Source organism: Botryllus schlosseri, chromosome 16, assembly GCF_051294905.1.
Source record: "Botryllus schlosseri isolate E-star chromosome 16, Bs_hap1, whole genome shotgun sequence".
Taxonomy (NCBI): domain Eukaryota; kingdom Metazoa; phylum Chordata; class Ascidiacea; order Stolidobranchia; family Styelidae; genus Botryllus; species Botryllus schlosseri.
In genome coordinates this window covers 4959059-5187012 of record NC_137251.1, presented here as the reverse complement: position 1 = coordinate 5187012, position 227954 = coordinate 4959059, and the positions used below count along the sequence as shown (strand labels likewise).

At 41.1% G+C, this 227954-nt stretch overlaps 15 protein-coding genes and 1 long non-coding RNA gene across 26 annotated transcripts; 7 read left to right on the top strand and 9 right to left on the bottom strand.

Moving 5' to 3' along the window:
• Window positions 1–3214: 3214 nt before the first annotated feature.
• LOC145458341 (rho GTPase-activating protein 24-like) lies at window positions 3215–31388 on the bottom strand. Of its 2 annotated transcripts, none has more exons than XM_080336677.1 (13): window positions 30015–31388; window positions 22729–22972; window positions 21354–21444; window positions 21162–21272; window positions 18517–18751; window positions 16778–17005; window positions 15521–15703; window positions 11260–11602; window positions 10239–10408; window positions 6758–7082; window positions 6132–6255; window positions 5096–5192; window positions 3215–4559 (listed from the first exon to the last, which is right to left on the bottom strand). In XM_080336677.1, exons 1-13 carry the CDS (start codon window positions 30881–30883, stop codon window positions 4421–4423), a joined length of 3159 nt encoding a protein of 1052 aa, XP_080192803.1. In that variant the 5' UTR covers window positions 30884–31388; the 3' UTR covers window positions 3215–4420. The 2 variants fall into 2 exon arrangements, with proteins under 2 accessions (XP_080192803.1, XP_080192804.1); XM_080336678.1 differs by lacking the exon at window positions 30015–31388 and adding an exon at window positions 24501–24946.
• Window positions 19779–38384, top strand: LOC145458342 (protein LSM12-like). The gene is made up of 2 exons (XM_080336679.1): window positions 19779–19790; window positions 37534–38384. Exon 2 carries the CDS (start codon window positions 37628–37630, stop codon window positions 38198–38200), a length of 573 nt encoding a protein of 190 aa, XP_080192805.1. The 5' UTR covers window positions 19779–19790; window positions 37534–37627; the 3' UTR covers window positions 38201–38384.
• A 7261-nt stretch (window positions 38385–45645) lies between these two features.
• On the top strand, window positions 45646–52057 carry LOC145458847 (cilia- and flagella-associated protein 77-like). Its single transcript, XM_080337348.1, has 5 exons — window positions 45646–45805; window positions 47849–48064; window positions 50625–50846; window positions 51636–51743; window positions 51802–52057. The coding sequence occupies exons 1-5, from the start codon at window positions 45743–45745 to the stop codon at window positions 51928–51930; spliced, it is 738 nt and encodes a 245-aa protein (XP_080193474.1). The 5' UTR covers window positions 45646–45742; the 3' UTR covers window positions 51931–52057.
• Window positions 52058–53905: 1848 nt separating this feature from the next.
• LOC145458932 (phosphatidylcholine:ceramide cholinephosphotransferase 1-like) lies at window positions 53906–59826 on the bottom strand. Its single transcript, XM_080337445.1, has 8 exons — window positions 59688–59826; window positions 59322–59458; window positions 57291–57392; window positions 57031–57223; window positions 56855–56972; window positions 55259–55412; window positions 55027–55193; window positions 53906–54961 (listed from the first exon to the last, which is right to left on the bottom strand). Exons 2-8 carry the CDS (start codon window positions 59389–59391, stop codon window positions 54779–54781), a joined length of 987 nt encoding a protein of 328 aa, XP_080193571.1. The 5' UTR covers window positions 59392–59458; window positions 59688–59826; the 3' UTR covers window positions 53906–54778.
• A 5307-nt stretch (window positions 59827–65133) lies between these two features.
• LOC145458327 (SAYSvFN domain-containing protein 1-like) lies at window positions 65134–66942 on the top strand. The gene is made up of 2 exons (XM_080336661.1): window positions 65134–65170; window positions 66317–66942. Exon 2 carries the CDS (start codon window positions 66361–66363, stop codon window positions 66820–66822), a length of 462 nt encoding a protein of 153 aa, XP_080192787.1. The 5' UTR covers window positions 65134–65170; window positions 66317–66360; the 3' UTR covers window positions 66823–66942.
• A 234-nt stretch (window positions 66943–67176) lies between these two features.
• LOC145458324 (uncharacterized) lies at window positions 67177–70095 on the bottom strand. The gene has a single exon (XM_080336659.1). The coding sequence runs from the start codon at window positions 70086–70088 to the stop codon at window positions 67341–67343; it is 2748 nt and encodes a 915-aa protein (XP_080192785.1). The 5' UTR covers window positions 70089–70095; the 3' UTR covers window positions 67177–67340.
• A 50-nt stretch (window positions 70096–70145) lies between these two features.
• LOC145458326 (mediator of RNA polymerase II transcription subunit 27-like) lies at window positions 70146–72476 on the bottom strand. The gene has a single exon (XM_080336660.1). The coding sequence runs from the start codon at window positions 72474–72476 to the stop codon at window positions 71532–71534; it is 945 nt and encodes a 314-aa protein (XP_080192786.1). The 3' UTR covers window positions 70146–71531.
• Window positions 72477–72511: 35 nt separating this feature from the next.
• LOC145458323 (structural maintenance of chromosomes protein 3-like) lies at window positions 72512–77934 on the bottom strand. Its single transcript, XM_080336658.1, has one exon. The coding sequence runs from the start codon at window positions 76913–76915 to the stop codon at window positions 73292–73294; it is 3624 nt and encodes a 1207-aa protein (XP_080192784.1). The 5' UTR covers window positions 76916–77934; the 3' UTR covers window positions 72512–73291.
• Window positions 77935–79844: 1910 nt separating this feature from the next.
• LOC145458384 (centrosomal protein of 192 kDa-like) lies at window positions 79845–108857 on the top strand. 2 transcript variants are annotated; one of them, XM_080336742.1, is made up of 39 exons: window positions 79845–80071; window positions 80135–80257; window positions 80653–80759; window positions 81622–81747; window positions 84906–85028; window positions 85393–85478; window positions 85561–85711; window positions 86074–86214; window positions 86705–86884; window positions 87084–87215; window positions 87276–87429; window positions 87494–87564; window positions 88074–88445; window positions 88549–88732; window positions 90164–90228; window positions 90290–90377; window positions 90988–91778; window positions 91837–91940; window positions 93365–93687; window positions 94725–94828; window positions 95226–95339; window positions 95601–95771; window positions 96379–96584; window positions 97981–98256; window positions 98858–99008; window positions 99790–100012; window positions 101448–101618; window positions 101677–101810; window positions 101876–101970; window positions 102353–102472; window positions 104215–104405; window positions 105067–105428; window positions 105488–105583; window positions 106650–106789; window positions 106852–106917; window positions 107778–107833; window positions 107903–108011; window positions 108077–108135; window positions 108496–108857. In XM_080336742.1, the coding sequence occupies exons 1-39, from the start codon at window positions 79917–79919 to the stop codon at window positions 108623–108625; spliced, it is 6450 nt and encodes a 2149-aa protein (XP_080192868.1). In that variant the 5' UTR covers window positions 79845–79916; the 3' UTR covers window positions 108626–108857. The 2 variants fall into 2 exon arrangements, with proteins under 2 accessions (XP_080192868.1, XP_080192867.1); XM_080336741.1 differs by having other exon boundaries at window positions 80650–80759.
• Window positions 108858–111606: 2749 nt separating this feature from the next.
• On the bottom strand, window positions 111607–114094 carry LOC145458385 (ciliary microtubule inner protein 1-like). Its single transcript, XM_080336743.1, has 3 exons — window positions 113936–114094; window positions 113797–113878; window positions 111607–112328 (listed from the first exon to the last, which is right to left on the bottom strand). Exons 1-3 carry the CDS (start codon window positions 114004–114006, stop codon window positions 112074–112076), a joined length of 408 nt encoding a protein of 135 aa, XP_080192869.1. The 5' UTR covers window positions 114007–114094; the 3' UTR covers window positions 111607–112073.
• Window positions 114095–115999: 1905 nt separating this feature from the next.
• On the top strand, window positions 116000–162646 carry LOC145458382 (ATP-dependent chromatin remodeler CHD7-like). 3 transcript variants are annotated; one of them, XM_080336739.1, is made up of 51 exons: window positions 116005–117787; window positions 117858–120301; window positions 120776–120962; window positions 121435–121563; window positions 121969–122035; window positions 122097–122199; window positions 122938–123066; window positions 123190–123283; window positions 124342–124522; window positions 125139–125250; window positions 125648–125731; window positions 126874–127011; window positions 127074–127289; window positions 128192–128344; window positions 128438–128614; window positions 130212–130355; window positions 130412–130545; window positions 132847–132968; window positions 133777–133904; window positions 133958–134099; window positions 134948–135066; window positions 135131–135298; window positions 137956–138141; window positions 138319–138429; window positions 139629–139976; window positions 140973–141039; window positions 141348–141510; window positions 141575–141658; window positions 141722–141822; window positions 143766–143877; window positions 143939–144002; window positions 144803–145100; window positions 146134–146326; window positions 147168–147379; window positions 147534–147741; window positions 148448–148555; window positions 148616–148668; window positions 148992–149070; window positions 149130–149377; window positions 150247–150322; window positions 150393–150456; window positions 151216–151339; window positions 151403–151596; window positions 155797–155950; window positions 157110–157445; window positions 158119–158240; window positions 160543–160801; window positions 160867–160997; window positions 161795–161926; window positions 161989–162121; window positions 162397–162646. In XM_080336739.1, the coding sequence occupies exons 1-51, from the start codon at window positions 117358–117360 to the stop codon at window positions 162471–162473; spliced, it is 10038 nt and encodes a 3345-aa protein (XP_080192865.1). In that variant the 5' UTR covers window positions 116005–117357; the 3' UTR covers window positions 162474–162646. The 3 variants fall into 3 exon arrangements, with proteins under 3 accessions (XP_080192866.1, XP_080192865.1, XP_080192864.1); XM_080336738.1 differs by having other exon boundaries at window positions 116006–117787; window positions 148613–148668; XM_080336740.1 differs by lacking the exon at window positions 161795–161926 and having other exon boundaries at window positions 116000–117787; window positions 148613–148668.
• Window positions 162647–164905: 2259 nt separating this feature from the next.
• LOC145458380 (uncharacterized) lies at window positions 164906–167792 on the bottom strand. Its single transcript, XR_013921126.1, has 2 exons — window positions 167651–167792; window positions 164906–165025 (listed from the first exon to the last, which is right to left on the bottom strand). It is a non-coding gene; the product is annotated as an uncharacterized LOC145458380 (long non-coding RNA).
• Window positions 167793–170081: 2289 nt separating this feature from the next.
• Window positions 170082–211684, top strand: LOC145458358 (uncharacterized). 7 transcript variants are annotated; one of them, XM_080336707.1, is made up of 48 exons: window positions 170082–170231; window positions 170824–170922; window positions 171297–171395; window positions 171798–171896; window positions 173830–173928; window positions 174753–174938; window positions 175551–175574; window positions 176662–176760; window positions 176823–177023; window positions 177083–177181; window positions 177237–177335; window positions 178335–178433; window positions 178707–178805; window positions 179333–179431; window positions 179689–179712; window positions 179823–179891; window positions 180662–180790; window positions 181626–181724; window positions 181789–181887; window positions 182360–182557; window positions 183678–183780; window positions 183837–183931; window positions 184706–184804; window positions 184862–184954; window positions 185023–185098; window positions 186483–186588; window positions 186919–187023; window positions 187393–187638; window positions 187703–187792; window positions 188814–188962; window positions 189633–189844; window positions 190620–190749; window positions 190817–190888; window positions 191287–191383; window positions 191444–191608; window positions 191667–191850; window positions 191989–192114; window positions 193151–193244; window positions 193361–206203; window positions 207133–207324; window positions 207789–207896; window positions 207964–208052; window positions 208445–208544; window positions 208601–208655; window positions 209552–209631; window positions 210149–210183; window positions 210332–210424; window positions 211242–211684. In XM_080336707.1, the coding sequence occupies exons 1-48, from the start codon at window positions 170196–170198 to the stop codon at window positions 211335–211337; spliced, it is 17988 nt and encodes a 5995-aa protein (XP_080192833.1). In that variant the 5' UTR covers window positions 170082–170195; the 3' UTR covers window positions 211338–211684. The 7 variants fall into 7 exon arrangements, with proteins under 7 accessions (XP_080192833.1, XP_080192834.1, XP_080192835.1 ...); XM_080336708.1 differs by lacking the exon at window positions 179689–179712; XM_080336709.1 differs by lacking the exon at window positions 187703–187792.
• A 2372-nt stretch (window positions 211685–214056) lies between these two features.
• Window positions 214057–216419, top strand: LOC145458373 (mitochondrial import inner membrane translocase subunit Tim23-like). Its single transcript, XM_080336735.1, has 4 exons — window positions 214057–214436; window positions 215619–215808; window positions 215875–215932; window positions 215997–216419. Exons 1-4 carry the CDS (start codon window positions 214188–214190, stop codon window positions 216115–216117), a joined length of 618 nt encoding a protein of 205 aa, XP_080192861.1. The 5' UTR covers window positions 214057–214187; the 3' UTR covers window positions 216118–216419.
• A 575-nt stretch (window positions 216420–216994) lies between these two features.
• On the bottom strand, window positions 216995–217980 carry LOC145458370 (uncharacterized). The gene has a single exon (XM_080336729.1). The coding sequence runs from the start codon at window positions 217875–217877 to the stop codon at window positions 217011–217013; it is 867 nt and encodes a 288-aa protein (XP_080192855.1). The 5' UTR covers window positions 217878–217980; the 3' UTR covers window positions 216995–217010.
• A 507-nt stretch (window positions 217981–218487) lies between these two features.
• On the bottom strand, window positions 218488–227682 carry LOC145458376 (calcium uniporter protein, mitochondrial-like). The gene is made up of 7 exons (XM_080336737.1): window positions 226801–227682; window positions 226676–226730; window positions 225931–226104; window positions 224580–224690; window positions 224358–224518; window positions 222683–222886; window positions 218488–219515 (listed from the first exon to the last, which is right to left on the bottom strand). Exons 1-7 carry the CDS (start codon window positions 226936–226938, stop codon window positions 219324–219326), a joined length of 1035 nt encoding a protein of 344 aa, XP_080192863.1. The 5' UTR covers window positions 226939–227682; the 3' UTR covers window positions 218488–219323.
• Between the last annotated feature and the right edge of the window lie 272 nt (window positions 227683–227954).

Genomic DNA, 227954 nt, shown 5'->3' with positions numbered 1-227954 from the left:
TCGACTACTTCTGTTGATTGAACTGAACTTCTGACTGGTTGCAGATTTTTTGCTTGTTATCATTTTGTATTACACGTCGGGCCAATTGTTTCTCACGATGCAAGATCATACCCTGCCAAATAGGTCTTACTTTTGAATCTGCTTGAATCACTTTAATATGCTGATGAATTTTGATAAGAGGCACCCGAAAAGTGTTGGATGCGAAATATATGTATTCTGCAGTGGATATTGTTGTGAAAGCAATCTTCAAGCTCTGTAGCATGAACCAGCAGCTATTTATGGGGCTTGCGCTTTACATTAATCGGATAGTGCAGAATGACTTTGCCTAGCCTACAGTGATGGCGACCCGATGAACCCAGGAAAGTTTTTAGATCCCAATCAGCAATTACATTATCCTCCAATCTCCATGCGTCATTAGGCTGTTAATTGCATCCCGTATTCAAGTTTTATGTGTATTAGCCTACACAAATCGAGTCGTAGGCGGGTTGATCACTAGGTCACCAATGACTAGTACCGAAATCGCTACTGATCGAATTAATATGTCTCACGTGGTGATTGCTTGATTCGACTCTTGTAATTCTCTCAGTATTACCCTCTACTCTACGGAAAATACTGGAAAAGTGCTACACCATCACTGGGGAGAACTCGTGTCAGGGCGCTCTAGTAGTACGATGCACATTGCGCAAACGTTTGTGTACGCCCAATACCCGGCGTATAGTTGGTAGTTCTGGGCATTCAAGTTTAAGTTTATTCATAAAATTTCATCACTTCAAAACATCTCAAGACTGCAGTACAATGAATGATAGGAAGATGCCGGATCGACTAGGAGTAGTGTTAAGATCAGACACCCACCTGGGCCTAGGCGATGTAAAGAGGAGGCATGCACTGCACATTGAATGAAAGTAAAAGCAGATAGGCCTGAGAAAAAGGGCAGGCGATGAAATCAGCAGAGGTGGTCAAAGTAGACAACATAGCTACTCAAGTAGAAGTAGAAGTAGCGATGAAAAAATCTACTCAAGTACAAGTAGAGGTACTTCTTCAATAAGCCACCTAAAACTACTTGAAGTAGAAGTAGAATTGACTGACTTTAAATCTATTCAAGTAAATAAGTAGTTTTGAAAACAGTCTTAATTCGTTCGCATGGACTGTCAAAAGCTGTGGATTGAGCTATGCGACAGGTGCAGAGAGCTTGATTCGTATTGATGCATTCCAGTAGGTATCAATTTTCGGCGGAATAAGCATTGTTATGGGATGCAAATTATAGTATTGATACGAAAGTGCGATACTAACCCTTTGTTTATTAGAAGACCCCGTTTTTAGAGAATATAATGGCATGGTGCCCTACCCCATATTATAAAGCCCCAAGTTTAGGCGAAGAGCAATACGTAGATTCGTAGAAGTTGTATCGGATACGGTTTCATCACTTTGCGCGATTAGTATACGTTAATAACAAATATTGTGGATCGTAAAAGTTATATTTAGAGTAGCTTTATTTTCGGAAAATAGAGGCTACACTTGCTTTTATGCTTCAACATGTAGGCTATGTTCTGCAGACACAAGAGCTGAAAGTAATTAGAACTCAAAGTATGACACTCGCAATTGAAAGTGAAATACAAGTACCACTTCTAAAAGGCGGAAAATATATTTCATGTCTTTTGTCCATAAAGCTTCAGAGGTGATCTGCTAAAATAGGAGTAATGTTGAAAAAAGCAGGATTTTCCAGATTAGCAAGACACGTAATGGGCTGCTAAATTACGATATGATATAGGTAATTGCTAGATAGCGAAACGGTAGTTTCAAACGTTATGGTGGGCCATATTTACAGTGATGAAATATTTGATATGGGCGACAATGCTGTGCAAGAGGAACAAGCAATCTTGTACCTAAATTATATTCATTGATACTTTCATGAAAACATATTTGTCACTTCATCACTACTATGCGCAAAGGGCAACAAAATTTCTGGGCTTTACTTGACTTTTATGAATATTAAATGTTGGTTCTCCGCGAAAACAGTCCCGAAATTCCTCATACTATCTTTCTTACTGGGGGATTAAACTACTTCTACTTGACAAACTGAAAATTGCGAAAAGTAAGTAAGTAGATCACAAAATATTACGAAGTAGAAGTAGAGAAAATCAGATCTACTTGAGTAAGTACCAGAAGTAGGGGAAAACTACTTGAGTACTTCGAAAAAGTAGAAGTACTTCGTTACTGACCACCTCTGGAAATCAGGTGGCGAGTGACGGAAGGCGAGATCGATATGTCAGGTCGTGGTCCGGTAAATGGATGAGGGCATTGGGCACAGCGATCCAAGTAGCCTACTGAAATCAAATCCATAGTGAGATTCAATTTGATCTTTCGAGTCGAGCAGAGTCAATCTTTTCGAAATCCAAGATTATACGCCCTTGCCATTAAAAGAGATATTTTTTGGCGATAAAGAATATAATTATCGTTTCAATATTTTCTTCTCAATCTGCGCTCCTTTGGAGCCTCGATCATCATACCATATCGTTCAGAACACAGTGCTGATGGAAACGACGTTTCTGCGAAGAGGGACAACTCGTACCCTATGTCATAGCCAGCGTTAAGAAAATTTATGTATTTTCTGACGAATGATAATTATTTAATTTGTGACCTCGCGAAAGGTAGCCTACATCGTAACTATCGCTTATCGTTGTGTATTATCTTCTTGTACTTTCATTCAGTGTGCATGAGTGGGTGCCTGATCTCAAAGACTATAGCTACTCCAAGTCGTTTCGTCACCGTCACCTTCCTATCTTTCATTGTGTCGCAGTCTTGTGATCTTTGAAATGATGAAATTTTATGAATATAAACTTGAACTGATTTGTATTGCGGTTCAGTGTACCTGTTTGATGCGGGTATGATCAGACCAGTTATAGTTAACCTTCAAGGTCGCATCGATCATTCCTATCTGATACAAAGTACTGTGTAAGTGCACGCATGCATATTTTCTGTACCACCACCATTGCAGTCTGTTTGGTATATGTACTTCGGTTGGATGAAACAAATTTTCATCAATTCAAAACACCACAAGACTGAAGAATGTCGCAGGGGAAGAGGAGCCCAGTATAACCTCCGTCGCGGAATCGAACCGGGCGGCAGACGCTTATCGTCACCACTACGCTATCTTGATGAAAAGTATGAACACTGTTTCAAGCTACCCCGTTATTGCAAACAACGATTACAACGGTATAGGTTCGTTCGTATTGTATTCCAACAAGAATACATTCTGTAAATGCATAACGAAAAATGGGAACATGGACTTTCAAAACATATTCAGACGGCGACATCCACGTTACTGATAAAAAATATTCTACAAATGAAGCATAAGGGTGGAAGCAGTGGAAAGGTCTTCGGCCCAGCCGATCTCGCGACGCGACACACAGCAATATACATAGACGAAAAAAAATTTACAGAAAATTCGGTAACACACAAAGATTGCAATAATTAAATAACATCTTGATCCAAAGCAAGTGTATTGGATTGGTGCCTTGTCCGGTTTGCGTTACAGAATTTTGATCGATAAACTGGATATAAATAAACCTACGAATCATTTCTAGGTATAGGTAATGGCTATAATATGATATGCATTAACTAACATCCTCGTAGGCGAGCCAAGTATATCCGCGCTATTCCTTCACGGCTACTGAATGTACAATAAACTCATATAGTGACGTCACTATCGTGAAATTTGATAGTGTGCGACATAGTCACGATTCATTCAACCAAGATTCGTCACGAAAGGAAAACGTAGTAACTACAGCAGCAATTTAGAATAGCATAATATCCACTAACGATTTCATTCAACACGTGACAGATACGAGTGTTACGACAGGAATATTGCTCTTTTATTGTAATCAATACTGGTGCGCTATCGCAGCGCCAAAATCAATTCAACAATACACCAAAACGCAACGGCGACATCGACGATCAACGAACATAGATTTTTGTAACACTACGTGTGGCGAAGAGTTGGCATAAAAAGCTGCAATATTAAATTTAACACCAGACGACAAGTTACTTGGTCCCCACAACTCATGCCGCGGGGAGACAACAACAGACCAATGTCTTTTCGCTAATGCGACACAGTAGTTGGCGGTCCAACACATTCAAAACGCAGGTAGATTTGGTTTCTACGAGATACAACTATAGAGACTGCAGGAACGTCTACAGCCTGTATAATAAAACTATGCAAGGAGGGCGTTGCCAAAAAGTAGATTGCTTTCGAAAGACCACTGTCGATCCGATGGATATGCGACTCGAATTGTAAAATTCTGTCAGGCAACGGCGGCTTCGTCTCCGTCGGCTACGCCCGTATGATTACTAAGGCGATAACCGCTTCACTCGCGAACCAGTAATTTGGACTCAGCGCATTTGACACGTTACTTCAACTGCCTCACGTCGAATCCCGGCCGCGCACCCGTTCTAAGTCTCGGAGTATCTGAGCGTTCCTTTGCTCGGCCACCTCGCGGCCCCACTTTTCGTTCCTGAGTTGCACCTCGGCAATGAAACGAAGGCGGCGTTCCTCTTTCACGCTGTCATGGGAAATAGAAATCAGACTTCTTAGTTTTGAAAATTAGTGCTTTTACTATCGAGCATTGGTTATACATCGTTGAAGTGATGTAACGGAGTAACACGGTTTTACAGAAGTTACCGCGAACTTGACTTTGATTGTTCGGTTTCTTATGGAAGAACTACAACTTCACTGTTTGCCTCTATTATGCCACAAAATGACGGTAAATCGTACCGTCGAAGTCAATTAGCTTTCGCAAACATAACTGGTCTTAAACTAGGTCATGCTAGTTTTAAAGTTTTTGAAACAACATTTACAGCATTGTGGCGTGGGCCGAAGCCAAAGTTCAAAGTACACCGCGAAATCTATATTACGAAGCGACAGCGAAAAGTACGTAGCAAATTTCTAAATCAATTTTATGTTTCATTGCTATAATTGACGAACAAGCGCCCGAATTCTTGCATTTTACAATTGAGATAGATAAGTCTGGTATATTTGGCGGACCGACAGTTAAGTTGACACCGACTGCCAATTGACTACCCCTGATATATAACCTACCTTTCGCGCAAGGCTTCCAATTCCTCCTTGTCGGTGGCAAATTCTCCCGACCGCCGGGTTAACTTGTTCGCTGCGTGACTTTTAAGATCGCTCGATTCTGAATGATTGGATTGGATTGAAGGTCTTCCGCTATTTATAGTGCGCTGTTCAGTGCTCAGACAGTTTTCGACCGCAGATGGTCTCAATCCTAATGTATAGTCGGTTTTGCAAACACAAATGGCAAAAAGCATTCTATTAACAAAGCTTCGGTTGTCTTGCGTGGAATTGGTACTCACATTGGGTATAATAAATCTTATACAGAGACAAAGTCACGAGCAGATGTGGTCAGTGTTTCTTGCTGTACATTTATTTGGCCTACTTCTATTGCTATTAGACTACTTCAATTTTTACTCAACAGTTTTTAGTTTTTAAGCAAAACTAAATCTAAAATATACTTTAATTTGCTTAATTGGAAATCGATAATTCTACTTATGACTAGAAACTTACAATGTCACTTCTACTTTTTATCGAGTATTAATTGTTTTGACCACGTCTGGTCACAAATCGCTTCAAATTCTTGAACCTGCGGCGTTGTGAGGGATTTGTTTTTGCCATCTCAAATTTTAATCCGCGTAAATCATCGCAGATCCGTTTTAAAAATGCACTTCTTTGTATCGAGACGGTGACAGAATCTCGGCCATTATGGTGGTTACGGCCCATAGTGCTATCGCATCGAGTCAATTGTGGGTCTAGCTTACCGGGCTTGTTTCCTACTATGGCTGATATTTCGGTATTTATAGAGATATTGTAAGGTATACAGGCTCCTGTACAAAGCCATGACATCATAAGAATTGACTGATAATATCCGAGAAGATGTAGAAATGAAACACAAATATGGCATACCAGGTATCAGCATACAAAAGATATCAGCGATTTAATCGGCTTAGTATATTATGTATATTATATATACGATGACGAAATCATATAGTTGATACTGCAAATATTCATATCGCCCCAAGACCGCCAGCCACACCACTATGGCGTACGTGCTTCGTACCTTGGTGCAAATCTTCCAACCCGATCAATGGATGGGATTTCAACTCCCTCATGCGACCGATAAAATCGTCTTCGAAATATTGCAATCGCTCGTGGAACTCATTCCGCTGCCTGAACAATTTGTCCTGTCGGAAAGAATTTCAAAGCGATTAATTCGACACCGCAATTCCATATTATATTTCAGACGCATCATTACATTCAACACGCCAAAACACAAAATTTCGTGCTAATCAGCGAGGTGTAAGCGGGCGAATCAAAGACTGCGCCCGTTAAACTGTAAACAAGAGCGAAGTCACGTGACTAATCTGTCAGCAGTTTTATCGCGACCAACAATGCTATCGGCGGTTTTGCGCTGCCGAAAGTTTACATGTCAACAATTGCTCGCGTGTTGAGGAATGACAACGAAAAAGGCGATACAGAACACCAAGCAATCCAAACATATTACAGCGATAGGTTTCTACCTTTGTACCGCGGCAAACACGAAAAATGATTGAATAAATTCTATTTTCGCAACCGACTGTGTTATAGTGATTAAGATTATAACAACAGCCAGTTTGGGTTCAAGATACATTGAAAATTTTAGGGTGGCTAATGTGTTTCTAATCCACTTTCTAGGTTACGCCTTACCTTCAATAACTTAACAGTATCTTTCAACTCGTCGTAAGTCGGTTCGTGGCCGGACGGTCTCTTCTGCACTAGCGGTGGTGGCGGGGGCCGAACTTTCGGTTTCCTCGGCCCGGTCGCGGCGCTTCTGGACCTTTCCCGTTGCGCGGACGAATCGGTGCCGCTCGAAACGGAAGCGGTGCGGCTACCCGGGAACGACCGCATTGTTTGCGTCACAGTGCTATCGTGTTCGAACACTTCCGCGCTCGAGAGCAGGCCGCCGGCGCTCGCCGGTCGCAGGGGGCTGTCTTTCGCGGATTTGCGCCTTCTCGCAGGCGGTCGTGGAACCCTGTCAAAGTAATCAGCGTTATTGGTACTCAAGTATAACAGCAACACCGCAATTTTCTACTTTAATGCAGTGGAGTCAAGATATCCAAGTAATTAAAAAAGTATTCTAAGACTTTGCCTAAAAAATGGAAACTGTTTAAGTAGAAGTGCTGGAAGTAGACTTAACCCATAACCATTGCAGTAAGTACCGCAAGTAGGCAACGCCAACCAAGATATTTCAAAACTATACTCGGGATTGAATTAGAAAATGAAGGTAAGATAAGAATCCTACTCAAGCCGGGAAGTTGTCCTTACTTGCACTGCTTATTCTAGTGGTTATGTTGTTACACTAGTTCCGCTTTAATGCAACAGCTTTTCGGCAAAACTACTAGCTTTTTCCGCTTTGGATTTTGCTATGTGTAAAGTGTGTTGGTTTGGGATGTGTGCATCATTTTCATGGGAAATTTCCAGGGTTGTAATGATTCGACTCGAGTCACGATTTATCGTTGACTCGACCTGACTCGAGTCATTTTTTCAAGTGCGTAAAATGACTCGACTGACTCGAGTCAATTTGTGTATTGACTCCACTTGTAACAGAGTCATTAATGACTCGATTACAAGTCATATGACTCGAGGCTAGGGCTGGGCACAATGATTCGAGTAGTCGAATCAGAATCGAGCAATTATTTTAATGATTCGAGTCGAGTAGCAAAAGACGATTTTTTTTCGAGTGCTAAAATTACACGATCCTCGCTACTGATCAACGAGAATTATGGTTTCAATACTATTTTCCACTGTGGAAGCCCTGAAACCTTGATTGACCGTATCGCAGCAGACGAAACATATGATACAAAGCTATGACCGTGGCTGGAAAATCCATTTCCGAAGTCCATGATCCTCCCACAACATTGTCACAAAGTGCAATGAAATCGGTAGGGTCGAAAAAATACCAAAGTATCTTTAATGTGATGGATAACAGGCATTCTTTGTAGTGGCAAAAAAGGTACATATTTGAACTTTGACATATTGCATTTTTGTGGCGTCATTATGAGTGATACTCGAATACTCGACTCGGAGCATATTACGTGATTCAGAATCGAATCACTCAGGTACTCGATTTTTCCCAGCCCTACTCGAGGCTAGGACAGCCGAGACAGAAATTTCATTGTGACTTCGAAGAATAGTGAAATCGTCACATAGGTATTTCGTCCATCAGTCGTGATACTTGGAAAATAGGGACAGAAACTGTTAGGACTGAGGACACTACGATATTATGAATGCGAGCCATTCTATATCACTCGTGATGAGCTGAAAAAAGTGGGTTGAACCGGATTGAACTCAAAACCGAACAGTGAACATAATGACTTGGTCTTGGACGAGTCAAAACTATAAAAGTGAGATTGACTTGGGACTAGGAACCTTGTGACTTGGTTACAAACCTGGAAATTTCTACTCGATTACTAGTAAAAGTAGGTATTTCCAAGACATGGTCAAAACTATTTCAAGTGAAACTATCAAGAAGTAGATTTGGTCGAGAGGCCGCGTACTTGTAACAGTTAATCTGGGGTGACTTATTTCAAAATTGCAAAGTACAGTTTCGTGACTGACTCAAAATGGCTATAGTGACACTTCAAATAGGTGCAATATTAGAAAATATGTGACAAGTGGGCGATTTCGCCATGTAGCTGACAATTTCAATGACAATTTCACTTATAAAAGTTACGTAAACATAATAGCGAACCTATTTTCTAGTTGTTGTACCAAAAATAGTGAGTAGAAGTGAAAGTGGTCTAGATGTGCAGCAGTGTAGGCCGACTAGATATGGCCACTGGTCAGACATTTTGGCACTATCCATTCGGCTTGCTGGATATAATAGGCTCTGACCGTCGATATGTGATCAATGATTACCTTAACGAGCTCGCATAACATTATAATTCGAAATATATTTACTATACTTCCTGCCAACGCCAACATAAAATTCGTTGTCAGAGATGTAATGCGTACGCCGTAAACATCATTTACATGCAGCGACGACAAAATATTGATCACGTGGCGTGTCTCGCAATCTATAATCAACGTCTTCTAGAAGAATACGAGTGATATACATACGCAAGCGCACGTAGCCCCGCGAAAGACATGCGTTTCCTATTATGACAAAGATATTCGCAGCGATTTCGGAATGAATACGACTTTTCAACACTCTTTCAAAAACTTCCAAGGACTTTCCACACGGTATTGAGTTTGATTATATTAAAATTCACGGCGCACAGCAAATTACTCACCGCACCGGGATGACATATTTTCACTGGTGCATCAAGCACCACAAAATTGGTTATCATAACATGCCTGGCTCGGCAATTAACTTCGCTCATACACATTACGGCACACCTCAAAATATCCAATCATCGCCATCGCCATCCATAAACGAGTACGATAATCTATTTCGTCACAATGCTTCAGTCGTTCGTGTATTCCATGATTAGCCCTGGTGCATCCCAGAGATATACACGACCAAACTAAATCGGTGCATCCCTGGGATATCCAGCACTTCGAAACCACTGTCGTCACGGTGAACGTATTGAAGGCGTACTCAGTAAAAGTATAGATAACTAACCTACGGATGGATACGTAACACCCGTCGTCACGCTTGCTTGCCCGGAGGAAATTACTGCTCAGTGCTCAGCAATCTGAACGCAGCATAATTGCTAATCCTGTAGCTGATGACCTGAGTGCTCAAATTAAATAAAGTTGATCTTATTTGAAAGCTACTGTCGCACTGATTTCGAAAATATACATTAAAATCTGATCAGGGCAGCGGAACCCACTCAAAATACACCTCAAAGTCTGAAAATCTGCATTGTTGTAAACAATCGCAACCATGCAAGGGCCATTGTTATGGTCATTGTGCTGCGTCGCTGCCATTGTTAGCAACAATGCCGATTTTCAAACTTTGAAGGCTATTTCGAGCTGGTTTCATTCCCTTAATGAACTTTTAATGTATGTTTTCAGAATCAACGCGACAGTAGCTTTCAAATAAGATCAACTCTGTTTAATTTGAGCGCTCAGGTCGTCAGTTATGGGATTAACAATTACGCTGCGTTCAGATTGCTGAGCAGTAATTTCCTCCGGGCAAGAGAGCGTGACGACCGGTGTTACGTAAGAGCAGCCGTACACTCACTTATCTTGAACGTATTCGGACCCGGAGTTTCTCGGCGAGCTGGTATTCGACGACAGGTTTTCGTTTGATATCATATCTTCTACGCTGCTGTGCTTGGAAATATCAGCGGAATGCTTGCTGGAAAGCATCCCCTGCCCGTCGTAGGACGAACAGCTCGATACGGGCCGCGTCTAGAATTCATTAAAACTGCATTACACCCTCGTAACTCCACTGATTCAAAGTCCTCAGGGATATTAAACACACGTCTTCGTACAATGAACATCGACAAATGGAACTTTCGGTGCTATAGTTCGTAGCCTCATAAAACAGACGTATCGATCCACTATTACGCAGCGTCCGTTATGTATAGGCTGCAGTACGCGGAATATACGTGACAGAGCCGTTTTACAAATCAAGAAGACAGCCGGTGACAGGTGACTGCACCGTGCCGTAGTATCGATATTCGATCGAGAAATCCCAAGGCAGTGGGTCATAAATCGGAATGCGACGTGGATACCGAGCGATAGAACCGTCCACACCTAACGCTATACATGTAAAGCGGCCTCATTTCTCGGCAATAAAGGATGTTTTTGATTGTGTCTGTGCTAAAGAATTCGGCGATCGTAAGTTTTAAAACTAAGGTTTATGACCAAACATATTTCCAATGCTGATGATGATCTTCGATACATGTCCGCGAAGCTTTGTGAGCTTCGCATTCACGAAAAACCTAAAATCTTCCTAACTTTGCAGAATTGACTAACACTAGTCGATATGTGTCACCAGCGGTACGTGCCAAAACATTTTTTTCGCAAGCCACATAACAATCATCACATATTCCACACGTTATAATGAGCTTAAATTGCCGTCAAATGCTCAACTGCACAAGTACACATCATATATATTGATGTGATCACACACCCAGTTCTACTTCAGTACGAACGCTTATACTACTTTGAACGTCTCTATGCATGATACCTACTGCCATCGGAAGTCCAATACCGATTTTTCAATTTACGGACTACAGATTCAAGTATTTACTCACATTTACACCGTTTGGAATGTAAGATCCGTTCGAATTCCCCGAAAAACTTCTATTAACGCCTTCAAACCGATCGAAACTATCTTGCTTCACCGAAGGTTTCGGTGGCAGAACCGGCCTGTTCGCGTGGTCGCCTAGCCTCAACGGCTTATTAGGCGATGATCTCTTCGGAGTGTTACCCACCGGAGTCCCGTTCCCCGGATGACTCGACCCGATAATAGGCAGCCCGGATTTCATGACATTGATCAAATTGTTTTCGTTCACCCGATTATTTACATCTTGCCGGTCCGCGTCTGCGGCCACGTCGGGAATGGAAGTTGATGTCTTTATTTCGGCGAAATATAAACTGAAAAAAGATATATGTCGCGTAATGAAAGCGAGCCGGTTTCTGTACTAAATATAACGACCCGGCCAGGCGATGGTTACGTTTCACGCAAATGCGTGCGGTGGCCGTGTTCCAAGCATTAAAGTTCACGAAATCGCATATAGAAATCCCATTTACGTTATGCGACCGAATTGATTTGTCGCGGATTGATCGTATGTTACAGCGCAACTTGGTGTGCAAGTTTGGCTACAATCTTAGCGGAAAAAGTGTGTATTCACAGCCAAAAGATGGTGCAAAAATGACCAATTTCAGAATTCAGAAACACAGTTCGCGAGGTGTCGATATAATATTCATTATTTGTGTGATACAATTTAGAGTCAATTTTAGCCAATCATCCATTTTTAATCGGCGTTTTTTTTAGGCGAAATGACTGACGTTTTACACTGCAGATTTTGTAAAGTATAAAGTAAGTATTTTGGGACTTTGCATCTAGGGTTGCATTTAAAACAAAAACCCGATTCAACACACACAAGTTTAAAACAAGGCCATTGTTTAAAACACGTTTTTATCGTTTTTTAAGCCATAACGTCACCAAGATTCAATTGTGACGTCACAGCGGAGTGACGTTCACAATTGTTATATGGTATAGCTCCTTTGACGAAATATATACGAAATATAGATGGTGAACCGACTATTTTAAGATTTCCAACCATCCCATATCGTATAGGTCGGCTTTATAGGGTGGTAGATGTTCGTAGGCTCATACAACATGTTTTTGGAAAGTATTTACATAATTAAGGCTTTTGTTTAAAACACTGTTTAAAACATGATTGGAACATGATTTAAACAGAGTGTTTTAAATAACCATTTGTTTCATATGCAACCCTATTTGCATCACTTAGAGTGAAATTGTCATAAGCGTTGGCCGTCGGGTATAATAGCTCACGGTAACTCCATATATATTCGAAAATTGCACCCTTTTCATAGCGTCATTCTATATTTTGTCGCGAAGATGTAACGTCAGACAGTTCCGATCAACTCTTAAATGTATGAGTCTAGCCATTGAAAGGGCATTTCTACGGCATTGTGGGATAGCAACGGTGCAGTGTGCAATGACGCGAATGCATACCATTATACAGAAGTTGCTCGAAAGCACGGTCGTAAGTAGATTGATGGAGTAAGGTCTTAAATCCATTATGCCGAAATAGAGCTTGCTAAAACACCGTGGAGCCACAATATCACTTTATGACGGATAATGCATCACTCGCGACAGCCATTTCGTTGACATTGCCCCCTTTCTAATAGTTCGGATAACCTAGCAAATAGTCTTGATCGACAATAGGCCTATATATAGCACTACAGATGCATTTACATATACACAATCGAAATTGTAAGTATAATCGTAACCTGGCCCCACGCATACGATCTGGACAAGTGATGCAGGTCAAAAGGACGTGCCGTCCCTATGCCAGAAAAGTGAACAGAGCACACTGCATTTAGCCACTATCGCTGCACAAACAGAAATAGACACAATTTCCTTACAATAGGATAATACCTCGAGTTGCCTTCCCTAAAGCTACCATAAGAAGTGTGCCTCACTACACTAGCACCTATATGCCCTATAGTTTGAGCTGACAACGATTGCAATAATCAAATAAGACCATCAACGGCGTTGCTCAAATTCTCAATGTACTGTCACCTCATCAACGGAGTAGTTATCGGTCTCTTTACGCGCAGCGTTCATGGACATTATTGGTTCATGTTTCTCGGGTGGTCAATAATTGCAAACGCACGGATAATCCGTTTAGCTCCTTTTCATAGGAGCGTGGCTCGGGAAAAATTTGGGAATCGATATCCATTCGCGATCAAACTCTATTTTTCGGAGTACCGGTATGTGATACGCATAACACGGAAAAATACCGCTATCTGATATTTGTCAATTTGTGAATATGGAACAAATCTTCAAACGAGAGAATGGCATATTGTCATCGATTCAATGCAATATAACTGTGCATTACAAAGCAAGGAGAAACATCATGTTTTTAGTAGTTCATTGTGTGTAACTACTACGCGGTATACATATCTGTTTGTTAATCTTATGTCCACGATTTGAGATTTGACAACCATACGCATTGGGAGGAGATATATTTATCTGATATTTTCATAAATAAATATTACAGGTTTCCTAATTATGCTGCATTAATCAACGCGAATAGTCATTACGTGTACCAGAACGCAATTTGCAGAAATATACGTGAAACAGCGGGTCTAAAAATCAACGATCTTCACAACAACACATATTATTTAAGCGAGTTAATGCCCACTCACAAAAAGGAAATGATGATAGTCTAGTCAAAGGTTCGTTCGGATGGTGTTAAATGATCAAAGTGTATTGTCGAAACAGGTAGCTATAAAGGTTTCAACAAGAACAAAAGATCAACTATAGATCGCATATAATTGAGTCAGTCTCGCGTCAGTTACAAAACATTGCAAGGTGTGTAGGTAGATTGATAACTGAGTTATGTTTTTATTACCATCACATCTAGGGTTGTGAATATGACATCATATAGGAAACTCAACCTTCCACATTATCCGTCAGACTCAGTACTACACAAAAGCATGGGAGGAAATTTAGATTTGTTAGAAACGATACTGTGGTGTCACCATTGAATTGTGACGTCACATACCGGATTGAGGATGTCCTAAATAATCCAAACGCTAGACCAGTGGTTCTTAACCTTTTTCATATCTTTACCCCCAAGAAGAAAATGAGGAGATGCAATTACCCCTTTTCAAAAAATAACAAATTCGGCTGCACCTTGCACCTAATTAATTGTAACACAACACAAAGTGACGTCATAATGTACACTGAAATGCCTGTTGGAATATCCAGTCAAAGGCTGATGCTGTTTTTGTGTAACCGGTATCAAGTGGTCACATCTAGGAAAATGGGAGGATAACAGACTGATGTAATTGTCAATCGCGGACTTATTTCGATATTTCCTTTTGATAGATACCGTTGCAGAAAATCCTATTTCACATCAAGTTGAAGGAAATTCAATCATAAAGTTCAATGCCATTGTGACGAAGATTGGTTACTCATTTTGAAGGCGAACCCAAAAAGTTCCAATATCTTCCCCTCGTTTCTTCGAAGGCATTTTAATGTCGAACTTAATTTTTCTGGCTAGACTACTACACTTTTCAATACTAGCAACTATATTTCTACGATATTGTTGCTGCATTATAGGGTGTAAAGCTGAACCTATAGACGCCCCTGGTTGTCTTTCAATTTGCCAGCATGCTTAACATTATATGATCCGCACTACTGCAAAATAAATTGGACTTACCTAGCACTATACTAAACTAGATTAGACCCTGTTATTCATAATCACTAGCGTTTACTATGATATCACAGCAGGCATGGTGTGTTAAGTGAAACAAAATACATACAAGCTCGCAAAATTATATGTTAGCCTACATTCGTATTTACGTTTGAAAATATTTCAGTGCAAGTTTATAAAAATGTAAATTTGAATTACCCCCCTAAAATTGGTAAATTACCCCTTTGGGGGTAATTACCCCCAGGTTAAGAACCACTGCGCTTGACGGAAAAGGGCATCTACTCTATCTAACTTTAGCTATCCTATGGAAACGGTATAGCACGCATAAACTATTACAGATTAAGCAGATGTGGTCAGTAACGAAGTAAGCCTACTCCTACTCCTACTGCTCAGCCCGAGTAGTAGCAAAAAATGCGCATCAGGGTCACGCTCATATCAAAACGCAAGTATACACTTACCGATTTTACGCCGCAAAGGTGGCATGCTATGTTGCATGAAACTTCAAAGCGACAACCAACGGATATACAAATAACACGCGGTAAAGATAACGACCGCAACATATTTTCAACAACGGTACACCCAAAACGTGAATACTTACTCGTGATTTGTGATGAATTGTGACATGACGTATTGCACGTAAGTGGAATGGGAGATCATACTGACTGGGTCCAAGTCGTCCGACCTCAGGATGTTAGGTCCGAACATCAAAGCCAGATTGCCGATGTCCATTTTATTCTTCGACGAATGGTGTTGGACTTCGTCCAAGAATCGACTCAGGTACCTGGAAATAGAATTTATCGAAAAATCGTCACAAGAATCAATGGTGATTATGAATGAAGACATAGTCAACACGTGCGCAAATATCAGATCGAAGTGGTTATGATATGAAACAGCCGATATCGAAATCCCCTATAGGCCTATACATTTCACGTATTGATACGCATGTCTAACATATATCCTGTAGTTTTACATGCAATAAAGCTCATACCGTATTATGAGGGCGAATGCATGGTCGGCCAACTTGAAGGAGCTGGCAACTACAAAGGCACAGTCAATACAGGCAAAAGGTGACTTTGCCTTTGATTACTTAGATATAACATAAATAATACAGAGGCATCAACTCTGCGGAAAGCAAAAGCTATTTCGGCGTTATAAAAGCAACTGAATGATGACACTTATTAAATCAAGGAACATTTATTTGATGACGATCCCTGTGCGCAAAGCACTACAGCGTACTTTAGTATGGGCTCAGTGTATATATGTGAATAATATGACTTAGCTTTGCAAAGCCATGACTAATCGGGCTTATAATCTATTGTCAGCAAACCATTAGCTATACAATCGGTTGCATTATTCTCGAAGTGTGCACTTAACATAATGCAAACAGTCATAGGGTGCATCGACAATAAGTATAGTGTGGTCAATGGTTGATATACAAGTTGCAAAATCGTGTCCATCATACATGAATGCTGGATCAGTCTGCCATCCGCGATTTGAAAGCCCACATAAACTCAGAGGGAAGATTACAGATTACGTAAAAATTGCGCGCAATGAAATATTCAAGCTGCACAAAACATATTTTGTTTACATGAGGGATTGTTGACATGCGATTTGCGCATAGTCTTCAAATTAGCTGACGCGACAGCTACGCAGTATGCTTCTGGCTTGCTGTAAATCATTACATTGCAGACAACTACATATAAGGAGAAATAGGATAATACGGGCATATTTCATCCCAAGGCATTGTGGTCTGAGGTTACAAGATACGATCTGTGGCTAATACGGATTCCTATCGAGATGATTCTCATCGCTACTATCAATTTTTTACATCTGCAGATAACAGACTCTCTCTCACCCGAGTAGGTGCAGATTTTCCTCGGGAAGCTGCTCGAGATGCGGCTTTATGACGTCGACAATTTCATTTCCGACGCCATTCGTTGAGGCCTTCGCGAGCTGTTCCGCCGCCATCATTTTCTGCGCGGATTCGATCAGTGTGAAATACATGCGGAACGGTACAACCGGCTCCGGTAACTCCCGGAGAAAACTTTTCAAAAGCGACGCAATCGTGTGTACGTCCGTTTGACTGAAAAAATAGATTACTTTGTCGAGTCGATAGCAGACGAGATAGATAAAGGACGTTGGTAGCTTTCACACCATGTTTCACGTCCACTTGCAAATGAATATATTTTAATCTGTTACACGAGCTTTCAGAGCGCCGCTCCTTCATCAGGCGGTAAAGCATACACCAAATCAAGTGAGACGCAAAAAGTACCCATGTAAGATCAGGATACCGATAATAATAATTTGATCCGTCCTTTAATGATCGATATCTGTTATGGACACCCAAACCGTCGTATTTTCTAACACAAAAGTACTAAAGATCGCTATCGTGTAAGTATAGGAAATTCAAACCAGAAATAGAGTAGTGTAATAGCTACTCTCGTGGGAAACCATCTTCGAATAACATGTATCTTGATCCGTTATTTTCGCGCGTGTAATGCGCAAGGGATACATAACCTAGCAGCAAACACTGGTTAGTCCAACTGTAATACGTTAAGCCGAAACTAATACGGTTACAAGTTACAACACAAGGAGAATAATGGTCTGTAAATTACACTGGCGCGTGTTGGCGGCAATTCGGTAACAGGTTTACCAGCGCTGCTCAAGTCGCGAAACCTTGTCTTGATTGCATGAATTAGGCGCGAAATCATATTATGTACAATGTACAATGTTCAGTACAGTTCATACAGTTCAGTGCATGTACGTAATTACAGCATCGGCTATACACAATACCAATTATAATATGAATTGATTATGGCCTAACTTTGACCGAGACGACTGCGCATGCGCATAGGAAACTCAAACCAAGTTTACAGTCCTAATCGGATGTTTATCAAGATATTGTCCATTTTCCTTCTCAAATAATACCCAGTTACGTTGATAAAAGTATTATCAATCGTACACGTTGGAGATATAACATGCGTGGGTTTCAAGAGTGCACTGCAAAAGCGAAGATAATGCTTTCCAGCAGACTTTCACATACTACCACCTAGTTAGTTTGCGGTCAATTCAATTAACGATATACTGTTATTTCATTTGTTCTAGTTCTGGTTGCGGATTTTGAAAAGTGAGTACCATATAGTTATAGTTGCGCATTAATTTAGTTGACGAACTACTAGAAAGCACGCGTCGTCGTTCGACGTGAATCGCGATGTTCTGTTGTGCGATGTTCTTGCATCCATTACGATAGCTCATACTTATCGCTATACTAACAGTGGCTTAGCCTGGGGATTGGTTTTGGAGTTGGAAACCCCTACCATTTCAAACTCGGAATGCAGTCCTTTTGAAATGCTGATTCATCTCCAATATTTCTTAGCACATTTGCAATTCAATATTGTAGCAGCAAATTAATGAGCTGCTTCGGGATTGAATCTAGTTACGGTAGTTGTGTTTTAGTTAAGTAAAGGTGAATATTTGAAGGGTGTTAGCTCTAGTTAAAGTAAGTTCTAGTTTTAGTTCTAGTGGAGCATTTTGAAAATCCAATAGTTTGCACAAGTCTGGTTCCTGTGCCTATTTCCTTAACAGCAGCCTCACCTGTCAAAAGTCGGTATTTGACCTTTATCGAAAGCGTCCCGGAACTCCTGCACATCGTCCGCGTGACCCGGAAGTCGAAACAGGCCTTCTTCCGCAAAGCCTTTATTCTCGCGAATAAACTCGCAACATTTTATGACAACAAACGGGACCCGGCCGGATTCGCGCTTGCCTTGCACGCCGTCGGCTATCCTCTCCTCGCGTTGAACGGTATAGCTGAGGCTTTGTCCGAATATGCCTGTTCGCCGAATAAAGTTCGGATATCAATGATTCTACAGTCCGACCATATCTGATTTTTGAGCCGATACCAATAAAACCGAAAACTAGCACCTTCGCTCATAACCCTGATACATTCAAAAGATATGGCATTGAGCTTAAGGCGCATTTCCAAAAGTTCAGAGCACTTATTTGAGCGGCTTTACAGCTATTGCTATGTTTGGGCATGAAATACAATAGAAAGGCTGCATTTGGACATGGACAGCGGACACCTGTAACTGAAACACAACAATATCCCAGTCTAGCAGTCACAAACAATTTCCAAGTTGTGTCGTCACGAAAATCGTCGACACCACGGACCGGGCCAGTCAGCTAGAAACTTCAAACATTCAGTAGCCATCATATTGCTGTTGCAATTTTACTTCACAATCCGTCCGATGAATAGCATATTTTTCGACGGAGAAAACTTCGGAAATGACGGCTCAAAGTTTTGTGACGAGGGAGCAAGTAGGAATGACATGACGCAACGATTGCATTGTGATATTCATAAACCTAATGCCGCCATGATGGAAAACCTAGAAATGCTCATGTGGCACCTTTACGGCCATGTTCTATATTGAAGCATGTACTTGGAACTTTGAGCTAGTGTAACACGACAGTGCAAATATCATAGCTCTATATGTCCCTAAAGTACGACTTCAAGTTACGGTTTTACCAATATACTTGAAATACATCCGAAAGTTTTCCATCTAAAATTTTCGGACCGAATATTAGCTTGGCCTCGTCGCGATTTTGTGCCCTTAAAGTAAGTATGAGGTAACAATGCATTCAGCATCCGGTGATGCGTCGCTATGAATAGGTCGTTCGGTCTCATCCATGCACGACAAGTGCCCGCATAGGATAAACAACAATTAAGTCATCATATGCGATGAGATTTCGGTCGTGTGGGTGTAACAATAAATGGGCAGCTGTGCGAAAACGCTGCAATATACATTCCTTAAGTCAGAATCGGAACACTTTATTACAGACAAGTAGACTTACTCAGTAGCGGTTGTTATAATGTGATTAGTCACAAGGAGGTTGATACATGTCAGCTATTAGTTATTGCGCCTTTGTACTTCATCGAGAATACATATTTATACATATGTTCTGAAGCTTCGGGTGGAACATTTCTATCGATTGCTGATATAGAACTCGCACGACGGACCGATGATAACTTTACGCCAAAAGTCGCACGATTCACGTTGAGAAATGCTTTAGTCATTTCCGTATTATTTGCGACTCATGACACTGCCTATCCACTATCTATGCTTGTATTACAACAGCGTTATTCGCCCATATTATCATGCTTCGACTTCAAATGTCGCACTCTTCTGCCCTGTTAGTCATTGTGATATGCATTCGTCTGATACAATAGCTGATTATAATTCCACAAACCACATAGTATCGAATATTTATAGATGAAAAAGTGGTCAGATAATATCATAATAGAATCATTGATTTCCAAGCCCAAGTTCTCGCAAACAATATAATCCACTGTGTTGGCACTTGTTGCATGACGTGAGGCGATACCTAAGTACATATTCGAGCGATACATCAATACTGCAAAGTAATAATGTTTCTCCAAATGAGCGTGAATTGGGATATATGGCACTTGGTGAATACGGCATGTTGAATTCGGCACAGTATTCGGGTTAGATGGGTTAGGTTAGGTTTAGGGCTAGGGGTTTGGTTAAGGTAGGTGTAAGTTAGGATTCGCTTTTCGGGTCTGCGGAGTGCCGAATTTACTGGTAATCTTCACGAAGAACTGCACCTAAAGGGAAGCCTGTGCAGTGTGCACTATGCAGTGTGAGCGAACACTGCTCTATTTGAAATGCATCCATCGTCTTCTCAAGGTAAGAAGTGATTCGATGCCAGATGTTTTGCATAGTTCACATAATACGTTTGATACATACGACGGAAAATAAATCGCAGCATGTAGCAATTTATAATCGCAGTTTATCGATGAGTCAACGACTAATCGTCCATTATATGTTCCGTCATAATATTATGTCATAAAATCACACAACCGCAAGTAAAAACAGCGAAATACTGGGAAACCGCAGGATTGGCTATTAACTGCCATAGAACCAAAGAAATGGCACTCAACAACCATGGTCCATGATCAACCATGATCAACCTAATTCAACCTCGATCAGTTGATCCCGGACAAGGAATTTCAATCTGAGACGTAGGTAGTTTTTTGCATGGTAATGACTGATGTAATGATGTCAGAGATTATGACATCAACACACTGTGAGTTGCATGTAGTGTCAAATGCACGTTTAGGATAAGTTTAATTTCCCGTTTCTTTCCGGGTTATTCATATATTTGAGTGCATATCTCATGAACAAGATTAAACTTAATCCAACCAAATACTCCAATCTGCTAACCTGCTGCGGCAGGACCGCTTTTAACTTTATTCACAGCTTTTATCCAACTGTCCTTGTCGTTCTTTGTCGCCGCGGCAAACGTCTGCGAATTCTGATTCCTTTTGCCAAATTCTGTATGAAAAAGATCAGTTTTAACGAATGCGAATAAAATGGCCTAATTGCTGTATCGTCGTCACATCCGGTAATACGTACCCGGTATTATTTCGAACGCATACCGGCTTGCGCTACCTTCGCTGATATGGGGGTTCTCATCCACCTCGCAGCCGGTGATGGGAATAGAGCCCTGAATAATTGATATCATAAACTTGTGTGGCGGACATCAAATTTTGATACAAATCGATTCTCTTTCTGTGATAAGGTAACATCATATAAACAGACAACAATAGATTCTATTCAGGCCAACAAGACGCATACCGCAGTACTATAAGATATACAATATCAAGATTCGCACAATGCACATACTCATCAATCTGCTCATATTGACACAGATGTGCTGGTCAAAGTACGCAACATTGCAATACAAGTAGAAGTGGAAGTTTCGTGGTAAATGTCTTCTCAATTACAGCTAAAAGTAGCGATTTCCAATTCGTATCAAAACAAAATTACTTCGTAAAAAAGTAAAAAATTAACGGTCTGAAAAGCACTAAGTCGGCGGTGGCTATAATACCTTCGAAATTGCAAGATACATCTTCGCGACCAAAACAAAATGAGTAATTGCACTACAAACAAGTACAATCTTCGGAAATATATTCAGCAGTTACTGTGATGGCTATTACACGCGCTTATTGTTAAGAGTTCTGACAAAAAAGTGACGCTAACTTATCCCAAACCTACTTTCAACCTCCCAAAACCCAAAGTGTAAAAAGCAAGTAGTTTCACCTAAAAATCTGTTCCAGCGGAAGTGGTAGTACTATAAAAACATAACCATTGAGTAATTTGCGCCAGTGTAGGCAAGACCTACTCGAGTATGTCGAAAAAGTGGAAGTATGCTTCATTACTTCGTTACTGGTCGCCTCTGGATATAAATCAGGTCGGTGTATATGATAATAGCCATCATATAGTTTAAAATTTAGGCGTAAAGACGGCTGACATTACTGAAACTGCAAGTCCGCAGGAATACGAGTGATGCGAAAAGCAGGAACGGCTAAATGTGTCACGCGTTAGCCTCTATATTTCTGGACGACATAACATGTATTATAGTCAAGTTCAACACGAATTCATCGGGTGGTTGCGATCCGAACCGTAGCCTTGGTCGATATGTATATTGGCCGATATAATTGCTCCAATACGATAAATCAAAATCAACGCTACGCACAGAAAATCGTTAAGGGGTCAATACATATACTAATACATATAATACGGTCCTTTCCAATTCTCTACTGGACGATTAGCCCTGATGAGTGTCAGCCGAAACTTCGAAAAAGTAGAAGTTATTCGCTACAGAATTCAAGTAACCTAATTATTTTTGTTTACCATAAAAATACAGCTTAGGAAACTGCGAAATGTACTCGACCATGAAAGAAACCAATTGAAACTTGTCGAAAACGTCCTAATATTATAAACTCACACAAAGCTTTGCTTCGTCTCTATCCTTGTAAAAGTACAGACATTTCTTGGTGAGCACGAACCATCGATCGCTCCAGGTCTTTCTCATTCCGCCTTGCTTTTTCAACCATCCGCTCTTGAGCGGTTTGTCCGCGTCTGTCCTGGCCCAGCCGTTTTCGGCCGTCGTAAACGGCGTCAGGTCGGATTTGGAATGAGATTTGCGTCGCGTTTCGTCATCGAAGTCTCGAACTGTTTTTACTTGGCCTCTGCGATGAATAAGAGATGTATCAAGTCTGAGACTTGTGCGTGGATGAAGCGATATTCAAGGCTATAGCATGGATATTACACAATGATTGCTGTGTAGAAATGATTAAGATCCCACCCTTTGGGCTACAACGGGATTTAAATATCACATACAATGTTTATATATATCGCGATTACCACGCTTTGCACTGGCTTTGAGCGTGCGCTCATCGGCTTGAAAATCGATGCACCAGTCTGTCTCGTGGAAATTTTTGGTCAATTGTCATGACTCAAGGCCTCAAGGGGACTACGGAACTATCCTTAGCACCTCTGGGTGTATTTCAATTGCATATCTGTGGTCATATTTCGGAGGTTAAGAGTCATTTGCGAGTCGGCCTACTACACCGACAATAACATTTAATAGATTGACCATTGTTCACAAATTTGTATGAATTTCAAAGGCATCGCCCTGTTAAAAATTTTTAACTTGAATTTATACAGATATGCAATATACAGGATACTCTCCTCGGAATTGCAGACTCAAGAGCAACCCGGTACCAACTTTGACCAACATCGTAAGCTCAAGTTAGGATTTCAAGACGTTAGTCGTCTGTGCATCTACCTTACCTCCAGACATCGCCAAGATGTATCAGTTAACAACTAAACTAACATGACATTATTATTATCAGCAATCAAACACAAAAATCACCGAAGACGTACGAATCCTAACGAATTACTTACATAATATTTCGAATCTAGCACCCACTGGACAAGGAGATGCAAAGACGTCGGTGGCACGTGCCAATACAATCGCGTCATTACGACGCAATAAAATGCAATTGATTTTTCGGTGACAAAACCATCTAATTTGATCACGACTTGTGGCGGTACAGCGCATATAACCACGTCTCTCAGAAATGATATAAGCACGGTAAGCTATTGATCGCAACATCCAATTGTAAGATTGAATTTCAATGGACTGTGTACAGTGTGCCTGTGCGGGCACTTCGAAGTCTTCGATGACATCAGTAACCACGCTATCAACGCAAAGGAAACGCAAAATATCCCCACACCGAGCCACATATAGAGAGCATTGTCATTGTCATAATTGCGCATTATTAGCACTCTATTTTCTACCAGCAATATGGGTCAGGCTATTTGGTGGTTAATATAATGTCAGAAGAATGTCGCAGTACTACACGCGATTCGCGTCCCGAACATATTATCTGGATGACAATTATGCTCATCCTACATGTGATTTCACTATTTGAAATCATCCCCTGATGGACCCTACATATTCCAAGAATTTACTTTAAAATCGATAGCCCTCATGAATAATTCAACTCGAATTCGTTACTGCTGCGATTTCCAAAGTTCATCCGGACCATTATTGATCATCTTCAAGCAAATAGCAACACATTCTCGCTATTTATCACCATATGGTCCGTACGCAGTTTTCAGACATCGCTGTCTTATCACACACCAAGTTACGAAATAATAATAATAATAATAATAACACGATAAAAACTATTTTGCAGTACAACGAACAACCTGCCGAATCTTCGCAAGCTACGCCACTTGTAATCGAGTTTCATCTTGTGGCAATTCGGCGATGCTACGCGATGCACCGTCGGTCATAATAAGCGCATTCGCAGCGAAGTGATGGAATTATGTATCGCCTATGGATTAGCACAAGACCCAGCTGAACCGCCTTCATCAGCATTGGCGGAATACTTCCGTAATCTGTAATTATGCTGCGACTTCAGAACAACCACGGTCGGTCGCGGTTTTCAGCCATAAAAGGCAACCACGGTCTGCCGATTCTACTTTTCGAGGAACGGTCGAATACCAGTCACGTCATTTTCATGGTAGCTGGGTCTGTCCACCGTTAACTTGCGAAAGAAGATCATGTATATCAATATCGACATCCTCGAACAAAATGTGAACCAATACGAGCTACGATTGCCTGAATGGAACATCTGGTTTGCATTGACAAATTTGGTACTATGTCGTTGCAAATTGTTATGACGTATTCTGTTGCAGCGACTTGTTTGCTACAATGTAACGCTTGCATTCAATTTGATTTTAGGCAATTGAATGGTATACAGTTGGCTTCAGTCATTATATCTTTGTCCATATTGCCATTTTCTACCCTCGCAGTATAGCAATGATGAAATCGTTACAACGAAGTGACCTTTAAGATACATAGAGTAGGTCTGGGTAGGTCTGGGTATAGCACTAGTTCATATAACGGACAGATTGGCAATCTGCGCCAGCAAGGGAGTTGCTGTATTTTGGACTTTAACAGAACATGGAAGCATGGTTGCCTCCCAGAACATGGAAGCATGTGTGGCTCCGGACAGACATATTCGAAAGTACCCGATTCGGATCGAAACATAATTCTGAGTTTGTAATTTATCATTTCGTCTTTTAGTTTGACTGCTATGAAATGGTCACAAAGTTTTGCACCATTGTCACGTGGAGCATGTAAAATTTCAATGTACCGACCAGTTACTGAATTACTTATTGATAGGGCGATTTTTCTGACGTGTCAAAAAAGTCAAAATTTTGTCAAAATTGTAGCGTTTGGTCAAAAAAATGCCAAAATTTTGTCAAAATTGTAGCATTTAGTCAAAAAATGTCAAAATTTTGTCAAAATTGTAGCGATTAGTCAAAAAATGTCAAAATTGTTTCGCAACCTACATTTCGTTTATATCTACCATAATACGTGATGTAACTATTAAAATTCGTCATAGGGCCAGATTTCGTTGGAATAAAGTTTTTTCATGTAAAAATATGTCAGTTCTTGTTCTTTTTTCAGGTCAAACTACTTCGTAAGGACAGACAATTCCAACCAGAAATGAAGATAAGTAGTACAATTCTAACATTAAGTGAGAAAATTTGCATACGTTAGGTAAAAAATTGGTCAAAATTGGGTTTTTTAAGGTAAAAGAATGTCAAAATTTTGATTTTTTAGGTCAAAATTTTTAGGTAGAAAAAATCGCCCTACTTATTAACGATACGCTCCGCTGATGGTTAACAGGAATTTCGAGGATTCAGATATTGAATCGAGAGAACTAAATAAGACGGCGGACGACAGGATGTGACAAGGATTGCATTTGGAAAGCCCGGAAAACTGTTAATGGCGCATCTCGAACACTCTCAACACTGTAATTTGTTAACTTGGGTGCAATTGATCTCCAAAAATGAAATGAGGATATGCACCGTGTGTAATCTGTGTATTGGTTCCTCGATCACAAGTCGTAGGCTATCTTACAATAAACGCCGACAAATCATCATGGAAAATAACAGTGGGTATTGAACTCGCTGTACGTGTTATATTTGTGGTGATTGTAGATTGGGAATCGAAAATTGTCCAAATCTGTACCTTGGCACTAATTATGTCCCAATCACCTAACCGGTTGTTGATGAAACAACAGGCGCTAAGAGCGTCATGTCGCATCCCAAGTCGCATGATAAATAATTCGCGTCACCGTTATGTGAAAGAGCCCGAAATATATGCAATGCCCGATCCAAATATACAGACAAAACATACGTAATGACAACGAAACTACATGGTTTGCCCTCCGCGAATTTCGATGGAGACCTATACGCAGTACGCAAACTACGCATGACACATGTTATCGTTTCGACTTTGTTGTTTTCATATATACGGTACTTTATAAAACGAAACGCGGTAGTATATCGATCATCGGATCGCGGTCATTATTAAATCACCTTAATATTGTACATCGACATATTGAACATGGCGGGCTGTTGAGATAGAGCAAGCATATGTCCCAAACAGTCTCTCTTCGGTGAATATCTACATAGTTCTGCATTACGCCTCATTCATTCTTTGGCATGAATAAAGGATATATGCCAATCGATTTCAAACTGAAAGACTGCCAACTGCTCTGGATTACCCCATAGGTCCAAATTTTCAAACTCGACATGAAAGTTGCGTAATGCACAATACACAAATTCAGAGAGACTTCGTTCTGCGAAACGAAAGATCTTCTAAAAGCGAATTTCTATGTTGTGACGTCATTATAGAAACCTGAATGTTTTCAGACTGCTACAAAGTAGATTCTCGTTATCGAACATAGATATATATATATATTGTCACGTAAAACGGAGACTTTCGCTACAGATTTGTTGTTGTTTCCCGTAAGCAAAACGTATCGAAGCATTTCGATTTGGAGAAGCACAATGGATGGCTGAACCACACGCCTGCGTGACCCTTGTTTGATATGATCTCTAGCCTTCTTGTGCAGTTGTGAACTAGTGACAGAGATATTCACAACAATCTGACAAGACTATCGGGTCGTATTGTTATGATGTCTAATGCGTGTGAAATATCTGTGTAATTGAAGAATCTTGAACTAAACTCCATTCGCTAACAGTATCGCGAACAATAGTCGAAGTAACTATGGAATAATAAAAACCAAAACATTCCAGATACGTCGATATTATCCTTGATATCAGTTGCTGTATAGTGATGGTGCTCTAGTTTGTAGGAAGACAGAGCTAGACCTATATATATAGTATATAGTATATACTGTGTACAATATCAAAATATATCGTGTAAACCAGGGGTCGATAACTCAAAACGGGTCGCAGGCCACTTTTCAAATTTCGTAGCGGTCGCGGGCCGCATGAATTCGATATCGGTATAAACTAGGCAACTATCGTTTTAAAACTCTACGTCAGTACAGCGCCGTGCTACTTTATTTAGGCAACGGGCGTAGTGACCACAAAAGAAGTAATATTTTATCAAAGGATTACAAATACAACAAAAAATCATTATCATCAATTTCATTTTATTTTGAACTAGAAACGCTTTTCAGCGAATAAGGAATCGATATTGAGGATAGCGAGATACGTTACTAGCTGAAAGAACATCCCCACGTAAAGCTTGATCTTGTGGGGAAGCCGTAAGCCAGTGGTTTTCAAACATTTTTTGACACGCCCCCCCTTTATGATACTGAAAACTTTCGCTCCCCCGTTATCGTCATATCACAAAATGCAACCAGAATGCTAGCAATCCCAACGGATAGTTTGATGGCATGGAAGGTTATGACTGTTGATGAGAGAATTCTATAATATGAATTCCGGACCATACACAAAGCGTAAATTTTATGTAAATTGTAGGGTTGTAACTAAGTCACAAGGCTCCGAGTCACAAGTCAATCTCACTTTTATATTTTTGACTCGAATCCAGTCGAGTCATTTTCAATTCTCACCGAGTCAAGTCCGAGTCCAAGTCAGCGAACAGAGGATCGAGTCCGAGTCCAAGTCATTGTGTTGACTGCTCAGTTTCCAGTTAAAGTCTTCCCAAACCCACTTTTTAAACTCTGTTTGGTGATATTGAATGGTTCGCATTTATAATATATCAATTTTCCTCACTTTTAGCAGTTTCTGGTCGCATTTTCAAGCACCAGTACGAATAGACGAAATCCAAATAGTGTGTTGGCTTCGAAATTACAAGGAAATGTCGATCTTCGCCGTCTGAATCTCGAGTCAATGACTTGCTTCGAGTCATGCGCAATGACTCGAGTCCAAGTCGAGTCAATACACAGATCGACTCGAGTCGAGTCGAGTCATTTCCGTATTTTGAGAAAATGACTCGAGTCGAGTCGAGTCATCCGAAAATCGTGACTCGAGTCTGACTCGAGTCGAGTCATGACTCGAGTCATTACAACCCTGGACTAAATTGCGCGGAGCGCGAAAATTTTTTCAGTTGACCGCAGCTCCGCGCCCTCTTTCAGATGCGTCCACGCCCGCCCCTACAAGAGGGGCGCGCCCACCAGTGAACCACTGCCCTATGCCGTTTTCTAAGCGCCTCGATCTTGGCAGTGTTTTGGACATTGCACGTCAAGGCAATATGCCCAGCCCATTCATTTCAGTGGATTATTCTCCCTCGATGGAATGCTGTTGCCATCTCCAAAGCCGTTTTAGCTAGTGACAAATAGTGATGTTGGGCAAAGGCGAATAGCTTATTTTTAAACAACAACAAAAACAATACTTGAAACTGCATTTCAAAATGGTTTTCTTAGCTTTCAACCGAAATCTCAAATCACGTCGCGGGCCGCAAAATATGACCTCGCGGGCCGCGTGTTGGTGACCCCTGGTGTAAACCATCAAACTTCAGCAAATCTCATACATTTTGGCAATGTTTGTTGAAAATAATGTGGAGTGAACTGGTATTTGGTGGTGTCGTGACTATCACAATCGATACTTCTGCTTTCGTAATGTCACGTAAATTGATGATTCATCAATATCGGTCGTTGGTGGTTTGCATGCCAGAACCTATACGAAGTGAATTTCGAACACATAAAAATGAGACCAACATAAGTGTACGGATTACTATTATTAAGGTATAGGTATATTCGTAATTGAAGTATTGATGCAAATCACTACACGTTCAATGCGGAAGATCAATCTGCCCCAAATATATCCCAAGCACGATTTCCCGTTCATCACCTATTCTCATTTCATTCATACACACACACACACACACACACACACAGACACAGTGATAAATTGACCTTGATTGACCGATAGAGGGAGTAGACAATCCAGACATTCTTCCGTGCTATTCTTAGCCACAAACAATTATCAGCTTACAATTATCGGGTCTAATTTTGAAATTTACAGTAATTTCAGTCGAAACAATAATAGTGATGGATTTATGAACTCAACTTTTGAAAACTTTCACGGCTAGCCTGAAATCTTATTGTCAACGAGGCGGATATGCATTATTATTTACGATTATGCCGTCCACAACGCGATACCACATCGATCGATTCGACTTCGACTTCGGAAAGATTTCGCCACTAACGCGATTCCGTTACACATACCATGTTGTTAATGCTGGGAAGTCGTTCGACAAAGACAATTGTATATTTGTGACTATACGGAATATGGAGCTTGATTAAAAAATGATTTTGTGGCATCGGAAAACTTCCAGCAACTGTCCATGATATATATTCATTTCCCAAAGCGCTCGAGTTAACGGAGAAACTTATTAAGGAAGGCGTTCCACAAAAAAGCGTCACTTACTTCCCAGGTTTGCTACCCAATATATCCTTCTTGGCCTTGTTCTTGAGTTGACGCAGTTTGGCGTACGCACTGCTAGCGTTTGACGCCGCGGCGTCGAGTATGTGCCCAAAATCTTTATCCGAGGGATTACCCCTATCACGACTGCGACGACTGCCAAATCGCCCCAGCCTTTTGGCCGGGCTTGATGATTCTGTACCTATCAGGTCTAAATTACTCTGTACCGACGCCGACGCTTTCATGCGTCCAGAACCCAATTTCGGAGCAACACAATCGTTCTCCCCTATGCAGGATATGTCCTCCATCGAATTGATTCTGTCAAGTGCGCATGACGAGTTGGAACGCTGTTGATTGGATCTCGATGGTAACGTTGGCGGGATGAGATCTACCGTGAATGTGTGGTCGGGGTCACTGTAAATATGCTGGTCGCTGGTTATTTCGTTGGAAGACGAATTAAACGTTGCTTTATTTTCTTTGTCAATGCTCAGCTCTCTCGATACTGACTGATGCGAGTTGATGGAGGTGTTTTCGGAGGAGTCGGCGTCGTTGTATTCATGGGTAACCGAGCCTCCCTCATGCAGCGCGGTTTCATTCTTGGCTCTCACGGTGTCCATGATTTCTTGAATATTAACCGGATCGCCAAGGTCCAAGTCTCCCAGAAAGCTGGCGGTTGATTGGCTAGATGAAGCCTTTCGCCTCGGTTTCGTGGGTGCTTTCCGTTTGTTCGAAGCGATAGGTCCGATCACGTCATGGCTTGTTAGTTCCGGTTCGCTGTACAAATCACTGGCATCGACATCCGAAACGACTGCATGCTGATAACGCTGGTTGTACTCCGTTAGAACGCTCTCTAAAAAGTCCTGATCGCCCTCCATGTGCGAACAATTAAATGTGTACGATTACTAACCACGAAAAAGTCACACGAATGGATTACTTGGCCATCTGATAAAGGTGACTGTATGCAAAAGAATAGATGATCACGAGTCACCACTATAAATTGTTAGTGACGAAATATCCTGCCTTGGGTGGCTTGTAACAGTCTCATATCATATCACACCAAGTCCAGTTGAATTGACATTGTAGCTAAACGACCAGACGGCGCTTCAGGCGTAATTACACTCGATACTACTTCCGAACGTTTTCAAATTCATACAGCACGCACGGCGACACGACGTATGATTCCCTTGTGACAGAATGCTCCAACGTTTTTAACGAGATTATAGTCTAACGAAAGCCCGCGCTACATATGCCTTCCCTTTGATCGAATACGGCCTATAGTAGAAATCAGTTACCTCGAGGCTTCTTCCTGTAAATTACGTCAATCGATTGAATCCGCCGATAGCACGACATGCGCTGGACTAGACATCGCCTATGCTGCTTGCATTATTTACGACGCTGCAGAACTAATCAGTCGTTTAGGCATGCATGCCAGCAACATGCATTTCTATTCAACTTGCGTGTCACACGCATCCATGCAAATTCACTGGATATTCACGGTCTTTTGTTATCTCAGCAACAGTTATCATTTATGAGAGATCTATATAAGAAAAACACATATCGTCTGCATTGCGTGTACCCTGTACAATCTCTTACGGAAAAAAATGAGAATGACATTTTGGATACGTACACATGACAACTAAGATATTGTATTTTCTGTGAAATATCGCAGACAGTCAATCCCGACCTTTCAAGTTAAGCAGACTTGAATTTAGTGACCATTATTTGACCAACCATACAGACGGATATCCCGGTGACCAACCAAATGGCTGGGTCAATAGATGTATAGAATACATCTACAAGAAGGCTATGTTATCACTCCAATTCTACCTACATCACATAACGGTCATGTAAATATTGTCGAAAACTGATGAGCATTGGTAGTAAAACCCTATGTTCCATTTAAAAAATTAAAGAGCGTCCTGTCCATGTCATGGTGTTCACTGTAGGCTACACTGTACAGTTGTACAATGTACGTACACTTGTACATAATGCTAGAAGTTTGCGTTCCTTTTAATATATAATACCCAACACCGTCACATCATCATAAAAATTGTAAAGTAGCAATGATGAAATATGACATTCGCAGGATTTCGTAGAATTGTTTCAAAACTAAGCTAAAATTTTTAATTATTATTTGAAGGCTCTTTCCGATACCTAAAGCGATAAAGCACTTGTCAGTATTGGGTGTAACGACTTCTGCTAGTAAGCGAGGGAGGCTTTATGGCATTGTTGTAGCAGGCCACCCGCCAATATCGTGTTTATTATTTTTTTATTTCATTCAACTGCATTCTCAGTGTGTTAGGTATTACTTTGCAAGGTTTTCAAATAAAGATTCTCGATGTATTTTATGTTATGTATTCATATCGCCATCTGGCGACAGGTGATATATTTAGTTTCTTGAAAGTCATGTTATTATTAAACATAATAATCAGCGGTTCTATTATTTTCATCCGCCCAAGACGCAGAATGTATACTGCCATACTAAAGACACAATTACTGCGTTTCTATGCACGACAGAAATGAAATGCGTTGTTCATGTCGGCCGTGTTTCCATGACCAGACGCAATCCGACCGTGACTTGCCCGAACTTACTTCAGTAATTCAGTAGTTCAGTAATTCGATCAGTAAATTTTCACCACATCGCAAGATTGCGATAAATGACTCGATAGGAAGGAACCAAGACGACTTGTAGCGGCCATTCAATCAAACAACCCGTTTTAACTTTGTAGTCCCAAATTCAACATGCAAAAATGGTCATGAACCATTACTAACAGAAGTTAAAATAGGACGGAAAAAATAAGAAAATAAAGAGGCATATGTTATAGTAGTCGAGCGATACAGATATGATATCGTGGTCCGATAATTTCGAGCGCAGACTAGTAACTTGTTGTCGAGTCTACCGTTATTATACTGATTCTTCATCATGATTCAGAGATGGGCTCCGAGTGTCTTGTAGTCTAAGTTCATAAAGCTTGTGGTCAAACACCGTTGTTGTACCCATGCAACAGAAAGCAATCAATCAATCGTCAGATTATTATTTCATCTGCCCACGACACACAATGCACAATGCGATGTAATGAACAGATAGGGGGATGCCGAACGACCAACCATCATATGGGGTCTCTTGAACTGGCATCCGCCTCGACATAGTGCCCGATGGCACAGTCTTTTTCGATGTTATTCTTTCTTCGTCAGTCTTTTTTTCGAGGCTATTTCTTGCTCTTATTCTTTCTTTATCGGGTATTTTTTTTCTGAGCTTTTTGTCGCCATCGCTGTCGACGCGGGGGACGAGGAGCCAAGAATAACCACCGACGGCGGGAATCGAACCCGGGCCACCTGCTAGGAGGGCGCCGACGCTCACAAACGCTCGTATCACGAAGGAGATTTTGGAAGCCTTGCGGTAATTAGGAACACCACCGAAGTAATCAACTGGCCGAATAAAATACCGCGCCAGCATGGTCCAACAGCTAAGCCGAAATATTCACTCAATGGCCGACAAGTCCACGGCGTCCAAACAGGTCCATGCCCCCCGCCCCAAGACATGGGGAAGCGAGTGACACGCACTTGGTTACGACACCGATGGAAGTGAGTTCGAATCCCGGTTCTGTCTACTTTCTATGCAACGGAGGTTTATCTGGGCGTCTTATCGCTGACTTCACCGCCGTAGCAGTATTTGAACGGCAATAGTGAAGGTGAGTCGAGTGAAATGTCAGCAGCAAGTGAAGATCAAGTTACGGGCGCATGAAAAACGAGAGAGACCTATGGCAAAAGAGCGCTAGCATGGGATCGAGTTGTCCGACATATTATGAAGACCTGAGACACTATAACTTACTGTCGTGGCGCAAATGACCATATATAGGCCTACATCAGGGTTGCCAGATTGACCCTTTTGGGGCCAAATTCCACAAATTTTGCCCTTTTTAGAAGCAGTTGGCCCCAAAAAAATCAATTTGGCCCCTTAGCCCTTTCTTTTCAATATTTGGCCCTTTTTGGAAGCAGTTGAGACATAGGCTACCTTCAAACTAGCTATTCAAATAAATGTATCTCGCAAATTTAGCTGACCATGTTTGCCAATGTCAAGGATTCCGTGGAAACACTGTAGAAGATGAAGATTTGGATTCCATATGTAGAATGTAGACTGTGTTGGAATTGTAAATACAGATTTGAACAGGTGGACGAAAAAGCATTGAACATGGCTGGAAGCGAACTAGCAGAAAAAGTTTGAAAAAGAGTAGCCTACACCCTTACAGTACTTGATGATTGATAGAAATTTCAAAGAATAAAACTTCAACATATAACCTGAAGGTTTTGGTGAAAAACCTAAAACTTGAGTAAAGTTTCAAATATAAAGAAACTTCTCTCTCAATTTTTAATTAAAATTCATAAAATTTAATCACTCTCATATTATTGCACAAAAAGTTTTATTTTACGATTTTATATTCAGTTGGAAAATACGCTTGAAATAATAGCAGTCTTGTAGTTGGATCCAGTGTAGTTTTAAGTAGTTGCTTTGGTGTCCTAAAACAGTATAAACAATATAAGACTGGAATTCCAGATGATAAGGTCTGTGGGTAATGTTGCTACGTTATTAACGTTATTGAACAATTTGGCCCTTTTTGGCCCCTTTTCCGGCACTGTTTGGCCCCTTTTCTCAAAAGATGTCTGGCAACCCTGATATATATCTGCGAAAAAAATCAAACGCGAAAACAAACACATTTTCGGCTAATATGCGGCCCGTGAAGTGTGCTCCCAGAATGATTGACGACGAAAAAACCCATGCATGCTTGCCGAAGTCGTTTTTTGATGTTGGGTGCCTAAAATGGCTTGCACCGAATCTTCATCGCCTTGCAATCAGGCCCCCGCGGTAGATATGCGATTCACACAGGACATTATCGCCCCTTGAAAAATTGCGAATATGAACTCGCATGGTTTGGTAGCCTGCGTGTGAGCGATTCCAATACCTTTAAAGTAGCGACTTACCAGCGAGGTCACGTGTGGCATATTGCTCAAGTTTTATGATGGGGTGCTCTCAGTGTTCGAAGCCACTTGATCATCTATATGAATTGTATTTGCCCGTGTACTGAACGTACACTGTACAGTGTACAGCTGTACACACATATTATTGATGAAATTCGATCATTTACTTTAAAAAAATTCGCGCGACTGGAGTTGAAATTCACTCGATCGCCGGACTTGATTCGCCAGAGAAAGGGTGTCGGCCGTAATCGCGGACAAAAAGGTGTAACGAAGTGAGGGGGGATATAGAGGGAGGGCCACAGCCCACAATCAAACCATAACTAAATTAATTATTGACTGTGACTGCTATCATCAAACTACTGCTTATTCCACTTGAACTGCGGCATATTTACAGTCCCCACCCCGTGTTGATATGCCGCTCACAAAATGCTAATTACGATTTCCGGATTTGTATGCCACTATAGATTACTAACCTACGTAGGTTAGTAATCTATAATGCCACGAAGTCCTCGAAGAGAAGAAATATGAGATCACAAAGCATGGCTTCCGTCTTTGGCGAAAACAAATAGACGATGAGTGAACTGTCTACAAACCGATATCGGAATTGCGCTCTCTAGTGAATACTTGATGTACTACACAGCTCACTGGTCATGGCTTTATGTTTTCAGATTTCACGTTCAATCCATATCAATAACGTGTACGGTAATTCAAGAACGGCGCACGAATTTCCGTTTCCTCGTACTCGTGAGGAATGGTGACTTGAGCGAATTGTGGGTTACCTGAAAATGCAAATGCTATTTCCCAGTTCAAGATGAGTACTTGTTTATATTTTCATATGTATATCTTTGCTTCCTTTTTGAAGCTTTACAATCGTAGTCATTTGAAATTTCATCTGGTCTGTCGGTACACTAACAAGGACGAATCTTTACTCTACTATTATTATAGTATCCAAATACCATCCCTTGATTTGGATTGTGCCGGTTTCCACGTTCTGAATGACAGGCTGATAGAGTAGGCCAGGGAAATCGCTAAATCGGACGGTCCGTCAATCCTCCCATTAATACCCCATTAAAATTCCATAAAGTTGTCTGTTTGTGACAGTGTATTGCATTTCAACCCTGAGGTCAGTTGTCAAATCAACGTTGAATGACGTTTAGTTGACTGTATAGGCCTATACTGCCCACGCCAAGGGAAGTGTCTCACACAGTCACACCTTATTGACTTGTCGAATATTTTGTCCGGCCATGTGCAAATACTGCAATGATATAGGCTATGAATATTATGCTAATTGTGATCAACTGGATTATGAATTGATTAGTAAATTATCATGTATGTTCATTTGGCCAATTATCAGGATATAAGCCACTGAGGTTAGGGTTGAGCTGCCTGCTATGAATTTTGAATTAATGTAGAATGATAAAACCTGAAACTGAAATTGCTCAATAAATTCTGCCTCACTCCCTGATGCGCATGTGTCGTGAGTGTGATATTTTGTTTTTCGTTCATTTTGAATTACTTGTAATAGCGGTAAGGCTAGCGTTTATGACTGTGATGGCCTAATGGTGTCCTTAATAACTTGACTTTGGCAACGATAAATTTTTTCTTTTGAGCACTTGATCACGGCTTATCTTGCCCGTATAACTTTGGAATTTTCGCTAAGCGCATACCATAGGTTTCATTTCACGTAATACTTATGTGACTAGAAGAGTGTTTCGGATTCAGCAGCAATTCTGTCTGATGCACGAACGTCTGGCAACCAAACTGATTACAATTGCCAAAAAGCAATTCATTATTTTTGCCTACGCCTGAAACGTTCTTGTTGATCTCATCTCCGTAAGTTAATTGCTTTAATCTGAAGTGGTTGATGACTTTTAAATATGATGTAGAATCCAGTTGAATAATCATTAATTATTCTTTCCGCGGAAGGCATCTGCTTGATCGAAACGGCATTTATTTACTTGTGAGAAATGTTTCTGCCAGCGTTACCTTGATCCACCCATTTCAACAAGTAGATAATTTGAGTTTGGTCGTTAAAATGCATCGCTGTCATCATAACCGAAACATAGTTCATTTCATTTTCTACGGTTTAGTTGATGAAAGCACGGCTGCTCAATTGCAAGGAATGTTCTCGCCTGTGACCTGTGTTTCGCATGGCTAGTATAGACATTCCATGTAATAGCGGTGAATCTACCATATTGGTGATGCCATGGTTGGTATGCACTATGCATCGTGGAATGTACTCTATTCTCTATATTTCGACATTGCCTGGTTGAAGCTTTTTGTGCAGGAATTTTACAACTTTGATGCTTCAGGCTCAACTTTTGCACGCGTTGGTAATATGATGCACTCTATTTAAGACTGTGCAAGATTGAGTGCCTGAATCTATGGTATTTAGCTTCGAGTCGAGTATTCGAGCATCACTTATTGCGATTTCATCCGTGTTCAAGATGTGGAAAGGTCAAATATGTACCAATTATTGATACAGATGTGAATTGTATCGGTATATATATATATGCTTCAATAACTCTGCTATTTTATTTTTATCTAGCTATTAAAATTTTGTAAAGTTATTGGTTGATTGTGGTATGATGAACTGAAGAGTGGTTTTGAGAAACTGCTTAAACTGTGACAAATATCTTGTCATGGTAGGGATGGCTTCTAACAGCGTGTCTTCTGATGAGTACTTCAGCATTGGAACAAAAGTTAGTTGCAAGACCATTCACGACGTAGACCACGTCGGCGATGTCATCGCATTCGATCACGCCAGCAAGACGATGGTGCTGCGTCAACCGCCCACCAGCGGAAATGCAAAGCAGAATAACATCATATTATTGAATCTGCATTACGTCAGCGAGGTGAAAGTTTTAAGCGAATGCACGGACGAGGCGCCCGAGTTGCCGTCCCTCAATCTGCTGCAGCTTAAGAAGAGACTCGCTCAAGAGATGCAAGCGAAGGTCAACATGGCTCAAGCCACCAGCATGGGCGTCACTCCGGAAGGTCAAAAGGTTTTCTCCTACATTTTTAAGACAATCCAGCAATGTACATGGAACGACAAGAGTATAGTTGTGATGGAAGAGGTTTTGGTGAACCCGCCATACCGATCCCAAGACTGCGTGGCCAAGGATGGGAAGGATGCTAGAGCTCTGGGTCACGTCAAGAAAATCGTCGAGAAATACCACAAGGAGCAGGGTGCCTCCCCACCAAAGGATCTCTAGTTTAAATTTATGCCTTTTATGAATAGTCTTTTGACTAACGCATTTTTTTCAATGGTGATGGAGTCGACCATGAAACTTTTGATCAAGTTTGATGCTTGTATGAGATGTAAAACATTGGTTAATGTCTACCAGTTTGTATAATGTTTTCATCCGCATTGCAATAAAATTTGGTCATCTTTCAAAACCTGATATTGATGGTGTATCTCCTGGTTCAGATTAGGACTGGTTGATTCGATGCCGAGTTGAGTCCAGTATTCAGGTATTTGTGATGTCATATGAGTAGAACATAGTTTTAGGCAACAACGAAGTAAACACCAGTTAGTGCTGAATTATTTTCAATTTGTTATTACTAGCTTGGACAGAACATTCTGGAAAATACCAAGTTCCATGTCACTAATTTACAGAAATTCCTCTGAACCATGAATACGCGTACCCTTGTGCCACACGTTTTGAATGATAAATACGGCTAACCGGGGTTTTGTGGTTCCCACATACGGCAGAAAGTAGTGAAATGATAATTGTCGGTGATAAAATGCTTTCATGGGTGTATAATTTCACTGGAATCGCTGTGCCCAAGCCCTGGGTTAGATGATACATTATGCCTGCAATGGACAGATCAGATTGTATCGATTGCAACATGACTCATTCCAATGTTCTAGGTTTGGTGATCTCACTTCAAATGGGTCGCAAACTTCATTCAGAGCCTGCAGCATGTAGTGTAGGCTAATAGACGAATTCCAGGATATAAGGCGGCATATTCAATCTTAGTTATATTATCAACGGGGGTAATTCCGATATGGTGCTGCAGCAATTCGTTACGTGGTATCTTGGTGCGAGCTTTTCTTTGTGACAGACTGCACTACCCGTCGTCGTCCCGCAGGCGAAGTGTCCAATGTGTCCACTGTCCATGCATGTTGATATAACGTTGTTGTAAAATACACGCCCAAGCACTCGTATGGAGATTGAAACGTCCCATAATTTCGGCGGTGAAATATGACTCAAAATTATGCCCATATATATACCATCGATTTGAAACTCCACTTCTACTATCTCACTGTTTCGCCACGATATCAGGTTCAATAAAGAGCTGAACAATGTGAACATCATCATTGGTTTATTAGCAATTTTATCAGTTCAATACACCACAAAATGCGATATAATGATAGGAAGGTGTCGAAGCGACTTGGAGTAGTCTATGGAATCAGACACCCGCCTTGGCCTAGGGCCTAGGCGATGTAAAGAGGAGGTATGCACGGTGGAAGTGAAAATGACTTTTTTTTTCAAATCGAAAAAGGGGCTTCCTCAATCCTGACAAATGACCTAAAACTTCAATAAAAAGTGACTTCAGGGTATTGCCCCCATTTTCAGCCGGCAACCCCCCAATTTCTGCGCGTGGGGGGGTAAAATGGCCCATCTCGGCAACCGCTGGTCGTAGAGTCATGATATATAGCTCAAAATCTGCGGAAGCATCATGTTTCTATCTGTCTTAAGGAAAAAGTTTTCTCTGTTGTGAACACAAAATGAGTTATAGCCAAAGAACAATACATACGCACATTTTTGTTGAAATTCAGCATTTATTCTGACGAATTGTGATCTGTCATCAGTTTTTTTTAATCTAAAAGTAACACACTGACAATATCGAATATTGGGCCCATAATACAAATATATTCACAACACAGTCCTTTTAAAATCGGTTCAAAACATCATAATGAAACACTCACATTTAACGACTTATTGAAAATGCATTCTTGTGTCAAGTTTTTTCATCAGTTTACGAGACTTAATTTTTTGGCGAATGAGGCCATCTCGTCTTTGAAATCCCGAAACTTGTGCTGATGCTTCTGTTACGAGCTTTACATGCCGTTCCACTGTTTGATTGTGGCGTGGATGAAACAAAATCAGAGGCTTCTCGCGGCATTCTTCCAACTCTGCATCAGTCAAGTGCTCAATCGCTGGAGGAAGTTGTTGATAAGGTTCAATATCAGCCAACTCGTGGTATGCCTTTGCTTCCAAGTTCAACTTTGGGACACAGAATAAACGAATAGGACCGCAGTTCAATTGGTTGGAACTGCTATGACTCTCAATGTCCATAAGTGAATTTTGTTGAGCGGCATGTTTTCGAACCGCCAGCACCTTGGTCACACCCAATTGAAAAAAAAAAACTACGTGGAAGTGTATCTTGTTGGCCAGTTACTCAATTCAAAAAGCTCTCGCCACCACCTATGGCCTTTCCAAAGCTCCCATCGGAAATTGTGAATGACTTAAGTAAGGACCAGTTATATATGCTTATAAATGTGCTGGGCAATTATTCAGGGAAATGCTGATGATGATCTGGCTTATTTGGAGGTTGGACCAGGTATGCATTCAAGATGGCTAACTTTAGGATGCAGTGCAGAGTTTTACGGTATTATGTGACAGTTGATGAACCGCCTTTGAACCTGGAGATTCTGGTTCGTTTTTGCCATGAAGTATATTTTCCGACTTGGTTTGAGATCAAGCGAAACAGACATATAACACATGGATCCAGAAACTTCTTCAACTTGATTCAACAGGTTTTGAATTTTTCTGACAAAAACGTTCGGAAAATTGCTTTGAATTTGGTGATAAGAAACGGTTATTTCGCACACCCCGAAAATATTATGATTGCAATGCTGGTAGATGATAATGGAGTCATACGAAATAAGGTTGTGACCAAGGTGCTTGCATTTCGAAAACATGCCGCTTAATAAAATTTACTTGTGGACATTGAAAGTCATAGCAGTTCCAACCAATTGAACTGGGGTCCTATTCGTTTATTCTGTGTCACAGAGTTGAACTTGGAAGCAAAGGCATACCACGAGTTGGTTGATATTGAACCTTATCAACAACTTCCTCCAGCGATTGAGCACTTAACTGATGCAGAGTTGGAAGAATGCCGCGAGAAGCCTCTGATTTTGTTTCATCCATGCCACAATCAAACAGTGGAACGACATGTAAAGCTCGTAACAGAAGCATCAGCACAAGTTTCTGGATTTAAAAGACGAGATGGCCTCTCGATTGCCAAAAAATTAAGTCTCGTAAACTGATGAAAAAATTTGACGCAAAAATGCATTTTGAATAAGTCGTTAAATGTGAGTGTTTCATTATGATGCTTTGAGCCGATTTTATAAGGACAGTGTTGTGAATATATCTGTATTATGGGCCCAATATTCGGTATTGTCAGTGTGTTACTTTTAGATTAAAAAAAACTGATGACAGATCACAATTCGTCAGAATAAATGCTGAATTTCAACAAAAATGTGCGTATATATTGTTTTTTGGCTATTACTCATTTTGTGTTCACAATAGAGAAAACTTTCTTCTTAAGACAAATAGAAACATGATGCTTCCGCAGATTTTGAGCTATATATCATGACTCTACGACCAGCGGTTGCCGAGATGGGCCATTTTACCCCCCCACGCGCAGAAATTGGGGGGTTGCCGGCTGGAAAATGGGGGTAATACCCTGAAGTCACTTTTTATTGAAGTTTTAGGTCATTTGTCAGGATTGAGGAAGCCCTTTTTTTGATTTGAAAAATAAAGTCATTTTCACTCCACCATTGCACACTGAATGAAAAGTAAAGAAGATAGTATAGAAAAAAGCAAGCGACAAAAATGGGGTGGCATGTCATGGAAGGCGAGATCTATAGGTCAGTCGTGGTCCGGTAATCTTGAGGATGGACTAGTATTCACTTAGTAGTACGGTAATTGCTTGTATTTAACTTGAATGTGGACAATGTCCACTGGACATTAGGGCTCTTCAAAAATGACTTTTTTTCTCAAATCGTACTGGCTACTTGATAAAATTGTTAGGTTACCTAATTTAAGCCTACACACAAAATTTGGTTCAATTCCAGCCAGTAACCGCTTTGCTACAGGAGAAGAAAGTTTCTATTTATTATCTAAAAATAAATAACAAAAAATTTGAAAATTTTCTGTTCACCCCATGAAAGTGTTAGGCTGTCTATAGAAACGATGCTCACCAAATTTGGTTCAATTCCGACCAGTGGAAGCGGAGTTATTGCCGTCGAAAAATTTGAATTTGAATAAAATAGTATTTACGGTGACCGATTCTTTATTTATTTATTATAGTTGTGCTCACCGTAAATACTATGTTATTCAAATCCAAATTTCAGAAGAACCCATGCTGGCATGAAGCGCCTAAGGCTGTAGAACAGGCCGCACTTCGGTGATAATTTAGCTTCTAGGGACTGAACATGACTCTTCCAGGACATGCTCGAGTCCACTAAAACCCCGAGATATTTGGCATTATCTGTATTGGTAACGGGCTGACCAGCGATATTAACGGTTAGGTTATTTTTTGAATTTACTGTCAGCAATTGCGATTTCGAGGCGTTTATGCAAAGGTTGTTGTGGGCCGTCCACTCATGGACTTTGGGCATTTGGTCACAAGTCAGGGCATCCAGCTCTGCCGTCGAAGATGCGGAAGAGAGGAGGTGAGTATCATCAGCGAACAGTGTGGTGTTCAATGAGGAGGTTTCAAAAATGTCGTTGACATATAAGGCGAAAAGGACCGGTCCAAGTACTGAGCCCTGGGGCACACCACAGGTCACCAGGTGAGGAGAGGATAAGGTGTCTGAGATCGCAACCATTTGTTAGCGTCCAGTGAGGTAACTTTTCATGAGCTCAAGTTGTGGGCCGTGGGCCCCGAAGTCCGTAACGCGCCAATTTCGAGATGAGAATTTTATGATCTACGCAGTCAAACGCTTTTTTTAGATCGAGAAAATGCTACATCCCACATTTCGTTTCTCTGAGATATCATAATACTGTTCGGCCACTGTTAGGAGGGCATGAGCGGTTTGGTGTTTGTTTCGGAAGCCAAATTGTTGAGGGGAAATGACAGACATTTTGGCGAGGAATGAGAACAGGCGGGAGAGGAGCAACTTTTCGAATACACCCCCGATGCATGGGAGAACGGATATCGGACGGTAGTTGGTGACATTAGTTCTATCCCCAGCTTTGTGTACAGGGACTACTCTGGCTTTTTATAGATATCTTGGGTAGACTCCATTTTCTATCATGAAGTTGAAAAAATGGGCCATATATTGACCGATATGCAGGCTTATCATTTTTAAAAACCATGATGGGATTTGGTCATAGCCGTCGGCCTTGTGCGATTTCAGTTTGTGGATGGCTACTTCTACTTCGTATTTGGTCGTAGGTTCAAGCACAATTGACTGGGATATCGATCTCACCTCTGACCTGGCCGACACAGGTTTTGTAATAGAAGAAGCAATATTTGGGCCTACGTTACAAAAATATTCATTGAAGTGATTCGCGATGGCCGTCGGGTCTGAAAGTTTGTTTCCGGTATCCGAATTCACAATTTCCGAAACAGACTTATATGGCCTTTTTTTCGATGTAGGAGAGAGTTAAGTCCTGACCATGTTTTTCGAGTGTCCTTTATGTGTCTGTTGAAAAATCTCTCATTGCTTGTAGGCCTATCTCTCCTGTAGCAAAGCGGTTACTGGCTGGAATTGAACCAAATTTTGTGTGTAGGCTTAAATTAGGTAACCTAACAATTTTATCAAGTAGCCAGTACGATTTGAGAAAAAAATCATTTTTGAAGAGCCCTACTGGACATGCTCGTCGACTGTCGGATGGCCGGCGGGATACTGTTCCACTCATCAGGGAACGAGGGATGAGCAGGGTTGTAACCAAGTCACAACGTTCCGCGTCACAACTCACAAGTCAATCTCACTTCATGGCAGTGTTGACTCGAGTCAGTCGAGTTCTTTCCGATTTATCAAAAAGGCTGATTAATAACATCCTAGATTTTTCACTTTTCTTCATGACCCCTGAAAAAAAACCGTGGCGCACTAGAGGGTCAGGTTGGGAACCCCTGGTGTAAGCCCAGGTGGGTGTCTGATTTAAAAAAACTAGTCCCAGTCTTTAATCGACAACTTACAATATTTTCATTGCATTGCAGTCTTGTGGTGTTTTGAAATGATAAAATTATCAATTAACTGACACTGATACTGAAAAGCGTGCTACAGGCTATAGGCGGGAACTGCAGTCTCAAATGCTAATGGCGGCGGGTTAGCCTACTGCGACAAGTCTCCCACTTTGTAAAGTCAATTACTCCACCCCCTAATGGTTGACAGCACCGATCTATATAAATTGTACAGTTTACACTTTACAGATACTAGTGTAAACTAGAATATGTTGAAAGGAGGCATACAACACTGAATGAATCACACACAAAATAATTCAGATATGAGCGATCAATCGAAGTGACGTACGGATGTCAGAAATGGTAAAATCGAATGTCGAAAAACGTGAACCAATAACCCCAAAACGCTGGTTATGTGATATTCATTCAGCAGAATCTGATTGAATCTGATCTGTTTCTTCATCTAAGATGTGATCATGAAGGTGGGCGCGTTCTGGACGTGACATAATCGAGGACTGTTGGATTATAGAATGTGAGTAGTGACTGTGATTGGATTGTTCGCAATATATAATTAGATTCGCAATAACACAAAAACCCTACTAGCCAGCCTTCAGAATTACCGGACCACAACCTAACATCGACCTCGCGCCCTCCGCCACATGCCACCTCATTTTGTCGCTTGCGTCTTATATTCTCTGAATTACTTTTCATTGAGTGCCACTGTGATTGTGGCTACGTGGGAAGAACGTCAAGACGTCTGCAGGACCGCATAAACCAACATGTCCCCAGATTTATCAGAACACGTGCGTCACGCGATGTGAAAAGCTCACCCTTAACTCATCCACTTAAGATTGATGCTGATCGATCAAAGGCCATTAATTCTGCCATCGGCAAACATCTGTTGGATAATCCGATTTGTGCGAATAATTATCGAGACGACCGATTTCGAATCGTAGGTCGAGGCCGTTCACAATTCCATTTGTGTGCCTTGGAATCAACTTTTATCAAAATACACCAACCAAAACTCTGTCAACAAAAGGAGTTCGTGTATCACCTAAAAATAGTACATTGAACGCTCTCTCATTCGAAATTTCATGCTGGTGACGTCATATTTTGTGATACGATTGTTGATATACAATGTTCTTTCCAATTCTCTACTAGTTGCTGACGATTACCCCTGACGAGTGTCAGCCGAAAATATTCGGGTTCATTTCAATATGAATATACTGTTTAATTTTCATTGAGTGTGCACTGTGCAGTGTGTACTGTGCATGGCTCTTCTTTACTTCGCCTAGGCTAAGGTGGGTGTCTGATCTTGAAGGCTACTCCAAGTTGTTTCGACACCTTCCTATCTTTTCATTGTATCGCAGTCTTGTGATGTTTTGAAATGAAGAAAATATTAATAAAAGTGATCGACGAACCCGCATGTGTGATTTGTCGATTTGATTCTTCGCTCCAGTAACTACAACATAAGCAAATCATGCTCCAATGATTTTGGTTGCTATGACAGCTATAATTCCGCCAAACATAATGATGCAGAACAGCGGACTGTCTCGTGCCTGATTGTGGTTACCTCGTTTACTTATATAGTTTCCCCGTTAAGAGACACCATGGAGGAGCCAAGGTTAGGAATATACAGAGATTCCATGAATGAAAATCCTTTATTGATCAAGGTATGTATATTCACTGGGTCACAATTTTATGGTGTTATGATAGCGTAACCGATTCCATTTCATATGTTATTGTGCTATCAGAATAATCAATCGCCACAATGAATATATAATTGCATATCTCGAACTCTCCAGAATTCATGAAATACAAGATCAATAATTTAATCCCAATCTCATAGTCCTGTGACAAATGTGTGTCGTTGCTTAGAAATCAGAGTAGCTTTTTTTAACATCTTGGGAAAATAAAGTTTTAGTAAGATTTTCATTTTCTTTCGCCCATATCTTGGTCATGGTTATGTCAGTCACATTGTATCAAATATAACCAAACACAAATATTCTTTTTTTATATTCAAAACAACATAGAATGGAAGCTATATAGATTCCCAAGTGATGTACACAACACAATTAGAGACAAATGAGCAAAATATTCCATAAATTGTAACAAGAACAAATTCATGTTTAATGTTTATTGCGTTAATTGTAATTGATTATTATGCAGCAGCCTGCTGAACCATTATAGCTCTGAGCCACAGCCCTGTCTTTGAGGGTTTTGATATGTATGTAGATCTTTGTGGTGGGATTTCGTGTCAAGAGGAAAAATTGTGGTTGAAAATTAAAAAGTCTCGGTAATTTTTTTGGATGGAGATTGCAGTTGATATTTTAGTTGTTATTAGTACGAATGTATCGGTAGACAATACTGCGAAACGTGGGCAGTTGACATGGAAAGCAGAGGAGTTAGTGGAGTAATCCGACACCATCAGCAACTGCGGTTCGAGTCTCCGCTGTAGCTCGTGTCAAAGTGGTGGAGGTATAAATGATCTGCTCCCCCGTGTCATTGCTCTTAAGCCGCCTTTACAAAAAAGCTCAGAGATTACCCAATACCAACGTGAGAATTGAACTGTTACATCGGGCAATAAAACTAGTAGGCTTGGCTGGATGTTAGATTGATAGGCCGTACTTGGTCCTTCAACATCCTCATTCCTCACATCTGTTCACTACAATGCATTCTATACATTGTTTGAATTGATTGGTTGCACGTAATAGAACCGCTAATAATTCCGATTATGACATTTAGAGTCTCATACAGCAATTCGAATTTTCATCATGTGCTCTCTCATATCAGCAACTAATAACCTTAGTAGGGAAGTAAACATCCTGGAAGTAGAACTAACCCCTTAGTAGTCAAAATGCCATTGTCTTTCATGTTTATCATTGCTTGAGGAACTATATTTTCTGCCAATTTATTTTGAATAGATGGTTGTAGTAGGTAGGCTTACTAACTTGAATATAGCTTTCAAAACAGCATTCACGGTACCATAGGCTACCTTGTTGAACTCAAAAAGTTTGTCACCTCTGTTTATATGCTTGTTATCATGGCCTCAAGCGAGCGAGATAGTATGGCGCTCAGCATCCACAGATAGTATGGAGGAGAAAATACGGTGGTGCAGACTAGATGACCTTGCTTGAAGGTCGTATCGCATTTCCTTCGTCAAAGCATCTCGATGGTCCAGGCGAAAATAAATCTGATATCTCTCTCTCTCAAGAGACACAAAAAGTTTGGGTTTATTCAAAAGATTTTCTGTTGTGCTTGTTTTTGATCTGGTCATCGTAATACTGTCTTACTCAGAGCTGTGAAGTCGCACAAATTTTCACGCATCTACACTCCCGACTCTTGTCAGTTTTATCACTACTATTGCAACTCTGTATAAATAAATATATATATAAGATATTTCCATCCGATTGGCAGTCATTAACATTTTTCTACAACATAGACTTCATAAATTGAAGCAACATCTCTAATCCACAACGCGTCACGATAGAAAATTGTGAAACCAACTTTGCACCTGACTTGTTTGAATGGAGTCCCGTGACTGTGACTCAAAATTGTCCCCAGCCCATGTCGCATAAAATTTGTCTGTAAATCAAAAATATCCTTTTCCCCTACCGCATATTACAATGTATTAGATTTGCTGTACCGGAATAAGTAACACATGTGCTCTGTGATCAAGTGTTGTCGTAATTTCAAGTGTTTTATGTCCATTTCAGGCAGAACTCGGAAAGCCGATGAAGAGATGCTTCACGCTGCCAAATGACCAGTTTATTTACGGCCGACCCAATCTGCCATCAGACGGTGGTGCCGCCGAGGCCATGACGATAAGGGAACCGATAAGTCATATACGCAAGCAAGAAAAGAAAGCAAGGGAACGTGATTTTATTGCATTAAACAAGGGCGCAGTTGCTACCGGATTAGTAACAGCAAAGGTTCGGTTTTTTCAACTACGATTTTTCTCGATTTCAAGAAGGCTTTTCGCTTATCACCAGAGGTAGTCAGTAATGAAGTACTTCTACTGTTGCGAATTGTCTGTGGACACAGGAGCATGTGACACTGCAGAATGCGACAATTGGACATACGTCATTTGAGCATGTGGGTGAAATTTTAGGTTAAGACCTGGCAAGGTTTATGAGGATTGGGGTGGGTTTAGGTTTGGGGGTTAGGATAGGGTTGCCATACGTCCGGAATTTCTTGAACATATCCGGAATTTCACTGTTTAAACTGTGTCCGGAAGGAAATTCTGAAATATTCCTAAATGTACGGAATTTTGAAGGCTTGAAGGGAGCTGAAATTTTTTCTTCGTAAATCAACATAAACAATATCATATTTTTGGGAAGATTTATGCAACTTGATATTTTTCTTGGCGCTGCGCGCGATTTAGTGTCACATATGTTGATTTTACTATGGGTACCCCTGTCCTCGCAAAAAATACAATAAAAATAAATTAAAATAACCATTGTTTACTGTAATAGCAATTGTAAGAGAACTGTATATTTCCACTGGAGGTGTTGAACTTAATCAGCTTCCAACATAGGACGCGAGTAAGTCTGAACAAAGGTGCTGATCTTGTTGTTAGTAATCACATTACCATATTTTGAGGTGGGCCATGGAACATTTTCAAATTGGAAATGACGGAGTTGGTTTAAAAGTGTTGTTTCGGTCCTGGCTACAACACAAAACCTCATATCTGCACGGTCTGCACCGACGTAACAGTATAGCAGGGCTGTCAGACACAACGGCCGGCGGTCAGACAATTTCATTCGGCCCGTGAAATAGTCTGTTGTACACCAAATGAGAATTCCGACCTTAGCCAACACCAGGGCTCAAATTATGGAGATATCGCAATAGCCTGGTTACGGTAATTCACAACCTATGTTAAAAAATCTACTCCTGTATACAATCGATAGACAAAGCGTTGCTAGTGTGACGTCATACGTGTTCAATGTTTAGTTCATACTAGAGGTCGACCGATATTGATGTTTGCAGGCCGATGCTGATTATCGACACACTCACAAGGCCGATAACCGATATCATAGGTCGATTTTAATATGGAAGGAGCAGTGAACCATTTCGTCAAAAATATCATGTATTAAACAAGATGACACTTGAACATGTCACAGAAAGCTGAACAACAAACGAGAAAACTGAAATTAAGAAGAATTACTGATTAATTGTGCACATTCATTGAGAGAGAGAGAGAGAGAGAGAGAGTGAAATTTGTGATAACCCAATAAGCAAAACGTGATACAGAATTGCAGATCAGTCCAGTAGAGGTTGATTGTAATGCAGGAAGCATAGTTTCTCTGTATGCTCATGCTCATGCTCGCCCAGTTAAACTCGTCCTGCAAGGGTAAATCTGTCACGTATCGCCCTTTGATTCGCCGATTTCTTGAGATTGAGAACACGGAGCATTGAATTTCCAATATTTTTGAGTTTTTTTTATATACTAAATATCGATAATCGGGAAAGTTCCAAATATCGGTCAGGTCGATAATCGGTCGACCTCTAGTTCATACCTCATTAGAAACCATCTAGCAGGCGCTAGAGAGTGTCTGGAATTTAGCGACGAAAGTATGGTAACCCTAGGTTTGGATATATATACATATAAGGGTTAATTTCAGGGCTAGGGTAAGTTTTGGGGTTGTGAAGCCACACGCCAAAGTGTCGCATGCTCATTGCTCATGTCGGGCAACCGTTGAAAAGTACTTGAATTCATTTTATGGTTAGGCTACTTGCGCCACTTGCCAAAGTAGTTTCGATTTGAGAATACTACATAAACTAAGTTCGCCCTGGCACTTACTTTTTTAATCACTTGCTTGCTACTTTGAGTATAAATTTACGATATTATTTGTACTAGAGCACCTGAGTTTTGTGATATTGTGACTTTTGGTGAAGCGCAACTGTTTTTCTCCGATTTCATATGTCCCGTCATCGACACAAAAATGGACAGTGACATCCAGAGGTGGTCAGTATTGATTTTAAATACTTCCACGTTTTTGGAATACCCGAATAGGTTTGGCTACTTGCGTTACTTAATCAAGTGGTTATGATACTAAACTACTTCTACTTTTGCTTAACGGTTTAGTAGGCAAAAGTAGGTCTAGAATACTTACTTTTTTACTTTGTCTACTTCAGCTTGAGTAACAGCGGTGACTATTTCGCAAGGTTGTAACCAAGTCACGAGGTGCCGAGTCACAGGTCAATCTCACTTTTATAGTTTTGACTCGAATCAAGTTGAGTCCAAGTCAGAGAGCAAAGGGCCGAGTCCGAGTCATAGTACTGTGACTCGAGTCCGAGTCCAAGTCATTATTTTCACTGTTCAGTTTCGAATTTAAGTCATGTTCAACCCACTGTTTTAACTCATTTATAACTCTTCTTGGATTATATCGATTGCCTCGCTTTGATAATGTATTAATTTTCTCACTCCTAACAGTTTGTGGCCCTATTTTTACAAATACCAGTACTGACGACCACCTCTCCTTATCGCAGGAACAATTTCAATACCGCGCAACCCACGACGTAAGAAGACGCGTCACGGACGATGAGAAAATCAACGCGATGACAAGAAGGATCCCGCCGGACGTTACTTTCGGCATAAGCACCAGACCTTCTACACCGGTATTCGATCTGCTTGAGCATAAATACCAAGAGAAGTGGCTGGCTCGAAGGCGTGAAGCCGAAATGGCGAGAAGAGCCCGATCTTTCCAGCAGGTGGCGCATGTCTTTATCAATTTGGAGAGGCGGACAAATTCGTGTGTACTAAGCCAAGTCGAGAAATGCTCGAAGTTATTTGGTTGTGTCACGAATATCTTAGATTCCAAAAAATAGTTTTCCTCTCACCGGATTTCGTGTTCGGATTTCAGACGACACATCTTCGCGAGTAAGCGTATCGCAATTTTGTTGTGTGACGAATGTAAAGTGGCAATAATTTACAGTTTGAATGTAGCATTTGTTTTGCAGTCAGATGTGATTTTTTTTATTATCTCCAACGAGAAATGGTCAGTAATGAAGTACTTCTACTTTTTTGGGGTACTCGACTATGCTTTGCCAACTTATTCGAGTGGTTATGGAGTACAGAACCTCATAATACATATGAATATATCATTCAAATGTATCATGTTCTGTACTGCAAAGCGTCTCTTTTTGTACTTCCGGAAAAGGTACAGCGCTCAGCAATTGAACATCAAGTGGTTGTTTTGAACTAAGGTACTTTCACTTCTTGACACTTTTTATGGCAAAATTACATTTTAGACTTTTAATTTTATAAAGTAGAAGGTAGTTTCGGGGTGTTTGGATCACCTCCTTGTGTGAAATTGTCATATCTACTGGGCTTAAATACACATGTATCATGATAGCTGAATTTGTTTTCGAAATTGCTTCATTTGTAAGTGTCTTCAATCATTCTGCGTTAGTTGATAAGATGCACTTTGCAATTTCAGAACAAGAATATTGTGTAGGGGTCTTTATGTACCAACACTTGACGCGTGGCCACATTTTCAGAAAAAGCTCGACGGAAAGATACACGAGACCAGAGCATCGTTGCTAAGGAAATTCCAGCCACCTGTTGAATCACCACCACTTTGGCATATGCCCAAATTTCAAACTGGGGTAAGCCAACATTTTGCGTCAGCCAGAATTATATGCCATCAATGTTGTTCGTTGCTAGATATCGGCCCATCTGGAAACCTTCAGATCTCCAGCAGAGCGTGACGTTGCGTTTAAGCACCACCAAACTGACGCCACCTCACGCACCGGAGTATTCGGACACGGAATTTATGAAGCTGCAAAAAGTTAATTTACAAATTTAGAGCTACAATTTTAAACTATCTGATCTTTAATAAATGTGCCTGAAGTCTACCGGTAATGACTGTCTTCTGTCTTCACGTCTCTTATGATTTTTTGAATAAATATATTCAGAAGCAGTTTGGTAGAACAAACAGATTGCATGAGTTGGTTGGTGTCAAAATTGATAGGATACTTCATCATTAACACAACTAGCATGCATCAAGAGACCAATTGGCATATTTTTTGTTAGGCCGAGAAGGCGAGAACCTCTTTGTCAATTCAAAGAAAGAGTTGCATAGGTATCTGGTCGTGATGCACCCCTACTTGAATACCGGTTAATCAATACATTGTAACTGAGTTTTTTGCTTATTCAAGTCAAATTGCTTAACACTTATCCAATATTCCATAAATGCTGAGATGATAAATATTTACTTCGTTGTAATGAGTGAAATAATCACAATCACCTTACACAACCCATTTTCCTGTAAAAATCCCTCAAATCATATACACCTTCGACACATACTTTGACTGACGAATCGTTTGGCCCAAATGAATTTTGCTATGCAGATCTAGCTTATTCAATAATATATTCATATTTGAAAAAACACCCGAATATATCGTGTATCCAAGTTCTTTACCCAAAGGAGTCTTCAGGAAAAGGAACCATCTCAATGAAAAAACGATTTTGAAGTGTTTCAGCAACATAAAATGGTGCCGTGGTTACCATTAAAATATCGTTGAAACTGTTGGTCTCCAACAATCTAGTATATATATGATGAAGCATGCTATTTGTAGAATAAAGGCGTTAATTATGTTATTCATACGTAGTGATGTGATGGAACATCGCTATCTGTAGTTCAAACGTGTTAATTGTGTTATTCATATGCAGTGATGTGATGAAACATCGCAATCTGAAGTTCAACTGTTAATTGTGTTGTTCATACACCTATCCTTAAAAGACAAAGGGGAAAGATCTGACTAGCACTAGTCATGTTGCACAGATCCCACACCACTAACCTTGTATGGCATACCATGAATCAGGCGTTTTTGTTTGCACAGCAGTAAGGTATCACCAAAACACTGAACAAAGACTGCTGAAGACATTAGTTTTATTCAAAGAACAATGAAGCATCGGATATCGGTAAGTATGGGCAAAATTGCACTAGACCACAGACAACACAGGACACTGCCGCAGTCTATGATATGATACACTAAGCACTTGATGAGAAAGTCAAATAGAAAGCATTCTTAGAACCAAATTTTGCTCACGGAGAAATGGCAAGGTAGCACACATGTATAATGGGAGCCACTTGAAATGTTGATGGCCTTCACATGCAATACTGAAAATTAATTAATCAGGGTGTAAACAGCCCGCTCGGATGATATGTTACACAGATACACACACGTCACAACTTGTAAAAATATCAATATCATGCAATATTCGAGCAAATGTGGTAACACTGCAACACAAACTCAGATACAAAATAGTATATTACTGATTGACTCGTATCTGGATTTCAGGATGGACGTTGTTTTAAGGTCACACGTAAATGACTGATGATAGCACTGATCACCTTCCATTGTAAAGCAAATATTTACCGATCAAAATAATGTCGAGGACATGAACTGACAACAATAAATATCCACCACGAGAACGGGGGAAATGCTTAGAGACATTAATAGAGCCAAACGCATCCTTGATGGGACTAGTTGCCTATACAATAAGTCAATAACATTCATTCTAAACTCAAATGATAGACAGGTAACCCAGGTTGATCTAAAAAAATGAACGACTACATAATATCTTTTCAAAGCCAACGTATTCTATAATATCCGAGTTCATGGCTTAATGACCGAGCACAATAGTATCATATGGAGTCATGCTAATGATACGGGTGGGTGGCAAAAGAGGCGTCTACAGAGGTTAAAAATCAACCGTCAGGTTGATTGCAACATTGATGCAAAATTACCAGGTAACTACACAGGATCACTACGGCCGAGTTACTATAAAAAGTAACAGATTAATATCGATTTCATATCGACAATTCGTAAAAGTATAATATCAAGTTAGCTTTCAAAACGAATCTTGTCATGGATTTCAAATTCAAAGTGCAATTAATTGAACAAAAGTTGGCCGGGTATGCATAAAATAAATAAAGGTTACGCAATGTTTTCAATCATCAACACGACAACGTCGGTTGGGTCACAGGACAGCGCTACCGGTTCTACAGCAGCAAACGCGTAATGAATTTCATCAGAAGCATCTCTAATGGGGACATTTGGCAAAATAGTCGTAGCTTACGGCAAGGGAATAAGAAATCACATTATAAACGGTTGTTAGTAAATACAGGACAGCAATGATTTACTCATTGACGAGTATAACGTTTCTGGTGCCAGGCCAGAGGAAACTAATTACATAAGACAATGACTCATCGCCAAAACAGACATAGAAACAACGTGAACCTACAGGCAATGTGTTTCCTCGTTGAGGAATAATTGCACATGCGAAATTTGTTAAAAAACCGACCCATACAATAACAAATTAGTCAAGTATGCCTTCTTCTCTAGGGGACATTGTATCCTCAGGTCTAGGAGTATCGACTACATGTTGACATGCGATCTCTACAGAACGTAATTCAACAACTTCTCGCAAGTACAAGAATTGAGATTTGTAACCAAATTCTGCAATAAAACATAGGTCATATCCGACACATGATCTGTGGAGTGCAGGCCACACTCGCAGTACTCCGTAACAATTTCCAGGCTTGAAATAATCCCATGACAATTCTCAGGCCGATAGCATTAATTGGTCCCAATCACAGTTGCTATACAATTAGAAAGACGCAACACCTTGAGCCTTAAACTCCCTTGACAGGCGACCGCCGTATTACCGAGTGTTTCATAATCCTAGGCCACGGCAACGGCCAATCATATTCGGCCGGAAGAGTGCCGTTGTAACGAATGTTCTCCTCAAAATATCTGAAAATCTTGAACCACCATGTCCTCGACCAGTGGTTGGACTTTGACTGCTGTTTAAGCATCTGCAAAGAGTCACCATGCTAAATTTAGATTGTATGTACGCATACCTCATGTTATTATTACTGACCGTTGAGCTTGCCATTGTGTGATAAGTCCAAAAAAGTCTCGTAGCGACGAGATACGCTACGACAATGTCAACCGTGTAATGATCGTGCGCCAGTAAAATGCTTACGATTCCGGTGGCCGACAGTACCCAACACAACCACCGCAGTTGCCACAAAACCAACGGAGTGTCTGATAAAACAAATAACCGTTTATAAAACCGTGAAATACTTAGATCCACAATGTAGGCGGCTCACATTCTTTTATTGCCAAGTAAGTAACCACTAATATGACGGTGTGCCCGCTGAATAAATAATCACCACACAGGTTGTGGGCGCCTGTTACTGATAATCCGCCTCCCGCTAGCAGCATTACAGCTCGATACACCATCATTCCGATTCTCCCGTGAACCTGACAAAGAAAACACCGGCTCGCGAGAAGTGCTTCAAGTACTCGACGACTGTTGTCAGGCTAGAGTTGGCAACAGCTTTATTTATATTACATTGATCTCGGCTGTGTAATTTCAGACAGACGTTTATTATGGTTTGTCATTATTCATATAATGTGCGATATACACTTCAACTGCGTTGGTTCTTGATAGCTCATTGCAGATTTTCATTTTAAGGACGGTAATGCTGCAGCTGTACAAGCGTACGTACATTAAACGGATATGATTAGAGCATACATTCTAATCCAGGCAGAATATGCGAAATATGGCAGTCTACTCATGGTCCGGGATGCAATGTTCTCAATTCCAACAGAATTTTGGTTAGGCCTACTAAATTAACCAAGCATTTACAAAAGTGTCAAGAATCAGCTTACTAAAATGTTTAGCATCAAATTGTCAGCCTGACTAACGAAATACATTTTCTTTTTCAATCAGACGGTGGCATTATACATCTCTCTGAAGTTCCAGTGACAAGTGTCGATAGTACTTCACAAAATGGTCCCAACCGCGGCAATGGAAAGTGGTGGAATATATCTCACAATTCATAACGAGGATTGACTCTATTCGTGATGTCAAAGCATTTCATTGGGATTCACTCTGCGTACCAAATAATGCCATGAGAAACAGTGGTCTACAAAGTGAAGTAAAAGCTATGCTTTATCGTTAAGAAAATATAGTGAACAAATAATATTTTGATTGCAGGTTTGACGGTAAGGAGATACACAACGTAGTAGACTACGGTTGTCTCGTTCAGAGAGCATATTAACAGCCCATTTTTGTGGTGCCGTTTACAATAAAAGTTGAAAAAATCACTTTCATAACCTAAATGAAGCATCCTTAGACATTCAATAATTTTGGTAGATTTCGCAATAAACAAAGAAGTAAACTTTTTGAACAGTGATTGAAGGCAACGAGCTTCCCCTAGCCTATAAAGTCAATTTTAAACTACTGTAACACATAGTTTACTCGAAGATTGCCATTACACAACGGAGTTGTGGGTGTCTGATAGTGCCGAATGTTCAACCACATCTCACCCGACAAGTGGTTTCGTGACTTGGCTACTCATAGAGAAGAATTGCATGCATAACCGCAAGCAGACAGAACATGAAGTTTGTGTGACATTGTTGCTCGTTAAGTGATAGTATAGTTGATGGATAGCATGGATTGATAATTTGATGCTTTGGTGAGGAAAAGACTATCGCTGGAAACATTTCTAATGCATTGCACATACAACATATATCTCATTATACTGCGGAACTAATAACACTAACAGTAACACTACTTAATAGCACTTAGACAGTGTTTTGTACGATAATATGTTAGCCAATCCCTTGTATGAAGGTAAACTAACTACACAGCATTCAGCTGTTTAGTTTCGACAAACTAATATGCATTGGAGCATTACCTTTGGAGCACAGTGAAAATGTGCGCCTGGAACAGGCAGGGTGGTCACAAGCATAGTTATGGTGCGGTAGATGTACAGCGTCCCAAGAATGAAAAACACCCTTCTAGCAATAATCCACCTGAAAACCAAAATTGGGTCAATAAAATGCGACGACTATTTCAACGGTCTAGCGTCACCTGTGCTTGTGCAAAAGTAATATCAACAAGCAAACGCCGACGAGGATCATGCCGTTAATCTCACACACGTCAAACGCCCATTCGATTCGTCTGGGCACAAAATCAAACGCGATATCGGGCAAAGGCGGGCACGACTCCATCGTTGGCACCCTCTCGTGAACTATTTGCAACACACTAACAGATACCACAAAACCTGAAAAAAGAAATTCGCCGTCACGAGACGATCGTCATCCCCAAGAAAACAGCGCAGGGCCACCTACCAAAAAATAAGTACAGCAGTGCAACCAACGTTTTGAATTTTTCCGCAGGAAATTTTGTCTCTTGTCCGTTTGCGGGAGCGCTGAATTCAGACTGTTCGTTGTCTGAAAAATATACCAAAAGTGAGTTTGCATTGCGATTGAAAATAGTCTGGATGGGTTGGAAGTGGCGCAATGGAAAGTAAGTGTGAAATGAAAGGCTCTTAGTGTCACGGTAAACTGCGTTACTAACTAGGGTAGCGAAGACAGTTTATAATACTACAAAGTTGAGTCGTCTCGAAACAAATTTCTACCAAGTTACAGGACTTCGCGGTTGTGAGCTATCAGAAGTAGACCAGAGAAGTACTTTCATGTAGCGAAAGAGCAAATTACTAAACAAGAATCCAAAATCCTGGACAAAAACAATTGGTGCTAGTCATGTAAGAGCACCCATTTGAAGTCAAGTCAGATAAACTTGAAGTAAAGCAAAATAATGTAGAATATTTCATTGGAAAAAAAATGAAAATGGAGAGCTGAAACTGGTTTAGAATACAAACCACTCGAGTAATATTTGCTGCAAGTAAACATAACCTGCTTGATTCCGACTTGTACTCATTTAGTTAGTTGACGGTCAACAAACTAACGTTTTTTCGAGCAGTTCTAGTTTTAGTTGCGAATTTTGAAAATTCAGCAGTTGTAGTTCTAGTTTTAGTTGCACACTTGAAAAAAAAAAATTGTTGCCGAACAACCAGAAAGCGCGTGTCGTTGTTTTGCGTGAATAGAGATACCGGTACCGGTGTTCTGTTGAATGATGTTTGTGTGCAGCCATTACTAGCTCAGAGTCAACACCACTAACAGTGGCGTAGCCAGCGCATGCATTTGGGGTCGAAATGTCTCCCATTTCAAACTCGAAATCCTGTCCTTGTGAAATGTCGAATCTATGTCTGATATTTCCGATAAAATAAAAACTAATGTGTCGCCTGGGAGAATGAAATCCAGTTAAGAACGGTTCTTAACATTTAATAGCTTGGGAACCCCCAAGTCAGAGGTGGTCAATTAATTATTTTTTTGGGAATGAGAAGCAGGAAATACGTTGGCAGGCTAAGTCAAAAGTTTGCGCTCTATTCTGCGATGCATTAATTTTCGAATGTTGTTAGTTCTAGTTGTGGGTTTTGAAAAGTGAATACTTCTATTTCTAGTTGCGAGTTTCGAGTTTTGAAGAGTGAGTAGTTCTATTTCTAGTTCTAGTTGCGAATTTAGAAAAGTGAGAAATTCTAGTTCTAGTTGCGGATTTTCAAAAGTTGGTAGTTTTTAAAAATTGAGTAGTTCCTAGTTTAGTAATAGTTGTGCTGTTTGAAAATCCAGTAGTTGTACAATTCCAAATTTGGAATTATTTACTAAATAATTTATTAAACATAACATACACGTGAATAAGAGTCACCATCGAATTATACAATGCGGCATTTGAAATTGAAAATACGTCAACTAGGATAAAAAGATTTGACAACTTTTTCGATCTCATGAAACCTATATTAACTGTGCCATAGGAGGATCGTGAATGCACCGCATTTGAGTTCAGAATACATTGAATCCTAGTCAACCAAGTTACAACACAATGAAGTCACCGCTACCATACCACCATTCCATATAATGGCAATGACAACACGCCCTTACAATGGGATATCTCAGAAACATGATTAGTGACTAGGCTAGAGATTATTCAATGTTCTATCATGGTGGCATGCCATTGCTATATCTCCAATTCTTGATACCACTATCCTACCGTGATTTAAGGGCAGATTTGAAGCAGATGGGTTTGGGGATGTTTGTGACGGAAAAGTGGCAACCCGTAGCTAAGAAAACCTAGAGTACTGTTTACTGTATGATTTGAGAATCCCGGATAAATCCAGGGTGCAGATCTTAACACCAAAATATCAGACAGCTGAGACAAGGGAAATCTGGACGTATGGCAACTGACAACCCAAACATAGTCTTTGTATTGAGGCAAATTTTTAGAGTAGAGGCATCCAATCGGAAGAATAGATTCACACTCACCGGGATTCAACAAAGGTATAGTAACACTTGTAAAACGAGCTTGCTCATTTGAATTTGAAGAAGCGTCCATTGTGACAGATTTCTCACGCTTGTGGCAGAAAAATAAAATAACACCTCGGAATGGGAAGTACCGGCACCTGTGTCAGTTCAACAAAGAGAGTTGTGCGTAATCAAAGAAATTGAATTCACATAAATGTTCACAACAAGAACTGGGATGAGAGACAATAGCATAAGCCTTGATCAACATCTCTCGCGTTACAAAGCAATTACCACAAGTCTTGCTTTACTTCAGCAAGGGGTAATTTAAGAAACGAAAATAGGGCGAGAAAAATTGTTCATCATAATAATTAACCAACTCTCCCATACCTTACACACTTTGATAGCACCGTTTACGCGTCCATGCTCCACAAAAACTGCTTGAGGTGTATTGTTTTGAAGACTAGGCCTATTGCTATGCAAGATCTACATTTATCAAAGCTTACTTTAAAAAAATCCATGCGTTACAAAGGGAACAGGACAATGGGAACAGGACAATGGGTGCAAACAAGTCTTGATATAATGATTGGAATTTGAAAACAACTATTCCATCGATTCGCTAGCTGGATGCACGTCACAGGGGCAATGGGGCATGGAAAGAGCCATGCATAATGGATCAATACAATCACAGATGTCCACTCAGCAATGTCAGCATAACTTTTGGAGGACTGCTGTTCCAGTTCACAATACAAACGAACCCTTGCTAAGAATTTTGTTTTAAGATACTCAGAAAAACAGAGATTAAGGTTATTTTATTCCGGGTCGAGAGGGTCCCAAAATAGTACGACCAGCGATCAAGTCGATATTCAATTACATGCATGAGTGACATTTGTCAATTACACTCAAGCTCACAGCCGCGCCGTGAAATGCCTTGACAATACAATGAAATCAAAAGTCAGATAGATTAATAATTCATCTCTTCATCCCATCAGAAAGATGCTGAGACAGGTTTCTGTTGGGGACTATAACATGTGCAATAAGGGTGTTAAAAATGACTTTTTATCTCAGATTGTACTGGCTACTTGATAAAATTGTTAGGTTATCTAATTTCAGCCTACACACAAAATTTGGTTAAATTCCAGCCAGTAGGAGCATTGCTACAAAAGAAGAAAGTTTCTATTTATTATATAAAAACAAATAAAAAAAAATTCAAAAGTTTCTGTTCACCCCATGAAAGTGTTGGCTTGTCTATAGAAACGATGTTCACCAAATTTGACTTAATTCCAACCAGCGGAAGCGGAGTTATTGCCGTCGAAAAATTTGGATTTGAATAAAAGAGTATTTACAATGGGCACACTTATAATAAATAATTAAAGAATTGGTCACCGTAAATACTGTTTCATTGATAATCAAAATTTTTCGACGGCAATAACTCCGCTTCCGCTGGTTGGAATTAAGCCAAATTTGGTGAACATCGTTTCTATAGACAACCTAACACTTTCACGGGGTGAACAGAAAATTTTGAATTTTTTTTATTCATTTCTAGATAATAAATGGAAACTTTTTTCTCCTGTAGCAATGCTCCTACTGGCAGGAATTGAACAAAATTTGGTGCGTAGGCTGAAATTAGGTAGGCCTAACCTAACAATTTTATCAAGTAGCCAGTACAGTTTAAGAAAAAACAGCCCTAATGCGCAAGTGCAAGATCTTCAATTCAACCTCAACTTTGATTTTCTTACTTATGAAAATATGTTACACGTTCGTTTGTTTATACTTGCAGGGCTGGGACAACAATTCGAGTCTACTAGAATCCAAGTTGAGTGCTTTTTTTTTCGAGTAACGAATTTATATACGGTTGGTACTTGAGAGATTTCTTGTTTAGGAATTTTGATACTTTCTTCCCACCGTGGGAGCCTTGAAACCTCGATTTGTAGTAGTATACTAACTAAACATTTAGCAAGACTACGATTATTAATGAAAACAACATTTTAGTGACCAATCCGAAAGCATGGTTACGGAGCTCGAATATCCAACAAAACAAATCATATTATTATCACTTAATGCTGGTAAATATACGGGAAGGCCTATCTAGAATAAAAATAAAAGTTTATACAACAGAAATATAACCGACAATGAGTAAGCAAGATGTGACATCCACAAAATAATATTTCTATGCCAGGAAATGATTTCATGCTTCACGTGTTAAGTGGGAGCGAAAACGGGGAATGAAAACGTCAATTCTAATAATACCACGGGCAACAAGGAAATTGTAACACGAGCCCGAAAAAATATCGATGGAACCAATGAACATGGCACAGATTTTCCTGGGATGAGAGAGTGCATGCAATTGAGACGAAATTGCGTTAGCTAATACATAACCGGTCTTATATATGTGGCTACCGACCATATTGAAGTCACTAACAATTCAATTTTCGGTTTCGAAAAATATTTCATCAAGAACACATGCTTTACAGAACGGTGTGTTATTTGACCGTATTGTCCGACAGTTGGCTGGCTGTGACAATGAAGCATATTACGGCTAAGCTATATTAGGCTGCATGAACAGGCTTTACGACCCGCTGACCAAACTCATGGGCAATATTATACCGAGAACTGAGATTATATACGGAAAGGCACCAAACAACTTTGTAACCATTAATTTTAACGGCGCTGTGACTTTTTGTAAGGTGTTTGCACTATGCTCATTCAGTTCCCATATTATTAATAGTTTACAGCTACTACTTTTAGAAATGCCTATGGCTACACAAGCAATACAAAATTACAATGCCCTTTATAACATCACTGGAAAGCTCCAATCTGGTCGTATTGAAGTTTAGCAACATAAATGGACGTGGTGGCCTGTGATTTGATGTTGATCAAGTGTTTAAAACAGGGTTACCTACTCCTTTCTTGCTCTGTGACTTAATGTTAAGAGAGAAATTTCCACGCGACACCATGAACGGCAATAATGCATATGCATGGGAAGGACATTTGACCAATAAAGGTCAACTGCCTTCTTTGTGAACAACGAATGAAACAACTGCAAAAATCTTGGTCGCATATTGCGTCATCAGGTGTGTTGAACTTCATTTGTATTATATGCCGGCATAAGTGTTGAACGTGTTTCAACCTATGCAAATCAACACTCTATTAAAGCCCTTACCAGAATTGTAAAGTTTGAACTAGCACGATATCAAGTACCCAATTAACCATTGAATCATTGTGATCAAATATAGTCTTTTAGGGAATCTTGCATCAGGCGGTGGCCAGTAACATAGCACCCAATTGCACAAATTACACTATTCACTTCATAGAGTCACAATCGTTGGCCCTTTTCTAACAGAACTTACATTGCATTCAAATAACGAACATGCATGATATTACTTGATAGACAAGAAAGGTCAGACTGCATCTTATTGGTGTCTGAATCTCCATACTTGATCAATACTACCCAACTAGCCAGAGTTGAATATTTCTGGATAACATTTTCTAGATATTGATTTATCTTTCGGTTGCAATACCGTACATTGAAAGGATATGCGTGACTCAAAACAATTTGATAGAGTTTATTCAAATACATGATTGTACTGTGGATTTACAGAGATTCGGAAACGATAGGGCCTGAGTAAAAGTGCCAACTTTTCCGCAATGAAATATTTCTGATGGTTAGATTCAACAGTCCCCAGATCCTGTAAAGAGATAGAATCGAGTACGCTACGTGTCTGTGGGTGACTAGTGCATATGATCAAGTAGCGCGGGACAAACAACCAGACCAGCTAAATAATGCACTGGCCCACAAAAAATACTATGGTATATATCATTTTTGGCTGAATTCAGTAGTCATAACACAGGCCAATGCTAGTATTGTCACTAGTCTTCAGTTTATAAGGCCTTTTAGATATGACGAACTGGGCACACTGGCTTGCATTGGAGTAGCACCACTCTAGGCCTCTAAACATTACGCAATTGCTCTCTTGTGAGCTTTAACACGGCCTTATTTATATTATAGTCACATCACGTCATGTCATACACGGTAGTCAAGCTAAATCTAATCCTATCACAAGCAATTATGGAAAAGGTAACTTGATTCCAGCCCAGAATCAACACCACTACGAGACAGCTTACAATAGTCGGCATGTTTGCATTCAATATGTGTTACATCATCAGCATTTTTCAAACTATTTCAATCAATTCGAAATACCATTGTGATTAAGGAAAAATTCGAAATGACGTGGTCAAGTCAATTAATTTCGTACCTCCGCCTATGCACAGCATGAATAAAAACTAGAATGGTAAAAGGAGGCAATCTTCCCATATGAATCAGTTTATCATCTTATAGCTCAGTTCAGTTTATTATTAAAATTTCATCATTTCAAAACACCACAAGTCTGCGATACAATGACATTGAATACCAGTGGTCTATACTAGTCCCTCAACAGATCTACAATATATCCGTCACTCCAGTAGCGCGATATGCAGACAACCGTCTTCAAACACAATACTATTCTCATAGGTCATTAAACTGCAGCCGGACTTCGAACTCGACCAAAGTGCGGTAACACCCGAAAAGAATCAATCACCGCAGTTCATCATCGGTACATCTGCGCTGCAGTTTCAGAATTACGTCATGCACGAGGAGTTTTGTTTACTACCAGTGCGATTCTCTATCATAACTTTTCATAATGATCGGATAAACTCACAGGTGTCATTACATTCTGTAGTTGAGAAATGATACCGGTTTATTGAGAGACCACTTGTGAGACTCTTTCACAGCAGTACAATTGACGTAAAGCATCACAAGACTGCGATACAATGAAAGGATAGGAAGGTGTCGAAACGACTTGGAGTAGCCTTTGGAATCAGACACCCACCTGGCCTAGGCGACGTGACAAGGAGGAGTACACACAGAACAAAAAATAAAAGAATATAATATAAAAGGAAAAGCGACAATAAGGGGTGGAATGTATTGGAAGGCCAGATCGATATGTCAGGTCGTGGCCCGGTGCACTTGCGGGATAACTAGTATTGATTTATGATGAAAATGCAGGTATTTTATTGAAGTAGCAATAAAGATGGATGTACGTACAGCAGCGTTTAGAAGAAACTGCAACCGTTATATTGCCCAAGTTGCGGCCATGAAAATAGTCGAATAAATTCCTGACAGTCGACGAGCATGTCCACATTCAAGTCGAAATACAAGCAATCACTACTACTTGTGCATCCTCAAGATTACTGGACCACGACTGACCTATCGATCTCGCCTTCCATGACATGCCACCCCATTTTGTCGCTTGCTTTTTTCTATACTATCTTCTTTACTTTTTATTCAGTTTGCATGCCTCCTCTTTACATCGCCTAGGCCAAGGTGGGTGGGTGTCTGATTCCACAGACTACTCCAAGTCGCTTCGACACCTTCCTATCTTTTCATTGTATCGTATTTTTGTGGTGTATTGAACTATAGAATGTAAACATTTACAATCTATAATTGAACTGATAAAATTGCTAATAAACCAATGATGATGACAGAAGTAAACTCCGGAGTCCGGATTCATACGCACATCATATCAAAGCCAAGTTGCGATTGATTAATTTCGAAATTTTGGCACAATCCTACTAACCTTTTAGATTTAGCTATAGATAACTAACCTACGTAGGTTAGTTATCTATAATTTATCAGTAATTGAAATCATTGATGTGTAGCTGATTCCACTGTGGCTCATGCCTCGTGAACACGAAAACGTAAACAAGCATAATGTAGAAAATCACCTGTAGTTGACGATAGGGTTGGTGCTCTCGCTTTACAAATGGGAAAAAAAGTTTGCAAATGGGCAAGGATTTACTGTAGCTAATCGAAATTAGCGGGTTGCGTATTGGTGAGTACTGAGTAGAGTCGCATTTTGGAAAGAACCCAGCATGACGAAAGAGGATGTGAATTTGACGTGAGGGGTCTCCGCCTTCGAGCTTCGAACACACCTTCCTTCACACATCCTGGCTGAAATCATGCGCTCATTATGAACCCACCCGGCCACAAGACAGCAATCTTACCAGTTACCACACTGACTTTATGCAGCACGTACTTGCCTTGTACAGGTACATGTACACTGTACAGGGATTGCATATTAGCATATACACAACCTAGGACAATTTCACCGACCGCATTTCGTATCGACAACGACAAGGAAAGGACGAAGTATATTTTTGTCCTTGATGTTTTTTTGGCATATGCGCCGACTCATGATATACATTCATGCGATCTGTGGATATGCATATACCATGAGTGCATGATGTGCATATGCCGCTGGACAAGGAAGGTGCAGATATATATAGCCTTGTACAGCTTTTTAAGTCTGGCATGTTTTCAAGATTTTCCACCGGTTTTGCAAGTCTGAAAAAGTGTCCTCATTTCAGATTTCCATAATATGGTAGCCCTAGTCTATAATCGAGATGCCAGCAGATCACACCAACCTTTTCGTACTACCCGGAACAGACCGATTTGCTTATGCATCATGTGTGTTAGCTTCTGGCCTATATGCAACCTGGGGCACGAATCTTCCACAAAATAACTGTGAGATAGTAGTCCTAACCCAACATTTGCATCACATATTTTCCAGTATGGTAACAAAACCAAGAATATCGTATAGCCCACTCCCGAGCAATATAGTGACAGAGGCTTGTTTTCATGAGCCCTGCTTACTTGATAAAAGGCCTATGATTGCACAATGCACATTCTTCCACTTTTGCACCAAGTCAGGTGTCACGTAGGCTAAACTTCAAAATTTGATACAAAATTGGTTTATTTATATGAACACGATATCCAAGCGATCCTGATAGTGCATCATCCATTTTAATCGTTGCACCCAATCAATCCCTACTTATTGTTTGGTAGACACCAGGGATGAGGATAACCTGCCAAATGTATAGTTATTCACAAAGTCTCATTCTGTGACATCTCTGTAGTGCATTGTTTATTCATCCTGCCTCACTAATGTAGCAAATTGAATGTGCATTTACATATGCAGAGGAGAATTTCCTGAATCACTGGCTGCGGACAAGCGAACGCATCATGGCATCCGTGGAAGACAGACTTGCAAAGTACAGGAAGGAGAAAGCCAAAGACCACACTCAGATGACATATAAAGGGCCTAGTTTTGTAAAGCCTGTGGGAAGACCGCGGAGGTCTGTATGGAATGATTTCAGAAGATTTATCACCAAGCGCATGGAAAACTCCACAATAATTAATAGACTAGGCGACATCGTCCCAACATTACCAGTGCTCGGCTGGGTTCTTTTTCTGAAAGTCCTCCTCTGGTCGATTCTATTTGGATTATTCATTGAAATTGAATTTGGCGCAGTCTATGTATTGCTGTCTGCGTTCTACTTCATCTACACAAACACGGGCACAGGAAAAAAACTGAAAAACGAACCAAGCGCGTACTCGGTTTTCAATCCGAATTGTGAGAGGATACAGGGATCTCTCACAGCCGAGCAGTTTGAGAGCGAAATCGGATATCGCAGCGTCCGATGACGTATGAACAATTGCACGTGTGTTAAAATTTAGATCATAGATATATTGATCATGTTTAGCAGGACCTTGGTGCAATGTGGATATATTTTTTGACCTGAAATACAGGCTTTTCATTCCCAGTTCCCATTTCCTATGCAACAACAGAGTTCATACACAACAAAAGCTTATAAATGGAAGGCCAATAGGCTTAGAATTTAAGAGGAAGAGTGACATTTTTTCAATCATGAAGATACACAGTGAACATATATCATGCTGTCGAAGATTGGGAGGGATTGCAGCCTTTCGTGTCTAGGTTACACTAACGCCTGCAGTATTTTCTTCTCATTAGTCGTGGTTAACATTGAGACAATTCACTTGTACAAGATATAGATGTGTATAATTTCATACGATAGTCATTACAAAATAATCATCAGAAAAGAGTATCGGTATAAAAATAAAGAGCTTTGCTACAATAAAATTCATCAATCTACCACAGTCTATACGAAATACTTCTACAAGTAAATAAACACAATCTTACATCATAAATCAGGCACAGCTTTCAGTTCGCTTGTATTAGCGTCAAGCACCAATTTAACGCCCCTTGGAGAGGTTGCACTAGGAGAGTCTGTCATAAATCTAAGGTCTATGTCCGAGTTTCTTGGGGGCATCGCGCCCCATGCACGAATCGGTTCCGACTGCTGTTTAACAGGCACATCGTACATTGCTGGGCTGGCCAACAGCTCTTTTGCGCTTCTGTACGGAATATCCGGCACGTAAGAAGGCTCGAAATCGTAGCCGAAACGTTTGGAGACGTTCCGCAGTTCCTCTTCGACCCTGGTGTTGACGGAACGATGCCACGTGTCTCTAAGCGGGACATTGGGTAGCTGCGGAGGTATAGTCGGATCATTCCTGTGCTGGAACGGGACGTCAGTTCCAATCGTGCCTTTCTGCGGTATATGCGTCGACACCAGTCCCAGGACAGTGTTGAGTTTGTCATCGACCGATTTCAGATACTGCATCACGTCCGACGTGACGAATTCGGAACCCCCTCTGTCAGAAGCCGGATACGGAACGCTGCTGGGCCGTTGCTGTTCCGCGAAAGACGGCCGAGCGTCCAGCGCCACGTCTTGCCGCACAAAGCCCTCTTGAATTCGTCTCAGCAATTCCTGCGTCTCCGTGGACACAGTTTTACGTTCCTTATGCCAATCCCTGGTTTCGAACGACTTTCGAGCTGCGGTCCTTTGATTTTGTAAGAAATCACGAGCGCTTTTAACGCTGTTCTTTTCCTCTTGAGACGACTGGTTTCCATAGAAACGTCGGTAAAACTCTGTTTGTTCGCGATGAATATCGGACGTCGCTGGCTTGAACATTTCTTCGTTACCCCCGTTCAAATCTAAATCTGTCATGTGAAGTCTTGAGTCCGCATCTTTCACAATATTTTCCGACACGCCCGGTTCTCTCGTGATATGTTCTTGGCTGGTTTTACGTCCCGTCTCTTGCGTTCTCGATTTTAACGACGCCATTTTGTCCTCGTTCCTCCTACTGAGCCTGGAGATCTCTTCGTTCTGCGAGTCAAGATGCGCTCGCCTTGTGTTTAACAATTCCAAATCGTTCCGCAACTGCGACATCTGCGCCTGGTACTTGTCTACCAGCGTGTCTTTCTTTTTCAACAATTCCTGTTCCAAACGGTTCAAATCCGCTTTCTGCTCGTAATCCGCCTTTGCTTTGAGACGTTCCTTTTCCTTCCTAGCCTGCAGGTCGCACTCTTCTCTCAAACCGTTCATTCTGACCTCGTGCTTCGACCGTAGCGCTTTAATCTGATTCTCATGCTCAGCGGCAAGTTGGCGGACCCTATCGGCAAACGTTTCCTCCATGACAGCGGTTTTCTCAATGTGGCCGGCTTCCGCGTCCAACCTCAGCCTGTCGCTCGTGTGTTCGCCACTGCCAATTCTATGCGTCGAGTCTTTTTGCAGACGGAGTTTCTCGGTCTCAAAATCATCGACGCTTTTCCCGACAAGTTCTTTCAATTCGGCATCGTGCCGGGATTTCAACCTTCTCACCTCTTCTTGCTTGTCTTCGTCTAACTGTGACCGTAAATCAGCCAATTCCTTGTCAATTTTCCTCTTTTCTTCACCGACCCGGCTTGCTTTGTCTGCCCGAAGCTTTGCTAATTCCGAAGACAGGCCTGCAGCAGCCAGGTCGATTTCCGCCCTAATTTTATTGGTCTCTTGGGCTGCTTCGCTTTTTAGCTTCTGCCTCGTCCTGGTGAGAGAATTCGCGTGTTCCTCTCTCAATTTCGATTCCTCCTCCTCGGCGTCTTCCCGTAACTGTCTTCGCAGCTCTTCCAATTTCTTCTTGTGTTCATCCTCTAGTTTAACCTTCTCGAATTCGAATTTGTCTCGTAGAGATTTCGTTGCTGTTTCCACGGCGACTGCGTAATCGAATTTTGGCTGTCCAGGCTCGTCGCTGTCTATTTGGTCGTCACTATTATCCGAGAGTAAAGCCTTGATATTTTCCTTGGTAGGTGCATCTAGTACCGGGTCCTCGACCTTCTCAGAGATTTTTCCACCTCCCAGTCTGTTTTTCTGTTTGTTTTCATCAGAATTCGACGAGACAATCATATTGTCAATGTCGGATGTGATCTCATCGGAATCTTCATCTTCCGATTCGCGATACTCGACTACAGACTCTTCCAAATCCTTAGTCTTCAGTTTTTCAAGCTGAATCCGGCCGATTTCTGCTCCCAGCGTGCTGCCAATAGTCCCAGTGGCACCAAAAGCAGGTTTGAGGTCTTCTACACTGCCTAGATTAGCACCCAAGAAGGGACTCAAGCCTGGGTTACGGCCGATGGGAGATAACATCCCACTCCCTTGACCCGGTTTATCCAAACCCTTCAATGGCTTGAGAGGCTTTCCGCCATCTAAAGATTGCTTTTTGCCTTTGTCCTTTTTCTTCTTTTTCTTTTTCACAGTTTCAGACTTTTGCGGCATATTTTTCAGCTTCTCTCTCTCTCTGACGACCATCGCTTTGTAGTGTTCGTCGCAGGGGTGATCCCAAATGCTGTCACCAGTTTCAAAATTGAAATAGTATATATCTCCGCTGACGTCTTGACAAGGTTTCCAATTAGGGGGCAATGGGGCATTTATCCCCTCTTTGGCGATCCACATGAGATCTTTCTCGTTTTCCGGGACAAGCCCGATGACCCGGGCATATTCGTTGATTTCGTCCTGGGTCGGCACGTAGTTTTCATCGTAGTCCTCCTCCAAGATTATCTGTCCACCCATCATCTTGAAGTTTTTGTGTAAAAAAAATAGCAAGGCACTATTAATAGGAAGAACAATTCATCTGCACAATAAATACAGTGATAATGTTAATAATTTTATATACCATTCACAAACATTAGTGTGGCAATTACGCTATGATTGGAGTTGAACGAAGGAAATGCATCTAAACAATACTGGCAAGTCACTGATAGTAAGTAACTGTAGGCAAAGCGCCGGGTTCATATAACTAATGACATAGAGCATTGGTTACCAAACTTTTTCACTCCATGGACCACTTTGGCCCAGTTCCTCAAGAAAAAACTGGTTGACGACCAAAAGGTGCCCGACTATGATGTTTTAGGACAGGGTCTCAAACTCAAATGTGCTCGCCAGCCAATTTACTAGTTTTTGATGACGCCACGGGCCACAGCATATATACAGTATTCAATGTATTTTGAAATAGGCCTTATTTGACAGGATCAAGTTTTCAGATTGTCTTCACACATTGGGCAAAAGTGATTTACTATACAATTTAAGCGTAGCAAAGAAGAAATAAAACGCAGTTATAAATATTTATGAATAAAATTGCAGTTGTACTTGGTAGAGCGTGAGCATTAGGGGTGTTTGCTGAGTAGCCGCTGGTTTCGGGAGCAATTTTAGAGTGAATTTCAACTTTTCAAATCTGAAAAAACATATGTGGCACTCGAATACTGTCAAATACTTGATAATGCGAAATTTTGATGCGAGCCGCACAAAATGTTCTCGCGGGCCACGCGTTTGAGACCCCTGTTCCACAAACTTTTTTTAAAACGGCAGCACAGTTTTGCAAGCAACCACTTGCTAGTTCCAGCTCAATTTATCTGTTGTTTACTGCTCAAGGTTTTAATTGATGAATTTGGCATGTTTTTCCACCATGGGGCATTGACTAAAAATAGGTTGATACTTTCACTAGCGGCCTCATTATGATGGAATTAGCAGTCACTTTTTCCGATTAAGAGCAGCTCAAGTCCAGAGGTCACATTATGGGCACCCCTTATCTAGCATACAAAATGTATATTATACATATACATAGCAGGTGAACCCAGGTGACTCTACATCGCCGATCTCCGCCACACAAGCATGAAATTCCCCAAGGTTGGCAAACTCTGACATACACCATGCCACCACAGGTACATAGCTGTCTCACAAAAAACAATTTTCTTATATCGAGTAAAATTGCCTGATAGGTCGGGCGATATGATTTGAATGGATATTTCCATCGAGTTCAAAGAATCAATGACTTCGATTCAATGATCTGATGACACTGATTAAACATTATCGATCCACATCATGATTAAAACATTACAGATCCTAACCAGACTTTGTCGGTGGTGGGACAGTAGGACCATAGTATTTGCCGATAGCAATGAAAGGCAATGTGGTGAAATATATGATAAAATTAAACAAATAGGATTGTAATAGCTTCCTCTATTTACACCCCGTGTGATACGGCGCATACGATTTAAAGTCTCGAAAAGTGGGAGGCAGACCGTTATTGAGATGCTTCCCACATTTCTGACAGCTGTCCGTCATCAGGCCTTTGTGGCTTTGCAACCAAGCCATCACAAATCTCGGTTTCAAGTCCATTTGGACGTGTAGATACTGGTCAACGTAAAGCAATGCGGAAGAAGCGTGGTCCGATATGTGCCTCATACATTCAAACCGCGACGGCGTGAACATATCCGGAGTGTCCACGTCGAAAACATCTTCCCCTAGTCCACGGACGATCACTTTCTCAATCATCAAACCGCGAAAGAGAATCAACGCGTACAAGACTTTCCCCACGGTAACGTGCAGTATCTTAGTCGAGCCTTGGCTGTATATCATCTTAATAATCAAATCGCTGAATTGCCGCGGCAGAGTGTTGGCCATGTAACTCTCCACGTGCGCCGCGTTCACAGAGTGGGGCTTCATTTGCTGGGCGGGGTTTGTCGAGCCGCGACGGGCGCGGGCGATTGAAATCGCGGAAGTGGACAAGGTGCGTTTGTACATGGGCACGAGACTGGACGCGATCTGTGCGCGGCTGTGTAATTTCGTGTACCACTGGTACGCTAGTAACGTGTCTTGAAAAAGATTGTTCTCATCGGCGTCGCCTTCCATGCATAAATTCCCGGCGGGACCCAAAGCCGCGTTCCCAACGTCTGGCATTGTCGACATCGAATTGCCCAACTTCTCGAGTTCGCTAAAGTCCTTGTTAACGGCCACGAGAAGATCTTGAAACGTTTGCAGAAACTGATTCTTCCCTTCTTCGCCATTGATACCGTCACGCAGAAACTCAAACACGTTTGCTACCGTGGTACGCAGTTGCTGTGTTGCGTTAATGGCATGTTGAGAGTGTGATAAAAATTGCTTCGCTTGGCTATAATCCGCCATTACGTCAGATTAGCCTATTTATCGAAAGTCTACACCTAGAAAAAAGAAAATAGCATTGTAAACCGTTCAATAAACAACAATTTAACAAATCAGAACCGGCAACTTCAATGTCGCGCATGATGTACTCAATTTGCAGTGTATAATCGAATCCCGTACAAGTTGCTATCACACAGACGACTTCACAAGGCAGTCTACTGCAAAGAATTGGAGGAATGATTTCAGATATGGGCAGTGTCATTCACATTATTGTGCAGTTGAGCACACAGCCAAGTACAGCATAGTAGCATTAATCTTTAAAATCGAATATGCATCACGAGTCAATAATGGTAGTCAATTCGCAGCTAGCAATCAAATGAACCCACATTGTTGTCGGCCATTTTTACAGTACAGGAGGCGTGCGGACATGGTAAGATCCAAGATCGAATCACGTAATGCACTAGTTCTTTTCAAGTTTTATGATTGAGATAGTAAACTTACGGTTTGTACTTAACGAACACAGGTCACAATTATCATAATATTTCTTTACTGCATGGTGGCACAAATATAAGAACGCTATGAAATGATGGCACAAGAAAACCACATTCCCTTTTGAACATGGAACCAATTCTGTGGGGCATTGACCAAACATCTGTACACAGTTTCCCCAAGGCCTAATATTTCAAAAGAAAATTCCAGAAGAATACATACAATTAATGGGCAGCAGTGGGATCGGACAATATAGACAGAATACAAACAATAAAAATGGAAACCTTTATAACGTGGATACTGGACATCCTTCTGCACGACTTTTGACAGCGAACAACTGGTACACTCGCTCAACCGTGGACTGCATCGTCCTCCACAAATTCCTTGGCTTCGTCCTTCGTGATTGTACGCACGAGAGACACTTTATTTCTATACATTACTCCGTAAAATTTATCAGCAGCTTCCAGTAATTCAGGTCTGAAAGTTGTGGTGATAAACTGCGCCGACTGACTCAATTCCTTGATCATGTTGGCCACCGAGGCCCTGTGAGCCGGGTCCAGGGCCTGGTCGATCTCGTCAAACAGGTAGAATGGTGCTGGGTCGCATTTTTGAATTGCGAATATCAGAGCCAAAGCCACGAGCGATTTTTGGCCCCCGGAAAGCTGTTGCATCTCTTTAGTCTCGGCGGCTTTACCGCTGAAAGATACCTTGATACCCACGCCTACAAATTGATCTACAATCGACGCCGGCTGTTCCGATTGGGAGCTAGCATCCCCGTCACCCACGTGGTGCTGTGTCTCCCCCTTTTTCATGATAAGCGTCGCTTTCCCGTTGGGCACAAGCCTGACAAAGACATCGCTGAAATTCTTCGACACCTGCCGAAACGTAAACTGTATCGCCTCATACTTCTGCTGCTCCATGTGATCCATCAGATTTAAGATCGCCTGCTTGCCGCGGTACACCTCGTCTTTACGCCCGAGTAATTTCTCTCTCTGCTCCGAAAATGAGACAAATTGATCGAGCGCTTTCTTGTTGACGTGCGAGTACTTTTTCAGTTCCCGATTGCATTCATCAAGCTTCTTCATTAGCGAACGGGTGCTGTGTCCTTGGTACTTGTTGAAAGCGTCCTGCGGGAGAGATCCAAGGTCGCTGATCTTTTTCATGCTCTCATCGCGCTTCTTAATCAGCATGCTCTGCTTGTTCGTGACTTTCTCCAGTTCCCGAGCATCGTCTGTGATCTTCTCCCTCAAGTCGCGTTCCTTCGACCTCAAATCCTCCACTTTCGCGGACAAATTCCCTTGCTGCCTCTCGAGCGAGATGATATCGGCCTCCAGCTCCTGAAGTCTAGAATCCGTGTTGGACAGCTTCTCCTCCGTAATCTTCCTGTCGTTCTCGGTCTGCTCCAGCTTCTGCGTCCTCACGTCCACCGAAAGCTCCTGCATCTCCTGCACGAGCTGATCCTTCCTCCTCATCAGGTTATCCTCCAGCAAGTTTTGCAGGCTGGTTTTCTTCCCTTCCAACCGCACGCGGAGCTGCACCGCGTTTTTGTGCGACGCGGACAGCTCTTTGATGACATCGTTCAAGCTGTCGACTTCCATTTGATCCTCCGCCGTAAGCTGAGAAAGCAAGTTCGTTCCGACTTCTTCCTGCAATGATTTCTCTGTGGACTTCAAAGCGTCGCAGTGCGTCTGCAAGGCAGCAAGCGAGCGTTCTTTCGGCTCCAAAGCCCTTTGCGTAGCCTGCAGCTGCTCCTTCAACATCCTAACGTCAGCTTTCATCTTTTCGAAGACATCTTTATTCTTTTTATTTCTAGTCTCCAGTTTCTGTAAGTCATCCATAACCTTAGTGCTTTCCGCTTCCAGTTTCTGTTGCTGCGCCTTATTCTCCGCAATCTCAGCCTGCTTATCTTCGAGCGACGCCAGGAGCGATTGTTTCCCCGAATAAAGTTCCAGTCGAGACTTCCTGTTATCCACATACCCACCTGTCAGAGCTCCACGTCGCGACACCTGGTCCCCTTCCAAAGTCACACAATCCAACTGATGAGCCCGAGCCAACTGCGTGGACACTTCCATGCTGCGACAAATCAGAGTCTTCCCAAACACGTACTTAATCGCGACACCGTAATCGTCAGTAAAATGTAGCTTGTTAATCATCGGTATGGCGTCGGATGTTTCAGGATATTGCACGTCGCGCACTTCCAATTTATTCAAGGGCAAAAACGTGACTTCGCCCTGAAAGTTCTGCCTGTTCATCTCGTTCAGATATTCAGTCCCGACGCGATCTGTGGTCACAATATGATTGAAAAGCTTCCCGCCGGCAGTGACTTCGACGCATGTGAAAAAATTCTTCGAGCACCTAAAATTTTCTATCAGCATGCCTTTGTAGCCATCAATAAGGTGCTGGTCGCCGCGGTTCACGAATATTTTCATCACTTTTTTGATGCTCTCAATCCCATTCATGGCTGCTTTACCTATTATCGAGTTAAGATTGTGTTCTTTCGCTTTTATCTCGCTCGAAATCGAGTCCAGTTCCTGCATCAGTTTCGACTCGTCACGCCACAAACGTTGACGCTGACCCTGCAAGTCGTCCTTGACACGTTTCAAATTAGTCGCCTCCCGGCTCAGAGTGTCCATCCGAGTTTTGTGTTCCTGTATCCCCACGTTCTTCTCGGATATGGATTTCTGCAGAGCTTCCTGGTCCCTTTGACACTTGCTGATTTCTTCTTGCAGATTCTTGATTTGGGTCATTTTATCGCTGACCCCGCGTTCCAAAGTTCGCAGCTCGCTCTGTATCCACACGTCACGTTCTTCACGTGATCTGAACTGATTTCCGCGGCCTTGCTTGGCAAACAGTTCTTTTCTTCTTTGCTCTGCGACTTTCAGTTCTTTCTCAGAATCTCTCTCTTTTCTGACTATATCTTCGTATTGAGGAACAATCGTGGCTAACTCATCATTTTTCTTGGCGATACGATCATTCATTTCCACTAATTCGGCTTGCGCCTGCTCCAGTGATTTACGATCTGTCTCCATTTCTTCACGCAAATCCGTGCAGCTGAGCTCAAGCTGCGCTTTCTTTTTGATTAGCTCCTGCCTGTCGGAGGACAACTGGTCTTTTTCCTCGGTCAGCTGATCGATTCTGGTGTTTACACGGGAAAGCTCCTTTTGGGCGTCTTTAGTGCGGCGTTGCGCGTCTTCTTGCTGTTGTCTCAAATGTCTGGTTTGCAGAGAGCTGTTTTCTCTTCTGTTCGACAAGTTATCTAACTTTGACTTTGTCTCGCTTAATTCCAAGTTGTATATCGTGTATTCGAGACCACGTCTAGTTTTATCCCACTGTTGATACTGAGCCAGTTCTTCTTTCTCTTCCTGCAAAGTGGTCAGGCGATCTTCGATCATGGTCAAAACTTTTTCTATTTCCGAGAGTCTTGAATCGGACTCCTTCATCAAAGTCTCGCTCTCCGCCCGTCTTTCATCGTACACTCGAGTACCTGCGACTTCACGCAACAACCGTAACCTATGGGAGTCGGGAGCAGTCGCCATTTGATTAATCTTGCCTTGTTTGACGATGTAATAAGGGTTGCTTCTCGAAAATCCGGCAGATTCTAACAGATTAAGGACGTCGCCTTTAGTGACCATTTTCTTATCGAGAAAATACTGATCTTTTTTCGAACCGATCACACGGCGTAAAGTCACCTCCTCTTTTTCAATCGGAAGTCTGTTGTCGGAATTATCGAAAACTATTTCCACACAGGCGGAAATCACACGCGCTCCGGTGCCTTCGTGGAGTAGCTGTTGGCGTTGCTCGGCTCGCAGATTTGTGTACTCGTCGCTGAAAACGAATTGAATGGCGCTGAAGAAATTGCTTTTTCCCGATCCATTCCGGCCGACGATGATGTTGTGACGGGAGCTGAAAGGTTCGATTTCGGTCGATTCGCGATAACTTCGGAAGCCCTGTATGCTCACGCTTTTTATGTGCATGATTGTACGAAATATCGGAGTACGTGGCTTATACTGAAACACGAGAACATAGACTTAGAACCACAGACTACACACGGAACACATTTGGTACATCCAACAAGACTATACATCACGGGTTAATCAAATTTGTTCTCAACAATGCCAACAATGTCACCAACTATGCTACTTGAGTATTGTAGAATTAGAATCATAGCTACAAAAATTTGTCTAAATTACATTCAAAGAAAGAAAAACTGGAAACTAGATTAGAATCATAATGAGAACATATCCTCCCTGGAAAACCAAACAGTCTTATCGTCAGTTGTGAAAATTTAGACTTTGACCATATAATTAAGACATAAACCAGCGTTGTTTTCAATTTACATGAAAATTCAAGTTCAAATGTCCGCTTCACTAGAAATTCATGCTATTTAGGATCTTGAAACCCAGTTAAAAAGACAGATTCAAGTACAAACAGTGATAGAAGTAAAAATTATAAAATACGAAAAGTGGATATTAGAGAGTTTGGTTTTCCAGCGACGATGTAGAAACAGTTCACAAATTACTTTAGAATTAGATTACCATCATTTCGCTCTAATCATAGTCTTTGAACAACTGGAATTATCTATAGTTCTCCAATTGTGACTCCAGCAACTATTGCATTATTCTACTTGAGTAGCCTAGCAGGCGCATGGCTTGGAAGGTCGGGTATCGACACCCCACCCATTTCAGATTTTAGGACGTTATATATTTTTGGTCTTGTTATATTTTTATGTATTTTTGTCCACAACTACTCGTTTGCTAATTTCTTTTGTGAATGTAATTGGGACACATGGTGTGGGCCTACCTATAGTTATATTGCAAGTCACGTAGACCAGTTGTCGACATTGACCGTTAATAGATACATCCCTACTTCAGCATTCCAAAATCATAAACGTTACTTAACTACATCAGAGATAGTCAGCAAGAAATTACTTCTATTTTCTCAAAGTACTCAAGTACTGTTTACTTTTACTTGGCCGTTTTTTGGCAAAACTACTTTTTCAAAGTAGGAACTATATAGTTTTGGGGTTCACATCACTTTTACGAGGGAAATTGTCATGTCAACTACGCCCAAATGCCAATGTACCACGGTAGCTATTTTTGATAATTGCACTGATTTCTAGCATCATTAATCATTCTGTGTTAGTTTTGAAGATACATCCAGCAATTTCAAAAGTATTAGCTTTTGATTGACTACTAAAAGTATATAGCTTTTCGAAACATCTTACTTGAGTAGGCCTATACCTTTCCTTCAGACCTTCATTTTATACTTTCACCTCGTTGAAGTGACTTCACTTCAAGTAGTTTTGACATGTCTTGGAAATTGTTACTTGTACTAAGCAATTGATGAAAGTTTATTGAGTACCGTAGGCTATGATTAGCTCAATTGTCAGTGGGTATAAAGTATGGCAGTAGGTATACTTATAGTTCCATAAATCGAAGTATTTAAGGGTGAATTGTTCACGGAACTGGTTTTACGTTTTGTCAAGCCAAGGTATAATACAGTTTTCACATATAACAAACTAAACATAGAGCTTGTAGCTCGAATATTACAATCAAGCGCAGAGCATGAACGTTGATTTAAAGAACAGTATCAGTAGAATTATTATATAATCACGCCATGTTAATACCTAACACTGTTAAGCAGTGCCAGTATAATAAACCTGATATATTGAGCATAAAAAGTTTCTCAAATCAACATCTTTGAAAAAATTCCAAGCAAATTCAATCAAAGGCACACATATACGGCAAGATTACAACAATCGATCGGTAATACGTTGATTCGAAATTACTGTCAGAAAATTGAAATCATATAACAATAAAAACAATGTAGGAATATTCATAACTTTTCAGTTTTCACCCAATAATTGTTTGTTCGAACATTTAGCCGCCAAACGCCTGACTCGGTGTTCGCCATCTAGCGGAAATTGCCATTGGAGATGTATACGAGGCCATTTGTACCGGTTGTACCGGCATTTTCATGCTAGTAGCAGGGGTCGTCAAAGTAGTCAGATACTCAATTACAAAAGTAACACCATGAATTTCTATTCTTACAATTACAACTATAAGTAGTGATTTCTGACCCGTTTCAAAACTACTTCAAGTGGAAGTAGAAAAGGTGATCCCAAAAGTACTCAAGTAAGTAGTTTCAAAGGACAAATTTTATCAAGAGTTACATACTTCTGGCAGGTAAACGAAGGCAACTACTTTCGACCAACTCTCTGTTCAAGCATATTTATGTACTATTACTAATGCAGAATGTATGTTTGAAAGTATCAATCAGAAAGGGTTGTATAAAGGCTATGCTCTGTACGACGGCTATTATGTTCGATCTACCTCCGAAACGCCAGTCACCTATAAATTTTTGCTAGGAAGTTAACATTATTATGATTGAATTAAATATTGATTTTTTAAACCAGTGATGAATGAACAACGATACGGGTTTGCTAGACCTAAAAGCTACCCTAATATTTCCAATCGCTTCCAAGGTCACACGTTTCCCAGATATTATATTTTGGGTTTAGACTTAACCGGGCGGTACGGAAATATCTCTCGATGAAAATGAAGTCTACGGAAATACCAGAACACAGATAATTATGCCTTGTGTCATCGCTGTAACGATTTGAAACGAAAGCGGTAAACAGAAAAAGTCGACGGTAATGTTGATAACTTGGATTTTCATTAGTTTCCCCTATCAAGTATCAAGTCTGCGGATGGTGGACTATGTCGATAGCGACGATAGGTTGGCATCGACATGCTCACGTTTCTGCGTACCATGTGGCAGCGGAGTGTGATCACATTCGAATCGCTACGCCCAGTCTCAGTCATGAGTTGATATCGATGATCATATATCGGAGTAATCGGAATATCGTATGACCCTGACCCCCACGTCATAAAGTATGAATTACAAGTTTCATTTTATATATAGGAATTTTCAGATGGTTTTGTTTGGTTTATAATCTCAAATATTGGTTGTATCATGGATTTCACGAGCCCTGGAAGCGATGCCAGTGTTGTAGCAAGAGATGGTCGTGAAGATGAAGATATTAACTTGACTGGCACTGAAGAGCCAATACCAATACTCGCATCTACTGCCCATAATATACCCAAAGACAACCTGGATATGATCAATAAGTAAGACGAATTAAACTTGTATACTATTGAACTTGATAACTTGAGATCTGTTTTCTTTTACAGGATCCGACAACTTGCTGATATGGCCGGTTCGTATTTGGACTCCAAGAGTGGAAGTGGCAGTGAACTACAAGAATCCGACGCGCAATTGCGTGAATACATCAAATCCAACTTCTCGGATAGCAAGTTGGTATTATTAATTGGCAGAGTTGCACTGGCCTTGCACTCATGCTCAGTAGGCTACTACTTCAGCAGAAGTGGGGCTTAGGAAATATTACTCAAGTAGTCCATTGTAGCTCGGAAGTAGGCTTACTTTATAGCTAGTAACATCAAATGCTGCTCTTGGTTGCCGTTTGGGTATTCAGAGTCTCATTTTCACAGCCCCTCATCTCATTGCCCTTAATTCATATCGGGATTGTTGATTCCGTTTCTCATTCTCGGAGTCGTCCTGTTCTGCTACATCGTAGACTAGTCTGTTATGCCATACAGTCTTTTAAATAGTGACGATTTTCATAAAACCTTGAAATATGGATAGCATGTGACTGCGTGTAGATTTGTATTTGATTCCCTTTTTTCAGTAGCTCTGCATCATCGCAGTCCGTTACTCCAAAGTTATCAACAGGCAACGATCCGAATGCGACGAATAGCGAGTCATCCTTGAGTATGTTGGACATGGAACAAATAAAAGGTGAGATATTTCGCAGTTTGAACTTGAATTATTTAAAGTCTTTTTACCTTAACCCGCAACAATTCAGATTGAGGTCTGTCGAGCGTTTCGGCATTTTATTTCTGTCAATAGGCCTATTAGCGATGAAATACAGGGTTGTAATGACTCGAGTCATGACTTGACTCGAGTCATTTTCTCAAAATACGGAAATGACTCGACTCGAGTCAATCTGTGTATTGACTCGACTTGGACTCGAGTTTTTGCGCATGACTCAGACCAAGTCATATGACTCGAGACTCAAGACGGCCGAGGTCGACATTTCATTGTCACTCGACCCTCTGCTCGCTGATTCGGACTTGACTCGGTGGTGAATTGAAAATGACTCGACTTGACTCGGAGTCTTGCGACTTGGTTACAACCCTGATGAAATACGAGTTCGAACAATTTTTCCACACTTCTACATATAGTTGGTTGTGATGCCTGAAATGACTCGACCACATTCTAAGATTTCATTAATGTGACATTCTAAATTTCGAAGAATTGCCATTATTTAACTGAATTGATGAACTTAACTACAATATTACGCAAAACTTTTAATGGGATCCGTGTTTTTTCGATTTATGCTTACTCTTTAAGTTAATTTCAGAGTATAAATTATTATTGAATCAATTCTTACTATTTCCTGCATGTAGCTTGAAAAGCAATATTAGCCTATTTTACAGATATTTCCCATTGTTCCATCTTCAATTTGAACTGCAAGATTTCAAGAATATCTTATACAATGTAGGCTACTGTAAGACCGAATCGTTTTCTCCAATAGCGAACGATTTTCAATTTGCAGTTTGCCGATTATTGTCTACTTGCACCTCTTTTTCTATTCAAGATAACTGCAGCCTGGTCCACGTAGAAAGCAACGTAAGTTTGGGTAGCTGGCTTGGGGATGCGATGCCGGAACGATCCAGCAATTCAATGCACGGCAGTAGGAGCTCACCATCCTTAGAAAATCAAGGTCAGTGCTTCTTGTAATCGCCGGTAATGTACCAGACAGTGTTTATTATTGTTGTAAGAAACTACCGTTGAAAAGAAATAATTTAACTTAGTTTTATCATTAGCTTCGGTTTATGTTCTATTTATAATTCAGTTTCATGTTTGTATGTATTGATTTTATTATATTACTTTTATTAATGCTGACATGCCCTGACTTTATTTATATTAGGCCTATACCAGTGCTCTTCAACCGGGGTTGTCGTACACCCTAGGGCAGTGGTTCTTAACCTTTTTCATACTGTTACCCCCAAGAAGAAAATGAGAGGATGCAATTACCCCCTTTCAAAAAATAACAAATTACTGCTTGCACTCAATTAATTGTAAAACAACACAAAGTGACGTCACAATGTACACTGAAATGCCTGTTAAAAATACGAAGTCAATGGGAAGGCTGATGCTGTGTTTGTGGCATCCAGTGGTCACATCTAGGAAAAGACGATAACAGACAGCGTCTCATGCGGTTGTCAATCGCAAACATATTTCGTTTTGATAGATATTAGATACCATTGCAGAAAATCCTATTTCGCAGCAATAAGTTGAAGGAAATTCAATCAGAAAGTTCAATGCCATTATATGACGAAGATTGGTTATTCATTTTGAAGGCGAACCCAAAAGGTACCAATATCTTCCCCTCGTTTCTTCGAAGACATTTTGATGATGTCAGACTTTTTTTCTGACTAGACTATACCACTACACTTTTCAATACTAAGGGCTAACAACTATATTTCTACGATATTGTTACTGCATTATAGGTGTAAAGCTTAACTTAGACGCCCCTTGTTGTCTTTCAATTTGCCAGCATGCGTAACAATATATGATCCGCGCTACTGCAAAATATATTGGACTTACCTAACACTATACTAAACTACATTCGACCCTGTTATTCATAATCACTATTGGTTCTGGTTACAATGATATCGCAGCAGGCATGGTGTGTTAAGTGAAACAAAATATATATAGCCTACAAGCTAGCCAAAAATATATGTTACCCTACATTCATATTTACGTTTCAAAATATTTCAGTGCAGCGTTATAAGTCAATTTGAATTACCCCCCGAAAATTGGTAAATTACCCCTTTGGGGGTAATTACCCCCAGGTTAAGAACCACTGCCCTAGGATGTACCAGAATTTGCAAAGGGTGTACCACTCGGATGGGGTGTACAGGGGTGTACCAGATCCGAATTACAATGAGCCGATGGTTAGCTATCACAAAGACCGGTTTATGGGTCAGTACAGGTTGACGCACAAGTTAATGAGCAATATGGTACGATGTTATCTCAACCTCAAGTGTAATACTGTACACCGCTTGATTGTGATGTCATAAGCAAATATTTCTCGTATTCATTTAGCCGTCGGCGATAGACCAATGGTTCCGTTTAGTGTTGGAAAGTATGCAGTTAACAAACATGTGTTCACTGTTCAGCTAGTCATTTGTCTTGTGATTTTTGAGGAAACCGCCGCGATAGCTCAGACTTCTTGAATCGGTACTTCCTACCCGAAGTTAATAAATACCGCAACGCACATAAATTAGGCTTACCATATTTTGGAAATCTAAAAAGAGGACACTTTTTCAGAAATTTGAGACTTGCAAAACCGGAGAAGAATTCTCAAAAACCGGTGAATTTTTCCCACTCTGTGATCGGTTGACTAAAAAAATAAAAAAAAATTCATCTTTTCCGCTCAGAGCTCAAAATACCGTTTTACTTCCCGCATTGCTAGGTGGATGACTAGAAAAAAAAAGGTCATCTTTCCGCCCAGACCTAAAATAACCGTTTTTCACACCGAAATACCCGCCGGAGCGTCAGTTCTGTGCTAATTTACGGCATATCACTCGCAATTTGCTCTTAAACTGACCTAAATTTTCAAAAAAGAGGACAAAAGGGCGTCCTCCGAGGACACTTTCAAAAAAGTCAAAAAAGAGGACAAATCCTCTTAAAAGAGGACGTATGGTAACCCTACATAAATGAAGTGACGTAGCCAGCCAGGGTCGAAACAGCTTCCATGTTGAAATCGAAACCCTTTTGTTTTAAAATGCCGATTTTATGTCCAATATTTCGCCATACATTTGCAATTTAGTATTTTGTTATTAGTGATGCAAATTAGCGACAATAGACTGTGTATAGCGGCATACGATCTGAGGTTACTGACATCTCTTGCAGCCCATGTGCTACTATCGACTGTGTGTGTGTGTGTGGTGTGAGGCAGGCCTGGTACGCAGTAGGCTGGTGCGCCTGCTATCATCGCTGATCAGAATTACCGCTTCTGCAGCAGTAGCTTTACCTACTCTCTCCCCAATACTGTTACATTTGGGTTGATTATCGTTCGTAATGTCATGCTGTTTTGGGGCCGACACGAAATGAATTCCAATTTGCGTGGCGGGCGACCTAACTGGCTGCGAATAGACTCTGTGACCAAATACTATTTTATTCAAATCCAAATTTTTTGACGGCAATAACTCCGCTTCTACTGGTTGGAATTGAGCCAAATTTGAAAAACATCATTTTTATAGACAACCTAATACTTTCATGGGGTGAACAGAAAAATTTCACATTTTTTGTTATATATTTTTATATTATAAATAGAAACTTTCTTCTTCCGTAGCCATGCGGCTACTGGTTGGAATTGAACCAAATTTGGTGTGTAGGCTTAAGTTAGGTAACCTAACAATTTTATCAAGTAGCCAGTACGATTTGAGGAAAAAAGTCATTTTTGAAGACCTCTAATGAACAGGGGTGTACGTGTTTTGAGCAAACGTTAAAAGGGTGTACCACGTCGAAAAAGGTTGAAGAGCACTGACCTATACAACTCTATTCAGTAGGTCATACGTTCATTAATTAACACAGGTATACATTGTCGTATATTGAAGTTTTGTACCTCCAGATTACCTATTGTGTCAAAGAAAACTGAGTAATGGATCGCTTAATAATTCCAATGTGATATCAAAAAATTAATAATCTACAGTATAAAGTGCATGTTACGTCTGGGTGAAAATAGCGAATTTCCGGTAGAATATAGCCATTAGCGCGATCCCGTTCATTTTGCTCTGCCGCTCAGACGTTGGATGTGAGAGTGAACTCATTACATCAGTTCAGTAGAGTTCACTTTTATTTTTGTGACAGGCGACGATTCTGTGCAACTCATCTGTCGTTATGAAAACACTCCTTCCAAGGACGCGAGCAAACTTAATTCGAGATATTTCATGACCGATTCGCAATTGGGTGGATTCTCTGGGACGCCAGATGGTTTGCATTTCTTTCTTGTTCCTCGTATCATTCTACATCATACCGTGATACAAATTGTTAAATCTAGTCACGAAACAGTGGAAATTTGTCTTGTTGATTCTTAAAACTTTCAGTGGATAATTTGCACTTTATGTATACCAGAGATAAAACTGGTATGATGGAGCGTTGTTAAAAGTTACACTGTATGACAATGCCATCGCAATCCTCAAATTTTGGTACGGGCCATAGCTGTTGAGACGTGAATTCTAGCATCCTCTACCGTATTTTTCAATCTGTTTGTTCTCTCGTCAAAATGAGATATTTTATTTGTTAAATCAACTGCTATCCGTGTGTGGTTTGGTAGTGAAATGTGTTTTCAAAACAGGTACACCTAGCCGTTCGGTCGCTATGTCGCGTACAGAAGATAACATGGACAGTAGCAGTCATTCCGATGCAAACTTTGCTCTTCCTGTAAGATTCCTATTTGCATCGTTATGCCGGTTTTTATATTTTAACTCTGGTCCATCCCCTACCCAAACAAACCACATTCTAGAATGAAGAAAATCACGGTGCCGCTTGTCCGTTTGATTCATTTTTGCCGGGCGATGGTGCCAACGCTGCAATGACCTCCGACTTCTTTGGAGATGGTATGAAAGAGCTGGGAGAATTACAGAAACAGGCCTTCGCAGATGCCGAGTTCACAGGTATGTGATAGGGGGGACAAGTCCAAGTATTTTTAAACGTTCCTCATTGATTTTTAGCTGTTTAAAACCTTATTCCACTGATCGCCTTATTGAACATTTCTAAATTATATTTTTGGTCAAGTTCTGGGTGAGCTAAGTGTGAAGGTAGATTGGGCACATTTCAAGTACAAGAAACCCTTTTCTAGCGACTTGTTACGATGTATTTTATCAATACAATACCATATATTTAGGAAAAAATATTCCACCCAACATCCACACAGCGTTGAAACTATGCGGATACCATAATATGTAGCGTGCCTTGAAAACCCGCCTTCTTGGCTCCATTAGTAGTAACCTTGGAAGTTATCTGTAATGTCAAACAGACGATATTGCCAACATTCTGGACCAAGATGAGGCCAAGTTTGAGGAAGATCACAAACTGATGCTGTACTCCAATGCTGGGGAAGAGGATACGTCTGCGGCTGGGTTTACGACGTTAAACGATTCACCGACAAAAATGGAATGTAAGTTTGGACATCCACAAGACCTAAAGCCAATACCGACCCCAGAAATTCCCATTGCTACCATCATTTCCGGCATCCTACTATATAATAGTATTTTTCAATGGTTTTAGCGCCAAAGTTAACAAAATATGTTATAATGAAAACAAAAACAGTTATGTGCGCCTGTTCGCATATGCGTTGGCCTAGAAGCCATAAGGAAGACACTTACAAGCGACATTAGTCCTACCGTCAACATAGCATAATGGAGGAGCGTCCGGCTTCTTGATAGGTAGGTCTTGGGGTCCAAGCCCCGACCGGGTCAGACCAAAGACCTGATTAGTAACACTGGTATCTATGTCTTACCGGCTTGGTGCTCAGCATTACCGGGATAGCATGGAGGGGTGGTGCAAGACTTGGAAAGCCTTACAAGGCTATTTCTGCGCCTTCGTTTCTTGTCCAGCGTCATATGGTTCAGCTCGCGTTCAGAACGTAAATTTATGGATTTTTTCAGATTTTGAACCGAAAATGTCCATCGGCACCTACATGGCGGAAAGGTCGGAAAAAATGGGCAAGCTGGAACCTTTCGATCGAAGTTCGGAACGTCCCAGTTTCGGATGGAGCATCAAGTCGCCGCCGCCTCGTCATCCTGTGATACTGCAGACTTCCATCAAGTCGAGTGACACTTTCTGCGGTAGGCGCAACGACCATTTAATATATGTGGCAATAAGAGATAGTAGTTTGACCCCAGGTTCAGAGGTCGGGTAATCAGTCATAATCATCATAATTATTCAGTCAGTGTTGTCTACTAGTATCTATAGTTCTTGACTTTGTATTGGCAAAGCAACTGACGTCAGGTATGTGCTCCACATTCGATTCTTTCCGTTTCTCAGCTGATACCAACGATGTAAGTGCCTCTGGCGAGAATACCACTCTCACCAAGGACACCACAAACGACGGCACGTTAGAGGCTGAAGTTCCAATAGAAAAGGTGCCAGAGAACGGAAAAAGCGTACTGAAACAAGGTAAAGTGATATGCAAGACCAATTACTATCCGACTTGTGTTGCGCATTTGTGTTTTACAGATCTGACATTGGAACAGGATTCGCTTAGCGTGGCGGCAGCGTTCATGAATATGTCGACCAGCGTCAGCAATGAAGAGGTCGCCCGGGCTGTCATCGAGCTCGCAAAGAAAAAGCAAATGCGGCTGAACGAAACGAAAGCGGCATCGCACCATTCGTATGTTCTGATACATTTGGGATGCATATAGTCTTTGATGGATAAACTTTCATTTGCTTTGCAGGGGAGATGACGAATCGTCATGTAGCGAGAGCAGCTCGCGTTCTTCGCTGTATGCCCCCGAGAGAGATTCGGGTACGAGATAATGGTTGTAGTAAAAGTTAATCGATATTGATAAATGATATTTTCAGAGTAATTTATTTGTCACGTATGGTCTACTTCCCCACGTGGTCATTGGATCTGAGGAGATTAATACAGCTAACTTTGGCAGAGATTTTTCTTTCGTTCTCAATTTTCCGTGCTTCTCGAAATTAATAGAAAATTGATATCTTGATTTCACTGACGAGATAGCGTAATGGTAGGACTTTGGCATTTCAATCACTACTTAATTGTTAATCATTTTAGACTACTGCTTCACAGTTTGGGTGTTTTAAGCAAAACTAGCCCTCGAATACTTACTTTCTGATTTGCTAGGAAGTCACTGCTACTTGTAAGTTGTACTTAATTAGGACTTTGGCTCTGGCGACGATCCAGGTTCTTACTCAAAACTAGGGCTTGACTACTTACTGTTATACTTACTAAAGTCATTACCTGTAGGCTACTTTGGAGAAATTTACGACTGCTGCAGCGTTTACGTTTTACAGATGAGAAGCTGTCGCGAAAGAGTAAGATACCCATTAGCGTGAAATCGATAAGTCCGCCGAAAGTGACGTCCGCGAATAGGAGTTCTTCCGCTAGACGTCTCCGACCGATAGAATCTTGCCAATCTGGGTCATCTGCGTCGTCTGTTACTAGCGATCAGCCCCACTCGAATATCTCCGAGCACAGCACGGCGCCCGTGTCAAAAGAGGCGTCTTTTGACAAGACTTCTGAATCAAATGAACAGCCGTGCGCCGGCGTTGCGAAAAGTACTTCTGTTCTACCAACTAGTGACGCAACAAAGCCCGGAACGGAATTACGAAAAAGCATCTCGGTAGATATGGACAGGGAAAAGTATTGGAATAATCTCATGCAAGGTATTAAAACCAGGGTTAGGTAACATCGAATACTTCAGTGATTTGTTTCTGAATTGAGTAGTAGGCGCCAATGTAAAGCTCCAATTCCGACGTCTTTGTTCAGAATCGTTTATGCACGATAACCCAGAACAAGACAGAGGTACCGACAAATCCTCGTTTGTCCGCGAGCAACTTGAAGCTTCCGAGAGCGGAAGAGAATCGAGCCCGTTTCAGGACGACGCCTCGGATGACTTTCTTCTCTCTTCGACCAGAGTGGAATCTTCGCTTTTGCGGGGATCTCTCAGCAGGTAAGGAGAATGGCTAAGGCCGCTTTATCACCTACCGTTGGTAACAATATTGGTTTCGATGGATGATCAAGTAGTTGGCGTTCAACTTGGCAATGTGCCTTGCGTTTTCAAACGTTCCAATTGGATGGTTCTTAACCGTGGTTCACAAGAACCCCATAGGCACTGTTTGATAACTAGGAAGTTTTCCAAATTAGATTAGAATTAGAAATACCGAATTCAAAGAAGAAATGCAACAAAAACTAAGTTCAGTTGAAATCAAATTTGACGTCACTCACCAGTGTTTCGCTTTGATTACGTCTAATTTGACAGCCAGGATTAATTAGTCGAACTAGAATAATCTCAGATTGTACGTGGGTTCCGTGAACCAGTCTCGGCTTCGGCGGAGGTCAAACAACTTGAGTCACAAGGTTCCGAGTCATAAGTCAATCTCACTTTTATAGTTTTGACTCAAGTCAAGTAGATCCATTTTCAATTCGCAGAGTCAAGTCCGAGCCAGAGAGTAGAGGGTCGAGTCCGAGTCATAGTGTTTTGACTCGAGTCCGAGTCCAAGTCATTATGATCAGTTTTCAGCTCAATCCGATTTAACCCACTTTTCAACTCTACAGAGTGATATAGAATGACTCGCATTCATAATAATTTTCATCGGTCTACAGGCCCTATTTTCCAAGTGTCAGGACTGATAGTCGAAATACCAATCATGCGGTGACTTTACTACTTCTTCGAAGTTACAATGAAATGTCTGTCTTGACCATCCTAGTCTCGAGTCATATGACTTGGTTTGAGTCAATACAAAAATTTACTCGAGTCATGTTACGCATTTGAAAAAATGACTCAAGTCAAGTCATAAAAAAATCGCGAGTCGAGTCATTACAGCCCTGGACAAGACACACATTCGACCTGTACAGCAAAGTCACAATGATTTGTAGTATATATCTATAATAACCTTTCTGCTTCGTGTGAAAATCCCATCAAATGCTAAGAATCAGTAGTGATCATTCTGGAAATTTAATCACTAAATCGATGTAATCAACGCAATTTTCTGATAAAAATCAGGCAGAGTAAACCCTATTTATGTCAAATATTTGAAAGTGGGTTGTTATTGGAAAAATTATGATTGGCGATATATATGTTTTTGTTGCAATGCAGCCCATAATCACAGGTTTCAATAATATACCAAACACTTTTACTCCGATGTATCATTCGTACGCAGCACTCGCTCTATAAGCGTTGTAATCGCTTATGTTATACTTTGGGTTGATTCACGTCCATAACGCATTACTTTTTCCCACCAAGCGGCTTTTGACGATGGTTATTCATAGAAAATACTGATGCTGTGGTGATCTTTCAATGTTTTTACTGGTGTCAAAACCGGTGTCTACCTCTGTCGTAGCGCATTCACCGAAATCCAATTGCAAGATATTCTCATCACAGAGAAAGTATCGAACAGCTGCACAAGAAACTACGAGTGCAAAGTTCAGGCAACATTCGGAAGCCATGTAAGCATCGTTTTTCCATTTTACCAGAAGTATGAAGTCACCGGTGAACTTTTCGTTGCAGCCACCTCGAGAACTGAAAGTTTAGAAAGCGAAGAGAAAGAGAATGCTGAAAACGGTCATCAGATGAAAGAGGACAATGGGAAGTCGGGGTAAGTAGTATGGCTCTTATTGCCATTGCCGATTCTTGCCCAGTCCCAGCGAAAATGGGGAATAACCGCAATACGATCCAGACTATAGCTCTAATCATGCTGTCTATACTTCCCTAAGGTTTCTTGGAGACGTCTAGTCATGTGATTCTCGACATTTTTAGCTTGGGGTAACGATAAAATTTCAGCATCTGCCCATCATCATAATGTCGCTAAATTCTTCTATTATTGAATGTAACTGTTTTTGTTTAAAAAGTCCTTTTAGCTTTCACATATAACTGGTCAAATATCAGGCTACTTTGAAACGGTTTGGTAACAACACTGCAGCATTGTTATATGCGTGCCAAGTCCAAAGCAGACCACAAACTCTGTTACCACACGATGTAAAAAAAGATTCAAATTTCGAAGTTAATTTGAAATTAGATGTTTCATTTCTATAAATAATGGACAACCGTCCAACTTCTTGCATTTTACAATTGACAAATAACATTGTAATATTTTTTTTTCACTGTTGCGATTGAGATAATATTGTGACATAATTGGCTTGACTGATGATTTGAGGCCCGCTGGTCTACGGCAAACAGTATTTAAAATGCTGGCGGTCACGTAACAGGAAAGACGTCGCCGAATCCGCTTTGTGGAAAGCAAAAGACTTGACCAATCAGGCTTCGTCCGTATCATCGTCGGAAACGCTCGTTCACAGCCGATTTTCCGAAGACTTCCGAGAAATGCTGCCTTCGATGACGATGAGCTTCGAAGAAATGGCGACAGCGCACGAGATCAAATTCGATCCAAGCGATATTGACACCGACGCCAACGCACGCGACGACAGAGTATTGCCACAGTCTCAAAAGCTGTACGCTATACAGGAAGAGGCAGAGACGACCCAAGACACGGTTTTCAGCGCCAGGTCTTCCGAGTCTAGCGGTAGCGGCGAATCTCAGATCCCGTCTGAAATATCACACCCGGCCCAGCACAGCACGACCATAGCGGCCCATCCTGCCCACGTCGGCCAGAACGTGTACTTACCATACCCTCATATGCCCTACCCACCCAGTGCTCCATCTTTATCCAGCACTTCGTTACCTAACATGTACAAAAACGAATCTCATTACGGACGCGCCATCGATGGGGCTTATCACAGCGTGCCTTTGGATTATCGGCACGGTAATGCGCCTGTTTTCCCGCATTCTTACGGTGGTTATCCAGCTCCAAATTCTTACGCGCCTATGCATGGTCCTATGATGCAGTTTGGGTACGATCAGCACAGTGTCGCGTTTAATCAGTCTGCAAATACTATGTATCAGCAGCCCGCGTATTTACATATGCAGCGTCCTGTTTCTGCTGACGGCAGGCTGACGCCTGACATGTATCGTCTTCCTGCGCAGGTCCGGCCGTTTGAAGGTGAGATTTGTCCAAACCTTAAATTTTTCAGGATTTCCACGAGTTTTTTTTGTGGTAGGGCTTACAGTACCTTCGGAACTGAGCTTCCCGCATGCGCGCTGTGCGCCTTTGTCTACGACTGCGAAGCTGGCGTTGGTGAATAAGTCCGATCGTTGGCTTCAGGTTAGTATTGAATGTCTGTGGTTTGATGTATGTGACTTTGTTGTTTCACTTGAATCTGCATTGTGTATGCATAGTGCAGGGGTGACCAACCTTTTTGCCATTCACGACCACTTTTCGATTACTCGTATGGCCTACGGCCGCATTCCAGGCGGTAGTCGCAATGGAACTAACTGGACGCCAAATACCCATATTAAGCTGTCCATGCCCATTTCCGATGAACTCCAGATTAATCTATTTAATGATATCGACTTACTATACGCACCAAAATCGTGAGTGGTCTACTGATCATGTTGTGAATAGTTCACGAATGAATTTCGTCATTAATATCAGTAGTTTCACACATTACTATCCCAAACATTTATCCTTTATCAGCCCGTGTGATCAGATTCACCGGTAAAGTTGGTGGAGGGTGTGGTTTTGAAAATTTAGGGCAAGTTATTAATAATGATGGATCCTCGGGTGGGCTAATCATTATAAGTCACTTTGTTGCAAGCTGGTATTTGTTGACATTCCGTCAGGATTGTGTGAATGTCGATATAGTGGAAAAAATAATGGCATCGTCCAAACGTACATGGAACAAATTTCGTTCGAGAGGAGCACACGATTCCAAGTTGATATTTCTATATGGGGCGCATCATGTTCCTCTGCTGTGTTCACGTATGTTCTGTGGGGCTCACATTGCAAAGGGCATTATTAAAATTTAAAAGTTGTATTGAATCGCGCGAAATGCAAAGTAAATTTGAAGGATAATTGAATATCTCTAAAATTCGGGAGTCAATTCGTAAATTCAATTTGCATGTGATGCATTGAGACGTCGCATTATGATGTGGAATAGGCTACTAATTCGATTGTGTGCCCAGTTCATTATTTATTGCTTCATACATCAGCAATTAAACTGTGTCCGATGTCGAGCCCTTTATAAATAGCCATTGTGTGCTCCGCTATGGCATTTCTTCATAGCGATACTAAATCTGATAATGATGAACCATAATTGCAAATGTGATGAGACTCTCATGATGGATTCGGAGCCATAGACAGATTCGGTGGTAAAGTGAACCTACTCCACAGTCCTGATTGCAACAGAGATAACAGAAGGATAATGGCAGCATCGTAATATCTAGCATATCATTGGCCGGACGTAATCTATCTACTAGACACAATGTGGCCAAAGAGGTCAATTTTGTAGATTTTGTAAGAGCAGCAAGGTAAGGGTCATCATTTGTCTTGGTTAGATTCGTCTAACCTGGTTATCTTGGGGCTTCTTATGCAGTGGAATCTATGGTAGGACTGTGGTATCAAAATTTTCAGTGTTTGTTAATATCAGGATAAGCTAGGCAGTCATCCATTATATTTCATTTGTAACATTACAGTGATATTATATTCACACATGCCCGTGTTCTATCAATGTTATTGTTTTGTTGCAGGCCGAAACCAACGTTCTATCACCCACTATTGATTCTTGCTTTTCCGCGGAAGCAAAGCCAGTCATCGGCCCCCATGAAACGAAAACCATTGAAGTCACGTTTTCGCCAAAGTCGAACGGGAAGTTCGAAGGCATTTTGGAAGTGGCCAGTTACCTGGTCGCTCCGGACGGGTCCTATCCGCAACCTGTCCGTCCCGTGACTAGTTTGGTGAATTTGAAGGCGTCTGCCGAAAGTCCAAAAGCCGAATTCGTCACTCCCGACGGTAAAAAAGTGTTGGATTTCGGCGAGGTCCAGTGCGAGAGCACTCGGCAATTACCGCTCAAGTAAGTGTGATATGACGAGAGTGTTTGGTTAGTTTTTCGAATTTCAATATGAAGGTGCGGCAAAGAGGAGCTTTTATTTCTAGGAATGTATCATAGTGGCTTAAAAGAGGCCGCAGAAATTGATATGCTGAATTGTCTGCTATCCATAAACGAAGGGCTCTTGAACTCTTTTACTTCGGTCTTCACGAACGCGAGACATTAATTAGATACGACTTCGTCATACTGCCATTCGCGATTTCGGTGCATTGGAAAAAGATATGACAGTCATACTCTGTTATTGTATTTGTAGCTGTATGGAGCAAAATGAAAGCAACTATACCTACTAACTAGTATCAGTACTTGTATGGTATATTCATTATTAAGGTGATGTTTTTAACCTAAAAAACGGAAGATTTTGACCTATAAAATCAAAATTTTGACATTTTTTGACTTAAAAAAGCCTAAAATTGACCAAATTTTGACCTCGTGTATGCAAATTAGGCGTTGTCGCGTATATTGGTAAAATTGTACTACTCATCTTCATTTCTGGTTGGAACTGTCTGTCCTTACGAAGTAGTTTGGCCTGAAAAAACATTTTTGACTTTTTAAACAATTTTGACGATTCTAACGATTAAATTTTGACATTTAAAAAAAATGAAATGAAGCCGAATATTTTTTGGTAATTTTAGGTAACTGTTGTGAGGATCTGGTAAGAGCATTGAAAAGAACATTTTGTATCAAAAATGGCGTCATCGTATTATTTTACAATGTTAAATAGAGGCAAAAATGTGAAATGTGACGTAATAAACAAAGGAACAAAAATATATCTGGAAACAGTAAACTAGATATCATTAGCATAAATTTCCATTTTTGGTGGTATTACGCGAGTTGATGTGACAAAATTTTACTGAACTTCGAATTTTCATTGGCTTTTCATGGACCCCATTATAATAGTCCGCACACCATAAAGGGGTTCACATTCGTGTGCCCCTGCCGTAAGCGTTTTATGGCCATGGCTGGTTGCCACAGTCGGTCAGACCGAGTTTCGATTTTTCAAGGTTGCACAACAAAGGCTCCGTGGAAGTCCCGGTGTGCGTGATTCTCTGCGCCAAGTCTCTGGACCGTAGATGCTTCGGAATTTCCACTTCTCGAACAATGGATTGTAAGTAGCCGATAGCTGACTAGCTTTGGTCGTCTTTTCTGTTCCGATAATGAATTTACAGTAAACTCGTTTACCGTCTCGAATCAAACTATATTGATCTGTTAATCAACGCGACTGAGTTGGTATCGGGAATATCTTAAGAATTTTCTTCTCGTGTAAACGATTGACACTGATAACAGCCCCTGAAATGTGAATGCTGGAATGCTGGGTGGAGAGTTTTCAGGAGGCTCAACACATCGGGAATGCAAACCACTTGAAAAATAATCTAATCAAAACGACCTGTCAGCGACCAGAATTTGACGTCACCCGATTTACCGAAACTATTATCTTTGTGCGATGGACCTATCTAGAACCCAAGCTCTGTGTTGTTGCTGACGCTGTATTTTCTCACGACCAGGGCAAGACCAGGAAAAGCCCAACCAATCGATACTCCGCACGACGTTGTACCCGGGCAACGAGTCTACAACTGTTTGGGTGCATTGCAAAATCCCGCCGAAATACAGCGACGCTGGTAAGTGAATTTCTGAATATACCTAGCGGCCTGTATTTTAGTACAAGTTTACACAAAAATTCCTACTGAAGAACAGGTAAAAGTAGTGAATTCAAAGTTAGTAATTGTATTTAAGGCCTAATTTTGCCTAAAAAACTGAGCTGTCAAATAGAAGTGTGAGTACTTTGAAGTCACGGCCACTGGAGTAAGTACTGCAAGTAATCAAAATCACCTTAATTATGCCTTGACTACTCTGTTACTGATCGCGTTAACACAAACCAGGCCAGCCACCGGTCGGCATTTCCGCACAAATCTACATGGAGGTCGACGTGACGCGGAGGGAATCGTTCGACGCCGTCGTCCTGGATACGATCCCGGTGGAATTGACGGCTTGCGTCACCAAACTGCACGTGCCCAAAAATCTGCAGCCGCTCAACTTCAAATGCGCGAGAGGTGAGATTCGTTTGCTTGACCGAGTGATCGATTGTGATAACATCAAAATATCCGTTGTGATAATACTGTTATTACGATTTGAATGTTGCATTGTGTAGTACTTGCGTACATCTGGCCTTTTCGTGCCGGATTTTCACTGAATCTGTCGGTCTATCTAACTAATTGGATAGTTTATTCATATTGAGATAAACCTGAATATTTTCGGCTGACACTCATCATTTTTGATGGTATTATTGTTGATATTCAATGCTATTCCGCTTTGCTGGTTGCTGACGATTACCCCTTACTAGTGTCAGCCAAAAATATTCGATTTTATTACAATATGAAAATACTATTCCATTGTATGTTGAAGCTCTGTACGTTCGAGAAGCTCAATCTGTGTAGAAATACTTCAATACTGACCACATTCGTCTGATTTTTTTAGTTTTATTTTGAGTTGCATACTTTTGTCATCATCACAGTCTGGATTGAATTTTATATTGAAATTTAAGCCGTCTGGAAACTGTATTCTTGCAATAGATGTTGGGATGAAGGCAACGTTAAAATTGTGTACGACAAACCAACAACTCTTGAGTTAAAATTGATGTCACGGTTATTTTCTCTTTAGATTCCACGCAGGCTATCGCGATGCCGGTTAAGAACTGCGGCAATGTCTCGTCTAAAGTGACGTTCGATATGATGGACAACGCGACGCTGTTTGCGATAACGCCTCGGCACGCTATACTCGCACCCGGTGAACATGTCGAAGTGTCGATTACTTGGAGACCGGGCAGATCTGCTCAGAGTCTGGTCAGAGCGACGTTCTTGATGAAGGTACAGTCTTTGTTCTGGCACCATTGAATCCATAGCCAATAACAGCCTTGTGAATTTTGATAGAATGGTTTCGGCACTGGTCATCGACCCCTGGCTTGTTTGCCAACTGTGGCATGAGATTTATTTTCTATAACACACCATATTATTTGACAGGCACATCTTTCTTAAAAAATACCACTTCAAATACAAAATTATGATTCGTTGATTGATTGGTTTGATAATTTTTCACAAAGCAACAAGTTTCAATTGATCTGCACACCAGTAAGCACTAGATTACAGACTAATTGAACCAGCCACCCCAGTTTTGACGCAATAAAAGCAGATCCATACTTGATATATTTACAACTACAAGGCGGAGATAATAGTCTGGTATTGACAGCAGCGTACCTGGTACCGGTAATATGCTTCGCACAATAATATACATCACTGAAAGTCGTTTGTTGAGTGCCCATTTTTTCTTAGATTCTTCCCACCGTGGGAGCCTTGAAACCTCGGTCAATCAAATTGCAGCATCCAGCATTATTTTCGGATGATATAAAATTGTTATTGATGATTTTGTGCTATTAAATAGTACAAAATCGTTTCTGATGATATATAATTAGGATTATTTTCCTTGTGACCTCAAAAAGATTTTCTAACTTCATGGGTTTCTAACTTTTTCTAGCGGGGACCCACAAAATTTTTTTGGTAGTTTTGTTGATCCTTTAGCCATGAAATTTGGGAAGCTGATGATTACAAAAGGTTATTATGTTAGCCTGGTCATAATCAAGGCCTAGTAGGCTATCTGTCCTAGTTGATCGGTCAATTGCAATTATTACTGTGCGTTAGGGCTCTTCAAAAATGACTTTTTTTCTCAAATCGTACTGGCTACTTGGCAAAATTGTTAGGTTACCTAATGAAAGCCTACACACAAAATTTGGTTCAATTCCAGCCAGTAACCGCTTTGCTACAGGAGAAGAAAGTTTCTATTTATTATATAAAAATAAATTATAATAAATTTGAAAATTTTCTGTTCTCCCCATGAAAGTGTTGGCCTGTCTATAGAAACGATGCTCACCAAATTTGGTTCAATTCCAACCAGTGGAAGCGGAGTTATTGCCGTCGAAAAATTTGGATTTGAATAAAATAGTATTTACGGTGAACGATTCTTTGTTTATTTATTATAGTTGTGCTCACCGTAAATACTATTTTATTCAAATCCAAATTTTTCGATGACAATAACTCCGTGTGACCTGTGGTGAGCACTGGAAATAAGACAAAGACAATAAGGACAGATCTTATAAAGACGAACTCATTCTTACTGTTATGGTGTCATAACGAGTGGCATACGAATACCTATAGCTTAAATATCAACTCACAACCATCGATGCTACCTATAATCACTCTCTTCTTTAAGATTGAACCGCACGGGACAAAGTACGAAATCACAATCAACGCCGCGTGCACCGAAGCATCAAACGCTTACTCCGTGCAACAAGGCTTTCAGGACGCCCACGGAGCCTCTATTGGCGACATGCCATCATTGCTCACCAACAAATCTCATTTGTGCTGGGGAGGTGTGGCTGTTGGACAGTCTTTGCAACAAAGGGTAGTGCTAAGAACGAGCAAAGGGGCTAACAGACCCCTGCCTATGAGATTGATGATAAAAGGGGCGGATGCCGGCTGCTTCCAGGTATTGGATTCTATTGGATGATATATCCATATTGAAATAGCCCGGATATTTTCGGCTGACACTCGTCAGGGGTAAACGACAGCAACTAGTAGAGAATTGAAAAGAACACTGTAATTCAACAACCGTATCACAAAATATGATGTCGCCAGCATGATAATGAGAATTGAGTCACATCATGAATAGTTACATGACAATTGAAGCGAATAAGATTTGGTGTTTCTGAAGTAGCAATAAGCTAACCGAGTATATAAGGTTTTGTTGTCTTGCTACTTCGCTGGTGGCATCCTGGAATTTGTGAAGTCTTAATACAGATGTATTTGTTACGTACGTTGCAAGTTGTAAGTATGCACAAGCTTATTGAAGAATATTGTAAACATATGCTTTGTTTGAAGAGTATTTGATTGCCATAATGTGTCACGATATGGGGGTCAATTTCACAATCGAGCAAGACTTCTATATTTAAAAGGTTTGATATTTACGCCGGATAGGTTTTGCTGAAAATTCGCCAAATATCATCGTGATCTCAGGCGAACATGTTTCAGAGTTTATTAATGTGAACTGGAGACTTTTTTCATATCCTCTGAACGCCGTTTATCTTCAGATACTGCGTGAAGATGACAGCAACAGCGAGGAATTGTGTTCAAGACAAGAGATTGTAATGCTACCAGGTCATGACAAAGTAGTCAGGGTATTGTACGGGCCTACGAAGTGCAAGATGACGCTCGGAAAATTGGAGATCAAGGCTCCCGTTGGTAAGAAATAAGTTATGCTTCTCACTAGCCTAAGGCAGTATCATAACTAACATTGTACAAAGAGGTGGTTAGCATCTTAAAACAGGCACCCAAGCTACTTGAGTACAATAAAAGTTTACTGGCGGTATTTGAGTTGCTTTGTCCTCGTTCAAACTGCAGTATGAGGTATGGCTGTTTGATATATTAGCATAGTAAGAATTTAACATCTCGCTAGATCCCCAAATCCTACTTTTTCAAAAGCAATATCGTATGTTTCGCCCACCTGCCATATTTACTGATGGGGTTATGCTCTTTCCCTACTTCCAATTGTAATGGAACAGCGGCAGAAAATGGTTATGCGAAAAGTTTACATCACTTACGAGTGAAATTGTCATGACGAGATGCGGTAATTAGCGTCCATACCACGGTAACTGAATATTTTTAGTTATTCTACATATCTGTGGTGTCATTAATCTACGTGTGTCGTGCAATTTCGAAATTAACCAGGTAGAGTTTGTTGCTTGTCATTTGCAAAGATGCGTCTTGCAGTAATAAAGTAGCCACGTTCAATTAACTGCTAAAATCATACGACCATAGCGACAACACAAACTTACTTGAGTGTATTTTCAGACTAATCTTGAAAATTGGTAATTCTACTTTTAATCTAGTAGAAATTTAGGACGTTACTCGTACTGTACTTGGGTAAAAACGCTCACTACTTTAACCACATCTGTGTTCGTCTGATACTTAATTTATCTTGGCGACCGCTGCCAAAATATCTTGCATATTAATATGTTTCTAGATCAAGTACCCTCCACCAAATTCACAATACCACTTAGCGGATACGGCGGTCGATGCGATGTAAAAGTGGATGACCTGGAAATGTTGCCGAAAGATGACGGAAGGACGTATCCGATCTACGTTGCGGACGCGTTCTCTTCTGACGATGGTCGCAAGCTTACTGTGAAATTTACTGTGAAAAATACTTCTTCCAGATGTGCCTTCATGAAGACCGTGCTTTACAGGTTGGTGGTGTTGTTGTTTCATTCAGAAACCGGTCTCGAATATCTGCTTGGGCCTCAATGCGGTTTAAATATTTGTAGAATGTGTGTATTCGATCCACATGATGAAACCTTGTAGATATTCTGAATACAATCCGAATAGACTTCGGATCTGGATTTTTGAAATCCAAGTATATGCTCCATTTATGACATCAGGTTGGGACGATTTTGAATGAAATGTTGGTGCGGTGGAACTGAATCCAGTTATACAATCGGCTGTTGGTATTTATATTTTCCCAGCTTTTAACGCATAACTAGCCTGCTTAGACGCCGTCTAATTAGATTAATGACGCATTGCTATAAAGTCTGCAAAGGTCTTGCGATCTCTCAAATACATCAAGCGAAAATCATAATGAGCGCAACTATGGTTTCAACTTAGCCCATTCGCGAACAGTATGTTTTCTTCCCTCTAATTGTTTTCAGTAAACTAATTCTGAGTTTATGACCTCACAATTGACACCAACTCTAAACTAAATTGATGATATCAGTAAATGTCGAAATGTTGATAGATAACAGTTGAATCCAGACAAGGTCAAAGGTTGGTAACTTTCTTTAGCTGCTTCATGTCGTTCGGTAGACTGCTCAAGGTTAATCTTTTTTTTCCAAATGTGATTTATAAGCTTCACGACTTATTTTTCAATATATTTACTCAGGGTTGTAACCAAGTCACAAAGCTCCGAGTCGCAAGTCAATCTCACTTTTATGGTTTTGGCTCGAGTCAAGTCGAGTCATGTTCAATTCACCACCGAGTCAAGTCCGAGTCCAAGTCGTCGAACAGAGGTTCGAGTCCGAGTCATGGTATTATGACTCGAGTCCGAGTTCAAGTCATTGTGTTGACTGCTTAGTTTCCAGTTAAAGCCCTGTTAAACCCACTTATATAACTCTGTTTGATGATATCGAATGGTTCGCATTTATAATATATATATTTTCCTCACTTTTAGCAGTTTCTGGTCGCATTTTCAAGTGCAATTACCAATATACGAAATCCCAATAGGCTGGTTACTTTGCTGTTCTTCGAAATGACAATGAAATGTCGGTCTTGACCGTCTGAGTCTCGAGTCATATGACTTGGTTCGAGTCATGGGCAATGACTCGAGTCCAAGTCGAGTCAATACACAGATTGACTCGAGTTGAGTCGAGTCATTTCCGTATTTTGAGAAAATGACTCGAGTCAAGTTGAGTCATCAGAAAATCGTGACTCGAGTCATTACAACCCTGTATTTACTATTTTGCGATCTTTGACCCTGTTGTAATTTAATAGTAATTTACGGCCTTAGGAAATTATGGTGTTACTTCTACTTCTACTTGAGTAGCGATGCTGATTACTTTAGCTTTAGCTTCACGAAGTCCAAAGTCGAGTTGATATCGTATGTTTTAACTCTTCAAATTTTTTCCCCAGCGACCAAGACTGTCTCGTCTTACATCCCGCATCGAACGCTACGTCACCATCTCAATTCATAATACCAAAGCAATCTTCTCGCGTCATTAACGTTACTCTTGACAAATCGCAATTGCAAAGAACGGGCTATTCTCGCGACGGAAAAGATCTGTTGGGGTCGCTGTGTATGTGGTGAGTGCGGGCGCATATTTTGTGTGAAATTTGGCATAATTTAGCGTTCCTTTTGCAGGCATGGTGAAGAAATAGCGAGGCACCTGTTGAAAAACGCGTTGGGAAAAATCGGGCCGTCTAGCGTGGCGAAATGTGTGCCTGAAAGTGACCCCCTGCGTGGTGTCGCCTTTGACGGGATCTTTGAAGGGGAAGGTGGTTTGACTGGCGTTGAAATTTCGTTGAGAAAGGGGATATTAAGTTTGCCTTGTTTTGTCCAGGCTTGCACGAGACGGAGGAAGATTTGACGCAGGTCAAGCCGCAGTTCGGCGACGTGCAAGTGTTCTATTCCAGCGTTAGAAAGACCGTCATCGAGGTAATCGAGCTGTTTACTTTACCATGTGTAAATTTCTGATCATAGTTATTTGTGAGGAATAAAGTTTTAAAGTGTCATCGTAGTCTGTGTCTGATATTTTTGTTATTGAATGGCTGAGCCTAAAATAATGTAGCAGTCGATGTTAACACTTGAGTAATGCCATAATTTTGTACTCGAATACCATTACAAGTGGAAGTATCAATTTTGAAGACATGTTGCATACTTGAACGGTTCTGAAATAAAGCGCACCTGGGGGTATTACCACTGAAAGGGTTTGCAACCCAATAGTACTAAACGTGTGGCTAACCACATACACTAGCTACCGATATGCCTTGACCGCTCGTTCAGCCCCTGTGTTACGACAGTTTCGATTCGATTACAGATCTTTGGTCCTCGTTCTAAGAAGCCCCTTCTGGAAATGGTAGAACCGGGCAAGACTCGGCAAGATAGTGCAAGCTCAAGGGCAGCTCTGTCACGCACGCTCTACAAAAGATCGCCCACGGTAAAGTATTCTGTTTCTACGGCTTGAGAGTGTTTTCCCACCTCTCAATTATTGATTTTTCTAATAAGACTTTGTTAAAAATATTGTAAAATTTCGATAATAGTGGTATCTCAAGTCATTTTTAATGGCACTCTAATTGATTAACGCTTGAAATTATGCTGTTCTGTCACTCTCCCCAAAAGTCATGAATTCTACCAATTTCCACCATAACACAGGATGCAAATCAAATCGTTCTGCCGTTACACCCCTGCTGTGCCTCAAAAGCATCAATCCAGATCAAGATGCATCCTAGGATCTGTTGATATGCACCAGCCCAAGGAAACGGTGGCAAGGTGGTACGCCAAACACACACACGTCACCTCACACATTGGCGCCGACTTACGAGGTTACGAGGCGGCGGCCACCTCGCACAAACTGCTTAAATGCCGAAGTGGTTTATTACCAGTAATTAGTAATCAGGCGACCTCTTTTGAGACGAGATGTAATGATACTTTGCGAACGTAAATCGGCGAATGCACCAATGCCGCGAAAATCGCTGTTTTAATCGGCAAACGATCGCCGCGATGCGAGCTACTCAAGGCGAAGCCAGAAGCCGCTATAGACAATTACTGATTGGCTGCACGATTTCGCGTTTGTAATCATGAGTATTGGCCGCTTGAAACCTTCTATTCTAGAGTTGTTCTACGTTAACTCGCGAACTTGCCAGGCCAGTGTGCAGTGTATTTCGTTAGTGACTAACATTGGTGCAACTCCAAATTCTCAGTGACGTAAATTCTGATTCTTGTTCGTTGCATTCCGTCCGACGGACCGGTAGCGCAGTTACACTTTCGAAGGATTGTACGGTTTTAAGATTCCGTTTAATAACTCGACTGATATTAATGAGTGCAGGGCCAGTATTAAAACGTCACACGAATGGTTTAACGCTGCACGTACACCAGCGGCATGTAGTAAAGTGCGTTTTAGTGTGACGGTGATGTCATCGATATGAAACAATTATGACGCCACAAGACCTCGCCACCTCGTAAAAAATTAGAAGTCGGCGCCTATGACCGCATGCATATGGTGTTGGGAATGTCTTTGGTTTATTTACACCAGGCCTTCCGAGTATTGCGGGCCGCATTATGTTGTATTTTTGAATTCTGTACAAAAGAGCTCTCATAGTGATTGTCAAATGATTTTTTCCATTTTTTTCTGTAGTATGCATCGTTCAACCCAAACTACTTGTTATCGATTGCTCGTAAGCATAACATTCCGATTTATCTGGATGTATGGCTCACCCCTTTAACATATTGTTGCATAAAGTGTAGGTATATTCTCCGCACATTTTATGACAATGCTGGATACGACTTTACAATACCAGACCAGTCCCATGAACCATAGCCTATCATTGTACATCAGCAAAACGCTGAGATTGCAATAGCGCTAGTCAATTAGCCTTTATAATGAGCAGACGAAACTGGTTCTGGCCTAGTCTATGTAGTAACTCTCATCATATAATTTGAGAACCCCCTGGGTACTTGTTATTTATCACCTCTGCTCATGAGTCAGCAGGCTCATCACCCCTGATTTGCATCAATTGGCATGGGCGTAACGGTCGAATTAGGAACAAGACACTGCCGAAACTTGGTCACAGCCCCTCACCCCATGTCACTGCGAAAGTTTCAAATCCACCTTGTCAACTATGCATAACTAGTAGTGTGTGTGTGTGTGGGCAACGTTCCGAATGTGATCCTATTTGAAAGGAGGAAGTCGGCGGTGATAATTGGGTGATCTCTCCTGATCACGTCGTCCTGTCTGTGCCGCGCTTAGCCGATAACGTCGGGCCTACCAAAGTGAAGATCGTCAACCGGTCCAAGCATCCTCTCAAATTCGACGCCGCATGGTCCAGGAATTATCTGACAATCACGCCGCACTGTGGACAAGTGGAGCCGGAGTAAGTTTGAACTTTCTCAGATATGTGTTGCCTGCCAGTGATATCATGTTCTGTAGTGTTAATCGTGATGATGTTGTGCTGTCTATTTTTTTAGCGTACGGTTAGCGGTTACGCATAGGACAGCATACTAGTAGAATTGCTGGGATTTGTTATTTTCTATCAGTGTTGCAGATTAGTTTTAAACTTTTTGTTTATGGCTCACTAGATATGTGACATTATGGCATCTGCCCTAGCCCTCATTGTTAGGGTATTAATTCTATTGATTCTTTTGAATACTGAAATTATATGCTCCCAGTCCTAATCAGTGAGAAGAGGGTAGAGTCCTAGTCATAGTGCTGTGACTAGAGTCCAAGTCATTGTGTCCACGTCATGCTTAACCCACTTTTTACAACTGTATCCGGGTGGTATAGATTGCCTTGCATTCATAATATCGTATTTTTCCTCACTCTTAACAGTTTCTAGCCCTATTTTTCTAATACCAGCACTAATAGACGAAAATACCAATAATGTGGTTGTGCCTGTCTTGGCTGTCCTAGTCTCGAGTCATGCGCAGTGACTCGAGTACAATTCGAGTCATATTTCGTATTTGAAAAAAAATGACTCAAGCCGAGTCATTATAACCTTGTAATACAGCCTAACAATAATTTGTTCTCTTGTTTAGAACCGCCCTGATCATACTGCTGAATGCCAACCCGTCTCTGGCCACGCGTCGCGACGAACTGCCCTGGGTGGGTTCGGTGCAGATATCCACCCGGAACGGACGTGACAGCAAGCAGCTGCGTGTCCAAGTGCGAGACCAAGTCGCCGCTGCCGAGCCTCCGCCCCGGCCCTCGTCGCCTGGTCCTGTTTACCCGCTGCAGGCCCGGTACTGCGAAGCAGCCACGATGGACTCCTTCAGCACGCCGATGGCTACGTCTGGCACTAGTCGCATTTCTGAACCTACGAAAATCTTACCTTCCGACAGAATCGCGCTCGTTTCGAGCTTGCTCGAGTTTGGGTCGGTTCCAATGAAGTCATGTTCAAGTATGTGACTCGTTGTTTGGAATTTGTGTTTGCGGGAGACAAAAGTTTATGTTGTTCAGAATCGTATTTGGAGTTTACAAACGTGTGCTCGAGCACTATTCGTTGGATATTGACTTCGTTCGCGCCGGCTTACGTCAAAAGCGGTGGGACAGCCGGTATGCATATTCTCGTTTTTCGTGTGTAATCGTACCTCGAAAATGTCGCGCCCTAAATCAGCGGATATCATCCTTCGCTCCCAGGCATCCTGTGCAGGTCTGCAGACCATAAGGTTGGCGATCACTGTCAATATCATGTCAGAAAGTATTCAAAATTAGATTTGAAGTCGACCAGGTTTGTAATGGTTCGAGTCATGACTCGACTCGAGTCACGATTTTCTGATGACTCGACTTGACTCGAGTCATTTTTTCAGAACTCGAGTCATTTTTTCAAAATACGGAAATGACTCGACTCGAGTCAATCTGTGTATTGACTCGACTTGGACTCGAGTCATTGCGCATGACTCGAACCAAGTCATTGACTCGGGACTCAGACGGCCAAGACCGACATTTCATTGTAATTTCGAAGAATTGTGAAGTAACCATCCTACTGGGATTTCGTCTGATTGGTACTGGTACTTGAAAATGCAACCAGAAACTGCTAAAAGTGGGGAAAATTAGTATATGATAAATGTGAAACATTCGATATCAGCAAACATAGTCATATAAAGTGAGTTTAACAAGACTTTACCTTTAGACTGAGCAGCCAACACAATGACTTGGACTCGGACTCGAGTCATGATACCATGACTCGGACTTGGACCCTCTGCTCGATGACTTGGACTCTGTGATTAATTGACAATGACTCGACTTAACTCGAGTCAAGACTAGAAAAGTGAAATTGACTTGTGACTCAGAGCCTTGTGACTTGGTTACAACCCTGGAGTCAACTTTTATCTCTTCCCCCCAATTATTCAAAATTTCATGCCGGTGACGTAACATTCGGTGATACTGTTGTTGATATACAACATTCTTTCCAATTCTCTACCAGCTGCTGACAATTACCCCTGACGAGTGTCAGCCGAAAATATTCGGGTTCATTTCAATACGAATATACTTTTTAATTATATTTCAAAGTTCTCTACCTCCAAGTAGCTCTTCAAATTAGGTTCTAAATTTCTTTATTGAAGCACCGTTCCTTCTGATTTTCTCACCAATATCCTAAATGTACCGTTCCCTTTTTCAGGAGATCTCTACAGGACCACGTACGCGGCCTTCATCTTTTCGCATACCTCCGGCCTTCTCGAAACCGGTGTCAAGGTGAAGATCCCCGTCACTTTCAGCCCGATTGGCGAGGGCCAGTATTCCCAATTCTGGGATCTTGAGGTAGGTTATCATGAGATTTCATTTCCGATAGATTGAAATTTGGTTTCCTTATTCTTTCGTAGCATCACGAAGCCGCCGACACCGCTGCGCTATCGCTCAGTAAAGTCCGAATTCAAGTTAATGGGCAGGTAGGATTTTATGGTAATGATATTACGCCTATGGTGACGTTGGGCCACTGCTACGTTGAGCTTCTGTGAGAGGTTGTCTGTATTGGTGTGTAATGATTTCATGGAACGCACCTGCCAATGCTAGCAATTGTACGGTAAGACTCGGTAGTGTATGTGTGTGTTCCTATTCAACATCATCATCACAACCATTCACAAATAAGGGCCCACGGACCCATCTGGACTTTGCTAGGGATCCATTAGTGCACTGGACATTGACATAATGAGCATAAACATTATATCCAATCTATTTCGCATGGATGTGAAGTACAACCATATGTCGACAGTGAAATGCAGACCAAGACCAACAGTCTTTCGGTGGTGTTACGACCCTGCTTATAAGACCATTAAATTTGGGTGTTTGCCGAGCTTTGTTATTCGCGGATCTATGCTTAATAGTTTTGCGTAAGAGTTGCTTGGGATGATTCTAAAAAATGTGGGTGTCCGCAAGCTTGAAAAAATTCTGAAAGGAGTCTCTGACAAAATTTGGTGGGAAACCAATGTGTGTTCTAGTGCATATCAGCACGCCGAACTGCATGATTATCTGTAATATTAAGGATATACTGCAGGTCATATTAGCATGTCTAAGTATGTGTTGCAAGCCAAAATTTGCTGCAATTCATACACATAAAGGGTGAGTTCAACTTGGATATTTCCCGTCAATAACCTTCACATTTGTGCTACTAGGTGACTGATCGAAAGTCTGGTCTGAAATTAACTTGTACAACAGCAGCTTCATTATTAACAAGTCACACAGTTGAATTAGACCGTGTTTGTCCTGACGATGTCTTTGAATGTGTTAACACCTGATTCCTTGTTTACAGGGAGTAGCTTCCAAAAAAGGACCTCAACCTATCGCGCAAACTGCAAAAGCTAAAGAGTAAGTCGGCTAGCGTGGCAAAATTTTTAAATGTATATGTGAATTTTTTGTGTTTGTTTGTTATTTCAGACACGGTCTCTATGTGTCTGAAGACAAGGTGCGATTTCCACTCACGGCTGTGAACGATTCGTCTGTGATCAAAATTCCGGTGAAAAATCGAAGTAGAGAATCGCACAACGTAAATATTCTTTTTTGATTCTTCCATTTGGCGCTTGAGCTATGTTACCGTTCTCGCCATTTCAGGTGAAATTTCTCAATGTAAGACTGCCGTTTCACATTACTCACCAAGGACACACGATCAGGTATGCTTGAGATTATGTGAGAAGCACTTGATAAAACTCCGCAAGCCTGCCATTTTCTACCTTGCAACTTGTATTAGGGTGACGAGCCTGTGGTCAGATTTGCCTGGATATCGTGTTCATAATCATCCGTACCACAATAAATATCAGATAATTCCATTGTATCAATTGTAAGTGACAAATGCTATATCGGTAGGCTACTTGATCCATTGTATGTGTCCGTCATGATTGAAAATTTTTTGTTAGGACCAAATTCACTTAATGGTCATAAGATGCATTCGGTGCACTGATTCTAATCGTGACCATATATTTTCAGTGTTGCCAATATCTATAAAGGCTAATAAGTTTATACTATTTTTGCAGACCGATGTCTTACGCTTGCCTTCCCGTTACTTTCAAACCTACCAGTAAAGGCATCTTTGACAGCACTCTGGTCATTCAAGCGGAAGGCATCGACAGCATCTCGGTTAAGTTATCTGGCAAAGGCGAATGACACCCTTGCTTTCGATCGGGAGATGAGGAAACTGTCTTGCTATGCTTGTTCTTCACTGTGGTTGGAATCTCTGGCTGTTTGTAATTTTCTGCTGCTGCTTTACATGGCTTAATGGTGCTTTTTTCATTATACACGATGTTTGTATTTTGTCGATCACTCTTGTGTTGGTGTGCACTTAGCTTCTGTATTCATGCACGATGTGTGTCGTACCGTAATAAAGCATTTGAAAGTCGCCATTTTGTATCTTGCAATAGGAATCTCAGTTCAGTTTATAATAACTAATATTGTTGCAAAAAATGGAAATATAGCTAGGAGTAGAAGCGACCAGGTGTAGTCTTTCAAACACCCATCAGAATAAGGGACGTGTACACTGGATTGGAAGTATCGAAGGCTTGGCTCGTTTCAGCCCAGAAAAAGTGAAAACAAAGCTTGGGCACCACTGTATTAGAGGATAACATAAAAAGCTATGAATATGAAGTGCCATGTGTCGATAGGCGAATTAGATATCGTATGTACTTGGTTGTGGAATGGATTGTAATTATTTTGTTGTCAATGGTCCGTCCATCACCACTATCACTCATCTCATGACCGATATTAGAATTCGGATCACGAACTACTCCACCTAGTAATTGCAATAGGTATGTGCCAAGGCCATAGTTAACGTAGTTGGCCACAGTGATATTGCCATATTGAACGCTTGAGTAGTAAGCTCTTTTCCAATCAACATGGTGAATTGCATGGCTTCTAATCTTTAAAAGAACATCTCTGTATCGCTCTGCGGATGTGTCGTTAATGGAGAGCTACAGTTATAATCTAATAAAGATATTGTGCCATATGAACGTTCATTGTGCCATATGAACGTTCAACTCTTATTGGACAGATCGAAGTAGTATCGGATTTGATGCATTATTCCCCAGTCAAATTTTTCTTTTGTCTTTCCCGTATCACAGTTTCTCTGAACTGCTTATCACAAGGGTGATCCCAAATACTATCTCCCGTCGAAAAATTGAAGTAGTAAATGTCTCCGGTATGATCTTGACAGGGTTTCCAATGCGGAGGAAGGCGGGCATTTATACCTTCTCGGGCAATCCACATGAGATACTCTTCTTTCTCGGGGATGATTCCAATAACACGTGCATATTCATGCAAATCGTTTTGTGATGGCACGTAATTCTCATCGTAGTCTTCTTCCAGGATTATCTGACTCCCGACTGTCCTAATTTCATCATCATTTTTCAACTCATCTTCGCGATTTCCAGGCAGTTCCTTCTTTCGTCTTTCCACTAAGACCAATTCTTTGTAATGTTTATCACAAGGATGATCCCAAATACTTTCTCCAGTGTCAAAATTGAAATAGTAGATATCCCCTTCATGATCTTGGCATGGTTTCCAATGTGTGGGAAGGGGGGCATTTATACCTTCTTTGGCGACCCACATAAGATTCTCTTCCTTTTCCGGGTTGATCCCAATAACTACCGCATATTCATTCAACTCTTCTTGTGTTGGGACATAATTCTCGTCATAGTCTTCTTCCAAAATTATCTGGCCTCCGCCTGTATTCTTATCATTAGCCTTTTTGAAAGAATCTATGTGTTTTCCAGCCAATTCATTCTTTTGTCTTTCCTGCGAGACCATTTCTTTGTAATGGCTATCCAGCGGATGATCCCAAATACTTTCTCCCGTTTCAAAGTTGAAGAAGTAGATGTCTCCATCATGATCTCGACAGGATTTCCAATGTGTGGGCAGAGGGGCATTCACTCCTTCTCTGGCAATCCACATAAGATTATCTTCTTTTCCAGGAATGATTCCGAGAAAGCGCGCATATTCATTCAGTGTTTCATGTGGTCGTACATACCTCTCGTCAGAAACCTCCTGCCGAAGGATTCGACAAGCAGTGTTCTCAAGTTGTACCTTTGTATTGCTAGTAGACTTATGATTATTTTTTAGACTTTGAGGTGCTTCTCTCATACTCAGTTCTTTCATTGTGCTTGAAAGTCGTTCAGAAACAGTTGAGTCTGGCATTTTTGATTGTAGCTTAGAATTTGATGTTCTTTGTGGAGCGCAGTTCTCCATGACTTTCGCAAATGCGGGCGCTATTATTTACGTTATATGAATATCTGCTTATTTGATATGGAAAACGTTGTTATGATTGTGTCATATTCAGCTTTTTTGAGATAAAGTTAAATTGAATCATAGGTTGAATTACGATAATGTTCCCTGTTCTACAACTCTGCCCCTGTCTTCATACGCTAATTGAAGAAAAAGCTACATATTCTGCACATATCAAGCTGACATTCAATCCTCTCGACTTTCAGAGATACTTCTACAGTCAGCTCCACTTTCAGTATAATCAAATCATACAAACGTGCTGAAAGCTGATCTTAAGAGAGCACAATTGTTGTGAAATAAAACCTGTCCACTGTATCACCCTACAATGAATTAATATTGAGTGTACACAATATCAAAATGGACGTGCCAACAATTGAATATGACAGCTATCATAATTTACAATACAGCATGTATATTATCATAACAATCTAGTGAATTTAATCTAAAACATCCCGAGATATCAACGTAGGTTTTGAAGTCGACCTTTTACCATTTTATATGTTGAATTAGGAATGGATTCATTATTATTATTTGGACGAGCCTTTTCCAATTTTGGGAGGCAATTGGATCTTTAATGGTAATCGTAAGCGGAGTACATCCAAATTCAAGCAATGATCGACCAGAAAATCTCATTCATTCAATTTCATTGGTGTTGAAGTCAAGTCGGACCTTTTTAGTCTGAAGATAAAATTGTAAGAGAATTTCGTTGAAATGACCCAGAAAGGACCAACTTGTGTCGCAAGTAAAACAAAACTTTTTAACCATTCAACTGAACGTTTGTGAGTCCCAGTCAAATCAAGTTGTTTAAGGGCAGTGATTTGAGTCATCCCAACACTGTCTCAAATGTTACAGAAATTTAACATACAAAACAATCAACCAATGCATTATATTGTTGGCACATAACGTAATACAGTGTACGAAAAATTATTGGCAACAATCATTCAAAACAGAAATGCAATACATTCTTAATTCATGCTGATATTGCGAAATGAGGAATCAAACTCATGATTTCAGGACGAAACAGGAACGTTACTTATTTGAAGTGCGGAGATTGGTAAAATTATATCTAGTAGCTACAAAAGCGATATGGCTTGTGAGTGAGTGGGTTGAAAACATGCAAATTAACTAAAATATACCGTAGCATTCAGAGTGGCTTGGAGGCAAAATTTGAGAGTGAAGCTCTCATAAGTGCATTAGACTTGTACCGTGTGTAATAGCTTGAAAAACGTAAATTCACAAAATGATGAGAGCAATAAAATTTGGACGTCTCGTAAATTTTTTCCATACACATCAATTATCGTCTATCAGTCAAAGCAATATGGACGCTGTGTATTACTTTTTATATGATTCCTTCCCGCGGCCAATTTAATTGCTTTATTAATCCCCCTTTTCCCTTTGCGTAGCCCCCATATATTTCCAACGTGCAATCATTCTTCGTGGACCGCCAACCGATCATACTTGTCGTGGTCTGCGGAACAGGTGGAGACTTGCCGACCTTTATGTATTTCTCGATTGGGGTTATGGGAGGTAGCCTCAATTGCTCGGGGAGTTCCACTTTGGGCTTCTTCGGGCCCTTTTCTTCTGTTTCAGCGAGCTGTTTGAAGGGATGAGACAGTTACGCTCCCGCTTGAGGTACTAGCATGGATGAGGATTATGCACATTTTGGAAACATACGAGTTCGTATTTTAATGGAGCACAATGGCAGTTAGACTGTCAGAGTTTTCACCTTTTGCTAAGTTATTATTAAGATTTGTCTTTTAATCTTGAGCTGAATATGCCATGGGATGGGATTTTGGATTAGGTCCAACGCCAGAATGAATTCAACCATCACAAACAAACAAATACACCAGTTTGGAAGCAGTGGTAATCCAAGTTATCATTAACATTACCAAAATAGAAGAACTGAAGAACTGGTATTGTTAGTTATGTTTTCTATCTGAATGAAAATGGCATTTCCATGACTTATCCCAAGTTGGGTTTTGTAATGTTTTGAAGAATTCACCCTATTGAATGTGGGAAATAACTAATCTGTACCCAAGAATTGTTGAAGCAATGCTGCATAAAATTGAAACAACTAGAGACGTCCATCTTGGTTAAATACCGAAAAAAACCTAGTCTATGATTAACGCCTCTGCTTTCAACACTGCACTTATAGAACATTGTTTGCAGTGTTGTTGCAACTGGCAACCTGTGTCCATAATTTCGGACCTGGAGCAACCATACTCCAAAACTAATTTTCTCTATTTTGTCAAATATCAAGAATGATGGCTACTACCTGTGCAGTATCAATAATGAGATGAGCCGTAATTTTCAATAAATTTTGAAAACGATATACTGTGATACAAGTAGGCTATATCACAGTCTATTCATTGAAGTACCGATACCACTAAATGAGTAGTTTCGGATTGTGGTTCAATCGCTTCCATTATATCGGAGGTGACGATCAATTCAAAATATGTTTGCAGGCTCTTCTTTACCTGTTCTAGAAGACTTAACCATTGAATATGACATGATCAAAAGAATAGATGACAATTTAAGGCTTCTTGTTACCATTTCAGACACCCCCAGTGTGTTATATCCTCTGGACATACCTGCACGCTGTTCAAAGTGACGTATGACCATATTACATTTCTATTGTATAAACATCTCGAATGTTTCAGAACACCTCTTTAGTTATCATGCTATATATATCTTTATCTCTCGACTACATCTGATGAGACTCATGTAATCTAGTATGCTATTGAAGTAGCATATTCAATCAATACATCTGAAAGGCAATTATCATTGTACGCTTGTTGAACCTGTTAGGCCAAGAACGAACACTGAAATGTTGTATCATATAAAGTTAAGTTTATAACCTATATACTTATAAGTTTATATCCTATAAAGAATTACGCTCAGTACTCACTACTATCAGATCACATGATATCAGACAACACACTGTTACCCATACCATGCAATTTTCGATTGTATCATTGGCCTAAGGTTTAAGGTTTAATGATTTTTGGCGCTTAACTATGACTATGGTATGTTATTGATTATTGACTGATATATTAGCAAACCTCGCGATAAGTTTGTGTCATGAATCCCCAATTGTTTGGCCATCTTTTTGATGCCGCCCATTCCATGTGCACATGACTTTTCCTGCAAAAGCAAGCCAAGAATTATACATCGGCGTTGAAATTATGGAATCATACTGACCATATTTCATCGTTTGCTACATAGTTGCAACCGGCAACCTGTCTCCCTACTTTAGGACCTGGGGCAGCCATATCGCCTCGACAGAAAACACTTGATTAGTGGCTGCTAAGTAAAATTTTGGCGATGTAAACGAGTCTGCTCGTTGTTATAGCAACTATGATTAAGTGCGACATCCAACGCATGGTTAATAATCGAGCATGACGACACGAAGTGTCAGTGTAACCTGTGATAATCGCCTAATCGGGCAGTGAGTCAACCTTTATGGCGGCGGTAAAGTATGCTAATGACTACACTTTCTAGCAAAAGCGATAGTCAAAGTTAAATTTATGTCGTTTTTTATCAATTTTCTGGATAAAATCCCCGAAATATCGTGTCATTCCTGAGGTTTTCCGATGATTAGAAAGTCCAGTGAGATAAGATTGGAATAAAATATCATGCAAAATTTCCTGCATCGTGTAATATGATATATAGTCTAAATTTCCATTGGTTTTGTCGAAAATTCCCATGACTATCTCAAATGCTATTCAATCATACAATTTGCAACACATATATCGTTTTAGCCCAACACCTACAAGATGAGTCTATACGTTATGATAGAGGGTTAGTTCATGAATGAATGTCCTGCTGTACCAATGAGTGAAGTCGCCGGCTATGGTTTGCTAATTAAAGTTTGTGCTGCTGTGAAATCTTTCCCTTCGGAATTTCGAGTCATCAGATGACTCGATGAATGACTCAAAGGTCATGCACGACTAAATATAGGTCGACCATAGAGACACGCTTGCTTTTACATTATACCGTCGGTCATCGCTTTTATTATAATAATCAATTTACTACGAAAAAAAATCAAAGCATACTATGAAATATGCCCATAATTCCAAAAAGCATGTTGTCATCTATGGACGAACTGATTAGGGTGATGGAATATTTTTTTTCCGTTTATGTGTCATTTCGTTAATTTTCATTTGTGGCCGCCGTCTGTCTTTCGCTTTCCGTGCGAAAAGTCAGGTTACCGTCGTCGGCATTTTGCGTCTGACTTCCTGTTGGTTTTACGTTCAGCGCGTTCGGTATCAATGTTCGGATAAAACATGGATGTATTTTTAAATTGAAGCGATATGCATAGACGCGATTTATGAAACGGCTATATAATGTGTAGTTTGGAATACTGTTAGTGTGTTAGACGATTTCGGAGTTGATAATGCCATAATGGAATGGCAAGATTTATTGATATACTCACGCGGTTAAATACATACAATCGTCTTGCTCAATGCGTATCACTCGCGTTTCATACGGTAGCGTACATTTATTGTCTAACTGTTCCCCCTGTTAACATCCCTATTGGTATATTAATGGTAATGGTAGGATACCGATGCCCGTTTGGAATCGGTGGCAGGTGCTCACCTGACGGCTTGCCGGGTGCCTTGCTCACTGCTCACAATGTTCCTCATGAATTGGCGCCCCGTGCTCACCTGTCAGGGAGGCTCTTGCTCACTGCTCACTGCTTGTCTTACCACGCTATTCTCTCTATAGTTTTTCTTGAAGATCACTCTCAACAAAAAGTGATAGGGAGGATTTTCCTGTGAGTAAATCACTATTGTGCAGGTGGCCTATGTATTTCTTATTGGCAATGGTGATTTTCTCGCAGGAAAATCCTCGGTGTCTCACAGGGAACGAGATTGTCTCACAGCAGAATCACCTGTGTCGAGATATTCTCACAGCAAAATCGTCAGTGTCTCACAGGTAACGAGATTGTCTCACACCAAAATCGCCTGTGCTCACAGAGGAATCTTCAATGCTCCCCTGATATATCAGGCAAAACGTACCGAGATTCCAATCGGGTACCGATGTACCGTGAGCCGACATGCATATATTTGGAGAGTGTTGTTGCGTTTAATGCTCGGTCAGTCGATCGGGAAGCGCGTGTACAATGACGACAGTTTATGCACATAACAAATTTCTAATATTAATAACAATTTTGCAGTCTTTGTTAATTGTTGATCATTCATCATTGAAAAATCCAAATTCAATTTTTTCCTCTTAATATTCAAATTCTATATATTTGTTTCCAGTTGTCGTTTTAAGACCAAGATTACACCAATATAGTATTTGAATATTAATGTATATACGAAAAAATAAATGTTATATATGGCCTATGGGACTATGATGGACAGAAACCTTGGCATTTTAATCGGAAATACAGATTTGGATTTTTTACGTCTGTCCTTATGATGCACCCAACTGACGTTACTGTGCACTCAATTGCACCAACCCGTGAATATTTTTACTGACTTCGTATCTTAAAGGTCTTTTGTATATATAACATATTTGGAATATGATTGAACTTGCTATTATATTGTAATTTGTGTGCTATGGTACTGGACGAGGGTACCGTACTAAAGATTGAAGTGCCGTGGTCATTTTAGGATTTCAGTTGGCCTATTGAAACTAACTCAGTAAATATGTGCTAAAATATGGGTTATCCGTCATGATCGATCTTGTTAAGTATCAGCATTATTGTCATGGCCGAGTCACTAAATTTCTGACTGCTGGTGTCAAAATATACTTACCCAACTTGATGAATCAGGATTCAACAATATGATATACTAGTTTTTGTCATGTAAATCATGAGGATGAACTTTATTACTCTGGAAGTAGATGTCTTGATGTATATATATATACGTATGTCGTATACATAATGGAACTTTCGCGGAAAAAATTCTTCCAATATGCTTGATAGGCCTAACGCATAATAGCAGCAGAGCAACACCAATGGTAGTATTGTTCGTTCTCTGTTGCTATCAAGTGTTAGGCCTATCTAGCTGGTTTCAATATGCAAAGTCTACAGGACACCATCCATCACTCCAGACCATTCAAATACTTGAAGAGATGTAAAATCAATTGACGCATTATGCCTTCCAGCAGCTCCTCCATATCTCTAATTGGCCATTTCAATGGGTTACTTGAGAGCAATTTTGTCAGAAGGTGCCTGATATGAAGTGATGTCATCATATAGCTACAACTCCTTCTCAAAAGGAATATACCTGTGATGTTAATTAACCTCGCCGCAAACTTTAATGAACATGATACAAAGATTCAATGAAGAATAACTATAATGTTACTATTGAACGGTATATTCATATTGAAATGAACCCAAATATTTTTGTCTGACACTCGTCAGGGGCAATCGTCAGCATCTAGTGGAGGATTGGAAAGTGCATTGTATATCGATAATCGTATATTGAAGTTCTGTACCTCCAAGAAGATCTTATTATGTTTCTGTTATAATATCCATCAATGTCTACAGATATTTTGAAAGATTCAAAGTATTATCGATTAGTCATCATTAGTTACTATCACAGAGATGATATTTTAACTAAAGTACCCGTTCATGCTGACCAATTATAGACAATTTGACACCCTGTATTATGTACCAACCGACTGGTCAGGGTAATTGGAACAGGCCGCAGTTGTATGCTTCGCAGCCAGAAAACATACCCCAGCAGTATGCTCCAAGGGGGCACGCACCAGTGCCTTCATATGTACAAAGGCCTGGCGGTATGTATTCGTATCATGATGCAAACTCTGTCATGAAACCAATGGAAATGCCGCTTCATACCGCGTCCAATGTACGATCGCACGCACCGTGGGATACATCCCAACCAGGAATGACTAGTCAGTATCCATCGTTTGATCAAAGAAAAATGTATCCAGACTATCAGAAAAGTTACAGCCAACAGGATTACACGTCACGATACCCGTCTATGCCGGGTATGAATGTAAATCGCCAACACGCCGCCCCCAATGCTGTTAATGAAGATCCGTTGCAGAGGCATATCCAACGCAATGTCATGCCAGGTATGTATTTTCTATTTGCTATCTTCCATCAGTACGGTTAACTCGCCTATTTCAACACTTATTTTTACAGGGGAAAAATTTAATCCGGATTACAGCAGAATGCATAATTCAGCCGCAAGAATGAGCTATCAGTCACGACCACCCCAACAAAGTTCAGCTTCCTATTCTCACTATCATCCGGCCCAAAACCACAGAACCCCAGCGCCTTACAGTGGAGCTGTCCAGCAACCCCATCAGCAGATGATGCAGTATCAAAACTCATCTTTACCCAGTACACCGTCGTACGGCGCGCACACCAGGCACTACACCCCAGGCATTTCGAATCACGATCCGTCAAAGGTGTATCCTATGAATGCGTCGTCAGTGCGTACAACTCGTGTAACACAAACCCCGCCTAGGACTACAACCTCATACCCCGCGCGATACAACCCAGGTGATCAAACCGGGCTGTATGGCCAAGCGCCGCCTCGTATGGCGTCACCAATGGCTCAACCGAGGATGCAAGTCCCGGTAGCTACAAGCGTTGGGATGAAAAATCCTGGAAAACCTGAAAATTTCAGCTTAGACACACTTTTGGATGACACTAGTATAGCGGCGGGAAGCTTTATGGAGCAACTGGAAGATATCGCTCCAAAGCCTGCACCGTCTACCCCAAACTCGTACAGTTATCCACCCAGGAACAATGATTCAAACTTTATGGGATCCCCGGAACGTGCCGCAATGCCTGGACTCTACCAAAGACCTGGCGAAGGTCCTAGAATGAGGCGACCAAGTGGTCAGCAGATGTCGCCCATGATTAATCAACCCGGGATGGCTCTGCCTGGGTCCGCATCGCCCAGCAACTATCCTCCCACTATGATGTCGCCGAATCCGATGCACGGTAAAAACTCAAATATACATCCGCCAACTTTACAATCGCCTACCTTACAACCAGTGGCTTCGCAGTCGCCCGTTTATCACCAAGGCAATCATAACATTCTCTCTTCACCTCGCCATTCCTATCCACCTAATCATACGGCGCCCATGTCGGCGCAACAGTCCCCAAGACAGATGCCTTACTCTGCTGATTACCAGCAGTATTCAATGTCGAGTCCCAGCGCAAATCAGGGTCACGTCAATAAAACATCGCCGTATCATCAGCAGTCTTCGGTGCAGCTACCGAAACAACCTCACGACGTAGTCATGACTAATAATCAGCGCAACATGCTATCGCCTAGGCACGATGTTTCAGGGCACGCGGGTATAAGACAGATGCAGCCGCAAGGCTTTGCGATGCAGCCTAATCAACCTCAATTGAGAATGCCTATGGATGCTAGACCGCCAGTCGCATCGCCAGTACGTAAGCCTTCCAACGATGCCTCCATGACTCCTGTAAAACATGTACAGGAAAACATGCAAAGCATGATGAGTCCTGGACAATTGAATGTGTCTACAGGGTCGAAAGCACCCAGCGAGCATAGCGACATGTCGATGGAAGTCGATAAGCCAGTCGAACAAAGTATGCCGCCACAAGAGCAGACACCGATTGTGGCTCAACAGCCTGAAAACACAAGTCAGTCTCTAGCGACACTTCAAAATGAGTTGCCAGCTCCGCAAACGGGCTTTCCGCCAACGGCTGAAGTCGAATCCAGAAACGAGTCAATAGCAAGCCAGGTTACCAACCCTGACGGTAGATTGTTGCCGGATAATGAGGATAAGGTAGGGGCGGAAGATAAGCCTAATTCTGCGCCTGCAGCAGATGTACCGTTACCCGAACAGTCATCGATTCAAATGGGAATTAATGAATCTCAGATTGGCGATGTACCCACTAATGATAAGGAAGCCCAAGAGGTAAATGCACCTCCTGCTGAACAATCAGAGCAAGCGAATTCTGATTTAGATGCTTTCAACTCAGATTCAAAGACTGCGAATACTGTGCCGGACACTCCTAGTGTTGAATTTCCGGTCAGTGTAGGGCCAGCACCGGTCAGCGTGGGGCCAGTAACTCAAGCGCCCAGTGCGCCACCACCAAAAAGCGCGTTCTCATCGAGTACAATGCAAGGCAAGCCGCGCTCTATGGCTCCTGTGATGCACGATCCAAACATGCCTGTCATGCATGGACCTGCGCAGGCACCGAGAATGCACGCTATGCCACAGTCGGTCCGGCCTTCCGTGCACGGTCCTACAAAATTTCATACTCCGCCCGCTCAAGTGATGCCAGGCATGCGTATGCAAGGGGAGCAAGTAATGGGACCGCGTGTTCCTCACGCTCCGATGCGTCATCCGAATTATCCGCGAATTCCAATGACGCAGAGGTTTCCCCGACAACCGAGCAATGTTGCATACCCCGAACGCCATGCGATGCCAATGCATGGTCCGGCTAATCGGTTTCCGTCGGGATACGGCCAGAGACCAGGATACCCGCCACAGCCAGGGTATCGGTACCATGACCCGAATACTAGACATCCGCTTTATGAAAATGGGCCGCATCCGAGGCCATATTTACGTGCGCCAGATCCAAACTTCGCAATGCAGGTAGCCTATACAACTTAAATTTTGAATTTCGGTATTTTTTTAAATCTTGTAACTTAAATTTTAAGAATTTTGAATTGATCATATTTTTAACTCAACTATTTTTGTACTTTTTGTATACTTCAAAGTTTTTGTCACCATTGTTGCAATACGAATTTCATAGTGTGTAATTCTGATTGCTACGTCATACTTTGCGGTATTGGTTTTTCTTTTGAATCTGTCGATTACTCTCACCGAGTGTCAGCTGAAAATATTTTCATGATATTTTTATTTCGATATCAATACATCATTTAAATTAAAATTAAATAATATACTCTTGCAAGGGATGTTGTGACGAAATCAATCTTATAGTTCTGTACCACAAACCAGTTATTTGTATATATCAGGTCTTTAATGTCTTGAAATCTTCAATTTTCGTACCCAGACCAACCATATGCTTTTTAACGGCTTGTGTTTTATAAGATTTCCTCATTTTAGACACAGCCCGGTATGATACCACAAGGGCCGCACATGAGGCCTCAATATCATCATGGCGCACCTGGTCCTGTGGGCGCTTACTCTCAACCGATGGACGGTATGCGGGTTCAAGGCTGGCATGACCCGAGACTTCCCAGGACTGTCGAAGGGATGCACCCGGGACTTCGACAGCCTGTTCCTGTAAAAGGTGTGTTGTCTGAATAGTGTATCATATGTAGCATAGAGGTGTACAGTAGTGTAGTGTAGTATTTTGAGGTACTCAGGAGGATTTGACTACATATTCTGAGTCTCTGACTGTATTTTTAGACTGCTTCTACTTCACATCACATTTTTCTCTATGCTAAACTGTGTCTGGAACTTTTTATTTGCTCTAAAATTGCTATTCTTCTTGTATTAGAGTAGAAATTTACAATGTTACTTTCACTTGAGTACCAACGATGACAACTACTTTGAGAATTCAGATTGTATGTTATGTTTAATAATTATTTAATGGAAACATGTCACTAGTTTGGAGACATCTATATGTGCAGACCTAACATACGTTTTTTAACATTAATATTGTAATATTGTGCATTTCTCATTCGAATCCTAGCTGGTAGCCTACACCAAGGTCTGTGATGTTTTTAAAATGACAAATTTCTCGCGATTTTCGATTGCAGATTCTCCAAAAACTGAGAAAACGGCCAAAAAAACGAAAGCGTCCAAGGAAGGTGACGGCCCTAAAGCGAAGAAAGAACGGGTGAAAAAGACCGCCGATAAAGCCGACACTCCCACAAAGTCCATAACAGGTACGATTATCAATTCTGTGCAGATTATACAGGATTGCGACGCACTCTTATCGCGTTTGGAATGTTCCCACAGACAGTTATTGATACTATCTCTACCTTTGGCCCAATAATTTACTTCTTCTCTACGATATCGATTACGAGGTGTGTGTATTGATATCAGGTGGTCGTTAATGAAGTGATCCTACTTTTTCAAAGCAATCAAACAGGTTTTGAATTCTTGCAGTACTATTTCTTCAATTGGGTATGATTTTAGAGTTAGACTAATTCCACTTCTACTTGGGAGAGTTTTCAGATTTTTGTGCAACCCTAGAATAGTTACTTGCTCTGCTCGCAAAGTATACTTGTAATCGAGCGGCAACCATGACTGTTTTGACCACATCTGATTGATAATGGTTACATTTTCAGCGGTGACGAAGGAGGCCGCGGAAGCAGGCGCGAAGCATACGCAGATATCTGATAAGAAACGGAAAAAGTAAGCTCGAATAGTGTTTGCGGTGTTTGCCAGGCTGGTCTAACGCAGTTTTCACGTGCAGACCGCCGGCTACTTGTAAAATCAAGAAAAAGAAGCGCAAGAAAGGCGACGACACTGATGATTTTGACAGTTTGCTTCCAGAGGTTGACGAAAGCCTTATTGAGGTGAGAGTTTAGTTTGAGAGGCAAGCTTGAATCAAATCATATATATATATATATATGGGAATGGAATATGTAGGATACAATGAAACATGATATATACACATTGTTAATATTCAGTAGAATAATTTAATCATATTAAAACTCGAATATTTTCATCTGACCTTCGTCGTAGGTAATTGTCAGCAACTAGTCGAGAATTCAATAGAATTTTGTATGTCAACATACGGTAATATTACTATTGCATTGTATTTATTACCACACATATTTACATACATTGCACATAGGCCTATGTATTATCATTATTATGTTTGTGACCGGCTGTCCTGATGACCTATCAGCGGCATGACTGGCCACCGTTTCATGAAAAAGTTTCTCTGGTTTTTGGAAATATACTTTTGTCGGGCTTTCTGAGAGATCACTCCGGTCAGAATGAAAGATGTGTCACTGTCACTCATATCCGATCTTTTTCTAAATGGCTTTTGTCTGAGCCATGACAAAAAATGAACAAAATCCCTGTGTATTTTAGCCGAGCAGATTGAAATTTTCAGTTTTAAATCTTTAATCAATCCTGAATTCGTATGACATTATCTCAAAGTCGGCGTTGTTCCGATTCAAGGTAATTGGAATGAATCCGTTGATAAAAAACTGCATCCTTGCCAGCTCTTACGTACTGCGTTAGCAATAAAATAGAAGTTATGTCTTGCGAGCCTTGTCTTGATTGGTGATATCTACTCGAAACAGAAACGAAGGTCGGCTCGAAATGTTAAGAGGAAGCAGTACACGGAAAATGTGGATTACCAGTTGTCTGATGATGATTCCGGCAACGACATCGACGGCAGCTTCTCGATTAAGGCGAACGAAACGATAGTGGTAAGTGCCGACGCGGCGTCGTCTCATTGATTTTGTGACCCGGCATTGTGGTAATGTGTAGCTCTATCGGGGTTGAGACGGTGAGATATTGATTCGGTCGTTTGTTTTTGCGTTCCGGAATAGGAAATGGATAAATCGGACGACGTCATGATAGTGGAGAAGATTTTGGACGCGAGGATGAGAAAGGTCAAGAAGACAAAGAAGGCAAATGAGGAAGGTCTGTTTCCGGCTTTTGGTGACACGCTTTTGACCGGTGTAGGCCGCGTCAATAACTGATATCTAAGACTAGGCTTTTTTGTCCGGTATGTTTGTTGAAGTACACGTGTGCAACGCAATGTCTCGTACTTAAATTCTGATTTTAGTACAGAAAATTGGCATTTTAATGTGTAAGACACATCTTGTTCAGAAGTCTTTACTTTAGGCAACATGAAAATGAGAACTCTGATAAGAGCGGGTTGATTTGATTGCAGTACCGGTAAATCTAACCCAGAAGATTCAATGGCGGATTGCACTTAGCTCTGAAAGAAATCACAAAACAAATACATTACTGACATAATGAGAATTTGACGTTAATCATTACGGCTAGTGATATGACAAATAGTCCCTGTTTGCCAGCGTGATACGCCGGCTAGCGACTTGAATTGTTTTGTTGTTGATTTAGCAAAGACATGAGTTTGAATTTTGTAAGCCGACGATCTGAGTTTAGGTCGTTCTTATCTTGAAGTGCTCGGTAACACGTTCAAAGCCTACTCGAGTAGCTTTTTTCTACTTCCAGTGTGTGCTTGGTTGTATTTTTACAAGTTTCATTCATGGTATGTTTGTTTAAATGCAAATGTGGAATAGTTGTATCATATGGTACTGATATGATTGTAGGTGGGTTTTGTTTACCGCGAGCTTCCCTCATCTCCTGTGTACAGACATTATGTAATTCTGCAATTTCTAGGAGCTAGCGTAGTTACAATGTGTACTACTAACTACCTTTCCAATCCATGCATGGCATGCATACAGCGGTTATTACCATGTAAGATGCAAGTTAAATTTAGCTTCGATTGTTGAGTTGTGATAAAACGAGCATTTATGTGGGTAACTCCGCAATACGAGAAAGTAGAAAACATTTAAATTGACGGTTTCTAATTATAGTGTATTCTGCAGTGAAAACAGATTCTCTGTTACTAAAGTTACTGAAGTCATTTACCCATCGACTGTGTTTAGATAGATTTTTAGACTAGATAGGCTTATACTTTGTTTCAAACTACAAGCTCATTTTCTTCGTAGCAAAATCTGAGAAGCCCGAAGACCAGGAAGGGGACGCAGAATCGAAAGAGACTGGAGACGGTTCGGAAAACGGCACCGCCACTGAAAATCCGCCTCAGGAAAAATCGGCTGATGATGAGGACGACGGTAATGCAAGCGAATATGAAGACGTGGAGGAGTATTATGTGAAATATAAAAACTAGTGAGTTTTTTTTTGGAAATTTTGTGTCTGTTATGGTGTTCATGTCTGGTATCACTGACTAGCTATTTCTTTTTTCAAGTACTCTTTCAACAAATGCTCATTTTGATACTGGAGTGATTTGATATGTCAATCAGGGGTGAACATTGATGAGACAATGTTGATTACAATTTTGATCTTGTAGGTGTGGTCGTTGCGCCATTCAAATTTTCACTACTACTGCCATCAATTTCTTAACACAAACATATACGAGACCTCCGGCACGCATTTTACCACAATTATTATCAGATTGTGCAATCTGCTATAGGCGACAAATTTTGCTGTTGTAAACATATTGAAACATATTGCTAGAAATTGAAAGTGTTCGGTGGGGCTATAATGGTACTGTCATGGAACGCTTTCAGTATAATATCATGTCGAGTTGCTGGTTTAGTAGAGACACATGCAATCTGATAGCAGGCCTACCCCAGACCCACTCAGATATCACATGTCCCCGTGGAATCGTATAGTATGCTGAGGTACGAGCAAGAATACCGCTGCATTGGCTCACCCATGCGAAAACACATTGTTGGGCCTATATGGGCCATCTTTACACCACATTTTCGAATCATGTTTTTAGTTCCTACCTGCATTGCAATTGGAAAACCAAAGACGAATTCGAGGACAAACGTGTCGACGGCAAAATCAAGAGATACAAAACAAAGATGGCCTCCATGCCGGAATACTTGAAGGTGATTTCTGTTATTCAGCCGCTGACTCGCGTGGCATGGCCCGACCAGATCGATGTTATGATTTGTCACGTTGGTAATGTGACAAAAATGTACGCGGGTCATTACTACATCCTGAGATTGACATCGGTGGAAGCGTGGATTACATTGTAATCTTCATCGTCGAATTATAAGCTACAGACTTTGATAATAACTTTTACGTGTGTTTGTCTCGTGTGCGTATATAGAATACTAAGAATCACACGATTTTGTTTGGACTTGGCGTCTCCGCGGTGCCAGTAAGCCTATCATTTCCTGGAATGATTTTACGGGAACTGTGGCTTATGTCTTCAAATATCGTTGGTTATCGAGAGCAGTGGGTCTATGTTACCAAATTTAAACGTTTCCGATTATTTTACAGGCTGAGATATCGGAACCTTTCAATCCAGACTTTGTGGAGGTGGAAAGGGTGTTAGACGTTGCTCAAGACGACACAGACGGCATGGTAAATAAGCTTGTTGATTCTATTTATGGAGTATTGATCCAACCGGGTTGACTGCGTAGGCGAGATTACAAAGTTTGATCTTGTGAATTGGGGCTGTAAATTAGGTTGCATTAGTATGGTTGACGATATGAAGTGTCAATTATCAAATGTGGGCCCGATTCTTCATTTTCACGTGTTTAATAGAGACATCCCTTTACCGAGATCAATGTTTAGCATTTTTGCATTCAACGCGTTGAATTGTAACCGGGGCAAATGTGTGATATTAAATCTAAAATCTCAACTGATTGATGGATATTTTGTGATGTTAAAAGCACAATCGATATCGTGAGATAAATAGATTTGCATTGATCGCCCGAAACGCTCTGCTCATACGTTGTTTATTTATTCGGATTGGGAGCGTGGCTGGATTTATAGTCTGGGGATTAGAATTCCAAGCACCAGAACTAAACGATCAAATACCATTCATTCCGAGATTGCAGAAAATCTAGTCAGGAACCAAGTTACTTTAATGTTTTCCATTGCGGAAAGCAAGCTTTCTTCTTACTGAACTGCACTAGTTCATGGCCGACGTAACTGCAGACGTAACTTCCATTGTAATCTTCCTTAAAGGTGAATGTAAATCGCTTGTTCATTACGTTCTCATATATTTGGGTCAGGCATGGGCTGTTATTTCCATTCGAATACAGTTAATGTCATGCATAATGCCTATTACGTCTACAAAATTTCCTAGTCTGCACACAATTGCATGTGCTATGCTGCCGCACAGCTAGTTTATAATGCATCTACACGACCCGCAATCTAGAGCTTGTTAAAAGATGGCCTGTTTGTGTTTTTGGAATGCTCGGGGAAGGTGGTCATTGGGTCATCATTGGTGCTCGCGTACAAGTAACATGGAAATTTCTATTGAATTGGTTATTTCCGAGTATTCTAGTCCTAGTTTTGCCTCAAAAACTGAAAAATTTTAGGTACAAGTAGTATAAGTTGGAAAACACTACTTTCGATTACTAGCTTCAATGATTTTTGTCGAAATCTGCACCACAGTTTCAATTTGCATTTTGACGCGATCCTTCGACTAGCTTTTGCGTTACGTTTCAAGAACAAAAAATGGAATATTCCGCCGTTAAAAGGATGTTTTATTGCAGTCGGAAAAACACTACTTTGTGAAATGGTGTTCGCTACCATACGAGGACTGCACGTGGGAGGCGGAGGTAGATGTGCCACGCGAAAAAGTGGAGGCCTTCGAACAACGCTGCAAGTACATGCCTGCCGATAATCCGCCCGTGAGCGTCTTGAAAACGGCCTTTCTAGACCATCCGTTGACATAGATATGTTTGATTTTCAGGAAAGGCCGGAGAAAAAGACCTTCCGAAAACTGGGTACGGCTGACGGCAAGTTTCTGAACAATAACGAATTGAGAGATTACCAGCTCGAAGGCATCAACTGGCTCCTGTTCAATTGGTATAACAAGAGAAACTGTATTTTGGCGGACGAAATGGGCCTGGGCAAAACGGTGCAGAGCATCACGTTCCTGCAGAAAGTCTATGATCACGGCATCGAGGTATGGCAGTTACTCTTATGTGATATTTGTGATCTGGGATTTTTGAATGAAAACATTCCAGTGGCTTCCATATGATTGCTTAATTTACGATGTTGACTGGCGAAAGATTAGTTGGAAAATTTTCTGGAAATTTTGTTATATTCCCGCAATGCGGTCGTCAAAATGCGGCGAGTTGACAGTTTTCTTAGAAGAATCACTTCAAGTTTGGAATTGATTAAAAGACGAATAGTTTTGGTGTCTGGAATCGGGTGGTTAGTAGTTGCCTTAAACTGTAACGCGTTATGCTATGTATTAATCTAGTTCCGGTATTAGCGTATAGCTGGTACAGTTTGACGGTGGGTGATAAAAGCAATACCATTGCCCAGTCATGATCGTATTTCTTCACTGCTATTTTCCTTATTTTATTTTTGATCCAACCCATACTGCCATGCATCATGTAAATTGCCGATGTACTCTTTAGATATTCTCATGTTGAAGTAATAGACTTCCATTATGATGCAGTCAAGAAAATACAATTTTATTCCTGTGAGATGCCAGTTCCGAGTTTCTATCGTTCGACAACAAATTGCTCGAGTGTAAAATTTGGAAGACTAACGTATAATTATGACATGCTGAAATTATGTGCTCGACTTCTGCGGTTCTGGATATCAGGGAATTCGAAACCTCTCCTATAATGCGGCATACATGGCGAAGAACGTCACCGAATCTTGACTGTATTGGGAAGTGATGCGTTTTTAAACAAAAACTACGAACTACTGCTACATTTGAATGGCTGTTAACCCTGTTCACGATATTGATTTGGGTTTTATCCTGTCTTAGTCCTCTTTTTTAAGGGGCCAGTAGCATTAAATGATACTATGGCCGTCAATTATATGTACCAATATGATAATGTTTTCATTCAGGGGCCGTTTCTAATCGTGGCGCCTTTGAGTACAATCTGCAATTGGCAAAGAGAATTCGCCGCGTGGACCAACATGAATGCGGTCATCTATCACGGCAGCCAAACGAGCAGAGATATGATTCGAACTTATGAATTCCTATGTCGCAATGAAAATGTAAGCAGCGTTATGAAATTTTCGCACACAAAATTGATGGATTTTTTTGTGACTTGTCGCATCGCTAACGCCTGTCCCTTCTCGTGCCAATAGCTGGAGGAAATACCGGGGAAATATAAGATGCACGCCGTCATCACAACGTACGAGATGATCGTATTGGAGAGCTCGCACTTACAGGACATTGAATGGAAATGTTCCATCATCGACGAAGCGCACAGGTTGAAAAATCAGTCTTGCAAACTGGCCGACTCTTTGAGGTCGATGCACTTGGTGAGTGATGAATTTTTTTTTGGTCGATTCATACATTTTTGTTCTTGATAAAATGTTTTTTCGCCAATCAAGATTATGGCCCTTCTACACTCGCTGATAAAATCTGCAGGTCAAAGCTCAAAATTGAACTGTATATTCACAAAGTTTTTCGTACAGAAGCAATTGAGTCCTTTTATGAAAACCAATTGAAGATAGGCAAATTTTCAATTGCTATCTTGGATTTCATCTGAGACTAAACTATGACTATTTCAATTCGTCTGCTCGTTACAATCATTTTGTGTGCGGTCCAAATTATACCTCGCGATATGGTATCTTGAGAGCAGTGGTGACCTGTGATTACTGCTTGGGAATGTTTGTTATGACGTGATTTGACTGGTATAATTGTTGAAACAACTGCCTCTAGTCATGATTGCTGAATATAAACTTTTTGAGTTCATTTTAAATGCGGTTTTATAATAACAACTTGTAAGGATGTCGGCTGAACGTTGCCACTAACGACACTGTTCTTGTCCTAACTCAAAGTACTATTTCAAATATTCAAATAAATCTGTAAAGGGAATAAAAGACTAGTTGTCCATTAACTGAGGTTTGTGGGTTTATTATGTCATTTGGTAGCTAGTTTTCTTCTACCGTGCTTCACAGCCCGCCAGTGACTCGCTTGTTACAATTGTCAAAGACTGTCAAGCCTGCTGCAGTAGGCCTAATAAATTTTAATATGAGATTATATTGCCGTGCTGTTCATCTCATCTGGCATTCTGTAACACTTAGTAACAGTCTACTATTTCGGAAAGCCTATGTAATATGATATATGCCATTAAAGCTTGATGCAAATTCGGTGCTAGCCTTGGGCTGATGTTTTATGTACTCCATCAGTTTGCTATACAAGCGAAATGCTAGTGGTGTGTATCGCGCATTTCAAGTCGACTGAAAATAATCATCAGGGTAAATGGGGCCTCCTGGATGCTGTTTATTAAATCGTCTAAACTACAGATATTTTTAACACAATGCAAATCATGCCAGTGGAGAATAACCTAGACTGGTCAATCGTTTTGTGGGTAGCTGCTGGTGTGCGGATTTCGGCGCCAGCCATCTCCAACTCATAACACACCAAGATGTGTAGAATGTCGGCAAAAATGTAACGCCGCGAGTCAGCTCCCGCAAGGAGCGCCAGCGATGAAATTTCAGCCTAAAATGATCGCCTAAAGCTGTCTAGACGTATCTCATTAGACTGTCATGGCAATCTGAGCCCTGTAGTACAAACATGACTCACAACACATGCAATACAATATATGACAATGCTGATATTATTGACAATCGTTACCTTTGAAATGTTTTCGCGCCTTGCGAGGCTAGAACATGAATGCGCACTAATTCTTCTTGACGTAAATGTCAGCAATTTTGGTGCGTAGATCGAAATGGTTGGCAACCCCTGTTGTAGCATATGGAATACAATAACGTGGAATTTCCGATGAGTTTCGTGAAGGTTTTTTTGCTTGTGAATATTGCCTACCTGATACCTAGCTACCCGCATTGATTTAGGTTGTCGTAATGCCTCTTTTGGCTGCGGTGCCGAAATTCTCAAATGTATTTTTCCCAGGATTACAAAGTCTTACTGACCGGGACGCCTTTGCAAAACAACGTCGAAGAGCTGTTCGCGCTGCTCAATTTTCTGCAGCCGGAAATATTCAGCTCGTCGACAGCTTTCGTTTCTGAGTTTGGAGACATGAAAAACACCTCCCAAGTAATCGCGGCGGTATTTGTGTCCTTGAACATGGATTGTAAAGATTTTCTTCGCAGGTCGAGAAAATACAGGAGCTGCTGAAGCCTATGATGCTTCGTCGGTTGAAGGAAGATGTGGAGAAATCTCTGGCGCCGAAAGAAGAGACGATCATAGAAGTGGAACTGACTGCAATACAGAAGAAATATTACAGGTATAATAGTATAATGGTCAGGGTTGTAATGACTCGAGTCGTGACTCAACTCGAGTCACGATTTTCTGATGACTCGACTTGACTCGAGTCATTTTCTCAAAATAAGGAAACGACTCGACTCAAATCAATCTGTGTATTGACTCGACTTATACTCGAGTCATTGCGTATGACTCGAAACAAGTCATATGATTCGAGACTCAGACGGCCAAGTCCGACATTTTATTGTAATCTCGAAGAATAGTAAGTAACCACACTATTGGGATTTCGTCAATTGGTATTGGTACTTGAAAATGCGACCAGAAACTGCTAAAAGCGAGGAAAATGAGTGTAGAATAATTGCGAACCATTCGATATCACCAAACAGAGTTGTAAAAGTGGGTTTAACGATACTTCAACTGGAAACTGAGCAGTCAACACAATGACTTGGACTCGGATTCGGTGAATTGAGAATGACTCGGCTTGAGTCGAGTCAAAACCATAAAAGTGAGATTCACTTGTGACTTGGTTACAACTAGGGTTGGGAATTCAGGATCAAATTTCAAATCCCGGGATCGGGATTTCCCGGGAGTTTCGCTCCTCAATCCCGGGATTTCCTGGGATTGGCAAAGTAGTAAAATGCACTTACAAGCTACACAAACAACATTTATCCCTTGTAATATTGACGCAAAAACATGCTGCCGTGAATACGAATGAAACCCAGCGATCGAAAGCCACCCGGATAATGAGCGTTTGTATTCATGTACCGCCTGTTTCGTGTAGGAGTTGATTTGTCCAACGTGATCGAAAACGTCCATCATTCCGCTTCATTGCCATAAGCTCTTCTTCCACACACTTGCGGATTTTTTTCTGTGCTCGATCACGAAGTCCCAAACCCGTTTGTGACATCTTGGCAAGTCATAGCCGTCAGCCTTGAAGGCCCGACGGATTCGCTCACTTTGGAGCACTTTGTTTGAATGCTAGCGCGTCCACAGCAATTAACTGGCTAGGAAGTTCAGCTAACCGAGGCTTATGCGATTTATAAAACGAATCGACCTTCCTCGGATTGATTTTTGACTGATCTTTCTTTGACGTGCCCGGTTGAGTCATGGTTAATTCAATTACTATCATGTGTACGGATCTTAAATGTGTTACCAGTCCCTTTGTGCTATACCAGTGGTTCCCAACATGTTTCGACTCATCGCCCCCTTATCAAGCTCGACACAAATTATCGTCCCCTATCGCCCCATATTTACGGATCCGAAGAAGAGAACATATAAACGGGAAATTCATTCACCTAACTTTGATCGCCAAAGAATTGAGCAAATAAAAAGGTAATTTTTCCGAATAGGTGCTCCAAAAACCGGTTTCCGCCGTTAAGTTGACCATTTTTTAGTCAACGTCGTATGCAGAATAAGCCGTCTTCACGTGCATTTTTTGACCGTGTTGAATAAATATATCTGAACGTCCTAACATTTTCGCCCCCTTGTTTTTCAAAGTCGCCCACTGTGGGGCGATATCGCCCACGGTGGGAACGGCTGTGCTAGACCCTGAAGCTTTCAAAACGTCTTGACACAAGTTGCATTTGGCTTTTTCTGTAGATTTACAAAACAAAAAGTTTTGCCACACAACTGATTTTTTCGTCGCACTGTCATTTTCAAAATTCGCTATTATCCCGGCCTGTATTTCACCTCCACAGCACCGTCTTTGCAAAGCCCCGATACTGAGTTACACTGCTACGATCCGTAGACTACGACGGAAGTGATTGTGCTGTTCATTGTTATGCCATAGTTGGTTTTAATATCATATAATTGTGAATTGTTTTAGACAATCAGCCGAGTTTGTAACACTGCTTTATTACCAAAATAAGAGACATGATGCTACGTAAGCCTTGGCAGATGTTGTTTACAAATCCCGGGATCTTATTGCGATTAATCCCGGGATCGGGATTGCTTGAAATCCCGGGATCCCAGGATCGGGATTTCCCGGGGTCCCAACGCTAGTTACAACCCTCGTGATGATATTCAATGCATTCTCAAATTTTTCATGAACTGCAGTTCGCTTACTGCACCATATCGATTTTTTTGGGGGGATGTAAAATTTGAATTCTATATTTCAATTTTTTGTGATGAGTAATGATTTCTGTCTCCTTGGGATTCCTAAATTTCAATCCGACTCCGAGAAATAATATGATATTGTATCGTGTAATTGTAACCATGGTGATAGTAGAAGTTGTGTTGTGTGTAATGGTATAAGTTACTGTTTGCATTCGATCCATAAATCTCTAGCGCCATAATTCCTAACAGCAATTTTTCATAATTTCAGGGCCATTTTGGAGAGGAATTTTGAATTCCTGTCGAAAGGAACTGGTACCGGCAACGTGCCTAATCTCATGAACACAATGATGGAGTTGAGAAAATGCTGCAATCATCCGTATTTGATAAAGGGTAAGGAAACTAACGCAAGGTTTTTCGCTCAGCTGGAAGCGTGATAAAACCTATGCCTTAATCCATAAAAGCCTGATTGGTATGCAATCAAAAGCAAATGCCAAAAAATTGTTTTTGTGTTTGTTACGCTAATTCAGTAGTAATTTTCTATCAGCATTGCCTGCTCGAGGATAATTTTTCCGAATATTCATTTGCAATTTGACTCTCGACATTTTCTTCTAATTGAACCATAGTATGATCCGACGACGTAACCTTAGTAAATAGCGAATTATTAATGAAAACCGTTTCACTATATAATAATATACTGACGAGTTAGGCTCAACTACACAGGAGTACTATGTTATGATATATCAATTGTCTCCTACACGAAAGCAGATTACAATACTTCATGTTCAGGATATGCGCCTCGTTGTTTTTCGCGTGTTAGGGTTGGCAGATGTATGTGCATTTCTGGATAATATCTGGTCGCCATACTATGCTGATTGTGTGGGTCTGCAACTCTACATCTAAAGTTCCAAACACTTCCTTGTAATGGTCTGACAGGATCTTAGAATGTAGAGTCTGAGCCTTGTGATTTTTACTTTGATTGTCATAGTTGTCATAAAAACCTTGGGAAACAAATTACGCGATTAATCTTCGGACCTTCTTCCTCCATGTAAAGTAGTTTTGACGCCAGTTTATTTTAATTGATCATAAATTTACAATGTTACCTCTACTTCTGCTCTAGCACAACCGTTGTCTACTGCGACCGCCTCAGCACCTTTGTAACTATTCTCGTACGGAAGTCCCAAACCATTTTAATTTTCAGGGGCGGAAGATAAAATTCTCACCGAGCAAAACGAGATCGACTCCCACCTGCAGTTGATGATTCAGAGCGCCGGAAAGCTGGTGCTTATCGACAAGCTTCTGCCCCGGCTGAAGTCCGCCGGCCATAAGGTAAGTTCAGTCTCGGCACACTGTTTCATCACGTAATGATGCTGTCCGGTCAGGTTCTCATTTTCTCGCAAATGGTGAGGTGTCTGGACATTCTGGAAGACTACATGGTGCAAAGCCGGTATTCCTACGAAAGGATTGACGGCGGTATAAGGGGCAGCGATAGGCAAGCTGCTATCGACAGGTTTAGTAAACCGGGTAAGCTTCAGTAAAATTATATATTTTTGTCTACTTTTTAATAGCAAAGTTTACAGCATAAGCTTTTTATACCTGATTGAAAACAGAGGAAAGGATTTTGTTAGCGATATCTTTCATTTTGCAAAGAATTGTAAACAGATATCAGTTGGGTAATTCAAGCATTGTTGCCCTTGTCATGCATGACTAAAACATCTTTACAGGCTATTTGCAGGACTTCGGCCGTATGATTGGTTGTCCCCACAGCAAAAAATGACTGGCCACCAAGCTTCTTTCTTCCGCGAGAAGTTTCATTTCAAAATCTTCATTTTAGAGTTGTGAATGTATCGATATTTTACGGCGAAAGTAATTTGTGACTTGGCCAGGTTAGATGCGTCTGCTCTGTGAACCTTCGTACACCTTTTGGCAAAATCAAGCTTAAGCACTTGTTTTTTTCGTCAAAGGATGCAGCTATCGTTCGAAATAAGATTGGGCTGTTAAAAGTAATACCAACCACGTTCGGAGCAGGCACATGTAACCTTGCTAAGTCTCAAATCTCGATCATCACCAAGTTATGATACGGTTATAAACGTAAAACTTAGATTGATAATCAGAATTTTACAATAAGCACAGACTACTATGAAGACTCAACCAGTTCAGCTTTCAAAGTCGTGCAAATGGCACATTATTATTTTTTGCTTTCAATCGCTCAACTTTTGCTGACTTATTTCACTTGATATCAATATTAACGAGACACTAAGTAATCTAGTATACTGTAGCCCACGAAAAGTATAATCCAACGACACTTTTTCCTCAATAATTAAGGGCAGAAATGGTGTCTGCTGATCTTGCTCAAGTGCTATGTTCCACAGGTTCGGAGAAGTTTGTCTTCCTCCTATGCACAAGAGCGGGAGGGCTTGGAATTAACTTAACGGCGGCCGACACAGTGATTATTTTCGATTCGGATTGGAACCCGCAAAACGATCTTCAAGTAATGTCCCCTTTGTGGTGTTTCGTATCTGGTCGGTGGTTTCAAGTTTGTATTTTGTATTCAGGCCCAGGCGCGGTGCCATCGTATCGGGCAGAGAAAAATGGTGAAAATCTATCGTTTGATCACGAGGAATTCTTACGAACGGGAGATGTTCGAGAAGGCCAGTTTAAAGCTGGGATTGGACAAGGCCATTCTGCAGTCGATGAGCGGGAGGGTGGACGAAGTCAGTCAGGTCGGTGAAAGTTTTCCAGCAAATTTACTTTTAATTTACAATTGAGTAGTATATTCATATTGAAATGAACCCGATTGTGATACAGTTGTTGATCCAATTCTCTACTAGTCGCTGACGATTACCCGTGACGTGTGTCAGCCGAAAATATTCAGGTTCATTTCAATATGAATATACTATTCAAATTGATATTGAAGATCTGTGCCTCCAAAAAGCTCTTCAAATTTGTTTTTATTTGGTGTTGATTTTGATGGCGAATTTGAGGGAGGATTTCGTGTGTAACATTTTTTGTTGGCGAACCGAAATAATGAATATTCCACCCCGAAGTACAGATGGCCAGTGGAGTCAGCATCGCTGCTCTGCTCCGAAAGAAGTAAGACTGTAAATTTATAGTCAATTATAAGTAGAAATGGCAATCCCTGGTCACAACTGTTTCAAGCGGAATAGAAAATGGAATGTGTGAAAATCACTAGAGTACATAGCATGAAAACGTAGATTTGGTTGTGGGTGTCGCATACTTTCAATAATTGATGGCAGATGCAGGCGCGTAGCCAGCCGAAAGATCAGGGGGGGGGGTTGAAATAAAAGGGGGGAGTTTCGGTTTTTTCCGCATTTAGTAACGTAGCATTGACTCATTAGGGTTAAGTACATGCGATGCGTAAATAACGATTATACAACATCCCCGTGTTGGCGATTATAGGCGTATGATAAGCTTGTCGACGAGTCCAGAAGTGCTGTTAATTAGCGACTCCCTGATCTGTCGTGAACAATGAAATACGCACGCGTCGAACATTTGAATACACGCGCTTATCAACGCGCTGAACAATTAAATTCGGGCGCTTGTCAAAGCGTCCAACAATTAAATACGCCCGCTCATCAATCCGTCTTGCATCTTACGTAGCCTCGGCGAGACGGCGACGATTTAGGCAAGTAAAAATGTACGAGTTTTTATGGAATATGTGCTATAATGACGCCGATTTCAGGTGGTTCAAACCTTTACCTCTTATAACTCAAAGCCTACTTGACTATAATTGAAGACTAGTGGAAATCAATTACGCATGTACGCACGCGTCGAACATGATTGCGGACATTCGATGTCATTCAGTTACGAGATGTCACTCTTTAATCACAATCGCTAATAAGCATATACTTAATAGCATTTTATCCAAGCCATCGAGAAATAGGAGCCAAAGCACGGTAGGCCCAAGACGCGGTAGTTAGGCTAGCGATATCTTTAGTACTAGGCCTATTCCAGATGCGATTGTGTAGGCCTACGAAGATATCGTGCACACCAAGCCAATGCAGTTGTGATTGTGAAGGCCAGTGACGATATCGTGCGCACAGCAGAGATGAGCATGGATTAGGATTAGGTTTTGAAAAAACAGGATTTGTGAAATTTTGTCGGATTTGGATTGGATTTGGATTAGACATTTTTTTCAGAACGGATTAGGATTTGGATTGGATTTACCTATTTTCTGGGAGATGTAAATGTCGTGTGGCGAATGGCGACAAACTTTATTCAGATCAGTTATTAATGTACTTATGAGTATTAATGTACTTATGATTACTAAGTTATCTTGAATCAAGTGAATCGGCTGTGAAAGAAAATTTTCGAATCCCTCCATTGCAGTATTTTTTCTGAATTTCCAGTTGGAATCGGATTAGGATTGGACATGGACTTGAATATGAAAAAGTTATGGATTAGGATTTGGATTTGGATTTGAAGGTTCGGATTTGGATTGGATTAGGACATAGAAATTTCAAATCCGCTCATCTCTGGCGCACAGGGCCTATTGCAGATGTGATTATTCAAGCCAGCGGAATTAGGCTTGTTGGAGACGCGGTAAATCAGGCTAGTAATGATTGCCGAACGCGCGACAATGAATGACCTGATTTCGCCAATCATCTCAGCGGGAGATCGTGTCGCGATACATTGCGCAGTGCAATGCGCACAGACGAATCTCGCTAATTAGCAACACGTTTTTCGTTAATTGGTCGCGCCTTTCGTTAATTCGCCGCGCGCAATACTGATAATATGACTTATTGAATTGCAAACGAGTATTAGCGTCAGAGCGGTCATTTAAAAAGAGCAAGGTTTCACGTTAAAGGAGGGGGTTTCGCGTTTCTAAAGAAGGGGGTTTCGGGGCCGAAACCCCCCCCTGGCTACGCGCCTGGGCAGATGTATCTTCGCGACTAGCTTAAAATCACTAACTAAACTACAAACAGGTACAATTTTCGAATGTATATTCAGTTACTGTGACACGAAATTGATTCAAATTCATCAGATAACTACTTTGACTTAAAATGTAAGAGCTGTTGGTTTTTCTCAAAATAGCTATTACAGTGAAAGTTTAATTAGTCTGAAACATAAAAAGTTAACGATCGTATCCTTAAACTGCTTTCTTCTGTACAAATTCCAAAGTCTAAATAGTTAAAGTTTTAGCTAAAAAAACTGAAGTAGAAATGGTAGTAGTCTAATTATTACTACTAGAATAGAAGTACTGCATGTAGGCAAAACCTACTCTACCTGAATGCTCGGAAAAGTAAAATTGCTTCATCACTGACTGCTTGTTATGTATAATATGGCTCCCGTGCAAGGGTGAAGGTTAGTCAGTTCTGTTGGCCAACTTTAGTTCCAAACCCTGCATACGTTTTTCAAGAACACTCAGCCCGCTCTGAGCAAGCAAGAAGTGGAGGACCTGTTGAAGCTTGGCGCCTATGGTGCTATCATGGACGAGGACGATGACTCGAACAAGTTCTGCGAGGAGGACATTGATCAGATCCTGCTGCGCAGAACGCAAACCATCAAGATCGCTCCGGGACAAAAAGGGTCCACGTTCTCGAAGGTACGTCGTGTTATTCTGTACGGTGTAAGGTAGACGCTTCGCAGTACCGCTATCTGATATTCTCTATCTTGGGAAGAAATCGATCTTAGTCTTGACGACACAATGTAATACCCGCCGCGTTAGGGAACTATGACACAGTATGCAAATCTTTACAAGCGACAATCTTGATTATTGCAGGCAAGTTTCGTGTCCGAAGAGAAGGAAGGCTCTGAGATTTCGTTGAACGATCCTGATTTTTGGGAGAAATGGGCCAAAAAGGCCGATTTGGATATTGACAGGTTGAAAGATGTGAGTATTCGTAAAAATTGATTGTAGTTAGCCTTTGAATTATTGAAAATTACATCGGTTCTTCAATGCTCGTGTCTGTCAGGCGGTTGTTTTGATGAAAGCATGCTTAATTGGCAAAGTCACCTTATCTTACATTCTGTTGCTTGGTGCTGAATGTGTTAATGAATGTGTCCCTATATCTTATTTATTGCCGGTTCTCAGCAAAGACTCTTAATTGGTAACTGCGCCTTATCTGATCTTATCTGAGAATAATATGAGGAGCGTCTTTTGCCTGTATGCTGGCGATGATTGTCGTGCTGTATTGTTTTCCGACGTTCAAATACTCAGCTCTTCTTTTGATAACGTTTGAAATGGTTGTGGTAGAGTGAATTCAGAATGCGATTATGATTTTGCTGTCCTACCCAAAGTCGCTAATCCGTTGAAGGTGTTTGAATTATCTTTTTGTTCTCGCCCGGTTTGTGATTATAAGGCAGAGTGGATTGCGACCAAACTGTACGCTGTGTTGAGTGTACGCGATGAAGGTTTAGCCTGATAGAACTGGAATGTGATGTCGTGAAATACGCTTTGGAATCACTGAAATTTCAAACTAGAAGTGCAACCTTGTACCTTCCTTTTTAAGTCTGCTAAGGACTCTTCAAGGTGTAGACAATTAAAACTGATGTCTATATGTAATGAAAAATAAAAATAATCGATTTATACCTAAGGCTGGGTATAGTTGACTTGAATACCTAGGTCATTCGATTTCGAGTTGATTAATAAGCTTTGAGAACTACATCATGATTTCATGACACCAATAAAGAGAATATAGTTATTTTTTCCGCGGTCGAAGCCTCGAGACCTTGTCTAGGCATATCTTGACATTGGACAACGTGTCGCAGGAATCTTCACAACGGTGCATTTCTGTCCAATAACGATTGGTCCTCATATTGGAGTTGTCATGCTTCACAAGTACGAAATTGTTTGACGCGACGTGTAGCCGGTATGATTTTCTTTGTGGCCACAAAAGTAATATGCGTCTAAACTTTTTCCATCATTATTACTGCTTGACTCAAAGCTTACTACTAGGTCCGTGTACCGTGTACCAGAGCGATTTCATTCTGAATTGAGGATTGGGTAAATAATATAACGCCAATTCTACATCACATTGACGACACTTTGTTCATTTTTCCGATGTCCGACTTCACACTTTGGTCGTTCAGAACAAGCTGATCATCGAGGAGCCCCGCCGAAGGAAGCAGACCCGGCGTTTCGGGGGCCACACGCAGGACGTGGAAGTCCTCGCCGAGATCGGGTCCGACTCGGACTCGGACTACGACGAGAAAGTGCAATCGCGACGGCAGAAACGCAAGTCGAAGAACAAGAACTGGGCGCGGAAAGACTTTTTCCGAGTGGAGAAGCATCTGCTCTCTTTCGGGTGGGGACGGTGGAAGTACATGCAGGAGAAGGGCGCGCTGCCGACGCAGATGAAGCTGAAGGAGATAGAGACGGTCTGCCGCGCGATGATCATGTACTGTCTCAAGTTCTACAGCGGGGATGAGAAAGTCAAGGTGAGTGGGACTATTAGGGCTCTTCAAAAATTTCATTATATAAAAATAAATTTAAAATAAACTCAAAATTTTCTGTTCACCTCATGAAAGTGATCGGTTGTCTATAGAAACGATGTTCACCTAATTTGGTTGCATTCCAACCGGTACAAGCGGAGTTATTGCCGTCGAAAAATTTGGATTTGAATTAAATAGTATTTACGGTGGGCACCACTATAATAAATAATTTAAGAATTGGTCACCGTATTCATAATCCAAATTTTTCGACGGCAATAACTCCGCTTGTACTGGTTGGAATTGAACCAAAATCTGGTGAACATCGTTTCTATAGACAACCGAACACTTTCATGGGGTGAACAGAAAATTTTCAAATTTTTTGTTATTTATTTTTATATAATAAATAGAAACTTTCTTCTCCTGTAGCAATGCGGCTACTGGTTGGAATTGAACCAAATTTTGTGTGTAGGCTTAAATTAGGTAACCTAACAATTTTAATCAAGTAACCAGTGCGATTTGTGAAAAAAAGTCATTTTTGAAGAGCCCTAGTGACTATGGGTGGTATTGGTGCAATACGGTACTCAAGTAGGTTTTGCCTACGTGCACTACTGTAGTGGCTGTGATTCTTGACTGCGTGCGTTCTGCTAAGCAGTTGTCGGATCTCTAGGCAAACCATTTTACTTAATTGGTACCGGTAATCGCTTACTTGTGCTCAGATTTTAAAGCTGGCATTTTGTGAACTTGGATGGTTTTTTGAGAAAATCTATGTGACTCGGGCTTACATGAACTCGTTCTTATCATTTGACATCTGATCTGGTAATGGTTTTTTGAAAGCCTCGAAAACCGTCTGGTTAAATATTTGGCAATGTCCATCTCTTGTTTGACCTTGTTTAAGTCAGCCGTCTCGTATACGCTATTTTTATAGAAATGCCTGAGATACCATCTTGTAGCTGTGAAATTTGATTTGGATGGTGCCTAATTGTTATCGCAATGTTTATACAGATATTTGTTTGGGATTTGATTACACCGCCAAACTACCCATCCGTCACGCTGAACATGAACGCCGATGGTGAGCTTATGACAGATTGATATTTTCCTTGTTACGACCTTATCGCCTGTTTTGTAATGTTATCTGTAACGGAGTGTCGAACCTTATATTCAAATTCTAATGGAAATCAAGCCATAGTGTAGTCATAGTATAATGCAGGGCTTCCCAAACTGCGAATTCTGACATTATAACGATTTAAATAAGAAATATACCAGTATGTTATAAGATAAATTAACTCTTAGTGGAAAAGGAGTGTATCATTTCAGCCGTGAGCAAAACAGTTGAATTCGAAACGTTGTGAAGTTTGATTTCGAGTAATGTTGTTGCAGCCCCGGCGGCCCCGTCGCCTAGGAGTAGAAAGGGCCGGGCCAAGCAGGAGGAGAACAGCGTCAGCTATGACGCGATCGCGGAACAGTGGATCCAAGAGGTCGACGTCAACGCGTTATTGCACGAGGACGGGTTTAAAAAGCATCTTCAAAATCATTGCAACAAGTATGTGTTTGATGCTATGCCTTGTTTTATGTAAGACCATGTGCTCACCTGTTGTGCATTTCAGAATCGTTCTGCGTCTTAAGACCCTCGATTTCCTGAAGACCGATATCCTCGGCATTACCGGCGACGATGGGGAAAAGAAGATTGAGTAATGAAAAATTTTGTGTTGGATTTTTGGTCGCTTTTCCTAAGGCGATATATATTTGTTTAGCACCGCGGACTTATCTGTGCCGGACGTCGCTTTTGAGAAGTTTGTTCCGGGCTGGGACGGTACATGCGACAAACATCTGTTGATCGGAGTCCATCTGCACGGTGTGTTGTTTGTTTACATCAGTGGTTCTTAACCTTGCCCCCAGCGCCCCCCAGGGGGCGCTGGCGATGTTGAAGGGGGGCGGAAACGCTCAGGGGGCGATATGGGGGGCGCTGGGCTCAGGGGGGCGGTATGGGGGGCGCTGGAGAAAAATGGCTTCGCAGTAGATGATGTGGTGATAGGACATATCCTAAATGAGTATTCGGAGCAAATTCACACCGAAAACTTCGTTACATATAGCCTTCAAAATACATATAGGTTTAATTGTCCATGGGCGCCTAAATGACTGACACCGAATGTTCCTGTCTTGGCAATCTGAACCCCAGAAGACGAATTCCATCTGGCAGGGAAAAATTATATGTCAGTGAAGAAATACCAATCTGAAATCGTGTGCGTCTTTTAGTTTAGTACGATTGGGCGACAGGGATATTCCTGTTGGGCGATATCCCCGTTGAGCGATTCTATATTTTTTGATATTGCAGACAGGGTGTCACGAAATAACATCATGCAACGAGGTCATACCAACGGGTTCGCCCGCCCGAATATGTTTAATTATTGGTAACGGGCCCTACAGTTTCCAAGAAACCTCACAATGTTCGCTTCAAGTTTTGATGAGTCTGCGCACACTCAACAACTCACTGCGCTGACCCTTGGACAACAGTACGTAACGACTAAAAAAAGGTAATAACTCCGGATTTGTTGTGCGCAACGTAGATTTTCTGTGCGCAGAGACCGTGTCAGCACTGCGCACGTGCGCAGCTTAGAGGGACCATTGCACCTAACTCAGCTCTACCGGTAAATGTGTTTACGTGAGCAGAGAGAGGATAAAAATTGATCTCAATTTACATGCAATTCCCGATGATATTGACCAATTCAATCATTAATTAGTGAAATTTTTCGCACTTCGCGCGACTAGGCGAGAATAGCTCCCTCAGTAAATGGATACCCAATGTAGATACCTAATAGGCTATCAGCAAATAGCGGACAGCCTAATGGGGGTCTGGGAGCGAAGTCCCCCGGAAGTTTGGTTTATCACCCGATGGGGGCCCAGGACCAACGTTTTATGTTTGGGGAGGGGGGCTGACGAAGTGCTGTTACGGCCCTGGTAACGAATATTTGTACCTGCGGGAACGCCCGAATATGTTTAATTATTAATTACGTGCCCCTTATTTTCCTATACAACAGCTCACTCAGTGTTACTGGTAAATCTGATTACGTGGGCTGAGAGGATAAAAAGTTTATAGCGACTTATAAATGTAATTACCATGCATTATGGAAAATATGCAATTACCATGCATTATAGCAAATTTTGGTACCTAGGGCGACCAGGCCACACAAACTTTGCTGACCACCAAAATCACGATATGGGGTTCGTGGGGGCGAAGCCCTCAGAAGTTCGGTTTATCACGCTATGGGTGCGCAAGGCAATCGTTTTTAGGGGGGTTGACGAAGTGCTGTTACGGCCCTCCCTCTTACTCATTGTCTTTATTACATTCCTTACAATATGAAGTTGAGGGGGGCGCTGGAGCACAATAATTTTTGAAAGGGGGCGCTGGACGAAAAAAGGTTAAGAACCACTGGTTTACATGTTACGTGATATATGTTTCTGTATATTCTTGCCTTGGATTTGTGCACGAGACTTGTTTTTAACTTTCAGGCCACATCCACTTCTAATTTACATTTTTCCATTTAGGCAAAACTTGTTTACTTGGAAACTGCTACTTCTATTAGTACTTCCGTAATAATAATTGATTGCATTACTTCTTCTTTGGTACTAATGATGGCTATTTTGACCGCCCGTGATCGCGAATATTGAGGCCAATATCGTACAGTTTCTATCAAATTATGCTTTTAATCTTATAGTTTCTGCCGCTGTTGCGAGATTTTCGCCGATATTGATATGTTTAGGCCTTCTGGCGATATCTCACGGCTGTCTTTTCGATAGGTTTCGGTAAATACAGCATGATTCGCGCCGACCGCAAACTCTGCTTTTGGAAGAAATTCGGGATGCCCGACGAGAAGTCGCTGTCTGACGATCTGGACGACTTTGAAGACGAGTGAGATTTGCCATTTTTCGGATGTTATTTTCAGACAAAACAAGCCGGATTTGCCTTTCAGCGATAATAAAGACCCGGAATACAAGCCCACCAAGATGAATTTGAGCGAATATTCGGAGTTTGAGGTATTGACGATATTCGGCGATTTGTGTAGGATTTTAGAGGATTAGTTGACTTGATGGAACTAAATGATGATTGTATGAAATACTGTGAAACTAGGATGTAATCTTGTCTAGAGGTTTCGAATCACGAGTCATTCTCTAATTTTGAATTTTTGACTCGAATCGAGTCATCTGTGATGATATTCAAATTGTCACATTCAGCATGAGGCCTATTTAGTTTGGACTTGTGGATAAAAATTAGTTAACCGCAAATGCAATTGCGCATCACGTTTTTATGCTGACGCCAGGCGCACTGGCATTAGCTTGTACAATAGTTTGTCGAATTAATATACGTATTAACAGCGCATATCATGTAATTCAAACACTGTGCAATTAATAACAAAATCAATTAGAATTACTTTATATATTGATGTCTACTCGATACATAAATGCAGATTCACGCAGTTAATATGAAGGTTTATTCAATTGGCCCAAACATCAAATTTTGGTTGCTTGAAGCCTTTACAATTTCTGATTTATCTCTTTTCTTGCTGTCCGGCTAAAAAAGCTGCAGCAGTAACGCCAATTGTGACGTAATCAAAAGTAAATGCGCCTATTTCACATAATTATAAGTTGGCGTCTCAGTTGATCAATTCCAAGATGAAACATACAATGTAAAATCGGTGTACGAAACTTTGTTACATTTTGCCTCTCCGATAAGCGTCCATATTTCAAATGCTGCTCGGGTGATTAGTATTGAGAATACTACATTACCTTGATGCGATCGAGCTCCGAATAGGCACTGACGAAGGTATGCTTTGCAGCAGCAAGACTCCCCCGCTACTGCGCCCTCTTCACCGGCTTCCACGGATTCTGCCAGCCAGTCCAAGCCGGAGGCCAAGGAGGAAGAAGAGGAAAAGCCGAAAGAAGCGGATTCAGAATCGCCCGGCTCAGAGCTGGCGGCTGAGAAAAAAGAGGAGGAACCCGCGGTCGAAAAGAAGGAAGACGAGAAAAAGGAAGTCGAGGAAAAGGAATCCGAGAAAAAGGAAGCCGACAAAATGGAAACCGATAAAATGGAAGCCGAGCCAGAGGGTGATGCGCCGGAAGAGAAGCCTGTTGAGGGTAAGTATTTAGTGTTAATAAGGTTGGGGGGAGTCGAGCACTTGAGCAGACTTGGACACTAGGGGTGTTAAAAACAAACTTTTCCTTCAGATTTCACTGGTTACTTGATAAAATTGTTAGGTTGGTTATAAAAAACGCTGCACACCGCCTTTGGCTCCATCCCAACCAGTAGAAGCTAGATTCGTGCAGTAGAAAGTTTAAAATTTATCATTGAAAAACAAAAAGAAGGTATTGCAGTAGAAAAATTTGAATTCGAATAAAATAGTATTTACGGTGACTAACTCTTTGATTATTTATCATAAAATCATGCAATTAGAAATTTTTCTACCGCAATAACTTCGCTTCTAGTGGTTGGAATTGAGCCAAATTTGGTATGCATCATCTCTACTGACAGCCTAACAATTTTATGGGGTCGGCCTGAAAACTTTGAAATTTTATTTTTTTGTTCTTCAATGATAAATTTTAAACTTTCTACTGCACGAATCTAGCTTCTACTGGTTGGAATGGAGCCAAAGTGGGTGTGCAGCGTTTTTTTAACCAGCCTAACAATTTTATCAAGTAGCCAGTGAAATCTGAAGGTAAAGTTTTTTTTTTGGACACCTAGAAAATTTTCAGCATTCAGAAATTGGATTGAAACTAGAATTATAGCTACAGTTTTTTGTCAAATTAGAGCAGATTGAGAATTAGTGAATTCGCGAAAGCTTGACACGTTAATATCAAATCATAGCCTCGTCGTAGGCTCGTTTAAGATTAGAATTAGAATCTGCCTCCGACGTGACTTGAACCCTGGCACGCAAATTGTGGGATTAGTGGTCTCACCAGTGACCAGCATTCATCCAGTTTCTATCGTGCTCAAGTCCGACTGCTAATCCAGACTTTTATGTACGTAGAACACTCGCATGAAACTAACTGAAAATGTTTCTACATTCAAATACAGTTTGGCAACTGTAGTAAATCGAAACCCGGCCCAAATCTTCAAATATGACCCTTAATCTGTTCTACCACGCTTTTTCGAATCTAACAATTTCAACAGCCACGTCAAACGCGGATGAACCGGACGAGCCTGACACGTCGAAATGGCCGACCATCGCAGAGCTGAACATGAGAGTGCGGCGTTTGATTTCGCGATTCCAGAAGCAGCAGCGGCAGATGAGGTCTCGCCTGTTGATGGGCATCGACCAGGGCATGGGCAAGTCCAAGGGGCGCGAGTCGGCGAAGGAGAAAGTGTAAGTCTGGTGTTATAGTGTGTGAGATGCGGAATCCGACGTGCGTGGTGGTTTTCAGACTGAATTGCAAATAAAACTGGGATTAGGGACACAGTTCGGTAAAAGTACAATTCCAAGATTTTTGGACTGATTATCATATGATAAATATTATCCTATTTAACAGTATATTTTCGGCTGACACTCGTCAAGGGTAATCGTCAGCAACTAGTAGAGAATTGGAAAGAACATTGTATATCAACAATCGTATCACAAAATATGACGTCAGCCAAAAATATTTGGGTTCATTTCAATATGAATATACTATTCAATTGTATATTGAAGTTCTGTACCTCCAAGAAGCTCTTCAAATGTTATCCTATGTAGCCTACTCATCGCATCTTCTCTTTGGCAAAGGCTATCAGTAACTGGATGCCTTCAAACTACTTCTGTTAAACGGTTTTTGATGCTAATCTACTCACGTTTTTACACTTGGGATTTTGTATGGTAGAAAGAAGTTTTAGACAGGTTCGCATCGATTTTATGAGCGAAATAGTCCTGACGACCAAGCGAAATAACCCATGTATTGTGTGAACTGAATATCTTATCGATAAGTGCTAAAAGTATACGACGCGTTGGGCAGTTTCAAAAGTAGATAGTTTGTATCGGCTGGTATTAACTGCTGAAATTGAGCGATCTCTCGGCCCTGAGTCCTATTACTTGAGTAGAGAACGCTACTTTTGGATGTTATCATGTAGAAATTTATTCACTTCCGTTTCTACTGAAGGAACAACGCTGCTATCGTGTCTGTTTTGAAGCCTTAATACTTCCCCTTTTCGACCGCTCTCCCTGTTTTTTTCTGCAGGTACTGGACGCGGCGCGAAGAATCCGATTTTTACCGCACGGTTTCCACGTTCGGCGTCGAGTATTCCAAGAAGGGAATATCGTGGACGCGATTCCGGCAGCTCGCCAAGCTCGACAAGAAGAGCGACCGCAACTTGGAGATGTACTATCTCGCTTTCAAGGCCATGTGCGAGCGGACGATGGGGCACAAGAATTCAGCGCCCATACCGGAAGGTTTGTGGGGACATTGAACCTGTTTATTAACTAGATGCTTCGTAAGCGCAGTGTAACGCAGTGTAGCTCGGGTTTTAATACATTCAAGTTTTGAATATATTATTAAAATCTAAAGGATTGCGAAGATATTCCTATGTTGTGCGTGATTTTTTAGAAATAGCGAACATGCCTGTAATGAAGATCACAGAGGAACGAGCTTCTCGTACCTTGTATCGAATCGAACTGCTGAACCGTATTCGGCTCGACGTCTTGCCAAACAAAGACTACGAGGAGCGTTTGAAGCTCTGCGAGCCCAACTCTGACCTGCCCGCTTGGTGGCAGCCGGGGCGTCACGACAACGAGTTACTGATTGGGATGGACAGGTAATGTTTTCGTTTTTTACCTGGAAGCAAGATCTGTGTCATTTTGTGACGGTTCTGGACGTTCTACATACTTCTTATCAAACAGTTGCCATTTTTCAGCTAAATTGTGCCAAATTTTAAGTCAGTTTATCGCAGGAAGTATTGCAAGACAGATACCGTGCAGTGTCACCTTTTAGTGAGGGATTGCAAAACAAATGACAGTTGATGTTTCAGTGAGCGTTGTACGTTCATGTTTGGACGAAAAAGTTCAGCACGTAGCCCACACGCTAGTCAAGGTGAGCCTGAGCAGTCTCTTATGTATATTGCGTTATAGATGTGTTTGTATTCAGCGAAAGTGTTGATTTTAATCTGTTTGCTAGCAAGACCACATAGCTCTTCGTAGCGAAAGGTTGATCTTGCTATTTGATATGAAATTTAATCTGAATTAGAGGTTTGATTGTGAAGCAATCCACTCATATAGTCATGACTCAGCTTTGTGTTCTGTGATCATACCGAAATAGTTGTTCAGCCGTTATGTAAGCAGTCAGACGGTGTTTTACGACATAATTTCACATGCCTTCAACACCATGAAAGTGCCATCATACTGTCCGATGATGTGCAATGTATTCGTTATTGATAAATAATGTAGAAAGTGCCTTGATATCTTCCTTTTGTCTGTAGATTGCGCTGTGTCAGTTGTTAACGGGCAAACTTTATCAATTTTCAGGCACGGCGTCACACGAACCGAGGTGCACATACTAAACGATCAGTCGCTGTCCTTTCTCAAGTCGATGCTCGAGTACGAGCAAGCGGAAGCGATGAAGCTCACGAGGAGGTGTGAAGCTATCCTTTTCAGTGTGTTTTTCGGTTATTTGATTTTGGGTTTTTTTAGTAGTAAAAAGCCGGCGAAGACCGAGACGAAGGATGACGGCAGTAAGAAAAATAGCGGTGAGTCGACTAGAATAGCAATATTTGAAATTAGATAAAAGTTACTCTAGCGTCCGCAGTGTTTTGAAATAGATTTCGATTCAAATTGGGTATTGATCATCATAAATAATCCTATGACTCCTATTGAGTTCTGGCCTAGCTAAATCCAATTTTTTAAGTTGTACAATAGGGCATAGCCATTCTCGGACGGTAATTTGATGATTGATGTAATGTATTCTTCATTTGTTTCAAATTTCGATTGTTTTTTGGCCTTCTCTTAACGAATGATTGAAATCGTATCGTTTTGACTTGCTTTATTCAACTGCTTCGTTGTTTTTTGTCAGACGAAGAAAACGGCGGCAAGACAGGAAAGTCTGATGACAAGCCTACCGAGGAAACAAAGGAGCCTGAACGAGCAGAAAGGTAATTTTCATCGCATTCATAACACCGCCCAGTGTCTGACGACAGCTATTTTTCCTCAGATACCCAGCCATGTCGAAGGAAGAGAGTAACCGTCTCCTGAACAACCTCTACAACAGCCTGAAATGGCCCAAGGACAGGGTGCTGATTCAGCGGGTCGAGCACGTCTGCTACTGCGTGATCAACGGAAAGTGGCCGATTTCGCGGATGCAGGAGGAGGCCGCCTTCCACAAGCCGCCGTTCGCGATGCCCGCGCTGTCGCCGGGACTGTTGAAGACCATGCCGAAAGGTTCCGGGTCCATGTCTGCAGGTTTGGAGATTTGCGTTCCGTATACTTGTGTCTCGGCAGATGGTGCAGTACTGATTTTTCCAAGATTTTGGTATTATGGAGGTGGTCAAAATAGTCATCATTGGAACAGTAGTAGTAGTAGTAAATTTCCAGTCTAGTACAAGTGGGATCAGTGATTTCCAGTGAATTTAGATCTGGTTTTACTTGAAAAACCTAAAACGGAAGTAGAAATAAAAGTAGTCGAAATTCCGTACTCTGGCTGTCACTGGGCCTTGTTGACGAATTTTAACGTTTCCGCCTAAAATGATACTGTCCAGATAATAAAATATGCTCCTGGCCTATTGATATCCTAGCATAAACGATCCAATAGGTATTGTTAAATTTCGAGCGAATCACAATGAAATTAAAAAAACTCTATATTCTTAATATGCCCAATGTTGATATTTCTATTAAAAAAATTAAGGAATTCAGACTAATTTTATGTTATTTTAGAACGGATTGAGACATATTTTTGGAAAACTTTACTTTCAGCAATTTTCTCGTTATTAAAAGTTTTCCATTCTACTCTGCTATAGAAAATTATCTCGTGAATAATTCAAAACCGCCCATGTAATTGTATAGTGGTAACAGCATGCTTTCGAGATGAACCGTGAAAACGCCAATTCCGATTTGGTGCTGTAATTTCGCTAATGGGTCTTGAGAGCTATCATGCTGTAGTACACACGGCAATGTGGATAAAATCAGATCTGCCTACCTGTTATCTATTTACTTAACAGTACCGATTGATATGTGACAAAGTAAAAAATTTGAATTAACGGATATTGAATTTATCGCATTTACGTCGGTGGGTGAGGCTATTGCGTTTATAGGTATCATTATTCTGCATTCAGGACATCCCGTGAAACTGCTTCTGAATGCGGAAGGACGCTCGTTGGAGGAGGCTTTCAGTTTAGGCGTTCAGAAAGGGTACGCGTTTTATAACCACGTCAACTCTTCCGTTGGATTTCACATAATCTCGTGCGGCAATATTTTACAGGGATTTGTCGGAAGACGGAAAGGGTATTTTCAAATCTAAAAAGTCATTGGCAAGCGGGATGCAGGTAAATACTAAGCTTTCGTTTTTGACTAATCAAATGTAACGTAATGTTGTCAGTAAATACGGTAGAGAGTATCGTAAGCCTATGTTTTGTGTAATAATATATTACTACCATAACATGGCGCGATAGGCTTCATGCCGGGTAAACTAAGAATGTTAAACTGCGTTAAGTTGCGTGCGTCGAATGCGCAGGCAACAGTGATCGGTAGGGCAAGTTTTTGTTGCAGTCAAATCTGTGCAAAGTTGCACTTATTTTTCACAAAAGTTGCAGGAAAAATTCGCCTTGAATTTTCACAAAAGTTGCATAGCGGGACAATATCCTTGAAATTATCAGAGTATGAGACGCTCTAATCGTTCCGTTTTCAAGTTACTGTCGCAAAACTCAATGTGGGCGGCTTCAACAAAATCAACAGCCTGAAAAAATTGGCCCGGTGAAAATATAATTTTCGGCGGTCTCGCCTGAATGCACGTCGAATCAGAAAAGACCTCAAATTTAAACGATAATGAAATAATCAAGCGATCCATTTACGTATAGTGCCGAACATTTCCGGTTAAAGGTTTGTTGCATGAAAAATCTAAAAAATTTCATTAAAAATTGAAAAAATTGCAATATTAGATTTCTCCAGATAGCTTGAAACACCGTACTGCATAACTTCCGAGTATTTTCGAAGCTTCCGGAAGTTGTAAAAAAAAGTTGCAAAAGTAGCCAAAACTTGCCCTGGTGATCAGTCTATTGCGTTGAATCTTTCCTTTTTTGCCGCAGAAGTCCCAGTCGAGCAAGGAAGCGTTCGACGGCCAAGCAAGGCTGAAAGAAGAGTCCGAGGCTTTGGCGAATTTGCTGGCAAACAGCAAAATCAACGAAACTCTGCAGCTCCTCATGAAAGGAGGTATGTTCTAACCCATGTCTTTACGATTTGATGTATTATATCAAATTCTTTACTTTTCTCCAGATTTGCCTCAGCGCGAGCTTGCCGAGAAGATACTGATGAGTCAGCTGGAACAAGTCACCGCGCTGGCTCAGCCGAAGCAAGACGCCATGTTTAATTTGCCGTCCAAGTCGGAGAGGCCGTCGACGTCGCAGTCCCCGCGGACGCCGGCCCCTTCCGAGAACAAAGCGAAAGACGTGAAGCAGCCTGTGAAAAAGGTACGTGTTTGGTTGGCAAATCGTATCAAGCTTTTACTTCCGAACGCACCAATAATGCGGCTTAATAGACTTGAGTACAGTGTTTTAGCCTTTGAATGATATTTTTTTCGTGGCAATCTTGCCCTGCTAGCGGCGCTGGCTAAGATTCATCAGCATTGACCCGTGATTTCGTGCAAGATAGCTTGATTGGACAAAATCTCGAAATAATGGTAGACCAATGTGAATCATGCTTTGTAAGAAATTGTTCTATTAATCTGTTTATGGACGAGATGCCGTCTATTATTATCCAGTCATAAATTAATTTCTTGAGTCAGTTGTGTGATTTCGATCGGCAAATTGTCACGGCCAGATGATATAGAGAGGGGTTGGAATAAAAAGGGGTTTAAAATTGTTTCTAATTTACAAAGTAAGCATCAATTTATTACAGTTAAGTACATGTGTAAATGCTCATAATACATGGGTAGGATAAGCTTAATCGCGTTGACGAATTTATTCCTGCGGTTAATTAGTGATTCCTCGATCTCGTTACAATATCAACAATTCACTATTCACCAACACGCGCGCGAACAATTGAATACGCAACCTCGGTGACGACGAACTAGTTAACAAATTAATACCGATTGAAGTCTGCTGTGGAATCCGTTCTGGAATGGCACCGATTTCAGGTGATTCAGGCCTGCCGTATCTATTGATAACTCGGCCTTAACAAACATCTTCTTCTGTTTTAGTATTAGTGCTAATCAATTACGTCCGTTCTAGTCTGTTCGTGGCCAATTGCGCAGATTCAAAGTTATACAGTTTCACGCTGTCAGTTTTAAGCCAGTATGACATAACAATTGGATAAGTAGAGATAGCAGCCAAATCATGGGAGGCCTAGATACTTACAACCTAATATAGCACATTACACTTGCATGATATAAGAGGCCAGCACTCACTAAACAGACATCACAGTTGACTCAGCGATTGTTTTTATTTCGCTTGTCGATAATGCCAGGCGCCTCCCATTTTGAAGCAAAATACATTCATTTTATTCAGTGAGATCCAGACATCCAGACGGCTGCATTCGGTTATATGCTACTGTCTTGGCCGTCTTGCAATACAAGTTGAGCTACTGTTGCTGGGGAGACATTTTGGGGCAAGGTTTTCGAGCTGGTCGTTTAGTTAGAATTGTTATTGAATGATGTCGCGATCAGCTAATACCATAGTAACAACTCTGTTCGGTCGCAGTGAAGATATGATTAGCAGCAATTTTGACCATCCGATGGCATCGAGGTAGAGGGCGATTATGTAGTTGGGAATGATTCTTTATGTTGCAGTATTAAGCCAGCTTATATCGGCTAAGAATTCATGGTGGTATGGTATTTCGTGCTGCGTTTCTGACAGTGAATTTTGACATATTGTATGTGTGCTTGACGATTCAGGCTTGGCTTGATGTTGAATTGAACGATAATGGTCAACAAATGTTGTGTTTATGGCTGTAAATCTGGATATTTAACTACTGAAAGTAAAGTTTCGTCGTTTCACTTTCCATTTGACGATGCGGGGTTACAAAAAAGATGGATATCTTTTGTGAATAGGCGCGATTGGAAGCCAACTCTCAATTCTGTAATCTGTGAATTGCACTTTGAATCAAAATACATCCACGAATCTGGCTTGCGTAAACGACTACGTTTGGACGAAAAACCAGTCCCTACCATTCGGTCCAGGCAGCAGCTGGAACGGCCTTCACTCATTCCGAATGTGACTCCTTGCAGAAAGCCACCAAAGCAACGGGTAATTTGCGTAAACCTGCAAAATTGACATTTGCCTCATTGCATCCAAGCAATAACAAAGAGAATGGCAACTTAGCTCTTGCTCTATTCCATGAGTCGGCTATTGCGGTTTGCAAAAGTTACTTGCCTCACAGGGAAGATATGGCTTCATTTTTGAGTCTTATTAATGCTTGGTGGACAATAGTCAATTACTCTCAGAGATTTTCAGCTAACCCCTTGGCCAAAGTAGTGGTCCCACACAAAATTGATTTTCTACAAGACTTTGCTAATTGGCTTATAAAATGGAATGGATATAACCCCCAGAACTATTGTATGTCAAAGCAAACCTCCAAAGCTCTTATTGAAACCCTGCAGTGGCAGTCACTGCTTATGCAAGATTTTTTAGCAGAGGGGGTATGAATATTAGGGATGGTGTGAACCTCTGAAAGGTTCAGGTTCGTGTGAACGCGAACCTTTTTGAAAGGTTCTGTGTGAACACGAACGTGAACCTCGTGACGTCACGTGACGTCATATTGCTAATTCCTACCCTCTCTTTCAATGAAGTGATAGCCTAATATGCCCTATATTAATGTACACGATACCTAGCGAAGATTCGGCCCACATAATGCCACAATGCTGAAGTACATATCGGCGTTTTAAACGTCGCTAAATGTATCAACCGCGGTAATCAAAGGATATAATTATTGCATAAAATCACTACATTCCGTCGCTTTGCCAACAATTTCGACGAGGACTTACCAAGGAATATAAGCTTACGCCTTAACGGTCTTAGCCAGACCGGACAATGTGTTGGGAGTCTGAGTATTGCTACATTGATTTTGAGCGGAGTGTACAACGGGTGTCTATACTCGCTACCGATACCACAAACAACAAGTTGTGCAGCAGTAGCACGCACCTTAATCTCACGGATTTGGTTTTAATGATACAGTAAAGATATGAAGTCAAGATTGCCCCAGTACGACCGTTCGATTTTTTACATCATAAGACGATATCAATGTCATTGATTGGTTGAATAAGAATCATTCGCTGACTACGTATATCGCTCGTGATGTTGTGTGATTGCGGGTCAAGCTCACAGCAGAGAGTCACTAAATATTCACAAACGGAAAGCTGGATATTCCGAGAAAATTTTTGCAACAAAGCAAGTAAAACTTTTAAGGTTGTCGAGGTGCATGGTGCATGCTTGTTTAGTGTTGATTTTTTATGCTGCCAGCACCATGCATGGAGTGGCCCGCAGTTGAAATGAAATAAATTTGAGCCAAAGATCTTATAGTGGAGTGAAAATTACAATTTACCAAAAGGTTCACAGTGCAGAACCTACCAAGGTTCTGTTGTGAACGCGAACTTCTAAATTCCTGAGGTTCACACACAGAACGCGAACGTGAACCTCACGTTCACACCATCCCTAATGAATATGTGTTTCCCGGAAAATTCCAAAGTGATCCGATTGAAAGAAGGTTCTCGCGGCATAGGCAAATGAGTGGGGGGAGATTTCTAGTTGGTTTAACAGAAGTTACCAATTCTGAAAAGATAATTCTGCTCCGTTCCATCCTAAAAATTGATGAAAACTACTAGGAGCATGACATTAGTGCTTCAAGTTAGTTTAGCGAGTGAGCTTGCTTCGCGCGAAAAATTTCTATAGTTCATGATTGAATCGGTCAATATGATCGGGAATTGCGTGTATAATGCTATCAATTTTTATACTCTCTCTGCTCATGTAATCAGATATACTGGTAGAGCTGAGTGAGGTGTCTTGGAAACGGTAGGAACGCTAAATATTAATTTAACATCTTCGGGCGCGCCCGTTGGTATAATCACATCGTTGCATGATGTTATTTCGTAACCTGTCTGCTATGTCGAAAGATATTGGTCCACTTGATACATCTGGTGATGTATAAAAAGTCAGCATGTACTCTGGCTTAATGTGGCCTTAGTCTGCGCAATAGGTATTAATATGTCACTTCACTGGTAGGATTGGCATTAGCGATATGACGTCACGTGATGTCATAGGTTCTCGTTCACACAGAACCTTTCAACAAAGTTCTCATTCACGCGACCCTGAACCTTTCAGGGGCTCACACCATCCATAATGATTACTAATCACAGGTTACAATTTATTAAGACGTTTTAAGCAGAATATTCAACTATTCGCGAGCGTACTGGTTAAGGGTAGTAAATAGTTGCATTTACGCGATATCACGAACCCGCTAATCAACAGCTCAGGCGGCCGGCGTTTAAGCATTTTGTGAAAGGTGGCCGCCAACCTGTAATACGGCGCCTATGGTCACGGAAGCTTGAAAAACACCTGCATATACCTTGAAATTTTGATATCTGTATGTTAATTGTTCGAGACGCATAAAACAACATTTGCTAAATTCGAAACTCGATACTGTGTAGTGCTTACCACGGATACATTGTTTCGTAACAGAAAACGCCAAGGTCCAAAACCGGATTCATATCGCCGGCCGTCTTGCCTTCGGAATCGAGGATTCCCGTTTATAATCCGACGGAAAAGAAGAAACTAGTGGGAGACGAAGCGCCTTTGAACAAAGATTTGGCCGACTGGCTGAAAGCCCACCCAGGTTCGCACGGTTCTCTGCTGCTATAATGTATTGCCGCACGACTCTTCAGCTTAGTTATGTGTCATAGAATTTCTTTACTACCATACAGCCACATTAACACGATATATATGTAGCTAACATTGCCCAGCGTACCTTGGCAAGAGATGTGAAGGTGGCGGGAGCTTGCATGACAGGAATGAATGCCGAGAGCAAATGTTGTTTAGAAAAATGTGCATTGTCGTATTGATAGGAGTCTTCCCTTCCAAAAAGTATAATCTGAAAATGCGAGGCCGACCGCGTACTTGATTTTGATTGCTCGTCTTATTTTGAGGGAACTGTGAACCTATGTTTGACTGTAAAGTGCAATGATTCTACGCTTATTATGTTCCTGGGAGTAGAAGTACAGTTAATCAAAGTAATATAGGTTTAGCTGGCCGACTACTTGACCTGGAATCCTGTATCCCGGTGAGATCTTCTTGAGACGCAGATACTAGGCCTACACGAGACATACGAATATATTTCAGACGTTGATACTAGTAGGTTTAGCAAACGAGTCTACTGATTCTCTCGAATCGGGGGGGGGGATTGTACTATAGGCAAATGCTCTAGAACAGGGGTTCTCAACCTGGGGGTCGCGCCCCCCTTGTGGGGGGGGGGGCGTGTAACATCTGAAGGGGGGCGCGAAGAAGCGGCCACCTGAAAAAAATTTTTCTTACCTCCAATGCATGCGTGTTTCTCTCTACATAAACCCAATTTCATATATTTTTATTCTCTCATCAACATTCATAACCGTCCATACCATCAAACAATCTGTTGGGGTTGCTAGCATCCCAGTTGGATTTCGTGATATGACGATAAGGGGGCGCGAGATTTTTCACTATCAAAAAGGGGGGCGTGTCTGAAAAAAGTTTGAGAACCACTGCTCTAGAATGTGATATATTCATGGTTGGATGATCACTATATCCCTGCAACAGTAACTGACGTATGTTTATGCGTATAGAGACAGTAACATGAGCAAGATGCTTGTCGCATTCTCATTTTTACATGGATGTAACCTGATTAAACTATTAGAATTTAGAACTTAGTCAGTTTTCAAAATCTCCCCCCTTTTGTTTTGTCTCCATCATTTTCTCTCGGCTCGGTTTCTTGTCGCGGCTTCTATTAACGCCGTTCTCCTCAGGTTTCGTGGTCGACTACAAGACTCTTCGGCAAAATCTCAACGACGAAGCGGAAAAATCGCGGCCTTCATCTTCCGAACCGTCCGCTCCCGCCGAATCGAAACCCACGTCTTCGAAACATTCGTCCAAGTCAGTCTCGGAAAAATCTCGGACTCCCGAGCTGCGGCCGTCGTCGCGGGACCGCGGCCAGGACCGGCACTCCGGGTCGGTCGGCGAGAGCAAGCGGAAAGCCGGGCAGGAGGCGCAACAGGCGATGGACCAGCAGGCGTTCCAGTCTATGATAGCGCAGTCTCTGATGAACCCGGGGCTGCTAAACGCCATGTATGGGGCGTCGCCAGGTGGGTGTCGGTTGTCGAAAATCAGGGTTGTAACCAGGGTCACGACTCGACTCGAGTCACGATTTTTTGGTGACTCGACGTGACTCGAGTCATTTTTTCAAATGCGTAAAATGACTCGTCTTGTACTAGAGTCATTGTGCATGACTCTGACCAAGTCATATGACTCAAGACTAGGACGGCCAAGACAGACATTTCATCGTAACTTTGAAGAATAGTAAAGTCACCACATGATTGGTATTTCGTCTATCAGTCCTGATACTTGAAAAATAGGGCCAGAAACTGATGAGACTGAGGAAAAGCACTATATGAATGCGGGTCATTCTATATCACTCGAGCAGAGTTGAAAAAAGGGGGTTGGATTGGATTGAACTGAAAACTGAACAGTGGGCATGATGACTTGGACTTGGGCTAGAGTCAAAACAGTATGACTAGGTCTCGACCCTCTACTGGTTGGTTTGAACTCGTACTTGACTCTATGGTGAATTGAAAATGACTTGATTTGTGACTCGGAACCTTGTGACTCGGTTACAAGCCCAAATTCTAAACGTTGCTTGGCATAGGAAGTGGTCGTAGATTATTATTCAAGAGTTTTTTAGTTAAAATTCATCGGAACGATTGTGTAATAGCCGTAAATATCTGTCTGCTGATTCCCTTATTTGTCTTGTTACTCTAGAAATGAACGCCTTGATTGCCAGCGGTATGATGCCGGGTATGCCGCCCTTCATGGACATGTTCAAAGACCAGTCGTTTCTCCAAACACCGTCTTCTTCCAGAAGTAGTCATTCAAAATCAAAGGTTTGTTTATCCTTTCCAATCTATGTATGTAGTCTTTACACCAGGGGCGGGCAACATACGGCCCGTGAAGGGATTTTGTCCGGCCCGCGGACAGTTTTCCGTCTTACATGATAATGTGGCCCGCGGCTATAGTCTGCCGAGATACCCCGCTACTTACTTACTTACTACGTCAAATTTTAGTGACTGTATGTTATTTTATACATGTATGCGTGCGAGTGGAGTTTGCGCGTAAGTTCGTCGAAGCGAGAAGACTTGCATTATCGGCATTTACGATGTACCCAACCCTATTATCATTTGTGGTAATCATGGTGTTTGTAGACTACAATTGTCATTTACACCAGACCAATATTTCTAATTTTTGATTCCGTAACCGCCGACATGTAGCACGGCACACTTGTAGGCTTTTGTAAGACACCGTTTGTGTCAGGGGTCGCCAACTCAAAACGGGTCGCGGGCCACTTTTCAAATTTCGTAGATGCCGCGGTCCGCATGCATTTAATATCGAGATAAAATAGGACACACAGATGAACAACGATGCTATCTCATCACCTACTCAGCCCTAATGAATTGATATATTGGTAAACTTGGGGTACCGGGCTTACCGAACGCCTTGAAATATTAATTAAGGATTGCACCGTGAGTTGATTGATCACAGCATAGTGTCCTATCATAGTGTCCACATTATGGTCTTTAGAACACTATGGTCCTATATGGTGTGTACACAAGCAAATCTCACGGCTCAGTGAAATTGGTCTACGTCACACTTTCCCTTTGGTGGCTTGTCGATCAATAAATTTGATAAAACGGGTATCAATCGAAAGCTACCGCGGTACTGATTGCGAAAATATAAATTATATTCTACTCGTGGTCCTGGAACCCACCAAAATCAGCTTCGAATGTTGCATTGTAACAGAGTTTGGTATTGTGACGCAACCAGGCCGTCTGGGAGCAGGTGAGGAGCAGAGTAAACCGCAAGCGTATTGGCCCTTGTTGCCCAACATATTGAGCATTCACACTCTTACTCTCGTGCGTGCGCGCTAGCTCCTGATCTGCTCAGACGGTATGGCTGCATCACAATACCAAACTCCGTTACAATGCTACATTCAAGGCTGATTGGTGGGGGGGGGGGGGGGTTCCAGGACCTGTAGCAGAATAGAATTTATATTTTCGCAACCAGCACCGCGGTAGGTTTCGATTGATACTCGTTTATTCAAATTTATTATTCGGCAAGTCGGTCGAAAACTACCGTCGAATTGCCCTTGACCAAATGGAAAGTGTGACGTAGACCAATTTCACTTAGCCGTGAGATTTGCTTGTTTCCGCACCATATAGAACACTATGATCAGAGAGAAGCAGACATGGTGGCGCCTGTATGACAATGCTGCTCTCAAATCCACATTATATCCTCGTCATTATCGGCGAGAAATGGCTTCGACGTGACATTGCTGTCGTTAAAATACATTCATTAAACACGATTTATTCCTTGTGTATGTGGATAAATATGCGAATAATGTATTGATTCAGCAATCCGGCCCGCCAAGTACTTAATTTTCCTATATCCGGCCCGCCGACTGGAGAAGTTGCCCGCCCCTGCTTTACACCATACTCTACCTCATCGGCTATTCTTGGCTTGCAGTGTTTGTGCTGGTCAAATCTGCAAATATTTAGTTGGTAGCGCATCTGTATCGTAATGGTTGTTTTTAGTGCACCGGCATCGTGTTGTTTTGTAGTTTTTTACTTGTCCTTTCAAGATAATTACATTTTCCTGTATATCGATATCATGAAACGCCATTATACTGTAATATGTATCAGACTTGGATGACTAGATAGTTTAGTTATGTAATTAGTGTATTTAGTCTATTTTGTTCAAGGTTTCTTTGCTCTAATTCTAATATAAATTCCAATCTACTTTCTGTCTTTCCGGAAAATGCTTCTGGAGAGCTGTATAGTACGACACGAACAAAGCTTTATGTACAGACATTTGCAATTCTGCTCATGGGTATAATCTCTGATATGTAAGAACTGAACTTCATTCAATTTCGAAGTTTTCGCGAATTTGGTAATTCTAATTCTAATCCATTTTGGAGATACCTGTATAGCTATTATTATGCTTATAATCCAATCTGAAAAAAAACGGTAGCTATAATTCTAATTCTATTCTAATTCAGAAAAGCTAAAATTTTGTAGTGGTCCACAAGCCTATGTTTACTTTCTTCAACCATATTCCCGGAATCAAAAAGTTATTCTTGCACTCCTGGCTTCTCGTACACCCGAGTTTACAAATTTCAAATTTTGCCCGCAGGGTCAGAGCCACTCTCAGCATTCCTCGGCCAGTCAAATGCCTGACCTGGCCGCGATGCTATCGCTTGGTAACATGCAGAATCCAGCCGACCTAGCCATGCTCACCCAACTCTTCAGCGGCTACTCTGGCCCGCCGGCCACTTCGGAAGAAGATATGCGCAATCAGCTCAAGAGACTAATGGAAAAACCGCCTTCCTCACTGCCTTTAGACCCGAAAGTATTGCCGTTATGTGGCCTAGACGTTCCGTCCTTTTTTCCCGGTAAGCTGCCCTTTTCTACAATCATGGATTGCCATTATTTTTCATGTAACATTACACCTATTTAGGCATGCCAGGTTACGTGAACCCGTTGCTTTACGGAATGTATGGCGCCCCGGACATGTCGTCCATGCCCGACCTGCTGCAGCAGATGCACATGACTTCGTTGCTGGAGAATGAATACGCGAAATTAAGCAAGGTACGTTTGTAGCCGTTTGTGTGGTTTGATGCCTGTGTATTAGCTGGTTGATTGTAGACTTGGAAGTGGTCAATTAATTATTAACCCGTCTAGTAAGATATGTTATTGGAAATATATTGCAAGATATATGAGATTGTGTATTGTACGATTAGCATCTTACCTTTCATGTCGGTTTGCGGAGTAACAAGTGTCATTAAATTCTGCTCGTATTCGAACGGGCGATAACGTTTTCACTGTCTCGTAGGTCTGTTCAATTCCAAGAATTAATTCTCTACTACATCTGCTGTCACCTACAGACGCTTTTAAATGGTTGTTTAGCGATTGGAAAATTGGATTCCAATTTGATTTTTCCAAGTAATATATGACTCCCGCATTGTGTGACATCAGAGGTATGCTATGTACAAAATTGCTGATGTTGTAAAACTATGCGCATTCCAGTCGTTGGAAATTGTATGGTATCAGTTCAACACCCGATAACAGGAGGGCACATTGAAATCGACACAACTTGGTGATAGGCTGATTAAATGAAACTAATTCAATAGCATAATGTCTGTTTTGATAAGTAACACAGTAGTGGTACTAACAGAAACTCATACCCTATGTCTAGTGTGTTTTTAACTTGTTATGCTCCATAATATGTACCCATGGGACATTGTGCTGTCATCTTATGTACACAGACCTTGAACCTCTTTTCCGCTCTGGTAAAAGTATGATCTGCATTCTGATACCTACCGTCACCCCTGATTGTGTGCAGTTGTTGATTTTGAGCATGCTGAAATGGTTTGTTTGTGTTTTAGGACGCTAATATGGGGGCTATGCAAGACTTACTAAACAATCAGAACGCGTTGATGGCGAGTCTGAGTTTTAACATGAACAACCCAGAGCTGCAAAAAATCATGCGGTCGCAAGAAGCGATGCAGCCGTCCATGGTAGACTCTACGATTTGCGGAGCGAATTTTCGATTTTACTCACGCGCACCCTCCGTGTTTAGGCATCCCTCGCCAAGTCTTCGTCGAGTCAAATCCCGGGGTTTGACGACACGAATTTGCAAGCCGTCTACCAACAGCTTCACGCGTCCTCGCGACAGGAACATACCGAGAGCAAGAAGGACAAAGATAATAGTCGTGGGTTGACTTGACACAGATGCATAATTGTATATTTTTATGTATTGAATAAGAATATATTCATATTAAAATTCATCTGACTATTATTGACTGACAATTGTCAGCAACTAGCTGGTGAAGAATTCAGAAGGACATGAAATGTTATGGTATACTTCAATATAAATATATTTTTTAATTGTATATTGAAGTTTTTTTGACCTCCAAGACACTCTTCAAATGTATATAGAAATTCATTTTTCTTCAATCTGAGCCACTTCTTCAATACCTACTTTTAGATACAGAGAAAAAAGCACCCACGTCTGAAGCCGAAATCGCGATGGATTTGAGAAGTCAATTGCAGAAGAAATCATGAGCAGCCCAGCACTTCTGTGACCGAAAACCATATTCTCCTACTTTTTGATTTTTATCATTACGTGTAAATTTTGTATTTTTTTGTGTGATTTCGTCAACTCGGTGTAAAAACTTTTCTTAACTTCTGTTTGATGTAATAAAATCATGGTAACTAATACAATGTTCTGAAACAGACTGAGCATGCTGTGACTATTTAGGTTGTTTTTAGCTTTTACTATAGTATTTTTAGTCGTTGCCACGTGATATCGCCGAGCCACGATCATTACAATGTAAATAGACGGCCCGTACGCGGCCATTGTCGGAATCAATTTACAGTATGCTGATCAAAAGTGTGGGATACGCCTGCAATGTAAACAGAGCGGACTGTTTCGGCGGTGAATTATTAACAGCCGGTGAAGGAGCAAAGGCCTATTTACTGTAGTAAGAGGTTGTTACCTTAGCTGCTAGATCAGCGCCATGTTGTTACGGAATAAATTGCATGACTCTGTTCAGTTTTTATAAACAATGTCTGTAATATGCCGAATGCAAAACGCACAGTCCCATTGCCCTTCAGCACTAGTAGCCTACTTCCCGCTAATGCCGGCCGTTCCACTTTTTGAATTGATGAAGAAGAGCGTTGCGTCATGAGGCTGACACAATAAATAATTAAGAAATGTACTTTGAGTCAAGGGCGTTCTTTTTTTATCGACCAAAGATATCGATCACTCGAGAAGTCGTGCGCCGCTCGCCGAAATAGTTCAATTGGAGCGATACTGCATAATATGTCGGAGTCTCGGCTCTCGAAACAATTGTATTATACAAGTTGAGTGGGGTGGCGGAGGGAGTGGGGTGGCGGAGGGTAACGCGTCAATATAAGCCAGTCGTTGAACTCCCGCTAACGCCGGTGTGCACTGATTTGCGCGCGGTTTGTTTTGATATGTTGCGCTCAAGCGTTTTTAGAATGCGATATGCGGTGGGTCGTTAGAGGTAATGATATTCATGAGATTGCAAAGTACTGATAGATCGCTGTTGTGGTGACGGGATGTCATTGAGAAACGATTTAGCGCCACTGTATCTACGCGGGATCTACACGTCGAAGGAATTGCGGTGACAGGGTGCCTTCAATCGGATTGATAGACAGGCTTCGTCAAGTCGTTTCAACTATTTTTATTTATGCTGGCACAGTATAGCGATGTTTGGGAAAAGTTGATGACGAAACTGAAGGATTTATAAAAAGTGTATAAGCCTCAAGATATCAAATCAAATAGTATATTCATATTGAAATGAACCCGAATATTTTCGGCTGACACTCGTCAGGGGTAATCGTCAGCAACTAGTAGAGAATTGGAAAGAACATTGTATATCAACAATCGTATCATATTGAAATCGTATTCATATTGAAATGAACCCGATTGTGATACAGTTGTTGATATACAATGTTCTTTCCAATTCTCTACTAGTTGCTGACGATTACCCCTGACGAGTGTCAGCCGAAAATATTCGGGTTCATTTCAATATGAATATACTATTTAATTGTATATTGAAGTTCTGTACCTCCAAGAAGCTCTTCAGATATCAAATCGAATGACAATTCCGGCGTTTGGGACGGTCGTCAGAATCTAATTACGTCATTTTTGCGGGAACGTATGTTTTTGTATATAATCGAGATACGTATGAATGAATCACTAATACGAGCCGAACGAACAATGGAGCGCCACATCGCTTGACTCGAATGAAAAGCCCAGTGGGTAGCAGCGCGCCCGTTTTGAATGTGTAAACTTTATGCGTTGGTAGCTCTGTTTTATTGTCACGCATTACAACAGAATGTCTCGCAACCCAAAACAACGGCTACTCGAGCTCGATTAGTAAGTCAATGCGACGCGTTTCAGATCAGGTTTACAATATGTCAGGATCGATTGTCGGGGTATCGTGGGCGTATTTATGAGGAGGGTAGATTCAAGAAAGATCTCGAACCGCAGCAGTTTTGTTGGCAGATTAGATTCGCCACCCATGTAAATTGCTGCACAAGTTCTTACGTAAGGAAATTAAAAAGTGTTAATATTATAGACTTCATAGTTTTCTACCTATACGATAACTCGTCATATTTAATATTTCCAGAAAAACGAATAGAATATGGAAATGAATGAAATAATCAGGATTTTAACTTGTTATAATATTGACAACCTGTTTCTGTCACTCGTCAGTGTTCAGGCTTCTACAGTTGTATCAGGGTGTAAATGAATGATTCTATATATGTACTGCTATAGGTCTGCTGCGAGAATTGGATGGACTATTTTTCTGTTTTCTACTGTTTATTTATTTTGATACCAGTTACATACCAATGCCAAGCTCATAGTACTAGTATAGGCTACTTGGTCAGGTTCTAGAGATTTGCGCTATTTACCATGTAGGCTACTGCCCTGTTTGGAATCGCTGTTCTGTGCTCACACTATATTTCATTTTTTAATTATTTTTTATTAAATTAATTTAACTTGGAAAATCGTCGCTGCTCCCCTGATATATCAGGCAAAAAGGCCAGCGATTCCAATCAGGGCTACTGCTAGTTCCCAAGTTCTATCGGCACTTCTTCGATGGCAGTCAGAGATCGAAAAGTGTTCACCATGATCACCAATGAATGTTTTCCATGAACACAAATAAAGTTTTATAAACGTCAAAATATATTGCTTTGCGTTTGGAGAGGGTTAGGGGGGATATCAGGGTTGCGGGAGGGGGTTATTAGGGTTGTGGGAGGGGGGTGTTGGGGTTAGGGGTATATTAGGGCTGCGAGAGGGAGATGTTGGGGATATTAGGGTTGCTGGAGGGGGATATTAGGGTTGTGGGAGGGGGGATATTAGGGTTGCGGGAGGGGGGTTAGTAGGGTTGTGTTTGGGTTAGGGGTATATTAGGGCTGCGAGGGGGAGATGTTGGGGATATTAGGGTTGCGGGAGGGGGATATTAGGGTTGTGGGAGGGGGGATGTTAGGGTTGCTGGAGGGAGGATATTAGGATTGGGGAGGGGGGATATTAAGGTTGGGGAAAGGGAAATATTAGGGTTGGGGGAAAGGGGGATATTAGGTTGCGAGAGGTGGGTTATTAGGGTTAGGGGGATATTACGGCTGTGGGAGAGGGGATATTAGGATTGGGGGAAAGGGAGATTGGAGGTGGGTTAAGCCCCGGTTAGGGGTAATCCAACCCCAACTTTGAACCTAACTCACCTCCAACCCCCCTTTCCCCCAACCCTATAATCCCCCCTTCCCTAACCCCAATATCCCCCAACCCTAACCCACCTCCAATCTCCCTCTCTCCCCAACCCTAATATCCCCTCTCCCACAGCCCTAATATCCCCCTAACTCTAATATCCCCCCTCCCGCAACCCTAATATCCCCCTAACCCCAACCCTAATATCCCCCTCCCGCAACCCTAATATCCCCTTAACCCCAACCCTAATATCCCCCTCCCCAACCCTAATATCCTCCCTCCAGCAACCCTAACATCCCCCCTCCCACAACCCTAATATCCCCCTCCCGCAACCCTAATATCCCCAACATCTCCCTCTCGCAGCCCTAATATACCCCTAACCCCAACACCCCCCTCCCACAACCCTAATAACCCCCTCCCGCAACCCTGATATCCCCCCTAACCCTCTCCAAACGCAAAGCAATATATTTTGACGTTTATAAAACTTTATTTGTGTTCATGGAAAACATTCATTGGTGATCATGGTGAACACTTTTCGATCTCTGACTGCCATCGAAGAAGTGCCGTTCTATCTAGGGCAGTGGTTCCCAAACGGTAGGGAATTCCCCACTGGCGGGGAATTCAACGGTTTCTGGTGGGGAATAGACGCATTTGTTCAAAATTATATACAGGACAGTTAACATATTCACGGAGACACATGCGCAATTACCGTTCCCAGGTGACTGCTCTGGAATGTATGTATCGAAATTTATATTGCGTGTTGTTCACAAAACCTCATTTTTTAACTCACAAACGCATCCAGCACGACTAGTTTGACGTGAAATAACACTTTCGCGAAATTTTGAGCGTTACTGGTATCGGTTCAGAATACGTTTTATGTTGCAGTTATAGGCGGTTGTCTTGCGTACCGGTGTGGTTGTGTGTCTTGAGTAGGCCTACTCAAACAAGCAAATAGCTGCTCTGTGATGACAAAAGTGCTGGCTATAGTGGAGAACAGGACCGTAACTGCCGCACCCCAAACCATCAATTGGGGGGGGGGGGCGAGCTCGAAGGTGCCCAAAATTATTTCGTGAATTAATATAAATTAAAGTATTTTTTTTGAAATTTGTGCCACTTTTGCAAAAAAAAATCGCTCTGCGCTGGGTACGCGATTTAATAATGCCGAATATCTGATTATTGGGTACCCTTCCCACACGAAAATACGTAGAATTTATAGAAACGGAGATTTCGGCGTCGGTCATTACTGCGCCACGACGCACCAAGGCATATGAGGTTATAGGCCATGTAACATGCAACTCCGAGAAGTGTGCCAGAACGATCAGCAACGAGAAGACCTTGATCGAGAAGGAATGCCCTTGTGGTGACCCAAAACTTCGATATATATACAATATACAACATACATGTTTAATTGGCTAAATGGCTGGCGCCGAATGTTCCTGTTCTTGCGATCTGAACCCCACAGGACAAATGCCATCCCGCAGGGAAAAATAATTTGCCAGTAAAGCGATACCAATTTGAAATCGTGTGTGCGTTTTAGTTTTGGCGATTTCCATATCTTTTGACACAGCAGATTATAGGAGGTAACGAAATAGCATAATGTAACGAAGTCAATATACCAACGGGTGTACCCGAAGATGTTTTTTCCAGCACACCTCACTCAGCTTTACCGGTAAATCTGATTATGTGAGCAGCGAGGGGATAAAAAATTGATAGCAAAATGTATGCAATCATATTGATCGATGCAAACACGAATTATAGAAATTTTTCGCGGTTCGCGCGTTTAGTCGAAGTAAGGCGACGCATTAGACAGTAGACTCAATGTATAGCTGATAAGTTGCAGGGAAATTCGTACAGGCTCAGCGGGGCCGAGGGGGTTCTGGGGGCCCAAGACCAACGTTTTTTGGCGGAGCTGACAAAGAGCTGTTACGCCCGGTCCTGGTGGGGAATGAAGGCTCGGAATAAATCTGAAGTGGGGAATGAAGACAAAAAGGTTGGGAACCACTGATCTAGGGACATGCAGTTGTTTCCAGACATTGTTTGGCGACTAATGAGGACACGAGGGTGTGCTTTCTGATCTGAGGGTGTGTGTCCAAAGGGTTGAGGTCCTGACACACCTCCATTTACCCCTGTTGCAGAAATCATGACCCTCGAACTGTCAAAAACGGGCTCGTGCACTCATCCATGTTACATATAACGATGGAGGCAGCTAACACAGGAACCAGGCACATAGCGAGGCACATGCTACAACTCGCCCTGGCAGTATGATTTCCATGTCTGTGGCAATTCCGCCAATTTCGTGAACTATCCCATACGGTTGAATAGCCTTATATGAAACACGAGCACTAAAAGCTTGTCTGGCCACCGCAAATCCTAGGGCAAGTTTTTGCAACTTTTTTTTTCACAACTTCCGGCGGCTTTCTGATTTGACACACATTCAGGTTGGACCGCCTAAAATATATTTTCAACAGGGTTGTAACCAAGTCACAAGGTTACGAGTCACAAGTCAATCTCACTTTTATAGTTTTGACTCGAGTCAAGTCGAGTCATTTTCAATTCACCACCGAGTCAAGTCTGAGTCCAAGGCAGCGAGCAGAGGGTCGAGTCCGAGTAACGGTTTTATTACTCGAGTCCGAGTCCGTGTCATTGTGTTGACTGCTCAGTTTCCAGTTAAATTTTTGTTAAACATACTCTTTATAAATCTGTTTAGTGATATCGATTGGTTCGCAGTTACAATACCATACACTAATTTTCCTCACTTTTAGCAGTTTCTGGTCGCATTTACAAGTACCAGTACCAATAAACGAAATCCCAATATTGTGGTTACTTTACTATTCGAAATTACAATGAAATGTCGGTATTGGCCGTCAGAGTCTCGAGTCGTATGACTTGGTTCGAGTCATGCGCAATGACTCGAGTCCAAGTCGAGTCAATACAAAAATAGACTCGAGTCGAGTCGTTTCCGTATTTTGAGAAAATGTCTCAAGTCAAGTCATCAGAAAATTGTGACTCGAGTCGAGTCATTACAACCCTGGTTTTCGCTGTGTCAGTTTTTTCAGGCTATTGATTTTGTTGCAGTCGCCAACATTGAGTTTTGTTGCAGTGCCTTGAATACAGAACGATTCGAGTGTCTCATACCCTAATAATTTCAAGGAACTTGCTCATAAATGCAACTTTTGTGAAAATTAAATGCAACTTTTTACTGGAACTTTTGTGAAAAATGAGTGCAACTTTCCACGGATTTGACTGCAACAAAAACTTTGCCTGGGCCATTACTTTCATTTATTTTAGAGTGTTCTTCTGTCAACTCAGCTGTCACCATGAACACTATGTTGTTTCTATTGATCAGCCGGGAAGACTTGTAGTCCCAATGAAATGACACTGCGCAGTCAGTCAGATTTAACGCGATGAATTAGAAACTGTCATGCTAGTCCTATTACGCTACAATATTAGATCTGGTAAAATTCGAATTGCATGCAAATAATTGCAGAAAGGGGACCATGATTCCATCTTATTACACTTTCATATTGTGAATTGAGTTTTCATATATTTATGAAACGCGCAAAGATGTTTATTTATGCAATGTTTATTTATGCAATGTTTATTTATGTTTATTTATGCAACGCGCAAAGATGTTCTTCCTGCTTTTCAACAAAGCAATATAGTCTATGATTTCAAGTGCCACTGTGATTGTCGGTACGTGGGAAGAACAACTCAGCGCTTGCAGGAACGCATCAAACAACATGTCCCTAGCGTTATTAGATCACGCATACTGGACTCTCGCGAAGACGCAGCCGTAACTGATCTCCGAATAGGCGAATACTAGAACGTAATCAGGCCATGGCTATGAACTCTGCCATCGGCAAGCATTTGGCTGAGAATGCAACTTGCGCTAAAAACTATCGCGATGAAAGATTTTCGATATTAGGTAGAGGCCTCACTAATTTCCATCTGTCTGCACTGGAATCGACTTATATTAAAATCCACCGACCGCGCATGTGTCAGCAGAAGGAATTTGTAGTGAATCTAAAAATTGTCCACTAGCTGCGCTCGCGGTTCGCCTGTATTTCATGTTGTTTGTTTCTATGACGTCATAATTGGTTGTATGCAATGTAGCTAGATGCATGTTTTTGAAATTCTCCATTTGCTGACGATTGCCCTTGAGAAGTGTCAGCTCGAAAAGCTTCGGGTTTTAATATGAATATATTATTAAAATGTATATTAAAGTTCTGTACCCCAAAGAGTCTCTTCATATATTTATGTTGAACGTTTGCAAAGTAAAAGCATATTTGATATGTCTTCCTTCATTTTCCATTTAATGCAATTAGCTAGGATTACGCTTCTTGCTATCCATGGTTATAAGCTATCTGTAGTATCTTCATATCTTTTGATATTGTTACTCAGTACGAACTTTTTGTATCACCGTACTCAAAATTTGTAGAAGGAAATTTGAGATTGTTTGAAAGTGTATGCTTTTGCAGGGTGTATCGTAATTTATTTATTGTAATAATATAGATCCTATGAAGCAGTGAAGTCAGAAACTCCCTGCCATGAGTATGGTCAAGTCAGAATCCACCTCCAGTAGTGTAAGTCCACTGTTGCAATGTTTTTTTCTTCTACTTAAGATTCTGTATCTGTGTCGAATCTCATTTATTATATTGTTACCTGTTATTCACAAGGCCTGATTCTGTTAAATGATTTCCCTTCGCTGCAACAGCTGTATCATAGCTATAGGCAGGGCTATTAACATTACGGTACCTGATCGAACTTTGTAGTTTAGGTTAAATTACATTTGTACGAATTCTTCAAGCGTCTATTTCAAATCCAACTATATAGGCTAGGTTAGGGTCTTTGAATGATTATGCTGTGCAAATTGGTATCAATCATAACAAACCACTGGCTGGATATTTTTCCTCTATAGTTCGTATACTGTTTATGTAACTTATAAAGCAAAATCGATCTACAGTACGCTGTGAGCAGTGCCCGATCAAAAAATTAACCTGTGGTCAATGTCAAGTATTGTGTTGTGTTGCCAAAATCTTGCATATCTGGAGAGATTGCAATTCTCCAGATGTGGTGGGCGTGTCGAAGGCTTGCCTACCTGGTGCTTTGCGGCACCTGCTCCATGCCTTTATATGAATATTGGAATCATGTTTTACATTTCTTTATTGATTTTAGACCACTGGTAGTCTCTTCCGCGCTGCCAAAACTGGAAATGTCGAAAAATTGATTCATTTATTAGATGTGGAAAATATCGACATAAAAGCTACGAATCCCGTAAGTAATTTTGGAACTGCAATTAATATGCTACGTATTGAAGTTTTAAGAAAATCTCTACTATAACAGGTGTGTGTTATTTCAAAGTATGAACTTAGCTATACTTAATGCATGTTTATGATGCTTTATAGAACTCGAATACTTCACTTTCTGACCCAAAATTTTGTGATGTAGGACATAATTTTGTCGTTGCTTGAGGTTCATATCACCAACCCGGTATTTGCCTATATCACAGAATGTTTAAAAATAATTGCTTGTCTGATTTATTTGCTATCCATTATCACATGGTTTACACAATGATTCCAAGTTAAACTAGTTGTGTATAATCTAATTATTTGTAATCATTTTTATTTGTATTTTTCATTGCGTTTTAGAGTGGTCTCAACTCACTCCATGTTGCTGCGAAAGATGGTAATTTGTCGATTGTGAAAGAGTTGATAAAACGAAAATTGGACGTAAACTCTGCTACGAAAGTAAGTTTGCTGGATTTTGTAATCAATAAAAATACAACTAATGACATTAGATGTCTATACCATAATAATGGTTGACGACAAATAGTTACATCTGGTATACTTTTATGAAACTATTTGTAAGTAACATTATTATGCTTGATTGCTTTGATCTAATTTCTAATGTGTATAGAAATATTCCTGTTATTTTAGAGTGAAGTTGGTTGTGATCATTATTCATTAATAGTTGGATTATTATCATAGGTTTCAAGAAGGAGAAGAATGTGTATTGTGTAGGCCTACTACTTGGAGGAAATACTACCTGTTTTCAAATTACAAGTCTGGATATTTTCCAGTTGACGCCATACTTTTGTTATCATTTTAACCCGCGAGTAGTGAGATTTGATAACAGATTTCCTATTTTAGAAAGGGAACACTGCCTTGCACATCGCGGCACTCGCTGGGAAATTGGACATTGTAACATTTTTACTTGAAAACAATGCAGACCCAAATTTGATCGCTCAGGTGGGTGATAATTTCAATATGAATCCTCTGATAAGTCGAACTATTAAACTAACCATTATAAATCCATGAGATGTTTCTGCATGATCACATCCTTGCGTTGCTGACATGAATCATGGCCCTCATTTGCATAACTTACACAGGATATGCGTGAAAGTATCAGCCATACATAGTAGGTTTATTGTTGTCACACTTCATTGAAAGTAAATATCTCCGTATTGTAGACATAATAACCTTGACGGCCCACCTATGACTGGCGATGACACATACTTTATTTGTAGATCTGAGAACGCACTGAGTAACAGTGACGAATGCTATTTATTACAGGAACACTAAAATTGGTAGTTGTTGATTTTTTATTTCATGGCTCCAATTTTAATAGAGAACAAACATGCTTTATATATATATGTGTGCAAAGTTCATGAAATATATAGGCCTACACGGGTAGGCTGTTTGTTTAAGCTTCTGATAAGCTGATGCAACGCACTGTAAAGCATATTGTACATTTTAGTCAATTGTATGTAGACTGAGATTAACTACCTTGTCATGAGATTTCCACATACTGTCATTCTATCAAGTCTTTCATGGTCGAATGGGTGAACTTAACTGGCGTTGAGTTACAATTTATTGGCATCTACTTGAAGTAGGGTTGCTATGGTCGTTGATAACTATCAAGACCGATCTCATGAGAGTAGTGTATTTTTGTTCTTGTGTAAAGCTATCGCACCGGTAATGGAATGTAATTCTTTCACTACTTCAGCAACATAATACGCAGACTCACCTGAGAACATAATCTAATTACTTTAAGAATTCAAGCAGGATGCAGTTTTACCAACTAACCCGGTAACAATGTGATGGTGGATTTTATTTCAACACGCTATCGGGTGCTCTGTTTTCACAGTGTGGCAAATGCTTTCGTTTGGTCTTTCTTGCATTTCGAATTGAGTTGGTTTGGTGACTGCCACTTTGAAATATATATTTAAAAATGATCTCGGGGACGAAACCCGTGAATAATATATGCTTGCATGATACTATCGTACATGATTTACATGTAAACTATGGACAATGCTATGTTGCGAGTATAACATGCCTGTAGGCTGAATGTTGCGATGCTAGCGGAATATTTGATTACGGAAACATTTTGGTGTAAAAATATTATGTCTCGCGACACGACCTTGTCTTATTACCAGTCCATATTAGTAGGCTACATTTGAGATTTTGCCCTCTCTTGAAGAGGGCAAATTTTCCTGAATAACAGATTTAGATACATTTGTGCCTAACCGCTGTAGTCTGTATTCTACCATCTGACGTTGTGAATTAACATCCCACAACTTAATTGAGGATAAACTGTGCCATTATTCCCGGCACAATCTTGATAATTAGATTTTGAGGGATTCTATTTTGCATTGAAACATTGAGCATTGTCTCCCGTTATTTGTATTGGTCAGTTACTAGGATGTAGGAACTGGTACACATTGCTATGTCTTCTATATTTTTGTTTTACAATGCTATCACTGCATGCCTTGCTTTTGCTATATATATGCGTTTTCTTTACATATTGATGCTGATTGACACTGTTAGGATTTTTTTCTATACATATTTTGCATGTCTATTGAAAACAATAAAGTCTGCTACACGGAAATTTATTCATTACTGATTGAGGCTGAAATTGGTTAGTTGGGCCGCTCCCTGTTAATTTTCTAGAATGTCTGTAAGGAGGTGGGATATTATACTTGTCATAATGACCGAATTAACTCCTGTGAACTATAGGCTAGTATTTAAGATTACCATACTACTACTGTTGTCAATGATGAATTATTTCAACCACTGTCAACTCTGATGTAAAATATCTATCTGAAATCTAATAATTTGATCTAGGCATTCTCATAAAATCGCTTGTGTTCTTGTATGGCTCAATAACTCATCCGGTGTTCAGAATGCCTTCACTCCGCTATATATGGCAGCTCAAGAAGGCCATGAAGACATTGTAGAAAAGTTGTTGAAAAACGGGGCTAACCAAGGCATTGGAACAAAGGTAATTTGCTGTTCGATTTTTCATTCTGCATACATATCATTTTCTCGATCTTGCATACTACTACTACTTTTATATTCGGTTAACTATTAATATTTTACTGGAATCAAGGTCTAGCATAAGATATCCCGTTTTAAGTGACGACCGTACCAAACATACGTAACAGCACAAACTTGTCTGGTAATAATGTAATAAAATTACAGAGGAACTACTCATTAAAATGTGTCATTACCTTACCGGTGATTCCCTTCCCATATGATTCACCCAAACACATTACCGTGACATTAACCTAACCAAATATATGAAGTGTTCGTATACCTACTGGTATCCTGTTTTAAGCGTTGCATTTGGTGCTTCAACAAGCGGTCGTGTTTATCAGCTGATATTCGATTCCTAGCCATATGTTCTTATTCAAATAATTATTACTCGATGATTGTGACAGCTTGCATATTAAAAGATTCTCTGCGTTGTTTTCTCACTAGTGGTATTTACAAATGGTAATTATATCGTGGTGTTATCTTAAGTATCCTTATAGTGTAGAGTTAAGACTAAGGTTGTGTTTGTCATACCAGGCTGCTCATCAGTTAGCGGCTCCTTGACTATGATGTAAGCCTTTGTTCTTTCATTAATATCTGATCCCAAATTCTGTATGGCCCTACTATTCCAATATACTTTATCTCATTCAACACTTCTTTGGTATTAGTATTACAAATTCCTATGAAATTAAAGTTTTGAATAGAAGCCAAAATTCTCTGATGTTTGATCTCGAAGTTTTTTTTAATTGATTTGATGAACTTGATGTCACATTGATATGTTGGTAATTTCAGGACGGTTTCACTCCGCTCGCCGTTGCGTTGCAAGAGCAAAGGAGCAAGGTCGTCAGCCTGCTGTTGGAAGACGACGTGAAAGGCAGAGTGAAATTGCCAGCCCTGCATATTGCTGCTAGAAAAGACGACGTAAAAGCCGCCGCGTTGATTCTGCATAACGATCACTCCTCCGAAGTCAGCTCTAAGGTATTGGGGGATAGGTTTTCACGCATCGAATTTTGCTGTAACATTTGCGGACGAAATTGATACCCTTTAAATGCGGCTTACTACATTTCGGCGTAAGTTCTTACAAATTTTGATTTCATCACATTTTACAAGTGCAAGACATATTTGTAGGCTTATGCATTTTCATAACTTCTAAAATACCTATAACGATGTGTGTTGATTTTCTCATTATATCTTTTCCAATTAGTTCCCATAAAGTTGAAAATTGTGATCACTCTACAATCTGTTTGATTCCCTACAACTGTACACGTCACAATCAATATTTGTGTCATTGGGATTAGAATTGCAGCATAGGAGCGTGATTCTAATCTATCTAGCCCGAATACTTGATATGGTCAATTATTATCCAACCATAGACATGCTATTCTAGTGACTTGGACAGAATGGTATGGTAAAAAAACTCGAGTATTGTGTTATTGACTTGTGTGCGCGATATATTGCTCACTGCTCAGTGCTAGTGGCACTTTCATATATAGTAAATGATGCAAAGGCATCCATTGCACTTTGTCGTATAGCTCTGTACACTTTATCAAAGTATTATCCATTCTTTTTCATGGGCTATCTGGGATATAGAGAATCGTGAACAGGATAACGGAGGTGAGTCTACATTATTGAACGTTGTTGTTTATTGACTTTGATATACTTAACTTTTCTTTGTACTGTTTGAATTTTGAATTGCAACCTTCAAATAAGTTAATAACTTCAACCGGCGGGTATCCCTGGGGATTTATTTCGTGTGGCACGTATCAGCTGTCATTTATGTGAGTTCACTACGACACCTTGACTTATCCACTCTTGGCAATAAAATTTTATTGATTTATCCTTCTTTGTGTTCTGATGTGAAATTTAGTATTGATTGTGGTGATTGTAGCAGGGTAATCCGATATCATAACATAGCAGCCATTGGCACGCAAGACTGTACTTCTTTGCAGCCGGTACTGAGAAAGTTACCTGTTGTTTCAAGTTTATCTATTGGAACTATTAAGTAATTTGATATCTTTGAAATTATTTATTGTTCAATTTCCAATTCCGATGACTTCCTATATGGCTTGTTCACTTCAAAAGAGGAAAACGGTGTTGTTACTGTATGTCCGGTTCAAATTTGTCATTCTGCTTGTGGCTGATACTCTCTTGATACCAGCCCTGTGCATAAATTCAAGGTTACCGGAGAACTGATAGTAAATCATAGTAATGAGACGGAATGAATATGTCCTGGCTAGTGTCTAATATACTAATTTACTGTTTGCAATTATGTTGTATTGATTGTTGTTGATCAATATTCCTTCGCGATCATTTTGATGATGAATATTGAATACCCAGCCTCTTTTGCACTGATTTATCCATGTCTCAGGTATCAAGTGATCAATCTTTTACAGTAGATTGTCTATGATTGGTAGGCTATACTTGAGCTGTTAGAAAAATTAGTTGTGGGTCATGATACAAAATTCATACATCTCTGGATATTAGAGGAGGTCAAAGTAGCAATTGCCTTTCTGATACCCAAGTAGAACATTACAGAAATATCTATGATGAGGAAATTTCTGATTAATATGATCCAATTCACAAAATACAATAATGACTAAATGCTGAATTCCAGGACTTGACCCATCGCTAGAAAGGATGAGCGATTGAGGTAACATAATGCTAAAAGCTTTTCATCAATATTTCATTTTTCGACTTTCAGAGCGGATTCACGGCACTACATATCGCCGCACATTATGGAAATGTGGGCGTCGCGTCGTTGCTACTCAACCGCGGAGCAGCCCATAATATGGCAACAAAGGTACGGAATACAAAATATGTTATTATTTTTTATTTATTACTAATATGCAATTTATCGATCAGACTGGCATCACACCGTTACACGTTGCCAGTAAGAGAGGCCACACAAGATTTTGTGCCATGCTCATCGACCGTGACGCCGACTTAAATGCTCAAACGAGAGATGGCTTAATACCTTTGCATTGTGCCGCAAGGTCCGGTCACAAACCTGTAGTTGAACTCCTACTGGACAGGATGAAGACCAATGAAATAGCCAGAACCAAGGTATGTTGTTGTGTTAAATATCCTTTTTTACTTTTGACAATCGGATATTGTGCTTTTAGAACGGGCTGTCCGCCTTACACATGGCTGCCCAGGGCGGGCATGTCAGCGTAGTTCGATTGCTGATCAACAGAGGATACCCAGTAGACGATACAACATTGGTCAGTTCACTAGGGCATTGTCTGGATCAGTTTCTGACTCCTGCTGTTATTTCAGGATTATTTAACATCACTTCACATCGCATCACACTGTGGTCACGAAAAAGTTGCCCAAGTATTGTTATCTAAAAACGCCAAAGTCGACGCCCAGGCTATGGTAGGTCTGCTTTTGTGTTTTATCCCGGAAAGTACCGATAGCATTGTTGGTTTCTGTGTATTTTTGAGTCGAAAGTTTTTGATTCTAAAGATTTTTCACAGTCGAACCATTCTTATTCTACCTAATCTTCTGATAATCATCACATACGTGATGCTATATATGTTTGGTGTTCGGGTAGCTACAACCTATTATATTATGCTGCCTTGCCGGTCTGATGAACATATATTCTTGTGGGATTACAGTGGCTCTTATGATTACGTGTTTACGTGTAGGCTCTGTAATATTGATATAGGTTATATACAAATGCCCGAGTCTCTACCTATTAGCTGAGTTGGCATGTTCAGCAAAAATCCATTGCACAGTATTAAATTGGACCCCAGCTGAATATTCCAAATAGATACCCCATGCCGCACACGTATATTGGAACCCATTCATATCTGGTTTATTGCACATGTTTTAAATATATAGCGTGCAGCTAAGCAGCTTCTACCAGTAGGTTAACATCTCAGTTTGAAGTTTGAATGTTTGATGTTTGCAAGGATTAAAATGACCAAATCCTCTACTTATGAATGGATTTTGAACTAATCGAGCCAAAGGTTTGAGGATTAATGTTTTACAGCTGATGAATAGCATTGATTGACTGTTCACAGAGAATGACCAAAACCACAACACTACCCTGCCTAAAATTTGCGTATCATTGCAAAATTTGGTGTCCCGTCCATATACGTTACCAGTATTGGTAGTAGTTTGCGAATGGCAGGTTATCGTCTGAGCTTGGAAATTGCAGAATTGTGCCAAATGGCAGCTAGGCAAGAGTAGTATGATATTTGATGGCCCATACGGTACTGACTCTCCCCTCTATATTGATATGTTGCAAATTATGAAATCACTGGACAGTATATTTGACTTGCTGTAATTTGTGCATTTAGTGTTGCCGTTATTCAAGTATCTGATTGTATTTAAGTACCGATTGAGATACGGTATGACTGTACATTTCAGAATGGGTTCACACCCCTGCACGTGGCTTGCAAAAAGCATCAACTGCGCATGGTGGTATTGCTTTTGAACGTGAACGCAAACACCGAAGCCATCACCGAGGTAACGCGGGCGCCGCCCGTCTTATTTTTTTCATCGATTTCCTAAATTATTCACATCCTGTTTCATTATTCATCTCTTCTTGAGCCGTTGCAAACAGCTTTAATGCTGCAAGTCGTAGATCTATCTATGTCATGCGAAATTTTTAAGGCGGTACTGCGCCGGTCTTGACATTTTGTCGTGAAATATTTATGCGTTTTCATTGATTCTGCGATTCGGGACTTGCGTCACGAATTTTTTCGCGATATGTTTTTTAATTTAATTATTGTTTTCAAGTCCGGGCTGACGCCGCTTCACATTGCCTGCTTCATGGGACACTCGGATATCATCAAGATATTGCTGGAGAAGGGAGCGCGTTTGAACGTTATGAACAATGTGTGTGTTGCTTTTTGACCATTAACACTCGTGCTTTCATTGTGCGTTCATTGGGATATTCTCGTGTAAGCTAAAACGTCCCATGTTTTATGTGCGCAGTTTCCAATCCTCCCCACCATATTGGTGTTCAAGTAGTCATGTTGGTCTTAAAATCAAATACGTAAGTAGTTCTGCCCATACAATGTTGCTCCTAAAGAAAAATCAGTGAGTCCAAAATTATGCACAAAATCCCTATTTTAGCTGCACTGCACTGAAGTGCCTTTGATCGTATTCAGGCGTAATGTAGAATTGACTATTTAGCTTTGAAATTTACCTTAGTTATCTGATATCAACCTTTGACCATAGTAATATCGGTGTAGTTTAAAATAATGTCAAGCGTATTGGTGTATGGTTGAAATGAACGGTATGCAATGGCAAAATCGGACATCAATACCATAAGTGGCTTTACACTGGCAATTGTAGGCCTGCTATTGCCGGTCAGATCAATTATAGTATCGTTTTGTATTGTGATATTTCTCATTTCGCAGAGAGGGGAGACAGCCTTGCATATGTCTGTTCGATCCGGCAGAGCTACGACAGTAAAATTACTTTTGTCTCATGGGGCACAGCCCGATTTACGGAAGAAGGTATGTGTTTAATTGTGAATTCACAATCGATTGGTGTGCGGAACCCCGCATTGAATGGTCAAAGTAACCAGCTAAATATTGTTATTGATTTTTTCAAATGGTTCGCTGATTTTGTGCAGTTTGCGTGTCATTTTGTTGAAACAACTATACATTTCTCGAGTAATAACGAAAAGGATTAAATAATAATGAAAATTCTTACAAGCGCTTGTATATCGGATGCTATTATATACCCATTTTATGCTTTGCTGTCAATGGAGGAATGGGATGGTTTCTACCTGGGGGTGAGATTGTTGTTGTCATGCATGAATGGGTGTGTGTGTACAGTATTTGAACTGTGGCCGATAAGCGGTTGGGAGAATTGTGTTTTTCAGCCATTTGTTATTTATTACAGGAAACGCAGACGTGCCTACACCTGGCAGCCCGCCTCAATAAATTGGACATTGTTAAAGTTTTACTGGAGGTAACTTAACGGCCTGTTATCTGATTTACTGTCTTTTCATATGACTTACTTATGTGAGATTTATTCTCAGAATACAATGGTACCTTTAGTGATTCAATGGAGTATTTTTTCAGTATCAACTTTGGATTTCACGATCTACTTGTTATTTAATAAGAGACTGATTTTTAGTCTTGATAATCGTACATGCCGTATAAAATACCCTGTGTGTTGGTGTAAGACAATATCAGACCTTTTCGGGAAGCATAAGTTCTGTCAAATAGTTCAGATATTTTGATACATTTATTCACCCTAGGCTGAAAATAGTATGCCTAAATCTTACCATGAATACATCAGAGCACTCACGAAATGCACACTCGAATATTGTAGTCTATGTGTTGCATTAATATCAACACATAGACTTGAAAAGTGTCTTGTTTGCTTAAGGTTGCTGGGATCTTCATAAAGTTCAATCTGACTGTTTCAACTCAATTTGAAATGTTTGTCAGACATTTGACAGTACAAATAGCGCATCTACAGTATTGAATTTTCACACTTTGGCATTTCAAACTTTGAAGAATAGGCATTGGATATGTTACTGTCCTCAAAATAACCATCAATTATCCTGAGACTTGTGATTTATTTTATTATATGGGCCTACTGTTGTGAACATCATTGTTGAATTGCAATTATCCACTTTACTGCCAGGGTCTCCTGTTGTTCCTGACACAAATGCATAATTATCTTTGTCCAGCTCCGCTTAATTAGCTTTGAGAGAAAGGCTTCTGTTTCAGTTTCACGCCAAAGTTGACGAGTTGATGGAAAACGGTTATTCCCCTCTTCACGTTGCTTGTCAAGAGGGTCACGTCGAGATCTGTATGTTACTGCTGGACTATGGTGCTTCAGTCACACTAAAAACCAAGGTTTGTATCATCTATTATTGTTACCGGTATGATTCTATACAGGGCTCTGGGATTTGTGTCTGAATTTTATCAAATATATCACTGGTTGGCATCTTGTAAGCAGTGCTACATTCATATATACATTCAGGCTGCATGATAGATTGATATATTAATAAACATACCCATTTCATTATCTTTCATATAGACTTTGTGCCATATACTTGGTTTAATTTGCGTAATCGGGTTTTGATTGATAACTTATTTAATAAATTTCGATAACCAGTGTCTCTTCAAACTCGTGTGCAATTGTTTGAGTTTAAATTGCTCAATTTTTTGATGTAGCTAGAAGATCTTCTTAGCGAATGGTTTTGGCAATGCACCGGCAAAGATGTAGCTTAAATATATTCTAATTTGAGGTTTCACACTGAAGTACTTGCCTATGCTTGGTAGCCTAAAACAACAAGGCCTGCTTATTGAAATCACTGAGTTAGCCTCTGACAGATTGCATTTTCTCTCATAACTCACATAAGAGGGTAAATAATCACAGTTCCCTGTACAAATATCAATCCTTGAACGCTAAATGGGATCGATCCCTGTACTCAGTGTGTTAGTCACAAGTATAATGCCAATTTTTAAACATGGTATGATACTAAAAGTGAAATCACATATCCTGTCTCACTCTTTAATACTTTTCACACTTGAGCTACCACTTTGGAATTGACCTCAATGCATATCCTCCCATATATTTGCCTAATTATTATGCATCCCTATTCACATCCATCCATCCGTTGGTTTTATGATGCATATTATTCCTTCATGCTCCACATAACTTGACAATGTCACTGCATGCGTTCAGAGCGGCTTCACTGCCCTTCATCTTGCATCAAAGTACGGGAGGCTAGCCGTGGCAAACTTGTTGCTGAAAAGATCTGCGTCACCGGACGCCGTCGGCAAGGTATTTCGGAATATGGTAAAATTCGCGTTGAGTGCTCCATCACTTCATTGTGTCGTCGCTGCAGGATGACCTCACACCGTTGCATGTGGCTGCACATTACGACAATCAAAACGTGGCGTTGCTATTGCTGAAGAGCGGTGCTTCACCTTACACACCGGCAAAGGTTTGCTTGTGTAATGATTTCTATTATGACACCACAGACCTGGCCAGGATATGGTTATTGGGAACACTGAATGTGTTTTAGGTTACAATTTTTCATTACCTTTTGGGTCAGTTAGTGATGAAGTATATATTATAGGCTACTATATTCACATATTTAAGACAAGACAGTATTATATCAAATTCCATATACCCCACCAAATTCTATCCCTCTTCTCCAGCTCAAATAAAATTTCATACCCTTCTCTGAGGTTGTTGGCATTAAGAATATCACTGTAGTAGAGAGAGGTACATTTCTTGGCAACATTCATATGGTATATAATGCATGTATAGACTAGGTTCCACAGTAAGCTATGACATTTAGAAGTTTTCATAATAATTATTGCCAGACAGATGCTGTTCAGACCTTTATTATATGAATTTACACACTTTTATTTATAGATATTACCTGATTGCCATAATAACTCATTTCATAGAATGCATACACGCCGTTACATATTGCCGCCAAGAAGAACCAGATTGACATCGCAATGTCGTTAATGGAATATGGCGCCAGCACAGGGTGTAAGACACGGATGGGCACCACCCCTCTCCATCTCGCCGCACAAGGAGGCCATATTGATATGTGCAGCTTGTTAGCGGCCAAAGATGCAAACGTCAACGATACTGCCAAGGTAAGACTCAAAGGTCAAATGGTCGAAGGCAGCGTCGCAGAAAGTAGATGATACGATTGTTGATGTACAATGTTCTTTCCAATTCTCTTCTAGTTGCTGATGATTACCCCTGACGAGTGTCAGCCGAAAATATACTATTCAATTAGAAACTAGATTATCGAATTTATATGACCAACTGGAAGCTGCTTGAGATATGCTTCCTTTTCTCTGAACAAATCCCATGGGAATTAATATTTAATGTTTCATATTATCTTTTTAACATGTGGCTGGCCAACCCTAAAATTTGCCCATGGAAGGATCATAGCGGAGGTGGTAAAAGTAGTTGCCACTCCGGTAGAAGTAATGCTGTAAATTTCTACTTAATTATAAGTCGCAATACCCAAGACAAGTCAAAACTACTTGCACAGTAGAGGCAGAAAATGATAAGGCTCTAAAAGTAGTCGGGTAGTTACGAAAAGTAGATTTGTTTACAAGCTCGCATAGAAATTTTGAAAATTGCAAGATGGATCTGCTCGACTAACGCAAAACGACTGATGACGCTACAAACACGTGCAATCTTTGAGAATATGTTCAAAAGTTACTGTCACACGGTTCTTGCGTTATCACACATGAAAGTGGTGCAAAGTTATCCCCAAGTTACTTTTACTGTTCAAAATCCAAAGTATCATATTTTGTGATATACCATTGTTGTACCAGTGTTCTTTCCAATTCTCCACTAGTTGCTGACGATTCCACTGACGAGTGTCAGCCGAAAATATTCGGGTTCATTTCAATATGAATTTACTATTCAATTGTACATTGAAGTTCTGTACCTCCAAGAAGCTCCTCAAAATCCAAAATATCAAAAGTAAGTGCCTGAAAATTTGTTCAAGTGAAAGGGGTGTAATTTAAAAACAAAATCACTTGAATAAGTATTGAAAAATCTACTTCGTAGAAGCGCTTCGCTACTGGCCAGGGCCACCAAGTCATCACCAAATTAACCTTCTGTAGTGTTGGTGAATTAAATTCAAACGAAATCTTTTTTAATTCATATTATAATTGTTTCTGCACCACAAGCACTTTCTTATAAATCATAAAATCTACGTTATCAGTTCGGGAGTTGAACTTCTTTTGTTCGCAGTTCAATTTAACACCAATGCATCTGGCGGCTGAGGAGGACAGGACGCTCGTCGTAAAGCTGCTTTATGATAACGGCGCCCTTTTGGACTCGCTGAGTAAATCTGGTTAGTAAATTTTACGATTTCTCACAAATTCGACACTTATCACCGAGGTCTCGTAGGTTACACGCCACTGCATGTTGCCAGCCACAAAGGAAATCACAAGACTGTCGAATGCTTGCTGCTGCTCGGCGCACGCGTAAACGCCAAGACGAAGGTGAGATGCTTGCTACTTCACAACAACAGTATCAGCTGCATCATGCTATTAATGTGACAATCGCGAGTTGGTAAACAATATATAGAATACTACCGTACCTGTGATAGAGGCACCTTGTTTGATTGTTTTGTGTGCAAGGCAAGCTCTAGTGTACTCTGTTTGATAATGCACAATGATGTGGTCCATAAAACAGATTGTAACTGCTACCATCGTGCTAAATGTAACGAGCAGGTATTTGTGTGTGGTTGAAAGGTGACAGACGTGGGATTTTCGCATCATAAATCGTTAATTGCAATTCCATTCACTATATACTTCAATATTAATAGATGTTCGATGCGATGGCTTTTCATACACAGAACATAGTAATCAGATGATTTGAGCATGGCACCAAAATTACCCTCGAGCCTTTTGCGTATCATCGGGAAGCTTGTTTCTCAATGAGCAACAATATTACCCTACACTATCACAATCATAATATGAGCACTTTCAAATTTTTTAATGCCGAGTTATATATTAGGGGTAATATACTAAAATGTGTTGACCGCTAATCAGAAGAATATTCACAAAGGCTCTTTGTAGGCCCCATTTCATTTTGAAGTCTAGGTAGAGTAGCTGCAATTCAAATAGGATTTCTCATTATGCAGTATGTATGTTGGCATTTTATGAGTCTTGATATCAGCTTTACTCCTTACTGTAAGTGGCTTTGAGCATCAATCATAAGTAGCATTGCATTGGGACACTCGTAACTTTGTTTAAACTGTTGCGTATTTACAGACTGGCTACACTCCATTGCATTTAGCGGCACAGCAAGGCCATTCGCAAGTCATCAACTTATTGCTGCGTCACGGCGCTCTGCCTGATGAACTGACAAATGTAGGTTGTTATATTTTTGTGATTCATACACGGTTGTCAAGGTACTATTGATTTCAGAACGGACACACCGCATTGTCGTTGGCAAATCAATTTGGATATATTACTGTGGTTGATACGCTGACGGAGGTCACCACAGAAATTATCGAGACGGTAAGCTTGCGCATTTGTTATATTAATAGGCATTGGTATAAGGAGATGTGTATGCGGATTTCTTTTAGGAATTGGAGAAACAGCCGCTTGATAATCCAGAGACCTTGGCGGATGAGTTTATGTCTGACGGTTCAGACGATGACGGTAAGTTGGGTTATAATTGGTGATTTGGATAGGAGCACCGTACGAGTTTCTTTCGTGAAGTGGTGTTGAAGTTTTGATAATTCGGCTGGCAGCCCACTTTCATTATGAAACGGGCCAATTGATGCCACCTTTGCCTAAAAAAGGTGATTACCTTCGTTGGTCTTAAAGATGAGGCCTGAAAAGCTACCAGATGACTAAAAATGAGGTCACCACTTTTATGTGGCCTGTCAACGACCTGATTAACGGTTTTAGTGCAAATATCAGTGTTCGCATGTCCGTTTTGATATTCTATGTGAGTTATATAGTTGTAGTATCAACATTGGCCTTTTTTTGGACCACATAAAACTAGTCTGCGGATCAACAAGGGGTCCATCGACCCCAGGTTAAGAACCCCTGCTCAATAGCATAGGTTTAACTTGCTGGCTGATATGTGATCCAAAGTTGTATTGTCCGACTATTTTTGATTTGTTGGTATAATTTGTGTGCAAATCCATACGATTTTCACTATCAGAATGACTACAATTGTAGCATGTTATCGGGTAGGGTATTTTATACTTTCTAATATGTAAGGTAATCATGGTAAGTGGACAGGATTATTTGTTTGTTCAACTTAAATTGTCCTTTTTCTGTAATGGCACATTGATACCATTTGATTTTCAGAAGAGCCATACCACGGCACCAAGTAACGAAACATTACTATTAGACGATGTAGCGAAGCTAATCTGCCATTAGGTTGAATAAAAGACATGATCTCTGATTATCCACTCATCCTGTACAAATGTAAAGACATATGCATACTTTTAAATAGCTTTTGAGTGCATGAGGCAATTGACGTGTCGTGGCAGAGGCAGATACTTACGAAGTAATGCATTGTGCCGCATTAGGAACACGTCATTGGGGATATTAATTAGTCCAAGCACTAAATTGAAGCAGAGCTATTTCTCTGTGCTATTCTATGCATGACCTTGCTTTTTCCAAGAATCACTTGCAACGTAGTAGAGAAGTGCGACAAAACAAAACAGATTTACCGTACCTTTACCAAGTAGCCTTACCTTCAATCGTAGCTTATGGATAGATTTGCGGTGGCTGCAGTAATCGGTATTGGTGACTGTCTTTACTAGTAATGAACAAGAATATAGAAGAAGATCCCATGGCAGATCGTAATTTATTTCATGTTGATTGAGGAGATTCAGTTTGTGGCTTTGGTCTCCGAATTTTACTACCAAGAATATTTCAGCACTTTTGAAATTAGTATGCCTGTAGCAGTTGTACTGATATTCATATGCATATTCGTGGTACCAGTTCCAGTCTGGCGACGCCAGCGACTACTGTACCACCCTTCGATTTAGCTTGAATAATTCTCACGCCCGGTTTTACATTTCAGATCATGCCGTTGTTGCTGGGGATGAGAATTTGACTGGGAAAGAACTCCAGGAATTGGGAGACGACAGTATCATGGCGACTAACGTGGGCGTGCTGATGAATCAAAGGTAAATTGACTGTCGTTTAGCTGAGAAATCTCAACTCTAATGCCACTGCACTTTAAATATAATGTGGTTTGAAATAAAGTAATTTGTCAGAATTGACATTATATCAAGTTCGTTGCAATGACTAATGCTATACCGCATATACTAATAGCCACCATGCCTTTTTTTTTTGCACATTAATAGCTTACATTGCTGACATCATCCACTCTGCTTAAAAGGCCGGATCTAATCTAGTCATACGTCTAACGAGTCCGCTCCTTGCTCGATATTGATTTTCTTTGGGCACGCGCTATCTGACTTGTTTGATGTGACGCCATCTGTCTTAAATTGCAGCAATGTGACGGAAACGGACAGCGTGGTCGATAACAAAAGACATTCATGGACCTCGTCGGCCAGCGGCAGCGATAACTGTAGCATGGTGAACAGAAAAACTAGCGGGTAGGTATCGTTTTTTGTACTTCTATGTATTTTTGCAAAATTTGCTGTAAGAATTCTTCCCGACCAACTTCAAAGACGTTCACTTTGCCCTACCTTACTAACAATGTATCGTGTCAGAGATACGTCGGGCCTTGCGGCGGTTTGTCTTACTGGACCTGGTTTTGTTGAAATGTGCAAATTTGACTCCTTTCAAACCAGTGGAAGCGTCACAAAACCGAATTGGAATTTTGGCCATTTTTGGAAATAATAACCCTGGCAACTTTCAGCTGAAAATATTCGGGGTTATTTCAATATGAATATATTATTCAATTATATTCTTAAGTTCTCTACCTCCGAGAATCTCTTCAAACAAATTTTTGTCTTTTTCAGATTCCTTGTTTCATTCCTGGTCGACGCTCGCGGAGGCAGCATGCGCGGAACGAGATATCCAAATCTGAGAATCTACGTCCCGCCTAGCGCCTGCAATGCTCCGACCAGAATAACGTGCAGGCTGGCGCGAAAAAGACAATACCGACCTGACGGGAACGCGACGACAGACGAACTACCCCTTTGCGAAGACGAAGGCGAAAGCTCGCGCATTCTAGACTTTGGTGGTAAAGGGAAACATTTCTTGCAGTAAGTATTGCGCGCTGTTGCGTTTGCCATTACGAATTATCGAAGTTTTCTGGTGTTGATGCAGTCGCGCGCCCGTACGTATCCCTTTGAACGAGGGGCAGAAGCTAGTGGCCAAAGTCATGGCGATTGGGCCCCGGTCGTGCCGGTTTCGTAGGTAAATACACTGCCAGGACGGTAATTGTGTATGCATCACATCCGTAGTAATTTGTCGACTATATGCGACCGCATGCCATCAGCTGAGACGCTGCACTCCCCCGCTGTTTTAATTTGGAAAATTCCGACAATGTTTTGTGCAATTTTACACCTCGTGGAATGTGAAAGTTCCAAAATTTCTGGAATTTTGTTGTAAAATCGACCACAGTCGATCAGCTGGAATTATGCATGTTGTAAGTGCGTCGTTATCGTAATTACGCCGATGCAGAAATTGAAATCGGATATCCTGATTATTTTTGATTATTATTTGTCATTGTGATACGTGGTGTCGGTGTTATTTATGGGTATGTCGGTGGTTGCTTGATATACGTGGATGTATAATATATACGTAGTCTTGTTTTTATATTTCTTCTTTTTTAGCGTTCATTAGAAGGTTGTAGTCACTTTCGTAGACCAGTGCGATGTTACGTACAAATCGCATGTTATGCCGAACTTGAACCTTTCCTTCAAAATTGCTACCCTTAAGCGTGTAGATATGTAGATGTCTCAAATATTCTGCCCAGACTTTCAGAGGTCAGTATTTTCTCCCTGGTATCACTTTTGAGAGTAGCGCAATGGTGACTAGTCAAATATTCTACAATGTAATTTATGGTAGATGATATCCTTGTAGGATGAATGCTCGCATTCTTCAAGTAGTCATAGTTCAGTCTTGGCTGCACACTCCTTTGCAATAGATGTTTAGATTAACGAAATTGTCTTTCTTTTCTGATCTACCCAAAGACTGCCATAGTACTTTTTCTTGTGTCATTAAATATGAAATGTATGTGCCCCAAACTTGAAGTGTACTGGTTCAATTGCTTTAATGACACAACCAAATGTGATGATTTCTGTGTGGGTTGGTAATCAAAGTTGACTTCACCGCTTTTGAAATTCTGGATCAAATGCACCTTATACTATGATTTTGAGCTACTATCATGCTATTGCGCTTTCACTTGCCGGTAACTGGTTTATGGGAATTTTAGACCTATCGCCATTGAAATCCCGCACTTCGCAAGCCTGCGGGGCTCGGAAAGAGAGATTGTCGTGATCAGGTCCGACGACGGCGAGATCTGGAGGGAACATAAGCAAGCGTGTTCGGACGAAGAGTTTCTGAAGCAAACAGACTCTGCTGGTATGGTGAAATCTTCCGGTGTGAGCTAACTTGAAGATTGTCTAATTTTTACCAATTCACGCCGTTCAGTGTTAAGAATCACAGTTTGTGCAATGATTAGCCATAACCTATTGGGATCCCGCATAAGAAAAGACGAATTTGGTTACTGGCTGTGATTTTTGTATATGACACATATCGAATTTGATGAAATAGCTACTGTTCATATCTAGCTGTGCACCAATTTGAGATTTACAGTACTGCGAAATACTCTATCAAAATCTCTGCTCTCAGGTCACTTTTTGATGCAGCCTGCCAAACTTATCTGAATTAATGTAGGAATATTAGGCCTGTGATGATGCTTCTTTGGCATGAAATGTTCACTGTTCAGGGAAGCAGAACTTGTTATTTAAAGTGGGTCTGTATGTTCATTGGTAGTATAGCTGATAGTCAAAACAATCTGGTGAAGTCCGTTATTCAAACGCCCTCTTCGGTCTACTATTACTAATACAAGTTTCAAAACGGTGGAAGAAGCACGCATTTCCAAACGCTAAATCTGAAACACTTGAAGAAATCACAGAAAAATTGATATGCTTGTACGCTTGGGAAGATAGGTCAGCATTGATTGGGTTCAATTTTCACCGCAGATTCGTCAGATTTGGAAGTTGTTTCATCTTTCCTTTTGTAATCTTAGACCTCGAGTCGGCCGGAGAACTCTCCAAACGACACGTGGTACGAGTCATTTCCAAAGACCTGCCCAAGTACTTTGCGTTGTATTCGCGCACCAAAGAAGAGTTCTGCGCCGTCGGCCCGGCCGGCGGCATCCTGACGTCTCGGATTGTGAAGCACGTTTCTGCCACCTTTCCCGAAAATGCTCTCACCAAAGAGATCCGTGTGGGACTTCAGGTACGATTGTTACGATATATTGATGGTACAGAACTTCAATGTAGAATCGAATAGTATGTTCCTATTGAAATGAACCCAAGTATGATACATTTGTTGATTTACAATGTTCTTTTCAATTGTCTAATAACTATTGACGATTACCCCTGATAATTGCCAGCCGACAAGATTTGGGTTCATTTCAATTTGAATATACTATTTAATTCTATATGATATTCACTGTATCGCATTCACCGCATAACTGTAACGGTTGCCACAATGGATAATGACGCCTCAAAGTTGGCCTTAAACCTGACACCTGCACAATTCTCACATACCATTCTGTTGCATGCCCCACATGCCTAAGAATCAATTGTAACTTGCAGAAAATAAAGTCTGCTGAAAGCCTGCCAACTCTGCCATTGCGCCATGTGCCCCATTTAAAACTATTGTCGTGAATCTCTTCTCTTAATCTCTCCATGTTTCGCTAGTGCCCCACAAGCCTACATTCATATCAGCAGACATACTGGTTTTGACCGTATAGCTATGTCATACACTGTAGATTAATTCCTGTTATACAAATTTTCAACGTAATCACAGTATCCATCTCACATGCCTGATGCCTGAGATTAAATAGAATACTTGGTGGAATACCTGAAAATCTTTGGATATTATATCTGTGACTGACATTTTACTGACACAGTTATGGATGGATAGCAAATTTGTTGCTATCCTGTCAGCACAGCCTACTTGGCCTGTTGAATTTATACAAATTGTTCATATACTACTTTCAATGCAGGCATGCCCTATTTCCTCCGACCTTTGCAAGCGTGCCGTTGGCAACACCGCCAAAGCGAGTCCTATCATCACTGTTGAGCCAAGAAGACGAAAGTTCCACAAATCTATTGTTATTGGTCTGCCGTATCCTGGTAAGCGATCGTCAAAACAGTATAACGTGTTCGCTTAACCTTACGCGGCGTCCTAATTATTTTACAGAGGGATCAGATATGAAATCATTCATTAGCACTTCTGAAGAGTCATCGTTGAGACTGCTTTGTAGTATATCAGGTATGGTTTTTGATGTAGCATTTTGTTGTATATTCACTATACTAGTGACATAACGTATATATATCGGTATGTATTTTCAGGCATTGAATGATTAAATACAGTTATTGATAACTTTTTGAGCACCTTTTTTAGGATTTGAGATATGACCGAAGCCCAGGAACCACTTCTTCTATATCAGTGGGTAGACCACAAACTCTAATTGGAAATACATTCTGAAATATACTTTCCAAATTTCTAAATTGAATATTTTATGTTTCGTTTCTCTTGTTAATCGACAAGCATCTAACCAGGTTGAGAACCACTTCCATAGTATTAGTTGCTTCTGTGTATACCATCAGATAGCCCACATAGCTCAATGCAGATATTTATGGCATTTTACCTTATGCCGCATTCGACAGGTGGCACCGACCCTGCCCTTTGGCAAGACATAACGACTCCAACGCCCCTCCAATTTCACGACGACCACGTGTCATTCACATCCACCGTATCAGCCAAGTAAGCGATCCTTTGTGGCTTTTTTGATAATATTATCACCCGAATGCGTTCTGCAAACAGATTCTGGCTGGTCAACTGTCTGCCGAGCGCGGATTCTGTCGCGATAGCCGAGAAAATCTACGAAGAAGCGATGCTGGTGCCTTACTTGGCTAAATTCGTGGTTCTGGCCAAAAGGGTTGACGCTACTGAGACGAAATTGAGAGTGTTTTGCATCACGGATGAAAAGTATGATACGACTTATTTCTTTTTATCTTTTTCATTCCGTCATTCTTTCAAATTTCAGGTCTGAAAGAACCTTGGAAAATCAAGAGCACTTTGTTGAGATCGCAAGAAGTCGCGATATCGAAATATTGAAGGGGTCGTCCGTTTTTGTGGAATGTGCCGGAAATTTGGGGTTGACGAAACAAACACAGCCGACTTGCGTGTTTGAGCCGTTCCGTGAAAACCGCTTGCACTTCTCGGTCCGGGTGAGTGTTTAGAGTTGATAAGAGAAGTTTGTGGTTTTGTGATCTATGTACGTTGGGTGCGTTGCGTTCTAAATCAAATGTGGACAGAAATTGAAGTTGGTGGCAGATCCAGTACTTGGACTGTTTGGATTGTTGCAGACGCGTGACGCGAGCCAAGACGTGACGGGCCGGTTGAGTTTTTATCGGGACGAAAGAGGTGTGAAGATTCACGGCGCAAGAAAAGCGATGTGTAATCTGAATATCACGCTTCCGACGTTACTGAAGGTAGATGATTCTTTACTGTACATTGTACAATCACATATCATATGATTGTTCGAGTTTACGTTGATTTTGCCAGATGATGCAAGCAGTTACGGTTGTTTTGATTATGTCTATTGTATTTCAATTGACACAAGAGCAAAAAGCACAAAGCGTTGTAATTTTACTAATCCGTATTCAAAAGACATCCTGTTTCGACTTCGTTTATTTACAACCAAACTGCACCAGACCAAAAAAACTAGCATTTCCATTCCAAAGGTTTCTTATCTATTTATTGTTGCGGTCATGAATAAACTACTTCATGTGGACGTAGAAAATGAAAGCCCGTTAAAGTACTAAGGAAGTAGTTTTACAAAGTAGATTTTGTTGCTGGGTCTCATACTTTAGCATCCATTGAATATATATCATCGGGACTAACACAAAACAACTAAAAGCACTCACTACACATAGGTACTATTTCACGTGGGTCCTATACAGGGTTGTAACGACTCGAGTCACGATTTTTTGGTGACTCGACTTTCCTCGAGTCATTTTTTTCACGTGCATGACTCTAGACTGGGACGGCCAAGACTGACATTTCATTGTAACTTCAAAGAATAGGAAAGTCACCATGTTATCGGTATTTCGTCTATCAGTCCTGATAGTTGGGAAATAGGGCCAGTAACTGTTAATACCGAGGAAAATTACGATATTATGAATGCGAGCCATATGACTCGAGCAGAGTTGAGAATAGTGGGTTGAACCAGATTGAACTCAACTGAACAGTAAACACAGTGACTTGGAGTGACTTGGCGGTGAACTGAAAATGACTCGACTTGACTCGAGTCCAAACTATAAAAGTGAGATTGACTTGTGACTCGAATCCTTGTGACTTGGTTACTACCTTCTGCCTTATGAAATGCAAATTGTAAAAAGTACGGCATGTAGTTTTTCTTAAAAATCTTCGAGTACAAACGAAAGTAGTCTAAAAACATATCCACCCCAGTAACTACTTTGTAAGTTCAATAAAAGTACTTTGTTACTGAACAAATCTGGATTTCAGGATCCGGAATTCGCGGATGTCTCGCGCGACGAAGAACCCGCCGTCGATTTGACGCAAACGAAAGAACGATATTACCTGGTGGACCCCAGCATGGGTAAGCAATCTACATTTGTTTTAAATCATTTTAAAATTAAATTTTGTTAAAAATGTTAATCGGAAGTAGTGTGACGCGCTATTTTTTCAATCATGCTGCTGTTGCGGGGATCACAGTGGCCGAACTTCAAGACAGCGACGATTGTCACGTCAACGAGGGCCTGTCCCCGGTCGATGTGGCCGAAGTGATGGGCAAACTGGTCGCGGTCCGTCAAATTCTAGACCCCGAGTCGGCCGGCTCGAATTCGTCAGATCTCGGGAAAGTGCCGAGTCGCTCTGCGAGCTTCGACGAAAGCGCCGAGCTCATCGCCGAGATGAAGAGCAGTCTTGCTGAGGTGAAGACTTTGCTGGAAGAAAAGACCGCGTGCTATAGAAAGTTATCTGAAAGCAGAAAAGTGAGAGAAATCCAAAGTGTATCTGTCACTACCACTGAGATTAGTAAGGATAATAATCAAAATTTCATGAACGACGAAAAAAGTTATAAAAACGAGATTAGAACCAGAGACAAAGATGTAGAATTACGGAAAAGTGATCTATCTGATGAAATCGTCAAAATTTCGGCACCCACCCCTAATTCGAGTAAAGATAACGAATCATCAACCCATACCAGCCCATCTCAAAGGTCAGACGTTGAAAATGAATTTGTGGCGTGGTGCCAAGAAAGCGTACAGTTATCTGAAGATATTTTACGCCAGGTGGTAAAGCGCGACGTAAACGCCGTAGATAACATGGCTGGGTTTTTGTCTAAAAATCTGGACCGGGCCGGTCGGTCTGGCAGGCGTGGCGAAAAACGAATTGGTCCGGCTGGTGTGGATGAATATATCGAGGACGTAGCGCCCGCAAAGTCACCTGGCGCGTTTGGCGATGTGTCTGATATTTCTGAGTTTCTAGCCCGAGACTTGGTTGACGGACAGCAAAACTTGAAATCTTCCGAAGGTGTTTCAAATTTTCGACTGGTTTGTGCGGCATCTGCGCACAGATCGCCCACTTTAGAGGTAATCGCGTCGAATGCTTTTGTGGTTGACAGAGTGAAGGCCTTTGAGACCGCTAGTAAAGGCTCGTCTAAACTGCGCACGGACGTGTCTTCACTGGAATCGGAAATGATTTATCAGCGCGAGAGACTACGCGAATTGCGTGTTAACGATAAGACGCAAACGTCTTCGGCAATCGAAAATACGGGTGGTTCAAAACGCGATACATCGTTTTCTGGTAAAGCGGGCGCGTTGCACGCCATTAATGCTACTAGCGATACTTCATCTGTCTCTTGTAAAGTTAACACTTCACCTGCAGTAGACGCTACTAGCCACACGTCTGTACGTCGTCTTTTGAAGCAATTTGAAAATCACATGCATAGCCCCATGGAAGAATCCGCCAAGGGCCAGTCGGGCCCGTCTGAAGTCGTGAACAGAGCCTATCAGATCATGCACGACGTGGAAAGAACAGCCGGTGAAGGCAGTTCTAGTGTTACGGCTTACGACGGGGACATGTCGTTGGTGGAAGCGTATGCTGAGTTTGAGAATTGCAGGATCGGTTACATGATGGAGCCTTCGGTGTTTTCCGGTGGGAATTTTAACGCAGATCGTGTGTCACAGTGTTCGTCTCGAAGTGAAGATTACGATGACACTGATTGTGAGCTGGAGCAAGACAGTATTGACGATGAATCTGTCGTTGGTGTAGAGCGAGATATTAAAAGCCCTGTAGAAGAATTAATCTCGCAGCAGCATGATGAAAAAACGTATCCCGTTGAAAATCTTGATGATGCAGACCAGCGTCGTATTGGAGACGACGTAGCCCACGTAAGTCCAAATGAAGAATACTTCCCTCTCAGTACCGCGAGAATGGTACGCAAGTTTGACGAAATAATTTCCCATGGAACGAGAAGATTAGATTCAAACCAAACCGTGTGCCAGAGTACCGGGGTATCTATCTCCGACAAAAAGAAATATTTCGAAAAGCCTGCGATAGAAGAGATAGTCTTACAGCAGCATCATGCTGTCGAAAAGTGTTCAGTTGAAAATCTTGACGATACCGAACGACATCGTATCGCAGACGATATAGCCCGCGCAGGAAGTGTTTCCAAAGTACAACCGTACCCCGATTCTGACGAAGAATATGGTTCCGTTGACACCGCGACAATTGCTCGGAAGTTTGACGAAAAGATTGCGCTTGAAGCGCATAAATCAAATTTGAACCAAGCCTCGTGCCAAAGTGCCGGGGCGTCCGTCTCTGACGAAAAGCAAGATTTCGAAAAGCCTGTTGTGGAAGAGGTAGTCTCACAGCAGCAGTGTTCTGAAGAAACCTGTCGGTTTGAAAATCTTGATGATACTGAACAACATCTCATTGCACACAATGTAGCCCACATACAAAGTGTTTCCAAATTACAGTTAAACCCTGATTCCGATGAAGAATGCGATACTGTCACCGCTGCAAAAAAGGTTCAGAAGTTTGACGAAATGATTTCGCTTAAAACACAAAAACCTAGTTTGAACCAAGCTTCATGTCAAAATACCGAGGTCGTGATTTTTGACAAAGAGCAAGATTTCGAAAAGCCTATGAAGGCAGTCTCACAGCAGCAGCGCAATAAAGAAATGTGTTCCGTTGAAAACCTTGATGATGTGAAACAAGACCAGTGTGTCGATGCAAATCGCACGTCTCGGCAATCTTCTGAAAATAACGCAGATGTAGCCCATGTACATCATGTGTCCAAGGTAAAGCCTTGCTCTGATTCGGATGAAGAATATGGCCCTGTCAATACCGCGACAATGGTGCAGAAGTTTGACAAAATGATTTTGCTCGAAGCGCAAAAATCGAATTCGAACCAAACCTCGTGCCAGAGTACAGAGGTATCGGTCTCTGTCAAAAAGCAAGTTTTCGAAAAGCCTGCGGTAGAAGGGGTAGTCTCACAACAGCAACACGGGGAGCCAAGTCCTGTCCAACAAAATCACAGTCTAACAGCACACGAGCAACCAATCGCCCAGTTCCGCCATACTGAGCAACATGGCTGCGATGAAGATTTTAAACTCAAGGAAAAGAGTATGTCTGCTCAAAAGGCAGACGGTTATGAATGTGATAGGCGCGCAGAATCCTCATCTGGTCATCAGCTTGATTCATACAAAAGTTCGGAGGAAAATCGTAACAGTGTCGACCAGTGTAAAGAAGATGATGATATTGCTGAATGTCCTGCATCTCAAGATGTTGATCTCGAACGTGGCATGGAGTGTGAGTCGGTTTCGGATGAAGAATATCTGTCAGAAGGTAGTTTGTTTGCAGAAGATGATGGCGTGTTAGAGCCTGTCCTACGGAGTAATGCTGGTGAAGGGTCTGTTGAAAATACATCTGACGCAGAGCATGATACGGGGTGCGTTAGCGGAACGACCTCGGTCAAGCAAATGATCTTGAAATTTTCAAAGTTGGATCGTTTTCAGACTGTTGAAGATCAAGCAAACTTGAAACAGCCTTTCGATGAAAAATTAGCAACGGAAATTATTTCCAGTAATGATAGAGATGTTTTGAAACATGATGCATATGGTCTCGCACTGAAAACTTCTTCGGCAGTAGTTGTAGAAGAGCGTTCATTCCAAAATGAGCAGTGTTTCGATGGCGGTTTGCACTACGCAAAATCAGTGTCGCCAGTACATGCGAATGTGGAACAACAAAATATCTCGGACGAACAACCCGTTGACTGTGATCTGGGCGTCGTCGAAGACTGTAGCACTACTGAAAAAGCTTCGATTGGGCAACAGGTTTCCGAAGAACTGTCAACTCCAATCCCTGGCGTTATCATTGCCAGCAGAACTACTGACCAAGTAGTGGAATCTGCTGAGTTTGATTCAAGTACTGTTAAATATACAATGAATGAAGGAGCTTCAGCTGATGCAGAAATTGGTGATGCTGATTGTGATGGCGGTGAAACTGATGACAAAATAGAATCAGGAGCAAGTAATCAAGCTGCGAAAAACCTTATCGAACAAGCTGAAAATATGACTCCTGACGAACTTCCTAGTGGTGCTGTTGATCAAACTGCTGATAGTTGGGTTTTAAAATCACATTTGACTGACCATTGTGACCAACCGTTTCCGAAAGAGGTTTCATCTCAAGCCACTCCACGGCAAGATCGGTCTGAAGCTGATGACTTTGTTGAAGATTGTACTGACGAACAGACAACACAGGATAATCTGCTTGATGAGAATCACTCCACTATTGAAGATGATTGCGTCACGCACTTCCAACAACTTCAGGAAATGACACCAAAAGATGATCAGCGCCACAACCTTGATGAGTGCAATCAGAAATTACCTGTCAGTGTTCAAGATGCTATTACAGAGACTGCCCCCTATAAAAACCCTGCTACCGAAGACTTTTGCGGTCAAAGTAGCGTTGATGCTTTACAAGACCATTATCGTGATAGCGATTGTCACACCACTGAAATGAACTTCGCTCTGCAATCTGCTGTGAAAGATGCTTCAAATGATGATATTACTGAAGATCGATTACGTGCAGATGAAGATATTATCAACGCAAGCACAGCTGAGGCATTGATTCTAGAAGAGACGCAGGGCAACTGTCATGGTGCTGTACCTGATCTGCATGTAGCAGAAGAAAGTCACATCATCGCATCTGGAATGACTGAGCGATCGACAGCAAACGATTTCATTAGTGGGGAAAATGACTTTGTTGTTGATAAAATCGCTACAAAGCCAACAAGTCAATATGAGGCTACATGTCAATCTCCAGAAGACTCAAATGATGAAGCGACTGTAGGATCACTTTCTGTGCCAGATATCTCAGCACATACCTTGGGCGCCACTCAACAAGACACGCTTACCGCCGACGATTGTATAGAGATTACCGTCAATCTGGTTCCAATTCAAAGTTCACAGGATGATATTTGTGAAGATTTTCAAGCTCAGCCAAGTATAGCGTGCCCACCAGATGAAAAATACTTCGAAGGATATACCACGGCCAAGGCAGATGACGCCAAAAGATTTCGTCAAGAAGACATGGCAACACAGAAATTCATCAGTACTGATGAAACCTGTAAAATACTTGATCATGACTTAGTTTCACCCGATCCGCATGCAAAACCTATTTCAAAAGAGGGGCTTGGTATAAGTACTGATCAAGATGTGATAGCCGCGCATGAAGAATTCACAAACCAAAGTTTGGACATTGCCAAGCGTGGTCTTGACGCCATTAAGGAAAATATTGACGACGAACATGATCCACCTTACGATGAGAATGATCAAGTCGCAGATCAAAATTCAGCTGTGGAATTGGTGTTGGAAAATCGTGTGGAGCAAAATCAAGATGACAGTGAGCACAATTCCATCATAGTGCTAGCAAAGCCTATTCCCGCTGAATTTTCAGAACCAAATCTTCGCTCAACCACGTATGAACCGCTCCTCTACTCTGAAAGCACGGTACCCGCTCTCTCTGAAAACATTGCACGACAAGGCATCACACATCAGTGTATTGATATTGATATACAGCAGCAGCGTTGGGGTGATGGTGAGTCTTCTCTCTCTAAAAATGAAAAAACTAGCCCAGATGAACATGAAATTTTGAATTTTGACACTGCTGCTGATGGCGCGAGTGTTGTTGAAAAAACTGCGATATCGGAAGATGAAACCCATGCAAAGCTTGAATACTCTCAAAACCCAATTGCCGATTGTTATGAGGAATCTGCAATGTCTGTGGATGCTGAATATTCTGGTATCGCAGTGACCGCTCCATCTGAACAACTAGCTGGGAATGATTATGCGAATACCGACCTATTTATCGCTACTTCAGATGACCTTTCTGGATGTGAAGGTACTTGTGTGGAAAAGATTGTTTCAGCGGAGCAACAAACTTATGGTGACATTCATGGTGATGATGTCGATGCCGTGAAAAAGGATTCGTGTGATACTGCCCCCGACTACGTCAGAGGCGCGTCTTCGGTTATTGAAATTGGGACAAATCAATTTGTGAGTCAAGCTCCCGAGAAAACTGAGCATGATGTTGGTAGCATTGACTATGGCTGTGTTGAGGAATTGACATCACAGGAGAAACAGGTACCCGAAAGTCGTGATGCTGTTGTAGATGATGCGTGTGTCGGAATAGATAGTTTTGGTAAGACTGAAGGTAGCTACATCCCACAATTGATATCACCTGAAGAACAGCCAACTGATATCCATATTACTACTCTACAAACTGAAATTGTCGGTGAAGATCATTTTGATGAAGCTGAAGATTGCTATATCAAACAATTGACATCGCCTGGAGATCAGCCAACTGGGATTTTTAATGCTGTTGTACAAGCTGAAAGTGTCAGTGAAGATCATTTTGATACCAGCTGTGTCACACAATTGACATCGCCTCAAGAACAGAAAACTGAGATCCCTAATGCTGTTGCACATGGTATGTATGCCAGAGAAGACAACTTCGATGTTGCTGAAGATGCCTATGTCACCGAATTGGCATCATCTGAAGGACAGACACTCAAGATCCCTAATGCTGCTATGCAAGCTGAGGGTGTCATCGAAGATGTAACTGAAGGTATCTGCATCACACAATTAACATCACCTGAAGAAGAGACAGCTCAGTTCCTTAATGCTGCTGTACAAGCTGAGGGTGTTGGTGCATATCACTCTGATACAACTGAAGATAACGAGATCTCTAACGTCGCAGTACGCATTGAAAGTGTCACCGGAGATCATTTTGATGCAACAGACGATAGCTACATCGATAACTTGACTTCACCTGATGAAAACCCAACCCTGATCCCTGATGCTACAGTACATGATCTCTATGTCAGTGAAGATAATTTCGGTCTTGTCGAAGATGGCTATGTCGCAGAGTTGTCATCACTTGAAAAACAATCATCGGAGATCCCTGTAAGACAAGCAGCTGACAGCACTCAAGATTGTGATGCCACAGGATTAACATCACCTGAAAAACAGATAACCGAAATTCATGCTGCTATTGAGCATGTCCTGTATGTTAGTGAAGATAATTTCGGTGTTGATGAAGATGGCTTTGTCACAGAATTGAAATCTGAAAAATGGATAGTTGGCAGCTCTGATGCTGCAGAGGGCACGTGTACGGGTGAAGATAATAGCCACATCCAAGGATTTGCGGTACGTGAAAAACAGACCACTCAAAGCCAAGATGCTGCAAAAGAGGTGACTTGTGTCATTGAAGATCATTTTGGAACAGCGGATGATGTCAACATGACAGAATTAACTGAATTTATGTCGCCTGAAAAACAGACTACTGAAAGCCCCGATGCTATCTCAGAGAGTGCAGGTATCAGCGAAGATCATTTTGGTATCACTGAAGATGAAGGGGCAATTCAAATCTCTGATTCTATTATACAAATTCCTTGTGTGGTCAAGGACCTTGTTGGTGCGACCGAAGATGGCTACGTTGCGGAATTTACGTCTGACGAAAAACAGACTAGTCAAATCCCTCACGCTACTGTGAAAGATATGGTTGTCATTGAAGGTAGTTCCAGTAGCACGGAATTGACGCCTGCTGAAAAGATCTGTGATGAAGGCGCATGTTTAATTCAAGATGACTTTAATAACACCAAGAACAATGACAAGGCTGAATTCGTGCCACCCACGCAACAAACTATGAAACGTCCTTCAACACTAGTTTCCAATACTACTCTACAAGACAGTGAAGATTACTGCACCGCCGTAACAGTGACGCCGGAAGAGGCGCTACCCTCTAACCTCAGCGATGCAGGGCACTGTGTACAACCTGTACACGTCTTTGAAGATTATCAACCTGTCATGGGGTATGATCACACTGAGCGTTCACTATCACAAGGCGAAAGTAACTCTGATGTAACTGACGAACATCGTGTACTTGCAGTTGCGGAAAGTGAAAAACAAACCTCTCTTCAGAGCTTGGATCAAAAATCTGATACAACCGAGTTGGATTGCTCCCAAGATCGAGCTGTACTTGTGCACCGGAATGCTGTTAAGAGTGAAATACATACAGAGTATCATCTCGCAGAAACGGTTTATGTTGATCCACCTGCTCTGGAAGAAGCCAAGGCGCTAACTGGGGACGCTGGCAATCATGATTTGAATGTAGCTATCGGAAATGACACCACAAATGCTGCTGCTGTAGATGGACAGTTGGAATTTTCAATTCCGAATTTAGATCAAATCGGTCGTGACCCTTGCACTTTCGATTGTGTACAGTTTGTGGAGATGTCTGATTCAGAACCTAGGGAATCTGCCTCGGAATGGGACAGCTCCGTTACAGAAACTACAACAGAAGACCAGCTGATTCTACGAGAAATTTCAGGCCAAGACAGTAACGCTGACGAACATCGATATTCCACTTCCGAACAATCTTCGACCGACACGTCGGTGGTAGAACAGCATTCTCCTGTAGATGACTCACCCAACGTAGTTTTTGAGGCTAGTGATTGTGTCGTGGACTTTGAAACTGAAAAAGCAGTTGACCCTGCAATCATCAACACTGTTGGAATCGAAGCTGGTTTCACTGATCAAAGCTGCATATCTGAAACTACAATGTCAGAACAGTCAACAACGGCAAACTGTTTAAACCAAGTCAATGATGAAAACGAAAGTATCTTGTATTCTACTTCAGAGTGTGACGTCACAGAAACGTTTTCAGCTGTAACCAGTTCGCCTGTCACTGAAGAATTCGGCACCGTTAAACAGACTTCAACATTGGACGCAGACGAAGGTTTAGATAACACCCCTGCGCAAAGCCCTGATGAAGCATGTTCTAGTGATCGTGACATTGATGTATACGCAGTTTATGATGAAACGGAAAGTACTTGGAATGAGGAAGCAGATGAGATGTGCAGACGAAATCAGGATGCAAATGCGTGTTTACAGCAGTCAACTGAGTGTTATCAAGACTCGGAATTAACTCTGTCGAAAGGCATCGGAAATCTAATTCATGACAAGAGACAGGGCGATGGTGTCAAAAATAACATTGCGACGAATATTGTGTCCGCCGAGCAATCGAACTTAGAACTATTGACAGCACCAACTTTGGAACGTCCAATAGATTGTGGCTTAGCGGATAATGATATAATCTCTGAAATTGACAAGGCTGTCGATGCGGAAGATAATCTACTGTGGAAACTCCAACAAGTGTTCAACCCATCTTGTGATCAAGCGGCACAAAGTAATTTGGGCGAAGAAGAATATCCAGGGCAACTCGAAAAAGGTGCTGGCGCGCATGAAGATATGTGCATCGTGTGGACTGATGTACACCCGACTCCTTACAGTGGTGGTAGTTTTTTGCCGCCTGGTGAATCGCTCGCAACCATGTCGAGTATATACAGGAATCGTGAAGTCAATGCTGGAGGAAATCATGAATTTGTTGATGGAACCTTATCACCTCACATCAGTGTGCAAGAATCAGATTCAACGCAAATCATCCCGAATGATGATACCGACAGTGTTACGTCTGATGATAGTGGTTCCAAAAATAAAGATCGCGACATACAAACAGATTTCAAACTCGAAGAATTTGATGACGTGCCGCCTGAACACAGCGTAAATGATGTTGGAGGCACCACCGAGAACACGGGTCACAACGCCGCCCAAGATGCTCTGATTGACATCAAGGAAACGCCTGTACCGCTAACCGCAGTCTGTAATGTACAAGAATGCGCGGAACCGTGCAAAGACGATTTTGCTCATGACAAATTGACTGAAAATATTGCCCACGTTGAGCATGTCACAACTGTAATATCAAGCGAACAAAAATGTTTTGAAGAACGATATAGTGTTGATAATGTAACGCCACTGGTACACTACGGGTTGCTGTCTCAAACCGCCACACGTGTGTACGACACGGACACCTACAATACTAGGAACGATCTCTTTTCGACGTCTTTGCGTGATTCGCATCCTTCCGACGGAAATTCAATCGCCCCAAAAGTCAGACCAGACAGTAGCCACTATTCGTCGGATGAAAATACAGACAAAAGCGATCATTCTGATTCCGATTCCGAGTGTGTCGCCTCTGTGCTGTCGCTACAGTCAGTTTCTCCTGTGTCGCAAGAACAAGCTGCGTTCTCGCACATGTTACATTCTCCTGACACACAATCATCGGAATCCAATACTTCCGTAGCTACGACAAATCAAGGTATCGCAGAATACCCTGCGTTAGTGCAAACAGATGGTAGTACAGATCACAAATCTGATTTGAAAACTGAGATTGGAATTGTGTCGTCTACCGACTGCGCTGGTATTTCAGACCAGTGGAACCCGGGGTCCGAAAAAAGCTCAAATGAAATACACCAGGGTGAAACCTCTCATGATGATGACAGAATAAGCAACTCCATCGCTGTCGATTCGTCCATTTCAACTGCCACAGCCCGGTCAGATGCTAACACAAAGGCAGACGTCGATTTAGACGACGTGTACGATAAGTTATGGAGCACTGCACAATACAGGAGGGAATCTTACGAGCTGACTTCCGAGTCTAATATTGAACAAGGCACAGATGGAACACCATCTGAAACATCGAAGCCCTCTGAATGTCAACGGGTTTCAGACACTGCGGCTGCGTATACCGCTATTCCCACCGTCGTAGTCACGTCGACAGACGGATCCTGTCAAGCCCGCGACAGTACAGCGATCGATGACGATGCTAACGCGTCGGAAGCGGAAAATTCAGAAAGTGATGCATGCGTGCAGAGTGAGCAAGATATTGCCCAGGACGTTGAGAATCGCGAACGCTTTGATAATTTGTTCCAATCGCAAGCTTATCAATCGAACGTGTCGCTAGACTCGTTGGAGGGTGATACAATCTGTGCTGTCGATGGTGCGGGTTACGACGCGCATAAAACCAATGAACGGACAGATAATTTCGCCGAATCTGACACTTCAACTAGCTCGTCTTCTTCTGAATGCGGGGAATTTCATCCGATTGATGATCGAGATCAGGAAAACGAGCACATTTATCCCGATGATGAAAATGTAGCATCAGAATCCCCCGTTGCGGGAAGCTTGTCGGGTATTTCTAATAAAAATGCAGATTGTAACGATGAGGTCAATTCTATTGAGGAATGCAATGATGACGCGTGCCAGGAGGAAGCCAATCTTCGAGATTTATCTGGTGCTGTTTACAGCTGTCCCGAAACAGCGGATATCCATGTCAACGTCTCCATGGCGCACACTGCAACGAATGAAAAATGGGATCCTTCACTCGCCACGCAAAATATCCGCTCAGATTTACGTGTGCTGGCTCATTCCGATTTTATTTTACACAAAGATATTGCGGGTGATGGTAACGTCGATGTTTTGTGTCTTCGTAAAGGCACAGGTGCTGTGAATGAGCTTGACTTTTATGGATTAGCTTCAGACCGAGAGACTGATTTTTGTGTCAGTCCGCGATCCAACGCTGGTGTCATACCTTCGGCTCCTCTGTTATCGGATTGCCGCGACAAAAATTATGATGAACTTACCCAGGAATACAGTTCAGATGTAACTCTGGGTAATCAACACAGCACGGAATCAACAGCTGTGGAATCTGTGTTGTTTTCAAACAAATACGACGACGTATATGCAGGAAATAGTCCGTGCCGAGATGTTATAGACACTGCTGCTTCTCGGGACATTGATTTAGCGAATGAATCGATGACTGGGTCCGTCGTTACTGATTTTCTGCCACAAAAGGACGCAACTTTGTATTCTGCATTGACATCGGTAACAGGTTTAGCAAGTGGTGGATTAAAACTGTCCAATCTTGAAGATGTAAAAGACGATGTGAAATCACAATTTCATGAATTTCGTGATACGGACAATACACAAAGCCATTTCTACAGCGAGACACGCGAATCAGCGTCTGTGTCATGGACCATATCTGAAAATGATGGCGACGAGATGCAAAATCATGGCTCACACGGTCCTCAGGAAAGAGCAATTACCAATTTGGCACTGGCGACGTTTGCGAGTCAAACTGATAGCCTGTCTTCTGAAAGTCAAAAGGAAACATCCCGCAATCTAATCAATTTCGCAACAGACCTGTGTACTTCTCCACAGCCCGCCAGCAGTAATATGTTTAATACAGATGCGGAATGCATAGGCAGCGACCAAGCATCCGGAATACGCTCTACAAGTATGGAAACGATTCCCTTTACAGATAATGTTACCCAGCCCATTTCACGTACCATTCCGTTTGCCGGCGACATCCACCAGTACTACGCATCACAAGATTCGCGCTACGATCACTATGGTTTACAAGAGGCCGAATACAAGTCCAAGCTTGCTAACTATTCTACTGGAATACCGGTAACAAATGTCGGGAGCGAAGTGACGAGCTTTGTGTGGTCTGGTGCGGTTACGGATTGCGTTGTGTCCGACGGATTGGCGATTAGTCGCAGAGATTCGAACGAACATTATGTACAATCGGTTAATTCTTCTGAATCGTCTTCACGAAGCCACAGTACTCTACGTACAGTTACACAGACTGATGTGTCAGGACACGTTGAAGATATAGATATGCCTAATGTTCAGTTTGGAGAACTATCTCTTGAAGCAGAGTGTCATGCCTCGTATACAAGGCACGATATGACTCGTGTTGTCAGCTCTGAGAGAGAGACCTTGGAAATGCGGAAAGAATTGGTTACATCTTCACAATTTGAGTCTACGCCGGAACCATGCGATTATAATCCCGTCATACCGATGACGCAGTGGTGGGACAATCAAGTCGCCTACGAAACTTCTGTGCGTGACATTTCACGGACTTCCGGCTCACTCCAAACTGTTCAGGATCATCAATGGGCCGCGTTTTGCCAAAGCCGCGCGTTACATTCTGAAACGGCGCATCGCACAGTTGTTTCGTCACAGACGGATGTTTGTGAAGAAATCAGCAATGTTTCCGAAACTGCAGAGTCTGCTTCGAGCTCTGTAATTGATGTGTCATCGGTCAGGCGGGAATACTCTGGAACTTCTGACGCTGCTCGGTGCCAGAGTTAGTAGAACTGTTGGACGTTGTGCTGAAATCGTTGTGCTTGTATGGCGTATTCGCAGGGTAATGTCGACCATGTTACTTGTGGGTAACATGGTACGTTGTTTTTTCGCGATTTGTCGTTCGCATAATTTCATGTATATGTTGCTTCTGTATCCTCGTATCTTTTGCCGTTATGTGCGAATTTTATGGATTGCATGTCATCGGTGTGGGTTGATGCGTTTTGATGTCAATCAGCATCATTGCTATACAATGTCCTTGAGACCAGGGCAGCCTTTGTGGCAGTACAGTTGGTGAATTTACACACCGTGCTTGCGCCTTGTACAACGTACGATCATCTCATACTGTTTCACTCGTAGGCCTATACCTGGTCCATGCTGTCGAAAGATGTCACCACCAAACTGACGCTACAGTGTATAGCTGTAACTCGAGACTTCACAAGCGCATATATTGTGATGCTTTATATCTAATGCAAGAAATATAAAACTGAAACTGTAAAGTAGTCAATCAAATATTTAAGTTGAGCTGTACCAATATTTAGCTTATTATTTAGTCCTGCTACCCTGAGGTGTGTGAATTTTTAATTCCACAGATTCACTCAATAGAGATATATGCAGGTTTGTGTTAAAATTAGTCTCTGGAACGAAAAAAACAATGAGTTTATGTAGTCTGTAACAAGAGAATTCCACAGAGTTTGTGCATTGCACTGGTAATGTGAAATAACCATAATGTGGGTTAATATGCAACACGTGGTAAGCTGATATATCGCTACGTTAAGCATTTTGTCTTGGAGGCCAGGTACATGGGTGTTAAGTAGGGACCATATCAAGTTGACTTAGCTAGTGTTTTATCCGTGATATTCAAATTTGACAGCTAATAGCAATGATAATATCTGGAAGAGCAAAGCATCAAGCAGCAACATCCATTTACAGGTAATCTGGAAGCGTCGTTCCACGCCATAGCGTCTGAGCTGGGCCTGCAATGGATGGAGCTGGCCAGGAATTTGGACATCAGCGAGAGCTCCGTGTGGAACATTCAGAAAGAGTGCGGCGGCGATAACGGTGAAAAGGGCTTCTGCCTGCTGACGCTTTGGTACGAGAAGAATCGACAAAAATACGAATGCGGTGAGATTTCTACTACTCGTGATTCCGACTAATTTTGTATAAAATATCAATCAGTTTCGGGATATGTTTTCATCACGTTTATGACTGAAATTGTCATGACAACTAACCCATTTTCGCTATTGTTAAATCACCAACAGGACTTGTACTTCCAATCTGTGTACTTGCGTTTAAAAGTTGTGTCTTCACTGCTAACGCCTTGTTTTATGCTTGACTGCAATCAATTAGACACGGATATGTGTTTGCTAATGAAATTCCACCTTCAAATTTATCTTTCCTTTTCGAGCAAATATTGTGATTTGTCTTGTTCTGTGACGTAAGACTCCTTAATCTTCATTTCTTATTTCATACTATCAATTCTTGCCTTGCCCGTTGAACCAAAGTGAGGTTACTTCGTGCATTTTCGTGGTGTAATAATAGCGTTTTTTTATTGCGTTTCACGAAAATAACTTGAACCTCTCCGACAGAAATGATTCTAAAAGATGCGCTGGAAAAAATCAAGCGGCAGGACCTGGCGAGGCATATCCGTACCGGTCCTGGAAACCAGCCGTCTCCTTACAGACACGACGAATCAGGCTAGTATAGTAGTATACGGTCTGTTGGTGGGAAAGAGTAGAAAATATTCTTATCTTTAAATTACAGCGTTCAACGACTTGGCAGACGACCTGGGCACGCCACGGGGCACGCCGTATCATGTCAGCACCCCTTACCCGTTCGCGTCGGGAGCCATGGTGAGATACGATCTAATGACATTAGACTATTGAGAGAGGTTCAATTGCTCGCTAAGGGGATCGGAAAGAACTGGCCGTAGACAAAATTCAATATTGTAACAAGTAATTCTTGTAGTAGTCTGATAGGTTTTGCCTGCTTGCATTACTGACTCAAGTTGTTCTGACTTCCAAAGTGCATCCAGTTCTCAAAACTGAAGTAGGCCTAGAATAGTTACTTGGAAATCTTTTTACTTGGGAACTGCTACATTGGTACCAATGATGACGAATTGTATCTGTCCTCATGAAATCGTGTACCTCAAATAGTGTGGACAGAGCAATTTCACCGGCGTAGAACATGAGCTGTGGAAAGCTAGTAAATCACCATCTCACTGTTTCTTCCATCGATATTGCAGGAAACAATCAGCTTCGACAAGGAACCGCTTCCGCTCTACTCTGGCGAACGTGACGACGAGGACGACCCCAACAAACCTCACTTTGTTTATCCCGAAGACGGTATTCCGTTCGTGTGTGTTATTGTAGACGTAGATTTCATGCGGCTGTGTTTTTAGGCCTTTCCAACGGCGCGCCCACTCCGCGCCACAGCACTTCCCAAGACAACGATAGGTGAGCTTTGCTTGTGTCTTCCTTTTTGCTTCCGACGGATGTAGCCATTGCAATTCTACTCAGTCCCAGGGCGAAAGTATTCAGTGTTACTGATCTCAAGTAGAAAGTATTGCTTTAATCTTTTTCTCACTTGGAAGTAGCAACTTCACGTAGAAATGCAGGTGTCGAGATTTGAGAATGCGACACCAGAAGACTTAAAAAATTAGAATTAGAATTCCAGCTACACAGTTGTTTCCAAATCATCCTAGAATTAGAATTATAGCTGCACAGATTTTTCAGTTCATATCAAATCATAGTTTATTGTCATGAGATTGGGAATAGCAAATGTCTGCAGGACAAGCTTGGCGCGTTTCGCACTATACAGGTCTGCAGCATTTACAAGAAACCCAGATATTTGAATTGAAATTAGAGCATGGAGACAATTCGCCGCTTAGATTAGACTTAGAGCAAAGAATCATTTCACTCTAATAAGTCTCATTATAGAACCAGAGTCATCTAGTTGTACGAGTATGACTAACCCTTAGAAATACACAAATAGTTTTATAAAGTAGATTAAGGCCAAATTGCAAGATCCGTTTCTGCGAATGATGTCAATGAAATTACGTGCAATTGTCCAAAGTATGTATTGAATTGCTGTGACGCGGGTGCTGTTGTGGCAATTTTCATATGAGAGAGATGTGTACCTATCTAAAAACTTTGTACTTACACAAAATTCGAAGTGCGAAAACGAAGTAGTTTTGCTTCAAAACTGTTTGAGTAAGTGGCGCAAAGGTACTCCGTTACTGGTACCTCTAGATCCATACTAGATCACTGTTGAGGTATTCTTCGGATAGATGGATTCTACGTTCTGCTTTGCTTTGTCTGACATTGTGACACATATCTCAATTCACATTTAGACAAAATAGCAACTCCACCTATGACAAGGAACTGGAAGAGGAAGTGATGCGAAATCTCGCGAAGCGTGCGGAATCAAACGGTACGGCAAGTGACTTGGTTTGAAGATGACATCTGGTATCAAGTAGCGGTCTTCTCTTCGCTGTCAGGGTTGTTCGGAAAGCTGAATGCCCGGAGTAGAATTCTATTATGGCCCGAGACTAAAACCGTCTTCTGGGATGCGAAACTGTCTGTATGCACAGACTGTTTTTAGCGTCTCTGTGTACGGAGAAATGACTATACTGAGCATCTGTGTATCTGACATTCGTTTTGACATTATCACCTGTCATGTGATCCATGGCAGGCCCAAGGGACAATATACTTGAACATTATGACATCAAAAACGTCATGATGAATCTGTTATGGCACGTTGCCGCTTGTAAAATTTCACCTATCCACGTAATGAAAGTTAAATGTCATTTGATCTCTCAACTATGGTAGGGCAGAAATTTTTATACTGCTTCATATAAGTTTACAATTGACGTACTTTCTGTAAGACTGTAATGTCCAACTGCGTTACCAGCCCGCCATGTTTACGATCTTCTTTTTTCATTTTTCAGGAGGCGACTATCATGAACAAACAAATAGCACCGAGGTAAATGAAGTTTTTAATTTTCTTGTTCGGCCTGTTTTAGATTTGTATACCACTGGAACAATTATCAATGGCATTGACGTCCTGTACGAATTCATGCATTCGTTCTGTTGGCACCATAAATTTCTTCAACAAATTTCTGTGTTTGAAGAATGGACCACTTGACAATTGTGTAGCGGCACCAGAAATGTATGTGACCAGAATTACCAGATCCTACGTAATTGAAGTTGACGACCCACATAAAGTAGGTGGATTTTGAATGTCAAAATTCACCATCGTGTGTGCGCATTTTCATCTACACTTTTGACCATTTTCCGTGCATAAAAGAAAGAATTGACTGCGACGTATGCAATTCACACAAGATCATTGCTGCACAAATCATGGTTTGACCCATTCACAACCAATATCAAGATGCATGGCCTTTGATCTAATGCCAATATCGAAGACCGCTTGTTGGAACTGCTAGGCAGCCCTCATATTAGTAAGCAGATCATATCCATCAGCAATTCTGATTGGGCAGGCGTCAAGATGCCGTACATCTCGCAACATAAAACAAGTCACACAAGTGCACATTTATTATACCCTGTGCTTAGATTTGAGGCATCTGGAAACTTAGTCAAGCATTGTAATTTTGTAGCATCCCTTGAAGAGGCAGGCTTCTCCCTGCACCAGCCTTCCAGCTGAAATCCCTCCCCAAATTTCGGACAAAGGAATTATTGTGACAGCCTGGAATATAGTATAGAAAGCAATTTACGAAAAACATTCATTAATTTTTATAAGCTAGACTCCATGGTTTGTGAATTCTCACAATTTCATGTAACGTAACATTACCTTCCACCTAAAAGTCGATGTGGTGTGATTCATTTTTGTGGATAAAATCGTTATGTCTACGGGACGTTATTGCTGTGATTCGTTTTACCATCATGCATTCCCCGCCTGCCTCGGATACGCACTACTCACTCAGCTTGCAGTTTTGATAGTAGTTTAAAAGTGACTGAGATATAAAAGTCGGCGACACACTTTATAAGACACTTTTTTATCCCTTATTAAATTTTATGCAGGTTGAAATTCCGGAGGTAATGGTGGCTGTGAATGACGGTGATAATGTTGAAGTAGTACGGCGCGTTGTGGCGAAGGACGTCTCCGACGTGTCGTAACGAGCTTACGGAATCGTTTTGTATGAAAAGCAGAAGACAATCATGAAATCTCTACCGGGCCGCATAGAGAAGCCTCTATCTGACATCAAGAATTGTGTGTTAGCGCACCGTGCATGCATGCTCATCGCTTCGTGACTGTACCTATTACTTCATATTGGACGCTGTACGCTGCTTTATGAAATGACTTGATGTGTTTTGATGTTGCCCTGTAGATCTTCAAATTGCTTACGTAGAATTACTCATTTTAGGATTATTACTGGTTGTTGTTGTTGTTGTGACGTACTCTGTGCACCTCATTTTACGGTAAATCAAGGTTGAAAACATGATCCCGATGCATTAATTGCAAACGTGGCGGTCGTGGTTGGGTGTCAGTGGAGTTATTGGCAGGTGTAGATTAGACATGTATTGGCAGTACGAGGTTCTGAGTGTGATTTCTTCAATAGCCGCAGAGGTTGGGAAGCAGCAACAGTGTTTCGGTGATTTGCAGACCCTACGCAATAACTAGAGGTGGTCAAAGTTGTCAGCGTCGATGAAGTATAAGTAACGCCTAGTTTTGCTTAGAAAACTGAGTAGAAGTAGTCTAAAAATATTAACTTGAGAATGTAGGCAAAATCTACCCCGAGCAGGACTACCTGTGGTAATGGGAAAAACTGCCGTGGTACTTATGTATTGGTAGTGATGAAAATGCACGCTCCCTATGTTTCTAGTTTTGTCGAGAAGAGGCTTTATTTAAAGAACTTCTTGGAGGTGCAGAACTTCAACAGGCCTATACAATTGATTAGTATATATTCATATTGAAATGAACCCGAATATTTTCGGCTGACACTCGTCAGGGGTAATCATCAGCAACTAGTAGAGAACTGAACAGAACATTGTAGGCTAGAGGCTTTATTGCTATGAGCAAGCTACAGTGGGACCGCGTTGAAGAGAAATCGTCATACAATAGCCGCTTATGAGCACTGTTCCCTGTAAGCTGCGAAAAACGTGTGCCGCGCACAAGAAAACTGAAGTGATGACCTTTTTTAGTCCTTACGCACTGTTGTCCAAGGAGCCGCGCAGTGAGCTAGTGAGTGCGCGCAGACAAGTGAAAATTACAGGGAATAGTGCTTATGAGTATAAGACATCCTCGTCTTCGAAATACGAATCAGCTGCCCACATATTGAGAAACGTTTATTAGTTTATTAATGGTATTATTATCGATTCGAAACACCACTAGATTATCCCACGATACAATGAAAAAATGGGAAAGAGTCGAAACGATTTGGAATGGTCAATCGATGAACTATTACACACCGAGATTGGTATTTAGCTGGCTAGATCGATCTTCTAGACAAATTTCATGTGGCTTTTACTAAATCGATTCCGGCCGGCATTTCGCGTAATGGGATAACGTCTTTTACATCGATTTCGCATTACGTCGCACCGACACATGCCTTTTCATTGCTTGCCCATTTTTATGTTACTCTCAGTGCTAGGGTCAGGGATTTCTAGAAAGTTCTAGAGTTCTAGATATCCCTGGCTAGGGTTAGTCTACCTACTCTACCATATTTTGGGCGCTGGAAAGGAGGACACTTAATTAATTTTACAAATCACAAAAGTTAGATTACCCGACCAGAAAAAAGCTGATTCTAAAATTTGTGCCGGCAATCCTGCAGTGTTGACTAGAAAAATGGTCATTTTTCGACTCGACTTTATAATAAGCTGCTGTGGTGTTGATTTGCAAAAAAGTAATATTTCCGACCCTTCTCCCAATAGACCCACTCAAGCGTCCATATTCCAGATTTCGCGTTTTATATGGGGTTTTGTGAGCTGTGCGTTTCCAATCTATAAAGAGGACATTATGGCGTCCTTGGATGACATTTTTGATTTCCTGAAAAATGAGGACAAATCCTCATAGACATAGGTAACCCTATCTGTGTAGTGTGTACTGTGCGATGTGTCCAGGCCATGCATAGCTTGTATTTACATGTTAAAATAACCTAGGGCAATACGGGTGGATTTAGATTAAACGACTCTACTCTCATTCGTTTTGACTCATTCTTAACCTGCCATTTCGTCATCATATTGTCGGGTCTTCAAATTACGAATTAAACGGAACTGATGCCATATCTCTAGCGCTATCCATGCAAACATGGTTCATGATTCCATATGCACTAGTGGGCGTACGGATCCAAGCATTTGGATTGAGAAAATCAGCTGTGCGTGCAGGCAAGGCAAGGACGGCGTGTTTCGGTAAAGGTCGGTAGGAACGCTTGGTCTCTATAATCGTTTTTATCCAATCGCAAAAAGAACTGCAGTGTAGTGGAAGGAAATGACTGGGCGAAGCTTAGTACTTGCATTATTTGGCGTGCTATACAAGAATAACCCAGTGCCTCAAAACTGGACTGAGCGCTGAGTTATGCAATGAAAAATCATAAGGCTTAAACTCCAATTAGACTGATCTACAGAAGATTAGTCTTTGCATAGCTTTTTAGCTTATCAATTTCGCGTCAATTTAGATTACTACAGTTAGTATACTATGCGTTAGAGATGGTGTGGCTTTAAAAGACGGGAAAGTGGAATAATACTGTTGATGAGTTTCTATGTTTCCATATGGTTTCTGCACTTGAGAATTGTTTTTCTGTTACCTTAAGTTGGGGGGAAATGCCATTCAGCCCATTGCCATATGTGTAATTGTCAATTTGGAAATTCCAACGTTTCTGCTATATAGGTAATAGCTTTTGAAATCTAGGTTTTCCGTGTTCTAGGCCCTAAGGATCATTTCCGCTTCTTGGTGTGTTGGGCTTTTTATTTATTTTTCATGAATAGTTTGTCTTTCAGACTATAGCTTTAGTTACAGTATTTAACACAATGAGCTTGTTTGGATCGAGTAGCGACAATGAAGATACGCCAACCTTTTCCGGCATGCAAACTTCACCTTACATGGGAATTAACCCAAACTACCTTGACACGATGGATCAGTATATCCTGCCCGAAGACGCTGGGCCGGTTCGGTCACGTGCGCAGATGATGTTCTCTACAATAGGATCAGCTACTGTTATTGGTGCTGGATTTGGTGGACTCCAGACATTCCGATATTCTGGTCTTGGTTGGCTAAGGGTGAGTTGCACACAGTACTTGGTCATGTATTTTCATTGTTTTGTGAAGCTGAACATATTCTGTATGCAGTCAACCATAGAAATCCCTGATTCTTTAGTAGATCATATTTGCAATACCTTTATAAGGCCAGGAGGAGTCTGAATTCGGAGTATTATACAATTATACTACACACACTCAGCTCAGCACCAACACTCCCCTCGATTCACTCCTATTGTAGGTGAAGTAGGTTATTCATATCATCATACGCATCTTCCATTCGGCTATTCTGGAGAGAAAGTTATTTTGCTGGCTCACTGAATAAAAATAACACTACTGTAGTCATATATGTTTTTTTTCAGTCACATATGAATTCTGCAGCTAATAGAAGGTAGCATATGACCGAGATGAGCATGAATTAGGATTCGAAAAAAAACGGATTTGTGACATTTTGTTGGATTAGGATTAGAGATTTTTTCTGTACAGATTTGGATTGGATTTACCGATTTTCTGGGAGATTGATATGTCGTGGGGCGAATGGCTACAAACTTTACTCAGATCAGCTAATAATGTACTTATGGTACACTACACTATGGTAAACTAGGTGCCAATGAACATGAGTGGTGCAGCCGTATGCAAAGTTATCATAAATCGAAAGAATTGTTGGTTGTGAAAGAAAATTTCCAATTTCTCCCATGATTGATTTAGCATTTTAACTGAATTTCAAGTTGGATTGGACACGGATTTGAATAAACAGAAGTTCAGGATTAGGTTTTCAAGTTTCGGATTTGGAATTGGATTAGGACGTAGAAATTCCAAATACACTCATCTCTGATATGAACAGATCGGCATCACTTTCATTCTTAGTGTGAAGTTGCCATGACAACTGAGCGATATAGCTTAAAATTGAACCCAAGAGAACTATTTGTAATTCTTTGTGTCTGGTACTTGGGTAGGAATTCACAGGATTATTTTACCTGTCCTAGTGAGTGACCACTTTGGCCACCCCTTGTGCTATTTTGATTAAAATATTTGTAAAGCCTGATCCTCAACCATTCAATTTTCTGCGGAGTTTGATATCTTGAAAGTTTTCAACATGAAAAATTCATTTCGTACTCATCTATTTTTCTATGTTGTATACTTCACGAAATAATGTCGCTGGACAAGTTTCTCACCACTTCTTCACATTATCAAATGTTATTTCAGGCAAAGTCTGCCAGAATGCAGTTCACCAGCGGCCTGTTGAAAAACGGTGGGCGTATGGCTCAAAGATTCGGCTCTATTGCAGTACTATACTGCACGTGCTCGATAATCTGCGAAAAGTCCCGTGGGGTCGAGGACGAAATAAACACTCTCGTCGGTGGGGCCATGGCAGGTGGATTATTTGTACTTCCAAGTAAGCGTTATGCTGATATAGCCGTCTAGTGGATATCGATCCAACCGGCGTGTCTGCTGATTCTAGGCATCATCAATCCAAAATCAGACGTAAAGAATATCGAGGGTAAACTATCGTTTCTCAGGTACGTTATTTTGTTTCAGTGATCTCATGACAAACCCTCGATAAAAAAAGCAATAATTTTTCAGGAGAATGCCGCCTGCCGGACGTATTTTCGTAGGCTCCGCTATAGGACTGACCATGGGGGGCTTGCTTTGTCTGTACTCGAGAAAAGCACCCGATTACATATCGGAGTATACCAAGACATGAGTACAAATGATCCATGTTATCGATAAATCTCAATATGACGGACGCCCAGTACGCCGGGTGACTGCATGCAAGTGGAGGAATATAATAGCAACGTTTTTATGGGTATTATTTTGCCTCGACGAATTCCAACAGTACATGGAAGTTCTGTGGACAGCCCGAGTTGTGATTTGTGTGCTTACTGTTGACTTGCAAGCCGAATTGGTTGTTTCATGTTTACATTGTATGCAAATACTGCGCACGGTTATTGTTGAACATTGTTCTTTTCAACATTAGCCTTTTTTCCAATATATGAGACTAGAATACAGTTTTACCAAAAACTTGGGAAGTTTTTGGTGGAGAGGAAGAGCCAATGGTAAATTCGGAGCAATGTCACGTGCTCAATACTTTCAACTATTTGGAATGGGGTAAGGATTTTGGATGGATGTAAGCGTGTTGCTAACATCACCAGTATCTGGTTCGTGGCGCAGAACCTGAAGATAGCTTGCATCACAACATAGTATGTAGTAGCCTAATATATAAATGAGTATATAGTAATATATAAATGCATTCGTGCAATAGGTGTTGTGGAGATCGAAAGCAGTGTTGAGAGGTGTAATATCAATACCATGTGGGATTTGAAATGAATTGAAACTTCGAAGGCTCTGGATATTACAAAACTGTGTGCCTACACCAGCGCTAGCCCGCTAGGGAAGAACACAACTGGCCTGTTTGTAGCAGGCATCTCTTCCAGATAGCAGCTATTAATTCTCACAATCGTCAGATTCATTGAGGTCTTGTGCTAGTGCACTACCCAAATTACTGAGCGAGGTACTGAGGTTTTGGTTCTCTGTCGAACCGGGGTTACAGGATACCCTGGTCGAGCACTCAGAACTCCATATCCGCGCGGTTTGCATTTATTGCGTTTCTAAGCTAGTTTTACTAAACATGGTATGAGATAGCAGGTTCTCAAGTGAGTCTATAGCTTGCGACAAATCGGCTGTGTGATCGATATCTTGGTCAAGCTCTTCTGTTGCGCTGTTACCGCAGTCTGCATCACCACCGGACTTTCCAGTTACGGTCGTATCCTTCTTGCTTACGTGGGATTCAATAGTTGATGTTGAATCTTCGGAACGCGCCTTCCGGGTTTTTCTAAATTTGCCCATTGAGGGCGGAGGAGTGGTGGAAGCAGAACTGGTCTCGCCGGCGGCAACGTTTAGTAACGTAATGCCGTACTCTAATCTGCGATTGTTCAAATCTCCCACCATCTTTTCGAGCATTTCCAACTCGTGAGTGGTTTCTACGACATCTTTCTCACAAGCAGCTAGTTTCCTTTTCTGCTCTTGACTGACGGATTTTAATTCATTGTTCAAAGTTGTGAGGGCTTCTTTTTCTGTTGACGCTTTCTGTAGGAGAGCCTCGAGTGACTTGACTTTCTGGGCAAGACTGGTCGCAGTGTCCTTCTCTTTGGTGAGGTTGGTTTCAAGCTCGGTATGCGAGGCTTTGTACTTTTCGACGTCTGTACATCGCTTTACCAATCCCTCGATTGCTTGCCTTTGCTCAATGACGATGTCTCTGTAGGAATTTAATTCGGTTGTCAATTTGTCCAGATGTTGATTTTTCAGTGTTATTTCCTCTTGCAAACGCTCTTGCTTCCTGATGTTGATTCTCAACTCCTCCTCAGCTCGTTCCTTGAATGATCTCCATTCTTGAAATAGAACGCTTATACGTTTCGATGCCTCGCCTCGAACTACTTTGGCTTTCTTTGAAAGCATCATCGTCATATCGGGGTTCCGATCTAACTTCACCAAAACAGGATCATTTATACAGGTTCGAGCAGAACGATTTTAGACTAGCGTTATGAAAGACAGCAAGTGATTTTGCAAGATCGTAGTAATTTGTTTCCCATTGTTACCTCACAGCGACAATCGCGGAATGCTTTGTAACCTGTTTTTCCACCTGCGGTAGGACTGCAGTAAGCACTACAACCTCAATACTTTCTAATGTAAAGTACGCTAAGATTGCACAGTACGAGTATCACACGTTACAGGCATGTCTAACTCCATCATATCGATCATAGTTTGGTGAACACTGATCGCGCAGTTCCTCTTAAATCTGCCCTGGCTAACATCTACCCTGAGAGCGGATCCTGAACTTAAACTGACGTGATCCACTGTTGGTCTCGCCTCTAAGACACCAACCCTCGGGCAAATGCAGCACACTGCTAGTGAGGACCCTCACTGCATTGCACGGATCGTGTGTATGTATGCTGCATATATATATATGAGCCGGTGTATATGCCGCAAAACACAATACGGCGTCCCATTCCTCACAGAGAATTTGTTAAGTCACACACCATCCCAAACACACAACTATCACTAAACATTGACAATATTCCAATACAGATGTGATATTTATTTCAAGATTGTGCAGAACACGAAAAACATTGTAAACCACAAGTGCAATATACTACCAATCACTAGCAGCTCCAGACTTGATGAGGAGCATAGTGTTTTCCTAGGACTCTGGAAGATTCGATACTACAGACAAGAAAGCTTGGATAAATATAGTGTCACATATTCTACAAGATAACTGGGGACTAATCAAGGTAAAGTAATAAAATCTTTCGTGAACAAGCCAAGTAACTCTCACGTTAGACAAAATAGGCATATAATTCTAGACTGCTACAGAACTACAGCTACGATTTCAACCATTGGTTTGCTAGGAGGAACAGTATTGATAGGGTTATATCAGAGCTGATGAACGTTTCCCTCTATCAATGTCAGGCAAGTTAATTCAAACCAATTTAAGTTCGGACTAGAATACAGATACACGACATCAATTCAACGGTCATAATCTGGGAAGTACAGGTCAATTTTAGAAAAATGAGCAGATTACAAAAAATTACTAACTGAATCTAAGTTCCGTTATATAACTGCCTTGATTTCAAAATAGAAATGGATTTTATGGTAAAATAAGTCAGGTAACCAACACAACATTTGTATCCAGGACCAGTTATAACTTGCAACACAATGCCACTAGTATATATTAGATCACAGCACCAGGTAAAGGTCATTGACATTGATCATGAGTCATTCGCTACCCTTATGTTAGAGATAGCACACCTCCAAGTCTGATGCACAACACAGATAACCCGCTTTTTTACCCTATTCACATGCATGATTTCTTAGGCTTTCAGTGGATAGGCATAAGTAATAGGCTACTACACGTCACTCTTTTGCAATGCCTTCCGTCTTGGTAGAACGGATCAACGGTTTTCTGGCATTGTCCAAATCGGCTTCAACGTGAGCTATTTCGTCTCGCAGCTGGTTGTATTTTGTGATGTCAAACTTAGATTTTGAGGCGGCCTGGTGAAGAAATCGCAGATATTGCCGATCTCTCGCGTCCGGATACATGTACTCCTGAAAAATTATCATTGATGCTATCTGGGAAGCCTTTCAACTCGTCAAACATTGGACACAGTCGCGGGCCAACACTAGGGTTATGACTAAAAAAAAAAATTGTTGCCTGTAGCAGGAATTGATGAACATTTTGGTATAAATTATCAAAATCATAATCATTTTGTTCAAATCGAAAAAAATGTCCCGCACAAACTAAAATCAAATTTTCGACACTGGCCCAAATATGGAAAAAATTTCAAATTCAAAGATATTCTTTGCTACAAATTTAATCTTCAAATATATGTCCTTTTCCACTTATTGTAAAGTTCATTCATCAATTTGACCTCCCTTTCTGTTATTATGTTAGTGCCAGGGATATCTACGACGGACATATCCGACTTCAAATGGGGTTTTGGGGCACTTTATCGCTGCAGGACATTCGACCGCAAAGATAGCAGCAAATGATCTTTGGTATATTCTAGAGCCCGACCGATATTTGATTTTTGAGTCGATACCGATAAAACCAATATCTCACACCTTAGCCGATAACCCCAATACATTCAGCCGATATTCAAAAGAAGTTGGATGTATACATAAGCACATTTTCAAATCTTCAGAGGGCATTTATTAGAACATCTTTACAGCCATTGTTATACTTGAACATGAAATGAACTAGAAAGGCTGCATCTGGACACCTGTAAAGTGTAAGCTATATGAAATTTATCAATATTCTCAGTCTAGCGATCAAAGATTATAGTTTTCTGGCTTCCTTCCGCCATGTTGTGACAACACACAAAAATTGCCGTTAATTTTTCAACTCCAATGGCCGATACCGATAATTCTTTCAAAGTGTGATATCGTCTCGATATTATCGACGAACCGATAATCGGTTGGGCTCTAGTATATTCCATCCTTAGACATCTGGTTAGAATACCAATCTTCCTGAGACGCATTTGCGATAAATAAGTATCTCCAGAGTTATTCTCTATCTGGGGAAGTGGAAGTACGCAACGCAACCCTTGAGCACCCTCTCGCATTGCGTAGAGATGGAAGTTTATGCCATTTGATTAGTGGTAATCTATACTATTTTCATTGAAAGAACGGCATGTTCTGCACATGCCATAGATAAACTTAAAATCATCCCTACATCCTCGGTTTTCTAATATTTTCATCTGAAATTCGTGCTTGGTGGATTGCACCTAGTTTTCGTAGTGTTTTTCCACACCATCTCCAAATTTGTAGCTGAGAGTTGGATTTCTTGAAGACATTGGATCAAAGAACTCTAATATATGCTTTAAGAATCGATAATATGATGTTGGCAAGGGATATGAAAACCCATGCTCATCATTGCATTTGGTAGTTTCGAAACAACGCCATTCTGACGTCCAGTATCAACAGATGCTACGGTGTCACATATGATATATGAGATTTTCAAATTTTCCTGTACATCATATTCTTCTAAGCGGTTTTCTTGACCGCTGAAAATACCTAGAGTTGTTCTACTTTCGCCTTTTCGAGCACCCAGTTTGATTTGTGCCAGACAAATTGAAATTATACGATATATACTGTCTACATCTAAAATCGGAATTAATAATTATTTATTAATTATTTAATATTGACTGTAAACAAGAACAAGATAGGAATAATTCAATCTGGGTGATCAAAATGTACCAAAATACTATTTCAAATCTTCGCAATTGGAATTGGGTCAGTTAAATTCAGATCAGTCGATAAATAAATTATATAGTCTGTATCTACAAAAGAAAGCCTATCCTCCATACAGTGAAAACTGGAAAATTTTTGTGCGGGAGGTTTTTGTTCAAACAGTCTTAACTTTTGTGAGTTTTGAAATCAGGACACAAAAGCTCATCATTTGTGACTACAGGACACACAAAATTTTGAAATTTTTTTTCTAGTCATAACCCTAGCCAACACATTGCTCAAAACAAAATATTATTGCTAGTCAAGAGAATAAGATATATTTGATTCACACGAGAGATTGTCAGAAATGGTGAAACTGCATACAATACTCAACACATGCAAATGCAATGTTATCTGGAAGTGGGTTTATCATAAGCTATTCACAATAATCTAAGTCGCCAGATTCCGACCTTACATTGATTTGCATCACTTCATTCCAGCATGCATCTCACACCAGCAGCATATATTGCGTCAAAATGGAATTGACATCATTGACTTTGTTTTGGTAAACACAAACTCTAAACTCTTCTATGAGCAAGCCCTAAAAATCAACTGCTGGATGTTAATTGCAGCATTTTTGGATTTAGTTCACAAATATAGTTCTCTCTATAATAATCTTAGAATTTCTAATTTACATAGAACAATAGGGCCTATAGCAGGGCCGGCCAACCCGTGGCCCGCGAGGTAATTTTCGAAATTGGTAATGTTATCAAAAATGAATTGCACAGATTGTGAACTTGCAGGGCCAACCAAAAATTTGATTAGTCTGGAAGCAACACTTGAGATGTGATGACTAAAATATCAGTTACGACGCTGGCATTTCCATGAGCCAGTCACACTTTGGTAGATCTTCGTACACTACAATAAAGCAGACTAATTTGCGATAAATTTATCAAAAGTAAATATTTTCTACACGCTTCGCGCAACATGTTGTCACTCGATTTCTTGCTTTTGATATTGTTAACCCTTTGAGAAAATGAAAGAACGCCTAATGTATCAGATTGTCTCGTAATTGAGAATATAGTTAGACTCAAAGTGTCGTTCAACATATGCGACCTAGCGTTTGCGCTCGCAGAAAGACCATCGACTACGAGACCTAGGCACAAAATGATTGACGCATGTTGGTCGAAGCTTTCGAAATTGATATCTCCAGGCGCTGAATAGTCCAGTCCTTGCAAACTGAGCCCAGCGATATACTGCAGGCCCGCAATATAGTCAAGTGACAATAATATTGAGCTATAAACTTGGAAAAATTTTCGCGCTTCGCGCGGCTAGTGGCCCGCGCAATGTTTCGTCAATCGAATGTGGCCCTTTGATTGAAAAGGTTGGTCAGCCCTGGCCTATAGACTCAGTCAGTTGCACACAATTACAAGAAATTAATTCTCCGAATATCTGACACACACTTTCTTTATGAAACGGAACTGAATAATTTAAATCCGCAACAAAACTTGATAAATAATAAATTGGTTGGAACGCAAATTTTTTACCTGTTTTGTGAGGATAAAATATCCATACATGACCATAGCAGTCCCGTACGTTATGAAGTAAGTCACGGGCTCCATGATATCCCAGGAATACTCCCACCACGTCAGCCTTGCCAGGATTCCGAATTGAACCGCCATGTACGCTAAACCGCCCCAGACCACCAAATTGGTACGAAAACTTGCTTTACTGTCGAGTTCTTTTTTCAGCTACAAAACACAATGTTCATGAAAATTAACATTTTCCATTGTGAATTAACACATTGACATTTTCATCATTAATTGGAACTTTAAATCACATTGCTTTAACGGTTCAAATATAGGTTCGGACTATATATCAGAATTTTCTGAAAATATATTATAAGTCTCATGTTCAATGTTCCCTCTAATTTGAGCACGTGCGCTGACACGGTCTCGCACGCTGCGCACAAAAAATAGTAAGTTATGACCTTTTTTTAGTTGTTACGCACTGTTGTCCACGCCGTGAATTGATGAGTGCGCGCAGACTAGTGAAAAATTAGAGGGAACATTGCTCATGTTTACTAGAACTCTCCACCAAAGCCACATACACATTACTCAATATAACAAGACAATTTTTTTCATCTTAACTGGCTACCATAAGTTCAAGTTATCCCGTAACATTTCCCAGTGAAATATATATTCTTTTCAAAGACAATCACAGTTAAGACATTGTGACATAACAGCATCACATTGTCAATGTTTGCAGTAACCAACCAGCACAGATGTCATCACCACGAAACTTGGATACTATCAAGTCAATTACATTGATGGCTACTCTGAGTCGGTCGGTCATGAAGTAATTTTATTTTTTCGGACCTGGATTACCTTTTTACCAAGAGTGACAAGAACTGAAAGTCTGTGCCTGATGATTGATATATTATGCCTTTGTTTATTGATTCCACATATAGCTTTACCTAGTGTGGTGCCATTACTGCTGTTTTAGTTATATATTTGTGTTCAGTTTTTCTTCCCTGTCCTACAATTGCAGACTGTCCAGTGTCCACTGTTATATTCTTTAAATTAATACACTATTACTTCACTGTCACAGAGATAATAACACGCCATACCGTCACCCCCAGCCAAATTTTATGTTTAACAGTTATAAATAAATGCATATGAGCATGATGATGTGTATAATGAATGTGGTTATGCCTTTCGACTACTTCTATCAAAGTTTTTTTTCAGTTAAACTACCTTTGGATTTTGTAAAGTAGAAAGTAGTCTTGGGATGTTTTCATCCCGTCTATGAGTAAAAATGAAGTGTATCACGGTAACTAAATATATTTTCGGAAATTGCACCGATTTCTAGTGGCATCATCCATTTCCGTTAGTCGCATAGATGCACTCTGCAATTTTGAAAGTAACAGTTTCGATAGGCTACTTAGAGTATGCGACATCTTGACCAAATCTCTTTTCTGAAACTACTTGCCGAATACTTTACAAATTATCTTCATTTTCTACTCCCACTCAAGTCATTTTGTTAGGTCTTGGAAATTACTACTTCTATTTCTAATTGAGTGCAAATTCGCAGAGTTAATTCTAATTGCAATCAACTATCAACAATGACTAGTCTGCTGGTATCAGTTCAATATCCCAACCCAGATATTGCACCTTTTTAGTCTAATGCTAACCAAACCTAAACTGAAAAATATCAACAAACCTTCTCCAGAGGTTCTAACTGCGATTTGAGCTCCTCCAATTTTCCAAGATGCTCTTGTTCCTTCGCCAAGCAATGCTGATCCACGTTCAAATCATTGTAAAGCCTTGCGATTACATGCCTCATGTCGTCCATCGTTTGGACGTGTTCTGACGAGGTGCCACCTGGTAAGGTTCGGTGAGCGTGATATTTCGATCTGATGAGGATATTCTCAAGGATACCTACCGAGCTGCGCCGCGGGAGGATTGACTTCGTGTGTAGTGTTGTTGATGGTGAGTCGGAATCCTTCCAGTAACAAGTGTTCTATCTTTGTGCTCGAAGACACTCGGACCCCGTCTGAACAGGTAATGATGAAAACTTGAGGGCGAAAGGGCACAGGAAACAGGCAAGACTATTTTGTTATGGCACACAATTTGTCTTTTATATCCGAAAATATATGAAATCCTTTTTTCATTTAACAATACGGATTTACTGCAACAATCACTCGAGAATAAAACTACTGTCCTTGCATCAAATCGATTAATAGGCTCATCTATGCGATGCATACTAAATATTCGAGCAGGAAAATGATGACTTTTCTCGCAATCTTCATTTCTTAAAATCCATTCACCACAAACACTAGAATGTTGTGATTCAAAAGTTGAATTCTCCATGAGATTAGCGCAAGTCAATCTTCACATTACCGAGGTACATCATATATGCAGACATACAGAAAAACGGTAATTGAAATATTTCAACCAACGAACAGAGATAAAGATAAGATAAATGTCAACATTAAGTCCAGTGGATTCATGACAGGTTACATCGATTTATTTCCCCTTCTGGTCATAAGTTAACAGGTCTTGAAAACCCAGTTATCAAGGTGGATATTAAATTACTGAGTCCAATCGGTCAGTCAAGTCGACTTCATTATCACAAGAGAGCAGATATTGTAGATCGTACTTATTGGGTGACAGATGAAAAGATGCCTCAACTCAAGCAAGATTGCTTCCAAGACTAAGGCAGCTGATGATTAATCTTGGACAATTACAAGTAGCCTAAAGATGAATTGCATAACAACCATTCCAGCTACCAAACATACCAAAGTGTAAGCACACAGTGTGGTAACATAACAGGGAAGTGGAAATGTGTCCCAATAGCTATCGAGTCAAATTCTTATTGAATGAAACCAAGTAGCAGCAGACTTCCTGTGTTCCTTCAATTACCGAAACAACATCTTCGCCACAAAATCATTAGCTTTGTGACCAAGCTCATAAATCCGATTCAGTGCTTTAAGAATAAACGACCAGTGAAATTCGGAATCATCTCGCATTTCTCAGTGTAAAACAGGACGAGCATTGAGCTAATCAATGAGAACCACCGTCAATTGGTGTGTTATGTTTTATTATCACGACAACATATTTCATGCTTGCATGACACTATTATCTGCTCTTCTATATGTTTTGAATTGATTACTGGCAACACTTGGATAATACTTAATTTTGCACAGTCCTTGTGAATGCTGACTACTTTAATTCTAATCCATACCCAATCCAGATAAAATCTCAACATTGACCAACTTTAAATGTTACATTACCTGCCCGATGAATTACAGCTGTATCTATTCCTTTATCTTCAGCCTTGAGATCATCCAAGAACTGTCCCACAGTTGACATGAGAGGTTTCAACGTAAACGAACACTTTTCATGTTTTGAAGGTAGCAGTAAGGTTATGACAGGCAAGCCGTACTTGTACACGATTGTAACTTGATCTATCAATAGAAGACAAAATGGTCAAACAGAGTAGGTCAACTGGTCATGGTCAATAATGAGGTGATTTTCAAATTTTGGACTACACAAATAGGTTTGGCCTACCTTTTAGCCTTAAGCTACTTACACTTATACACACTTTACATTTTTCAAGCAAAAAAAAACTATTTTTTCACACTTAGGATTTTGTAAAGTATAAAAAGTTTGGGTTGTTTGCATCAGCTGTTAAAGGTGAAATTGTAATACCAAAAGAGAATAGCCCTTGTACCATGCCGACCGAGTATAATTGCACCAATTCCTAGTGTCATTAATCGTTTTGGTACTCATCTTACAACATCGAATGAAGTCAACTCGGATAAATTGCTTCAACTTAGCGACACCATCGACTAAATCTGATTTTTAAAACTAAAAAAATGATTTTACAAAAACTTGATCTTTTGTCAATTTGAAAAATGCATTAAAACATGGACATTTTAAGCTGTAAAATGTACATCGATTCCACCGACCCGATAGGATCTCGTAAGTTTTCATATCGACACTATGATCACAGTAGCAAAATAGAAGACCACATACCATTTTGATCAGATGGGGCAGAGCTACGCATTCGTCTGGACTGCAGGAATGAAGTCTAAAAACATTGCAAGTGAAAAATCGTTTTTCTTGACAAGGTGGCACATTCTCTTATAAAATGCAAGTACCTTTCCTGTGGTGGGCATGAAGACAGATATGCTTCTGAAATTCTTCTTCTCAATAAACCTGCATTGGACGTCCGATTGTTGAAAGTGCTGCATTCGAGTTAGAAGTCGACGAAAAGCGTTGCGACCAACAAAAGCCATTTCGTGAAATACGGTCACAGGCAACTATGTGGATAGAAATTTTCTGTGAATAAAATGATACTATCATTAATATCAAGTATCGTAATGCATTAAAGCAAGGTCAACATTCTCAAAGCCGGGTCAAACAAATTTGATGTTTAAGCGTTGTGCATGAAACCTTTCTTTTCATTGTCACAATATTTAAAATCATTTTTAATGCAGGATAGCCTCATTGCACTTTACCACTTTGTAGTGTCATTTGGTCAAGTCGGAATCGTCAAAATATATTTACCCTTCATTTACCCAATTTCATGTTGATCTGACAATATCATGCAGTAGAGACAGAAAGTAAACGATTGATTTAGTTCAGGGTCAGACGGGGCAACATTTTTCCTACATCATTGGTGGAAATCAGTCAATTTTGTTCATCACATTAAATAAGATATCATTCAAAAAGAGGAATGCAATGACTGGGTGGCAGTAAGGTGATAAGGCCAGAGAACAAGATATAGGCCAACTTATGTTTGTATTGGGTAATTTTGTTGCATGTGCATTAGGGCTGTTCAAAAATAACTTTTTTTCCTGAATCTTGGTGGCTACGTGATTAAATTGTTAGGTTGCCTTGAAAAACGACCCACATTAAATTTGAATTCATTCCAACCGGTAATCGTGGATTTCGTACCACCGATCAAGGATAATCCCAGAATTATCAAAGAAAAACTCTAATAACTCCGCTTCTACGGCTTGGACCTGAGTCAAATTTGTTTTGCATCGTGTTTGAAGACATCGCAACAATTTCATGGGGTTCGCAGAAAAATTTGAAAGAATTTTTTTTTGCATTTTTGGGAAAATTCAAAATTTTCAAGCTGTACGAAATCCACGATTAACGGTTGAAATGAATTCAAATTTGGTGTGGGTCGTTTTTCAAGGCAACCCAACGATTCAATCACATAGCCAGCAAGATTCAGGAAAAAAAGTTATTCTCGAACAGCCCTAATGTGCATTGTGTCTCTTCGATTTCAACAGATCAACCAAAA

What these genes read in the sequence shown, in the direction of transcription:
- LOC145458324 (XM_080336659.1), bottom strand. Translation starts at nt 70,088, where the DNA reads ATGATGGGTGGACAGATAATCTTGGAGGAGGACTACGATGAAAACTAC.
- LOC145458376 (XM_080336737.1), bottom strand. Translation starts at nt 226,938, where the DNA reads ATGGCTTTTGTTGGTCGCAACGCTTTTCGTCGACTTCTAACTCGAATG. An exon ending in TGCCCCATCTGATCAAAATG is followed by an intron (nt 226,105 to 226,675) that starts GTATGTGGTCTT and finishes TTCTATTGATAG; the next exon opens with ATCAAGTTACAATCGTGTAC. An exon ending in ATTTTATCCTCACAAAACAG is followed by an intron (nt 219,516 to 222,682) that starts GTAAAAAATTTG and finishes ATAATTTTTCAG; the next exon opens with GAGTACATGTATCCGGACGC.
- LOC145458382 (XM_080336738.1), top strand. Translation starts at nt 117,358, where the DNA reads ATGTACCAACCGACTGGTCAGGGTAATTGGAACAGGCCGCAGTTGTAT. An exon ending in GCAGCTCCTCATGAAAGGAG is followed by an intron (nt 151,340 to 151,402) that starts GTATGTTCTAAC and finishes ACTTTTCTCCAG; the next exon opens with ATTTGCCTCAGCGCGAGCTT. An exon ending in GTAGTCATTCAAAATCAAAG is followed by an intron (nt 158,241 to 160,542) that starts GTTTGTTTATCC and finishes TTTTGCCCGCAG; the next exon opens with GGTCAGAGCCACTCTCAGCA.
- LOC145458341 (XM_080336677.1), bottom strand. Translation starts at nt 30,883, where the DNA reads ATGGAGGGCGATCAGGACTTTTTAGAGAGCGTTCTAACGGAGTACAAC. An exon ending in TTGGGTAGCAAACCTGGGAA is followed by an intron (nt 22,973 to 30,014) that starts GTAAGTGACGCT and finishes TATTCATCGCAG; the next exon opens with AGGCCAAGTAAAAACAGTTC. An exon ending in TCCGAATACGTTCAAGATAA is followed by an intron (nt 7,083 to 10,238) that starts GTGAGTGTACGG and finishes TTACTTTGACAG; the next exon opens with GGTTCCACGACCGCCTGCGA.
- LOC145458327 (XM_080336661.1), top strand. Translation starts at nt 66,361, where the DNA reads ATGGCATCCGTGGAAGACAGACTTGCAAAGTACAGGAAGGAGAAAGCC.
- LOC145458373 (XM_080336735.1), top strand. Translation starts at nt 214,188, where the DNA reads ATGAGCTTGTTTGGATCGAGTAGCGACAATGAAGATACGCCAACCTTT. An exon ending in TGGATTATTTGTACTTCCAA is followed by an intron (nt 215,809 to 215,874) that starts GTAAGCGTTATG and finishes TGCTGATTCTAG; the next exon opens with GCATCATCAATCCAAAATCA. An exon ending in GGTAAACTATCGTTTCTCAG is followed by an intron (nt 215,933 to 215,996) that starts GTACGTTATTTT and finishes ATAATTTTTCAG; the next exon opens with GAGAATGCCGCCTGCCGGAC.
- LOC145458326 (XM_080336660.1), bottom strand. Translation starts at nt 72,476, where the DNA reads ATGGCGGATTATAGCCAAGCGAAGCAATTTTTATCACACTCTCAACAT.
- LOC145458358 (XM_080336707.1), top strand. Translation starts at nt 170,196, where the DNA reads ATGAGTATGGTCAAGTCAGAATCCACCTCCAGTAGT. An exon ending in ACACCGAAGCCATCACCGAG is followed by an intron (nt 178,434 to 178,706) that starts GTAACGCGGGCG and finishes ATTGTTTTCAAG; the next exon opens with TCCGGGCTGACGCCGCTTCA. An exon ending in ACATCCACCGTATCAGCCAA is followed by an intron (nt 191,384 to 191,443) that starts GTAAGCGATCCT and finishes TTCTGCAAACAG; the next exon opens with ATTCTGGCTGGTCAACTGTC.
- LOC145458323 (XM_080336658.1), bottom strand. Translation starts at nt 76,915, where the DNA reads ATGCACATAAAAAGCGTGAGCATACAGGGCTTCCGAAGTTATCGCGAA.
- LOC145458385 (XM_080336743.1), bottom strand. Translation starts at nt 114,006, where the DNA reads ATGGCTGCCCCAGGTCCTAAAGTAGGGAGACAGGTTGCCGGTTGCAAC. An exon ending in GTAGCAAACGATGAAATATG is followed by an intron (nt 113,879 to 113,935) that starts GTCAGTATGATT and finishes TTGCTTTTGCAG; the next exon opens with GAAAAGTCATGTGCACATGG. An exon ending in TGACACAAACTTATCGCGAG is followed by an intron (nt 112,329 to 113,796) that starts GTTTGCTAATAT and finishes CCCTTCAAACAG; the next exon opens with CTCGCTGAAACAGAAGAAAA.
- LOC145458384 (XM_080336741.1), top strand. Translation starts at nt 79,917, where the DNA reads ATGGATTTCACGAGCCCTGGAAGCGATGCCAGTGTTGTAGCAAGAGAT. An exon ending in CAACTTCAAATGCGCGAGAG is followed by an intron (nt 95,772 to 96,378) that starts GTGAGATTCGTT and finishes TTTTCTCTTTAG; the next exon opens with ATTCCACGCAGGCTATCGCG. An exon ending in GGAGATCAAGGCTCCCGTTG is followed by an intron (nt 99,009 to 99,789) that starts GTAAGAAATAAG and finishes ATATGTTTCTAG; the next exon opens with ATCAAGTACCCTCCACCAAA.
- LOC145458932 (XM_080337445.1), bottom strand. Translation starts at nt 59,391, where the DNA reads ATGGACGCTTCTTCAAATTCAAATGAGCAAGCTCGTTTTACAAGTGTT. An exon ending in ACTGCTGTACTTATTTTTTG is followed by an intron (nt 57,224 to 57,290) that starts GTAGGTGGCCCT and finishes TTCTTTTTTCAG; the next exon opens with GTTTTGTGGTATCTGTTAGT. An exon ending in TTACTTGGCAATAAAAGAAT is followed by an intron (nt 55,194 to 55,258) that starts GTGAGCCGCCTA and finishes TTGTTTTATCAG; the next exon opens with ACACTCCGTTGGTTTTGTGG.
- LOC145458342 (XM_080336679.1), top strand. Translation starts at nt 37,628, where the DNA reads ATGGTAGGGATGGCTTCTAACAGCGTGTCTTCTGATGAGTACTTCAGC.
- LOC145458847 (XM_080337348.1), top strand. Translation starts at nt 45,743, where the DNA reads ATGGAGGAGCCAAGGTTAGGAATATACAGAGATTCCATGAATGAAAAT. An exon ending in AAAATCCTTTATTGATCAAG is followed by an intron (nt 45,806 to 47,848) that starts GTATGTATATTC and finishes TGTCCATTTCAG; the next exon opens with GCAGAACTCGGAAAGCCGAT. An exon ending in GAGCCCGATCTTTCCAGCAG is followed by an intron (nt 50,847 to 51,635) that starts GTGGCGCATGTC and finishes CCACATTTTCAG; the next exon opens with AAAAAGCTCGACGGAAAGAT.
- LOC145458370 (XM_080336729.1), bottom strand. Translation starts at nt 217,877, where the DNA reads ATGACGATGATGCTTTCAAAGAAAGCCAAAGTAGTTCGAGGCGAGGCA.